This window comes from Triplophysa dalaica, chromosome 23, assembly GCF_015846415.1.
Source record: "Triplophysa dalaica isolate WHDGS20190420 chromosome 23, ASM1584641v1, whole genome shotgun sequence".
Taxonomy (NCBI): Eukaryota; Metazoa; Chordata; class Actinopteri; order Cypriniformes; family Nemacheilidae; genus Triplophysa; species Triplophysa dalaica.
The window spans coordinates 6,851,960-7,097,086 of NC_079564.1; the positions used below are offsets into that span (position 1 = coordinate 6,851,960).

Below are 245,127 nucleotides of genomic sequence, written 5' to 3' on the forward strand. Positions count from 1 at the left end.
CAATATGAGATTCAACTTTTGTTCGGCCCTTTTTTTGTTTTTTTATTGATCTTCATTTCATTGATATGAGCGCCAGAAGCTCACTCACTCTCTGCTGAGAAGATTGACACTGGGTAGTTTTGAACATAAATCAAAATGTGAGACACCAGGAAGGTCAGAACCAAAGGGGAAACCAGGACACTTGCACATTTCCAGACGGATAAATCCTTTCACTTAACTTAAGACTTTAAACTGAAATGGAAATGAGAGAAAATGTCCATGTTAATTTCAAGCCAATAAGACATGACAGTTTAATCTTGGGCATGGTGAAGATACTGATGTGAGGTCCATAGAGAGATATGAAAAACATAGATACATCAATATACTGTACATCAGATTTTTTATGTGGTTAATAATATTCCTTAGCTTTATTTATTCGAAGAAAAACATTACTTTTGATTGGATGCTAGCTATTAACTTCTATTCTTAAACTCTTCCTCATAAAAGTTTATTGTGTTACCTCTGTCATCCGTCTCATCCTCAAGGGCACAGACGCTGGGCAGAGTCGATCTGAACAGGATAGAACTTTAAAAACAAACACCCTCATTCGCTTACAATGCTTTTCATTCTGAACAAGTTTAGCAATATATGTGTATAAATATATATATTCCTACAGGGAAGGCTTGGATGTTTTTTAGACCATGTGGTAGAACCGTGTCCAGAAATGTGAAAGCTTGTGCTGTAGAATTCTTACATACAGTAGGATTAATCTTTATATCCCATTTACAATAGGTGGTGTATGAACTAATAAAGGAACTCAATTGGGAATGGAATTGAAATAGGCTTTAAAACTTCCATTTTTGCCACTCCCCTCACTAAAATCTCAGCCAGCAAAGCCACTTCCACTCTCATCGCACTGAGGTCATTTTTCACTGAGGTGATTTCGCCAAAACGATGTGTTTAGTAAGAAAATGTTTAAGTTTCAGTGAATCGACAGCAGTACAGCTGAGCTTTGTTGAGTGCATCTGTGATAATACCTCGGGCAAGTGCCAAAGTTTCCTAAGCTTTTTTCATACTGTTTGTGAATATACCTTGAAACAGATAGCCTTAAGCGCTCTCCTCTTTCGTTATGATGTTGTGTTCGGATAATTTGACTCACGTCGTTGACTGTGCTCGACCTGATTTTGCCAAGTGGTTGATTTCCTCAGGACAACATATTTTGTTGACCTAAGGACAACATTTTTATAAATAAAACATAAACAGACACCTTACTCCAACCATAACTGATAAATAAAATCAGAGGGAAATTATAAGAGGGAAAAAAATGGTCTAGAAGCACCTAATCCTGGTTGGAAGATTAAAATAAACTGTAGACTTATTTCTGAAATCTGATTGGTTGATTTAAATGTAGTTCCAGGGTCAACACGATGTTGTCCTAAGGATATTAGCCAGTTGGCAAAAACAGGAGAACCGTTGACCATCATCATATCTGCATCTTGAAGTGACCTGGAAAAAGCGACATTGATCAATATGGACAGGCTGAGATTTTAGCAGTAGTTTTAAAGAACTAATGCCAATGTGTCATCGTTATCATTAGTATAATGATGTGTATTTTAAGAAACAGATATTAATGTTTGAATTACAACCTTGAGAAATGTGTACACGTTGTATAAATGTATGTGGCCCAATCTTAACTTCCGGTAGACCACCGCAAAGAATCAAGAACTGTTGAATAGTTTTAAATTCATTTTATACAACTCATATACAACACAATATTATAAATATAAAATATTTTTTGTTATATTATAACCAAACACAGACTGAAAATTGACTTCAGGCCAGCGAGTGTACCTGCTAAAACTGTCTGTAGTCACTCAGCATTTTGAGTTAAAACAACTGTTTGGTTTGTCCCCTTTTGACCCAACACTTGGGGGAAATAACCCAGCATTTTATAGAGTGCATCTATGTGACCCTGGATCACAAAACCAGTCTTAAGTAGCACGGTAACATTTTAGGTAAAAGCCAAAAATACAATGTATGGTTCAAAATTGTTGACCAAAATCATTAGAATATTAAGTAAAGATCATGTTTCTTGAATATAGTTTGTAAATTTCCTACTTTAAATATATAAAACTTGATTTTTGTGAGTGGATTGCCTGCTAAAGTGCCTTTGCCTAACAACTTCAAAGGCCATTTTCTCAATATTTAGATTTTTTCGCACTCTCAGATTCCAAATATTTAAACGGTTGTGTCTCATCCATTTATTGTCATATTGTAACAACCCATACATCGGTAGAAAGCTTTATTTTTCAGCTTTCAGATTGTGTAAAAATCTCAATATCGAAAAATTGACCCATAAGACTGGTTTTGTTGTCCAGGGTCACCTTTATGATAAAAGGAAAATAAGAAACAATGTGCAAACACAAAACTCACCGTGTTGTCAAGTAATAAACAAAGAAAACGAGACCTGACACCAAAACTGTGCGCTTAAATTAAAACAGTTGAGAGGTTGAAAACAACCAAGAAGTTGAATAAGGAATAAAACCAATTTAAAATGCATAATTAAAGTACCAAAATAAACAATTTCCCAAAATTCCAAATATAGCCTTAAACAGAAGACTCTTTCTATTTGTCTGTTTTATTTGAAATGTCTCTTCTGTGTTACTAGGGTAATCTATCACGGTCATCACATGAAAATGAATAAAGATCATCATATAAACACTCATTATAAATATTACATAAGTTAACCATGGATTTTTTGTAAACAGAGAAAAATGGCTGGATATGCATATTCAAATGATAAAGGACACTTTTTTGACATGTTATCATTCAGTATAGCCCAGAAGTAAAAATGGTCAAGTATTCTCTGTCTTTCATGAGGTTGCACGCATCCTTGTTCATATGGATGAGAATGTAATATAGAGTCTGGTCTCTATGGTTACCATTCTTTTTAGAGCGGCTAGACATTCTTGAAGCACAAATGTCTAATTGATTATGAATGTATTTGTGGGTAAAGAAACTTCTATAGTTGGTTGACTGTGCATTCAGAATTGATCTCAAGACAGGAATTGAGAGTGGGGAGTGTTTAAGACAAAGAACGAGACGAAGAGAGAGATGACTGAGGAAAGAGCAGGCAGCATACTCAAACAAATGAGAGAGGCACTTTAAACAGAGAAAACCCAGATCAGTATCGGAAGTTTGTTTAAATCTTAAAAACTTTAAATGAGCATTCTTCTCAATGAGCACAATTTTTTGACTTAAAATAAAGGATTTTAATATGAGACCCAAAATTCCTTTTGCAGGAATATTATTAAGAAAAACGAAATCAACTATTTGAGATCTAATGCAACTAAATCAATTCGCAGTTCTAAAAATAATACAGAATAACCTTTCCTCACTGCTCAGGGGATGTTTTTTTTAAATGTCTCCTCTCTTTGTCATCCTCAGGTATGGTACACAGTCGAGCTCAGGAGCAGGGTGCTGTCACCAGCATCTTGGGACAGAAACATTTCTCATCCTCTCTGCATAAACACAGTCGTCTCTTTGATCCGGCTCAACTTATCGCTTCAGTGGCTTGCAGCATCCAGGCAAGAGCTCTGTGTTAAATTAAACAGGCTCTTGGGCCAGTCATCCTCTGACGAAAAAGTGCAGCCTACAAATTTATCATTGTCTGAATATTATAATTTCCTTTAGTTTTCCTCATTTTGGTGTTTTATGAAAACTTTTAATACAGTTAGCGCACTGTTGGGAGTTAGAGGAGGGAGATAAATTGTTATTGTTCTCTTTTTTTAGGTTTGGTTAATAAAGGTTTGCACTGTTTTATGGCCTCAAAAACACCATTTATCTGTAGTTTGGTAGTGCAAAAGCGGGTCTTAGAAATCAATAAAATTGCAAATAAAGGTAAAATAAAACAGGCTTATGAAGGTTACATATCCACAAGCAATACAGACAAAGTAAAGAAATTCTGCTGTTCGTTCGACTCTGACAAATGCTTCCAATTTTCAAGTTATTGCGCTTAAGTGAAAAGCTTACAAAGTGCTTTTCTTCCCTCATAAAGCATTTTAAAATGTATGCCAAGTGTGGAGCTCCTGTCTGTCAAATAACATTTTTATTGTGTTTCACAATTTCAGGTTTGATGCATTATGTTCTGCTGCATATACAGTATGAGTGTTAGTCTTAATGGAATGTTTTAGATTTTTACTGTAAAAAAACTAGCTCACTCACTTGCCCTGCTTTACATTTTTTTTGCAGTCAGATCCATCCTGCCCACTTTTCAAACAAACCGGAAAAGCGCCAGTGTAATGTGACTCTGTACGGCTTCCATGCCATGCCAGCTGCTCTGCCATGAGAACAAGGGCAGAGCCAGGATGCTGCAGGCCCTGTCCTGTGAAGATTACTGGATGTGGCCTTTGAACCATTTTAGTTCGGCAAATGTGAATGGTCTGCAAAGCCCAGTAGAGCACCTGTGTGCCCCATCAGTCACAGGGGAAAAAGAACCTTTATATGGATGCTGTTGTCGTTTTTGTGATTTTTGTGCCCATTTAAACTCAATAACACTGTGAGAAATTACTAGGGTTAACCAAAGGAATTACTGTGAGATTAACCTGTGCTATAGAGTCTAAAATGAGCATCATGCATTCTGAGTTTACAAATGGATTGAAGTCATGCACTCTTTGCCACACTCTGCTGTTTCTGGAGTGAGAAAGTCTCATTGAAATTTCTACAAGGGGCTCTTTAAAAAATTGACTTGCGTTTGTAGAGTATCCTGCCCTGGCAAATTACTTTGTAAAGACATTACTGCCCTCTGTGATTATGCACCTTTGTGAAAGTGGGTTCTCGGCACCTGCTGGCTTGAAGGATAAATACATAGAAAAACATATACCGTTTTTGTAACATATGATTTAATATATTTCATATATATATATATTAAATGATTTAATGTATAACAAGGTAATATATTTTATTTATTTTACTTTGTATCAAATTTTGCAGATACGTCTAAAATAAAGCATTATGCTTAATGCTTAGACTTCATGTACACCTTTCACATATAACCTGTTTGTTGCATTCAAGAAATATAACAGTTTACTTTGTACAAATATAAATATAAGCTTATCATTTAGCAAACTGTGTGTGTAGTCCATGCGTTTGTCCAAAGAGAGAAGGCACACTTTTTAAAATACAGGGCTTAAAATGTTCTTAGAAGAACCATTTTCCATCAGTCTAACTACATAAGTTTATTTAAAGAGCCAACTCTTTGATATCTTTTTATAATCTGAAGAACTTATTTTTAACAGCAACAAAAAAACAGAAACTGAACGATTCTTTGGTTAAAGGTTCTTTATGGAACCTTAGGGACAAAAAAGGTTCTTCTTTGGCACTGTAAACCACCTTTATTTTTAAGAGAAGGAATATATGTTCGAAGACGTACGCCAAAGTAAACAGTTTTGAGAAACCCTGATTTCAATACCGAAATGATTTCAAATATGCAGGTCTTTCAGTCTCAATACGCTTGTGCAATTGCTTTTCTAATCAGGACATTCTTGTTGATTGTTTTAATTGATACAGAGATAAAGAAACAACAATTAAAACGGAACCTCTGGAGAACGTTCTCCAGACAGAATTGCTAAGCAGTCTTACTTTAGACTGCCAATTTCTATTTACCTTCACTCTTTGTGATGGTGAAGATCTGCTAGACTCGACAGTTATTAAATACCTAGCTCACTGATGCCTATAATGAGGACCTTTGGGTGATGGCCAGCTCGCCTTGTTACCGTGGAGCGTTTAGAAATGGATTTTATTCCATCCCATTTTACTCGCCTCCTCTCCTTCTGTCTCATTCTCCAGACTGTTTTGATTTTTTGTACTTTAATGAACGAATACAAATGCTTTTTTACAAAATAAGTTTTCAATATCCTGTGCACCCTCACATGCTTATTTGTTCGAATTCAACATCAACATTTTTGAGGACTCTCAGTTCACACAGATCATGTCCATAAAACAACTGCCAGTCATCCTTATGATAAAATAATTTGGAAGTTTGGACCTATAACATATAAAGAGAAAATGAATACTTTGAATTAAGATTTTTTATGCTTTTTGTGTTTCCTTGTAGAACTTGCTACAGATCTGGAAGAGTGAGAAAATGTGTAAATAAAGAACTGTTTGTTCATTGGTCAACTTATTCATCGGCTCCAAGGTTGAACCTGGCCAAATGCTCTTTACAGAGCATGAGGTAAATAGTTCTCTGCTACTGTTTTGTCGTATAAGATTTATGAGATTAAAGGCTTTAAAGAGAAGTCTGATAAAAAGGTTCTCTCGACCATCATGCACCACATGTCACGCAACATCTGACACAGATGCTGTTTTAAACATTGGACCCTTACGGATAGGTGTCCTTTACATCAAAAACTGTTTGGCCCTTTCACAATTGGTAAGCTGTGCAACTGAAGCTATAGCAGGGTAGTGATGGAGCCACTCTAAATAAATCTCTCTTGTGGTAAAGGATGAAAGGAGCATGCTGGGCTCAATACTCATTGAAATATATTTAATAGGACTTAATTGTTCCCACAAGCTCAGTAATGTTTAAGTGCTGGATGATGCTGTCTCCTGCTCTCTTTATCAGCGTCCCTAATGGCGATACAATTGTTTGGTCAAGCTTTAAAATGGTCCTCATTATCACAGAATGCTTTTACTAAATCAACCCACATTTGAATTGATGAATAAATCTATATATTTAGGCTTATATCAGTTTAGTTTTCATATAAAGTGAAACGGCGGGCTCTATTGTACAGTTATTAGGCTGCAAGATCAAATCCAAAGCCTACAAGCTTAGGTGGAACTCATATCTATGACCCTTTTTTAGACCATTTTGATGCAATGTAAAAACCCAGACATTACAGAATGTGCTTTCAGAAGCCAACCATGAACCCATATGTTTTATTATCAGATATAAATTAACTATATTACGATTGTTCTGATATTGCTTTTCATTTTCAAGTTTATGTGTATTACACCGTATGTACACTGTACTGTGTTTTAATACTGTGTATTATATTATACGATAACTGTACCTGATTGATAGAGACCATTTGAACTGTACATTTCACTTGCATTTACAGCATATTTTTATTTGAAATAACAGACTACTTTCATCTAATATTATAGTCATTTATTTAAGTTCTTTAATTGGAGTGTAATGTTTATAGCTTTGTTTATTAATTTGTATTTATTAAAAAATGAACGTATGCCAAAATTTGTTTAAAAAAGTCCTATAAATGCTCTGAATTACTTTTAGCAACTTCTTTTGGCAGCTCTTATGATTTAAGATCCCATCTGGTTGTTGGATTTCTCTGTAAAAGATGTAGAACAGATTCCAATTGGAAGAAATACACCAAGCAGCAAGCTGTCACACACAATTACTGTAGGAGTAATATCCTGAGATACCATTATCTATGCCTGTAACAATGCCTTTTAATATGTTTGAACAGGATGAACAAGATTAAATAGGGTCAAAGTATGTACATTTCGCATTATCATAAGGATCAGACAGTAAATCCCTCAAGAATATGCAGTTTCACGTGCGCAAATTACCGGATGGTAATGATGCAGATGTTTGATTTTTGCCCTCCACAACTCGGTGAAAATATTCGGTCCCTCAGTGGTACCAGAAAAGAAACTGTGTAGAGCTCAGTTGTTCACATGAAAAGGAAAGTTATTAATCATTTTTCAATCTATCAGCAAATAAGGGAAAGAAACACGGCCCTTGCCTCATCTGACACCACAGAGTAAACACAGCATACTTAGAGTGATATGCTGAATATTGCTTGTCTGTTCCTTGGTAAAATTATACATGAACCATCAACATAGCAATTCTTGGAAAAGATAAAGTGAGGTACCTTGCAGAGCTGTACCATCTTCCTGCATGTGCTATTCCTCGGTGATGCCATTATACCTGCTGTATATTGTGGAGTGTACATACTTGTGCTTTTCAAACTTGAAATAATTTTTCATACCGGTTATACTTTATTGTTGCTTAGTTATACTGTACATTGGCAAACCTTGAGTTATTAGTAAGTTGAATAGCATTGATTCTACAAACTGCCTGCAAACTGTTTGCCTATCTCTTGTCATCTCTAGTGAAAAATAGCAATTCTGTTATCCCTTCTGCACCCTCATGTCTTTCAAAACCTTTATGTAAAAACATGTGTATGATTAAGATTTTTAAGAAATGTCTTAGTGGTTTTGTGTACATAAAACGGACGTAAATGGGATCCAATGTTGTTACCGGCGCTCTTCAAAATATATTTTGTTTTCTGCTAAAGAAAGTCATACAGGTTTGAAATGACATGAGGATAACTAAATTATGTTTTTTTAACTATCCCTTTAGGCCTTCTGAGCATACCATAAGATGTGTCCCTAAGACATTAAAATAAAACTTTCTGCAACTGTAAATAAATATTTAAATACTGCATTGACACAGCATATGATTGGTTGTCTGTTGCCAAGTAATTTCAGGCTAGCAGTAAACAGGTCTGGTATGGTTTTGAGCTAAAGGCAATGCTAAAAAGTCTCATTTGCAGTTCAAAATGACCAAGGGTTAATAGTCTCCAAAGCCCTTTGAAGAAAAGACACTGTGGCAAAATGTCTATCTCTCCATTCCAATTTTATATTTTCATTGTCTTGGTTGCCAAGTTTACTCACTGATGCAATTAAATTGGAACATCTGCCTTCGGTCCATCTGTCCACTGTCCTGACAAGCGAGAAATGTGCGTGTGTAGTAAAAGGCTTGGAACTTCATTAGCACTGTATTTTATGACCGAAACTATGAAACTATCAGAACCAGATGAATTCATTATTCCAAATAAACTGAAACAGAAGCTTACTTGTGTTATATTGTAATAATTCTGTACAAAAAGCATTTTCCAGCACAATTATTTTACGCAGTTGCTTATTAGTATGATTTCATACAATCTTAAAGGTTAGTTTTAGTATGATTTGCTTTTATAACATGATGTTATTTAGGTTGGGGAGGGCCTTCAGTATTTTGATTTTCTAATAATCTTACGATTTTGTATGATTCACATCGTACAAATTTATACAAATTAGCCATAAAATAGTTATCAATTCCTGAAGGCCATTTTCCCTCATGTTGTGTTCAAATAAAATATGGTGCGCAGCAAATTTTCTAATAAAAATCAAGAGTTAACAGTATAAATCTGTCAACAGACAATTTTCTTTCCCCACTCATAAAACTCAAACCCGAGTTCTGTTGACTTCCATTACATCACTCCATTTCTGTTTACAGTGATGTGCCACAAAACTCAACATCAATTTAAGACTTTGTCATTGCAAACAGACTATGGTTGACTTGTGGACTGAAACTGCAAAAATAACGTTTCACGGAAGTATCGGTTTCAAAACCTATAGAGCTAGTTAAAGCTAGTGTGAGAGTTATTGTGACCTGTGTAATATATGATGCACGATCAATATTAAAGCAATATGAGCTATGAGATATCCCTCTTCAAGAGCAATATACAAACAAATCAATATATGACTGCAAATGAGCAGGCCAACATTCACACAATTGCCTCTTATTGGTTTAGAATGGGCAGTAAATCAAACTTGTTCCTTTAATGGGAAAAGTGATGAATACATTTGAGGGTATCTAGCTGTTTAAATGACAGTGAAGGCTGGAAGAGGTGCACCACGTTATCTGTGGATCTTTTGTAATTGTGTCACATAGGAAAATGATGGATTGGGTACGGTCGCCTCTTACTTTCAATAGGGTTATCACAGACACGCTAACTTATTTATTCCTTGGCAGTCAAAGTCCCCGTGAACCGGAAGTTGCCATACTATTCACTTACATATTTTTAACGCATTTCCGAGTGAAACGGAATTTCGAATGAGAAAACAATTGTGGGCGTGGCTTGTTTTTTCCAGCAATTTGATAGGATGTATCAAATCTGGCTGTTGCTAAACAAATCACGTGTGAACTGTAAGGTTACAGTTCAAATATGTACGTTTTGGCTTTTAGTATTATATGAGCAAAACCAGATTATCCAGAAGGGATTTAAATGATAGATCACAGACCAAATGTCAGTCCTTTTAAACCTAAAAGGAATCGCATTTCTCAATTGAGAGGAAAATTCTAGAAAATACCAAGGCTTACATACATACAAAAGACCCACAAACACACTATGCCAAAAAGAGTTACTGAATGTGAGCATGTTTGTCTCTTTAAATCCAGATTCATGACAAGGGCTCTATATTAACAGCAAAAGTGCTCTAAAGGGTACAAAAATCATAATGCTCGGAGGACCACAATAGGCAACAGTTAGGCTTTGCTCCACAGAGAATGTGGTTGGGCTTTTGGTTCCCACTAATGTAAATCCCGGCTTACTTTACTTTAACCCTGTTGCTTTTTGGCAGCACAAATCCAACAGTAAAAACACAATAGCTTACAGTGTTGTTTTGACATGTAAATCTTTCAACCCTCTCAGTATTTATCCAAATCCTGTTTAGGTTAGCTGTGTTTAAAACATAGTAGAGACTAACCTTGGACCAGCAAATAAAATGCTTGTTTCTAACTGGTCCCAACTACCATCTAGATATTTCTGCACATAAACATCCAATAATATGGTTATTTGAAAACTGTACGCAGACAAACATTCAAAGGAACGTCATGAATGGAAGCCGTGTTCCCCTGCAATTACCCTAAAGAAAGAATGAGCAATCATAGATGGTGGTCTAATGAGCTGGATATCTGTATGTTTTTTCATGTGTATCAAGGCACCAGTAGAGCAACCTTGAAAAGCTTGCTAGCATCAGAGGCGTGGAAATAACAAGCGTGGCACTCACTAGTGTGATATTTAAAGGCCATGAATGAAGCCCGGCGCACACTACGCTCCAATCAGACCGCTGCCTTTTTGGGAAATGCCGTTCCACTCAAATGCCTTTTGAAACCTCTCATTTCAAAGACAAATATGCTTGCCCCCTCATCTGAACCCAATGTAATAAGATGTGAACAACCAAAACAAGAGTAGAGCAGCCTAGGAGATAAAACACGGCTATTCTTGGCGATTGTGTTGGAGAGAAACACCACTGCAACCATAAGATACACATAACAAAATTACAGTATGAACATTTAATGATGACAAAACAAAGCATTTAAGCTTAATTTCATTTAGCTCTAATTTCACCTTGGAAAATGTACAGTAGGCCCTAATGGTTGGCATTTTTGTGAAAACAAATTTGTAAATTTGAGATAAACTGCTCTACAGGTGTTGTTTGGGAATACCACTAATGCAAAATGACTGAATTGTAAAACAAACACAATACGTAATATAAAGTCTATATGTTCTAGGCAAAAAAACAGAAGTAAAAATATGATAACAAACCGGTAAAACATCAGATGCAGGATGCGATGTGTTCTACGTTCCGAGTTAAGATTGAAGTTTGGGTTTTCATCCTCTTCTTCTTCTTAGGATTTTTGGCGGTCTATTAATGGTTTGAATTAGAACGTCACAAATGTTTGTAATTGTTTTATTATGAGCTCTACACTCTCCACAACAATCATGCAACTCATTGGGGAAATATGACATATTATCATTTTTATAACAGGTGCTGGAAAAAAAACTACAACTTCAAAGTGAACAAAGTTTAACCTGGACTTGACAACTTGTGTGATGTCTTTGAAGATTTTTTTTAAGGAGTCAGGGCTTGAGAAAGAAGATCTTTCATGTCAGCTCTGATGGCCTTCTCACGTATCTGAGGTTATGAACAGCAAAGGTGCGAATACTTACCTGATATCTAAGAAAAGGATGTCCACAAGATTCTAACAAGATCCTGATGTCATTCCAGTCCATTGAATGAGAGATAGAAAAAGGTACAGTATCTTTACTCTTGTTTTAAGTTTACTGGAATAGTGTAATTTACCATCACCTCTTTTCCATGAAAATGATGTAAACAATATATGTGTACAATGGGATCCTGGGAGCTGTACACCATTAACTTAGATCAATGTTGATTTTATATTGTTTAGTCTATTCTACAGTTTAAATGGTCTTAAAGATATAATAAATCTGCACAAAGACCATTGAACTCTGATGAGGTATTATGATGCCTATCAGCTAACAGGTCTTCTTTCTTCTGGTCTCTTGGTTAATTATGCTGATGCAATATTTCAGGAACCAATTATTCTCTCAGCCCGGCAAATGAATACGCTCACCACTGCAGTTCAGATAGTTCCATTTTTCTGAGACATTTGTACAGCACTTAGGTCACAAAGAGTCCATCTATTCAAGATTTATAATTCCATGACATTAGCGTTTATACCTTTCAAATCTGATTTCAATGTCGGCTCTGATTTACATGAGTGGCCCCTGATTTGAATATAAGAAACAGCATGCTTTTAAAATTTATAGAACTATGAAAGGCACATGTGATTATTGGAATGTTAATTAAGGATGATGGATTTTTCCAATTTGTGTAGAAGAATACAAAAGAGATATAAACAGAGCTCAAAAGTACCCAGCCTATTAAATATACCTTGTACCTTTTGATTTTGTAGAAAATCTGTTGCTAATGATATTTATATCAATATGGCATGATTTTGTTTTCAAAGGGTTGGTATTGTAATCCTTGATCTAAAATGCTCTTTGATCTATGCAAGTCTTCTCAGTTATACCCAACAGATGCATTACTGATTTCCTTATACATAATTCTAGTGTAATATATCTGCAAGTTTGGTGATGCAATACAAGCATAGTTAAATTACTGAAATCTACCTCTTGTGCTTCTTGGAAGGATTTACTTGATTTTTGATTTACAACTCTAATCTGTCTAGCATTAAATGAAACATCCCTATAATGTGATAAAACTTTTGAAAGTACAACAATCTTCATTACAAAATGTGTTGTGTGCATGCCTTAGGTTTGCTTCCTTTATTTTGCTTGTTTATGCTGTGAAGAGCAAATGTTTATCTTCATGCTGAAGTTATTACAGAAAGCACCTGCTCGGCGACAGAGGAAAATCGCTGGATGAGATTTGCTGTTTTTCACTGCCTCTGTTTTTGATAGGAGAAAACCAAAAAAAAAGTGGAAGTAGATGCTGTCCCCCTCTTGCTTTGCACAGATGGTGTTTCTCCTGTAGTCTGTTGAGATGATAGTTTGCTTCTTAAACAGGTGGGAAAACATCAAAAGATTCTGAGCTAAGCGCCAAACCTTTGTTCCACATATGACAATATTCTGTAGGTTTAGACGGATATCTCCAGGATAAAAAACTTTTACATATGCTTTCCTGTAACAAATGTACAGCATATTGCAATGCAAATCGCTTTAGATAAAATTGTCCGCCAAATGCAAAAATGTAAATGTAAATATAGTGCAATAATACAGACGGAAATAACCTTTAGTATAAACATCAACTGTAAAGTGCTTGAGATAACCATCATCAGTTACATGAATTTACAATGAGCAATTTAGTACTCTGGTATAGTACTGTAAGAACAGGGTTAGCTGTCACACTTCTAAGTCCTGCGAAAATTATGTAGGTGAACGTTTTTTATACGTTTTCTTATATCACGTTCTTGCAGATTTGTTACAATACTGGTTATAAAAAAAAAAATTTTTTACTTACCACAATTTTTTTATTGAACACACATTTGGGGCATGCTGCCTCAGTCATGACTGTGATGAGAACATGTTATTAAAAAGCCTAGTAGGGTTATCAACACATTTTAGCTATTTTTTAAATAACTTTAATAGTTATTCTAAAACATCGTGCATGCTCACCCTTGTAATTTCAGTGAACTCCCTTATCGAAATCCTATCAATTATTAGTTTTTCCCCAAAAAAACTTTTTTAGTTAAATGAAAAGAGCTCTTATTCAAAGTGTTATCTATTCTCTGCTGCCCATAAGAAGGCGCTCAAAGCAATGCACCCCTGTCCCGCGAGGGTTGCTCCGCTGTTTCGTGGAATGTACCAACGCAAAGACGGGGGTTTCTCTATTTATATGCTCAAGACTGTGGGACATGCGAGCGCTGTATGTAGAAACTTCAGCACCTGGACAGCGACCTCCGCTAAACATCCGTTACTTACAACGCGGCTCGCTTCGCTCCACGCAACGAAATGGCTTGAAATACTGCGTTAAAGTCCTTTTTGTTTTGTTGCTTGAGAGACCGATTGTTGCTCTAACATAGTGTATATCAACACTGCTGACAAGCGCAATTGGTTAGTGCGGCGTCTCCCTGATTCAGAGGCTTCGCTCTTTGGATCCGCTCTTCCGGACAGCGCAGCGCTCGCTGGCTGTGGCACGAGGAGGAAAAGTAACTGTCAAGACGCGCGCGTCTCCGCTTACATCTCAGCAGCGCGATTTACTTGAAGATGCAGCCACCCGCCGGGACTGGATTGAAGCTCTTGCTGTGGATTTTTGGCCACATCAGCATCTCTCAGGCTGCTTTTCCATCATCCCGTAAGTTGTAGATGAAACTGTGCAGCGTTACGTGTCTGTTTTGTTGTGTTAGTGCATTAAGAGAGCCGGAATGCCACGGCAGCGGAGCGGACACGCTGGTGTGCGCAACTCGAGCGGAATGTACTCGAGAATTGTCTCTTTCAAAGACTTGGCTTTAATTGAAGTTGCATAAAGGTTGTGTTTAATGCATCGCTACTGTATTGGTTTAACAACACGACTAACCGTGGTAACAATTTGAGATGATGACACAACTATTTAGGCGGTGTACTGTACATGACATTTCAACACAGACACAATCCAAATGCTTTTTTGATGCACCAAAACCGAAATAAATTGCAGATAACTTGGAAGGAATTTTTGACGTTTTACGTGGAATCTGGCAGTATTGGAGCACCTCGGAAATTTTTGGAGCTTGCGCTTTTATGGATGGTCTGTTGAGAAAGCTGAAACGCAGCCGCCGGCTCTTCTGCAGAGCTACGCGTAACAATCGACGCTTTACACGTTACGTTGAAGTCTTAAACAGGTGGCTCTCTGCCTCATGTAAAGATTACATAGGCTAAACAGCGTTCTTTATCTGCGGAACAGATTGGTTTTAGCTGTGAAAGGATAACTGTGAAAGTGGTTTTGTGGCGCCAATTTAAGGGCTGATTCACAAAATTCCAACTATTTCACATCTTATATGAAACATTTTAAATTCCAGCAGTGAAAGCAGAATCACACATGAACATGATGACGTCATACTTTGGTTGACAGTTTTGATCATAAATTATGGCACCTTAAGCTGTCATAAAACTTTAAATATTAAGTGTTTAGTTATTTTAAAAAATCTACTGTAATTTATAGGTGACCAGTTTACTGTCAGCTTGATTCTCAACAAAAAACTTTTTTAAAGATAAATACATTTAATGAACATTATTTTTGAAAAATCAAGGATTTTTTTAAACAGCCTAGAGCACATTTAATAGTTAATTACTTTGCTAATTGCCTTGCAGAGAGTTTGCTCAAAATCAATACAGTCAAGGTGGGATTGGTTCTTATAAATAATTAGATGAAAGGTCTTATAATATGAAATCCATGTTTGTGCTGCATCCAAACCCAAAGCACGACATAGTCAAAATTTTCCCATAGTGAGAAAAGTTACGAATGAGTAATTTAATCAATATTGATTGTAGCGCACGTTTAAACACAAATTATTAATACAGACATGCAAACGGGTGAACAGTGTTATTGCACTTGCCAGATTACAGGTGGCCAGGAATAATACGATTAGAAGCCTGGAATAGTCACTTATTTAATGGACCAAAATTAGAAGCAGCCAAAACCCACTTGAAGAAAAGTGGCCAAAAGTGCAGACCAACAATTAATCAACAGATTGTTCACCTATGGACAATTTTCAGCCCCGTGACTGTATGTGGGAGAGAACCGGAGCTGTTAAGATAGCTAAGTTGTTAATTCTCTGACAGATGGATGGAGCTTTGAGATAAAGTTTGTGAATGTTAATTGAGTTGCGGAGGTTTTCAAATCTCTTACTCTCTTTGTTAGCCACTGGAGCATTTGATATAAACATCCATTTCCTTAAAGTTCTCAGGAGTCTGATTAAAAAGAAAAAGTAGATTTGTTCGGGTTAGAGAGAATTGCAGAGACATGAGGTTAGAAGTCGTCAATTCTTTATTTTAACAACATCAGCATATAAAGTTTCAGTACTGTGTTCTTAAAGTCCAAAATCACATTCTTTGTGTTATAATTAGTCTTGACAATGAAAGATATTCATGCAATTTTCTTGATCATATCCTCCACATGACCAGCGAGGCTTGTTGTCTCAGTAGCAGGCATAGATAGTCGAAGTGACAGCTCAATGACCTGATCAGGAGTTCAGTTATTTTAGTTGAATGTGAGCATGCCATTGTGGATTTTCTTCAGTGTAGACGCTTATTAGAAGCTGCCAAGGGATTAGGGACGGCACATAGGAAAATGGTATTGTAACAGCAATAAAAAAGTGTTAAAATGCCTATTTTAAATACACGGACTTGGCAAAATCTTATTCTTTGACAGACTATTTACTTTTATTTTCCAGAAGCAAGTTTAAAATCACATCAAGAAATGCTTTTACGCCGCATTTTGCTGCAACACTTCTGTTCCATAATTAAGCAGCAATTACTTGGAACTAAAGACTATTGTTATTCATAATCAACAAAATAGCTCTATTATTTGTTCGATAGACTCGAAGGATTTGCAAGAAGCATAGCAATTAAGATGTAGACCACCACTGTGCAGTGCAACAGTGGGAAAACATTGAAATGAAACCCACTCGTCTGGTTAAGTATAGCACACCCCGTGGAAAACAAGAGCGCTGTCTCAGGACGAAATGTGTGGTCACCTGAGTTCAAGCCAATTTGCTTGTCCTTACAAAACACATTAGTTGCTAGTGTGGATGCTTAGATGTTCTGTAAATGTATCAATTGTTGTCCAGAAATACGAATGAGTAATAAATTCAATGTGAAGGAGTCTTTGTTTTAACGATGACCACTGCTTTTCCACTTAAAAACAAATGATTGTGGATGTAGTTCTGCTCAGGTTGTTCCTGAAAGATTAATTCACTTAATTTCTGTAAGTAAATTGGGTATAAGGGGAACCCACACAACAACCTGAATGCAGCGCTGAGCTGTAATGACAACATTTGTCTTAGCAGAGGTGCAGAGATTTCAAATCTTCCTAAAATGTACCCTTTTGGTTTTGAAATGGATTTGAGCAGGAAGAGCGGTCTCGCCAGTCCGTTTGTCTTTTAATAATCGACACAAGTTTCTGCACAGGACCAGAAGGTCAAACTGACCTTTTTACATCCTCTTTAGGAAATGGTATGTTTGTTTGGTTGCTGTAAATACTGCTCTTTGACATAAAACAAATGCAGTAAGTGCTGTTTACAACAATTGTGCTATAAAAGAATGATCGGAGATGTTGGCATACGTGAGGCGGTTTACTGAACGGTTAAGGCATGGCTTGAATTAGTTCTCTTTGATTAATGTCCCCAACGAAAGGTAACCGTATGTCATGTCATTGGGTATCAACTACCCACTTGTCTCTCTGTATCTGCTGTTGCTGCTATCAGCTGAATTAAACTGGTGCTTTCATTTTGTGTTTGCATTGTTATTTATCTGGATGTTTGATTCATTGTTCGGATTTTTGGGACTGTGATGCTAATGGGAGAATCTTAGTTGATGGATGAATGTATTTTGCATTTTGAGAGACCTTGTTCCCTATCAGAATATATGATTTTAAATAGAATTTGCATTCTAACGTGTGAAATAAAAATTAAAAATTAAAATCTTAGTTCACCCAAAAATGAAAGTTCTGTCATAATTTCCTCATCCTTTTGTAATTTTTAAACCTGCATATTTTGAAGAATGTTTTTTTCAATCAACTTGCATTGGTTTGTGTCCGTACAATTGAAGTGAATCGGTACTGTCATTGTCATTCTTCAAAATATCTTCTTTTATGTTCAGCAGATGAAAGTCAGGTGAGTAAATGATGACAGAATTTTCATTTTTCAGTGAATTAACCCTTTAAGATTTAACAAATATTTTTTATTTGACCCCTAAACAATAATTGGCAGACACCCTTTAGTACCACCATAAGTACTGTGTTAAAGACCTCTACTATAGACCCACATACATTTTCCATAAGCATTTGACATGTAAAATATTTCCTTTACCAGTCCCAAGCTGTGTCTGAATGCCAAAGACAAAAATACTTTCAAGCCTATGTTGAATGACACATATTCAATTCTTGCTCCGCTCCATTTTCCTCTTATTCTCTGTCTGACTGTCTCTTGTTAAAACACACATAATATTTTTTCTCTCTCTGCCTTACACCCACACATATACAAGTATCCGAACACACGCAGACATACATGCACACGATTTCTCTCTCTTTCCTCCAGGCAGGGGAGACACTGTTATGACTATAGACTGGAGACACAAAAGTGAGCTTTTCATCTAATAGCACAGCGGCCGCTGTACTTTGAGTGCTCTCGCTGCGGTCTCTTTTAAAGCAGGGAAGTAATAAAGAGAAAGCACTTCTCCACTGATGGTCATACAAAGTACATCCACCACCAAAATTAAAAATGGAACCAGTCACCATTTGTTAGAAACAAATGCATTATTTATTTCAGTATCTATATTTTTGTTTGAATAAAACAACTGATGAGTTGTTACTATTTTAAGTGCTTTAACTCAAAGATTGTTTTAGGTTTGTTAGAAACACACACAGTTGTAATGATTAGATGGATGTTGCATATGTGATATATTATTTATTGGAATCTCACCCAACAACATTTTAATAACCTTACCACTAGATGTACAAATAGATGCAGCTAGATCATGGTCTGCATGATTTATTCATGATCTTCTTCCCTTCTTTGGCAAATTTATTCCCTTAAAGGTGAAAGTTTCCTTAGAAAAAGAATCTTAATTGTGAGGCTTGTTATTTTGTCACATTTAAATTCGTCTATCTGAGTGTAATCTGTGAAGACAACTATACGTTTAAGTACAAAAATGACTTCCTTTTGGCCAAAAAAGGCAATTGTAAACATTTGCCAGGTGACGTATGTACCATAGCAATGTAATCTCATTAGTTCTGACCAGTCTAGAGATTTGTATATTGTGCTGTATGAATACATACATTGTACATGTACTATAGTATAACATGATATTTTAATGTCTTGTTTATATACATTTTACATATAAAAAATGCACACATATGAAGGACATGAATTATCCCTTTAAGTCTTAGAGATTTTGAGCATTGAAAAACAACAGAAATGGGTGATGTGTGTTTATCACAAAAAATGATAACTTATCGATACAGAACAGTACAAACTTTCAATTGTAATACTTAAGTAATGATTTTATTCACTACAAGTACTGGATGTTGGCTTCCTAACATTGGTTTCAATCTAAATTTATGTGTGGATTTGTACTTTTAGCTGAGTTTCTCAGGCAGGCTCACAGATACGACGAAATGTTTATCTAGCAAAAATTGACAGCTGTTTTAAGGCTTTTGCTGCTAGAATTATGGTAAAACATTTTTTTTTACTGCATGTGAGTTGGAATGGTTCAGAGCCACAGGCAGGGCATGACCACGCACCTTTTGTGCTGTCTGGCTATTATTTCTGCAGGATTTATTCCGCTACAGGCATGCAGGTCAAATCCATCGCAGAAAGTGCTGTTCGCTTTAGCTGAATTCACCATACACATCACAGCATCCACTACAACGTTTCAACCAGGCTTTTATGGTCTGCTCTCTAATAATTCCCCTGGATTACTGTGGTCAGAAATGTTGATGATGGGAATTGGAGCAAATCTCAGGGAGTATGAGGGATGAGAGTATGTGTGTGTGTTTACAGAAAACTAACCGAGAGAGAGGCTTTCTGAACAGTTGCCTCCTTATAGTGTTGAATTTGTCATGCTATAGCTTCTTTGAGTCAGGAAACACATTTGTATACCTCTGGGAAATATGCAGGCTCATTTCCACAATAATAATCTGAGTGTTCAGCTGGAGATTATTCATGTCATTGTGTATGAGCATTCAGCCAAGGCCTGTATATCATCGAAACCAAACATTTAAAATCTTGTCAAGCTTTACAGTCCTAAAGCCTGGATTAAACCATTTTCCTAATTTTTATGCACAGGCACATGATTAACCATTATTTGCATTTCTAGTCTTTTTTGATTATACTCAAGGTTTGGCTGGTTAGTGAGCCCCTGCTGGTATATGTTATTACTGCGCCATCTGGTTTCCAAAAGCAGCTTTTGCTATTTTTTACCTTTTAGAATTAGTGGTCTCTTCTGACGAAAGTTCCATGTGTTTTGTTATATATCTACATATTATATATATTTGTGCATATATTTTGATATTCTAGCCTATTAAAATGGATGGGAGTGGTAATGAAAAGTCTCTGAAAAGAGGCCTATTTTAAACAACAGGTGAATATATATTTTTCGAAAGTAGCCAAGAATTCAGATGCTAAGATTGGCATTTCATTCCAACAGCGGGAAACAGTGCACAACTTTTAACTTTTAGCACAAACTAAAACTAGTAATGTCTGAAATAAGACAACAAATGTGTACAATGGTGAGGATATTTTTTTAACATAGGCTTAGTTTTTTAGTGTACCGCTGCTACAGAAATGTCTTCTCTAAACTCACAGTGTACATTTTGACTTGGTAAATGAAATAAATAAAATGGTGTGAATTCAGGAAATAAAATTAAGATGAGCACATAAATGCATCTTAAATGTATCTTACATTCTTATGTCAGATTTGTAAGTGACAACTTTTTAAAGTCTTGCAGTTTTACAGAATGCTCAACTAAGCTCCTAGAGCGCAAGACATGAGATCTAATTGAATCAAAAACGAAATCAAATTTCCTCTTATCACAGCTTATTTGTAATTGAATTTTTCATCAAAGGGAAACTTTCGTTCTTTGAGGGCACAACCAATTCGCTTCATTTTGTAAACGTGGCCTGGATGTACCAATGACGGGATCAAATTAATGCCAGATAGGCTATTTTGTTCTTTCTGTTCTTTTAAATATTTGATTGGAATGATTTTTTGATATTGATTTCCCTGCAGAAATGCTTCTAATCTTCTCAGCAAATTCGAGTCCGTTTTTGCTCTCTGATATTCACCGACACTTTCATGTCTGAATCTGTTGCTAATTCTCAGTAGCGCATGTCAAACATCTGACAAATGGCACCCAATTTTATCTCTCCGTCTATTTTGTCGTTTCTCCTGGGGCTCATCACATAATCTATGGCATGATTACTAATGCAGAGAGTTGGGCTTCTCCGGTTGAATGTTGGTGCCAGTATACAGGCCAGCTTCTTCAAGCACCCTCTCTACACAAATCAAAGTGAGCAGGGCATAATAAAACAAAAGTGCTGCCTGTATGTGTCGAAGAGGTACTGTCACTTCCTATGATTGGCTGTGACAGGGTCACTCCCCCTCCCTCTTCCATTGTGGTCCCTATAATAAACCTGAAGTGCAGTGGACTGGCTCAGACGTGTGGTCGCGGAAAGATATCGCCCCTATATGCTTCTGCAGATTGCATCTCTAAGCAGAGTCACGGGTTCTTGTGTATCAGAACTCTTCTATTTTTTTGCCTCTAATGTCAGTCTGTGCACTCTCCCCTCCTGCACGTTGAATGTCAATGGACCTTAGCCACCAATGCCTCTCAGGTAAACCAGGAAATGATGTTCCCCTATAGATGTCAGCTGCAAGTGGCTGCTGCTGGAAAGAAACCGGTTACATGCAGTTAAAACTTGTGATCTTTCAAACCTTTCAACCTTAAATTTTGATGTTTATTTGTTTAAAACATTTCCTTGGGTTTAAAAGTAAGGGCAGCTCAAATTTCAAAATGATTGAAAAATTGCAAATGTTTTGTGGCACTTAATGTTAGTGACCATGCATGTATGCATATGTGGAAGAAAGAATGTGTGCGTTATCTAATTTTCCTTCTTTAAATGTTTTGATATATTTCAAATTGATTTTGCAAACTTGAAGTATTATTGTATTGCATAGTGTCACATTGCAATACTTCAATAATACTCCAAGTTTGCAAAAGTTTGTAATTTGTGTAATATATTTAAAAAAATTGCAATAATACCGTAAACAACAGTGTAACTTGCAAAATTGCAGATACAGTATAAGAAAAACCGAAGTAGTGTAGTCTTTAATATTCCAGTTGGATCATTTCATTATAATAAAAGCAACATTGACAGAATTTACAAAACAGTCAGCCCAATGTAAGCAGTCTCGCGTAAGTAAGCAAAAAGTGGCGAGGAACCAAAACTCCAGTGATGTGCAATATCGTGCAGCCCTGCTTTACACCTAGATTTACTGCACTCAGCGTGTCTGAAAGTGTAACAAGCTATACAGGAAAGCTTTCCTGTTGCTCAGTAGTAAGAGCATTGCGTATACCTATGTAAAATGTATAGGATAAAGCAATGTAAGTCGCTTTGGATAAAAGTGTCTGCCAAATGCCTAAATGTAATGTAAATCTTAAAGTTACCATGCATCAGAGTTCTACATTTATCATGGCTACATAAACGGACAAACTTGATGATTCCTGCAGGAATTTTTTCTTCCCCTCAAGGCTGTATATTGTTTACGAGCTAACTGCCCATTAGCCTGCAAAATAATTTGCCAAGTAAACAGCGCTTGTTTTTCTCACGGAGGAGCCACAATTCAAAAAGAGCTCTTTGACTTGTTTATGCTTGTTGATGTATCCCGGTCGAGTGCTCTGCTCGGTCAGCGCCATGTATTTTTAGAGAAGTGTGCGTTGGTGAATAGCATCTGCTGGCTAGAGCTGTGAGCCGTAATGGGAGATGAAGAGGCTGTTAGCGGGCTACTAAAGTGCCATGTGTTACATGTAGCCTGACAGAGTGTGTGTGTAGGGTGTAGTTAACCGTGGGACCAGGGCCTTAACTCTGACAATAGCTCTATTGGCAGTTGCTGGATGTCCTGCTAACCTGCCCGGCACTGAACAAGCAGTCGATGAAGGCTCACGAGCGCCGTGTTTACGAGTGCAAAGCCATACCAAGCCCTTTCAGGACCTGATAATTAACACTACACCTCCAGATTATAATAAAGATGCATCATTTGCATTCGGCAAGCTGTTTTGTGTCCACTGAGCGCTTTGATGATTATAAGCATATTACTCTTAAGTGTTGTGAGGTTCCGGCCTTGACGCTTGGAGTTGTGGAGTAAGACATAATTGTAATTTTCTCTTCTAGTTAGGCATAAGAAATGTTGGAAGGGCCAGTTCTGAGGCCTTTTCTAGCTGTTCGTTCAAACGTTTTGACTTTTTTTAGTTCTTCGCTAACTACCGACAAGTCGTGGCACAAGTTCCAGCTATCGCACAGGTTTCATCTGGTTTTAGGCCACGTTTACACAATGAAAAACGGAAAAGTTTTTCTTTTGCATTTTTGAAAAGTTTCACGTGCACACGACAACGTTATCAAAACAATCCGCGTTTAAACAGATCCGCAAAAATGACTAAAATGCTGTATTACGCATGCCACGCCAGTAGTTGGCGACATCAACACAGTTGTCCCACCATCTACTCGTCCTCCCAGGTCTGATCCAAAAGCGTGGTTTAAAAACCCTTCATCGCCGCGAATGAGTGTTAAGATTTTGCTGTGGACAAATAATAGTATAATAATAGTATAATAAATAAGTAAATAAGTAAATCTACACTTTGCTGGAGAAGCGTTAACAAAACTATTGAGCAGGACACAAAAACCCATGCACAATAAATGTGCTTTTTTCGTTTTTTATTTTTAATTAATTGGCAAAGATTTAAAACAAACTTCTTTCACGTTGTCATCATGGGGTATTGATTGTTGAATTGTGAGGAAAATAATGAAATGTATCCATTTGGAACAAGGCTGTAACATAACAAAATGTGCTGTGAATACTTTTTAGCTTATATACAGTACAAGCAGCTATACTGTTCATTCTACACATACTTTTTCAGTATGATGTAGAAACTTCTGCACATTTGCATACATTTTTTTTGTCGTTTTTGGTCATGTAACATGTCGTTCAGGCAGCTCTTTTTGTCTGAGTGGGCATCTGTAGGCAAAATAAGCTGCTGTAAGGACCATCAGTTGCACGCGACTAATTGAAACGCACAATGGACCGAGTTCAAGGAGTTGTACATTATTACTCATATACATCATTACCCACTTCAACAAGAGCCTCGGGGGAATTTCTGCCCTTCACTAGCAAACAGCTATAAATTAACACACTTAACTCAGGTACATGTGGACCTCATGCGTGGGTCTGACTCACATCCAGCCTGGTAGAAATTATATATTGCTGCTCCTTTTAATGGTAGAGCATGAAGCCGCCTATGACTATGTAATCAACTTTGATTCATAGATATCAAGGCAGAAACTTACTCAAGTCCTTAGTTAATATATGCATACATTTTCATGCGACTTTAAAATCGTGATTAGAGGATATGGGGCGATGGGACGAACAACACCAACATCTAACATGTGTTGTTCTACAGGCAGGGTAAAAGACAATGTCTGTAGATGTGCAGCCAAATGTTGGTACAGTCACCTCAGGCAAGCGTGTTTTTTGTGTTTCAGTCAAAATTTGTGTTAAAGTCCCTCAGTGGTGAAATTCAAGTGTTTCATTTTGTTTATATGCCTCTGTAAAGCGCTTTAAGATAAACCAAATTCCATTCCATTCCATTTTCTACTGCTTATCCGAACTACCTCGGGTCACGGGGAGCCTGCGCCTATCTCAGGAGTCATCGGGATCAAGGGAGGATACACCCTGGATGGAGTGCCAACCCATCGCAGGGCACACACACTCACTCATTCATTCATTCACTCACGCACTCACACCCTACGGACAAATTTTTCCAGAGATGCCAATCAACCTACCATGCATGTCTTTGGACCAGGGGAGGAAACCGGAGTACCCGGAGGAAACCCCCGAGGCACGGGGAGAACATGCAAACTCCACACACACAAGTCGGAAGCAGGAATCGAACCCCCAACCCTGGAGGTGTGAGGCGAACGTGCTAACCACTAATCCACCGTGCCCCCCGTATAAACCAAATTCATCATGTTAAACCATTACAGAGGATTTAACTGCAGCTTTCCAAATACAGTTTAGAAAATGCCGTTTGAAACTGCCTCTGTTTATGACATCATAACCCTGTAACCAATCATGTTAACAGATCTGAGCCATAGATACTGTATAAGGATGGTGCATAGACTCGGCACTAAAATGCTAGCTCCTGTTTCAGCTCTGCTTCTGCAACACAGGCATGCGCTGCTCACACGTCGAATGAGCACTTCTATTTTTAAAAATCGCGTGCCCTCATAATCTTCAGTTAAAATCTGAAAATGCACTTCCTTCCTGGAGTTACTATCCATCTTTAATGACGTAGGTTAGACGGCTTGGGCGGGGCATTTGTTAACTCCTCCCCTTCACCTGTCAGTTTGCGCCAAGTTCCATTTCAAAATTCAATGGCTGTTTCTATACATTCACATCGCAGGGAAAAAAATTTCTAATCACAAATGCGTTAGAGTACGAAAGTAAACATGAAGGCAACTACCGTTTCAAGGGGACTTTGTTGTTACTGAAACATAGTTTAATACACTATTGAAAAGTGTCTTGTGTAACATAAGGCGCTTTCATACAGCAATACTGGTAGATTACTGGTAAAGCCATTCTGGTCAATTTATGGTAAATACACAAATGTGCTGTTCACACATCGCCACTTACTGGAATTTGCCGGTAACGTTACTACTTCTATTACTGGAAAATTGGAAGAACCGATTTAGCGTAAAGGTCCCGTTCACGCTTGATCAGTTAAAGGCAGGGTGTCCTTAGCCGTTGTTGATGCTCAAATCACCAAAACAAACACAACCCTGCCCCCATCTTTCGCTTTCGTCAGCGCTCGGCTCAACTAATGTCAGTCCTGTGCACTGTGAACCTTACTGCTGATTGGCTACAAGGTTGTTTTGGTACTCGGCCCCGACTCAGTTGTCTAAAGCATAATTCGGAAATCGGTTACCCAGCTTTCAACTGCAATTTTCTTGCAATTTTCCAGTAAAGACTGTATGAGTGAAAGGTACTTTATTGACAGTGAAGCTCAAGGTGACTGTGTATTGTTCAGTCTGTAGTTTGAAGTGTAATAATTCGTCTTAATTTTATTTCGATGATTACAGCTATGTAAATTTACTGATGTCAGCTTAAGCTCATGTCCAGAGAGAGACGCTTGTTTGCACTGAACTGATAATGCTGAAGGTTTAGTTTGAACACTGAGGTCAACTCTGTTATTAATCAATAACTTAAAAGGGAAGGTAATACAATTAAAATGCCACCCCTTTGAAATCCGGATGTGGTAACTAATAATGAACAGTCCTTTCGGGAGGAAATTAATCAAGCCCCTTATCCCATTATATGTAAAACTTTGTCATTTCAATCTATTTTATGCCTCGGGGGCTTTCCCCCATAATTATGTTTGGTTATATTACCTACAGGTAAATCTTCTTAAACTGAATCAGAGCTTCCAGAGGTGCGTATATATACAGTTGAACGTTGTCATCTAATGCATTGAGAAATAAGTTGTCGGCAGAAATTAAATTTTCCTATTCCTTCAAAGTTAATATGCTTCATTAACAGACTTCTGAATTAGAAAAGAGAATGAGATTAAAATAAATGTAGCCTAAAACATCATTTCCCAGCTGTACACCTAGTTAAATATTTTGTTAAAACCTTTGCTCTTTTTTTATGGACTTGTTTCCGGACTAACCATTAATCAAGAGTTTCAGTCCTGTCGGGTGTTATTTCAGAGCCAATGGAACATGGTGGGTGTGAGTATGACACATACAGATGGTGCCACGATGTACTGTATTTGAATTGTCGTCACATGACTGCCTTTTACAGTGTCGCATTTTTTGGGGGGGATTCAGAAAAAAAGAAAACAGGCCTCAGTACAGTGGGAAGAGAGAACACTCCAGCATAACTCAATAAGATCGAGTAGCATCATGTATTTTTTTCCGTTTCAGGGCAACAGGAGCAGTCCTGGCTCGGGTCCACAGGCAAGATAAGACATGACCAAAGACATTTTTTTTTTGTGGAGAAATGACAACCGTCTGTAGTGCAAGATAAAGAGTTAGCCTAGTCTGGCATAGCCAGACCATCATGCTGGTCTGGGAACTTTCGCCGCTTTCTCAAGAGGCCATATGACTGACAAGTAAAGCAACCAATCACATTTCGTTTTGTACCGCATCATGTCTAGAGGCGTGGAAATGTCCCTGCATTAACAGACCGGTGTACATTCACGGACATGTCAAAAGTTAACAGCAACAACAATGATTTTTTAATAAATTTTTAATCAATACATTTTCAATTTAAGCTGTTAACCTCGCATACTTTTAATAATGAAGGATTTTGTCGGTCGTGATGAATTCTTATTGCAACTGTTGTAAACACGACACCTTACTTTTTAGATCAGACGTGTTGTTTCCAATCAGAACATTAAAGAACACGACACGCACATCTCCCGGAAATCCTGTGAAAGTCAACCAATCAGATGACGACTTCGAACTTGCTGAAGTGTTTCCAGAAACTGTGCCTTATGCATCATATGTTTATTGTTGGTGTGACGTCAGAGACTGAGACTAGAGCTAGCCTAGTGGTGATTTTTTTGGTAACTTCGGTTCCAACTTTGATGTAACAGGTCTTGGCTTTGAGATTAACCCAGCAAATTTGAAGAATGAATATTATGAATATTAACAAAGAATAACAAATAATTTAAGCGTTACCCATTCAGTTCTGTAGTGCGCACACAAAAAAAATGAAAGTGAATGAGTACCGCCGTTTGTTCATTTACCAACATTCTTCAAAACATCTTCTTCTGTGTTCTGCAGAAGAAAGAAAGTCATACAGGGAGAGACAGATTAACGCACGGGCCTACTGGGCATGTGTCCAGGGACGTAGACCAGCAGGGGGCCCTGGCAAATTTGTTATATGTATTCATTTATAAATTATTATTTTTTCTCAATAAAATAGCGCTGAATACTGTGGAGTTGTGAAGTATTAACCGTAGCGAATAAATCAAATAAATAATCCTAAAGCATTGCCGCGCTTTTAAAAGGGGCATCTAGAGGCAAGTATAAAACCCTGTGTAATATAAGCGTGCAGAATTCATGTGTAGAAGACAATAAGCAAGTAATAACAAAACGAGTTTAAAACCACAGAAATGTGCCAAAGACCTCTCAGTTCGCTGTCTTTAATGGCCAATGAATGCAGTCTTGTGAGCGCGCTGGATTTGGATTACGCTGGGAAAGCATTTATCTGAGAAAATCACAAAAGATACTTTTCAGCTAAGTTAAAACCAACGATTTTATTAAGATAAGTTAGGTTAAGCAATATCAATCACCAAAGCATTTAACAACGGTAAATGCTTTGGTGATTGATATTGTTTAACTTGTAATGCATGGACTGTTAGATGCTCGTCTTCTTAATGCAGAAATGTAAATTATGCAAGGAATAAGACTATTCCCATGTAATATGAGTTGGAGACGTCAGAAGCATTTTTAGTATGACTTCCAAATATAAATGAACTAATTTGTTTTTGTGGACTTTACACAGAAGTTTTTCTATTCTGCTGAACTACTTTTAAATAGTTTTTCTATGTAAACACGCTCTAGATGGACTTGTTTAACTGTTATGCTTGCGTCTTGCACTGATTGCATCATCTCTCACATAAGCGCCATGGTTAATGGAAATAATTTCAATTTTTACACACAGGGCAACTCATTATTGTCAGTTTCACAGAAGTGGACCAATCACAAGACCCCGAAGGCGAGACAAGTGCCTTAAGCTTGTGCTTACAAGTTGGCAATATCTGTTATCAAAAGAGTGCCACGAGACCCTCACGGCTTGCGCTTTGCCTTTTCAAACCATTCCTGAGCGCTGTGTCATGCGTTCTTAGACGCAAAAAAGTGTTCTGTGCGAACCGGGTATTTCGGCATTAGTGCAAAACTGTTGTCGTAAAATATGTGATGCCAGGGGGCTTTGAAACGTCCATGCCCAGGCCACATCAAAGTCATAATCAATCCCTGCATACAGGTTTGAAATGACAAGAGGGTGAACAAATGATGACAGAATTTTCATTTTTGGGTGAACTATCTCTTTAACATTTGTATGAGGTCACAATCATTTCTTTATGGGAACATCTTCACAGGTGTAAAAGGTGAACCGAATTTGGGAAAGTGTGTGACATCAGCCACAGATCTTCAGACAAAATCCTTTAACCTACATCATTCATACACAGCTGGTAAAGGCCCAGTGCTTCCAATAAGACCTGCCTAGCTCTTAGATCTCTCTTAAATTAAACTTCCAGGCTAGTACTGTGCAATCTCTAAAAATATGAAACTTGGAAGTGAACGGCATGGCTCTTTTGAGCAGTTTGTTGCCGGGAGACTTCTCTCATTAAAATGACTCCTGCCACCAATTCCTCCTATAGTCAAAGAGTTTGCATGATCCCTGGTGCGGCTGTCAGTGGCGGTTCATGTAGTGAGGGTGGAAAGTGTGGGAGCTACTACACTTGGCCTGCAGTGCCCCTCTCCCAGCCCCCCACCGTGAGTGGATCAGGCCTAAAGCTTCTCTTCACTCCTATCCATTATTCATCAATACGACTCAATAGATGCCGCCTTCCATTTGATTGACTCAGACTGGCATACTGATACTCCTTGTAACTTTAACATCCAATGGCATTAGCATGTAAGACCGGTTCTTTCTTCCGGCAGCCGTGAGATATTAAAGCAGTCATTACAACGAAATATACGTTCGCACCTTGGAGTAATAATTGATTTTGCAGTATGTAACTCTGCATGTAGAACACTTTCATATAAAAGAGATGCTTACTCTAACTGTGTAATGTCTCTAGAAACGGCTATGTGAAGGCAATTTTCTTTTTCCCATTTGGGTATTCTTCATGTTATGAAAAATGACTGTAGTAAGATTATATTTTGTGTGTTAGCGTGTTGGTGTGTTTGAACCAACACGTTCCCAAAAGACTAAAATTTTCATAGACATTTTTTTCGTCTCGTCTCACTAAGCTTGTACTTTTGTGTTTCACCTCAAACAATTCAGCAAGTTAAAGACATTTTGGATGAAAGCAGGTCACCTTATGACCGTCTTCCACCCACTCTGAGCAAACATTAAACTAGGAATATTTACATATGGTGGTATTTCTTCATATTTTATTTGCACAGCTGTTCTTATATTATTGCATGTGGTGAGGTGTTCATTGTACACATTGACATTTAGAGTTAGTTTAAGGTGATATTTTGGAAATTCTTGATTCACGCCAATACAAAACAAATGTTGCTGAAAACATCCTATCGTCATTTACAGTGCTCACCATCATGTCGCTCCAAAACAATTTTTTTCCCACGGTGTTTTGAAATAATGCTTTTGGGAAGAACACTTCAGTCAGGGCATGAACAAAATGTGTCTTTAGAAATAAGTCCTCTATAAAGTTGTTCCATGGCTTTGTTATGAGGAACAGAGTCATTATTCATGGAAATGCCAGTCTGTTGTATCAAACAAGTCCCATCCAAGTTCTAGTCTATTAACACATGCTGCATAAAGATATTTTTCAAATCGCATGTCAGAGACACAAAGCTTTTTTTCTCTTTTTTTTTATAACTGAACAATTTGACATTTGCAAATTAGATTTTTATGAGCTACAGTAGAGGGCTTAATTTTCATGACTTTTTATATGACCATTATATATATTTATTCAGTTATTGAAGTCCATAGAAATCAGTGTTGAGAACTGTTACATTTAAAATTAGGATTTATAAAGCAAAGTATCAGTTTGACGTCATCTGACTATAATCCATAGAAAGTATGTGAAGTCACGTGTAATTTTAGAGACAAAAGGTTTTTTTTTCTGATTTTTTCACACTCTTTCTTCTAAATATTCGGACTAATTTGATAACTGGTGTTCCCGTTATGATGTTTTACTTAACAATGGATTTTTATTTGTTGAGAATTATTGCAAATAAAAAACCCAGCTGCTCTTGTACACACTGAAGGTGTGTATTTGCTCTGAATCTCTGTTCTGACTTGCCCTCTCCTGCTCTTCAAAGGCACACAGCCCGCTCTGATGTGCTCGGTGCTCTCACAGCCCCGCGAAGGACCTTTGTGAACTGTTGCTATGGCAGTTGTTCGCACAAGACCGGAGTACAAATATTTTCCGGAGTGATTTATTGAGGAACAAGTCATTAGAAACAGCCACTCACCTCTCATTCAGAGCAAACAAGTACATAATCAATACAGACATTCTGACAGGGTTAGGATATCTCCACAGCAGTGTCATTCATCTGTTTAGCATGAGCGACCTGGGTTTAAATCCAAACCTAATGCCTTTTTTTTGTGAAACTAAATGAAATTTTCACTGATCTTGACAGCCAAGATCACCAGACTTTGTATTGCTTTACAATTTCGTTCCACAGAAAGAGTAAAGACCAAATTGATTGTTTTAGTTTGTTTTAAAGGGGTCACATGACAAGGCTAAAGCGAGTGTTATCATTTGTTTGAGATTTTAATGCAATGTGTATACATGATTTAAGGTTAAAAAATGTATTTCCACGTACCTTGCATGTTTAGTCCCCTTTGCACCGCCTCTCCGAAACTTGCACATTTTTGACAAAACTCATCGCTCTGAAAAGTGAGGTGTGCTATGATTGGCCGGTTAACCAGGGCATAGTGATTGGTCGAATACTGCAAACGTGTGACGGAAATGTAACGCCTCTTACCATATTTGGAACATCATGTTCCAAAGCAATTGTATTGACAGGTACGCCCACCTTACTTGCGTATACATGTGGCCGGTCTTGGGCGGTCAATAATCATACCAGGCGCTGACGTGGATTTGTTAGGGTGTGGTTACACGAGGCGTTTCAAACAGGTCTAGGTGAGCATTCACCTTTAGATAGAATGCATGTTGTGTTCCGACACATTCATTTTTGCAGTTTTGCGTGTCTATGACATGCATGGGCAACTTATAACACAACCAAAGACACAGAAAAATACATATTCGCGCCCCTTTAAACAAAATAATGTGCTTGATTGAAGCAAGCCTAGACGTAACATTTATCTTTAGTGCTGCTTTTTGTATGTGTGATAGACTAATTATAGAAATTACATAGACATTTCAAAATTGTATTTATTGTCAGTGTCACACTTTTTATTGTAAAAACATCCCGTAAAATAACTAATGTTCTAAAAACTTAGGCGCCAGAATAAAGTATATTTACATGTTTTTCACTTTATTTCAAACCCAACTTTTAAACTAGAAGTTTATTTCTTTAATTACATTTTCTTACAGCAATGTGTGATTGTTTTACAGTAGAAATAGTGCACAAACCTAAAAAAGATTGTTCTCGAATCTCAGAATTAATGATCAGGTATACATTTTCTTTTCAATCTGATATTTTTATGTGTTCCAACTGTTTACCAGAAGCCTGTGTTTTGCACAATAAAGCCAGCAGATATGAGAGAAGACAACATCAAATCACCAAAGTTACGTCAGTTAGGTGAAGCAGGGATTCGGCAGGCTTGCATTGTTAGATAACAGGGATCAGATTTACTCCACCCTTTTTGTTGCTTAGCAGCTCTGTTCCATATTTACAAGTCATTTCCTACACAATATTCTTTTTCATCCAGCCGAAATAATAAAGCCATATATTGTTCATTGGAGCTGTAGTGCTCCAGAGGTATTTTATGTTAATGAGGCTTGTTAAGAGTGCCACTGGGGTGGCAAGTGGCATTATTTTCAATGCTCCATCTAATTCACTGAAATATCACTGAACGGCTTTGGAAAGCGCGTTTGATAGATTGCTTTTTAATGTCGTACTTGCTTGGGTTTTATAAACATCTTATTTCTTGCGCTTTATTTACAAATAATTTTCCAGCTTCGGCGTAGGGAATGGGTGCTTGTGTTTAAAGACAGTATAAATATTACAGCCCAGTATATTATTACTGTGTGGTTAGCCGCTGTGTGAAATTGCCTGCGAATAAGCATGCTGTTGTTATTAGCCTTAATTTTTTCAGAAAAACATTTAATTTGAGATAAATTAGGTGACGGTTTCTTCAGGTCATACTTCATAACAGTGAATTATTAGTTGCCAAATGAAATTCTGTCTGCAATAATATTTCATAAACAACGGTGAGACCTTCATTTGTGCATGAATCAGTATTAACAAGATTTGATTATGATTATGATGATCTTGTTTATAGGATAAGTCTGACAAAAACCAGCCATGCTCGATGATCACATTGTCAGAATATAAACTCAGACTCCGAGTCTCAAAGGAAAGCCTTTTATGTTCAGATTCGTAAGATATCTGTCCAACCTCAACTGTTCAGTCCAGTCCTGTAAAGGAAACATTGTTCAGTGACATTTAGCCGAGCATCACTGAATTACCTGTCTGCGGCTCTTTTAACATCATTTAAAAAGTATCTTTGAAATGATCTTTGTGTATGTTCAAATTGAATTGCCTTGTTTGAAAGACCCAGGAGGTAGCTTGAATATCAATAGTGAGATTAAAAAAATATCCCAAAAGTGAAAAAGGCTGAAACATTTTTTTAACGTGCTTCTACGAACATGTACGGGTCAGTTCCCTAAATATACAGATTCACCTTCTGATCATCACCAGAGTTACATGCAAGCTAGAAAATGATCACATTGTCGTATGCGAAAACACGAGTTTCACATGGGTGTTAACAACACACGTTTCCAAACAACACGTTCACATGTGACCACATGTCTTTTTGCACATGTGAAATGATTAATGTTGCTATATCTAATGCTACAGCACTTTCAATACTCTGGAGCTCTTTTGCTCTTTTCGTAATAATGTACTGTATGTGTAAACAAGAGAAAAGATGTCTGGCCAGTGCTGAGATTCACCAGGTAGGGTGCATTACGAGTATTGTTGATCTGCTCTAGATACACATAACTAAATGGACTCCTGTTGTAAACACATTTAGGTAAGTCTGAGAGCACAGATATCATCCATGCCTCTATCTGAGAGGTGATGGAAAGGTCAGGATTGGTCTCTGATAGTCTGTAAAGAGCTTCGGAAACCATCTGGATTGCTCAACCGAAACTGGAGGCATTTTAAAACATGCATGCTGTTGTGGAACTCCCATTTAGCCGAGTGTAGATATTTTATCAGTTCAGATTAGTTTCCTTGTGAGAGAAGAAGGTTGGTGCCCCCGGTGCTCAGGGGCGAGTCGGGGGCTTAGACAGAGAATCTGTGCCACCGGCTGCTAGAATGTATCAGCAGAGAAGCCGGGGAGGGAAGCAATCAGCGGCATTAATCCAGCGTTCACGCGAGTGGAATGACAAAAAAAGATAATCGCAAACCACCACCAGCAGATGCATAATCGCTCCACTGTGTCAGGCCTGCCTCACCTAAACAGCTGTGTTCAGTGCTTAAGCTCCACTGTTGGTCTCTATCTCTCGTCCACCCTGAAGTACCCTACTGACACCCCCTAACTCAACTCAATGTGCTTCTATTGTATTCCTCTCCTGCTCAGCGCGTTGTCCATGCAGGGAAACAGAAAAATGCCCAGGCTCTTCAGATCTCCTGGACTTTGATGGAAAAATTTTGCAGCAGTCAGATTTTTGAAAAAGTGCTTTTTACTTACATTCTCTCATGAGGTAGAAGGGACAGTTCACCCAAATTGAACATTCTCTCTTTATTTACTCACCCTCAAGTTGTTTCAAATCAGATTTTTTTTTGTTCTGATGAACACTGAGAAAGATATTTGGAAGAATGCTTGTGGCCAAACAGTTCTTAGCAACCATTTACTAACATAGTAGGACAAATTGCTTTATAAATGTGTTTGTTCTGTTAAAAAACAGAGGAAGATATTTTGAAGAAAGTTGGAAAGCAAAAGACACTTTTGACTATATCCATTTTTCCTATAGTAGTCAATGGTGACCAAGAACTGTTTGGTTTCAAGCATTATTCCAAATATCGTTCCTTGCATGAACTAAGACATTTGTACAGAACTAGAGGGTGAGTAAATGATGACAGAATGTTTTTTTGGGGGGAACTGTCTCTTTAAGTCAGTTTGAATGCGAAAACGTCAGTTTGACCTAATTTTGGAAAGATATTGCCCATTTTTATATAGATCACTTCGCAAGATGTTGAGATGTTTTATGGAATACAATATCATATTACCTGTGACCCGAGTTCGGAGAAGCGGTAGAAAATGGAATGGAATGGAATATCATATTAATTATTAAAGAAATTGGTTATAAATGTTCTGTTGCTTGTATTTTGTTCAAACGTTAGTGTATACTGTATATATATACAGTAAATAAAATATAATTAAACGTAAATATAATGTCATTTTATAGTTAAATACAATACATGTCCTCAGTGAAATATAATTTGATGCATTTTCATAAAATGTAATGGAAATTTCATGATGCTGAGTCCATGAGTAACATTGCCGTTTAACAATTTAATAAATTCAAGTACCAGTAAAAACTTTCATCTTCTATATAATATAATAGTATATATGAACACAAAAAATAAGTCATCTACTATTTTACTGTCCATTTTCCACTTTTCAGAATAGTTGCATGGGCATCAAAGCTTTGAAACGACACAAATAGAATTATGGAAATTATGTGTCCGATAAAATGTAATGCACACGGGATGCCAACAGTCTGCCTAAATTTTTCCACATTTTTCTCATTTGTGATTCTGTTTGGCCAAATAGCACAAGCTCCACATATCTTTCTTATGGCCCCCCGCTATGCACATATGAGAAACTGTCCTTTATGTTGCCTTATTTTTATTGTTTAATACAGCCAGCTGTCACCCCCTGACTGCACATCCATTCCCACACAAACACCCCCTGCTATGCTCTTTGGGTTTGACTCTATCCTCGCTGATGAATAGTATACACGCAAAGGCAGATTAAGCTCTGTCTAATCGAGAGAACTATAATCCCTCTATTTATTGGGTCACATAAAAGAGTTTGAATACCCCGTCTTCTTTTTTCCCTCTCACTCCCTCTCTTTCATCGCAGACTAGATACCTCTGACACAGAAACACACAAACCCAGTAAAACTGTAGCTCGTGCGACTGTTCCCACAGGAACTAGAGAGAAATGTATCCTCCAAGGTGAGTGCAGAAAAGAAAAGAGATCATTTTTTTGCATGACAAATCTCTCTGATCCTGTGTCTGCGCTGTAGTTTGAAGTGTTGATCCGATGAATCTGGCTCAGAAGATGGAAAGTAAATGCAGAGGGCAGCATAAAGCACAGCTCTTTCTCTAAAATTGCAGATTCCACTGGAGTGCCACCCTTGACCCTTGAGGTAACATGGGCATGCCGGCAGTTGTAGTACAGTTTTGTCTATCTAGCTTTGTAGTTCTCATGCAGCTCATGTGCTAGTGTGTTGAACCGCAGGGCGGTCGGACTGTCATCTACGGAGCTCAGCGGGATAAATCATCATCCCTATGCAATGCATCATCTTGGTGATGGTTGGATTTGAGGCAGTTTAGTGGATACAGATCTGGGCTAGTGACCTAAAGGTTGTACGTTCAGGACTTAGGACTGGTGATTCATGAATGTCTGGGTTTGTGCGATTCAAATTTACCAATGTGCCCTTTAACCAGGTGTTTAACCAAAGGTTTCTCTATGGGGACTGTTCCTGCAGGAAGTGGGAATGTAAGAAACAGTCTGCAAAATTACAACATATATATATATATATATATATATATATATATCTGGTTTCATAATTTTATAGTTTTTGACCGAACATCAATAAACTGTAAAAAAAGAAATCTTGTTTAAAAAAAAAAAGAAATTTTCGGGCAGCTGGGGCGCCAAACTGTAAAATAACAGTTCTCTGTAATAATAATTAAATAACTAATTTCCCTGTTTCTTATAAATTGATCTATTTATACAATATCTCAAATGTTTCCAACTGCTTTAAAACCCTGAGAAAATCGCCTTTCTAAACAGTGGGCCAGGGCCGTTTAGTCGCCTGTCAATGGCGTCATATCCGCGTTACCCTTTGTTACCGACTTTACTGACGTATTTTAACTCTTAAAACTGCGCAATGTTATCACACCATCGAATTGGACAATTACTGTAACATCTATGACTAACAATTTATTTTAAACCTTACGTTACTCGGGTCTCATTCATTATAATGAAATTATACAGCTATAGCTTTCCTGTACCTCAGCGGTAAGAGCATTGCGTCAACAACTCAAGGTTGTGGGTTGTATAAATACCTATGTATAAATGTATAGGACATTGCAATGTAAAAAAGCAGATAAAAAAAGCGGATAAAAGCATCTGCCAAATGTATAAATGTAAATGTAAATAAATGATTTCATCAAAGCAACATTTATAAAACGTAATACTTTACCTCTTCCGCTAACATGATCTCTCGTTCCCGTCTGATTGATGTATCAGCGGTACCATCAGGGGTGGATTGAAGACAACATATCCCATTATTCCACACTTCTACACAGCGTCATCAAGCTACGTGATTGTTGTTGTTTTGATCGTGCGCCCTCTAGCGGCGATTTCTACAAACTGCACCTTTAAGCAAACACTTTGAGTAGTTTAATATCATTAAAACATTTCAGTTAAGCATTTCCAAACTTTTCTCTGGTACTGTATACACATATATATAGTATACATATATATATATATATTTATTAATATGAATTTGCCCCTTGGCAAAAATTATAGTTTGCGCTACTTATAAGATGTATAGAGGGAGTGAGACGGCCTATTGATGTCGACAATATTCGATAGTCTTATGTCTTTATAGGACGTACAATTATCTGGATTATAATATTTAATTTATTATCCATACTTATTTCAAAGCAGCCTTACAGAAAATTCTTAATAATATATGAGTGGTTTTGTTTACTTGCAATGAAGTTATATTTTCCCTACCACGACTTTCAATATTTCGTAAACCTTTTAACAAGCTGCCATGCTGTTTTAAAAAGGGCATTGTGGATGACTTGAACTTTAGTCATTAATCACTGCAGCCTTAAGAATGTAATGTTTCGTTAACAAACCCTATCAGACAAGACAACGAAGTAATTGCTGGAATAAGGAATTGTGCGGAGCATGAGACCATCGGTTCTTGTCGATTACTTTCACGAACGGGCTGTGCGCAAAGTGCACTACAAGGCATTTATGGATCTGGTATTGACCCCGTATGACTGTGAGGACATTTTCCCTCTTCAGCACAGAAAGAGGAACTGACTCAGCAGACTATCATGCCTATCTATCCATTCCAACATTCCATCAATCGACTGTAGTCATTTGACTCGTATTTCCATGTTTTTATCCAGAAATACGAGAGGTTCTTCCTGAGCGATGTAATTATTACGAGTGTAGGAAATTATGCTGCAAGAAAATGACTTTGGTTTACAAGCGCACGCTGCAAGACTGAAGCTCGTGGCTCCTTCGTGTTTTTTCACAGGAAAGAAAAATCACGAGTTTTTGTAATATCTCAGTTATTTGTCCTAGATGGCAACTTTTGCAAATGGAGACTTCTGCTTTTGGAGTTTACGCCTGAGAAATATCACATGTATTTTGTATATCTGCAATATATCAGTGGGGTATAGTAATATACTGTATATACAGTATTGGCCAAACGTTATGTCCGGGTGGCATAAATATTTGCTTTTAAAGCCGCCTTAAGTTAGAGATAACTATCCAAATATGAGGTCTGTGGTACACAATGGGCAAAACGCTAACAGGAAATAAAGCAAACTTTGACTTCAATATGTGCTAATATCTTATCTGTTGATCCTCTCTAGTGGTAATGTTTTTTCAATGAAGCCCTTGAGATGCCCCATCTCCTCTTTATAAACTTTGCACATGTGTTGTGTGTCCTTTTTTTGCCAAGCTTCAGGTTAAATTCCAAACACACCAATGCGGCATGCATACAGAATTACGCATCTTTAATAAAATGTTTAAATAAAGAGCAAAGAAGTCAGTTGTCCAGAGGTGGACATCACTTATGGCCACTAATGATACAGAAAATCTGGATTTCTTGTTTATTTTACATTTATTTTGTATTTGTACTTCAATCATGTTTAAATTTTTAATCATTTTTTAGTTTTTCACTTGTCTTTTTGTTCTCCATGTTAAGTACATTTTCATACCTTGATAGTGCCATCTTAGAAAACGAAGACAACCACCAAGACTTTCTCAATCCTTGTTTTTCTGTTCTCAAAAATGTGCAACCTATTACTTTTCTGCAGGCTGGCAAAAAACAGATGTTTTGTAAAGTCAGTGAATCAAATAAAAGCTTGGCACGAAATGACAGTTTGGTGTGCGATATACATCATTCGGTCAAAAACCCTCCTGTGTGCCCGTGTATAACTACACTGCAACAAAGCCAAAGCATTGAGTCTTTTTCTTTTTATTTACTTTAAAAGATACATTGAACAGAGAAAATCATTAAAAAGAAATCTTCGCCTTCTGGCATGCCTATGTTTAGATCACAGACATGTCAGGTCATCACTTCATCTTCCACACATTGCCAGAATCTGTGTGAAGAGTTTTCCTTTCCATCACGTTTTGGTTTTATTAAGCACAAACATTTCTTCTCACTCCTCTCAAAAATCTCAAAGCAACGTTCTATTCCTAGACCGGGACCTCTGCTATTTTGTATTATCAAAGCACAATCACAGCATGCTACCTTCTCATCTCCCGCAGGTATTGCTGCTAGTCATTAACACCACGAGAGATCTCTCACAGTGAAGCTGGCTGTAATGTTTTTGGACCGTTTTAAACACAACCCACAAAGACATCAACGCACATCCAGACTGTTTAATTGGATTGCGGTGTGCCCAGGGGTCCGCCCCAGGCATTTACCCAAACTTTCCTAAAAAAATCACTGTAACACCTCAACACTCACGCATGATATTTCATCTACAACGAAATGAAACTGCTGCAGTTGCAAAATAACACAATGAAGAGCAGAAAATGACACGATGAAAGCAATTGCATACTCAGCTCGGCTTTTGAGCTACCCAAAATATATTGAGCCAGAGAAGTACTGCATGCTGGAGTGCAGGACATCATTTACGGTTGTAATATCGAGGGAACAGTATTTTGATTCACCAATTTTACTTGTGCTAGGACTTCAGTTTTGAATGTTCCAGCTAAGCCGCAATTGTTTTAGTTTTGGTAATGTGTGTATTCTTTATCCTCCGAGCGCCATCTTTAAATACAAACTTGCGTTGACGGTGGCTTAGTTCTAAGTCTTTTAGTCTAAATGTCAGGGGCGTTTCTTGTCTGCGGGGATTAATGTTAAAGTGTTATGCGTTCGAAGATATTCGGTGTTAGAGGTTGCTATGTAAATGAAGAGGCGCATCCATTCCTCCCTGCTCAGATGTCTTGGTTAAGCAGCCTTGAAGCTTTCATGTTATTAGCTTGTTTTGGCCGATAACATCCAGGTTCTAGCCAAGATTCAACATTCCACGCTTTTCGGAAACCAGATTTACAATCAGGCCAGTTATTGAGTCTGGCTTGTCTGGGCACATAGATCTCTGATGCTAAATGCCCCCGTGGATGTTGTGCTGGGTAAACCACTGCATTTACACACAGATCGCTAATCTGAATCTGCCCCTGGTGTCCACGTTTAAGCTATACCTTGTGGGGGAAACTGATGTTCAGAGGTTTTGCTTTGGTGGATAGTTGTTGAAACGTTTAAGGGGTTGCGTTAGAAGTTGATGTTAATGGTTTGCTTAGGGGGATAGGAGCCCTCTCTGCTTTACTAGGTTGTAGAAGCCGTAGATCCCATTAGCTAGATAAATGACTGATCAAAGTGTTTTCTAGTGACTGATTTTACAAATTTTATAATTTATGCCACCCTCCATTTTTAATATGGTCACTTTGTCTGTGAAAGACCTCAATCTAATTTTGAGAGATTTTTAGCATTTAAGTAGTCATTATACTATTTTCATGACAAAATGACAAAATAGGCAATGTGTGTTTATTGCTTAAAATTGCTTAATATTGTTTATTGCTGTCCTTCTGAAACCTCCGATGTCCAAATTCTCAGTTTTCAGGAAAGGGAAAAAACACTGTAGTTCATTAATGATTAAATACTGTTTGGTTAAAGTTGAAAAGCACTTTTTAATATTTTTTTGGTAGGTATTTGTAAAATCTAATGCCAAACATAAAGCGCCCTATCGTTCATTCGGTGCAATGCAGCGCAATGGGCAGCGCAAGTGTTTATGCTTGCTTTAGTCCGACGCAGTACTGATTTATAAAATAAATAAATAAATTATTGACACGTTTTATTGTTATGCACAACTAAATACTGGATGTCTAGCTACATTTATCCTTGTTAATACGTTAGAACTATTGCTTTTACTAGCAATTGATTTACTCGCTCCACCAGGTAAAAAAATACTGACCCACTCAAAAATCCTCCTATAATTATATCAACTGAAATTAAACAGTATACATAACAATCTACATGAACCATGGATACATTTTAATAAAATATATATTGCGAGACATAATCATCATGATCATACTGTACATAAATTATCTAAATCCACAAAACCTATAGGTCCCTAAAATTGCTTTGACTGTTCACTCAAATAGCCTTCAAATAGCTTACACTACATTACATTACATAACATTACATAACTTACATTTTTATCAATTTTGAAAACAGTTCCTTTTTTGTAAAGTGCATATGAATGTTGTGATACAGATACAGTGAAGCCAATGAATCATTGATCTCTCGTCTGTGCTGCGCCAGGAAGTTCATGTTCTCTTGCTACCAGGGCTGTCACTTACTACAGACCCTGGAGATATTTTTCTTAGCACCCTAATTGTAACATTTATCACAGTGGGGTGTATTTCATCATTATCACCAGGCTATCATCATTAGCACGACTCTAGGGCTCTGAGATCACAAAATGTCAAAATGACTTTTTCCTAATCTTCGCTTTGGTTGCCATCTAAAGCACACTTAAAGTCTCAAATGTGCAAAAAAAATAAAAATTTTACTTTATCTGCTGGATTCATGGGAATCAGGTTTTGTGCTTATAAAGGATTAGGAGAAAGTGTTAGATGGCCTAAACTGTATGCATGCACGCAGCCGATGCAGCTTTGCAACTTGTTAGACCAATGATGCTGTGAATCCTGACTACTGTCTGTATCAGTTTAAAATGTCTCCTTTTGTGTCAGATTCAAGGTTTCTCTCCATTTGTATTTTTAATTCACTTAAAGGCCAACCTAGATGAGATACAAAACTTAAGACGTTTGGGGTTATGTGTGTGGGAGAGAGAGATAAATGTGTGTGAATGATCGAGTGTGGAGGACAGTGCTGAAAGATGAATGATTCATGAGTATGGAGATGAGCGATGATCCCTTCTGCTGTTCTCTGAGGTCATCAGGTTCAGCGTGTTGGTGGGTGTCACCGCGTCTCTTACCTCACTTCCAGGTCCTCAGGAGATTTATTTTCCCCGCAAAGATTCCTGGAGGTTCATGTCTACTTCAGCCAAATCAAACTCATCGCTTGGGGAGTCACACTTGATCTTGAAGAACGGAAGTTATAAGTTTTGTATTAGAAAATGTTTTTTTCAAAGGAGACTAACAAAGTATAAAGTTTCCTTATATGTGCTTATTACGTTTAGCTTAAAATAAAACAAAACACAATGAAACGTTAAGATTTAAAGGCAAGCTTAACTTTAAGTGCAGTCTAATTCAGTTAATGTGCATGTTTCTGAGTAAACAAAAAAGTGATTATTTCTTTTAATTGAAAGTCTGGACTTCAGTTCCCACAGACTCTGTATTGAATTTACAATTCCTCACATTCATTTTGCCAAAGTGATTTGACTCTTTCTTTCGTTCTGTCTCTGGACATCTTCCATTTTCTCTGAGCATAAAAACTTGTTGAATCCTTTGGGAGTGCTACGGATGATGGGCATTGTTTGGTACAAGTGTTTCAGCTTGGCGATATGTCTGATTAAAGTGGTACAAGCATCCTTACTAGGGCTCTAATGAAGGCTGATAGAGATGCTAGTTAAATCAAGTGAGACTATAATTACAAATTGATTTTAATGGTGAGGGTTATGGCCTGTTGCGGGGTGCGTTTTCTGGCTGAATAAAGGACAGAAAGGGTGGTAGACAGATGCAGAGATTTTTAGATAGAGTTCTATTTTATTCCTTATAAATTATTTTTGTAAAAAAAAATTTTTTTCAAAGACTTTGTCCAGATTGAATTCAGAATGATGACCCAAACATTGTTGCTATTTTATCTATAGATGCAGCACCATCTGCACTCCTATTAAATGTTTTGTTATTTCTTTTTACCCAGCTTTGGGTCAAAAATGGACAAACCCAGCCATTTTAATGGTATTTAATGTTAGCTTGGTTGCTAACATTCTTACAAATATCTTTCATTGTGTTCAACACAACAACGTTTTTACCGGTTTTGACCAACTTGAGGTTAAGCAATTTATGACACAATTTTTATTTTTGGGTGAAATATCCTTTTAACTATAAATAGCATTCTGGTTTGATTTACTGTCGCATTGACTCAACTACTGATGTGAGATTGGGTTGGAGCTTTTTGTTGTACAACGACAAGCATTAAGAAACATATTGAAAACAATTTTTGCAGTTCCATTTGCTGCCACTAGCGGTGTTAAAACGACACACTTCAGCTTTTAAAAGAACTGTAAACACCTTTCAGTCATCGCTTTTATTTTTCTCCAGGACCACCTGTGCTCAAGTGCTTAGTGAAACTTGCTGTTACTGTCAGTCTTCTTACATGCGTGGATTAAATAATGAGCTATTAGCAAGGTTTAGCACTAGTGGTATTTAGCCTCCTGCAGGGTTCCTGCTGGCTCCTCCAAAGGCTTACTGGCTGACTTCGTTCTTCTCACGTTCCCGCAACGCTGCACGTTTTTTTGGCCTTGCACTCCACAAAGTCTATTCATCTTGTGTTGAGAAACTGTTGCTGTCAGGTTTGACCGCTGATCACGCTTGCAGTACTTTGGTAAACTCTTTCTCTGTATACCTGTGGAGTTCAGGCTCTCAGTAAACTGTTTTGCTGACCAGGCTGTTTGGTCAAGTGATGCTCAATGACTGATGACATTGGAACCTGTGTGAATTGCGTTTTTTTCTCTCCCAGATGAATCAGAAATGTTGTTCAGAGTGTAGTGGAATTACAGTACATTCATGATATAGAAAGTATTAGTTCACTGGTGCATTTTAGTGTTTTGTATTTCTATTGTTGCCAGTGTGCCCTTAAGCGTGTCAGTCCAGATTACTCAGGGAATATTGTCCTTGTAAGTGTACTTAAAATGGGTTTGGATAAAAGTGTCCGCTAAATGTCCTCAGAGAAACAAAGGTCTCGTTTCAATATCTTTTGAGGAACCCCTCTGCAGGAAAACCCGGCTCGGTTAATGCTCCAATCAAGTTAAAGGCCACAGTATGTGCTGGAAAAAAACACGGAGTTAAATGCTAATTAAAGCAAATATTTGACCTTTTTCCACACTTAACCTGTGGTATTTTCATTTAAGTGACTGGGCACATTGACCAAAATGTTTTTTGTTTGATATTTAACAGGGATTCAGGACGGCTTTGTGAGTAGGTGTCCCAAGCCGGTGAATTTAAATAACTTCAAATTTAAAAAGTAAACTTTTAACATTCGATGAATGAAAATTATTGAATGTCCATCTGTGAGCAACAAAACCTAATCTCAGTGCACCAACAAACTAGTGTGAAACCGTCTACAGATGGCAATTTTATCTTCTGACCTGAAAGTACTGAAAAGCATCCATGTTCCATTAGTTTCTCTTGGGACCTTGAATGTGTTTTTAAACATCGCCTTTAGGCTTTTGTTGGAACTGTGTATTTGTAGAAAAGTGGACAGGAGTACAAGCAAAGAGCAAATGTTTTACTTTTATGGTGGTAGAGTTGGTTTCTGTGAATCCTATGCTTTAAAAAGATTTTGAAAGTGACATCACATTTAACCAACACGATCCGTACCTGTTAACATACACAAAGTCAATTGAATTTTCACAGTTGTTTCTTCATCGATGTAAATGCACTCTCCATCCAATCCATGATAATGTGATTAGATTGTAGGAGCTGTGACTCCAAGACATCCAAAGAGAACGTAAAGTGGTGCTTCATGTTATATTAATATGCATGAGTAGTCCGACCTACGATCAGAGATTACGATGTAGAATTTATTTTGGTAAATGGATGTAAAAGGTTCTAAGCCATCTGTTTATGTAAAACCCTGTTAATGTTCTTTTGGCACCAAGAACACTGTTTACTATCTTACCTATCATCTTCTGTTCCTGCTGTCTTTGTTTTATTTGGTAGAAGTCATCAATCCATGTCTGATGTTGAGCCACTTTAAGCATTAGATTTGGCGAACACTTTCAGCAAGTGTAACCAATTTCATTTACTCTAAAAGAGATTTGAAACAAAGGTCTTTGGAACAGGTTTCAGCTCAGTTGCCAGCGGTCTAAACACCTGTGGACTGCAAGTCAGTCTTTAAAATTGTTAAAGGGAAAGGTCAAGTCGTCTAACAAACGTAATCTACAATGGATAGTCATTTCAGGACGGAAGTGCATTTTCAGATTTTAACTAAAGATCATATATTTTCTATACCACATTGATAAACTATTTACAATAAACGCTGCAATATTTCATGAAAAAATAGGCATTGTAATTTTTTATTTAACTGGGACTTTAAGGTCTTTTTACACCTCTGAAGACATAGTTATGTGTACTGTATAATATTGCATTTCTGTCAATAGATACTCCTAAACATTACACACTAGACTACTTTTCTTTCTTTCTTTCTTTCTTTCTTTTTCTTTCTTTCTGTTTAAAGGTTGAGGTTCTGTATTCGTAACAGAGTGCTTGATGCCAGCAGGTGTTCGGTTCAGACTGTCCCTGACGGTAAGCTCGTCCCTCCGGGCTCAACAGATCAGCCCGTCTTTCATCTCTGGTCTCGGGCTCTCTGACAGAAGGGCAAATCGAGTATTTGCTTTAATGTTTTAATTAGGTGTTAAGGTTGAAAGCGCGACCGTGTATGTTTCTACTGGTGTGGCATTAACCCGCAGACATAACTTGAAAGATATGTAGGCATTTCTCGTCATGGAATAGATTCAGTCTATCATCGTAATAAGCGTGTAAGTGAGCCATGTGTGTTTGCACAATACAATTAACAATATATCAAAGTTGTAAATTATAAAAAATGCTTCTTCAATAAATTTCAAGGGAGACATGTGATGGAATGTTTAAAAATGTGTTTTGCAAAAAAAGTAAAAAAATGTGTTAAAATGAATGCTTTTATACATGTCATACTTTTTTTAAAGGATCTTTTTGATGCAAGTTTTATTTAAAAAGATGCCTTATATATCCTACATTCTATACAATTTACTGAATTCATATGAAGGAATCTTCCATATTCATTCATACAGTTGTTTGCATTTTGCACTGCATTAAATTGCGCTTAAGCATTAACAGAAACGTCCATAATATAAAGGTAAATGTACTCGTAATTTTCTGCCAGTACTTTATCTATTTTTACAGAATTTTTTTACAGTGTATATCTTTGAGACGAGAATCAAGAATCACTTACACGCACATGGTGTTAATAATAATAATTAACTTCATTTTATAAAGTGCCTTTAGAAGCTGGATCTCAAAGCACTTTACAAGAAACATTTTATATTATGTGCATGAAAAAAGGTAGTTTTCCATGCATGTGCATAAAGAAACAGTATAACTGCAGCAGATGTTGTGATGTAATATATCACATATGTTGTGAACTAATATATCACATACTGAAGTGCACTACATCATGCTTTGCCCCACCATTAAAAAAACAACAACCTTTTTTTGTTTTTATACCTATTTCTAACCTGTACGTCCAGTATATTCTGTGTCATTTTCCCTCAGTAAGTCACTGGAGGCTAGCGCTGCTGCCAATACGGAGGTTTAATACTATTACACACATTCATAAACAACCCTAATGAAATTTCAGGAGATGCTGAAAGCCTCATCTCAGGCTCAGTCATTTCTTTCAATATGGCTTTAAATACAAATCGATAGCAAAACGGAGTGAAAAACCCTTTCTTATTCTGTGCATCGCACAGACACTGTGCCATTCTAACATGTAAATGATGAAAACATGTATGATTTGATTAAATCTTACCAGAGGGGACACTGTTCAAACCTCTAAACATTTGATGAATGTTCACATCTGACTAAACGGAGCTTTGAATGAACAGGGAGCGTCTGTTGAACCAGATGTGGGTCAGCTAATTATCAGTGCTGCCTTAATAAATTTAGACATGTGATGAAATTTTCAAAATGTGTTCATTTTCAATAAAATAAATTATTTGAAACATGTCACATCTTCTTTTTAAAGGAAACTTGTTGATGCAAGTATTTTTTTTAAGTAAAGCCTAATCTAGTCTAGCCTATATCCACATGCACATGGGTCTAAATTGTGTTTTTAAAGGAATTTATAATAATATTAATAATGAAAAACTTCATTTTATATTGCACCTTTAAAAGTCGCATCTCAAGGTGCTTTACAAGAATTAGACAAAAAGAAAATTAGAATTAGAGAAAGGGGGATTCTTCAAAACAAATAAAAACAGAAAATTGACTTCTATGCTAGCCTGAAAAGGTACGTTTTTAAGTGAAGATTTCAAACACTAAACATAATTTTTCATTACAAAATGCTTTGTCAGCATAATGTGTTATTATGTTAGCATGTGCCTGGCCTGACCTCTCCAAAAACCTTATGATCTGTGTTCATGATATGAGAAATTTTCATAATTTCATTAAAGAGTCAAAATATTCTTTGTTAAACAAATCCCAAAACGATATCTCAACTTCCAGATTTAAATGAGATTCTAAATCCCATATTTAGACTTTAAATGTATTCTCAAACCTTTGAACACCACTTGAACTCTTATATACACATGCACTGCATTTCTTTACAATTGCTGTGTGGCCACAATTCGATTTCATATCCTTGCGTTTGCCGCTTGGCTGCAATGGACTAAATAAACAACACGGTCTGGCAGTAACAGCTGCCCCAGTATACTAGTCATTTTGTATTTCTGGACTCCAATCAAGATTTTAGTACCTAGGCTGCCTCTGCAGCTGTCCTCTTACTGAACTTACAGAGCGAGAATCTCATGTTTTTGTTTCTTGTGCTTGAGTTACGATCACACGCGGAAGCTTTGACTTTCCTCTGTCACCATCTGACTCCCTCAGAGCCCATTGCCGAAGATAATAAGCCCTCACTGACTTCACCTTTCCTCACTTAGACACCAGGGTGACATGCATTACCGTACATCAGATCTACATAACTTCCTGACAGGTTGCCTCCACCAGACCCCATTCATCCAAACAGGCTGACGGAGAAAAACAGACCTGAAGAATATAGTGCAGTTACATCTGTCCCATTAAGAGAAGTAACAACGCAGCGCGGCTGTTGTTTCTGGGGCTGTTATGTACTGTATAGACGCCTCTTGAGATTTAGATCTAGTGTTGTCAAGGTGACTGACATCCTGAAGTTCATAGATATCGAATTAGGCACTGAAATTATGTTTTACATCTCATAATTAGTTTTGTTATTAGTGTTTCACCTATTTTTAGTCTCTTGGTAGAACTGCTTAATCATACCATTGCCTGAGGTTTTGCTCTAGTTTGGACTCATGCATTTTTTAAATAATTATTTGGGGAGAAGAGCTTTCGAGAGCGCTTGCTTTGACAATTTGATGAGCACAATGATGTCAGTAGATTGCATTAGCTTTTGTAATGAGCTCTCTGGCTGGTGTTCAAGATAACTTTTGGCTCTCTTTACAAATTGGACCCCTACATCTTTGTTAAATATCTGGCCTCTTTGAATTGTGAGCTCATAAGAATGTCTTTTAGCGATGTCTCATTTTTTTGTAATTTTGGTTCTCGTACTTTTCCTTTTTATTTCCAGGTATTTTATTACGACGGGATCTTAATGATAGAAAAGTGAAATGTGATGGAAACGTAACGTGTTCACAGTTTAGAAACGCTGTGTATTGAATAAGAAAATAAGAATGACTTGATGCATTGTTATTAAAATTTTCAGCGGAAGACAGTAAGGTAACCATCATTGTGTTGTTTGTGTAAATGTAGTCGTCCATTCTTGTACGAGTGATTTGATCATTGTTGCACTCCTCTCACTGACTCGACGAAACGGTTGCAGAATCCATTCAAAAGCGAACAGTTTTTCTTTGATATCACTACAGTGGTAAAGTGTCTCAATCACAAAGTAATTCAGCATAACATTGGTATTCCTCACTTTCTTTCTTTCATTTTGAGAGAAAGGGAAGTGCCCGGGAGCCTGACACACTCATGAATATAGTATGAAACAATTTTACACAAAGGACAGAAACGGCGGTTTAAATGAGAGGCACAGCAAAGTTAGAGTCATTCTTTATACGGAGGTCTAGTGTTTCCTGTTTGACATTTTGTTTGACAAATGACATAAATAATTGTAAACGTTTTAATGATATAAGTAAAAGATTGTGTGTTTAACACAATGCCTTGTTTCCTTATAGACACTAGTCTTTATGTGTCTTGCTTCAAATGTATGTACAAATGCTTCATGTGTATTGTAGCAAGTTCAAAGTAGGGAAGGAAGGAGGTGGGAATTGGCGAACGTTCAAACAAACTTTTAATCAAAATAAATAAACACTAACATGGAAGTATAAGGCCGGGAGCCACCTCACGATCGACTGTCGGCCGCAAGAACATAAATACAAACACATGTCCGGGCCCGGTCCTCTCTCGTCCGTAGGCCTGTCGCTCGTCCTCTTATGCTCCCAATCTCCTCCGTGAGATATGCCCCACCTCACGGCTCTCGTCCCGCCTTCCTTGTTAGATATATGTTCTAACATTATCCTTTAGGGACATTAGTATGAATCAGGGGGCCTCCAGAAGGTTGCTGGGGGTCCCAAGAAATTTCAGGGAATAAGATAAAACCAAAATTATAAATGTCCATTGATCAATACTATTTTTTATTTTTTGATACATGTTTAGTTTTAGGAATTGTATATATTATACCTATATAGTAAGCCTATACTCAATGCAGTTCCATTTTTAGCATTCAGAGTGAAAGTTGATAATTATTTTTTTAATTATATTTTAGAATACACTGTAAACATAAGTATAGATACTGTACATACAACAAAATGTTATTCTCTTTAGAGACCCTGCATGACATAGCATGCAAATAGTATGACGTCATTGCCTGCAAAAGTTTCAACCTCTAAAAACCTTTAAAAAGCAGTGTGAGAGAAAGCTTCTCCCATTGATCAATGTAACTGAGCTTGCGCTGCATTCAGTTTTTTGTTTTTGTACTCATACTGGGATCAATAAAGGGGAAACTGAGAAACTGATCTCAGATTAGTATTAGAGGTCAATTAGTCATTTGATGCCAGAAATAGCAGAGAGGGGCTTAAAGAACACGCACTAATTGGCTGACTCGCATCAAAGTGGTTTCTCATTAAAATTTACATAATGGTGCATAAGTCTCAGCAAACTGTTGTACAGTGAATATCAAATTATTAAGGGGAAAGTGTGCGTAGGTCAGAATTTCCATCTATCCGACAGTAATTACCGATCATTTCACAGATATAATTATTCACACAAAGCCAAAATACAGGTATTTTGGAAGATATATGGGTTTAGTCGATGCATGCTTAATAAAAACATCACTCTTAAAGATTTGAAGCTTTGAAATGTATGAACTTTAACACAACCGGGCGGTAAATTTTCCTGTTTATCAACAACATCAACCAATTGAAATGCAAGAAGAATGTGATGACAGTCATGACTAAACCCTCCATTTTGACAATGGTATGGTTCTGGTTTATTATCTCAAAACAGTCAGGGCTGTTGCTACATTCACACGGTTGTTTAGACAAATTGTATGCTTTAAAATATCGAAAACCTTCACAAAAAACAACCTGGGGTAAATGTTTCCCTTTGCATGAAATACAGTTTTGAGTCGAAAAAGTAAAAATGAACATTATCAGTGCAGCAGCACGCAATAATTCTGTCTGATTTGATACAGACTGTCCTTAGTAAAAATAAGGATGTGCTTATCAAAAGATTTTCTGTATTTATAATGTGCAGAACATGGAAAGTGAGGTAATTTCATGCTTGTAAACAGGAGAGATGTCTTAAGCATCATTGTATCTTGGCTGAACATGTTTATCCATATGCATATACGTGGAAGAGCTGAGGATATATCTTCAGCTGCATAGACAAACCGGTACTTCTTGCAGGCTGGATGGATTATCTGCATTTTATGTGCATGAAAGGAATTTGTTTTCCATGCATGTTCATAAACATACAGTATACCTGCACAGCAGATGTTGTGATGTAATATATCACATATATGTTGTGAAGTAATGTATCACATGGATGTGCACTATCATGTTTGCCACACCATAAAAAAACCAAAAAAACATTTATTGTCCAATTCCTATTTATAACCTACTCCCTGTGTCATTTTTCCTCATTCACTGATGCCTAGCGTTGCTGCCAATACGGAGCTCTAATACTATTACACACCGACATAAACACAAACACAAACAACCCTAATGAAATTTCAGGAGATGCCAAAAGCCTCATCTCAGGCTCAGTCATTTCTTTCAATATGGCTTAAAATACAAATCGATAGCAAAATGGAGTGGAAAACCCATTCTTGTTCCTTGAATCGTGCCGCCTCCGTGCCATTCTCACATGTAAATAAAATAAACAGGTATAATTTGATTGAATCTTTCCAGAGGGAACACCGTTCAACCCCTAAACCAAAACATGTATAATTTGCTTAAATCTTTCCAGTATGAACACCGTTCAAACCCCTAAACCCATCTTAGCCGTAAACGTCTTTTGATGAATGTTCACATCTGACTAAATGGAGCTTTGAATGAACCAGGGAGTGGGTATTGAATCAGATGTGGGTAGGCTAATTATTCATAATGGAATCAGATGAAAAGGCTAATCAATAAGTTGAAAGGGCCCTGCACCCCCTCTGTTATTGAATTTACTTCCTGCTGCGGCACAGCGCTGAATGACACGCCGTATATGTACAGGGACCGGCGGGCATGTCCTTGCCGGATTAGGAGCATTAGGGTAAATTAGTTTTTGGAAAGGGGGTCATCTGTGCCCTCCTTGACGCCAACGTCAAACTCCCACAGATTCTCCAAGAGAATCGAACTGGGGAGAGAGAATAAACTCTCCCTTCTTTCTATTTGCTCACTGTGTCAATATGTGGTCTTTGGTGGCCCCTGGCACATCGCCCCCTCCGGCTTTGGAAGGGTTCCAGTCCTACTGTAATCCACCTCGCCAGAGAGGAGACAAACTCAACTGAAATCAGCCCCTTAGAGCCCATATCAACATGAGAGTTTGGCTCCAGGAGAATTTGGCTTGGTACGTTTTTGGAAAAGTGGTTGTAACCATTTCAGCTGTGAGTTTTGAATTCAACGACTGATCCCCTGGTATGAGTTATTGCAGTTGGCATGACAATCCATGCCAATAGCAGGTGGCAATAAATGCAATATTTAAGGTGAAAACTTCTGCACTGTTTAGAGTGCAAACATTTTGTGATGTCACTGTGTTTTGTATGATCTCAAATATGTGACCGTGTGCTTTGACTGGAAGTTTTAACGGTCATGTGGTAGTATAGCAGAAGTGGATATTATACAGAACACAGCGGCACATCTTCCACCGTAAAGTTAGTCTTCAATCTTGTTAAACCTTTTTGATTATAGGCAATAATGCCATTGACATTCTCTTCTTCAGGGAAACCTAGCTTTTGATATTGACTGTGCATTAACTGTAATGCGACTCAAATATGGATTCTTATCAGACAGAGTGATCTAATTTATTTGTTCTGAGTTGTGTTTTGAATAAATGTGACTTGATGCCAGCAATGACTTGATGCCAGTCACTGTTGCCTGGACAAAAAAAATCTAAAGATAAATTTAGTTGCATTTATTAATTACTGTTAAATTCTAGTTTCCAGAGTAACTTACAATTACTTTCCTTGGTTAAGATGTACAGTATTTCTTTTTTATTGAATACATATAAAAAACAAATTATGATTTAATATCTACATCTCTGAGATTGAAATCAAACTCCCTATAGTTTTAGTTTAAATGTAAAGGACTTACAGCACATAAAATTAAAAGAAAGAATGATATATTTATTATTGACACAATATATACATTGTACTTGAATAACTTTTGGCACTGATGTAAACTTGAGTCACTTATGAAAGTATGAGGAACTTATGTGTCTCAGATACTGACTGTAGTTACACATAAACAAAATGTTTTTACTCTTAAAACATTTGATCCTCTTGTTACACCTTGTCTACACCGGACACGACATGACACATGGCTTGTTTTAATGGGATATTATAATAGGTTCTGTTGCGTTATATTGTCTCTTGTCGCATCGTGCCGCGCCATGTCGTGTCAACATTAAAAATTAAAATGCTTTTTTTACACTCCCTCTCTTCATTTCAAACATGTATGACATTCTTTCTTCTGCAGAACACACAAGAAGATATTTTGAAAAACATTGGTAACAGAAAACCATAGGTCCCCATTGACTTGCATTGGTTTTTTGTCCATACAATAGAAGTCAATGGGGACCAACAGTTTTTGGTTACCAACAGTTTTCAAATTTCAGTTCCATTTTAGTGAATTTTGCGTTCCTTTCACCCTCCCTGGCTTTCTTTTCTTGTTCTTTAATGGCCCCTATCTGTTTGTCTAGAGTGACGTTGTGTTTTGTATGAACTGACACTTGAAAAGAGAGATGCGTGGTCTGGTGGAGGCACTTATGAAACACATCTATGATTCATTTCCATAGTTCTCACAATATTTTACACAGCAGGAGCTGATATGGTAGCTATTGTTTGACCCTTTAGTGCTTGGAATTTGTTTTATTACCCGTGAACTATTGCATTGCAAAGTTTCCAGACTTGATCCTCCATCTTTCTCACTTATTATTAATGGCACAATAAAAGTTCCAAATGGCATTTCTACAGACATATTAATGAATCTTGTATGGCCTGTTGGAGACATTTGCACATTGGTGGGTTGTGGTGCAGTAATGTGTTGGGAGTCTTTGTGTGTGTGCGTGTGTTCCAACACATAAAATCCACATGATGAACAAAGCCAAATCTAAATGGACAGTGGATGACAAGAAAATGCAGATAATTGTGCCTCTTGGCCTCCCGGTTGAATTATTGACCGGAGATGCAGAAGCTATGACAGATGCTCATGGGAGATTGTGAATCGGCTCTTACAATTTACAAAAAGAAATTGGTACATTATGCAAATAGCTGCATTATATTGCATTGGCATCTTTCGGTTTACAAAGTGGTTTAGCAATTAACTTCATGGGATATTCATTGAGACCTATACAAGGACAGTGATTTGATGGCACTGCTCCGAGTTCAGGAGACGTTCAATCATGTCATCCCATTCATTGTCTCACCAGTGCGGGTTCAAGTAATACTTTGGCTTGTGCGCTGAAACACACCGCCTGAAACTTTGTCCGTAAATAGAGCTGAAATAAATGTAAAGACAATTCAGTCCACACTTTTCAAAAATAATGTATTTTTAATTTTAGGTTCAGTTTATCTCGATGTGTTCCCATGTGATCTATATATACTAATCTCTTAAACAAATGAGTTTCTGATGAAACCACACTAGTTATGTTATGGCTGTTAATCTTAAAGGGATATTTCACTCAAAAAAGAAAATTCTGTCATCATTTACTCACCTTCGAATTGTTTCAAATCTGTATACATTTCTTTTTCCTGATGAACACAGAGAAAGATATTTGGAAGAATGCTTATAACCAGACAGATGTTGTCCCCCCATTGACAACCAAAGGAGGAAAAAATTGTCAAAAGTGCCTCAAAACTGTTTGCTGTCCTATATTCTGCAAAATGTCTTCTTTGGCGTTTAACTGAAAAAAATAAAAGATAAAGTAATTGTTCCTACTATGAGAGTCAAGGGGGGGGGGCAAGATCTGTTTGGTTCTAAGCATTTTTCCAAATATCTTTCTCTGTGTTCATCAACTCGAAGGTGATGACACAATTGCAAATTTTGGGTGAAGTATCCCTTTAATGAACTCGTTAAAGACATTAACTTTTCAATTAAGTTAAAAGTTGAGACGAACTGAGACAAAGTACATCTGGACACCCTCCTAATGACCCCTGTTGATATATTATTTATCACCAAGCACGGGACCCAAGTTGTGTGCCTGGTTTCTATGTTGGAAGTTTTATGTCTTTAATAAAAGCTGCACAATGGCACCTATTGTCATTAGTGGTGAAATTAGGCAGAGCGGGCATTGTTTTGGAAAGGGACTGTAATTTATGCGAGTTGCCAAAGGAAAGTGAGTTTAATTCCTCCGGGCTAATGAGCTATAAATCAGTCGCTAGTGGCTGTCTGAATGTTATCAGTACACCATCTCTAGCCACACCTCCCTCTGTCTGATCAGCTCTCTTGCTCTCCCCGCATCACTTTTTTGCTCTGATTTAAAATTGGTTAAGCTGCCTACTTAGGTGGAATTTTAAGGAAACATGTGCGTGCAGTTTCACAAAACAGTTGTCTTATGCTGAATAGTAAAGAAACAAATTTTGCCCCAAATCAAAAGCAATCATCAAGATATAGTATACTACTATATACAGTACTTGTAATTATTAATAAAAGTTACAATTTGACTATTTAAATCCAAATATGTGTATCGTGTTCTGTATAGCCGTGGAAAAAATGAGAGAAAATGATTTGCCAAAAATATCCATTTTATTTTATTCTTTAAACTAATGCCAACATTTCTCACAAAAAATTATAAATCCAATAAAAATATTGATTATTAGAAGAAAAGTAAATCGGGACAAACTAGTCAACAAAAAATGCAAACTTTTCAGGTCTCAAAGTTCATATTCATGTGAAAACACAACACTGTTTTTGGAATTTGGAATAAGCCTCATTTTTTTTACAACTGGTCTTTTTCTTTCAAATTGCTGTTGCATAACTTCCTGAGGTTTGTTCCCTATAAAATTCAACTGGACTGAATTGCCACCACACACACAGAAATGCAGATTAAAGGCAAATTTTGAGTGCTCTCTTGTTATTTCTACACTTGTAAATTCGTCCTTATAATAGTATTGTATTGTTCCTCTCATGTCGCATGTTCTAAAATCCCCTTTCCCTTGTGTATATTGCACAAGAAGTACTATTTGTATAACATGTGATGTTGCTGTCTATGTAGAGCGTTCTCTATTTGTTTCATGATTGTTTGGATGCTTATGTAGGCGGTAGGCAGCGAGGGATTTCACTAGATTGAAACAAAGCTTTTATCTGATCCTCCCCCCATATAACCCCTTAGTCACTGCTGGTAGTGGTAACACATCAGTCATATGAACTTGTGTGCGCAAATATGTGTCCATCCATTAAAGTCTAACACATGCTATCCTGAAATAACCTCTCTCACTCAAGGGAGACTGTGTCTGTGGAAATTATCATCTGTATTAACAACCGACAATGTGTGATGGCATATGCATTCCACATCAAAACCTCAATATCTCACTCATCTGAAGCCATCACATCTCAAAGGCTATTCTTGCATGTTTTAACACCCCTGAGCAAATTTGATTAGTGCGCCCACCCACAACAGACACCCAACTTCCGTCAAGACCTGGAAGAAAGAAATTGATTGCATGTTTAAACTGTTAAAAGCGAGCAATTTATCTTCCTTTCACTATCAAATCAGGAAGTGCAGGAATGGGGGGAAGAAGGTACGCAAGTGAGCTTCATGTGATCTACCTTTTGGCGGGCGAATCAATTCACTTTCCTCTATAAAGGACAATGACTCAATGTCTTTCTGTGTTGTGCAGCTAGCTGAGTCAAGACTTAAAGGTGGTGTAAGTTTTTTTTTTGGAGCACGGAACTGAACACTCAAACTATATTGAAACAAAAATGTTGTGAATATTTGCTAGATGTTATGGATCGTAAATTAGCATGTTCCTGTAAATCAGTTTTTGTAGATTATTTTACATTATATTGTGTACAGGTCAATATTTTCCACGTGGAGATTCTTTTCTCCGGCTCTCAGAGTGCTGTCTATTGACAACATTTTACCTTTAAAGGGGTCATATGACACGGCTAAAATGAATATTATTCTTTGTTTTAGATGTTATATATGTGTTAACACGATTTAACGTTAAAAAACGCCGTATTTTCCACACACCATGCATGTTTGAATCTCCGCTTTGACCCGCCTCTCTGAAACGCACAGATTTCTTACGAAGATCAACGCTCTGAAAAGCGAGGTGTGATACGATTGGCCAGTTAACCTGTGGTTGTGATTGGTCGAATACTGTGGGTGTGGTTACACAAGGCGTTTCAGGTAGGTCTAGTTGAGCATTCGCTTTTAGATAGAATGCATCTTTTGTTCGACACTTAAATTTTTGCAATTTCACTTGTCTAATAAATGCATGGGCAACTTATAACACACCAAAGACAGAAAAACACAGATTCGCGCCATATGACCCCTTTAAATTAGATTTACAAACATAAACTTGATCTCCTTCAAAAGGGTAATTTATAGTATATTATTATACATATTATACATTCTGTCTAATTAATTTTCTTTTAAATCTGTACATGTGGTAGTTTAGCAGAGATTAAATTAACTTTCTTTTCGATACCATTTAACTGCCACTGGGGTGCTGGAAAAACATTTCACTGCCAGTATGCTTGTGAAAACTAAAGATTCGAAGAAGAACGCCGAACCCATGAAGTCTCAAGTGTTGACAGACTGCATCATTAAAGAGCTGCAATTGCTGTCATCTAATGTTCTCTCATTATTCTGGAGGATAATGCCCGCCTACACAATGCTAAACAAATTAAAGAGCTGCTGGATGAATTCCCAGATGAAGTCAAATGGTTTGGCCTCCCCAGTCACATCATTGAACATCTTATGGAAGAACTGAAAGATGTTCTGAAAGACAAAGGGTGGTCGTACTTTTATTAGGTCCTTAATATTAATATATTGTTTGGTGTTTCAATTATTTTTACACCCCCTGTAGGTAAGCAAAAAAGAAAAAAATGAGTGCTGCTGAGAATGTTTACGAACTGCAGAGGTTTTGTAAATCCATCTGTCATGATAGACAGCTGGAAGTGAAGAGCGCAGATTTAATTTGACGGTTGACTGCTCCCCTTTAAACTCGCAGGGAATTATTCCTATAGGACTCTTCAATTTGCACGACCAAAATGAATGAATAAATGGAAAAAGTAGACTAATATTTTAAAATAAATGGCAAAAATATTCGGTAAAATTAAGAACAGCCTCTCAAAAAGCATTGTATGTTCTGAGTTTCTTTTTGAAGTGGATGACATTTTATGGGAACATTCTGTGTGATGTTCGTTTTTGTTCCCGCTTCATGCTGTGTCTTCATAGAAAAGAATAACTGTTATTATAACTTGTGAACACAAAAGTATTGCTCACCTCACACAATTCAACATTGTTTAAAAGTAAAATACCACTTTCCTGCAATTAAAGTTCCAGCTTTAACCAGACTAAGTTAGTTTGAGCTGGTCACTCAGCATGACCAATGAAGACTCCAGCACAATGGACAGATCCTCTTATGTCTATTAATGGGTCGGTTCACCCAAACATTATGTCATCATTTATTCACACTGACGTCATTCATAACCTTTAATGACTCTTTATTCTGTGGAACACAAAGAGGTCCAGCATTGTTTGGTTGCCAACATTTTTCAAAATATCAACAAGTCAAACAGGTTTGGAATAACATGAGAGAGTAAATGATGACCCATTTTTGGGTGAACAGTCCATATTTAATACTCGAATGTCTAGATAACAATTATCTGTAACACTTGACATGTATTGGTATTCTACAGTGCCTTTTTATCTTATCTTTTTGTGTTTAATTATGCACAATTTCATAACTTTGCCCAAAAATGTCAGCATGTATTATTTGTCTTGAGCACATTTGTCTTGCGCTGTGCATTGTACTTGTAAAATTTGATGTGGGCTTTGGGTTTCTGTTTTGACAGACGAATGAAGGCCATCACCACTTAAGGCGGCGTAATTCTCCAAATCTTCATTTTTAACAAAAGCTTTGTATCAAGTTTGCCATGAAAGATGCACTGCCACCCTCCTGCAGTTTCCGGGCAAAATGTATCTTGGGAAATACCTGCAAACTTGCTTTATTTTTATTAAAGTTTAATTTCTGAAGTTAATTAAAGCCAAGATAGATGTTTGATGGAGTTAAGTCGTTTATTCCCAAGGCCACTGTTCTCGTAATTTGGTAAATCAAATAGAATTCAGGCCTAAATATGAAACGACGCCTTATGAATATCTAACAGTCTTATCTTGACGCCTTAAACATTGCGATGTATAAAGGGGTATGAAAACCTCACCTAGTGTTATTCAGCGCTACTATTTCATGTAGGTCATGTTTAAAGCCACCAGAGAGGCAGGCATAGAGAGTTCACGTCCTTTTGTACATTATTTCTGAGTGGAGGCAGACAGAGGCCAGATCCCCGGGCTTTCCGTGCCTGGGGCTGTCGAGTGCTTTGGGATCGAGTTTGTGGAGCAGGGTAGGAGTAGGCCAGGTCACCTGGTTGACGGCTTGTCTGTTCAGTGATGTTGCAGAAGGCTCGTGACGGGGCTGTGATTCAGCTTGGCAGCCTGGGCAGCTTTGCCAAGCAGGTGAAGGAGAGACTTCAATTTATCGAACAAGCGGCTTCCGGCAGGAAGTTGGCGGGGCATGTCACCCAGCAAAGCCAAGTTGTGTTCTGTACTCACTATATGTGTGTTGGCATGTATAAACTCTGGTTTACATATTTATATGAACATTTTCCTGTCAGAAATCGTGAAAATAATGAGGTGGTACAGCAACAATACTGGCACCATTTGTTTTCTCATATCCTTAGTCCGTGCGTGTGCATCTGGATGATTTCATGGGAAAATAGAGAGCTAACTGTGGGAAAAGGTGCTGAAGAATGTCTTTAAAGAGCATGGTTCTTTATTAGCGGGCCTGCTGTCAGAGGGTAGGGGTGGTGGAGTTGAATCGGGGAATACAAACAAATATTTGCACGGTTATTGCATCATTCATATCATACTCAGAAAGAAGCAAGGATTGCCCTAAGGCCACGCCTAATCCAAGCTTCATCCGAAATTCTTTCTGCTGTGACATATTGCATTATATTGCAAGTCTAAATCTTGCCTATGGTAGAAATACGAGTTCAAATTGCTTTGAAAGATTGTTTGTTGCACCTGCATGGGAGGGGACATTGTCAAACCTGTAGAAAGAAGATTAGTGTTGTTGAGTCCAATGGTTCCCAATGAGTCAAAAAGTTACTTTTAAAGATCCTGCATTTAAGAGATGTCTAAAATCAAAGGTCATGGTAAAGTTTCTTTCCTGAGAAAGTGCAACAATAAAAATCTCACTCAAAAACGAGAATATGAGAAACCAAGAGCTCAAAGGTATTATAAAGCCCAAAGGAGTTGAGGACAAAAGGGAAAAGCAGAAGTGGGTGTAAGCTCACAGCGCGGCGCAAAAAAGGCCTTTGAAGTCTTAAAAGAATGCAGTCATTTTCTGATAATTTCCACTACAATCACCTGTAAGTACAGGTTTAAAATTCTTTACCTTCACTTGCTGTAAAGTGCTTCCTAATCAATCCATTTAAGTGCTAATCACACAACTTCAATAAAACTCATTGGCTCGCCAAGAGAGGATAAGGGTCTAAACCCAGACGGACTGCAGAAATGAATTATGGGAAAGCTGGAATAACAAGGCAAATTTGATCAGTGGCTCTGCTCACCGTTTTCATTTTCAAGATCACCGTTGTGCTTCTCCAGGGTTGCAGAATGGGTTTCCAGTGCTGAGGGACTTGTTTGATCTGAATTGGAATTTCTCAATTCATGTGATGGTCTGTTTTTAAGCGTGGAAACTTATTGCAGTATACTTTTAATGACACGCCGTTGGCCACTTATATTTTATTGTACAAGTTTAGAACGTCTTTGTTTTGTTGATTTTGATGGTTACTGGTGGAGCTGGTATTGTTTTTACAGCATTTTCTTTTCTAAACTGGTACAACGGTTGATAAGCCACACCGTCTTCACCAGTTCTAGATACACCATAGAGAGTTTCCTTCAACGCAGTCAAGTGATGGATGAGTTATGACGAAAACATAATGACCATTAACAGCCTCTCAAGAGACACAGAGAGGGGGAAATGCTGGAAGCGAGAGAGTATTTCCCACATGGTAGTTCTATATTGGCAAAAACACCGTAAAGAATATTTAGTGTTTGCTCACAGAAGATCCCTAATGGTGTTTTCTCAATAGGTTTTTTAACTGTTCATTCACATTCCTTCATCATCCGGCTGAATCATCAACTTTAATAATATCTGGCGGTCAAGATTCTCACTGAGAGAGGCGAGATGAGAAGAGACCTCCTGAAATCGATTGCCTCCGCTGATTTGGTGGGTTAACTGGTTTCTGACACAACCTTCCCCACAGCATCTGCAGTTAAGCATCACAGTCCAGTGGATATGACACTCCATCTGCTAGAGTAGAGCTTACCAAGGCCTTCAGGGGGTTAGTAAAGACAGGTTAGAAAGAGAGAGAGAGAGAGAGAGAGAGAGAGAGAGATCGGTGTAGATGAAGAGAGGAGACAAGGGCTATCTCCTCACTTGTCCTGTGGCTCATCTGTCTCTTCTCATCATTCTGAAATGACTGCTCACTTTTATTTTAATTCCAGGCCCTCTCACTCACATCACTCTCTCAGGAGAAACTCCACAGTAGAAATCTGTCAGCAAAAACCTTTTGAAATATTGAACCTGCGCTTTTGAGGTCAATATAATGACAATGTATGAGCTGACCTGCCCTACCTTAGCGAATTGGACATTGTAATCGTGTCCACCAGTACTCACTCTGACATCGATGGCTTTAAAATGAATATCTGAGTATCTTAAGTGAAGATCATAGGAATTGTGTTTCTCATTGTGGGTTCGCCGGGGTTGGTCAAAATTCAGAATTGATATGCTTTCACGAGTTCATGAGTAGGAATTCGAGTAGACATGTTTTTTCACCTTGGCTCATTAAATGATCAAATATTATAATTGTATATTTGAATGTTGAGAATACAGTATGTGTATGCATATTTATATGCAATACATAAGGAAGAGTGGGTTGTGGTTGAAGGCAATTTCTCTGTGCTTTCTTAAAGGCATAGTTCACCCCAAAATTAAATTCTGACATAATTTATTCACCTTCATGTCAATCAATAGATTATTGCTTTTTTTCTGTGGAAAACAAAAGAAGAGAATTTGAGAAATGGCTCAGTGGTTTGGTGTGGTAATAATGGAAGTGAATTGATGTTGATGTTTTTGCTTTAAAAAAATCTTATTTTGTGTGCTGCACAAGAAATAAAGTCATACAGGTTTGAACATGAGGGTTGAGTAAATGATGAAAACATTTTTTTTAGGGTGAACTATCTGTTTAACTTCAAATTTAGATTTTTACATTCTGTTCGCTTTCTCATTCCAAATTTTATTTAAAAATAATTATTTATAATTCTTAAACAACATTTTCTGAAGTATACTTATTCTTAATAATATTATATAATACTCATTCTTACTCATATGGACATGGGCACACCTGCAAAGGTCCACATTTAGACGTGCAGTTTGCAGCCGATCTGAGGGAATTTTAATGTACTGAGACAGGATGCTATGTCCCCGTCACGGCATGAGAGTGATGTGATGCTCGACCATGACTGAGCTGATGGATGGTGATAGATGCTCATGAAAAAGTGATACATGATTACAGATGGTTGTTATAGTTTGTTACAGTGACGAATACCAGCATAGCTAGGCTGCCGTGTCCCTCAATATACTGTCAAAAATACTGTCCAGACTATTTTTTGTTGGAAATAAATAACAAACGTTGTATTCTGTTTCATACCAATGTTTGGCAGTACATGCTGGGATTCTTGGCATGTTGTACACAGTTTCATCTTAACAACATAAACAAACGTTACTGCGCATGCACACTTTTGTGACCCCAACTTTACTTCCGGGACACATTCACCAAAAATAGGGTGCCTGTAGATTATTTCTGATCACTATCAAATGAAACCGTGATGAACCGTGACTGGCTAAACTTGTCTCTCCAATATTCAGAATTCAGACTGCTACCAAATACAGGACCCATTCGATAAATTTTTATTTGAATGCAATTATTATACATTAAATAATAATAAAAATGAATATAAAATAGATAAAATATAAATAGTTATATTATATTAGACACTAGCCAAACACAAACCGAAAGTTAATTTGGGGTCATGCGCGCGTCTGATGAAACGATCTATAGACTTTAGACCTTTTACTAAATGTCATGAGTCCATAATTCATCTTATTCTGGACAAGTGCCGCCTGCTTATAGACGGTTTCATTGGACACACGCAGCTGTCCTGAAGCTCCGGTCTGTTTCTTTATCGCTCCATTTATATTTAATTTAATTTATATAAATATGTTCTTGTATAAGAGTTTTAAATAAACAATTTGTTGAACGATTTTTGCATTTAAGTTTAGCCAAGTAACAGTTCTTTACTGGAAACCCCCAAAAATACAAAATAGACATACTTTTAACTTGCTAGCTAATGAAATTTACATGTTTTTTATTTTGCTTGTTATTAGAACTAATATACAGGGACTTTTTACAAGATATGTACCAGAAGTTAAATTTGTGCCACCAAAGCGTGCATTCGCAGTAACGCTTGTACATGTTGTTGCTTTGAAACCGTCTCTACAGAAGGATACCAACTCACTGACATTTGAATTGAACAACTGCAGTTTATTCGGTTGTTCAGGTTTATCTGAAAAAAATATATATTTACTGCTTTAGACAGGCATGGAAGAATTGTGACATTTTATCGAAGCAATTTTTGTTAACAGTTTTGTACGTAGGTGTTGATAGTTCAGCAAACAAAATATTGAAAATGCCTTAAAATCAAATTTGGTTTTAAATCAACAAATATCGATTGTGAATATTGCTCGTGGCATACCAGCCTTGACTCTACAGGGCTCCAGTAATGTCTTGTTGTATACTTCCTGATGTTTCTGGATAGCTTGTAGACTCGGAAGGTGAAGGCGGCTTAATGGCAATGAATAAAAGCACACCAGAGATGCCCAAAATTGCAGTAAATCCTTGAAATAAGCACTCTTATCCACGGTGAAACTCCAGCACTGAACTACAGCACACCGCAAAACTTTGCAAATGATTAAAGATCAGCAGCTGAGTCCTTCTCTCTCTCTCTCTTGCACTCGCTCACACTTACACACACTCTCAAACCCTCTCTTTCTTGAAGCTGAAGACTACTTCAACTATTTCCCAAAGGACCCTCCTTATTAACAGAGCCATTGGACCCCTTGCCATGTTGCTTGTGTGTATGTGGGGATAGAAAACTCTCTTGGCTGCTTGTAATGATTTCCCAGAATCCTTCAATGGTGGTGAACGTATTTTGTGCGTTGTACTGGTCATATGTGTGTGATGTCAATAATGTATTTTTGTCGAAATGCCACTTATAAAATTAGGTTTCATGCATGCATGATCTGCTGATAGACATTCCAATTTAACATGCTTAATGTATTCATAATTAATATCCACCATAACATCATTTGCAGCAGTTCACCATTCGGACATCATTTGTAATGTGTATAGAAGTGAGTCCCTCATTAGGTCATTTATGAGTTTTATTACATACTGTAAATAGCTTACCAGATTATTAAATTAAATTCAGAGTTCAGATATCACCCATTTTATTTTATCCTCCCTATTGTGTGACCGAGCCAAGAATTTTTGTAACGGGAGGGAAATCAGCACCACCTTAATGCACTCAGAATGTCAGACTAATGGCATTTTCTTGAGACTGCAGCACGAACCTCATCCAATCACCATCTATAAATGTCAATGGTGCATTTCCTGCATGAAGTCGGCTAAGGCTAATAGAAAATGGCTATAGTTAGGGATCTCAGTTTGATTTTAGTGATTCTTACTTGAAATAAAATAAAAGGAAGAAGAGGGGTTGAGTTAGAGGGAGTCGTTTTTGAAGTCCACTTCAGCTGCCGGGCTGGATGCTGCATTAAGTGCATCATGGCTATTTTAACACCTGACCGTTTCCACCATGTTATTGAATAACACTTGTGCGCTGACGGTCTCTGCAGATAAGAACCTCTAGTGCGGTGCTTGCTGATCCAGACAGCATCGTGACTGGCATTAACATCCTGCCATTTTGGCTGTCATGCCAGGCAAAGAGATTTGTGATGCAAATGAGTCAGAGAGCCTTGGTTGCGGGGCCATAGCTCTGCTGGTTTTTATTGTCACAGGGGAACAGGAAAGAAAATTCACAAATGAGGTCCCTTTACTATTTCAATTGTTCTTTATAGATGCCATTGAGGAATGCAGAGAAATTGCAGGCTTTTGCTTAAAGGAATACTTCACCAAAAATTGAAAATTCTCCCATCATTTATTCATCCTCTTTTCATTTCGAACCTGTATGACTTCTGCATTACACAAAAGAAGATATTTTGAAGAATGTTCCTAACTGAGCAACAGAGGTACGAATCGACTTGCATTGGCTTTGTGTCTAAACAATAGAAGTGCTTTTGTTCGGTTACCGTGTTCTGCAGAAATAAAAAGTGGTATGAAATGACAACACAGTGGAATCTATAAACGTATAACATTAAGAAAAAGTTCAGCCTTTTGGAGAAGTCTCATGTACTAAAAATGCTGGTTATTTTCAACCCAGCATTGGGACAGAAAGGGACAAACCCAGTCGTTGGGTTATATATTAACCTACAGTATGCTGGGTTGTCTCAACTCCTCGTTGGGTCAAATATAACATTTTATGGGATATTTCTGTCCCTATTTGACCCAGCGCTGGGTTAAAAAAAAACGGCATTTTTAAAGAGACCCTAAAGTATACTATATTTTTATAATCTTAAAATAATATTTATTTTACTCAGTGTATTCGTGACGGTTTTTCTTTAGCAGAGTCATGTAATGATTCTACTTTGTGTAAACTGGAAATTACATCTTCCTAATGTTAAAGATAAATTGTTAAATTTTTTAACTTACACTTAAAGCACTATTCTATTCTATTCTATTCTATTCTATTCTATTCTATTCTATTCTATTCTATTCTATTCTATTCTATTCTATTCTATTCTATTCTACTTTAATCTACTTTAAATGAGTATTTACCTGGATTAAAGAGCAGCCAGTAAAACAACTAGGCACCACCTATCAGTGATGTTGCTGATATGTGTATATATTCTACTGATAACATTGTAAAATTTAGACAGAATGCACAATACTTTTTAAAAGATTGTGACTTTAGTGATATCCCCATTACGGTTCCGTAATGCGAATACGACTATTGGCACCCAAGCAGGCCACAGGCCTAGCACCCCCTGCTGGCTGACGCAGTTCCAAGTCTTTAGATTTCTCATCCAGGTGAACATCTAAGCACTAATCTGGGTTTACTCTACTTAACTTCATTGGGGGGGGTAGGTTCAGCCGAGCACACCATACAGCAGAAATAAAAACAGTCAATTTTGCAGGATTGTTTTTAATTATATGTAAATCTCACTGGCTCTCAGGTTCTTTTGACTTGAAGGGAGATACAAAATGTTCTGCAATTAACTTTAAAGATGTTCCAACTAAAGTTGGACATACTTTGAAAGGATTTCAGCTGAACAGTTTTCTTAACAAAGAAACGTTAGATAAGCAAAACACATGTGCAAAGCAAGACACTCGCACACAAAGCACAAAATAATGCTATTGTTGTGCACCTCACAGAACACCAAACACAGAACATCCACTGACAAGGCCTTGATTTCATTGTTTTATCCCGTTCTTCTTCTGGCAAACGTGTGCGTCAACATAAATCCTTTTCTGTTTACACCAAGGCTGCCAACTCGCTGTGGCATTTGGTTGGCATTTGCTGTCTGGTCTTTACAATCCATCACAAGGTCTCCGTCTGCACCTTTAAACCCTCAGCGTAACACATCCGCAGGCCTTGTCTCGCTGACCCAGGTGGAGAAGTCAACAAATGGATTCTCCGTTACGCAACTTCCATTTATTAGAAGCCTTTTCACCGGTTACTTTTCCTCAGCTGAGAATACATGAATATTGACAGGGGCCTCTGTGTTTCAATGAACCACTTTGAAAAGACACCTCAAAGGGAATGGAAGTCTTCATGTGGAGAGGGTTGGACGCGGTGCGTCACGAGGAAATGTTGACGGCGGTACTGCATGTTTATTCGTTTAGTAGATGCTTTTCTCCAAAACGGCTTATAGTGCATCTATTCAATCTATACATTTCATTATGTACGGGTTGAACCCGTAACCCTTACAATGCTAACACAGTGCTATACAAGAGAGACCTTGAGTCTGCCAAGCTATATAAAGTTAGTCTAAGGCAGTGGCTCCCAACCTTTTTTCCTTGGGCCCCCCCACATACATATAATTGCTACTCACACACACATAGATATTAAATATAAATAAATTAAATAATATAATTTAGTAATAAATGAAATAAAATACATTTTAACTTGAATAATAAATCCCATGTTCAGGTTATTATTAAGGGTACTTAATTTTAAGCTTATTTTTTAAAGTTGTCTTTTCATTTTGCTTGGTTTCATGCTGTCTACCAATTTTTCACCAAAGAACACAAAGTCTGGCCGAAAATTGTCTTGTCCTTCAATAAAACCCAAATTTAAGTTTTGTCAGAGCATCTAAACCCTTTCCTCATTTCTGACGAAGAATTTACGTTTGTAACGAGCAAGGCGGGACGAGAGCCGTTGGAATGATGCGAGCGATAATGAGTGTCAGCTGCGCTTCGTTTCGTATCTCTCACGAAGGAGATCGGAAGCATAAAAGGACGAGCGACAGTGAACGACAAAGGGGACCAGGCCTAGATTTTATGTTATGTTTTAATATGTTTGTGTGGCCGACAGTTGACCGCGAGGGAACTGCCTACAATTTACTTTCGTTGTATGGTTTGTTTATTTTATTAGAAGTTGTTAAATGTTCGCAGGTTCCCGCCTCCTTCCTTTCATTACTTGGAAATGTATAACAACGTTTCTCTGCTATTTTTCCTTTTGATTTTTATGTTGACACGAACGTTGGACGTTTCTCACATCTCATAGCGAGAACAGCCCCCCTAAGGGGGTCGCGGACCCCATGTTGGGAACCCCTGGCCTTAGGAATTGAACCTTCATTACAGTTCTTTGTGAGCGTAAATGACTTTATGATAGACTAGATTAATACACTGTGGCTGTTAAAAAATGACTGTTTACTCTGATTCGAAAAAAGGATCATTGCATTCATGAAGTGACAGCTAAAGTGGGGATAACATGGAGTTTGGTCAGAGATGAAGTCTGATCTCACACTGTGGGGTTTAATATGTGTATAGTTTAGAATGAGCAATGGAAATTACTGGGATGAGGATCTGGGGCTTTCGCATGCTTAAGTCTTTGGCATCGGCGACGGAGTGCAAAATCTCGCCTCAAAGATTAAAAGTTTGTGTTCATCTAAACATGAAAGACTTTGTGTGCTCAGTGACTAAACTTTCTTTAATTCTTGTACTACTTTGAATCTGTTACTTGCTCTTAGACAAGAAAGCAAACCCTGTTGAAAAAACAGCATATGCTGGGTAAGGTATATTTTGATAATGGTTTGACCAGCTTAAACCATCTATGGACCAGCACATGACCAGCTGAAACCGGCACAAACCAGCATAAAAAATATACCTGTAGAAAGGTTCAATAAAAGGAAGGAGGCGGGAACCGGAAGACATTTAAACATTTAATAAAGTAATAACAGCCGGCGGCACCTCACGGCGAACAAAACATAAATACCTCTCTCTTCGACGGTCCGGTCGCTCTTTCTCTTATATGCTCCCGATCTCCTACGTGATTCGAGACCGGTGCGCGCACAGCTGGCGCTCATTAACAATTACTCAACGGTCTCGAACCACGGTCTCGCCCCGGCTACTCCACTACAATACCAAACCACTATACGCTTTTTTTTCAACAGGCAATGAATAAAGTTTGACTTCTGGTTTGCATGTAAATCTAAATGAATTCATTTATTTTCACCTCAAGATATTGACTTCGTTTGGAGTATGTTTAGAGTAGAAGTTTAGAGTATGTTACTGCTGTGTTAATGAAATCAACAGTAAATATTTTTCATTGTATTATTGTTGTTAGTTTGTTGCTGTGACTGCGTTCTGAATAATTTCGCTGCAGCCATATTAAAAGCCTGTCAGATGTGTGCTGACTACCATGCAATATTGGATGCATGTCTCCCAAGCTTCTGCTCAAGTCTCTTGTCTTTCCAGTATGTGAACAGAATATTTTAATAGATCCTCTGGAGGATGAGATATTGATGAGTTTAAGGGCAAAAGCCATAGGATTTTATTGAGGTCTTCTCACCCGCTTGCCTCTGAGACAGTTAGTTAGGAAGTTCAGAGGCGTGCTCATTTCTGTCATTGTATTTAGATGTTCATGTTCGGCGAGCTCATTACTGCAGAAGATATAGATGTCTTTGTTTGATCTTAGAAGCTGCGTTATGTGACGTGTATTTTTCCATTGTGTGCTAGAAAAGGTCGACCCATTCGTAATGCAAGATCATGAGTATTTTAGCTCAGCACACTGTACTAATAGTGCGAAGCAGACTCTGCTATCATATTGCAGTCGTGCCTATAGTAAATATGTAAATTTGTGATAATTAATCATGGGTGGGAATTATTTATGAGGGATTGCCAGCATCAGGGACTCATTCACTGGAGATGGGTTTCTGTGAAAGAGACAGATATCATTTCTATGTTTGATGGACTAACCGAATCCTAAAATCAAAGATGGCTTGTAGAGAAATCTGTTTTTCCTGAATTTTCAGTTTAGATATGGGCAGACATTTTTGGTCAAAACCTGAAATATAATTCTCAGAGAATTCATTTATGACCAATATGTTGAAATAAAAAAGAGTAAAATTTGTGTGACAAAAAAGACTGCACATTTTGAGAGACAACATACTTTGTAGGATTTCTCTGAAATCAAATGTACAAAAAGGGGATGACTCTTCAAATAGGGGATGACCCTCCCCTCCTCTCCTGCGGGGGGGAGGGGTAGGCTGGACCAAAGTACGTGCGCCCATTGTCAAGAAATCACAGACATCGGTTTCACTCACTGCATGTGGTTCATGTCCAGCATCTTTTAGCGCTGGGAGGGCTCCATATATCAGTTTCAAACCATCTCCAAATCCAGCGTTATATCCACCATTTATATAACATTCATCACCCAAATGTAGTGAACAAACACCTGAACGTGTGCTCTCTCTCTCTCTTGCTTACAAGTGAAAGTGACGTCTGCACATGCTCCTTCTCCCGCTCTCCTGTGGCCATGCCGCGTGCTTTTCCGGGAGTATTGTCCAATAAGGGACTAAGAAAAGTTGTTGTGAAACAGTTTCATATGTTTGAAAAAAACTTTCTGAAACCCATACGATGGCTGGGGGAGTGTATCGAGGCAAGAAATAATTCGTAATACGCCCAACTCGTTTTTTGTCAAGTTGACCTTGTTAAGCATGAGAAGACAGCACGTTTAACATTGTAATTAAGTCAAAATGCATGCAAAACCAACAAATATCAACATCTAGCCTATCATCATGGTGAAAACCTTAATTTTTGTTCATCTTAAGGTTGAGTTTTGCATGGAATTGGCCAAATGCAGTGTTTGTTGGTTGGTTTGTACAGTCCTACCCTTGTTTACCACTCGTTTAGTTCTTTTATATGAAAGGTACTAGGATTGACTCAGAATCTGAAGGCTGCAATTATACATAGTTATGTAACAAGTGGACACCGTAAGCTTGGGCATTATTTGCTTTCTTTTAATGCATCTAATTACCATAAAGATATATATGGACAAGTACTGACAAGGACAATGACAATCTTCATTTCATATCATAAAAACGAATGACTTTTAGTCCTGACATGATCTAACAGCATGTCTGTTTTACATCTCTACCTACCTTCTTCTTACCTTATTCTACAGAGTTCAGATAATTCTTTATCAAAGGAGTACCTAGGGTCTACACTACACGCAGAAACTTATGTTTAAAGGTTGTTCTCCTTCGCTTGGATATGATTATTCTGCAGGATCCCATTTTTATCAGATGCGAGGTTTGATTGAATGTGAACCAACAGCCAGGGGGGCTATGATGTCACTGTGATTCACAAAGCGTAAAGCATAGACACTGCAAAGAGTGCGAAGACACATAGTTCAGAGAAAGAGAGAAAAACAAGACCTGTGAAGAAAAAGGAAAAAAGTCTCAGCGGTGTGAAATAGATGCTGTGAGATCCGAGGCGGGATGTCAGGAAACGACAGTTGAATTATATGGCTTTACTGTATGGAATATTTGTCTCGTTCTTAAAAGCACTATTTTTGCAATTCTATTTCTGTCAAAAGCGTGTCACTTCAGCGGGTCTAAAACAAAAAGCCACATACCGCTGAGCCGTTTTACAATTATTTTCAACGAGGACCAAACATTTTAATTAGATTAAAATGGTAAAAGGCGCTCTCATTGGACTGAAAGGGATTTCTAATTGTTTTCATTTGGTCAGTCATAGGAGACATTTTAATTGCTTTTTAATACTGATTGCTTGCATGTGAAGTTCTTGCGTATCTAGGGCTCGCACATAATCCCGAGGCAATACTACTGTAAATCACAGCCGTTTGGTTTGAGACTTTTGATGTTTAATGTGGGACCAATAGGTCAGTTTTCCATCAATTGTGGAAGTGAATTGATTCATTTACGGACAGAATTGATTTACAGCAATTTCAATAATTTCCACAAATACTGTATGTTTGCCATAGGCAATAATCCGCTGCCCTTGGAGCTGCCCTCCCAGCTTGGTACCCTGCAGTGTCACCTTCAAAATCACTAAAGATCTGACAATGGTAAAGGTTTCCTGTAAAAATAGACTTGAGAGGAAAAGTTTAAAGCCAGCTCCCTCCTGTAAAATTGAGAAAACGAAACACTCTACTGGAAATTGACGCACATTTCCCTGCCAGGAAGATCAGCATCGCCGCATAAGAGTGCTTTTAACATCTTAACCGGCGAGAGGTTTTGATTGATTACTATTGAAGTCAGCAGAAACTCACTATAGAACATACAACAGTGATAGAAGCCATTACATTTAATAGCGTAGTCTGAAGTGTGGCAGTTTAATGGACATATCCTCGCTGACTTTCCCCATCTAACAGAAAACATTAGCCTGATGTCAATTTCTTTTAGAGCCGCCCTCCAATGAACGCACGGATCGGCTACAAAGTGGCGAATTTCATTTCGAACCTGCATCTGAGATAAAAGGACATATTTTAGTCACTGTCTAGAAAGAATGCCAAGCGCAGCACAGATTGGCAACATCTCAGGTGTTTGCACTATAGGTTTGTTGTTCTCTTATATTATCCAATCCTTTAGAAAAGCATATGGTGGAATGGTGCCTATAATGACCTGCTGCTTCAGTGCTTCTGATACTGTTCTTTGACTTTGACATAGCATTTATTACACCGTGAGGCTTTTTTCCATGCTGGTAATTTATCGTGCTGTAGCTCAACCTTGTGTTAAGAGGTTTTAGACGCATATCTCAGTATGACCGAGCATGTCCTTCACATCTTGCGCTTTTTCCCTCTCATTAGTCTCAATATCTTCCTCCTGTGTTATGTAAAAGTGTGACAACTCTCGTTCAAGGGAGAACGTATTTGGGATAGATAGCTCCGAATCAAGCTGCTTTAGTGAGGAAATATCTGCAGGGCTTTATCCAAAACACACATTTAGTCGGGCTTATTACAAGATCAAAGCCTGGAACGTGTTTCCTTCATTTATTATACATTACAATTCAGACTACACAGCGAAACGGGAGGGACCCAGAGGATGAAGCGTTCACATTTGATTTACTTTCCAACCCCAGATTAAGTCTCAGTCTGCCTGAACCTGGCTTTAATTGCGATGGCTGGTGATAATTCTTTGCCAAAACTAATTGCCCAAGAACAATCTACCAAATTGCTTCGCAGCTATGAGGATGGTTTATTGTACCTGCTTTGTTAAATACACTAGAATATGTGGGCAGAATAATTTGGACAGTCTAGAAACACATCATGTGCTTGAGCATTAAAAGGAGTTGGTCATTCCTAACAGCTTTTGCTCTTCTAAGAGGAGGAGATGTTGGAACATGACTGTTGGGATTCGATCCCATTCAGACACAAGAGCATCAGTGAGGTCGGACACTGATGTTGAGCGATGCACTCTGACTTGCTATCGACATTCCAATTCATCTTAAGTGTTCTTTTGGGTTCATACCTGGGTTTTGTGCAGGGCAGTCATGTTCTTCTATACCTTTCTTTTTGGGCCCCACTTTATCTTGTTGGAATACAAAAGAACCATAATTCTAAGTAATAGTAAAAAAAATTAAACACAATGACACAGTTTATCAGTTAATCTTTATTGATGTGTGTGATTTTGAATTGAACACAGAATGTTGAATTCGAATTTATTTCCGAGTGTAATTTACGAAATTAAAGTTCACCGTGTCATGAAAGTCGAGGGAATTTAATGTTCTTCCACCCTTGCACGTAGAATGAATGTTAATTTATGAAAAATAATTATAGTTTTAACAAAATACAGATATCTCTGTGACATTTTATATAGATATCTGTAGACGGTTTCATTGGATACAAGTGCTTGGCCTGAAGTTAACTTCTGGTATTTGTCTGGTAATAATATAACATTTTTTATTTATTTTATAAAATCAATTTATATGAATTAAATTAAAACTATTTAACAGTTATTGATTCTTTGCGGGGATCTAAAGGGAAAGTTTGGGCAACATAACATTTATGTTTTTTATAAAGGTAAATTTTTATACATTTAAAACAATGCTGCTTCATCATCATCGTCATCAATTTTTAGAATAAACTCTTGATCAAACTTGTTACATTTACATTGTTACATTACATGATTCTTTTTATTGATTTCTTTTTCATTTTGATTTTATTTTCAGTTTTGAATCCCTTAATGCAAATGCAGAATTTAATTAAAATTCTTAAAGGTTTCTCATTCAGATGCTAAATGAGCCAAAAAGTTTTATACAATGTAGATGTACATTGCATGATACATGTATTTGAGCTCAGTGGGGTTCAGATCAATGTCTTGTTCAACTTGTTGCGGGTATTTCATAAAATATTTCTTTATAATCTAGTTCTTTCACGAGTAAGAGGTATCAAAGTGAGTTCTATAAATCTTAGATGCAACATCTATTGTTAATTAAGCCAGCAGACTATAGGATCAAAACTTTGTGCTCTAATTACAAAGTTGTATGCTTGGCTTCAAAAGGCTTCTCAAGGCTATGAACTTCAGTACTAATCCTGACTTTCTAATAATACCACAGTAAGTGAAGGGAATGAGTTGTCCCATGTGTGAGAGATGTGAGAACTTTATATAATGTAAAGTGTAATTAGTTTGTCAGTGTAGATTGTTTCATTGGCGTTATTCTATCCCAAGAAGAGCGCAGTCATGTCATCCTGCATGTCCTCTCGCAGCGAAACAACATACAGCTCTAATTAATCTCTTGTTTTCTCTGTAAGCTATGCGGGAGATAATGAAGCCGCCTGCATTTGCCTTCTACATTTAATGGAATTTAAAAAATAAGCCTCATTTGAGCGGGTTTTAAAGAGCCCGTCTTTGATCTCATTGTTTGGAATTTGGTGCTGCTATTTCTCCCTGGAGTCCTTTAAGAGAATCATTTGTTTTGTTCTGTTCATAATACCTTCAGTTAAGGGTAACTGCTTTCTGTCCTAAGACTCGGCTCCGATGCACAATTGTGATGCGCACCTTGGCTTAACTAGCGCATTTCAGTTGTTCTCTATTGAACAGATTTACTTAAGAGAGGAATGTGTTCAAGATTAGCTTCTGGTTCACATATGTCTACCTCTCACGCCCACAAAGCTTGGGGTGCTAAAATAAGACATTTCATTACATTTTTCATTTTTAGCACATCATCATATTGCCAGGGAAATATTTACTCACCCACATCTTTTCCACACCCATGTGGTGTTATTTTTGTCTGTCATTTTTTTCACAGTTTCTCCTATAAAGTAACAGTTCAAATGTCAAGCTTTGAGTAGGAAACCCATTAAAACCTTTTAAGCACTATAAAAGTAGACCACAAAAAATAGGTGTTAAATTAAGGGGATAGTTCACCTAAAAATGATTATGATCATTTATAATCGTTTATTCACCCTTTCTATGTGGAGGACAACATAAGATGTTTAGAGAAAGAAGAGAGAAGAGGTTTTGTGTCTATACAATGGAAGTCAATGGGTGCCAATGTTGTTTGGATACCAACATTCTTCAAAATATCTTCTTTTGTGTTCCACCGAACAAAGAAAGTCATACAGGTTTGAAATGACATGAATGTAAGGAAATGATAAACACATTCTCATTCTGGGTGAACTATCCCTTTAAGAGTCCTCTGAAGTCACCCAATAGCTTTTTGTCATTTCATGAGTGCTCTTTAAAAAAGCTAACAAAATTAAAGTCTTAAGTGTTTATATTTGGTGATCTTTTCCATTAAGAGATTAAATTAGCAAATCGCTGCCCTTGGTGTCTCATCTGTTGTTGTGTCCAGCTCAAATTGTATCAACTCTTTGAATTCATCTGAATCAGGCTTTCTGCTTTCGGCAACAAGTATCAGCTGGCATATTAAACCGGGCGTGACATTTCCATCTTGCCAGGATAAAACCAAACCAGTCCTTTGTCACACCTGACTGGTTGCCATTTCTGAGCTCGCTCTCTCTGACACCTCGTATCTGTGACCAAGTTTATCATCTTTACTTCATTCCAACCCACCCACCTTTATTTAATGCACAGCTTGACAGGCGGCTTGACAAAGGTGAGCAAGGGCATACTTGAAATGTCAAATGAGTGTCAAAGGTCAAATGGATAATAAGTTTCTCTCCTATTTGGTTTTTGCGCACCGCTAATCTGATCGGATTGTTTTTTCACTTGTTGCTCAACATGGACGAACCACAGGACACAGAGACTGTGAGGGAGCTCGCAGTGCTCATAGTCTGGTAATGCGACATCTCCCAAAGCCAGGCTGATTAATGCTTGTCACAGTTACATGCGGCCTGACCAGATATCGCTCCGCGGTCTTCTGGCGAGTCTGTGATTATCATCAACCCCTGCCCTCACGCGTGTGGAAAATTGGTAGCATTATGCTGCAAACCTCCCGGTTGCGAACGCAGCGGGGCAGACGTTTATCAGCTTGTGTGGAAAGTGCACGCAGCGGTTGTTCCCGGTGGTCCCCACCTCTCACACAAATAAACTCATTTAGTAATCTGCTCCGAAACACCCGACCGCCGGAATATTATATTCCTGTAATGCTAATACAGTTAGTATCAGGCTGGTTTCGGAGGCGGCGAGGGAGAAGATTTCTTTGCAGGTAAAGGCCTCCCCGCTGCTCGCTGTGCAAATGGGAATTGGCAAGTTTATAAGACGAGCATTGCGTGTGTAAAAACACAGATAACGCATGAAGATCGCACAGCCTGGAGACAGAGATATCCTGTACTTAGACAGCAAATATTCAAAATCCATTCTTATGTGTTACATAAAACTATGCTTACAGATAAATATGACCTAGATTTAATACATATTGACAATTATTTAATTGAATTAGAGGATTTGGTGGGGAAAAATCTAATAAAAAACACACATTTGAAAAAAAACATAGACATTTGTTGTGGAAAGCTTCGTACCCGTGCCATTTTGCACGATTCTCATTCGTCCAAAAACCTGATTGGATTTGTATAGATAGTCTGAATAAAAGATAAAATAAACAGTGTGCAGTTAGCCGGCCCTGTACATTTGTATTGTTGTAAAGGCAGTGAACTGAGTTTAAAGCTGGAAGTAATTTTCATGAGTAATGCCTTGTATTTTGTTCAGTAAGTCTTTAGCAAACATGATCCCCCCTTGATCACTGAAAGATTTGTCGGTTGGCCGAAAAAAACGTTTTTAATTTAGAAACTAATGCATGTAGAATATTTCTTAAAATGCCCTTTTCATTATTGTTAAATGTTGTTCTTTATCCTCATTTCATTTTGATAAAGATGTGGTCTAAGAACTCCATCAAGGCGTTTTATCCGGCGTCGGCGTGTTTTTTCAATGGTTTCCAATGGAAAGCCCCGTTTTTTGAAAAAGCGAGCACCTGCAATTTTTCCCACGATCAGCGCCGGCGTTCGACCGGGCGCCCAGAGTTGAAAAATGCTCAACTTTGGGTAGAACCCTACGTCTGCAGCGGGCGATTTCGGCCGAGCTCCTGGCATTTTCAGCCACGTAAAAGCGCCTCGTGGATACAGCCCCTAAATGTCATTTGAGTCGAAAATGTTTATTATTACTTTGAAATAGCTTGTGTTTAAAGCTTAATTGGATTGGGATATGGTGATGGGTTTTGAAGCCCCTAGCCTTCAGACAATAAGCAGATATGAATGAGATCTAGACAAAAACAGTCAGTGGTGACTCTAGAGGGAATATGCCTTGCAGTTGGCCAACAGAATCATTTTAATTTGCTCAAACCTTAAGGTTAAACTGATTAAACTGACTATGAAATCCCATTTTACCTAGACGTTTGTTCATCACGCAGAGGTATCTTTCCAGCCCAATAGATGCATGTGTTTCCCAGTTGCTAATTAATATCCGTCAGCCTGATATTCTGTAAACATATGCTGCACTAAATGATTCATGTACACACTGAATGCTTGTATCTCCATGTACTGGGAGTGTGGTTTTGCTTCTTTGGTTTGAAACATCTTTCTTTGGGGTATGAGCGCCTATGGAAGAATAATTTTCACGTAATTGGCCGGGATGGTGGCATTAATTATGATAGGGATGCACAACCGGTTTAACATCTCTGTCTGCTTATTAATGAGGCTACTGTGGGACAATGTTTTCACAATTAGCCTGAAATGCCAATGTCATCCGATGTATGTTACATTCCATGTGATAATTAAGTGTTTTCACATTATTTAATTCTCACAAAATGCATTTGTGCAGAGCAGTCGGTCATTTGAAATAAATACTTTTCTTCGCATTACACTGCACACGAACTGACACGTTAGCTTAGCAAGCAGTATGTAGTGAGATTTGCTTTAGTTTATTCTTAGAATCTTCATTAAAGTTGAAGTGTGTCAATTTCATTTTGTTTGCTATTTATTGGTTGATTTTCCTGAAACACTGTGGCTCTACGCCGAGCCATTGAGAGAGAGAGTCGCTTTGACTCCAATGGAACAGTTTTTTCACAGCAATGGCGGTTCATGGGGGCTCTCAATAGTTCCCGGAAGTTCCTAGTAACACGTGGAGCTGCGACAAAACAGACCAACTGAGGTAAACTTTTAACCATTTTAAAGACGAAAGCCATTCAATGAATAAAAACTAAAAGAAATAAAGCATTTAAAGAGAAAACATAACTTCCTGGAACTATCTGGAGGCTCCATGGATCATGTTTCACAGGCTCTCAAGTTCCCGGAAGTTACTAGTTATGCATGGTTCTGCGACTAAACAGACCAACTGAGGTAAACGTTTAACCCGTTTAAAGACTAAAACTATATAATTAATTCAAAAAGGAAAGAAATAAAGCATTTAAAGAGGAAACATAACTTCCTGGAACTATCTAAAGGCGCCATGAATCCCGTGACGCTCCAGCCTTTTGGACTTCCGTTGGCAGAACTCTCTCTCTCAATGACTCTGTCTCTATGATCCTATCACAACCCTACTCAACCAATAGTGTGAGAGTGTGGGCGGGATTACTTGTTTGCTAAACGATGGGAGACAGTTATTACAAAATTAATTTTTAAATCATTAAAAAAATGTATGAAATATAAGGTTTTTAATATTATAAGAATTGTGTGCCCTGCACATCTTTGCCCTGCACTTTTATCACCACCCCCAGGGGATGCTTTTCTTTGATATCTCTGTTTCTTCTCTTTCTTACCCCTCTCTTCTTCCTCTTTTATTTCCTGCTTTATTTCCCTGAGTTACCTTGACCGAATCTGCCATCTGAAATCCAGCTGTGTAAATGTCAGGGAGAATGTGCGAGTGAAATAGGTAATGTAGTCCATCTCCGGGGAGTTGCTCGATCCATATTAAAGATTTGATAAGATAAAGAGAGGCTGAGAGCCTTATGGGGAAGAACATAGCTGTTCGTGGGTACCCGCGCATAAGAACTCCATTGCGGTCATGCTGGGTTTTCTCTGTAGAACACAATGATAGCATCCACACTGGAGGCCTGTAAAGGATTATTATGTGACCCCCGCTGCAAAAGGAAGAGTCAGAGCTTAGCTTAAACCGGAGTGTTCTGGATTGGACACCCTTAATACTAGAATAGGTGATGTCCTTACGCTTTCCTTTGCGCAAGTCGAACCTTCTTTTTATAGGAGAGATGTTTGTTCATGCTATCGATACTTCTTTTATGTTATGTTTTTGTGTCACCTTTATCAGGACAGCCAGCAGTCTTCTGCCGAATAGGTGACATTTCTCTGGTGTAGATGTTTAACAGGAGATCTTCTGTTCATGAAGGTCAAGAGATTGTTTGGACAGAGAAAGCCTTTAAAAGGTCTGGCTGGTTTCCAGCACTTTAACAAGCAAAGATGCTTAGCTCAGCTTTGGTGTGCGGTTTAGCTTACACTTCATGTCCAAAGTATGTAACTATATGTATTTTAGATTCAACTTTATTGTCATTACACATATACAAGTACAGTGTAACGAAATGTAGTAATTTTAAACTACATTTCGCAAACTTTATGTTGTTTATTTTAAAATCTCAATTAGCTTAAATCTTCATTTTCATTTCACTGTTTTGGAAAGGTTTTCCTGTAGATATTGGAACATGGCTGTAGGGAACTGCTTCCATTCAGACACATTCCAGTTCATCTTAAAGAGTGGTTTATTTTTAATCTTTAAGAACCTTATATATGCAATCTCACAGCAGTTCATAACTTCCACTTTCACGCCAGTGATGGTTAGGTTAAGGGGTGGGGCTAGAGGAGGGGATTCAATAAGACTTTTTTCATACAACTGTGTTTTTGCGCTTTGTTCAAATTTATACGAATTGGCCACCTCATGAAATAGTTCTGTTATGGCAACTCTATGGCGAACTAGATCTGCTATGCTGAAGCGGCGGAGCAAGTACGGTGACTTGTTACTGCTAATACAATTACAACATTCTGCTGTGTGCATATAAGAAATGCTGCTGCTGCACAACATATATGAATTAACCCTGCATTGCTTGATCACCTTGTAGCAGACCTATACATGTGGACCTGGGGAAGGAGGAGGGTTTCTGAAACGCACTGCTACAACAATCACTTGCCAAGATTCAAACGTCAAGCAGCAATATCATTGGCTGCTGATACGGAAGGGAAACGAATCGTTTTTACTTTTGTATTGTGACGCATTTCCGAGAAAACCAGAATATCAAATGAGAAAAACAGTAGGTGTGGCCTGCATTTGGTTGGATGTATAAAATGGCCATTGCATTTTGGAATAAAACTGACAGCAGACTGACAGTTGAAGGGGAGGAGTTAACGGATGCTCTGCCTAAACCATTTGAGATTGATCACTAATGGACGGAAGAGCATTTTCAGATTTCAAGATTATGAGGGCACATGAATTTTAAAAAGAGACTGACTCACATTGATAGGCTATTTACAATAAACGCTGCATCTTTCATGAAGAAATAGGAATTGTTCTTTTTAATTTCACTGGGACTTTTGCTTTGACAGGAATGTCATGACCTTGAATTTAATGGTTATTTTGGCCATGTGTGTTCTAGATACTGGTCTGCTTTAGGTAAGAGATGGTCCTACGGCAGCTGTGGTGGTGAAAGTCGGCAGTTTTTGACAGTGACAGCTGATCTTATTGACCTTTGGTGTGGTTTGAAATGTCTGATCAGTCTTCACTCTGATGCACAGGCTGCTGACACAGCTCCAGCTCTCAGAGGAGGTTTGCGGTCCCTGTCTCTCTTGCACACCACACATATTCGCTTGTTCTCTGAATCAGCTCCAAAATACCCCAAAACAGCAACCCATGGGCATGCAGCAGGCCGAGGTGGCACTGGGTTTGGCTGTCGACTAGATAAAATCCCTGATTAGACAACTGCTTACAGAATCCCTCAGGAAACCAAATTGTGTCTACTGGCACACTAATGGATGTCTTGCAAATGCACCAATGTTCTGTCCCTCGATAGCTGTAGGACGCAAAACTAAACTCTTGTTCGTTTTTTATTTTTGCCCACAAATCTTTGAAGAAAAGGCCTTAAACTGCACAGTGACCTTTGTCAACTCACTACAACTGAATTGTAACCAATTTCTTTTAGTGCAGGCCTCTTGAGTTAGACCTTACTGCCACGACTCAACTCACTTATCGTTTCTTAATTATGCACGACATGTTTTCAGTGGCAAGCAATCCGTCCACTCTGAAAGCAACTTAGATTCACAGACAATGAGATCAGGCTGTTGAGTTCTCTTATACATTTGTAATGCAGTAAACAGGCTGAGGAGTGTTAAAACGGATTCACTGTGTTTTCAAGGATCAGCAATATAATGTTTGATATTTTTTTCGGGAGACGCAATCAGTGTTTTAGTTTAAAGGTACAATCAGTAACTTTTTGGGTTAAAAAAAAAAATGGTTATTAGGCATGTACATAAACTGTCAAAACTCTCCTTGCCTTTAAATATTGAATTGGATTTCAGGTGTAACGTCAGTTTGACTAGTGAAAAAATGCTTCACTAACTTGCGTTTTATGTTTTAAACAGACATAGGGTGATAGAGAGGCAAAAGTTATGGATTAGCTTTGATATTAAGGAGGAGTGGGAGTTCTAATGAGTCCTTGTTGTATTAAGTCCCAGTAGCTGCTGCTTTGAACAAAAATTAAAAACATGACATTAATCCAAAGTTTTAACATCATTGTGCGAAACAGGGTACAGCAAAGCGTTGAAAACGAATAAACAACGGATGTTTTCGGTTTGCGCGGTTCCTTTGAGGTTTGCATGTTTTAAAGCAGAAATATGGCAAGAGGGGATCTTCATCACGCTGGGTATCAATCAGTTCTCACCAGATGAGAGAAGGTGCCAGAGGACCTGCCAGATGGCTGCGAGAACATGAGAAGTAATTAAGCCCTCCAACTGAAAAGTTCTCTAATTGATCGTCCGACGTACGTGCGCTATAGAAATAAATTTAAAAGCGGCGGATGGATGGAGCGATGGAAAGATTGATACGTAATTCGGTCCTTAAAATGAAGTAATACGTCAATTGCAAATGATGTGTGGAATTATGTGAATCCACTGTGACGTGTGTATGTGTGTGGGGTGTGGAGTGTCTTTAGAAATGTGTGTGTGTGTTTGCATGATGGACGATCTCATTGGCAGCAGCCCAGAGCTTAATGAAGCAGAACAGGCATTAATGAGAAGAATGTTCATGAACGCATTATTTAGCCTCCGTCGCTTTTTCTGATACTAGGACATGCGTTGTTTAAAGTCAGACTTGCAAAGGAGCCATCGACTTTCAGCTTATTACGTATTAAAGCACTAATTTTTATCTTTTGATAATGAAGAAGAATTTAAAAAAGAAGTCTCAGTGTAGGATTGGGCGAAAAGATTGCCTTCGGGATGAATAGCTGTCTTCATTTGGACGATTCACAATCAATGCTTAAAATCACAAGACTCATCTTTTAATCTATCTCTTTTGTCTGTGGCTGTGTCAGTTTTGTTGTTAAACATTATTTGTAGCTCGCCTCACGTCTTGCAGATGTCGGCAAGATCCTCTCAGATGCGCTTTCGCTTGTGTATTCTACTGAGTTTGACTTGTGCCCTCTCTAAATTCTGTGACCGTCCACTCCTTCTACTGGAAACACACTGTGTTCCAGTAAGTAACTTGTTCTCGTCAGATAACCAACCTATCAGAAAGTCCTTCTCACGCAAATGCCATAAAAGGCTTGGATGACATGTGTCAATTTTAAAAGTGATAGATATCAAGTAAAACAATATAGAATCTACATTTGATTAGTATCAAATCAGGAGTGGAATCAAGTGTTTGTCATGACACAAGCTAGTGCTTTTCTTTTCATTCATATGACTGTCCAGGAGTTTTATATCTTCAGCTCTCTGTGATGAAGAATGCTTTGTGGGGTGGTAGGAAGCATGTGGTTCTATTGAAAGATTAACGGGATGCAAACTTGCTTTCATGGATCTGTTTGACAGATTCAGCCTCTTTGAGGTTTGCTCTTTTAATCTTATCGCCTCTGTCTGAATGTCACAGCTCCTGCTTCCAGAAAAGTCATTATTTTGCTTTTTTGAATGCAGGTAGATATCGAGAATGCACCTGTTGGATGATATGTGTTTGTGGATGCATTTCTTGTTTTTGCTGGTCCTCTTTTATTTATAAAATGATATTGTTATTTCAGTGATGAAAAGGCTATTTTGCTTTTTACGTAAAGACATAAATAATAATTCTAGGAAAAATAAGTGTATACTGATAAAGGGTTTCTGTAGCTTGTTTGGTAGATCAAAGGGTTAACAAGCTATAGTCATGGGTTCCATTTCCAGAAAATGGATTTTGAAGAGTTTGCTAAATGCATAAAAGTAAATGTAGAAAAGCTGATTTATTAAAAATGAAATGTCGCCGCACATAACCAGCTGTTATTTGCAACTGATGAAGTAGTAATAATAATAAAACTATATAATAAATAGACATTTACTTTACATAATCTAATGCTTGCACAGTGCACAATGTGAAGCAAAACAAGTGGAACAAACAATATATCAACAAACAATGTACATTACACTATTATAGGCACAATATAAGTCAACAGTGAATATGATATAAATCATAATGTTAATATGTTTACAGTTACACAGTATAAATGCAAACATAGAAAATTCAATGTCAGTCTCTCAAATTTACTTAAAACACTTTTACATTTTATAATATATTAATTCTCTTATTCTTTCTTTTTCCATTCCTGCTTTCCTGCTGTGTCTATCTTCTAAATGAACAGGTAAGCCCTATTTACTGCCTTATTAAGTGTGCAAATATTGTCGCATATAGCTCCTGAAATAATTGTGATATATCAGCCCTCCAGTCCGCCTTTGTTATTTATGAGCGCCGTATGCGGCGAGAGTGTTTGTCTCTTTGTTCTAGTGTTTTTCTGTGTTATCTTGAGGGCGAAATGAATCAGTCATGTTTTAGCCGTAGGGTTTTTACATAACATGTTTTAATTAAGCTCTCTCACATTGCTTTTTGATTTCTCTCTCTCTCTCGTTCATTCTTTCTCTTTATTTTTAATTTGCCATATCAACACGTTCCTGTAGCTGACCCGGTAGAGCATTGCCAAAATGCATATACCTGTATATATATATATATATATATATATATATATATATATATATATTAGTGGTGGGCCATTAACGGCGGTAATCTATTCTCAAAGTTGGGTTGGGAGCTGGGTCTATACTACGCAAGCTATGATGACATTCGCGGAAGCAGAAGCCGCCTCATCATCTCATAACCAGGGCTTCATTCGCGCGATTCGCGCAGCAAGTAGGTCTATTGGCTCTTTGCATTAACATATAAATCACTCGCGCTTGACACGGCATTCGCGTTTGGTCTGAACACAACATAACGTTACTGTGAAATTACCGCATCAAACGCGACGTGCTAACATGGATGCAGCTATGAAGCCGCCGGGTTTGCTTCAGGGAATATTAATTTTAAAAAAGCTTCCCAATGGAAACATCGACAAGACTAAGGTTGTTTGCACCTTGTGCAATGCGGAATTGGTTTAAAAAAAACACTTTCTCTCAACAGGTAGTGGTCTAGCTTTAGTTGAAACCCGTAACTTTGTATTGAGATCTAATGTATTATGGCTCCTGTATGACATATCGCTTGTTGCTCCCTCACTCGTTGTAAGTCGCTTTGGATAAAAGCGTCTGCCAAATGACTAAATGTAAATGTACTGTAGGAGCTCTTCCAGTCTCAAGTACCACCTAAACGCAAATCATCCCTTAGCTAATGCGGAAGTAAACACAAGTTCATCTTATTGAACATAATCTAATTTTCATCACCAATTATCATAGTAGAACAGCTTTCTCAAGCAGTTTGTGATGCATTTTGGAAACAGGAGATGAGCCCCTGGTCTAATGCGCCACCTGGCTTGAGAAACCCGTTCTCAAAGACTTACTTTTAGTCATTATTTGGGTAGCACACATATTCTGAATGCCTTCGGCAGAATTCAAATGAGCCATTTTAATCTAGATTAATCTAGATTAATCTTTGAATTAATCTAGATTAATCTAGATTAAAAAAAAAAATCTATGCCCACCACTAATATACATATATATATGTAAATACTACAGGATGCAGTTATCATGGGTTTGAAAAAGTTCTTTGAATTTCTCCCTAGAACAGTGGTTTTGTCCATCGACATGCATGGCAGCAAAGGCGAGTTTAATGAGCAATGCTATTTGTTTCTCTAAAGCTAAGGTCCATAACCAGCTCAGCATTCTTATCATTCTCTCGGTGGATAAACCCAAGGCCACAGCATTCAAAGCTCTGTAATCCTCCGCTCTGATATGCTTGACGCAGATATTGCAAGAGTTCAGGGTTCTCTTTTAACACCTAAAGCATGATTTAACAGCTTGTTAATGCGTTTTGCTGCCGACAAGTGTAGTCACATTGCTTTGATTGGTGTACATTTGTGCTGTTATACCCCTTAATTTATTTACATTTATTATTTGTCATGCTTTTAAACTTTTTATGCTTTTAAACGTTGCCTTCTCACAAGGGGGAACAAATGAAATATCTGTCCATTTATGATATTTATCCCATCTATTTATTAATCCCTTTACAATAAATACATTACATTTAATTAAACGTTATTGTAATGCTAACTTTCTGTGTGGAGAGATAGTCCATCAAGCTTCTGAATGGACTAAAAAGACTTTGAAAGTTGTTCATATAGACCATTTTGCAAAATTGTTGTTTTTTATCTAGCATATAACTGAATCTTAAATATAGCTATTTTACATATTGATTCAATAATACAGTAAATTATCTGATGGTTGTACTTTGTTCGTACATTTGTGTAGAGTTAACAAACTTAAACAGGAAGTTCTTCTGGACCAGCATTGACTTCATCCGAAGTGGTTAATAGCACTAATTCCACAAATAGCCACAAGAGAGGCTAATGTGATCCAAATGAAATGCAATTATTATTGTCAATTTTTAGCTCCAACGTTTTTAGTTGACGGTCTTTTGTGTAAATGTGAGTGTTTTGGAAATAACAGCATACGGTTCGAAGCTACATGGCGGTGTATAAATAATGACAGAACGTTCATGTTTGGGTAAAAGTTTCCTTTACGTTCTGCAGTCGATTCATTAAGCAGTAAAAACGAAGACTGTGCAGTCCCCATATGAGATCGGAGATTCTCAGTAAGAACACTCCTTTGATATAACGCTCTGCTCAGCTCACAAATGAGGCAGATCAATTTTCATATTATTCCATTTTTTTGCATAAGTTGTTTTTCAGCAGGACGAAAAAACGTTTGCTGATCAACGTGTAGCATCAACAAAACAGATGCACTGCTGTGTGCAACATATGCATCCCCTGAGGGTCCCAAAGACTGTCACCAAACAGAACGTCAATGCTGAGACATGAAAAGTTGGATCCAGATCTGTAGTCTCGTCAGGTCCTATCGAAGCGGAATAAAGCATTTTGATGATGCGTTTGGATTCCATATCAGAACTAGGTTGATCATATATAAAGAACAGCAGAAGTATTTTCTGGTTCACCCTGATTTGGCCACCCGAGTGTTATGAAAGCTTTATGGAAAGTTGCTGTCTTTAAATTCATACATTTTGGCTGTTGTTTCAAATCTCACTTTTTTGAAAGTTATTTCAAACAATCCATAAAATGAGTCAATCATTTTTTTAAGCTTTGCACATCCCTTCCTGAAAGACATTTTTAAAGACAAGACGTCAGAGGTTACCCTTTTTGTTACAAGCTTCTCTGACATAACTCGGCACAAAGTTGGCCACGATGGCACATGGTGGATTGGTCAGTACAAACGTCAGTACAAATGCTTAGAGCCAGGGTTGGAAGGGGGCAGAGGGGGATTGTTAAATTGACAAGAAGTTTTTGGTTGAGTGGCACGCTGGTCATCGGAGCGGTAGTGGATGTGCATGTCAAATAATGAGATGAATTTGCACTTGGAAATTTGGAAGCCATAGTTGGATTGTTATCACTGGGGATGACAACATGTACAGGCGGCCAGTACCCTCTGCCCAGCCAACTTGGCTCAGAAATACACACGCACACTCGCATGCCTGTTTGGCAGGTTTGCTAGCATGCTCTTTTTTGCTGGGCTGGTGACCTTTTCCAACTGGCACATTAAAGGGTCCGGGGGAGGTTAAGGCGCCGTGACTCTTCCAAGCTCCACCAGCATCCTGCTCTCATCACAGATGCAAACTCATTAGCCATGACACTCTGAAAACAATGCGAGCTGACAGCAGGCTGTAATCATTAGCAAATGAGCAAATTACATATATCATCATGGGGGAGGTGGCTGTTTGAGAGCCAGGAGTGTTTTTTTGCCATCCAGAGAAGTTAATAAATAATTAGGGCTGAGCGATATTGAATATTTTTGACAGTCTGTAAAAACTAAGCTGGAGTCATTTTTTCTACATCAAGTCATCCTGCACCATGTAAAGAACATTCTGTGAAATCTTGATATCTTTATGACTGACTACGTAAGGTCAAGGCTCTAAACAACAACAGCCAATGAAGAAGAATGTTGTCTAGCGAAACAATATTTTCCAAGAAAAAAAATTATATACTTTTAAAACACAAATATATGGCTTGCTCTGACTCGGAGTGCCTCCATGTAGCGCTTCCAAAAGTTCAAATACTCCGTTAGCACATTGGAAAGGTCACGTGTGACGTAAGCGAAGTTCCGACCCAGTGTTTATGAGGGTAGAGAAAGAAGACCGTTCAAAAGTTCTTGGATGTAAGCTGTATTTCTTTGTACAAGACTATTGTTTAAAACAGTCAGTTCGTGTGCAAATCACACATAGTTAAATCTTGAAATCTACGTCACGCGTAACCTTTCCAACGTGAAAGCTGTGGCTACATATGTAAGGGATAATGTACAGGCAGCCGGTTGTTATCCCAGAAATAAGCCCCGACAGTGTGATCAGGACCCTCCCCTTCATGTCAGATCTTGTGTCACTGAAGGGAATTATTTTCTAAAAACAGCCGGCTGCTCGTACATTATCCCGCTTATTACACGTCTACTTACCGCATGAGAAAAACTCGACATAAAATGTAAATTCAAAATATTTATTAGCTCATTTTTACTGAATGGAGACCTTCCGCGAGGAAAAGACATTTCATTTCCGTTTTAAGGTAAAAAATGCATTTAAAGTCACGAGCAGACAATTTGATATAATCATTTGTAAATATACTGTCATATATGTTATTAAAAGACGTATTTATATTTTCAAAAAATCCTGTCAAAATCATTTGCTGTATCTGGGTTACAGTGTGTTATTAGTTTTGTTAGGTTGTTATGTGAAAATAACGAACCTGGGAATTTCTCGACTGGCCAATCATAACCAAGCATTCCAACGAGCTGTGTAATAAATAGATAAATTATAGGACATATAACATAATATACTATTATATTATATCATATTTAAATGTAAACATTTTGATATATATTTATTGAGTATCATCTTGGAAAGATATCGAGACAGTTATGTGGCTCAGCTCTATGAAGCATAGCATAAAAGTTTGTCTGTTACCTCCAAAAGTGTTTTAGAGACGGCTTATAGATGTGAAAGATGTAACTGGAATCTTTTCTTTTCTTTTGTCACTTGTCACTTGTCAGGATGAACTTGATTATTTGCAGAATGGCACTTTAGGGTCCTTGTGGACCAAACTGACAAGCCTTAATAGCTCTTCAATTATGCCTTCATAAAAGAAATACAATTTAAAAGTATGTATGTAAAATCAAACGCTTTCATAAATTGCATTATTTGCGCTCATTTTTAAATCGCAATTTTAGTCCCTGGAGCAATTTAACACCGTGCTCAATAAAGCTTTTAGCCCGGCTCTCTTCTTGAATGCTAACCAGGCCGACAAGAAATGTTTGTTGATTTTGAAGCTGTGGCCTAGCTCTGACACATCGAGTCATGTCACTTATTCGGGCGACATGAGTTTTAAACAAGCTGAGGTCACTTCCTGTCCTTGGTTAACCTTTCGCAAACATTGAGACAAATAATGCACTTGGTGCTCAAGGAAAAATGTAGATGGTCTTCCCATAGATATTCATCTCTTACGCAATGTTTAAGCTTACTGGGATATTCTATGAACTGGTGTTGGTTTTCAAAGCCTTTTTAAAGAACAAAGAACATTTTACAGTATTATCACCGTCATAATGAGTTCTGAAGAAAAGCGAAAGGCTACAGATTCCGCTCTTTCATCTGCAGGGTACTAATCTCTCTTTAATGCTCGCGAGGGAACGTGCGAGAGGAAGAGCGCGATTGTGTGGGAGGTGAGGAGAGACGAAAGAGCTAAATCAATAGCGAGTGCTGCCATTGTTGTTTGTGGCGTTCCTCTGCCACGCTGCTGTGAGGAGACTCCATAGATTCAGTCATTAGCAGCTGTTACTCGGCCAGCTCTCACCGGGATCTCATACTTCATTTCTCAGAGCTCATCACGCTAACTGTGAAACACTTGAGTAAGTGCCACGCCGCGATATGGCAAACAGCTGAGCCACTATGTAGATAAATATCAGGTGTCCAAATAAAAAGAAAAGATCTGTTGTCTGAGGAGACATTGTTTTGGTGGTGCTGCGCATTTCAATTAAGATGTTTCCAAATGGTCCAACAGATGTTTCTTGGCCTTAATAATACCAGAGACATTATAGGAGGTAAATCTGGACCACTTCTGGTAAAATGAATAGGAAAATGATGCTGTATGGGAGATTTAGCGATGTAATTCGCATTAACACCAACCTACAATAACAGAAAATAATATCCGTAGTGAATTGATTTGCTTTGAAGGGACTTTTATAATGCTTCATTCTGTATTGCATTCTGTATTGCTGTTCTGGGCTTGAGCTTGATCTCAGCACTTAAAGCATGTCACTTGTGTCTAAGGGGAGAATTTCACTCTAGAGTATTAAACAGTTTAACTAGCGGATCTTAAACTAGTGACACTAATGATTTCATTGGCTGATTTAACAGCTAATACTTTTTTTATCTCAACAGGGAAAGCATTGGTTTGCTGAGGAGTTGTTATCCAACTGCAAAAGTACAAAAATCACTCAATGCATTTGCACTTTAAAATGATGTAAATGTAAAAACAAATGCAGATAAATACACAGGTTGTGTTTGTTAACATTGTGCATTAGGTAACACGGACTAACATTACAAATATTACTGCAGCATTTATTAATTTAAATTCATGGCAATTAACAAACACAACCTTTACCAAAAAAACTATATCACAAACAAACGTGACGCCATCTACCCTGCACAAGTTTAAGTACTGTATACTGGACATGTTTACTACTAAAATGAATAGACATAAAAACAAGTCTTGGAGCTATCTGGCCCCTAAATGTGTGAAACTTAAATTTAGCTTAAAAGGTCTAAAATGGACAAATCGCTGGAAGCTTTTAACAAATCCACAATCTATAAATCACATTCCCTGGCCAACACGTCCCTGTGACCATCAGCAGAGCTCTAGCTCATCCCCATGGTAACAATTAGGGAATCTGTGATATATAGCTTGACGTTTAGAGAAGCGGGCAATTATCATGCTGGTTTATCCAAAGATTAAAAATCATTTCATTTTCATGACTCCAGTGACTTTGGCTGAACATCATAATGTCCTTCATGTACTAACTGTTAGTTTTGACAGTGGAACCAATGGGGGGAGTTGATGGGGCCTTTCATCTCAACATGATTTTTTGAAATGTCCCTGCAACTACACGAGAGAGATAAGTTTAAATATTACATCAATCAAATTCAAACATAAAGACATGTCAGAGTCATGTCTAGCCATCACATCAAACTGTGGTGCTTGCAGAAGAGATGTGGGTTTTTAGTCTAATCTGAGTTATGATTTCATCAACCATATAGTCATTTTATCTGTTCCTCCCTCTCTGACATTTACTGTAGATGATTTTGGCTTTGGTTAGTCATCCTATCAGCATTCATTGCATTAAGTACTGTGTGGGTTGGTACACGTTTGTTGACACTCCAACCGTTATATTGCATCTACTCAGGTCAGCAAAGTTTATTAAAGGGAGGCAGTAATTAAATGAGATCTAGTGTTTCAAAGAGACGGATGATTGCTGTTGTTTTAAAATGCCAGGAGATATGCATATACGTTATGAAAAAAGAAAATGAAATTAATTTGTTTCGGTGAGCACGTAATTGCATCAGCGCCGCTGTTGTGTGTGACGGACTGTAGTTTCTTTTTTAAGATAAGTACCCGACATAAGTACTTAACTACAAACGATACCAATTTTCATTATTGACGTTAAATTTACAATGGGGCAGTGACATATGTGATTCCACACCAGTGGATAAACTGCTGCATCTAGTTATTTCAAAATAAATACAGAACATTACATCAATATATTTACATGTATTCGTTTAGCATACGTTTTGATCCAAAACAACTCACAAATAAGAGGGCGTATAACATTTTGTAATATTTAGCATAATTTTTTGATCAAGATATGCAGAAATGTCTTCTCCTGATCTAATTCTTTTAAGGAAGTTCAATGCTGATGTTAGTCAGAAACCGTCATAGTCAGGGTGACCCACCCCGTTGCTGACAGGGGTCACATCTAACACCTTACCAAACATGTCTTTTCTCTCTCTCTTTACAGCAAGGTTATTTTAATTTAGTAAAATTACAACTTTGACGTTCTTGCTTACTGAAATCAAATCAAATATTGACCTAAAAATTATTGAGAAAAAAATCCTATATAGCAACATAACATATACAAATTATAAAATGATAAAGGTATATACCAAAATTGCTAAAACTGAAAATTAGCATAAAAACAAACAATCGAAAAATAAAAGCTAATTGAAAATGTAAAAATCTAAATAAAACAAAAATCAAAACATATTAACTGGTTATTTTTACGGTGCATATCTACATATTAATTTGATCAGTTTATGATTACAGCATATATAGACGCAAAGGAATAATTTCGCCAAAAATTAAAGTTCTGTCGTTTGTATGACTTTTCCTTGACAGAGTACACAACAAAAAAAAGACAGTGCTAACCAAAAAGCATTGTCCCCCATCGACTTCCATAGTATTGACACAAACCAGGATCATTTTTCAAAACATTTTGTTTTGTATGGAGAAGATAACGTCAAATACAAAATAAAAGGATAACAAAATTTTTGTTTATTTAAATGCCACAACTAAACTTTTTACTACACATCCTTTTCGCAGTAGTCAGGACAGAGTACTATACAGTTTTGGTTTCTTCAGATGTGTTCATTCAGGTTTTGTTGCAGAACCTCAGATGATGGGTGGCAGGTTCTCCCACAGGCAGGTTTTCAGTCTCTTCAATACACTTCACCTCACATTCTTTTACCACCTGTCACTCAGCCAACACGAAGTTCACTCTCTCACTATTCATGGAACCCAGAGATTGAAACCCAATGCTTTTTAACTTCAACTTCATATTTACTTATTTTTCGCCAAAGCTACGTTGTGGAGAAAGAATACTGGATGTAGCTTCCTCCTCTGTGTATTTTTCCTTTGATAGCCTCAGTTATCTTGTTTCACCTATTTCTTTTTTTTACATTTTCCCTTTCGGCTGTCAGAATGACGGAGCGAGAGATGCTACACTTCTGCTTTTTGCTGAGAGAAAACAATTGACACACTGCTGTCAGGCCCAGGGCACAGATGGGTGATGAGAGCAATTTCCCCCAGAAGTTTGAGGAAAACAAAAGACAGAAAATACGTTTATTATAGACAAGCGAAAGACCAGTCAGATGAGACTGTGTGGTCAGGAACCTTAAGGAACTCAACTGAAAATCACATGAACGCGATTGAAAATACACTGTAAAGCTGTATACAATCCATAGATAATATCTGTTATAGTGGAAAATATGTGGTTTTGTTTAAAAGTATTATAACATAGCTCATATTTCATTTTAATAGTCACAAAACACTTCGTCTTTACATGTATGCTCTTTGCTTGGAAAACATAGAAACAGTATACAAAGCTGCCTCTTCACAGCGGTTGTCTTTTGTTTTTTACACAATGTGTACACACTGTCATCTTTTTGGGGGAAGGTGGTTATCTGATTTTTCATTAAATGATTTAATGTACTTATTTTCATGGCCTCACACGTAATGGATAAATACACATCTGTGAAATTCCATAGCTATGGCTGACCTCTTTCGTATATGAGGAAAATTCAAGCACGGTAATTGCTGAAAATGATTTTTTCGGCCCGCAACGGAAAAATCAATATATTGAGTAAAGTCTCATTTCCATGGTACCTTTTCTCATTGAGAAACCGACTCACACGACTGAGCCTGTGCTTAACTTAATAGATTCGAGTCCGATCTCAATGACATTCACAGAACTGGATTTGCGGTTATTTGGACTGAAGCGTTAATCGCATTATGAACAGTTTGTGTTAGGACTTCAGGCATACATCAGGCGACAACGTTTATGGATTTTTGTTTTGTATGTATGGGGTTTACAAAAGAAGCAGATCTTGTATTAGCATTCAATAGTCATTTTATTTAGTCTTGTTTTATTAATTACAACAGTTTTTGTCCTCTGATAGCCCGACAGTGTTCAATATTTAGTTTTTATTAAAAAAAAGCATTTTACTCCTTTTCACGCTGCTTGTATGTTTTTACCGTAATCCATACCTGGGCGGGGAATTGTGTGATCTAGCTTTGGATTGTGGTTTGTAAAGGAAAAGACTGATTTCACGCCGCCATGTTGAAATGGAGCGAGGCAGAGGTGGGAAGAAAGACAGAAAGACAGATAGACTGCAATGGTTTAGACAACCATGGAGTTATTAAAACGATTTTTGATCTTAAATGTGACAATATAAACATGTTTTACTTGACCTTTTAGCTCGTACCATCACATCTTAGTGATTATTTAGACTGCTATAAACGGGCCGATCTTAATCCAAATCATTGTAGTCGGTCTTCCGGTTAGCTTGAAGCTGAGCTTTTAATCTTATGGATCTGATCTTTAATAATATTTCAATTAAGATTTACACGCCAAGTACAACTATGCAACATGAATACAACATTTTTAAATTATCCCTTTCATAATATTTGAATAAAGATTGAACATGCCAGTTTTTCAAAATTAGCTTCCGCTTTGGGCCGCTACTTTCTGAGCAACCTGGGCGATCTAAAATCTGACTATTACTCAGAAATAACTTCTTTTTTGTCTAATTTAAACACATTGAATATTAGCATGGTTGTAATGATCTGTGACAGTCAAGCCGTTTCAACAGCAGAGCTTTAGCTCGTGGGGCATTGCTTAATTTATTAGAAACACAAGTGAAAGCTCAGTTTAATAAAGAATGCATATAGAAATGCAGTGAAACAGCTGCTTTAATGCAGCTGAGATTTGGGCCATTCTTTACAGAACAGCTCAGAACCAACATGTAACATCTGTTTTCTTGAGACTACAGGACCAGCAGAAATTCCGCCTTAATGCGACAGCGGCGTCCGCACACGTGCAAATGACAGCCGGAGCTCTTCGTGCTGTGTGATCTCCACTATCCAGCGGCAGAGAAATTTCTTCTGGCACTGATATATCATCAGCTCTCATAGATGGTTACACGGCAGCCGGCTGATGCGGCCCCTGTGGTGGGAGTGATTTATCCATGCAGAAATATCTACCGATTGTACTCGGATCAAAAGCAAGGACATTCTTGCTTTTTCACGACGCCTTTTTGCATTAAATGTGTAGGCCACTTAGACATTCAGCTATAATTAATTCGATATTCTAAAGGGATGCTTTCATAGTGCACCTGGTTCAATGATTTACAGACACATCTGGATGATCTTACTTGCTTTGAATATCAAAGGGTCTTTAAATTGAGTTTATGAAGCCAGTGTGGGTTTATCATTCAATTGATTGTAATGTCAAGCCTGAGGTGCAAGTTTTTTTGAATTGCATGATTTTTCGCAGATTATGAGACCTTGAAACATGTCAGGGTTCACAACAGTTTTTTCAGATGATCATTAGAGTGGCTCTATGTTGGCATTATAGAGATGTTCAGAAAATTCTTTCAACTTTTCACTCCGATTCACCCTGAGGCTTGATAGTTCTTTTTTAACAGCTGGGAGAAACATTATTATTATGCTGTCTATTATTATGCTATAATTATTTTTATGCTGTCTAACTTTAAGCGTTGCCCCCCCCTTCATATTTTAAATCAAACTTTTTTTACATAATGTGATTTTTCTGTGTCTGCAAGAAGTAATCGTTTTATTAAACACATGAGCGGTTTTGAGAGTTCAGTTTTTTGTGCCCTTTCACTTATTCTTATGTAATTTGCAGCAAATGATCTGTTTTGTCATTTTGGCACATAACTTGAGTAGTTTGTATTGAGTGTAATAATTTGATGGCCCTCATTAAAGTGTGCGATTTTCTGATTCAGTAGTTAATCGCCAGCTGCAATGTGAAAGCGGTGTAAATAAACAATTTCATTAAACTGTCAGCTGCGAGCCTTTGAAACATTCTGAACGCTCAATTATCAGCTTGAGTCAAACTGAATGACTGTTTAAATGTTTTATCCAAAGATTGCTTTTTGACCTGTAGACGAGGGTAACTCAATGCACTCGAATAAAAAGAACTCCTATATCAAATCACATCTTTGCACAGCAACAGCGGAAAGTTTCAGTACTCCCAAACGTGTGATATCACGATGCGGTTAGCTGGATAAAACAATTAAAACATGCTGGCCTGATCTATTACTCTGACGATTAACCCAGCGCCTGCTTATCGTCTGGAGATCTATGAGAAATATGCTCAGGTGTCTTTCGCTAATAGCTATCCTTCATCACACAGACGGAAAGTGTCAACCCAGCAGAGATTTCGAAAACCATTAGCATACCGATGTTTAAATTTCCCCATCCCAACATGTTTAATCCTAACTTTAAAATAAAACGCCTTGTGGAATACTTAATACAACTAAGTTAAAAATTAAGAGACCATTCCAAGTTCCATTCCAAGACTGAAAGCATGACAATACGTACACTGTGATACAATTTGAGGTTATTATGTATTTTTTTCTATTTAATATTGAATACATGTACACAAATACTGTTTTACTGCTTAAAAGGGAATATGAATTTGTTTTCTTTGCAGTATATTTGAAGATTGAAAAAATACAGATCAGCTTTTCTGTTATTTTGACCCGGGTCTCCAGTTTTCATTTTATGCCAATAAATGCAAAAAGAAACGAAATGTTTATTTGAAATTTGGGAAAAATATTGTTAGTAGTTCACAGAATAAAGCAAAAAGAAGAAAAATGTAAACTAAAAAGATGGAGAAACTGAAAATGTTTTTTTATATGGTCTCTTAATCTTTTCCGCGGCTGTATATCTCAAGAAGAAGGCATTTAAACTATTCAGTTCTTGAACAAGTTGGGTAAACACCTTGAGAGGATATTTTCCAAGCTGATCCGGTGGTTATTAAAGTTTTGCCCCGGTGGTTTTCACTCTATTTTGCATTATCATGCGACAGGCTGCTGTGTCGGCACTGTAGAAGTGCAACACAAAGGGACATTTAATTATCACATTTGCCAAAAATGCTTTCCACGTGTTGCTTTCAAAACAGGTTTTCCCAAAAGTATGCCAGTCTCAGCACTCACTCATCCTCGCGTCTGAGCTTATCTACATGGAAAAAAAGACTCTGTTTTATGGGAAATGATCAGATCTGGGATTTGGATTGTCTTTCTCTTACCATCTGTGGGATGTGCTGTTATTATTCAGTTATGTTAAATAACCTCACTGCTCACTGTCAAACAAACACAGTGAAAACAAATATCCACATTCCCTACATTTAAGAATCGAGGCAAAACTGGAAAGAATAATTATCTCTCAGAGCAGTATTTCTTCTAAAAAATAGCCCAAAGCTAAGAGAAAAGGAGCAAGTCAATCAATCTCGGTTTTGTTAAAAGAAAGCATTTAAGGCATTTTAAACAGTGCAGCCTCTGGGCTCGTGAAACATTGTTTTATTCAGTAGCGTGTGTACCATAGATAATAGAAGAGATTTATAAACAAACAATTAACCGGCACTCTTTGTTTACAGCTGACTTAAAATCAGGTTATTTATATATTTTTTATACACGCAGTGTCGGTTTATGTTGGTTTTGTACTGTCAGTGTCTGGTTGTGATTAAAAGGCTTTTTTTATGCTGTATTTGCTACTGTCACTGATTTATCTGGTTGACTTTTCTTCCAAAAACTGAATATCTGACGCCGGCTGCTATAAACATTAGTGACATGCCACTTCACATTTTAACATAATTATGTCTAATCTATTTTTCCACTTAAGCCTGATTAATTTATAATGACCAGGTGGATTAAATAATGAACTCATCGTATCAAGCAACCACTGACATACTGTGATGTTGTCTGCCGATGCTCTTCACCCCGAAGGGTTTTCTGGCTACTCGCACAGTGTAATGTACACAGCGCACGCTCCATAAATCTGTTCTAATGGGGATTTCTGATATTATTTTGCCTTAGGCTTGCAACATTAGAGTTAGGTTAATGTAGAAACCATTATCGTAGCTCATAGTCCTTGGCTGCTAGTATCAACAACAATACACAAGTGTAAACAGTTGGGGCCCAAAAATGGTTTTGCATTTTCATAACTCCACAGTTTGAATGAGGTTGAGCTGAAAGCATTACATCATTGTGAGAATGTTATAAAATTGGGTTAGATTTAGATTTAATGACATGCACTGGGTAATGAACAAATGTTACGACGTTGCTTATTTAATTGGCAAATGCAGGATTTTCAATATTGCTTTTGCAATATTGGATTAAGAAAAATATTTCAAATGGTATGTTCTCAGACCTTTGTATAGATTATAGAGGTTACACAGAGTATAACTGCATTCTATGCCATCAGTACTTTCTTAAACACACTGTTCAAATGTTATACAACAAAAAAATAGTGTTATGGTATTTCTGTGGTTTTACTAGATCACGTTTCCATGAGATTATGAAATAAAAGCCTATAATCAACAATCAATATGTTTACCTGGGCAATTACGTGAAAATGTCAACCATACCACAACTTTTTTAGTTTTTACCAGCTGTATTATTCTGGTAACAGCACAGATTTTAACATTTGGTGGTTCAAATATACCAATTTGAGATCTCTCTTCATATCTTTTATTTTTAGTGCATGATTTTTCGTAGTCAGGTAAGTGCCATTTTCAGGATTGTCACATCCATAACGCTACTTAATCCTCATAAATAGACACATGAAAAATAATATAAAGTCACAATTTCATGTTCTATAAAGAGGCATCCCTTCTCCATTCATTGGGTATTATTGCTTTAGGATTGTGGATTTTATTTAACAGAAATCCTACAAAGTTTATCGTCTCCCAGAAACAAAATGTCACGTCCATAACGCTGGAATTGCCCACCTGTATTATCACTTGTACTGGACTTCCTGTTATCAGAGAAGACCACAAAATATCTCATATGTTCGTAAAGGGCTCTATTGATTTATGCAAAAAAGTGTACAGAAATCTGATGGGATTGTCATAGTTTGTGCTGTTTTTACTCTTTTCACTTGTTTTTCCCTGTTTCAATCTCTTCTCGCATACTGTATTACAGTGATCTATACCGATTCGATTTTTGTGTGTGTATGTGTTTGTGTGATGTTTGCTTAAATGATTTTCGCCCCCTCTGCAGCCTACGTATACAAGAATCTTCTCCACTTTCCAACGACTCATCTTTCACTGTTCAGACTTGGAGAGTAGTTATTTCTAATTAATATGTAGGCGTTGCCGTTTTTTTCCTTGCATGTGTTTGTTTCCCTTTAAACCAGTCAATCATTGTTTTTTTAGTGAAACAAATACTGATAACTTATCACTTGCTTGTTGTTGTGGGAAGTATTCCTGTTGAACCGAACAAACTCACAGCTCAAACCTGATAGTTTGCTGGTCTCAGCTGGTCTGGGTCGATCGAGCCGAAGATCATAAACTTATGCTGGGTTTTTTCTTAGCTTGGATGGACAAGCCGGCGTTCTGCTTGCATCCATGTCCAGAAGAATGAACTTGTGTAGTCTGCTCTTCTGACTGAACTGACCTCTGTCTCATTAATGAAGGCAGAACATCTGTTCGTCCAGAAGCTAAATTCAAATCTTTCACAGGCCTAAAAAGCTGTCCTTTCTGAAACCTGTTACTTCCCTTGACAACCCGGCTGATTATTATATGATTATGAATGCCCAGAGACTGATAGTTATGTCTGAACTCTGAGTGTCGCCCTCTTTCAGTCCAGACACGTTTTGAACTACAGCACGCCACATTTCATGCACTGGATGGTGATTTAAGAGCCCTGTCCAGTTAAGTACTCGGGACAGATGTTTGTTTGACAGTGTGTGTGGATGGGTGTGGGTGTACAGGGTGATGCCATTTTTAGTTATACATATATTAAATGCAGATTTACAGTGTGAATATTGACATTTGTTTAGAGGTAAAAAATACAATATTAACCCATTGACAGCAACTAATTTTATTTATTTATAAGATTTTTTGGGGGAAAGTGCTGTTGGTAAATGAGTTCAGTATTACAAAATCCCATAGTGGGACTCTCATTAGCTGTAAATGACGAAAGAAACATTGTACATTTTGAAGAGGAAATTCAGTTATGATTGAAATCTAGATGAGGGTAATAAAAATAAAGTGAATAGCATTTTCTATATGCCTGAAATTCTTTATCAAGCATTTGGATAAATTAAGAAATACAGTGTTATTCTACATATACATTTATGCATTTGGTAGACGCTTTTTTCCAAAGCGACTTACATTGCATCATATTACACATTTGTATCAGAGTACGTGCCATCCATGGGATCGAACCCATGATCTTGGCATTGCTAGTGCCATGCTCTAACCACTGAGCTACAGGAAAATAATGTGTATTTAGTATAATTCATTGAACGTATATGTAAAAATTTTACTCTAAACTAAAGTCCAGGTCTAAAATATGTTGTTTTACAGTGCAGTGGATGCTGTCAATGCAGTGTCATTACTTTTGAGTGTTTATTCAAGTGTACAGAAATCTGTATATCTTTACATCTAATTCATACAAATACCAACTAGATCCCTCAGTGGATGTCTGTCATGTGGGCCAGAAATTAAATCTGCATGTGCCAGAGTTTTCTTTTTTTTTGTGCGTGTGCGTGTTTGTATATAGTTAATAGATGCCTTTAGTGACTGCATTACCTCATGGCTTTGTTCAGAATAGTATACATACCGTACTAATCTTGCTATTGCTGGAAAATGTTGGTATGTGCATTTTATGTTTGTATAAAGTGGATAATCTACAACAGCACATTTGAGTGGAATGCTGTGCGGTTTCTAATTTCAGGTGAAAATCTGGATAAATTCACGGTGCATTTCCCCAAAAAATTATTAGCATTCTATACTACACAGAGCGCATGTCTCTAGTAGAAATTATAATGACGAGGTCATTCATTTTTCCATTCATGCATATACATTCTTTATCTATATATCTGCAAATCTATTTTCAACAAAATGCAACTTACATGTTTAATCAAGTGTGTTTCACACCCAGCGAGATGGATATCTTTAGATTAGAGATGTATTCGCTCTTGTTTACTTCCACTGCTGAGTCAAGAGAAATGACATTTGATGCTTGACCTACAAGACGGCTGTAATGTTTAGCAGTTATTACAAGCTTAACAACCTCAGAGTACCTTCTCTAAAAATCATTATCATGTCAATATCTCTCTCATTCTGGTCACTGGAAACTGTGATTTAAAGAACGGGTCATTGTGGTCAAGTGAAGTTTCAGCTTTTTATTTTAAATGATGTTGATGAAAGGACTTTAAACATTAAAATGATATTTCTCTTTCTTAAAAGAAGTCTCTTAAGGCTAAACCAATTTTGGTCATATTTTGAGTAATGTGAACTAAGCAATTTACTTTATCAGGCACTCTCACTAAGAGGCATAAATAGAAAAACAAAAAGGGTCAAAAAGATTAAATAAATGTCAAATGCATTGTTAAGCCATTTTGCCCAAAATGTTAGTATCTATACTACTTTCACTTCTAAGAAACACTTTTTAAGTATATTTTGGCGAAGGTAGCACAAATAAACGTTATATCACTAGCCCTGGGCGTTGGTTCAAACTCTTTGTATTTGACTCAAGTCTGCTGTGAGCAATACAGTAGGCTAAGTTGTCCAGTCTTGGATGGATAGACTGGTGCACTGTTGATCTGCAGCCCCATCAATCAGACAGCTGCAGAGGGGAAGAATAGGGCAGCCAATCAGAGCAGAAAGTTGTTGGATCGACTCCAATTGAAACCTTAGAGAGGCCTGACTTCCAGGAGCGCTGCTTTACTGTCACTCTTGTCTGACATGCTGTAGCGCACATAAACATAGCAATACAGTTGAAGTGATCACCTTTAAATAGAAACATGCACTTAGGTTTAGTCTTGGAACCGAGAACCGGTTCTTATTCTTGTCTGTTTTTTTAAAAGAGTTCTTGTGTGACGCGATGCCAACTTGGCAACTTTTTTAAGCGACTAGCGACAAATCTAGCTACATTCTGAATAAGCCTTGACGATTAAGCAAAACATTCTGCTTCACTTCTACTGCCCCGCGAAAGCGGGTTTTTGTCTTCCTAGCGCATCACCGCCACTCTCTGTCTACTATGTTCAGTGAGCGGCAGGAGAAGCAGCATATTCAGTTCATACCGCCCTGACGCGTGAAAGAGATACGCATGTACAAACAGTGTCTCCATGAACTAATCACTTATTACACCTTGTTTGAGCATTTATGATTTAAAACGCAATGACTGTGTGGATGCATAAATATGAGAACAGACTTGATGACGTCACTGATATGCAAATTATCGTACTGTTAATTAGCGCGTGACCTCATCTGGCGACATTTAGCGACTTTTCCGGCAGGTTTTAGCTACTTACCATTGAGAATAGTTGGCAAAACTGGTGACGTCTGGCCAAGCACTGTGAGCAGCCTTATGTTGCCGTTTCTCATAAAGGATTTCATAAATCAAACCGAAACGCAGCGCCACTTCTTTAAGTGTACAGGTCATTTGAAGAGTCATAAACAAAGTGATGAAAAAAATACTTATTTTCATGCATCTTGAATGTTAAAAATCTGGAAAGCACTCACTGCATCTCATCCACTTCTGGATACTTTATGGAATGTGTGCATATATGGTCACAAGTATGACAGTTAATATTTCATAGCAAAATTTATTTAATTTGTATAATATTAATTAATTTATGCAAATGAGTGTCTTTAGCGTAGGTTATAGTCGTGAATAGGGCCTACACTGTAACCTACAGAGCCGCGCACCCTATGCATACCCTACGCCGTAGTTTACGCACATCTCTCCAAAAATGTAACAACGATTCAACTCACATGGACCCTACACGGACCGCAAGCGCTGTGATTGGTCTGTTTGAACCCCTCCCTCAGGTCAAAAAATGCCGCAATAGAGTGATGTTTACTTAAACGCATTTCCCAATGAATTATCTAAGTAATACATTTACATTTACATTTAGTCATTTGGCAGACGCTTTTATCCAAAGCAACTTACATTGCACTTATTACAGGGACAATCCCCCTGGAGCAACATGGAGTAAAGTGTCTTGCTCAAGGACACACTGGTGGTGGCTGCTGGGATAGAACCAGCAACCTTTGATTTACTAGTTCAGTGGTTTAACCCACTAGACCACCATCTCACAAAAAAGTAATATTTCGCAATTCGCAACCTGACCACTAGACGCAATTTAATTTCATACACTGGACCTTTAACTCATTATTTCTATCCATTAAACGATCATTGTAGTCCTAAAATATTTGCTTTAGTGTGTCTAACTTTGTTGTATATCATTGTGTTTTAAATCAGAGCTTAAGAGCAATCATTCACATTTTACACCAGATGTTCTCATTACTCTACACTTCTTACCTGTAAAAACAGACGCAAGAGCCTCGACTGAACATTGTACACAACATCTGGGAATTCATTATTTTCAAACAAGTAATGCATACCTACTTAATGCCGTAATGTCTCACAGGATTTTAGCTTCTCCATGAAAGAGAAATATTAGGCATGAAATAACAAACCACAGCTAATAAATGCTACCAGAGGCTACTGAATCACAAAGTTAATTTAGACTCAAGGGTCTTCTCATAAACTTAGACATAAACTGAGGATGTGCTGCCTTGCGGCAAATTGTTTATGACGTTTGTTTACATTGAAGGACGTGAAGGATGTCAGAGACAGTGTCCCAGCGAGTCTTTATCCCTCTTCATTACCGTATAGAGTAGAGGCAACTTTACACATCATTACTAAAAAGCCTGAACCAGACAGTAAATCACTGCCTCCCTTTGTCATTCCATTGGCTGTATAAGAAAAAACGACTACAGATGATTGCGGTAATGTTGGCTTGTCTTACGATCAGGTCTCGGGAAAGCAGGTGGGCAAGAAAAATGACTCCCTGCGCTTGTACGATAAAATGAAATTCAAATGAAACCTACGGCACAGGAGACACAATCCGACATACAAATGATATATCCTGGAAGTATAATTTCTGTTTTGTTTTGTTTTATTTTTTACTTTTTATTTATCTTATTTTTTTAGTGTTCAGTACGCCTGGTGGATCATTTGAATACGTACGGCGAGCATCAAACCTTTGATAGATGGTTGGAAGCTGTGGAACCCTAAGCAAACCTATTTAAATCTATTGGAAAACAAGGATGCTGTACTGTAAAGTAGATGCAAGACATTGTGCATATGGTACCTAACTAGTCTATACAAAAATGAATTTGGATTGCAGATTAATAATGATGTTGATGCATATTGTATAAGCCTCGTTTTTGATAGAACAGATGGTTTTGAATCCGTGGTTGTAAGCTATACAGTAGTTTTCCCTCAGGTCATGTGACATACTCTAAAGACGTTTTAATAAAAATTCATATCCGGGAGAAGTTTTGCCTAATGTTTCGAGAAACATTACCTTAATAGTGAAATTAATTGTTACGTTGTCGCTTGATACTCCAGCAACGTCAAGGATTTTAATTAGAACCGGCTCTTATTATTAGTCTGCTACACTTCATATTTCACATTTTCTTTTCCTTTGAGGTGTAATTAGGGCCTTTATGTACACAGCAATTATTTTGACAAAATTTTAAAGAAGTTAATTTTCAAGAGGAAAATGGGTCTCGTGTTCAATTAATCCATTGATAATAAGCTTCAGAATGAGTAAGAAAGGAGCTAATACATCCCAAACCCATTAGCTAACCCGGCCGGTGGACTTGTGTTCCTGGCTTTATGAAACATTAGGTACTTGTGTGATCTTGTGCTGTGTATGGGCAGTTTATAGCGGTTTGTGTTTAAAATTGTTGCTTTGATTAGAGACTGGTGGCTGATACGGCAGCAAAGCTCCAGACGCTTTAGCGCCCAACATGTTAGCGTGTTAGCATCTCCAGCCTCAGGCTCCCATTAACCTGAGTGAACCGTACTCCTTGGTTACTCCATCCCATAATATATCAGCTCGAGCTGGGGTCAGCATGAGGATGGTTGCCAGAAAATGGAGTCTGCCCTTAATTATTTTCAGCCTGAGCTGTGTGTGAATGGACGCGGGAGTTTAATATGGTGTGGTGATGGAGCTCGGATCCGTTCAGAAGTTGGAATGTAATTGTACGACCACCTGTTTATCGCTCTTGTCGAATCTGGAATTGAAGTCGAGCGTGCGTATCGCAGAGGTTACAATTATCCCTGTGAAATGAGAGTGCCAAATGTCCACCTGATGATGCAGATAGCAATTTTGTGCATGACCTTATTAAAATAATTGAATTGTTTCGTTCTTTTTTTATGGATATTTATGATGTTCAGTTGTTTTTTTTAAACGGTGGCTTTGGAGTATAATCAAAATGATCATTTGTGAACCCAGAGAGGAACTACATTAAAGGGGAAGTTCACCCAAAATGATCATTTTTACTTTAATACTCGCTTCAAGTTGTGGCAAGCCTATATAAATGTGAACAAACATCAAAGAAATTGTTTTTTTATCCAAACAGTTCTGGGGCACTACTGACTATCAACTAATATGATAATCTACACAGAATTGTGGGGTTTCCAACATTCTTCAAAATATCTTATTTTGTGTTCAACAGAACATAGAAATGTATACAGGTTTAGAACAACTTGATGGTGAGTAAATAATGAAAGAATTTTAGTTTTTGGGCAAACTTTCCCTCTAATTTTCATTTACATATATAAAGCATACATTTCTATGGCTGTCATTCATTTAAAGCAGTCATCGTTTACCTCGTGGTTTCATATCAGACATAATTCTCTCATATTCAGGCACGGTAGATGAAATCAGAGCAGAGTTAACAGGATGACTCATTTCTGCTTGTCGGCATTTGATAAATCAATATACATAAAGAAGGTATTTTAGAAATACTTAGTGATTAATATATTTCAGATTTCAGACAACCATTTGTGTAGCTATCACTGCTAAGAGTTGTGTGTGTGTGATAGATTTGGTATGGTACCTTGTTAAACCACCACAATATGTCACTTTAAAAGATACGCCGATCCTATGTCACCGAGTGAAGATTTGTTATTTCAATAGTAGAACGCTTAAACAGTAGGAAGCACCACAGATGCCCCTGGCATACTTGCGGCCAATGAAATCATCCACCATGCTTGTCATTTTTAACCTGAGTACTGGAAAATTGGGACTCTTGTTGTAGCTCGCCTGTGTGGCTGTCATTTGTTGATAAGCTTTCCTTCTGGACTCTCTTTCTTTCGGTATCTCTTGATTGCATAGAGCTGTTAATAGTGGATGGCACCAATCCCTTCACAAACAGACGGTGTGAGAAAACGGGGCCACGCTGCCGGCCTCCTCCTCCGCCCTTACCTCGCTCCTCTGATGTTTCTAATTCCATCTCCGTGGATCACATTCACAGTGACCATGAAACAATTTCACACATGAAATCTTGTGCCAAACAGCGTGTGAACGTTGTATGTTTGCAAAATGGAAATGCAGAATTTGGGATGAAGAAAATAGGATGCAATTTCATATTCATAGGGAGATTTAGGGTCTGAGAGATTCCCATTTGAGAAGTAGCAGATGCTTATTGGAATGATGTATTATACGCAGGGGCGCACCCAAATTCATTTATCCAACCAACTGAAATTGAGCTATCTGTGTTAGCAAAATGGAACTGCTTGACAGCTCACATATGTTTCACTCTCACTCTATCACTTTTATTTTTTTTATAAATTGCGAATGAAGACACAATAGAATCGGCTTGTTTGTGTGGTGTGACAGTCCAGAAAAATGGTCCTCCATTTTCTGACAGAACCACACCAAAAGATCTGCAAACAATATATCTCTGCTGACCTTCTGAAACCTCCTTTCTGCATATTTTGTGATTTTTTCTTCATAAATCATTGTTATTAGTCAGTCTTTATGTTTGACAATGGGTTAGGAAATTACTAACCAATAAAAAGTATTAAAAAGTGCTTGTCAACTTTGATGACACGGTATGTAATCATTTAAACATGTCAGTGTTTTTTTTCATTTCCTGTAAAACAATACATTTGGACATATTAGGTTTCAGAATGTCAAGGCATGTTATGTGGAGTTCTTTGAGGGGACGCCAGCACGAGTGCATGTTGACATTAAAGCAGAAAGTAACATACAAACTTTTTTTTTCATCTGGAAGTCATGAAATTTTACAATACAGTCTAACGGGAATTCATGACATTGTCACAACCTTTCATTTATTAAAGGGATAGATCACCCAAAAATGAAAGTTCTGGCGTAACTTTTTTACACTCAAGTTGCTCCAAATGGAGATTTTTTGAGAGTGTTTTCAATTTTCTTGGCCACCATTCACTACTATAGAAGGAAAGTTTACAATGGTAGTCAATGTTGCTCTAGATCTGTTGGTTTTCCTTCATTTTTCAAAATAAATTTATTTGTTATTAACGGAAAACAAAAAAAAGTATACAATATTTTTTCTTCTATGATAGTCAATGGTGCCCCACAACTGAAAATTGCTAAAATTCTTCCAAAAATCTTCCATTTTGTTCAACAGTACAAAAAAATTAAACAGGTTTTGAATGAATTGAGGGTTTACTAAAATGTTGACATAATTAAATTTTTGGGTGAACTATCCATTTAATTTGTGTTTACTGACGACTTTTTTCGTGTCACCCTGCACAACTTTCAATCTATTGTATTTTAATACACAAAACTTGCATTTTAAGGCCCTTGCGGCTGTGATTTCAGAGTTTTGGGTGAAGTAAGGTGTTGGTTAGCCTCATCCTAAAATATGTATGATTTCTTTTGATATCAGGTTATACATAAATGTTAATACTGAGGCAGCCTGTGCATTGAATGTTCGCTGAGTGACATTTAAAAAAAGGTTGTGCTCAATGTCATAAAAAAATGGGAATATTCACGTCCATGAACGAATAGATTCCAAATTTCGTTTCTGTCACGAACTGCCTTGAGACTGGGTTGAATTATATTCTTTGAAAGTGACCGCAGTGTTTGGAAAATTTGTCTCGTTTCTAATGTAATTTGTAAAATTAAAATAACATTTATTTTTACATTTTCTAGGACACTTTTTGACCTATTGACCCCAATTTATAGAATTCATCCAATGCAGTAGTACTGTATATGTGAATAGTCTTTTTTATTTTGCTTCATGATCAACTTTAGAAACTTTTCATATTATCACTTTAAATATTATCTGCCCTATTTCATTGAATCTTTTTCCAATATTCATTTTCTGCTATTAAATGTAAGTTTCCATTACGGGAGTGAAATGAATTATGAACTGATAAGATCATAATCTATTGTTAAACGCAAAAAGCCCATTACTTATAGCAAAATTATTGTAATTATTCTCATAAACCTGATTCTAACACACCGCTCGACTCCCTTTGACAGCACCATTTTTCAAAATGCTTTTAATCCTCAATGAGTGTATCCATCATCTTCACTTCAGTTTCTACTAACACACACACACATATTCAAATGTACCTGGAGGCTTGGGCAAATCAGACTTGTCAAATATTCACAGAATTGGACGGAGGAAAAACAGAATTTGATCTTGCATAGATGCTGATCACTCAACTTTGCTTAAGCAGAGCAGTCAGTCGAGACCTGACTATGATTAAAATGCCCCTTCAGCTTTCAGGAAACACCCAGGTGACAGTCTGTAGCCAACAGGACAATATGTGCTCATCAAGCACAGGTGCATATTAAGAGTGGAGACAAAGGAGAGGTAGTTAAGTCCCTTTTGATTTTCTGATGGTTTATTTATTTTTATGCAACAGGATTATTCATGTGCTGTTTGGATTGAATCTAAGAATCTGTGATGTCATTTTTTAATGTTTGAATGATTGACTTTAGACTACGAATGAGTCATACAGTACATGCATATAGAACACCATGTACTGTAAATGGTTGTTTCATGCATTAGATGATTTTTTAACACGTTCAGAAGATTCAAAGGAAAGTAGAAACTAAAAAGCATCAAATAGGTAGAACATCTGGAGGTAAAATAAGTCCAGGCATTGAAAAGACGCAGAGACACCGGCTTTGATAAACAACAGATATGCGTTCTAGTCCCCTGCTCCCCAAAGACCAGACTGACCACATACGAATTAAACCAAAGGTAACATCAACGCCGTTTCTCACTTTAATTCAGTGTAAAATGGCTTCAGTGACTCAGAGTGGGACTTGGGGGGTAATTTATTTGCTTTGCTTGTGATGTTTTGGCACTTGATTCACTAAGTGAATTATGTAAATCAGGCATCAGTGCAAACATGTCCAAAAATGCAATTTGTGCTGCGCAATTCCCCATCTAGGTTGGTTCTGCAGAGAACCGGTGAAGGATAGAGAAAACTAACGTGAATCAGTTCTTAAAAATGCTGAGAGAACACTCGACTACACTATGCATCTAGATGATGCACTGCAGCCATGATCAATGAAATGTATTGGGAATTCACCTCTCAGTGCATGTTTGGGTTGTTCTTAGAATACACCATTTTGCAATCCTCGCAACTACAAATTTTATATGTTAAGGAATTGCATTAAAATTATTGTTTTAATCACTTAGCATTGACAAGCCATTGTTCATTGTTTTTAGCCCACTTTCTGAGGAACTTAATTTGTACATAAAACCAGCTTTACTGGTTTAAGAGAAAAGGATGTATTGGGAAAATGCAGAGAATAATAAGATATTGTTAGAAAATGACCATGCTGGGTATGTAGTGTTTCTTCCTCGGGCAGGTGACTCACTCTCATAACCCTCCAATAACAACCAACAATCTTTCCCACAAATAGTGTAAAGACAAATTTATTCTTGTTTTAACTGTGAAATACACATTAATCTTGACAACAACTGTGTAATTAAGAAGTTTGAATTTATTGAACCAAAATTACTTAAAAAATCCACATTTGTTTCAAAGGTTAAAGGTGCTGTGTTTAATTTTGTGGATGATCTATTGACAGAAACGCCACATAACATACATAACTATGTCTTTAGATGTGTATGAAGTCCTTACATAATAAAGCGTAATGTTTTTATTATCTTAGAATGATTTCTATCTACCGTATTTCTATCTACACCGGGATCCCCATTCACCATGCTGTTTCTAAAATAGAGCTTTCTAAAAAACAGCTTTACAGAGCATTTCGTGAATATATTATCTCATTCAGCAAGAGAGGTGGAGTGAGCCTTTAGTTGCAATTCACAACCTCACCGCTAGATGCCACTAAATTTCATACACTGGACAAAATCAACACCCTTTCATCTCATAGTGGCTTTTTTATCTTTACATTTTAGAAAAATACTTACAATTTCACTGTACTTTATTTAAAGCTGAAGTATATAATTAAAAGAATGTTGAAAGTGAATGGAGCCAAATTATCTATTTAAAATTTAGAAATTAAATAAAAATATCTCTCAAGACCAAAGAGTTCAAAAACTGCAACCGTTTTGCTCTGGGTATCTTGTATATTGTCATGTGCTGTTCTTAATTCATAGTGTGCTCTTTGTTCAGATCGTAACACTGCCTGACACACTGTGCACAAATGGGCAGCTCATCATTACGGTCACTCCGCTAGTAAGCGTAAGAAAGACAGCGTGCTATTTGCTCAGGGCTGAAGTATTTGTTCAGAGGGAAATGTCACATGGACGAGTAAATCCATTTTTGTGACATGCTTCTCCTTCTTCTTTCTCCCAGGAATGTGAGGAAATTTGTTTGAGGATTGAACAACGATTTTCAGGTCTCTCTGTAATGTGTCTTGCCACGATCTTGATAGATGATCCATCAGATTTCCACTGTTTCAGCTCTCCAGATTTACCCCTGAAAAATCCGGATCTGTTTTTCCTAGTCTGGCAGATTTTCTGCGGAGTCTTGGAAATGTTTCTGTACTGATCAGAAGGCAGTGTGTGTCGTGTCGAAATAGTCATCATAGGCAAAACTTTGAAATAAATTATTCAAAAAAACCATCTAGAGAAGTGGATTTTGGTGATGTCATGACTATTGTTTTTTTTGATGCTCTCAGCATCTAATGGATAGAAACATTTGCTTATGAAGACAGACTAATAAATTATCAGAATAGCTTTGCCAAAGTTTCTACTTGCATGGCTTATTCCAAAATGATTTATTCTGAAATGCGGAGTATAATTAATGACACACGAGTGAGTCATTTTACACTGAGTCATTTTCTGACTCTTTCTTCAAAGTAAATTAAGCACGTGCTCACTTCAAATTCAATTGTGACTCTCCACAATTTTACAATCCGGGGTGCGCTTGTAGTGTTCTCTTTTTTTGAAAGGCCAGATTTAGATGTTTAAATCTCTTGCGTCTCTATTTTTGTCTCTTTTGCTTTATAATTTAGCTGACACCTTTATTCAAAGGAACTTATTAAAGGGTCAGTACTCCAGGAGACCTGGGGTTAAGTGCTTTGCGTAGTCAAAGCTTTAGTCATTAGGATTTGAAACTTATTGGTTACGCGCCAAAATGTTAACAATAGGGAACACCAAATAGCACAGAGTTGTGTAAATAAAGAAATACATTATTGTGTCTAATAAAAAGGCATGATTGCACTTATTAAATAACAATAACTTTGTTTAAATACTGTACGCTGCTGTGTTTTTTCTATTAAACTGGGCTTGGTTTGTTTGGTGAAAACAACTTTTTTTTCTACTAAATTAGACCTTTCTTACACTTAACTGTTAAAGATAAACTGTTTCATATTATGAAGATATACGTTTATTAGTATACATGTTACTCTTGACAGTTTCTTGCTACTAGTGACAGTCCAGTTTTCATGGCTAATCTCGATCGATACACAATGATATTTCCACACAGACTCATTTGTATTTTTACTTTACTCAATAGGGATAGTTCACCCAAAAATTTGTCATAATTTACTAAGCCTCATGTTGCTTTAAGCCTGTATTTTATGACTTATTGTTAAAATTTAATGAAATAGATTGCATGTATGATAACAAAGCGTATTTGGTGTGCTGTCCAGAGTACGCCCCCCTAACTAGAACTTAGTTGAATAAATTTCATAATTTTTTTTATACTGTTAACAAAAGAAGATATTTAGAAGATTGTTTGTAAACTAACAGTTCTGGGGCACCATTAACTACCATAGTGTAGAAACGAAACTACTATGGTAGTCAATGGTGCCCCAGAACTGTTTGGTTTCCCACATGATTCAAAATATATTATTTTGTGCTCCACAGAACAAAGACATTTCTATACAGGTTTGTAACAACTTGAGGGTGAGTTAATTATGACAACATTTTCATTTTGCGATGAACTATCCCTTTGAGTCCTTTTTTTAAATATCTGTACTCCATCAAAGTATTTTTACTTTGGAAAATTAATAGTGTCATAATATGTCATTTTTATATCCTGTACATTATATACACTAAACTAAAAACACTTTCTAAAAACATGTTCTTTTACTGAAGTAAAGGTTTTAGTCAAATTTGCGTACAATTACTTGAAATTGCGTAAAATTGCTACATTTGAATGCACTTAAAGAGCTCATATGACACGGCTCAAATTAATATTATCATTTGTTTTAGATGTAATGCAATGTGTATACACGATTTAAGGTTAAAAATGGCTGTATTTTCCACATAACGTGCATGTTTGTATCTCCTCTTTGCCCCGCCTCTCTGAAACACAGATTTTTAACAAAGCTCATTGCTCTGAAAAGCGACGTGTGCTATGATTGGCCAGTTAACCAGTGCGTAGTGATTGGTCGAATACTGCAAGCGTGTGATGGAAATGTAACGCCTCTTATCATATTTGGAACATCAGCATCCGAAGCAATTGTACTGACAGGTACACCAACCTTACTTGCGTATACATTTGGGGCGGTCTAAGTCAAATCATACCACGAACTGACGTAGATTTGTGTGGGTGTGGTTACACGAGGCATTTCAGGAAGGGCCGGGAGAGCGTTCGCTTTTAGATAGAGTGCATCTTTTGTTCCGACACATACATTTTACGCATCTATTACATGTATGGGCAACTTATAACAAACCAAAGACACAGAAAAACAAGTATTTGTGCCATATGACCCCGTTAAGTATTAAAGGTAAAAAAACGATGTTTTTTTATGAAAAGTACTGGAGAAAAAAGTGTGGTGTATGCTTTATAGTCAATAAAAGTTTACGAAAGTAAAAAACTTTTGATATACTTTCAAATGTAATTAGGAGTAAAAATACTTAAGTACTCTCCACCTCTTGAGAAATCCCCAAAAGTGCTATAGCAAATTTTAGAAATCATTTAATTGTTAGTTTTCCATCTCCAACTGTCATAGTACTACCATGGAGATTACAGTAATTACTCTCCGTTGACACTATAATGTCAAGTGTAATTGGGCTTTTCTTCAATCCGCCAACAGGTTGAGAAGGTTCGCATGACAGAGCCGACCATTCCACGTGTCCTCTGGGCAATGGGGATCGTCTGGTGCGAATGAGAATGATAAAAAGATACAGCTCTTAGTAAGGACTGCCATATGTGTGTAAAATGCGTTCCTGTTTCACGCTCCTGGTCAGAAGGCCAATTTGACTTGGGATTTGGAGACAAATAATGCTTGAACGTAGCAGACACTCATTAGAACAGACATCGGGATGCAGTCGTCTCTAGTATCTCTACCCTCCTAACATGTCAACGGCTCCTTCTTCCCTCGCAGGGATGGTGATTGAATGTACCGCGTCGCAGCTGAAGGCAAATATAGAGGATGTGTTGTTTGTGCTTTCATGTTGAATACACCAAACTGCTGTTATCAGTCACTTCTGCCGTGCTGCTCTGGGACGCTTCTGGATCTCAGAGCTGTCTGTGCATTCGCCGGAGCGTTTTTTGCTCATCATCGGGATGTTTGTGGAGTGCGTTGTGCCCTGTTTTCTTCCGGTGTTGAAACTTTTTTTAACTTTGTTTGTTGGGTTTTTAAACCCAACTTTCAGCTATGTGCTGTCGCTCAATTTGCCAAATCTCCTTGAAACTAATGACTTTTCTGAGAAATGTGATAAACGCCACTTTTCGCAAAATGCTGTCAGTGTGATTTCCAATTTACACCTGAGGGGATGCCACACATCTAGCCAAATCTCCTAAATCGTGTGTGAACCGAATGACTAAATTCAATTCAGCGCTAATTTACCTTTATCTATTTAAAAAGAATGCCTGGCATTTAGAAGAATTGGGGCATTTAAGCTTTTGACCATGAAATGGACCTGAGTAATGACCAGCGGACCACCGACTCCATCCTCCTAGTGCTTCTGCTGTTTAATATGCCGTGCTGTCAGTAGAGACGGCAGTAGGGAGTCTGTCAGGATGAACTCAACTCCGTAAACATGGGACTCGCTCATTTCTCCCGCACTTAGCTTGTGGCAAAGGCGTTTGGACGGTCCCAAAATAGCTAGATGTGAAATTGAAGTGCTGCTTCAGTGATTTATGTTGTGTCATTTTGTGTCATCGTAATGTTTCCATTTTCTTCAACAGAAAAATGTGATGAAGCCCTCGTCACGCCGCTCCCTCATAATGCCTTCACCAGCTCCTCTGTGTTCACCGGTGGCTATGCACCTGGATATGCCAAGCTAAATAAAAGAGGAGGTAATAACATTTTCTTGTTCTTTCTCATGCACGCGAAGATTCACGCCCACAAATGTGATAATTTGACTGGAAAAATAAAACAAACCCTTATTGTCTCATTACAACACCTCAACAAACACTCTTAGCTGTTGATTTTTTTTATGCAGACAGTTTAATACAAACTTTCACAGGTGCGCATACTGGATACGGTTTCTTTTAGGTCCAATACGCTGCGTATACTATAGCACTGTTTAGTTCATCACAACAGCCGGGACTTATAGTGTGAATTACTAAATTACAAAAGCTCATTCCATTACGCCAAACCTGCGCATTTGGAAAATCATGTTCTTAAGATTAATTGAGGGAAAATCGACAACAGATGCGACAATGCGGTAATCTATCTCTGTGATTTGGACAAAATTGGCTAATTGTTTTCCTTGTGACTCTCATTGCAAATGTAATCTAAAAGGACGTTCACTTTAAGCTAAAGTCAAGCTTAACATGTTAATTCAGTGTGATTATTTATGTCACAAAACAACACAGTCTCATTGTAACTAAGCCTTTTACAATCGCGGTTAAACTTGAAATCAGATTCAAGTTTTGCAGACACTGCAGGTAATGGAAAGTAGGGGTCTCGGGACATGCTTTGCAAAGTTGAACTACATTAAACCACAGTGCCCGGACGGGAGTCTAAATGATGTGTTAAGAGTCTCTTGTCCAATGAACATCGATTTGTGCTCCATTAAATTAATGGTATAGATATCCAGAATAGACTTCTGTTGAAGCATGGCCTCAACACACAGATTCATGAAGATTAAGTTGTTTCACAAACAACGCAACAGTGCAAGCTAACATTTAACATGTATCTGCTCAAATTATCAAATGAACCAAGGTATACTAATTATTGATGGATGCAGATTATTTGGTAACACTTTACAATCTGATTTTGTTAACATAAGTTAACTACCATAGACTAACAATAAACAATGTGTTTTCAGGAGTAATTTATCCTTCTTATGTTAGTTAATACAATAATTATTGGTTAATTATAGTTCATTAAGTATCAAATGTTAACATATTCAACTTTTTATTTGTAAATGTTTAAGTCAATTATGAATTTATTGATGAATTTATGTTATTTGTTTTTAACTAATATAGACAACTAAAGTTCAAGCAAAAATAAAAGGTTTGTCATCATTTACTCACCCTCTTGTAGGATCTTTTGAAGAATTTTGAAGAATGTTTATAACCAAACAACAGTGGTACCCATTCACTTCTACTGTATAGACAGAAAATCAATGCAGGTCAATGGGTACCGCCGTTGTTCAGTTACCAACATTCTTCAAAATATCTGCTTTTGTGTTCTGCAGAAGAAAGAAAGCCTTACACCATGTCTACACCGGACGCGACTGGCGCGATGCGCATCCAGTCTGAACAAAATGTAAAATTATAATGGGTTTTATTGTCTTTTTTTCGCATCGCGGCGTGTCCAGTGTACACACGATGTTACAGGTTTGAAATTAGAAGAGCGTGAGTAAAAGATGGCAGAATTTTCATATTTAGGTGAACTATCCCTTTTACAAATAATGTAATTATGAGTAATAAATGTAAGAATAATCATAATGTATAAATTTCACATGGATAAATACATTTATGGTTCATGATTTAGTATTATTTTAGAGGAATGCTTAAAGAAATTCTCTTTTGATGTAGTTTTAATAATTTGCCATTGTTTTCCTGTCGTTTCTCTGCCTTTCAAGTGGGAAGCTTAATATTAAAACTACTTCCAGTGCAATAGGAAGTGATTTTTTATCATGCAATACAGCATATATTCATTAAATCGATTGTCATCCAGCGGTATTTGTTTGATGTACTTAATTTTAAAAAGGCCCTACCAAGTTGTTCGTATTGATATTATATATGTGTTAATATGTGTGTGTTATTGTAGAAATCAGCATATCTTGTAATTAAAATTGAAATCGATTGATAGTCCAATACTCAAGTAATGAAACATTTCACACTATGCATCAGAAACATTGAGTGTTGTTTGCAGATTTGGGCTCTCAGGGAAGAGCGGGTTCAGCTCATAATGGATGTTTTATATGCAGGGCTCTCTGTGGGGGTCTGTGTAGAATGAGACTCATTTTAAAAGATCCAAATTACATGTTATTTCCAAGCATGCTGAGCTCTTTTTTGTGCATAAAACACAGAAATATTAATTGCTCCTGTAATTATGCCTCCTATTACACATGCTGCTTAAAGCATCAATGCACAATGTGAGCTGCGCAAAACACTGTAAACATGTATAAATTGGTGTTCTGGAAAGGAATTATATTAATATTTATTCTGTCGAGCAGATCTCAGGTCCACATATACTGTATGGCATGACTGAAAAAAAACAGCATATTTTTTTTCTCCGTGGCCCTTTTTTGAGGTTCCAGTATTCTAGCATCTCTGCTGACCCACAAGGGGTTGCGACTCCAAGGTTCAGAATCTTTGATTTAATGCCAGAAGTGAAGTTTCTGACAGTACAGAAACACACAGACTTGACAGGTGGCTGTACTGAATCCAGCTTCCTGCTACATGTAAGTCCGGCATTTCTATTCAGCCCCCTTCTCACCGAGGGCCAGTAGGGTTTGTGAGAATAAGCAATGGGATATGCCCTCTGGCACTGCCTACATCAGCAGTCTGTCACCATAGCGACCCAGGGTTCTCTGTTACTCGAAAGGTGCACTTGGCCTGAGGGGTCCACGGTTGTGGCCAATGAACATGTTCTCCTACCTGCCATTCTGCAAATGTGAGAACCTGTCTCTCTCACTCTCTCTCTCTACCTGCCCTACCAGTATTTGATGATGCCTAGGAAAAGTGATTTTCTTTTTTATCTGATAAATTAATTCACTTTTTTTGTGATTTTTAATGTATAAGCATCATCCTATAGTAGATTCAGTTTTCTGGAGTCAGAGCCCACGATGTGAAGAGATCCAATATTCCAAACCTGTATGACTCTTCTTTGTAACACAAAAGATCAACCAAACAACATTAGACCCCATTTTCATCACATTTGTCAAAATACCTACTTTTGTTTTACAGATGAATATGGGTGAATAAATGACAATTTAAAGAATTTATATTTTCGGGTGAACAGTTCCTTAAAGGGATAGTTTACCTTCAAAATGAAAATGCTGTCATTATTAACATGCCCTCTTGTTATTTCAAACCTGCATGACTTTCTTTTCTCTGCAGAACACAAAAAATATATATTTGGTAAAATGTTGATAACTGAAAACCGTGGGTCCCCTTTGACTTGTATTGGTTTTATGTCCATAGAATAGAAGTCAATGGGGACCAACAGTTACATTTTTTTAAATGTCTTTCTTTGTATTTTGCAGAAGACAGAAAGTCCCACACATTAAATATGATGAACTATTCCTTAAACAGGGCCGTAGCTAATGTTATTTTTGGCTGGTGTGTCACTGGGCAAAATGTTAATATTTCCATGCAGACATGTAGTTGTCATCGATCTGTACTTTAATCATGAAGACTGCAATGCTGGGGCAAAATTTGGACCTCATCCTGTCGATTAAATATGACATTTCTGAATCTGATGTACTGAATCATTTTTTACCGCATATTATGAATAGCAATGTCACTTAGGACCTTCTAATAAAATCTACGACCATGAAACCTGTAAAGCTCGCCTGAAATAGCATTGTCAGGTTTTTTAAAGATAATTAGCTTCAAAATAATCACTCTGAGCTGTCCGTTTCCAATTTTCCTGAACTGGTGGGCCAAGCAGTGTTAGTTTTGACAGCACATTAGCATCTGGCATGAAATTTTTCATTTTTAGATGCCAAACTGTCTGGTTCAGCCTGGTTCTCTGGGCTCCAGGGTGTTGCCATGACACTCTGATGGCCAAGCCATTGATGATGTCAGAAGAGGGTTCATTGGTTATAGTTGAATGAGCAGCAGCATCAACGACTGTTGTTGCTGATGGAATATTCGCTTGTGTATGCAAGGCCCAACTGTCTGTCTGCACCAATGATGCATTATTTAGCTTAACTAATGCGTTTTAAAGATCTCCAGGCTGAAAATAGAACAAAGATCGTGCGAAATCAATACAAAGCAGGGTTTGTATTTATCCACTTTGGTTGACAGGTAGCAGTGATATCCACTGGTTTAATGGATGCTCGTATATTTACAGTAACAGAGTTAAACTTAATACAGATTTAATCCATTTTTGGATATTAATTTAATAAATACATTTCTTCAGTCTAATACAGAAATGTATTAGGAGTGTAATTCTGGAATTGAGTTACAAAGCAGAAAGATGGAATAAAAACAGCAGATGAATGACAGACAATCTGATGTAAAGCTGTTGAGACCGAATCATCATGTGTCCCAGATGCAACGCGCTGCTTTAATGTGGCGATCAGAGGTGTCAGTCAGAATGATGTTGACAGTCCCTCATCCGGGCTAATGTTGCCTGATCTTCACCTCTTAGTGTAATGAGATGTACTCCCTCATCACACGCTACACTTCCAATAATAAATCCATGCATTTATATAAATATTTCCTCTAAGGTGAAGATAATAGGCATATAAACTGTCTATATAGACATCTTGCACAGTGTTTGCACCACGTCTTGAATTTGTCATTAATGTGTTAATCAGTCAAGCATGTGATGCATAGATTATCACAATAGTCATTTCTGTCAACAGGAATGAATGTTTGTACGGTGGTGTATATTTCAGGGAATTGCAATAAAACGAGACCATTCAAGACCAATACAGAATGGACTGTAGCATTAGATCAACAAACATTTAACTCTAAATACTGTACAATAAGCAGAACTCGACTTTTATTTATATAGCGCTTTTCACAATTTTCATTGTTACAGTAGCTATACATTACAAAATTCAGTATGCGGATATCAATTTTAGTAATATCACATCACCAGCCCAGTACATCGATGCAAAGCCACCTTGCCGCCGCACTCTCTTATTCGGCCAGAGGGACATCTATTTAGCAGCTGTTCATATGTGAGATGATTCAGACGGAAAGGTCAAATCATCATTCTGCAGAAACCTGTTTGCCCCTCACAGCTGGAGATGGAAGAGGACAAGAGTTTGTCCTGGCTGGTTTGCGGGGAAAACAAAATGTCCTGTCGGAAGCTAATGAGGAGAAGGATTGTGAGGAACTGAGGTGAATGACAGAGGGAAGGTTCAGATGCCAGTGTGGAGTCATGTATCCCAACCTTAGCTGAAAAATAAGGTTTTCATTCATGAGTTTGAGAGACTAATTTAAGACGTGTGAGCAGTCATCCATGTCCATTGTTTTATTCCACGCTCTACTTTCAAGGCGACGCTAGTTTGCCAAATCGTATGTATTTACTGCATAGACCTACAGTATATACTGCAATGCAATGTTGTTTTTTAAGGTGATGTTTTAAAACACAGCTAAATTTGCTGCTTTATCAATTTAATAAAGTTAAATCACCCTAACTATGTTAGGTTGAAGCGAAATGTAATTTTAAGAGGAATTACCCACCCAAAATAGACGTTTCTGTAATGATTCTCTCTAGCACGCTGGTGCAAAACCATGTACTGTATATCTTTTTGTGTGGAACACATAGATATTGTTTTATTTTCAGCTCCTTTTCACAAGACTAGTGTTCGGGTTAGGGTCAGATCAGGTATATTCTTGCACAACTGGACCTTTGACTTTGCTGCCAAAGGCCTGGTGCATTTTCAGCTTTACTTGTCGACGCATTTAAAGTTGAGCTGTCTTCTCCTGAGAGTCTCGTATTGAATCTGTAAGATTTGAGCTCATGCGTTAACATCTTTTCTGCTCTGTTATGGCATGTAGATGAAATCAAATTTAGATGAATGTGTTATCTCAGCTTGACGGGTGAGGTTAGATAATGTATGTTTCTCCCCCGCCAGAAAATGTTTAACCAAACTTCAAGGAACACAGTGACAAAACTGTAATAACAGCATTTTAATCAAGAGGTCAAACATATTACTCTTTGATTCATATGCAGTATGGTTCCATCAATATAGTCTGGGTTGCTTTATGCCTGCAGCTGTCTATATTTCATTCCTCCTGGATTAGAAGCCAAACAATGCTATTACTCCGCAAATGTTATTATTTCCTTCATCTATATACATATTTATCTAAATATGGCTTATTAAAAACACTTTAAGGTCTTTGAGTGATAAGATGAATATTTGACCACAGCCCCACAGCCAAACACAGAAATAAACATAAGAAATCACAAATTGTCAATGGTATGAGAACCTATTTGTGGCGAATATAAGCAGAGGGCAAACTCTTCAAAAATGATGCCATGCCATCTATCATGGCTATAGTGTGTTATCATCATCACAACTTCCTTTTGGAAGTCATACATCTTGGGTGCACAGATAGCCCACCAGGTAATGTTTGTACCAAAAAAATGCATTTTATGTTTCATCTCTTTGTTTTATCTCTGTCATCTGGGATTGTTTCTTATATATTTATTTATTTTTGGTCTGGGCCAGGCTCTAAAACTCAATGTGCTTTGTTGTTTTATTTTCGCCTGTCTCAGTGGCTGGTGTCCTTCCAGTGCCCTTTTCTGTGCTCTCTTTATCTCCTCTGAACATCTGCCTTGGTGGCAGCTTGCAGGCGGCAGTGAAGTGGATGTCCCTTGACTCCCTCACACTCTCTTAAGCTTCCTTCGTGTGGTGATCCCTGGACAACCTAATCTACTGCCCCCTGCTTATGTCTCTCAGACTCTCCCTGTGCCTGGTTTCAGTGTGTTTACAGAGTTAGATGGAGTGTTAATGTCTGTTAAATGAAGGCTTTGCAGTTGCAGCTTCAGTTTAGCTCCGCCCACTTTCGGTTGTTTGTGTCAATATGTGCAATTGTAGAACCTTACGATTTACAAAAAAACAATTACAAATGAACAATCTGTCTGGCTAAAATAAGCTCTATAAAGCTTTATACTGTAAATCGAAATCAAAAATGTATATTTTCATGCCTTTTATTATCATCACTATATTATTGTTCCATTTTAATAATGCTTGTCATTAAAGTCTTTAATTGAATATCTTTTTTATGTACGTTGAACACTGATTTTGCAGCATGTATTATTCTTTTAAACGTCCATGATACAAATGTCCCAAAGCCTCCGGCTAAAGTCATATAAAACATCTCTACAACAGTCTGTTCTTCAAAGGTCTAGTGTATGAGATTTAGCAGCATCTAGTGGTGAGATTGCGAATTGGAACCAATGGCTCAGTCCACCCCTCCCTTTCAAAGCACAACAGCGGCTGACACAGGACAAAGATGTCATGTTTTTGCTTCTTCCCTGAAGGAGATAATGTTTTTATGAAATGCACTCTGAAGAGCAGTTTGTCTGTTTGGGACTACTGTAGAAACAACAAGGCCAATTCCATGTAAGGGGACCCGCTGTGTGTATAGATAGAAAAAGGTCATTCCAAGGTAATAAAAACGTAATGCTTCATTATGAAAGGTCTTTACACACATCTGAAGACATAGTTATGTACAGTATATTATATTGCATTTCAGTCAATAGATCCTCCAAAAAATTACACATTGGACCTTTAAAGCTTCTAAAAGAAGATTGAAAAATACAGATTCTTTTGTAAAACACGCATAGTGCATTCCAGCAGTCAAATCCATAAAAGCTGGCTTTGGTAAATTACAAGGCTGTTGTAGTTTATCCTGTAGTTCAAGGCCCACTCCAGTCGTACCCTTAAGAACACGGTTACGAGAGCCCACATAATATTTACAAAACACCAACTTGACTTGTTCCTGTTCTGTTTTTCTCTGGCTCCTGTGTGGAACATGTGCAAACAGATTTCAGATCAATACGACAAGCAATCGAGTATTGTGCATTTTCTTCAGGCGCTGGGGGTTGGTCTCCGCTGGACAGCGATCATTATCAGTGGCTGCAGGTCGACCTGGGAAGCAGGAAACAGGTCACAGCCGTTGCCACACAGGGTCGATATAGCAGCTCTGATTGGACGACCCGCTACCGACTTCTGTACAGTGACACAGGCAGGAACTGGAAACCGTATCATCAAGATGGTAACATCTGGGTGAGTACCATATTCAGTTGTTTGGTGTAGGATTGTTTACAAGGCACTTTTGAGGTTGTATAGAAGGTTGCTTGTTTTTTTAAATCTGTTTTAAAACTCTTATTTCAAATAACGTTTGTTATTAGTGTTTAGTGTTTGGTATTAGTGTCAAATAAGTGTAAAAGTTAAACAAAATAAAAAATATAGGATGCAGATTTAAAATGGCAGAACATGGTTTCAAATTCAGATTCTGTAGGGGCTGGTTTGAGATGCATATCAGTTTTTAGACCGAATCACATATCAGTTTTTTAGTTATTAAAAACAATTTATAGTAAACGAAACCAAAGAAAGAGGCAAGAATCCCATTGTTTCAGATAAAAACTAATTAGTTTGAAAAAATACTTAAGTTACTTAAGTAAACTTAATACTTAAAAGAAAATACTTTTTTAAGTTTAAAAAATATATATATATTTTAGAAATAATCAAATAAAAAAATCTAATTATACATATATATATATATACATAGAAATTTTTTAAAGTTATACGAAAGTGCATCTTAATCATCAAAAGTGAAAGATCGGTTTTTAAGTAAACAAATAAATCTGGTTTGAGACTAATTTTAGTTCGTAGTAATTATTAAATAAAATTAGTAAACAAAACAAAAAAGAGAAGAATCCCATTTTTCCTACAAAAACTAGACACAATTTTAATTTGAATTATTAATAAAATTTTCTAAATTTAATTAATAACATTAAACAAAAGCAAAAATATTGTAAAGGATTTTTTTATATAATTATATTAAAGTGCACCATAATTACTAAAAGAGAGAAATCTGCTTTCTTTGTATAAAAGTAAACAAGGATGATTTGAGACAAATTGTACTCTGTAGTTATTACGAAAATTTCATAGTAAGCGAAACAACAGACAAGAATCCCACTTTTTCCTATAAAAACTAGCTAGATTAAGACAAAATCACAGTTTGTGTTATGATTTTTTAATATGATATAAATGATAAAATAAGCAAATTAATTACATAATTATAATATTATTATTGAATATATTAATATTAAAGTACACCATAATAATCAAAAGTGGTTAATTATACTCTGATATAAGTTATAAATGACACCGTTAAATGTCGAACAACCACGATTAACAAACCAAATCAAGATTCTAGACATGCTTTGTGCTTTTGGTAATTGAGACATTTGTAAGACATGTTAGTTGTTGTAGCAGGGCATTAACACACACCTCTTTCACATGCTGAGCTCACCAAGGACGGCTGAAGATCAATGAGTCAAGAGGATGCCTTGATTTCTTCCTGGGTGCTTTAATCAACAGTAAGCAATCAAGGAAGCACTTAGATTCAGAGAAAGACAGTTCCACACACTGATTCCAGGATTAACAGCTGATGTACCGCTGGGCCCACTACCCGAGATAGAGGGGACTGGAATTATTACTCAACCTACCAGGGATCCAAACACTTTCTATATGTCTTTACAGCAACTTTTATTGCTTCATTCTCACCTCTCTGCCCAAGCCTCAGAAAACTTTCCATTGTATCTCAATCGAAATATTGTACCTACATTGACACCGAAACCTTCCACGGTTTATTAAATTCTGAGCAAATCTCCTGATATTCTGCTCGTGTTGAACACAAGCTGTGTGAATGGAAGTGCCCTTGGATTCAGGACAATCCTGAAACACTAATAGGTCACTGTGCATTACTATTTCATGCAGGGTGGATCGATACTTTAATGTATAACGTATCGTTTCTGTTGCTGTGGTGATGTCCGCCATACAGCGTGGGATCAGTGAGCTGTTTTAACATAACGTAAAGCAAATCCATACCAGAATTTCATAGATGAGCTTGATTGAGGGGCACATGTTTTTATATTTCATCTGAAATAATCTGATTGCATACGGCCTCTTGAAAAAATTCACCACTCGAGGATAGCCGCTCTACCAATCACAGCCTCGATATTAAAGATGCAATCAAAACAGTCTTTCAAAACACCCAAAGTCCAATTGATTTATATGCAGTGCAGTTTCGGACCGGATCATTTTCACTCCTGAATAATTTTCATCACATTTTGGGCCCTGTCTTTAATTTATTTTCTTTGACGGGGTTATACGTCTGAATGTTAATTAAGCTCTTTTGTGTCAGTGATGAATAATTCCATGTTGTTGTGTTCTTACCCGTCATGTGTAGCATTTTCTTCTGCTTGCTTGTTTAAATCATTTTTAGATGTTTCAAATTTTTTTGCCACTTTTAATCAAAGTGTCACCTCGCTCAACAAGCCAATCTCCTTATTCTGTTAGTTTTAAATTATTTCTTCTTTCCTGCAAGGTTAAATGTCAATTCAGCCTGGGGATTTGACAGTGCTAGGTAGAGATAGGAGTGTGTACTAGCTCGCTAAATAACTTTGGCTTATGGCTTAAAAGTTGCATGCCATTTATCAGCAAATGACAAACCGCAATAAATTTCGGTGACTTTGTATCCTTAACCTTTAATATCATGTTATGTTCTTTTCTTATCATCGGTGAGAGTGCATCTTGAACTAGAAATATATTTGAGGTTATGCATGAATATATATGAATGGGATTATGCATAATACTTTTCCCAACAATTACAATTTTTTGCTTGGTCAAGTATAAAATATGTGAAACAAGACTGGAAAATACTACATACTTGTACTTGTATACTATGTACTTATACTATATTGCTTTCCTGTCGCTCAGTGGTTAGAGCATGGCACTAGCAATGCCAAGGTCATGGCTTCGATCCCAGGAGATTGCACATATTCAGAAACTCATGTATAATACAATGCAATGAAAGTCGCTTTGGATAAAGGCGTCTGCCAAAATGCATAAATGAAATAAATTACGATATATAATTGTGTCAATAAGTAAATAACTGCTGGAAACAATCTTCCAGAACACCTGTCGTGCAACTATTCAGGATGCTGCCATTCGTAGAAATTAGTTTTTTTATGGCCAATATATTCAGTTGTTTGATAGTGGCAGCAGTGTAAATCATTTTATACGTTTCCATGGAGATGATGGGTTGAAATACAGGTGCTCAGATTTGTTATCCAAGCACCTCCACACCAATTATCCCCCAGTCTGTCAATCAGTGTCTCAAGCTGGGGCGGCTCGTCCATTAGGGCCATTGGGCGACGCACCACAAAAGTGCGAAAACAAGAGATTTTTCTGTCACATTCAAGCATTCTGAACTGTGTGTTCTGCCTAGAATTACAGCCCAAAGAGCATTAACTCGCACTCTGTAGATACCGCCCCTTTTTAGGGCGATTTCACTATCGCCGAGATTCGCCCCAAGTCCTCCAATTGACTTCCATACAAAGAGCTTTTTTTCAAGGCGATTTGGATATTCACAGCAAAAGTAAAGTAATGGAGGAAACTGTGCACTTTCTGTATACTGGACGTGTCATGAGAGTGACGCGATGTGGTAATGGATTAAACCATTATAATTATACTTGTACAATGATGATGTCCACATTGAATGCTGCGTGTTGTGCAAGTAACTTTTATTATGTAAAAGTGCACTCAATGAAACTAAATGAAACTGTAATGTATTTCTTAAATAGGCATTACAAGTATACTTAATACATTAAAGATCTTTCAGCCCCAAACTCCTTAAACATAATTTATTACAAGTCCATAGATAATGGTCATACCACAGACTTAAGTAGGGTTGTTTGAATGGTCTCACTTCCAAACACGTCATTTGCAAATGTACAATCCTTCAAAACAGAGACATAGGCTCCTATGGCAACACCGTTTAGAGTGCACACCACCATTCACCTGTCATGAATCCTGAGCAAATACAGCTTCACCCAGGACATTTGCTTTAATATACTGTATTCCCCCTAATAAATGTGACTACTATAAATACTCGAGTGGTTGCGACCATGACATATTACACATTATAGTAACTACACTCTTCCTTCTACTCTTATCTAGCTATGGTATAGTTCAAAAACACTTTACATCAACACGATAGCATCTAAGAATAATACAATTTACTTTAATAAGTAATAAGATATAAGCTACCACAGTATTTTTTCATGTGGGCTGGCAGTTTATTACAATAAATTAAAATTCTCTTAGTAATGCTACAAGTACATGCTTTGATGGTTGAATGTTTCATAATACGCTAAGAGGTTATGATAAATGGTTATATCACCTGTCACTATTTAACAATTAAATTTAGTCCTACATTATTGATGGTGTCATTTTTATGTTATTGGTCCTTTTGCCCCCCCTAAATTGTTTTGCACCAGCCGCCACTGGGCTTAAGAATCATCTCCATAATATTTGCAATAAATGCAAGAATACAGTAATTTTGATTTAAAGACAACTAAAAAGTGAAATCGTTTTAGATTGAATTACTTTTGCTTGGATTCTTTGAAGATATTTACAAAGAAATTTGCACAAAATGTTAAATGCATTCACTTTATGCCACTCAAATATCTTTACTGTCAGATCTTTTTTCATAAATCATAACTATTGGTGACCTTTTTTGACTGTGAGGTTTGCAAATATTGAGGCAACAAATTTTTTTCGAAAGGGCTTTTTTTACAGTTTTCTTCAAAGTGGGGGTTTTGGAGATGCCAACTTTCAGTCTGACGGTTAGGATATATATAAACAAATGAAAAGTGTTTTTGCCATCTTTCGTGTATTTAAATTTACAGCTGATGACTAACAGAAAATAAGCAATATATTGTCAGTTATAAGTACATTGCCAGTGTATTGTGTATTGAACATAATAATAGCATGGCTTCAAAAGATTTGGAATGCTGACATGATTCATGTGAGATGCTTTTATGGCTCAAGATCCTGGTCTCTATGAACCGTTATATAAACTGCTGTCTGTAATTTGTATGCTAAGAGCTGAGCAACAATAAAAAATAATGTCTGCTTCAAAAACAGCTTGCAGGTTTAGATTGGAGTGTGGGTGTTTTAATTATGAAATTATAGCAATGTACAACAGACTTACATTGAGTCACCCTTCTGCTTATTTTAAGATAGATATAATTTTAGAATTGACCAAAAGCCAGTAAAACATGTATAATGTATATCTCGGCTTTTGTTTTGTTTTGCCAAGCAGTTTCATATTAGGAATCATGAAGTGAAATGCTCTTATGCACTATTAACTCATTCGCCGCCAGCCTACTCCAGCGTTTTTGAACATTTTCACCCAAATTTAATGGCTCACAGTAAATTTTCTGTAAAGAATATATGGACAAACAATATGTCAAATGAAAGGACAGAGACTCAGCTTTCAAACAAAAGAAACAGTATTCTTCTATCTTCATTTGTTTGTTTTTTATCACTCCGTAGATGTGGGTAGGTTTCTTCAAAAATGAATCACTTTGATTAAACAGCTGAGATAATTAACGTGTTTTGTCTAAGATTCCGCCCGGATTCCACTTTTAAATGATGAGATAACTCGTCAAATGCGGTGAAAGAGTTAATGCTGCCATGACCTAGGGGTTGCACGAACTAGTTGACATTAATAATTTAACACGATGTTTAAAACATGATGTCGACTGGTCGCAGGATTTTGACACTGTACCTTTAAGAAGAGGCTCACTGTTTCAACGAGAGAGCTGTGCGCAGGACGGATGTCATTTCCACCAGCTTAAGCCAGATTCTGTCACACTCCCAGCAATAATATATGTTATCATTCATAATTTGTCCTGTTTTCGATTTTTTCTGACACTCCAAAAGCTCGCAGGTAACATTAAAGCCTAATAATACATAGATTTCAGTGCACTGTGCATCAACACGCATATCTTTTAATAATGTATTTTCGTACTTGTTCCCCATTTAATAAACTATGAAGGAAACTGAATAAATTAATAAAAAATCTAATTTGGCTGCTATGTCACTGAGGTGCTGTGTTTGAGAGGCCGCTATGATAAAGTGTTTGATGCATTAGGCTAATACATGACGTTGTTCTAAAGTCATATGCCGTCACAAAAGAACTTGCGCATTTTTCTGTGGTTTCATATATTAGTGCAAACGACACTTTCAGTTGACTTGTTGTAAATGTCAGGGACGTTTAATTGTACACACGCTTCAGACCTGATGTAACGTTAGGCTCCTGTAGAGATCCACCTGCTGCTCTATTCCTGCATAGCCCTGCTACCACCGACCTCGCGCTCAAAATAGTTGTATTTTAGTTAAGTTGATGTTGCTCTTGAGCAATAGATGAACAACAGTTTAATTGTATTTGGATACTAATGTATATATTTAACTTTGAGGCTATTTTGCGGGAGTTGCACCATTCTCCCACAGCCCACACAAATGTCTTACTGCCCACACCCATCAAATCTTGTTGCAAAACATTCTCTAGCTCTTATTTTATTTATTTATGACGCCATCGGCTAGTCGTCGTCGACGCAACTTTAATCACATAATAGTCTCAAAAAACCTGAGTTCATTCAACCCCTACTATGGACAAATGCATTATCCATCCATCCATCCATCCATTTTCTACTGCTTATCCAAACTACCTCGGGTCACGGGGAGCCTGCGCCTATCTCAGGAGTCATCGGGCATCAAGGCAGGATACACCCTGGATGGAGTGCCAACCCATCGCAGGGCACACACACTCACTCATTCACTCACGCACTCACACCCTACGGACAATTTTTTCCAGAGATGCCAATCAACCTACCATGCATGTCTTTGGACCAGGGGAGGAAACCGGAGTACCCGGAGGAAACTCCCGAGGCACGGGGAGAACATGCAAACTCCACACACACACAAGTCGGGAGCGGGAATTGAACCCCCAACCCTGGAGGTGTGAGGCGAACGTGCTAACCACTAAGCCACCATGCCCCCCCAAATGCATTATATTTAATAATATTATTTTGTACCTCAGTAATGCACTGTGAACCCCAAATAACGTGACACCTATTATAGCCCGACTGTCTCACCTTTATCTGTTCTAGCCATTTCCTGGCCATCCACTCTGAGTGCAACCTGTTCAGTTTTTATCCCTGAGTACCTGTCTGAGAATTGAATTTTGAATGGGTCCTTTTGGAGGCTTATACATTACTCAAACCCTTTCTAAACCCCTGCAGTTAATGGTGAATGAGCTTCAAACAGCTGCCATTTATACTGAATGAATGCGGACAGAATTTGTACATTTCCGCTCTCACGCCTCTTTAGTAACCACAGCTCTCCACGTGGTGTAATGCTGTAATCTCTTTATCAATTAATGTGGTGAAACATGCACTTAGAAAGGCTGTACAGCGAGCCTTACCCCTTACTAGGGAGCGAAAAGCCCTTTAGTTGTTTTACTCAGATTTTGGCCATTACAAAGAGCTCGTTGTGACTGCTGGGCTTTTATTTTTTGATCTTACTTAGATTTTTGAGGGGATTTCAATCGTTAGATGCCATGGACCCTCGATGTGAGGGATCCTAAAATTTAAAAGGATTAAATCTGTCTTTTATATACCCTGAAAATGTAATAATATAAATCTAAAATAAGTTTCTAATAAGTTACTTTTATTATACATTTTATCTTTTATATATAATGTATAATTTGTATAAATATAATAACTTCTCACTAAAATATGCTATTACATTTTTATTTATTTAAATTATTATTTAATGCACCTTATTAAGGCCTTTTCTCTTTTTTGCAGTTATTTTCTAAACTTTTCCCCCCGTCTCACCCTTGCGAGCCGCAGTTTTTGGGTCTTTTGACCGCAGTTTGAAAACCCCTGGTCTCGGATATTGAGTCCTGTCTACAAAGTGATAATTTTAGCAATTTAAGCGTATTTGCTTTTGTTTATCGTTTTACAATTTGTAAAAAAATATTATTTTTCACAACTTTTGCGCCTTCAATACTCTTAAGAATTTTTTGCTACCTATTAGTTCAAATTCGTTCAATTTCAGATAAGGCCCATTTCCCCTCAATTCATTTTCTTGCATTTCAAGACTTTCAAGAGGGCTTTCCAATAATAACGGTGCGATCCTCCCTTCACTATTGTCTCCTCCCAAAATATCAACAGTATTCAAAATGATCTAGAGTCACGTTGGGTAGAGCTTGTCTAGAAAAAGATATTCATTATAATTACTTTTTATGAAAGTGGCTAAATTATAAGAAATATATATATATTTTAGTTTAAAAAAATTAATTTATTTTGCTCATTTTGTCAAATTTTAATAATCTTGAGGTCCCCTTAGAAGTCAGGTGGGGCCCCTTTGTGGGCCCCGGCCCCCCTGTTGGGAACCACTGTTCTACATTGTCCACTCTTAGCTCACTCTTTAGCCAGGCTTTACCCTTCTTACACAGTTGAAATGAGTGAGGCTTATTTCCACATGTCAGGTTTTCTCTTCCCTCAAACGTCCTTTAACTCTACCCCTGAATGGGTTTCTTGTCGCTTAAGTACGAAGAATCAGAGTGTCATTGAATTCGCTGCCCCTGTCAGCCCTTCACACATATGCATACGGCTGCCATTTTGACTGATTCAGCTCTGCTCTCGGCCTCAGAGAGAGAAGCTGTCTTCACCTCATCCGTCAAAGAGGGCCCCAAGTGGCACGAAAAGTACGAAGGTGCCAAATGCTCTCAGTTGGAGGATAATGGTTTCTTAAATACTGAATTGCGTTTTGCTTTTACTCTGTTGGCAGTGCGGTACATTGGTCTATCTCCCGTTGATCATGCCATAAAATGCGGTTGTGACTACAGAAAAACATTTACGTAAATGTCTATAAAACTTTTAGGCAAAGCTGTAATTGTGTAGTTTGTCGGACTCACTATGGGAAACATCTTAGTTTCTTATGCGCTCAAGTGAAAGGAGGCTTTTAGGCACGTTTGTTCACCGCATGATCTTGAAAGTACAACTTGGCCGAGTTACTGTACTGTTAAAAAGAACATATATATTTAAAACATTTGGATGTTCTTTATAAACATTTAATGACACAAAGTTTCAGATTTTTGTTTTGGGATAAATCTCTCATTATTTATTCTTGTGATAACAACTGGCTGTCTGAAAACTTTATTTTCTATAGCACCTTTCATTGGAGCATCTCAAGGGGCTTTACACAAAAATGCAACAAAAATAAAATACATAACTATAACACCCGCAAGACCAGCCTTGACCACTACACTTCCCAGGACTCTGTGCACTCACTCATCTACACTAATCAGTCTCACCTGCAGCCAATCACCCACATGGCATATAACTCTCACTTGTACCGTCATTCTTTGTCAGGTCTGTATGTATTATGTCTGTTTGTACTTCACCTGACTCTCCTTATGTACGGTGTTCCTAGTGCTGTGCTTTGTCCCATGTTCTCCTAGTTATTGTATGTTTCCCATGGATGTCTGTTAAATACCTTATATACCAAGTAAACCAGTTTCACTGTTGGATCGTGTCTGGCATCCCTGGATGTGGTTTGTTATAATAAGAATGCAGTCGTTTCTGAAAACCAATTTAAAAACCACAAATATCGCTTATCAAACAATATCCAATATCAAACCTTGGAATGCATCAATTGGCCAATCAGAATCAAGTATTCCAGAGCGACTGTGTAATAAAGAAAATGACCCTACGGTAGGTTGAGTTGGGTTTCTTCATGTTTAAGCCAACCACAGGTTGAAACCAACCCAGCGTTGTTTGGGATCTTTGACAAATAAATGTATCGGTCTCTACGAAACCAAAAATTGTGCAACAGCTTTATTGAAGCCAAATATGCTGCATTTTATTCTTTACACATTTTGTCATAGTTTTATTTTTATTTTTTTAATTTGACCAAAGTTCACTTGTCAGTAGAGGCCGCAACACTCTGCACCTGTATTTGCATAATAATTAGAAAATCAAAATGTGATGTGAGCCTCAACAGATTAATGCATTGAATCACAATGTGTGACAGCTGCATGATTCACTTTAATTTTGATTTAGGACCTTCTCAGATTTCTTTGGTCGTGTACTATGCTTTAATGGATTGCTCGGACAGGAAATGGTACCACAAAATATTTCCAGGTTCCCCCTGTCTTCAGATCCGATTATTACATAAGAATAAAAGGATGGCAACATAAAACAACAATAATGATGCCTATAAGAGCTTAATGGTTTATTTGGAAGCCGTCCATGTATCTTCTCTTAGACCACAGCAATATCTTAAACTGTCTCGGAAGATGGCTTGTAAAGAGATAATGATGAAAGCATTTGATGCAGAATAGTCCTCTTTATTTGTCCACACTTTTATACAAACCTTCTACATGCATCCAACAATTTGCCAGTGTTAAGTTTGAAGTATTGCTACCCACACACAATTACAGCTCAAGAGAAGAACATCATAATTCAGAAGTTCTAGTGTGGACAAGCAGCTTTCAACCAGTTTTGAAAAACAACATGTTTATTTGTATAATAGTTAGAGCTCTTGGGTATTTGATGGCCGCTTCAAGGTCAAGCAGTACCACATCGATGGCGTTCTTGTACAACTTCCTAAATTTGTTGCCATAATGATTCCTATCTGTATGTTTCGTAGGCTGGCTGCTTTTTTATCTGCTACGGAAAAGTTGTTCTTCTTCACCAAAGCGTTTTCTCACAGTTAGAAATTTCCAGAATGGCTGTTTAAAGCCATTAAAGAGAGAAGAAACCCGGGGAGTCTCTTGAGCTTTGTCACAAAATAAGTAAAAGCAACTTTAATTATACCATGGGAAACCAGTGAATGTGGCGCTTATGATAGTTACAGCTGGCTTCCTGCCTAAACCCAGACTCTTCGGCTAATGAAAAAAAGCCTCTATCTCCGTCAGGCCTTTGTGCTTTAAATTGTGAAGGTGCTTGATTAAACAACATGCCAGACAGCACAGCTCTCATGGTGACTTCGAATTTGGCCAACTAATTACACACTTGCTGACTGTTAAGGGTGCGGAGCCGGAATTAACCGCGACTCAATTGAGTCATTCCGCTCGCAAATTCAGAAACCTTTGGCCTGCGTGGTCGGCGCAAAGTGCGGATTTGTGCATATTAATCAGCTTTTCTCGACACAATGGAGAAAAAATGAGGTCAGCTGACATTTAAGATGTTAATTATCTTGTCTTCGAGGCCAAACAAATTTTGTGAGGGCATAAACCAGTTATATACATGGGCAGTGCTGGGGACAAAAGGAAATGTTGTTTTGGGCCCTCTGATAAGGACTCAATCCTTGCTTCCAAATTGGCAATCTAAAATAGTTTTGAATTAGAATAAGTTTGTCCCTAATCGTAATATGTTGAAATGAGTTTTCTTTGAAGTTGACATGCTGAAAGATTATATTACTCATATAACATAATTTAGTTTGTATGGGTATACAGTAAAAAACTTTTTTTTTTTTCAAAATTTATACAATTTTATGTTGCGGAATTTTCACATATTTTTAAACGTGGTGAAAAATGTCAAATTTTCGATATTACTGTAAATTTGCAAGTGTAAAAAGATGAAAAATATGTCATTCCAGGTTCTGCCGGAATATTACCGGATGATATTTACCTGATTTTTTACGATATACTGGAACACTCTCCTGCCGCGAACTAAAATGTATCCCAAAACAAAAATATCATAGTTTTAGTAGTATGCAGGTAGCCAAACTGGATCCCAGAGATTGTTTTCCTCATTCTTTGCTTTTATGAACCCTAATACTAAAGCTCATATCTGTGATATCAAGAAATTAGTTCCTTTTAACAGAGATTTTACATTACAATTTAACTTGATGTGAGATTTATTTTATTAATCTAAATATGAGTATCAGTCACATAAATCTAATTTTGCTTTCCACTTTGTATTATAGAAAGCTAAAGCAATATTTTCCAAGTACAGATTCCATAAGAAACTGTTTAAGCCCCACCGGGCTGGAATCACTGCCCTTAAGTAAAGCCCCTTATTGGGCCCGGGGGACGGGCTACATTGTGACCAGACCCCTTGAATTTCAGCAATGGCCCTGAAACCTCAAACAACTCGTAGTTTCTCTATCAAAATGCATTGAGGACTCCCCAGTCACCCACTACAGAGAACAGTAATCAGCACTTCAAACATTACCTCCACAATACACAGCGTCCAGTGTTGACAAGTTCAGCGTGTTCCTCTCAAGAAATCCTCGGTTATACAATAAAGTCCATCTAATGGTGTGTTTGAGAAGACGAGTTCTGTAAGCCGCATCATTTCAGCTCGGTGGTCCTGAGCTTCTTATCTCCAAACCCACATGCTCTCAAGTTCTCCACAGCTGAATGAGACTGCATCAATTTCTTGCTCCGCGTGACACAAGAAGCTGCGTGGGGTCAGCGTGATCCACAGAGCCGGACTCAGTTTTTTTGGCAGAATATTACGCTCTGCTGCTTTTGAGACAGGGCAGTGAAGAGTTTGATCAGATCACTCGAACATGCACTAGACCAGATACAAGACAAGATCTAACCTATATACAGAAAATCTGTGGTATGCTTTAATATAACTCGATCATGTATAATGCACTTTTGAATATAGAGGAATTATGAATAAGGTATGAATATATCAGGCTGTCATAACAATAAAAGTGACATTTGTGAGATGTATTCATTTGTTGCATTTGTCTTACAGGCATTCATGGGTAACTCCAATACGGAGAGCGTGGTTCGGCATGACCTGCAAAACACAATTGTGGCCCGTTACTTGCGTATCATTCCCTTAGACTGGACTGAAGAGGGACGGATCGGCCTCAGGTTCGAGATCTACGGGTGCCCTTACTGTAAGTTTACACTCTTTAGAAACCATCCAACAACAGGTTAAACACCAGATATTTTGTGAGCAAAAACAACCTAGTTTGCTTTTTAGAGGCAATTTATATGATCTTGGCAGCTGATGGGATTTGCATCTTAACAACTGCGCAGTTGAACATTTTATGTGGGCTGAACTTTAATATAGCTGGAACATTTGCTAAGCTCAGTATAAAAATCGACATTTTTATCTTTCCAGAGTATCTTGTCATACAAGGAAGAGCAATCCTAAGCTTTTTAGGATCACTGGGTGATTTATATCCACTACAAGATTGCAATATATATTCAGAAGGTTCCCAGTACAATTAAGAGAAATTGGCTGACACAACATATTTTGAAAGTCAAGGTCAGCTATCAATTTCATATACAGGGCAATCCGAGTTTTCATCATTTTCAAAGATGTACACTAGTATGCCAGCATGCTGTTTTAGCTGATGAGTAGAGAGTGAATTCTGTGTACTTAAAGAAATATGTGTCGTACATACCGTTGCTGAAGCTGAAGGACAACTGTTGAATGTTGTTATGCAAGCGTTATCATTTTTGAAAAGAAAATTATTTTTGAAATATAAAAGCATTCTGTTTTTCGGTGCCCATGACGAATCCATCATTTTCATTACATTAAGTGTTACAAAATTGATCTCGATAACAAATTTCAATTATCACCATCATAAACTCGATTGAACAGTATCACAAGCAGTTTTCTCATTACAGTGATGTAATCATCCGTCATTTAATACCACAACAGAAAAATTGCCTTGGCTTATTATTTTCTGAATCACGATTCTTAAGTTCTTCTATTGGTGTTAGTTTGTTTGTGTATTTATCTATTTATTTGCGTGGGGAGGGATATCTTCCTCGAAACAAATCCTGCACAGTGATACTTTTATACTGTCATTGAAATCTGTAGCTCAAAACGTGTTTATGACAATTCCAAAATGACACCTTGTAGCTGTAGATACGTGTCAGTCCTCAAACAGATGAGGTGGCTTTGGCTTCACTGATTTTCCTTTCAAAAAGCTTCTCATCTGTGCTGGTGAAACCGCTCAGATTCCATCATCATCTTGTGCTGGTGATCAGTGATGCAGATAAAGATGTAATACATCCTACAAACTGTAGATGAAGGAGTTTAGGGACTAATAAATAAACATTGCTGGAACACCCTTCTGGGAAATCCCATTTAAGAAGCTGCTTATGTTTAAAAACATTCTAGCTGGTCATTCATTGGAGGAAGATCATATTGAACCAACAATTAATCATCTTGTCATACCAGTCCTGAGGTAGTCAAGCTCTGACTATGTAGCCACACCAAGAAAAGATATGATAACAAGAAAGATGACTATGAAAATATCAGCATCCACACAAATGCATCATAATGTCTTTATTCTAAGCTCACGTTGTAGTTTTACAATTTCAGTGCATAAACTTTTTTTAATACGAGTGGATTTTGTTTGGCTGTGAACGTCACAATTTACTTAAATGGAAAAAGTTTGTAACACTTCACCTTTATGTACATTATAAAGGGTTATGAAAGGGTATGATGAATTATAAATGTTCATAATGTGTGTTGTAATACATGCAAAAAGTATTTTTTAAACTTTGTAGTTAGAATATCAATATTAATTCAAACATAAATTCAATATTGATATCAGAGTTTTACACATTTATCGTGGAAAAAAGAATTCACAGTAACACCATTATTGCGATTATGCAATCTTTTTAAGTATATATATTATGGTATCAGTAAAAATCTTGTTTAATTCGGTCAGTGAATCACACTTTAAATATAATTATAGGGAGGCAGAGAGAGGGTTTGGGGTCTCATAGTGATATATGGCAAAAAAATTATTAGGTGCAGGATAGATTATGACATAACGAAATGTGTGAATAATGATAGTTGTACTGATTATCATTGTTATTAATATCACGGTTATTGAAAATAGTGTTGTAGGGTGACAACCCTACTTCATAGTTGTTGTTTATTAACTATGACTTCTACTTCACTGTTTGTTTAGACGCAAAAGCAACCAACCACAGATTTTCTTTTGTTTTCACGTGTTTCTTTCTTTAGCAATATTTTATTTCATAATAGGAGACTTGACGCCAGAATTTCTGCTTATCCAAAATGAACTTCCTTGAATGCATCTCAATCTAAAGTCTGTTTATCTGATTAAAAAAATTTAAAGAAAAAGTAAAATGGCTCAAAACAATATAGTTTGCCTTATCGACAAACTACATTCCAGGTTTTTATGCAATATACTTAAGACAGTCCACAGGGTGCCATCTAAATAACCAGCAAATGACCAACACGAACCAGTTAATAACCACCTTGGACCAGCTATTAACCAGCTTCCACATTCCAACTCTCAGCAACATGCTGAATTTTCCAACAGAGTTAGTATTAAAAAGCACAAACATATTTTATTTGTCTTTTTTTCACCTCTTTATACAAGAAAATGCAACGAGCGCTGAGCGAAAATAATTGCGATTTTTGCGCTGAAGGAATAGAGAGTCCTTCTCCAGCACCAGAGAGGGAAAGAATGGGAGTTAGATAAGCAAGACCTGCGGTACAGATGAAGCACAGAATGAAAATGGATGCAGTGCTCTGACCTTGTTGATCGGGCGAGGACGGATGAATGCATTTGTGATGGAGGTGAAGGGGATTGGCAATGGAGGGAGAGAGAGAGCAATGGGAGAGGAGTGGTGGAGCGGTGGCCAGACACAGCACACATTCTCATGCATTAGTGTAGTAATCAGTCCCCAGCAGGGTGCATGGAGAGAATTGAATTAATTCCATATGCAGACAGTACTCTAGACAAAAACACACACACACACAATTGCGATACATACCACAGTCCCCTGGTGATGTCGTGCACATGTCAGATTACCCCGAGACTGTATTCTTTCCCGCTTTGTCCTTGTTGAACAATTGTGGTGTTTGCGTCATTTCAAATAATGTTGATTGAAGCTGATGAATACAAATAGATTTTTATGTGGCATGGGAGTACAAAGAGTAAGATCCATTGAAATAATAAAAAGAAACACTTCACACATAAAATTTACCTGCTGGTCTTTAAAGAAATTCGAAACCTGCTGAGGATGGAAAGCAACTCAATGTTGTGTGTTTATTTTCTATTTCCCAGCAGTAGATCTTGCTGTAATTACCTGCTAATATAAAGAATGAATGAATGATGTACGAAGCAGTTGAGTGCCCTTGAGAACTGTTAGTTTGCGTAATATATCCAAAGGCTATGCGGTGTCAGGAGTGGAAATAAAACCAAGAGAGCGAGACAAGAAATTTACATTCATAACTTCCGGTGTGTATCATTCAGGGCCACAACAGGGATCAGAAATCCTCCAACTCTGTGCAAAGGCAGAAAGGCTTTGTCAGCAGGTAATTGCCAGCTGCGATTTTCTGCCTCCTTACTCTAGTTTATCACCTGATCCCAGCTGCTGTTTATCTGTGAACTTCCATGCTTTTGCCGAAGCGATCTGGAGAACACTCGCTCAACCCATCATTTAACCAAAAATGGCCATGACACCCAGTCACCTCTGGGGTGCTGATGTATATTTTTTCTTTTCCTTTTTCTCTTTCTTGTGGCCTTCAACAGGGGCAGATGTGATTAATTTTGACGGGCAGGGGGTGATCTCTTACCGCTTCAAAATGAAGAAGATGAAGATTTTGAAGGACGTGATAGCTCTGAAGTTTAAAACATCAGAGAGTGAAGGGGTGATTCTGCACGGAGAGGGTCAACAGGGGGACTACATCACTTTGGAGTTGAGAAGAGGCAGACTTCTGATCCAGATAAACCTTGGTAACGCTGAGGAACTCTTAGACCTTTATGTCTGTGAGATTTGTTGTGAAGTATGTTGGTATGTTGTGTGTGTGTGCGTGTGTGTGTGTGTGTATCGGCACTGTGTGTGTATTTGTCATTATTTGTTTACTCAGCTAAGCCCAATACCAGTTGACAGACTGCTTTATGCTGGTTTAACTGGTTGACAAAAGAAAACTTCATTTATCTAGTTTTTGCTATAGTAAACTGTAGTAAATTGTATTATAATAGTAAGCATATTATAGTAATTACAGCACTGTAATATAAAATGGCGGGGGCGGAAGAAAAATACCATAAAATAAGTTTTTCATGTAAAATTACGGTTTTCAAGTTTTCTTGTACATTTTACAGTCTTTTTCCGTAATTTGATTGTTTTTAACTATATTCGGCTGTAACACGATCCTGTAAAAAACCCACATTTGCGGCAAGAAAAATGTCGTAAAATAACAGTTTTTTACATAAAATTGAATTTTTTTTAATGTTTTTTACCATATAAAAAAACTGTACATTTCTGTAAAGTTACAGATTTTTCACGCATAATGGAAAACTTGTAACTTTTTTAACAGTTTTTACAGTGTACGTCATGTGGTGAATTGATAAACTGCACAATAGAACATTCTATAATTTACTCAAATAATTTAAGATTTACATTGATAAAGTTGAAACATTGCAGTATCTACGAATTTACTAGTATACTACAGTAAATGCTATAGTACACTGTAGTATTTTTTCATGTGGGTTACCAAGTTAAAAGAGTTTGGGGAGAGCAGCATCCTAAAATATATTCAGCAGGATACCGTGATATTAAGTATGTTAATACCGTAAGAGCATCCTTAACTTATAGATGGACTTAAACTTGATGTCTTACGTTACGTTATTGATAGCTTGATCTCCATAAAAAATAACGTGTCAAAATTCTAGCCAAATAACTGAAACATTCATCAAATATTTGCAAACTCAGGATAGTTTATATTCGATGGACATATCATATCACATATCCACTCCTCGAGATAAATGCATGTGGCAGGAGTTGCTTCCATCCATAAGTGTCCTCATGTTTCACCGTGAAGGAGAAGACGTCATGCGTTTGATATTGATGATGATCTCCTCTGTCTAATAAACCGCAGGCAGTAATCAGTACGGCTCCATCCTGGGCCATACGTCTGTGACCAGCGGCAGTCTTCTGGACGACCATCATTGGCATTCTGTTGTAATTGAGCGCTACAGGAGAAATGTCAATTTTACTCTGGATCAGCATACTCAGCACTTCCGCACCAACGGGGAGTTTGACCACCTTGACCTGGATTATGAGGTACGACTGAGAAAGTGAATGATTTATTGCTTTGAACTTCATTTCACAAGCAAGAGAATTATGGGATGCTAAAGATGAAGGTGCTTCAGAAATGTAGCATTTTTAGGGTATTGGAGATAAAGGAATAGTTCACAGAGAAATCCACATAGAAAACATGATTGAATTATTAATTTTTGAAGGAACTTTTCCTTTAATTTTCTCAAATAAAGTTTCATTGTACAAGGATAACACAGCATGGATTATGTGATGATAAGCAGGGTAACTTTTGAGAAGTCCAGTTTGACTTCAGTTGGATCTTCTCTCATTCCCACAAAGACCCAAAACAATCCTTCAAGGATTTCTGGAGGATATCAGTCACACAGTCCCAAATGAGCTCATGCTTGTTAATATCACACTTTTTCGCAGGGAGATGCCAGCTGTGATGAACTTTGTTTTTCATACCTCAGTTTTGAAAATGACATTCACTTCTCGCAGTATTAATCCAAGCCAGTAATGTGTAGCAGGATGTTAAAGTTATCAAACAGAAATAATGCATATCAAAACGCACTGAAGAGAAAAGTTTGGGAAATAGATTTTCGGCAATATAAATAATATAGTCTTTGAAGACACGCTTATCTAAAGCCTGGTTGGATGCTAAAGGGCTTGTTACAGCTCAGTTGGTCTAGGACAAATTGACCCCAATTAAAGGGAAAGTGTCTGATTAATTGAGCGGAGAAAGATCCAAACCATTGAGTCGTTTTCTCCTGGAGCATGCTCTGAATTTACAAACAATTGCATTTATCGACTGTTGTGTTAAGGCATCTTTGTTTGAGGAAGTTTAGGGGAAGATGTGTGTCCGTGGGAGAGCTGTATTGCCCTCTCAATCTATGAACCATCACTCAATTTATCGCAGAACATTATGTAGTAACAAAGGATAAATCATATATAGCTCTCTACGTGACCAACTGATCATTTTTTTATGCTAAAAACTGTTTTACATGTCAAAGTAAATTTTCTACCTATAATTATATTAGCAGGTATAATGAGTTTTGTGTTAACGCTATAACTAAATGTAGAAATTAGAGTTGTTATTGTTTACTGTAGCGCAATGTACTGTGATGCATAAAATTGTAATATGTATTGAAGCTCTACTGCAATTTCTTGTACGCTATGACCTATGTTTAATTCTATTGGTTGAACTGTTAATATGTGACCTGCGTCCACATGTAGTGTTGCATGTATACAACACTTCGGGAGACGTGAACAACTTAGGTCCAGAAGACCTTTCAGTTTTCAAATATTACACAAATGTGGAACAAAATACAACCTACAGAACATTTGCATCCATATCAAAATTTTATATATATGTCTTATATATATGTAAGAATCATTTCTGAAACCGGAAGTACTTTAAGACCAGTGTTTACATCTTGTGAAGTGGTCTATAGTAGCCCCTCTCCGGTAAAATGACATTAGTCGTGTAATATTTCTAGCTTAAAGTTATAATATACAAAACATTTTTTTACATTAAGACCAAGCAAGTCACTTATAGCAATAACCATATTGAGGTTCTGACCTGATCAGATCTGCTTAGATTTTCTGAAATCTGTGTAGTATTAGTACATTATAATAACTATCATGTCATGTTTATGTATAACATGTCAGCATTGTATCGTAATGCATATATACAGTTTTTTTCTGGCTCGTCCCTTTGAGATGCTGTGATTTTTTTCTTGTAGCTGAGTTTCGGAGGAATGCCTTATTCTGGGAAGCCAATCTCTGGAGCCAGACGAAACTTCAAAGGATGCATGGAAAGCATCAACTACAATGGAGAGAACATCACTGACCTAGCCAGAAGAAAAAAACTGGACACCTCCAGCTTCGTGAGTCGATTTCCTTTTTTATATACCTTAGAAACCATATCAGAGGGAAGTAATCAGAGTTTGATTTTTCAGTGCATAACTTTTTCTGGTCATGACAGTTTTGCGCATATTTAACATGTTTTTGTGGGTTGTTTTGCCTGGAGGGTTTTGTGGAGGTGTGTGACCATGAAGTGCTGGAATATCGCTCAAGCTGTGCAAGGTTGACAGCTGAAAATGTAAAACGCATTTCACCTGCCTTGCCTGAGACATGATATTGATGGAGCTTGCATTTTAAACCTCATGTCTATATGCTGTATGGATCAGTTTCATTTGTTTCAGAGTGCTGATGAATGTTAACCATCTGCTCGGATTTGATGGCTGATGCAGTGATAATAATCAGATTTTCCAATTATATTAAAATGGATTCAATAATGATCTGATATGCATATTGTCTTTCTATTGGAATTGTAAAGCGTTAATGATTGTTTCTGATAAGTCAATACAAGTTATATTTATTATTAGTCAAATAAAATCTTACCTTACACTTAGTGATAGGTTGTCAGGCAAGCATTAGAAATGTGAAATCTTATTTAATCACTTACTGTAGGAAGGCATTTTTTTATGATAATGACATTCGGATGCAGTTTGCCACAAATTTTCATAATTTGAAAATAATGATAAAAAGAGCGGTGTGCATTAAAATTAAATGTTTTGGTTCCGTTTGTCTGGTATTGATTTTGACAAATAGACAAATTGTGCTTGCTGGAAAAACTCAACTTTAATGAACACGAAAGTAGTAGCTGGTACAGGGTTCGCAATCCGACTTTTGAATAATAATAAAATAGCACAGCTCTCCTCTGCTTCAAATTTGACATGTGTCCACCATAGACTCTGAATTAATATTCTGGATTATTTTCAGGGTTGATAAAACACGGCACACGGGGGCAGGTTCTCTTATGAAGTGTTGAAAAAGGCTGAGTGCACTTTTGTCATTGTGGTGACTAAGTTCTCCATATTTAAAATGATGATGTGCATTTGGTGCCTTAAAATTACCATTTAGAGGGGCGTAAAGCTGCAGAGTTATGAATAAAGGCACTTGGCCTTGGTTTCATGCCCCTTCTTTCCAGTTTAAGGTTGTGAATTCTAGGATGCGGTTTGAACATGCTGTAGCAGCAGTTTGGGAGATCTTTCTATAAGCCCATGTTCCACATGAGAGGGCTTCAGCCATTTCAGACACTTATTTAGTTTCTGGTCATCAGGATTGAGCAAAGTCTGAATCAAAGACCTGGCTCCCTTTCAGTTCACAAGTTAAAGGGGTTATTTGAATTGACAACACCCCACAGGATGTTAAATTATATTTTTGAAAATGAAGCATTCCTAAACCAAGTGCAATTTAAAAAGGAATAATATTTTATAAAATACTACGAAATAAATAACATTATTATTATTATTATTAAATATGCTTTTAATACTACTACTAAAATAATACTAATACTACAAATATTAATAACATTTTATTTTATAAATATATAATAAATAAATTATATATTTGCCAAAATAATATAAAAAATAAAGAAGGTACATATATTATATATTAATATAGTATATACATTCGTATACAAATTGATAATCATAAATGCACATTTCTGTAGATGGAATTTCTATGATGTTATAATCTAACCTTTCATTACACTTGAATTCTTACATAAAGGCTTTTAATTGTAACGAGAACTCTTCCTCATTTTCAGCGGAACCTGACCTTCTCTTGCGTGGACACGCACACGTTCCCCGTGTTTTTCAACGGCACCAGCTTCCTGCAGCTGCCAGGCAGAAGAGACCACAACATGGTTTCTATAGGTTTCCAGTTCCGAACCTGGAACCCCAGAAGCCTGCTCCTTTTTAGCTCCCTGGCAGACGGAATGCTGGAATTGGCTCTAAATGATGGAAAAGTCACAGCGCACATCAACGTCACCCAGCAAAAAAACATGCGTGTAGACCTTGCGTCAGGTGAGCCCTTATTCTGCCCCCGCGCACTGATGTATGGCTGCTTACATAGATGTCTCAAAGGTTTCATCAGTCTGTTTTTTGAGTTGTTGTCTTTCAATCATAATAACCGGTTGTTGAGAAATTAGTTGTTGAAATTATGTTACTTAGTTTCTGTGTGGTGATAGAGGTCTTCCAGCAGTACAATCGATCTGTACTCATTTTAACAATACAGTATAATCAATGCAGAATAATGCAGTTGTTTAAGTTTCATAATATCCCAGAGGTAAATTGTATAGCTTTTCATAGATGAATGGAGTTCTTGGTAATGTTTAAGTATCAATTTTATCTCAGACTTTCTCCTACATGTACATTTCCTCAGAGGAAATCATATAAACAGATGAGACAATTATTGACTTACAGTTTATAGTGATGAAACGAATGTGGACGGCATAGTTTGGATACATTTGTCTTGAAGGAATTGGATGAGAAATGTTTCAACTCTTTATGAATCTCCGACTTTGAATTGCAGTCTATGATGTCTTGATATACCTGACCACAGTTTATGACATAGTTTGCATGTTCAGAAAACACAAATGTAAGATATCCAGAGTCTCTGTCTTATTGCTGTCTATTAAATCTTGTTGCAGTCCAAGAAAAGATGTATTTATTTGTTCATTTAATTTGACATCGGCAATACAGAATAGCTTGTATACAGTATTTACTATATATGTATTTCTATAAATTGCATACAGAAATACAAGGTGTATATTTTGGTCAATTTTTTTATATATATACATAAAGCAGAGTTTTGGCCCAAAGACGCCTTTAGACATTCAGGGCACACTCTCCAAACTCCTGTGCTAATAGGCCATTAGGAGGAAGGGTAGTTACTCTTACATTGTTAACCTCAAGGCTAATTGGGCTCCAGCTGTTTGGAATCCTTTATCGCTTTTAAGAAAAGCAAATTGACATCGCATTGAACTTATGCATAAGAGTCAGGTAAGAACTTGATGGACTTCCATAGTAAGGGGTCAGCAAAGCTATGAGATAAATTTGTGATGGGTTGTGGTCAGGTCTAAGCTAATAGCTCTCCACAAATCAGAATTTCGAGCCGGTTTTAAGGTTTAGCCTGTTATTGGATTAACTGGATCAATGGTAGACAGTCTCAGGTTTTAAGGATTGATATATGCTAGATGAACCGTGGAACTGCTGTGGTATCATTCTTAGTTTCACTCTGTTGCTGTTTGATAAATCATGCTGCATTTGAGAACATCTGTTCTTGATCCCGAATTCATTCATTATTTCTTTTCCAAAAATCCCAGTTTACATGTTCCAATTCAACACTGGTCTTTGCAATTTATCATGTGTAGTTAAGCATCTTCATAAAGTTTTGATCAATCTTAGTTTTCATTTCTTATTTTGCTACTTTGTGTATACATTACAGATGTTCCCCCTTTCTTAGAAAGCCTCGGAGAAGAGCTTCGTCTTTGAAGCACATTTTTTGTCAAAACAACATTAAAGAGCTTTATACATGTGGCTGCACAACGGGGCTTCTGTAGTCAGTCAAACTTGGGCTATTAGAATGCAGATGGTCTCCTTTTTAGAGCTTTGAGTTTTTATCCATCTGTAGAGACTCATTAGCTGTAGACATATTATGAATTAATAAATCATTGCCTCAGTCATGCTTCGTGATGAAGATCTCAATGCTGAGGTCTTGCTGGATTGAGATCACACTTGATCAGTACTTTCATTTCATTCTCAAAAGTTCACATCTAGAATGTTGCATGTTTTTGGAGATCCGAAACAAGGTTGTTTGTATTGACCTTAAGTTGACGTTAAAGAGGCATTGCTTCTCTGATGCTGATGTTCAGTAGGTGTTATGGCCTGACCAGCTGAAAAGTTCACATGTCCCCGTTCAAACTATCAAAACAGAGCAATCTTCTGGCTGAACCAACTGCTAAACCAATTAGGCAGCCATCAAAGGTTTGGATCTCGGTAATTGGAAGTTTCTTTGACCCCAGATGCCTTTCCATTGACCGGAGATTTAATGCTACATTCAGATCAGAACGTACCCAGTGTCTTAAATTTACAGGATATAGGAATGATCAAATCATCAACTAGGCTAAGTTCATATAGCAAAAGTTCATCTGTGTCATATTATTTTCTTTGCAACTCAGCCTGTGCGCCTGCCGGCTCTGTCCATTTCTGGTTCGGGTCAAAGGTCCATTCTGCATGTATTGAGCTGCAAATTGGCTTTGGGAAGGTGGATGAGAAGTAAATGGATGAATGGAAAAATTGAGCGTTGTCTGGCTAATAGGCAGCAGTTAAGTCAGATTCCAGAGGGGCCGTGTGTATAATTGCCACAGCTTTCTGATTCCACCAATTCATTGTGTTTTCAGCCTACTGAGTTAAATCCAATGAAGCAGATTTTCGTCATCTTTTACTTTAATCACTCAAGATTAATGGCCGACATGTTGTGTTAATTGACATGGGAATTACATCAGAAGTGACACAGTGTGGAGAATCCATTTATAATGGGTGGGAATGCTAGCAATTTAGAGAATAGGTTTTCCCTGCTGAGATTCTCTGCTCTTTTTGAGTCCACCAAAAATGCATCTGAAATACAGTAAGCAGAGCACTGTTAAAAGTACACGATGAGCAGGTGTTTGCAGGAGCTCAGTGGCAGGCTCACAGAAGGGATTGTGGGATTGACAGTGGGGTGGAGGAAGTTGACAAACTTCATGCAAATGAGAGCCAAAACATCAGGCAGTCTCCAGTCGCTGTGAGGTACAGTACAGTAAAGAAAGTGAAGTCATGAGTGTTTTAAAATCTGCTAGTAGTTCTGAAGTTTCTGGAGGTGCATAAATGATGTTGTTATACTGTATATTACCGTGTTAATTGTAGTTTTTTATGTACTGTTTGCGTGCACTTAGTGGATAATAGAATAACTATTCACCCTCAGGCCATGATGATTTTTTTTCTTCGGTAGGTGTGGTCGACTTTGAGAGGCAGATCCAAATAGCAGATACAGGCAACACAAAATTAATACCCATGGTTCCTATATAGTGAGGTCTTATTAAGTGAAATGATTTAGGAGTAAGGTTTACATTGTTCCCCTGTAACAATGCATATGGATGCATCTGCATATTGATCATATTCATATTGAGTCATATTGAATCACACCAAAGAAAATCGCACTTACAATATAAACAAACACATCCCATGCAGTTTAAACTGGAATTCATTAGCATTAGTATCTACATGTATATAACATTTGAACTCTAAAATGTCTGAGAAAACACAAAAATAGAACTTATTATTGTATTGGTAGGAATTTTCTTGTTTTTCAATGCTTAATCTTTATCTCTCGGGAGCCAATGGTAAGCACTGATTACTTTCTTGAGTAACAGATAATTAGTTGGTGTTACTGCAGAGCTGTTTCCATGGTAATCTTGCATGCCATTGTCAAGAGAATAATGCAACTTTAGAAATGTTCCAATAAAGCATGAAGAATCGAGTGAAAATATGTTTATTCTTAATGTTTTGTTTGTATTTCCACTTCTTTGCTAATGAAGCTAGCTAGCGTAAGTCAAATGTTGCTGTTTACGGTGAAATTGTTTATCTTCATAATGATACCGTCAGGAAATGGACGTTACATTTTGGACAAAAGATGCTAATGCTCCACTTTTATATTTAAATTTGTTTTTCCTCTAATCACTAGTGCTTTTATATGTTCTAAGCAAAACTAATGGGTATTCAGAGCATTGCTGCATGTTCAATTACTAGCAAAATTGACAGGGCGACTGAAAATTGCCAGTGATTTTCCACTCATGAAATGTACGCCTGTAGAACAACACTGACAAGTCATGTCGCTGACAGTTTGATGAATCGCACCAATCACAGACCTGTTCCATTGTGTTAATGGGATAATTTGGAAAAACCTTCAAGTTGTCATGCTTGGTGGCTTTTGTTGTGCTCCCTTATATGCATTCAGCTGTTCTTCTCTGACTCCGGCCAAGGTCTGATACCTTCAAGGCATATGAACTCAGAAGACTCTGAGGAAGGAAAGAACTGCCGATTGCCTCGCACAGTATTCTATCATATATTGATCCTGCTTGTTTAAGTGAATCTGTTTTCTTTGGAATTTATGAAGCCCTCTGGCACTTATGAGTTTGAGTTGACTGTGAGCTTTGGTCTTAAATATTTGGCCCTCTGAGGTAATTCGAGAGGCTTCTTCGGTTCAGGCGGAAGGCAATTTACCAACCTCATAAACTGGGACAATATAACATTATAAGCATAGTAAGGTATAGTGTTTTTCCTATCATTCCCTGGGGGGACTCCATTATTGCTGTGCTTTCCCATTCAATATTGAACTTTCAGCTTCACGAAGGAAGTTAAGGTGAACAAAAAATTGGATTTGTTACGTGCTATTTATTACCTTGGTGAAATGACACATGGAATTGATGGTTTTGTGTCGGTTACAACCTTCACTCTTGGTCAAAGGTTCTTGTGTAAATGTTTAAACAACCGTTTGTCTGTGGTGACAGTGAATATTGTTATTGGTTTGTATTAGATTCTGTCTTTGTCAAAGAAAGCCCTCAAATTGAATATATTGTTGACACTTAATTTTTTAAAGGTTACATGTTAATTTATAAATATTCAATTATTTATTCATTTAAATTAAGTTTATATATTTATTTATAAATATTTTATCATATATGTATTCAAATATAATATGATTTAATTATTTATAAATTTGTTATAAGTATAATATTTCTAATATATATAATATGCTTTTGGACACATGTAACTTAAAAAGTATTATTATTTGTAAAATTATTCAATAACTCTTTCCCACTCTTTATGTCAAAAAGGTTTGTTAGTTTTTTGTGTGGGATCACAATTATTCATTTTATAATAAGGCGTACTATCTAAAAATATTATTATAGTGTACCTTTACACATTTAATGGTCCTAAAGCAGCTACATGTGTGTAGTTTGAACTTATTAATAAATCAAATTCAATATAGTACAAGGAAACAGTTTGGATGGACAAATACATTTAGTAAATTTATATGACCCATTTCCCAGATCTGCGAGTACAGAATATCAGATTATATTTTATCAACAAAAACGTATTATCCCATGGACTGTTCACAATGGTGTTTTAGATCCAATCAAAAACTGGATGTTTTTGCTTTTCTGAAAACTCCTAACGCCTGGTTTGTTGCAGACTGGCTTCAGAGGCATGTATATTTAATAGACAGTGTCTCCAAGTGATGGAAGAGATTGTGGGTAGACCGCCGAACTGATGCACGCACCCATTCCTTAGGTCGCTCAGGAGAGGTGATGTTTATTTCCTGTGCTCTAGAAAAAAAAATCAACTCTGAATTCCAAGTCAGTGAATGAACATGACGAATGATGCGCAATAATCCATTGATCGTTGTGATGTTTGCTCACAGCAGGCCTAAATCGCTCCCTAACAGATTCTTTGCACTGTTTGCATTCCTTCATGTTCGCTGAAGCGAACAGATGTCTCCGGATGCCTTTTTGATCAGTCGTTGTTCTAATCTCATCCAAAATTTATATTGCTATCAGATAGAAGATATCTTACCCGTGGCTTTGTCCTGTACTTATTTTTGCAGTTTCCTGTGTGAAATGACATGTTGTGTCAGCTATTCTCTGCAATGATAGTATCTGTTAAGGGACAGCACACGTTCCACTGTTTTATTGATGTGTCTAGTTACTCATTTCAGGCTATTGTGACTGTCTAAAAAAACAAGTTTAAAGCAGCTTGGAAAGCTCAAAAGCTTTGACCCGATGAACCTCGCTTAACCCTGTCTATTTTCCAGCGGAAACACAGGAGGTTTGTCTATTTCTGAGCCACGACCCTTGTTAAATTTTATCAGTCAGAAATAAGCTGAGCTCCTCTCACGCTTTCCTGTTCCCTTCAGGGCGGCGATGGCTTCAAAAATCAATGTGATATCTGGAGGTGACTGGGAGCAGAGAATATCAGTTTTATCCCTCAGGCTTCTGCTGAAATATCCAATGTTCTCGACACAGTTCCACACAGCCTTTGACATGCGCAGCTTTCTTTGTGGCACTTTTTATATCTTCCCCTCAGTTACTTTTGCTTCCCTTTAATTTGTGGAGTTTCTTTGAAAAAAGGTAAAAGCAGGGACTTAGTTGAAAGGTTTTCTAATATCCAAGAGCAGCTATGAAACTATAGCTTTAGGTTGTTTCTCAAGTGTACGCTGGGAGTTAAAGGGACAGTTCACCCAAGAATAATATTTGGAAGAATGCTTGTAACCAAACAATTCTTGACCACAATTTACTGCCAGAGTAGGAAAAATTGCTTTGAAATTTATAAAAGAAATGTATACCGATTTGGAACAACCTGAGGGTGAGTAAATGATGAGAGAAGTTTCATTTTTGGATGAACTGTTCCTTTAATAAATTCCCTACCAACCCCGAAATAGTAGCATTGGTTTAACAGAAAGTGTGCGTTCCATAAATGATCGGATGTTTAATCAAATTTCATTCAATGATAAATATAGATGAACAAAAAATTGATAGAAAATATTTATTATTCTTTAAAAACAGGAAGCGATTGGTCAAACAATTGGGCGCAGAATCAGGACGTTTCTCCAGACTGTGATTATTTTTACTTTTCAAATATGTAATTTCTTTTCAACCTGAATTATACGTAAAAGTAACACATTACCGATCCGTTGTTATGGGTATTAGAAGCAATTGAGAAATGCAGCCTGTTGCTTTTAACACAGCATTCGCTTGCACTATTTTTGATTTGTTGATGATGAACGTGCGAAGGCTACCGAGCGGTCTTGTGTATTTTACATCCCTCACAAAACCCTGTTCAAACAATAATGGCAAGTCTGAGCTCTGTCCCCAGGAGCCCAAAGGCTGTGCCTTAAGAAGTGGACCTGACCACGACAGGCCAGAGTCAAGAGACAAACAAACTGTAGCTTTGATTTTGGTCAGCCTCTAGGTATGAATTAAACAGCATGTGGTTTTAAACGATGCTTGGATGAATATCATTAGACAATTGGATGAATAGTACAAACCGACATTGGACCAGCTTATTATTGCTCAGGGGTTACCTTTATTTGCCTATGACAGTCATAGAGAATCAAAATTTATCACATACTGTAACCAAGACCTCCCACTGAAAAGCCATTTCTTTGTGGATTTGAGAGAAGACCTGATACATATTTCATGTTTGAAAAACAATTTCAGACAGACCACTATCTAAAAAAACATATTCATGGAAACAAAGAAGCTGGAAGTTCTCCCAAGAGCACTCTTTGCTGGCACAGCCCAGCATTAATCATGGGCCGGGTGTCTGTGAATGGTGAGGAAGAGGAAACTTTCCAGGCAATCCTTTTTGATGACATTATTGCATCTGGGGCTTCTTGGCTTGAGTTTTAGAGGGTCTTTTCCAGCTTTACCCAGACCCACATACTCAAATAACAGCCTTACCATGATGACAAATAGAGCTGCGGGCTGTGTATCCCGGTAATTGCATCAGTACCTTTGAACCTCATATGAGGATGCACCTGCTTTTAAAGGGCACTGAATCCTTCAAATGTCATTCAAACTTTAATGGACTTGTCTACCTGAAATCCACCAGGCATTTATCAAAGACCATTTGGTGGTGATGGCAGAACTATGTAAGGTGGATATTCTTTGAATGCAGAAGCTGGTCTTGTAATGGATGTGAGGACTTTCTCTACCCCTAACTAGCAATCCAGGGGAAATTTCAGAATTGAAGCTGTTGGGGTGACTTTAACGTGAGATGATGTTGCTCAAAATATATTGAGTGGTTTAAAGGGATAGCTCACCCAAAAATCTAAGTCCTGTCAAGTTATTTACCCTCATGTCAATGAAAACCTTCTTTGGGACACAAAAAAAGCTATTTTGAGGTTTTGTGTTCATCCAATGTCATCCAATGTTGTTTGGTTACCAACGTTCTTCAAAATATATTTTTTTGGGCACTGACAGGTGAATTAAATGAACATTCTGTCTTCATTTACTCATTTAAATCCGAACATTTCTTTGTCCTGATGAACACAGAGAAAGATATTTGGAAGAATGCTTGTAACCAAACAGGTCTTGGCCACCATTCAGCTAGCATAGTACGAAAAATTGCTTTATAAATTTCTTTGTTCTGTTGAATGCAAAATAATGTTTGAAGAACGTATGAAGGAATACATTTCTGGGGCACCATTTTTTAACTATTGTCATTTTTCCTACTATGGTAGTCAATGGTGGCCAAGAACTGTTTGGTTACAAGCATTCTTCCAAATATCTTTCTCTGTGTTCATCAGAACAAAGAAATTTGGAACAATTCAATTGGGAGTAAATGATGACAGAATTATTATTTTTGTGTTAACTGTCCCTTTAAATGGAGGTCTTAGGTTGGTTGAGATGAAAAGCAGACGACTGAAGCTTACTTAAGTCAAGTCTAGCCGTGCCTTTTGTGGAGTCCATTCAGGTCAGAAGTGAGAGACAAATTGTGTATGAGATTCCGATGAGCTGAAAGTCATCATGGGAACGTTGATTAATCAGGTAGATAAGTAATGACGGTATGTTGATCTCTCAGAGTTCAAAGGACCCACACTGTGTTAACAGAGGGTTTCTTCCTCTGGTAATTAATCTGTGGCAATAGGTAAAGAGCGCTGGGTCTCTCACGGGACATGCATGGGTGCTGCTCTTTCACACTGTTGTAGCGTAATTAGATATACCGCAAAAGAGCTGGAATGCAGTGATGCTGTGGCAATGAAGAATGCATACCTAGAATGAACTCCCACAATGCACCTTTCTGACCTAATTACAGAACCTTTGAGGATTCCGGAAAGTGGAGGAGAACCATTGTGAACCTAATTTGCCCAGCTCATTAATATTAAATAAGGGATGTAAGGATCACTCCGGTTCACTTCGTCATTTGGAAATTAGGTGTGAAAGATGTTTCAAGTGGATTGCCAGTTTAACATTATCTGTATTTTCCTGTAGAAAGTAAAATAGATAACTTTGAACAATTACAATTCCAAAATGACCGTAAAAGGGATAGTTGGCCCTCCAAAAAATTCTGTCATAATTTATTCACCCTCATGTTGTTTAAAATCTGCATGTGGCTCTTTCTTCTTTGGAACACAATAGAAGATATTGGAGAATTGTCTCAGTGGTTTTGTGTCTATACAACAGTAGTCAATGTGGCCAATGTAGTTTGGTTACCGACGTTCTTCAAAATATCTTCTTTTGTGTTCTGCAGATGGAAGTTAGTCATAAAGGTTTAGAATTACAAGAGGGTGAGTAAATGATGCAATAACTTATTTAACAGGCTTCATCGGAACAGTAAATATGAAGTAACTTAAAATGTCTGTAAACTCGTAAATAATACTTAATGAATGGTAAATAATACTAAAATGGTAAATGAACTGGCTTTATTCATGTCTTAATCATTTTAATTGATTGAATCAACTTGAAAATACGTTAGTTTAGACAAACAAAAGTAAAAGTCACCTGAGAAGAAATAGCTTCTTAAAGTAACAGTTGTACAAAACAATTGCTTTTTCTTTAAAGGCATGTTCCAACCTCACACAAAAACAATACATTTTATTGCTCAGCTAATAAAAAAATAGACAGCCAATTCGAATCTATTCGACTTTAAATGGTTCAAGCATTTAAAACATGATACTGCAGCGCACAAGCTTAACATAACATTATGGTTCTTTGGTGTGAACGCTAATATAATTATTGTTATTTTAAAGTCATGTTTGGTGTCTTTTATCCTTAATCTGAATCCTATCTGGTCTTCTTTCAGCATTGTGTTTTATAAACTCACAGTTTACACCATAACCTCATCAGCTTTGTTTTCTCGACTCTCAGACAAGGTACTAACATTGATTTGATGTTGTTGTCGTCACATTATGTCATTTAACATAATATGCTTTATACACAAAAGCCATCTGTTTTCCAACCGTCCAACAGATCCAGCTGTTTGCCACGCTGTTCTTCCAAAAATCTGCTTAATACGATCGTGTAAGCACAATATGTACAAAGAACCTGATGGATGGCGTATGAGCACACCCTCAACATTTGAAAGACAAATTCATCAGAGGTAATGGCGTGTAAGGTATTTTGGCCTTGTTCGTGCCAAGCGAACTGCGCCCACGAGAGAGAACGGGTGAGAAGGAGAGAAAGGTTGTTCCATGTTTTGTGGTGTGTGACAGATAGGTAAACTGGTCACAAGGGTCTTTCAATGAGGTAATGTCTTTCCACCAGCTCGTGATTAATGATTGAAGAGAACTCATTCTTCTGAGCAAGATTCAACCTGGTTATTATTTTCCGATGACTTTTGCCCTTTGTGATAGCATCATAGTAAATAACGTCTCTGTGATTTATCAATCTTCAGTAGCTGATGCAGGTTTGTTAACCTGGACCTTCATTGCCTTGAATCAGCTCTCTGTGGAGCTTCAGATTTGTAATTTGATGCTTGTCAGCCTATTGATCATCTTCATATGGAATAGATGGCGGCTGACTTGAATGGCCTGTAATCAACTTGAAAGAGGAGCAGACTGCGGAAAATTGATGTCCTACTTTTTTGTAACTAAATGGTTGGGAGGTCAATCTGTACTGTAGGTTGTAGAATATTTTTAGGTGTTTGTCATTTTGGCTGTAGTTTATATGGGTTGACTCGGAGAGCATGGTGCTAGGAACACCAATGTCATGGGTTTGGAAACAACTCATAATATTGTCTTGTCTGGGGAAAATGTTCTATTTCTTTATTTATAAATCTTTACTATCGGTCACCCTTCACATCTGTCTGTGGGTTTTGCAAGTATTTAAACAATGAAAAGTATTAAAATAAGTCAATTTGACAAAGCAGTTTTTATTTGTTTTAAAAATATTGTTTTTCTATTACTGAATAGAAGGGGTTTTGAAAATACAAGGCCAAATGCATAAATATGCAATTGCGGGATTATGGATGAGACATTTTTAGTTAAAACTTAAAATATGAATTCTCAGAGAATGTGTTTATTACCAGTATATTGAATCATCTTTTTAATATTTATGATCGAGTCCAGACATTAGAAATATCAGTCTATGCACGCGTTTTATGTTTTAAATAAGAGAAAAAATCATGCATTATGGATGTGAATTTTTTTTACATTTTTGAGAGAGAACATACTTTGTAGGATTTCTTTTAATTAAAATGTGCAAACCAGAAGCAATAATACCCCACGAAGGGATTGCTCTTTATTGATTTCTTTTATGGATGTGACAATTTTATTGCTTGACTATTTAAAACTTTGTTTAAAAAACACATCAATTTCGTTCAAAACATTAATAGAGACATTACATGGGTATTTAAACCACCTCAAACTGATACATCTGATCAGTATGGTAAACACCTTTGGTAAAAACTTTTTTAATCTTAAAGTTGACAGTTGCATTGAATTGCCCGAATGTAGATACTCTTTATAATAAATCTAATCTAATGCATAATTTGTTTCTTTTATCATAGGTTCTGGTCTGAATGATGGAGAATGGCATGATGTTCGCTTCCTGGCCAAAGAGAACTTTGCCATGCTGACCATTGATGGCGATGAAGCGTCGGCTGTGAGAACCAACTCACCTGTGCAGATCACAACAGGAAGCACGTACCACTTTGGAGGTGCGTTTTTATATGATTTTGTTAACACTGAGACCAACTTTACATTGACTGACTCAAGAGAAAAGTACGATGAGAACAGATTTCAGATTTTCTCAGTATTCCTGGTGCACAGGAGGCTGGTGCGGATTCACAAAGTCCTTTGAATTCAGTTCTGCTTAGAGTCACAGGCTCCGCTTGAAAGGATATGCAAACTTTTCTCGCTGCGCATGCATAAACATGACCCTTTAAAGAAAGAAATCTTGATGGGCATTAAAAATGCTGATATGCTTTTATGTTTTATCTCGTTTAATTGGAAAACTGAAGAAAATTAACAGAGGGATGGTCTATAATGGAGGAAATAATTGGCCCGACAGATTAGTGGGAACGTTTGAGGTTCTGCTTCCATTGCCTTTTAACTCTCATGGGGTCTGGTTTGTCAAGGCAGAATGTCAGCGTAGATTTTGATGTACAGATGAATAAAAAGTGTATTACTTATTTAAAATACACTTAGGGCTATAACTGCACCTTCCAGAAAAAACAATGGGCCACACAGTGTGACTGAGATAAAAGTCAAATGCGATCCAAAGAAGGGCTTCTCACTGATGTCTCCAGTTGACAGGCTAAAACTTTGTTAGGAAGTTGTCATGAAATCAGTCGGAGAGCTTGATTCGTTTGGATAAAAGTTTCTAAAAATCCAACAATGCTGCAAGAGTAATTGTTGGTCTTTTTATGAATTTCTTAAGCAAAATTTTTTTAACCATGCATCTTTTCATTCTATCCGTGTGCTAAGGCACTGTGACCTTCTTCATCTTTTCAAAGCTAGAGCTCCAAAGTTTGTGTCACCAGACAAGCTCATTTCCCCACTCTGATAGAAACATGCCCACCCCGTGCCCTCTTCAGCCCACCATCTGTCCAATCAGACCGTTGGCAGATAGTCAGAGATAAGAAGGTGGGCAGCGGCTCAGAGAGGCAAGTATGCAAAGGACGCCCATCAGTTCGGGTAAAAAGCGGTGTCTGCCGCTATCAACCTGACTGACTGTTTAGGCTGAGGGATTGCACGGCTGATAGCTTTATCAGCCTCGCACATCTTCCAAAAGAGCTAAATGAGGTAAGAAGCGCAGTCCCCCTGCTCTAGAACTGGCTCGGCCCGACAGCGCATTTACACATGACAGCCCTTAAAATGAGATCAAAAGCTTCACTTCTCCTCCCCGCGCTACTGTTGGTTCACCTGCGCGTTGCTATTATTATCAATCATGCTGCTTCATCCATCACTTGTATATTCCAGGGAAGAGCTAAATCTGCCGTCTGATTTGTTTACTAGTGACAATAGAGCATCCGTATGCCCGTTATGTAACATTTTGGTTATTTCGGTGGGAATGTGAACATTGAAAATTAAATGGTGAATCTAATTCATACAAGCAGGTTTCAGTCTTTGTTTTGTTACAGGTTATGTTTCTGTTTGTTGTGTTCAGATATTATGTTTAATTACATATTGGTTGCAAGCGGTTAGAGTTGTAACAAGCCTGGGTCTCTTTAACAAGTAAAATCTACTTGATTAGTCTCTTTTTTCCCTGTTTTATTTTTTTTTCTCTTTGACTCAAAAAGGAAAATTCTGTGATCATTTAAAACCTGATGATTTTCTTTCTTCTGCATAGCACAAAATCAGATATTTTGAAGAATGCTGGTACCAGACAACAGCGCTACCCATTTACTTTTGTTGTATGGACACAAAAAAATCAATGCAAGTCAGTTCCGTCGTTGTTCGGTTACCAACATTCTTCAAAATATCTTCTTTTGTGTTTAGACTGTCATACAGTAATGACAGAATTTTCATTTTTGTGTGAACTATCCCTTTATAAATGAATCAATGAGCGCTTTACAAAACAGCCACTCCTGAATCTCCTTCTATGGTTTGAGCTGCAAGTTGCGTGTTAACACTGGCCTCAGAGCACATTAGTTTTAATGCGGTAAAGTCATTAAAGACAGCCTGATCAGTCATTGTTAACAATGGCAAGGTCAGCAGCAAAACAAGCAATTGCAGGCCCAGATTGAATTTCCACAGGCAGCCTATGAAAAATAGTTCCTGTACTAAATCATGTATTCCATTCTCCTCTCTTGCATTAATGTGAACATGCGTTCTCATGTTGCCAGATTGACACAGCATAACAATTGTGCTGTCATTCCTATGCATTGACCGACGCTTGTTCATCTGGCCTGTTGTATGATTGAGAGCTCGCTTCTCAGAATCAATATGAATGAGGAAGTTGAATCGGGGAATTGGCTTCATCTCCCTTCAGGAAACAATCCTTCGATGTTTAAATGGTTCAAATGGGATGGCATGAAATCCCTCATGTAACAAGTATTAACATTTAACTATTGTTTCTTTTTCTAGTTTCTCAAAGGCAGAATATCCCATGTGGGTGGCATTTTGTCACAGCTTTCTCAAGCAATTTTCCTCCTTAAATAGAAATATGTAGATAAACACAAGACAGAGTATGGTTTTTGCTGTGTGCAGATTGGAAAGTGAACTCCCTGTTGGTTATTACTCTTATCAGTTATGAGATAATGACTCTAAATTCCAAAGACAGTAATGTGTGTTTGTTCAAGATAAGCTCGTGGTAGCTGCTCGGTTATACACCAGATTTACATACACCAGATCCTCATTATAGAGTCAGACACACCCCTATGATACTGTAAGAATTTTGTACTAAATGTCTGAGACATTTTCAGACATTGAGACTCCTGGTATTTCCTTGTTTCTGTTGTTGCAAATATGCAATCCAACTTTTGTTTGATGTACAAATAAGAAGCGCTTTTGAGAATTGAGCTTAAACACCAGATGTCAGCAGGGTATTAAACCATAAAGAGTAATATTCATGATTCGGTGTGATCATTTTTACTACCACTATCACCCAACACAACTATTTTTCTGGTTAATTTGTAACCCTCTGCCGGTAAGCAAAAACAAAAGAAATCGCCTCATTCATTGTTTTCCGAACCTCTCCACTGGGACATCCACCTTCAATAAATATTACAATCTGTATTCCATTTTAAAATCAGAGTTATGATCGTGCACAGACTTTACCTCCCCCTCACTCAACAAAAAACCCAAGATACTGATCGTGAGCTCATGTGAACAAACATGATTATATTCAGCACATATTTGATCATTTAAGTCCTTGTGGAATATTCTGACACATAAAAAAATCTCCCCTCAGTTTTCATATCTTCAAAACAAAGTGTCTCACTTGTATTTGTCTGTTTTTAGTAGAACATGGAGAATAACTGTTTGTTTTACCTAAGAACTAACGGTAACACTTTCCTTGAAGCATGTATGTATAATGCATTATAAAAGTAGTTTTAAAACATTGTAATACACCGTTTAATGCATTGTAATATCTTATAAATAATTGTTATTACAGTTAATACATTATAACACTGAGCAATTCATTGTTACACCAAACATTTTAAATTGGTTATACTTCTTTACAACTACATATAATGCATTACAACACACACATTATGAAGAATTATAGTGCATTTTACCCTTTAATGACTAATATCCATGCATGCTTCAAGGGAAGTGTTTTCAAACTAACTTAAGAGCTGATGCTATCCTGACTTGGTTGGATGCTGAGCCAAATCCCATTTTACAGATGATGATTCTGCTGCACATTTGTGCCAGACCTTACCAACTTAATGCCTGTCTGACGGGAGATGGCAGCTGATTGGATATTGTAATAAAACAGACACCGGTGAACAAAGAGCCTCAGAGTTCCTCTCCAGCGGACTTGAGTTTACAACAGCCATCAACCTTAAGGAGGTCAACTTTTGGTTTAATGTCTTTAAAAGTGGAATCAATGAAACAAAGTGTTACAAATATCCAAGTCAGAGTAAACAAAACGGTGCACCCGGGTTTTTTTTAAGCGAAGAATAGTTTAACCATAGGAACCCTGATAAATCTTCAAATTCCCTTTGCCGGTTATGAATTATAATTGGAGCACATAAACGCTCATTAATCTTACAGTAGATGTTCTGTGATCTCTGCATTATAGTCGTGCGTGCCAGGGTGTGAATTGGACTGAGTCAGCTTCGGTCTCTCTACCATAATTTACAATGTTATCTTGTCGCAAAAGTTACTCTCCTCAATTAATTACGACACCAAGATGGGACGAAAGCAGTCACAAGTTAGTCACATCCAAGCGTGGGTGACAAAAACCTGCCTTTTCATGCGTCCCATGCTGATCAACTGTGGCTGCTGGCAGCTTCCCAGTTACCCACAAATCCTGGCAATCATTAAGATGCCACTGCGTCCCTGCCTGAATTTGTCAGCAGATGCTCGTTTTTTTCCACAGTTTTTCCCTCTACAGCGGGACACATTTCCCTCAGCACACTTTCCGATACCCCGACTGCCCACCACACCCCTTCCAGAACCCCCTTCCTCATCTTCCGTTGACTGCTCAGGCATATAGACTCCTGGACAGGTGCAGAAAGCAGACAAGACAGATGGTTAGGCAAACTTGCGAAACTTCGTTTTTCCACTTCAATTTTTTAAAGGAGTTGCAAGCAAATGCTGTTCCCTCCAGATGCTCTAATTTGTAGATTAATGTCAGGGGGCTGCGGGGTGAATCTCAATAGGACGTTCTGTGATCAGCACAAGAGAAAATAAGCCTTGTTTACCTTCATTAGAACCATAAACAACCATGTGCATTTGACAGATGTCACGGTTTCAGGATTTCTGTATTTTTTTGTATCAGTGGTCCATTTAGAGATGTGTCTTTTGATTTTAACCTAATGCAGAACATATTTACAAATGCAGTAGAAATTGAAATTTCATTGTTTCTTTTATGGTTACCAAAGGTGTCACAATATACAGCAAGTTAGAATAAAAGTGTTTCAATTTTCATTATTGTTGTAATTCTACACACAGTACACTCATGTTTTGAGTGTGATAATACACAAATACACAAACCAGACACAATCATACCCTCAAATGGGGAAGGAATGGCGTTTTTTAGAACAGTTACCCCATTTTTATTTTCATGTGCCCATTTATGAGGAATATGGACCCTTAAATTGACACATGGATGTGTCAATTCATTTGCCTGACTGTGGAAAAACTGTGCTATAAAATAACAAAAATAATATTGACACCAAATATTGATCACCAAATATTGACATCTGACAATTAGTTGGCAAAAACTAGATTCTTTTCATCTCAAGGTTGACATTTGCATGGAATTGCAAATTTTATTTTGGTGTTTAGTTCCTATTTATTTTGCCTGCAGTAATTACTCGAATGATTATCAAACAGCGAAGAAGTTACATTAAATCTTGGCAAATATCCAGTGCAGTGAATTCTTCTAATGAATAGTGTTTTGGTGTATTTTTATCTTATTAGAAAGCATCTGCGTTGAATGTGGTTGTTTGGAACTCGAATGACCTTATGCGTTGTCATAGATATCACATTGTTAATTAGGTTAGTTTGATAAGTTTGTCCCAGTTAAGGGTCCTTATCTCCGGCTTTCGCACTTAGGACACTAGATTGCCTACACGCATGTCATTAGATCACACTCAGCGAATGTGTATGACCTTTTGATTCCTAAGCGATTTACAGTGCACCCCAATTACTGAATATGCCTTGCTCGAGGGCGTGATGGTTGTCAACAGCTCAGGGTCACCCATATCTAAAAATGAAGCAGTAATCCCTGAGTTACTATAGCAGCCCAGTTAAGTCTTCTCTGATATGAGAGCTGCACTGGAAAAAAAGAAAATACAAATGTTAACTGGTAAATAAAACAGGAAGTTGGTTGGTTGATACCTTCTCATATACAGCAAAATATATTTTCTAGTTTTTTGGAATATTAAATTCCAAAGATATGAAAATACATTTGTGGAAGGACCTGGGTGGCCAATCACTTTTGATTTATATCTTATTTTAAAAGTTACATTTATTTATATTTTCATTTATATATTTTGGTTTTGCACGTCCTATTTTATGTTATTGATGATTATCACCCTTATGATGTCCTTGAGAACCTTACAACTTTTTTGTTCTCTTTGTTTAGGTTATTTTTTAAGAACCAGAGCATCTCCGTCCCAGCGTTCATTCCAGGGCTGCATGCAGCTCATCCAGGTGGACGATCAGCTGGCCGATCTGACAGCGGTGGAGCAGGGAAGAAGCGGCGCCTTCGAGAACGTCAGCCTGGACATGTGTGCCATAATTGACAGGTCAGAACCATCCCTCCTCCCCTGCTCTGCCATTAAACAAACACTGGCTGAGACAGTGATTATCGGGTGCAGCAGACTGAGACAGTGGCTTTATTCCCTCTTGTAGAGTCTGCCTCGGGGGCAGGATCTGTTGCATTCTTCCCGTGCTCCCTGGAGCTGGCCGTCCTCTTGATACTTTATTCCTGGAGTTCAAGTAAATGAGTAGTTTAATCAGTAGGAAGATGCTTTGCTAAACCTGCCTTTCCTTTATATGTTGTTATTGAATTTTTAGAGGCGTAGACAGGAGAGCAGCTCTCGGTTATTATCTTCAGATTGATTTTACATATTCTCGCTGTCTGAGGTTTAGCATACGGTTACAGCTGAAGCAATTCGTCTCCTTTAGCATGTAGATGAATGAATGGAAATCTACGCTCTACAGTCTCGTGTGACCTGAAAATAACTGTATGCAATAAAAGACACGGTTGATTTACTAAAGTTAAAGAGAATCATGACTTGATTTTCAGCTGCATGTGAATTCATATTTTATCAATTTTCTAGCATGTCTTTTGGAATGGAAAATAGATTCGATATTTTGTATATATATATATGTGTGTGTGTGTTTGTGTGTGTGCTGGCAATTTAGTGTTTTCTTGAAATAATGACTCATCTTCCATTCTAGAGGATTTCCAAGCAGATTTGAGGTCCTTGTTCATCTATTGTGCTAGAAAACAATCATATGCTGCCAAATCACAGTTTATCAGATCATCGTAATGCTTATTAGATGTCATCAAGACCTTTTAAATATATAAATTGAATTATCTGTTCATTGAATAAAATGTGTCATCGCACATCTGGGGGTTTATTGGATGTTGTTATATGGTAAAGAATCGCTTGACAGCCCTTATAACATGATACTGTAATGTCAACTCAATGTACAACTTTCTTTCTTCTGCAGAAGACAAAAGAAGACATTTTTAGGAATGTTGATAACTGAACAACACTGGCCCCTATTGACTTCCATTGTATAGAAACAAAACACAATACCTTTCTCGAAATATCTTCTTATGTGTTCCACAGATGAAAAAGTCATAAACAGGCTCTGAATGTCATAAGAGTGAATAAAGCATGACAAAATGTTTTTTTTGACGAGCTGTCCATTTAAAATATTTAAATAAATTAAAAAACTACAAATTATAATTTCAATATAAGTATATAAATGTTTGCACGCCAGTCTGTCTGCAATCTGCATCAACCTTAAACTGACTATACGTAACATTTGAAACAATTTATTTATCCATTGCTATATTTTTCGATACTATCGATATTTTGTGGCCCTGGATGTGAATTATCATCTCAATTATAGATGTATTCATACCATTTAAAATCTTGCTTTACGCTCTTCTAATCAACTTCTTCTTTTTGTTCCTCGTTCACGTTACAAAACGAAAGGTGATCGGGCTTTCTCTATGGCTTCTACCAGACTTTGGAACAGTCATCCTCTCTAAATATTAGATCTTCCCTTTCTGTCTCCATTTTCAAACCTTCCCTATAAACATATCTCTATTCTGAGCGATTAATTGCAGATGTTTATATCTTTACATATCTCTCTATGGTTTTGATCAGTGTGATAATTTTTCTTTTGCTTTTAATTTTCTTTTTCTTTTATATAGTATTTTAATATATCTTTACAGCACTTTGGTTACAACTTCCGTTGTTTAAAATGTGCTTCGTAAATGAAATTAAACTAAACTAAACATATGTTCTATTATTTGTATATCAGCAAGCAGAAAGGTTATGCTGGTACTTTAACATTCACATGGATGGCCTTTAACTGGAAAGAATAGCCATTTAATAAGAATAGCTATTTGTGCAGTTGTTGGTAATTTGCTCATTTGAACATTTATATTTGTGGCCCATTTATGTAATCACTGACACTCCGGAAAGATAAAGTCCCACACAAGAAGCCATTGTTTACATTCCATTAGATTCCTTACGGCTCATTTTAGAAGCTTAAGATCCACTTTAATATTGTGTAAAGATGTATTGTGCATTAATGTGTCTCATTAGACTTACAGTCCAAGGCTGAGTACATTAGCAACATGATTTAAACACCAACTCAATTCATTTTGCGCATCACCGACTGAGATTCTGCTGCGTGTTTAAATTTGCATCCTCCGCCTGACAGTCGATGTTTAGATGACGGTTTCTTTCTCCGCCGCTCTGTCATTGTGTTTATTTATGCTGTTGAGATTATGGTTTATACTGCGCTACAGTTAGTTCAGGGTCCCCGGAGGAAAATCTCTCCTTTATTAGATCAGGCCAGATAGCGACTTCCTCCGCCTCCCTTCGCTCAGAACGGAGCGCTCTGTAATAACAGAGCAGGCAGGAGACTGTTCAACGCTCTCTGTGTGTTTTTTTCCGTCAGTCTAATGATGCTTCGCTGGCAAAGCTCCACAGTGCCGGCACGGCGAGGAGCAAACTCATTACGAGGAATCGAAGGGGGGGCCACTCGCTCGTCACACCATTGATTTTATGTTCGCTTTCATCAGCCGACTGATGTGCTATCAATCTTCTTTACCAAACCCATCTCTATGTTTGACGTGTAAAAGAGTATTCCACGTCCTCCCGCCAGGAGACTCTAAAACGCGACCTTGCGACTCGAATCATGCCCGTGTTCCTTCTCCGATTTTTTTCTCACCCCTACAGTATTTTACATAACTCAATTGCTCTCGCATCAAACTATTTCATGCACAAGTTGTTTCTGGGGACTTCTCGGATTGTGACTCATCCTAAATCTGTGTCACGGGGGGTGCAGGGGTGAGACGTGAGCGAAGAGAGGAGCTATAAACTAATCTGCGGCCATCTCCGGGGAGACGCTGACTGGTGTCGCACCCCGACGAGTCTAATCTGACGAAGGCGTTTGAAGCCACGTGCTTTCGCTGCTCATAATGGTCGTATTAGAAAACTGTCACTTTCCATTACAAATGCGCAGCTAGGGGTGTAAACAGCCAGAGCTGGGGGAAAACAATGCTTTGGGTCTCTTGGCTTCAATAAGATGTTTCATAGATGTAAATGCAGACAGGCACACGTGTATTTTCGCACTCTTTATCTTACTTTTGGAAATTGGAATGAAACCAACAGTATGCCAAATGACCACCCGAAGGATACGCTTGGTCAGGCTCACTGCCATGCAATCTCCGGCTCTTTGTTTGATCAGGAGCAATACTGAGATCCTTTTCACCCTTCGAAAGCTGACCCATGACCAAAATACACATGACTTAATAATTGCTGACAGCCGATTTTAATTTGCAGGCTGGCATGCATTGCCATTGTAGAGATTTGTAAAATGTAGGTTTTAACTTTGTGGCAACTGTGTAAGGAAAGCCTCTTTGTTGTCCACCCCCGTGCACCATACAGAGTCCATAAAGAAACCGAAGAGCTTGCACAAAGTCCAGACCATTTAACACCTATAGGATCAATTGGATTAGCCAGACCCATTTATCCAGCACCAGTGCTTGATCTTATCGATGCTCTTTTAGGTGCAAATCCCAACTAGCAATGTTTCAACATTTAGTGGAAGCCTTTGTGGAAGAGTAGAAGTTTTTGTGCCATGAAAGGGAGGTATTGATGCCTAAAATCTGAAAGTACTGAATACTTAGTTAATTCAGTATTATGACGAATTTCCTAGTGAAACTGCTAGTCCAGGCTCTCTTTCTGTCCACACTGGACTATTGCAATGCGCTACTGTCTGGGCTTCCTGCTTGCACAACAAAACCTAGAAGATCCAGAATGCAGAGGCAAGAGTGGTCTTCAATGAACCAAAGACAGCACACTCCTCTCTAGTTGCTAGTCTATAGTCGCTCGCATCATATTCAAGACTCTCCTCCTGGCCTGCAAGACCATCAGTGGTTTGGCCCCCCCCCGTTATCTTCATTCGCTATTTATGTACCCGTCATATCCCTACGCTCTGCAAAGGAACAACACACCTTCTCAGGATCGGCTCTGCAAAGTAACAACACACCTTCTCAGGATCGGTTACTCATCTGTGGAATGATCTGCTCGCTGCTACAAGATCAGCAGATTCTGTGGCCATCTTTAAGAATCGGCTGAAACATATTTCTTCCGTCAGTAACTGACCGATCAGTTCTGACTTCAATCTCGTTTCTACTCTTTCTATATATAGAAAAAACGTAGCTCTGTATACTGTGGTAGGCTTTGTGAGACCAGTTTTATTGCACTTGTGCTTTTTGTTGTCCTTATGTTGTTCTAGTTGTTTCCATTATTTACCTCATTTGTAAGTCGCTTTGGATATGTAAATGAAATGTAAATGAAACCGAATATTGAATATTGAATAAGCAAGTTGTCGCTTGTTTTTTTCTCCATTGCAAATTGATTAAATCTAGAAATATGGGAATTTTATTCAGTAAAGAACCTCACACTTTGAGGGTGGGGTTGAAGCGATAGTTCACCTGGAAATTCACCTGTAGTTCACCTGTATTACTTTTTTTCTTTAGAACGCAAAAAAAATATTCTATAAAGTTGTTTTGTTTGCATACAATGGAAGTCAAAGGAAGCCAGTGTTGTTTGGCTATCAGTTTGTTTGGCTATCAACATTCTTCAAAATATCTTCTTGTGTTTTGCAGATGAAAGAAAGTCAAACAGGTTTCGAATGACTATTCCTTTAAGAGAATAAGCCATTCCAGAGCTAAACTGCATTTTTAGAATTTAATTTAAGAACATTTTAAGAAAATACAATTTAATTTGTGACTTTGACAGAATTGTTCGCCACAAATGCGTGCTTACAGAGTAAATAGGGTCAGTTTTGAATGAATGTGGATTTTTAGGTTTTGAACATTCTAAAAGCGAAAATGAATGTGATGTCCATGCTTCCAAAAACTATTGGTAACTATTGGTAATATAGCGCATGTCTTATCTCACAGTGGCATGCTGCTGTTGACTCTGACTGAAGTTTTATTATTGAATTGTGTTATCAGTGCCCACATAGATTTCCAGGGACCGTTCTGTTGTTGGAGTTTGATTAATGAACATTATAAACTTTGTCACCGCACCTCTCTCCTCCGGCACAGATGGCCAATGAGGTAACCCAATTAATCTAGGCATTTCACATTCTGGAAAACTTCGTTTTGACAGCACTACCCCAAAAAAGTCCCTCAATAGCACTGCAGCAAAACTTGTAAGACTTAAGGGTCATTGTTAGAGGCTTTGTCAAAGCTCCTCCTATGAGGCCCAGGCCTAATGAGTATTAGCTCCAAGGGGATTGTTCCCTAATTTCATTTTATACCACGTTTTGCCGTGTTAATGGATTTGACACGCAGTTGGCAGGACCGTGTAGGAAACTCTGGAAATGGACAGCTTAAATTCAACACAATCTCGGCAGCGAACAAGCATCGCTTCACCAGATTGGAGTTTTTATCCTTGACCAGTTGAAAACACCTTCGATGAAGACTGTTTCTTAATTAAATCGAGGAGAAAGTCAGTGAAGCCATTAATTGTTTAAACTTTGGCGTTTTAATTAGGATTTCAGTTGGACTAAGAGAAAAGATGTTGGCAAATCTGTGCAATTTGATAATCTTGAAAATGTGTGTTTGGCTTGGTGGGAATAGTAAACTATTTTTTCCTGAGGCTGAAGTTATAGGCTCTTTGTTTAATTGAAAATGTCAACGTGTTCCCATAGTCCAGGAAAATAGATTAGCTGGTTAAACAGGAATTAGTATTTAATGTGTAAAGTTTCCTGATTACCTTATATAAATACAAAAACTAGCCATTGTCATCATCATTTTTAACAGTTGTTATGATTGAATGACATATATCGAGTTGTACAGTATGTATGAAGTAAAATGATGACATCATCATTATCATCATACCCAACACATTCTAACTATTCTGAGCTGACGCTCAGTAATGTATTTCCCATATCCAAGGTGTATTAACAAAGTTAAATAAAGGAATGCTTTCCCTTAGAGTAAATGTGGATAAACACCACTGAAGCAAATTTGTTAACATTGATATTCTATTTAAGATGAATTGCCTGTATGTGTGATGAACATACATTATTATATATTTTTTCAGATGTATGCCAAACCATTGTGAACATGGAGGCCGATGCAGTCAGACGTGGGATGGGTTTACGTGCATGTGTAATGGGACAGGGTATGCAGGAGCCACCTGTCATACATGTAAGTATGTGTATTTGCATGTACTGTATGTCTGTATATTTTTGATTATTAACAGAGAAATGTGTGTTTGTGTGTGAAATTAGTGTCAGCTGCATTCTGGGGTCCAGTCAATGACCCCTCCATCTTTAAAACTATGTTTTATATAAATTCTAAAAATGTCAAACATTCACTGTAAGGGTTGACCTTAGGGATGTGATGTAGAAATATCACTAGCTCAGTATAAAAAGTTCCCACTAAGATTCAACAAACATGCAACAAACATGCACTGCCATAGAAACAAAAGAGAAGAACAAAAGGATTTTCTTTGAAATTATGGATTATGCATGGAACGTGTGACAGTTCTGTTAGCTTACATCTAAAAAACTATTTGAGAAATTTCATGGCTTTGCATTTAAGTATGTGCTTAACATGTGAAGGTGATGTGAAGGGCTTCTTGAATTGATTGAATTGTATGAGATGTCTAGTTATGATATTTTGACATCACACGGATCAGGAATAATAAGATTGTTGATAGCTCTATTTCAACATGTTTGCTCTTTACACTTTAAATCAACATCATTTATTTAACAGCTTTGTTAAACATGAGTGGAAAGTCATGAATAATTCATATTCATATATATATTTATATCATTTTTAAATTGAGACAATAGCGCAAAGTCAATGCATTTTTTATATTATGACTGAAAACATGGTGTGCGTTTGAAAAAATCCTGTCCACCAATAGAAAGTCAATAGCGCATCTATATTGTAATAAAGAGTTTACGGTATCTTTTTATCTGACCATCATTTCCCTGAAGTCAGTATAACTTATTTAAATCTCCACAGGTTTCTATTTCCTGTGTTTTGTTTCTTTAAACATATTGATTCATAGAAAAAGGGCTACTGTATTCTCTGTGAAGTCCTTTTGGAATTGCTTCTGAAAGCTGCGATGGTTCACTGATGGTTCAGTACCAGTGCAAAGAGGAACTTTACGTGACCCCTGAAGTGAGATCAAATAAACAAGAGAGTGGAAAGATACAAAGTGGGACCGGTTGCACATACGTCGATAAAGATGAACTAATCTTGCCGTACACAAAATAAAGGTAATACTGATCAATATTAAGGCATACAAACAGTACAATTGTGTGCACTTAAACTAGATTTGTAAATTTCAAGACTCAGCATTTAAAGCTTATGATTTTCATCCAAAGTGAAAATATTGTAATTTGGGACCAACTTTTGGAAGATCAGTTCAAATGTCTTGCTAGAACACCATGGTGAAACTGTCAGATTGTAATCTCAGTAAGCAAACATAGTGCATACAGAATTGGTAATTTAATTTCCTAGTTCACTTAATTAGTTCTGCACTGCTAGCCTGCATCCCCCAATTTGTGTGAGAATTTACATAGAAACAGAATTTGATCTCATTTTCGAAATGAAGGGTTTTAATTGAAGCGATTGCAAAAATGAATTCGCCAGAACCTTCTTCAGCTGGTCTGTTTAAAAGTTGTTTGACGTAACTTTTCATATTCCCTGCAGCGGTTTATGAGCAGTCCTGTGAGGCCTACAAGCACTTGGGCAGATCATCAGACGCCTACTGGATTGACCCAGATGGAAGTGGACCTTTAGGCCCCTTCAAAGTCATCTGCAACATGACGGGTAAAGAGTGTTTTTTCGTGGTGTACCCCAGCACTATCAAAGTGCTTTTAGAGAACAGTCCCTTACACCTGTTTAATAAAACAAGCCGTGGATTACATGCTTGAGACATCTTTTTATTCCCAAAACACACCATGGTATCCGCAGAATCAATCACTAAGACATCTCAAGCCATTTGTTTCCAAGACAACCGAGCATTTCTCTATTTAGGGCGGCACTGCTAAAAGTTCTTCTAATCCAAAAAACATGTAGGGACATAAAAATGTTATCATCAGAACAGCGACTTAGTCATTGCAGAATTTTTTTTTTTATTTGATGGATACATTTTGTAATTTTTTTAGGCTGGAAGGAAAGATTACAGTTAAAGGATGTGGGGGATTTCACGGAGAGAATCTTTCATAAGCGTCATATGAGATTGAAATGAATAAAATCTTGGAATATACGGATCCATACGTACACCGTATCTCTGGAACACACAAAGAGGCTTTTCTAACTTCCAGTTCACCTATTTAATAACCATTATGGTATCCATGTGTTTTAGAAGACAAGGTGTGGACGACTGTGGTGAATAACCTGCCGGCACAGACGGCAGTAACAGGCTCCAGTCGGGAGAGAAGGACTGTACTTCAGCTCAACTACAGCGCCTCTATGGAGCAGGTCACAGCTATAACCAACAGTGCTGAACACTGTGAACAGCACATAGCCTACGCATGCCGAATGTCACGACTGCTCAACACACCAGGTATTGAGAGATGGCCATGTGTGTGTGTGTGTTAGTGTATATACAAGTGCTGGCGTTGGACTTGGATGCTATTTCCTTGTGGGTGTTAGAGGGTTAACTAAGACTGAAATGTCAAATAAATAAAAAAATTATCCAGCCATAGCGCTAGTTCCCACCAGAACAAATGAAGGTCAAGTGTCTTGGTAACAGGGTAAACTGATTGTGAAAAGGATCTCAACCTAAATAGCCCCCCAGTCACTGACACACTCCCACTTTCCCCGCTCTGGGCTTAGATCCCACACTTGTTGGCTCTTTGCCCAACTCTCGAAGTGCAATAATACTTCCAGAACACTCTTTATTTTATGATAGCACGGTTTCAAGAGAATTACTGTGTTTGCCCACTTGTTGCATATGTGTGGGCTAACAGCTGGACTTGATAAGTACTTGGTGCTAGATGTAGGCTATTGTGTGTTGTAGAAAGAATTTGGTTGAATAACAATTCACTTAGACAAAGTATAACTACATCTACAAATTATTATATTCGTAAATTGATTGGCTTAATTTTTTTTAGTTTAGTATAAACTATGGCTTCATTGGACGCATGCGCCTGGCCCGCGGATATCTTCCGGTCTGTGTTTGTTTATAAGTCTGGCTAGTGGCTGATATTATGACAATTTTTTTTACCAATTTATATTCATATTGAATTGTATAATAATTGTATTAAATAAACAGTTATAACAGTGATTAATTGTATTGTACGGACATTTTATTAAAGAGTACATAACTAAGCATTTTTAAGGTCCTACTTTAGTTTATGGAGTGTCCAACCAAGTTAATGTACATAGGTGTAAAAACACTATTATTTCATAATAATTGGCAGTTTTTCTTACCTTACTTCTTTACTGACTCTCAAATGATTCGTTTCGTGATTCATCCGTCTAATCCCCTCCTTTCCGCTAGCATAGTCTGATGTGATTGGTTAGATGGTCTAGTCTGCTGTGGTTGGTATACCGCGAATGAGCTTCACGAGCTACAGTGTTTGGGAGAGAAGAGTGAAGTTTTCGTGGGCAGTCCTAGCAAACGTAGGCGGGGACTATATGTAGTGAAGTAAATCGCTGGCGGTTCGCGAATCAGACTGGGGACGACTGGTTTGCGTGATTCCGAGTCGACTCCCTTTTTTCCAGCCAATAATTTTGGTATTCATTCACCTTCGGATTTACAATTTGGCAGACTACTTACTTTCAAACACAGCAACATTACCCAATGCATTAAATGTAATGTCTTTGTCGCATTTAAGTTTAGCTAAGTAACGGTTCTTCCACTGGTGGTAACCCAAAATAATACTGGCTAAACATACTTTGAACTAGCTAGCTAATGTAACTTGCTTTCAGAAATAATCTACAGGGATTATCCGGCATTCTTTGCGGATGTGTACAGGAAGTTAAATTTGGGGCACAAAAGCATGCATGTGCAGGAACGTTTGTTTATGCTGTTGCTCTGAAAACATCTAGTATATGCAGCAAATTTAACAATCAAATTAAAAAATCCAAAGATGATTTTTGGAACCAACGATGTAGAAAAGAACTGCCAGGAGGTTAAAAAGTAGCATTCAATTTGATCTCATGTGAATCTTTTTAGGTATAAAACCGTCCAAATACATATCTGAAAAATATATCTCTTATTATACATTAACAAGATTACTTTTTAATCTCCCCCTTTATCTAAACCCGCAGATCTTGGTCATTCACCTTCTCTCTTGTTTGCGCTTCAGTGCTCTGCCAGTCTTTGCCACTATCCCCTGGCACTCCAGGGACCCAATTTCTGATTACAGTTAGCAATAATAATTTGCAGCATGACTGTGACGCTGGGTGCTGATGTTAATCTATTAATGAGCATGCTGCATGTTGAGGGCCGCCAAGCATGTTCTTAATGCTAATCTGACTTTGGGAAAGATCTCTGTTCTTATTGTGGAATCTTGCCTTTGGGTCTCTCACTCACTTACCTTTTAACTATGCTCCGTCTCTCTTTGCTTGCTTTCCATAGTTCATATACAGTAGGTTATTGCTTGTGTTTAATTAGGCATGTGCTGAATCCCTCTCTCTTTCTGTGTGTGGAGGAAATATGTTGAATGCATTGATTTTCCACAAGGCCGCATTAGACATGCAGAGACTTGCAAGTTTTATTGGATAAAGATGAAATTGAAGAAATAGTAGAAACAGAAAAGGACAATTCTGTCATAACTGTCCATATCCATGTGCTATTACTTTTCCAAAGGAAATTATTCCGGAACAATTGCGAGTCTCTACATGTCCAGTGAGGAGAGCACTGCATTAACATTTCAATTTGAGCATCACAATTTGTTTCACGTGTTTTGTCTGAAAATAATGTCAAAAAGAACAGTGTATTTTGTAATTTTGACAATATTTTTTGTAATCTATAGTTTTGTGGACTACACATATTCATATTCTTAGTACCTACTCATTTAAATTCCTATATCGTATAAATACTTATACATGTCAGAATTGAAATTGATTAATCTAGCAGAAATGTTTAAGTTTTTTACTTTCCTTTAAGTGTGTTAATTATACATAAATCATACGCATGAGCTGATGATAGTGAATGGTAGCTGGTGATATGCGCTGGGCCATTAGCTTGACTCTCTACAGTTCTGTCCTCTGTTCTTCATTAATCCTCGGTGAAGGACAATCAGAGCAGATATCATAGTTATGTGCTGTGTTGTCAAGCAGGAGCGTTACAGTAGCTAGAAGAATGGACGCTGCCCCCTGAAGTGTTTGTGTGCCCCCCATGTGTATGAATGCGTGATAGCGCTATTGTGAGTTTTCAATGAATCAACTGTTTAAATATAAATATGTTCAATGTCCAGATCGTCTGACTCTTCATTGGTTGTTCAAGCTTTGTGATCACAGCATGCTACTCTGCCAATTGAAGAAAAAAGAGTTTGGTCAATCGCAACATTTGCTCCAGATTGACGGAGCATATGCTCAGTAGAAAAGCATTAGTTCATAACATCTTGGCTATTAACCTGTTTGTCAGTGGTGGTCAATAATTAATATTTGGCAAATGCGAGTCAAAATTGATGAGTAAATAAAACACCACGTTGACCAAAAGCGACAAACTTTTGCCTCTAAATTGCAACCCCTGTTAGAACTATAAAACGTCATGTTACTTTTTAATCTTTATGTTTTTTTAAGGTCAAATGACATCAACCCAGTGGCTCAAACTATAAATTGTTGTTTTTTACCTTTGCGAATTGGAGTAAGGTAAAAATACTTTAAAAAACTGTGTTTTTGTTTATTTTTTACTAGAAAAAATATGTTATGGGTTGCATCTGTGAAAACACAAAAATACAAATGCATGAACATCAATCTGATCCTCTCTTATGTTAATGATTCAAATCCATCAATATTTGCTTAAAACAATATTCTCCATGGAAGTTAAAGTATTGTAATTTGTTACCCATTATAATGTTTCCCGACACTGATTGTAATGGGATGGAAAAACATGAGAATGAATAAGTAAGAAGAAGCTTATTTTTTTAGCAATCTATCGCTTTAAACATCTGTTTTTAGAAGATTTATAAAAAAACAGCTTACAGATAAAGTCCATGTCGAATCCAGTCACATACGAAGAGACGGCAAACCAAAAAAACGTTTTCCCAAAATATGCTATCTAAATTGACTGTCAGGTTTCATCAAATTACGAGGAGGGCTGGCATTCTGCGACCAAATGAAGCGTTAAATCTGAATTGCAACCAGGGTGCATTAAGTTCGGTAATTGGGAAGTTAAGCTATAATTGTCTTAATTCCTTGATGCCTTCAGCCCTCACATGGGTGAGCCATCGGGTTGTTATATTCCAGTCTCTTGTGTCTCTTATTGCTCTGCCGTTCCCCAGCGTCCTCGCGCCTTTTGACCTCCATTAGATGTGCGCAGTGGACGGAGTTGAGAGATTCCTGCTGTACATGTCCATTTGTCATCTCTTTCCATTACGCCACAATCAACAGTGACGTTTTGTTTACTCCGCGTCTCCTTCGGAGGCACCAGGGGTCCATTTGTATTTAAATTGTCCTCCTTACAGCTAAATGAACCACTTTCCATTATGATAAGACCTCTGCTGTCATACAAAGGAAATTGTGTATGATGGTGATGAATTGAGAAAAGTGTTTTCATTTTTGGCTGGTCAATATAAAGAGACAGTACATTGTCATCGGGAAACTGTGTCTGATTGTGTGAGCAGGACAGACATTGAGCCGGGAACTATCATGGTGGTCTGTGTGTGTTAGTGTGAATGTCTACGTCGACATATGAACGATGTGAGCCAATACTGGATTCAGTCTTCAAAAAGAAAAACATTTATCACGATCATTTTATGTCAACTGATGGAATAAATAGCAACAGATTTTCGATCAAATTTTTTTATTGCATTTTATTGTACCCTAACTGTTGCAACCTCATAGTCCTGTTTGTTATTTATTTAAACAAATGGGTTGTACCTGGCCATAGCATTAGTGTAAACACATTTTTCTAACAGGCTGCACAAAGTCCAATGGGAACATAAACAGCTCCCATTTAGAGATGAAATTAGGCCCCATTTGGCATCTTCGGATGATATATTTGTTTATCCTGATCTGGTCTTGGCTGCTGTGTTGAAGTGTAATAAAGGTAAGAATGCTTAAGTGTACACTTTAATGCAAATAAAGAAATCATTTCAAGTACTAATTCGTCCGAAACTGCACAATTTGTCTGTATTAACTTAAATTTATTTTCAAACTTGTATGCTCTTGTTTTGTTTGTTGACCACAAAGGGAGAATTTTAAAACAGTTTTTAATGACAGTGAACGGTAAGCATCAAAATGATTTTTCCAAAGCGGGTTTCACATCAACAATAACAGGGGGTTTGAAATTAATGAATGAATGACATGTGTTTGTGTGTGTGTTTAAATGATGATATAATTGTCTTTTTTTGAAGAACTGTTCCTGTAAGTGATTTAAATCAAATTGATTAAAAAAGTATTTTCATGCTTCTTGGTTTTGAAACTTTGTATTAATGCAATGTGTTGTGTACAAGGGGATATGCTGAACTACCGAATTCTGTATATTTAGATTCTTGGAAGTGATTTGCTCTTTTTATTCCGGTTGTAGATCTCGCAGGACATAAAGATTTTACAGCCGTATGTAATGTTGGAAACCGCAAAGGGCAGCGCTCCGTATGATTAACAAGATACTCTACGGGGTGTGTTGAGCAGAATGGGGGGGGGGTTGATTCTGCGCTCATCTATTTCTGTCTTTTTCAAAGTCAAATCACACTTGCAATCTTCCATTCTACAAATCTCCACCAAACCCCAAGTGTAAAGTGTTTTGCACTTTCTCACAGAAAGCACAGACAGAAATAAATTAACAGCTCAATTAACTGTTCTCACATCTCAAAAATAAGCAAGAAGTTTGAAGTTCTAAAGTTTTGATGCATCAAAATGCCTTTAAGATTCCTGTTACTTGTGTAAGGGAAAAAGAATCGACTCTTTGCGACCGAACAACGAATCCTCCAGGGCTCATTTAAACAGGCCGTAACTATCAACTCTTCAGCGGATATTAAAATCAGACATATGGAGTAAACACGTATTTAAGCAAGATAGCAAAATCGACATTTTAAGACATTAAACGGTAAACATGACAAGATAATTCTCTTTAAATACAAACAAGACTTTATTGACTACTCTAAAACAAAACTAAGCTAGCACGGGCTTTGTTTCACCCCAAAACGCAGAACGAAAGCGCAATTCGCCTGGGCTATGCCGAGCCCTTAAGTGTTCCTTTGTCTTCAAGCCACTGAACTAGGAAGCTTCTAGTAACTAAGACAAGTATTAATCTGTCCTTTAAAACTATAATATTGCTTACAGTTGAAGTTAAACACTGCACTACGTAATAGCTGCTTTTGCGCTGCCATCAGAATGAATGGCTTCTGCTATTAGTGAATTCCTCTTGTTTTGTTGTTAACCTTAGATTTGTGTGCTTGTCTGCGTATTAAGAGAAAAGATGTGTGTTTTTATGTGTGTGCTGGTCTTTGTATAGAGTGTATAGAGAGTTGTTGCTATAATGTTATATCGGAGTCATCAGAGCATGTCCATGGTGCACAGTTTAAAGAGAAATATACCCACATTAAAATGCAGATGGTCTTTTGTGCCCCTGAAATTATCAGAGTTCCCAAGACGATTCGTTGTCGTGACACTCTCAAACTGAACTTGTCGTCGTTCGGTTTACTCGACATGAACCCAACCGTTTGGCCTTTGACCACCAGACTATTCATATTGAGACAGATACGGCATAAATGCATAATGAGATGCAAAGTAAGAGGTTGATGCAGGAACTCTGTTAAAGTGAGAACAGACGTGAAAATGAACTGCGGTGATCTAAAATGGTTTTTTTTGGTCGGTAATGTTCTAGCTATGGGTGTAATTACAGTGCGAGCCACGGTTAAAAGTGGAATGCTATGAATGTTTTTTTTCCTAAATGGTCCTGAATAGTTTTGTGAAATTACCCACTGTAGCAGAGGAGAAAATCTGAGGAAAAAACCTAAAACCTTTTGTAGGTGCTTTGATAAGTTTTATTTGTACAATGCAGTGACATTAAACATTTAAGATTGGCCTATTGGGCCATTAGCGATAATACAGATTAAGTTTTAATATTCTTTTTTTATTTTAAGGTACAGTTTACCCAAAATGGAAAATCTGTCATCATTTACTCACCCTCTTGTCATTTGAAACCTTTATGACTTTCTTTCTACTGCAGAACACAAAAGAAGATATTTTGAAGAATGTTACGAACAACGGAGGTACTCATTCACTTCTATTGTATTGCATTCTTCAAACAATCTTCTTTTGTGCTCTGGTTTGAAATGACAAGCGGGTGAGTCATTTTTCATTTTTCCCTTTAAAGGTTCAGTTTTTGATTTACAGCAGCCACTAGCATAGTATTATAGATTTGCAGTGAATCGCACAGGCCAAACCCGACGGTGGCCACCATATTACAAAAAGATATCTTTCTCATGATGACGAATGGAAGATAATATGCGGGCATTAGAAAGACTGTAGAAAGAGTGATGTCTTATTTGTTACATAAAATAAATGGTCTGTGGATTTTAAGAATAAAAAGAAGGATAAAAGCCTGAGGACCTGCGGTAATATTATAAAGTCTTTCCAGCAGAGGCGCGTTAGGACCCGCGGTACTAAGGCTTTTAGCAGAGATACACATAGACATCTATGGAGATACTTTCCAGTAGAGAGTCGTTAGAGAGAAAGATCCCCCGAGGAGGTTGCTTTGATTCGGATAAGTATGTAAATAACGTTGGTAATTCTGTTTGTAAGAATCAAGATATGTTGTTGTTTTTGTTCTAATATTAGCTGTGTGACGGAGCAGTTTTGAGCGTCATTTTTTATGTGGACATATAGATCCTCCTTAAGCCCAGTATTGTTCCTTTAAGAAATTGTCGGAGTCCACACCACAACCATAACAATAATGATAGGAAGGATTATACATATTGATAAAATTACTTTCAAAGTTTATTTGGACAACTTTTGAACGATGAAGCCTTGACGGCTAATCCGAATCAATTCAACATTTAATTTCTCATGCATTTAAAATTTGACACTCCATAATGTCAAATATAACATAACTTCAGCCGCCATTGGCGTGGACGCTAATGTAGTTAGCATTAGCCTACTTGCCTTTATAACTATTGTGTTTGGTGTGAACAGACAAATGGCATAAAAAGCTCAATCATTTTTTCTCACATGTCTTGTCTTGATCTTTGCAGTTCATAGGAGGTACGGATTTGTAAATCTGAAGCTGTGAACCTTCCCTTTCAGCATTAACATGACACTGATAATCCGATATTTACATTTGCAATGACAGAAAAAATCTGATTAAACTTAATTTCCCATAACAGTCCCGAGTATTACCCTTCAGGTCGCATTGTTCAGGTGCAATCTTCAGCAAATGTTAGATCCGAGCTGTTTGTTTTGTCGTTGAGCGATCCTATTTAGAGACGAGTCAACCGTACACGTCCTATTGGATGCACCTTTGCTTAGGTACCATGTAAATACGTTTAGCATTTCTAAAGTGCCCTTTCCCACATGGGACATGATGACAGTAGCTGAAGTTTAATTAGGCAAGAGATCCTCAGGGGTGTGACAAATGCACCGTTCCTGTGAGTCTCTGATGTTATGCTCTATCATGTGTGGCTGAATTTTAGGGCCCAAAACTAATGAATTCCATTTTCTTTTGAATGACATGAATAAGTAAAGCAGCGCTATGGACCTTTCCCATTTTTAATTTGCCTTAGGTCACATCTAATTTTCACTACCCGTGTTTCCAGAGTTTTCCCAGAACGAAATGTTATAGTTCAAAGGTCACTATTACATAACTCAGGAGATTTTGAGTTGCCATTAATGTTTATTAAACTGTGTCTGCAGATGTGTGTCTTCTAAAATTTCTAAGCAGTATAGACAACGAGGACTACTTTTAACGAATGGCTGAGAATAGAGCTATAAAGTAACACTTAATACCATAATATTGCTTATATATCATGGTATAACATGGATAATTTGGATATTCTGTCATTTACTTACCCTCATGTCATTTCAAATAAGTACGACTTTCTTTCTCCCATAGAACACGAAAGAAGATATTTTGAAAAATGTTGGTAACCGAACGGTCCTGTTTTTCGGTAACTGTCATTCTTCAAAATTTCTTCTTTCATGTTCTGCAGGAGATTGAGTCATACATGTTTGAACTGACACGAGGGTGAGTAAATGATTCACTTTTTGGGTTGACCATTCTTTAAAGTGGTCACATTTTTGCCACTTGGAATATTTTGCCAACACACATTTTCAATGTTTTGCCAGCGGAAACTCCTCATCTTCACACAGTGAAACACGACTGATCTGCTATCCAGACCTACATTCCTGTCAAATTTAATATGCCATCCCCCCTGACTTAAGTCCACGGGTGTATTCGGTGTGATGTTAAACCATGCAAGGTATCGCCGCACTTACTCCGGTTAACTTGATACGAGCTGCATTGATGTGACGATCGAGGACATGTTTGAAGTCTCATCAGCACGCTTCTGTACATCAGATATAATAGAAATAGATTCAATTCCTGCCTGATATGAGCTTGTTGGAAGCCTGGAGGGTTCTGTGGTTTTCAATGGAGATCTGTGTGTCTTACTGTGAGTTAATGAACAGGCAACAAACCAACATCTTCATCCAATCATTTACCTCATGAAATACACATTACCATTTGCATATATTAATGCGTCATTAAATTCAATAATGTTGTCATATGTTTCACTGACACCATCGTATGTCATTTCTCAGACCGCTTTGGTGCACGAGGGGAATGTCTTAAATGGTCACGCTCGGTTATTCATATCAAAGTTAATGGAAAATTAGTCGGGTGACAGAGATCAGACAGTCAAACTATCACTCACTCAGACCAGAGCGGACAGGGTAGTTTTACTCCTTTCCAAACGCTTGTTTGTGCCTTTTTAGAGTAGTCTATGCTTTCTCATCATTGGTTTTCTATCAGAGCAAGTAACAGTTACAGGGAGCAAAGCTCCTGAGCGCAGCTCACCGCCCACGGTTATGTGACGGGCGTCTGTGCTGTTAACTCAGTGAGCAGAAATTAAAATTTAGTCGGGACAATAGGATGGACTTTACCCGGGATGCAGTCTGTCTCCCATGGCGGTGATAGCAGAAAAGCAAGAGGAAGGCGCAGTTAATTGCGCTGGGCAGCCACGCCACAGTTCGCCTCATGTGCTCCAGATGGTTCAGGACAACACAAGCTGCTTCATTATCAACATGGTCAGCCCTGTTTGTGCCTTCTGGCACGAGGGGTTCCGGGTTAGTTTACGGTTCAAATTGGGATTATATTCCAGATAAACAGCTTTTACCTTTTTCATTTCTGTCTATGTTGAAAGTTGGGGAAAAAGCATATTAGTGTTTGATGTACTTGAAACCAAATTGTCTGTGCTGGTCAGAGCGTTGTCCAGCTGGGTGGCGATACAGTGTGTTGCATCATGCTCATCATTCATAATCTTTTATTTGTGTGGTTAAGTTTAGTGATTTTAACGACCTGATGCCAATATGAATAAGTATAGTGCGGGATGGCATAAGGCTGCTAATATGATGAATAAATGTGGCTGATTTTATTCATTGACTTCAGTCAGTATTATTTAGTTCTTGGTTGTTTGAGGTGCTGGCACCTAAAAAGCAGCGCCTTTTGATTTATATTCATACAGTGCCATTGTGTGCTGATTCTCCCTTCAGTGTTGGGAAGAATCAAAGACACTTTAGCAAGACTCGGCGTTCTCCGCTTTCAAAACATTTTCTTTCCGTACAGTGAGGGGATGAAAAACAGAATTTTTGTCATTTTATTCCGCTCTCTTGGAAAATGTAGGTTGACACAGTTGCATTTTTTGTGCATCTGTAGAGACTCTTCACACTCTGCTTGCATCTCATCATGATCCAGACTTCCTGAGAGATGCAAAATGCTCTACAACTGTGTGATCTGAAAGCCTGTTCTGTTTTTAGCTTTTACATCAGCGGGTGCATATACTTTCAAATATTTAAACGAAAAAGTGCACTTACAATTTTTTACAGCACAGAACAGCGGGTCTTATGCCTGCCTTAGTCTTAGAAGAGCGATATTTTAGGCTGTTGCAAATATTTTGCGTTTTTCTCTTTTCTCGTTTAGATGTTGCAATAGACCGTTTTCTTATGCAATATAATGTTCTGTGTTGCTTTAAAGGTCTTATTATTTAGCTCAGAAGATGAATGATGAAAGAGAAAAACAAAGGGATTTACCTGTAAGACAGGATTAATACAATACATCGGGGCATTTTAACAACCAGAAGATGATGAACTTGTGAGAAACTGTCTAGCAGGGGTTTATCTCTTTCTGTCAGACTTTTTTACCCACTGGAATTGCTAAACGACTGAACTTTTTTTAACGTTGGGAAGTGAACTGTAAAGATACTTTGGCTAACCAAAGAAATCCCACAAATATTTAAATGATCTGTTATTAAGCACATAAGCACTCTGTGATGAACTGTAATGCATTCTTATGCTTTAAAAAAATCTTTCAATTTATGCATGGCACATCTCTCCATCTTACTAAAGGCAATGTCAGAACAGAGTTAGCTCTCTTTGAGCCGACCGACTTGTGTATCTATGATTAATCGCTCTGACAGTAATACTGTCTATCTGTGAAGGGTGCCAGACGGTACAGAACGAGGAAATGATAAACGATAACCCTTAACCCAACACAATTCAGAGTATTTGATAAGGTAATAGATCTACTTTTTGCTGAGCTGTAAAATAAAGTGAAAAACGTCTTATAGAGAGAATCACTTACTTTAATACACAGGAATTTTGGAGCCTTGAGGGGTGATGTGACAAAGTGATAGTTGTGATAGTTTCTAATGGCACAAACCAGGGCGTAAGTCATTTGAAGACTGAGATTGTCAAGTAAAAAATTGTAGTATATTTAGAAATATTGGAAAAACAACTCTCATGTTAGCTAAACGATGCATATTTCTCAACACATTAAAAAATGTCAGCATTTAAATTAGCATTGACTGTTAATTGTGTTAGCAACACAAAAAAAAGAGTACTTTGGACAAAACCATCTGTCAGATGCCTCAATGTTTACAAAAGTAAGACATCGTCGCTGTCCTCATAAGGTCTCGGACTTGCACTTTCACTGTTTTTCAGGAAATGGAAAACTTTTAAAAGCTCAAATTCTGTGTGGTCAAAGCAGTTTTAATACATTTTATTGGTTAGATATTTGCAAAACCCAAATGACAAACATAGAGGGAGACATATAATAATGATTCATGGCAACTACAAAAAAAATCGCAAAAGACAAGGTTTCAGAAGGACAGCAGCGATACGTAAGATATATATGAGATAAAACTGGCATAAGTATAGCTCAACCTTTTCCATTCACAAACAAAATGTCCTCTTGTACTACTGACAATACGAATGATTCCAATCTGTGTGAAACAAAAAGGCGTCGGTAATGATGATCTGATACCAGCAGCCCTGCCTGATCCACACATGACGGATCACCTCTTTAATGTCCCGCCATGATTTAGGACACGTCACAAAAGTGTGAAACAGCTTTAGACATCGACTGCACATAATCTCACACCGAACAAATGACTAGCTTGCTTTCTGCTTCTTCCAGACAGATCTGTATCCCCTCACACCAACAACTGGATATAAAGTGCTGAGAGGAAAGCAATGCTGGTTTTTGCGAGGAAATTGCTTGTTTTTCCTGGAGATGTTTTTTTTAGAGTAATCACAGATATGCTATTTAGCCTTATAAGCTTGACCACACCAGTCTGGTTTATGCAGAAAATGTATATTATTATAGATGTTTAAAAGACTGAGGATGGATGTCAGTTCTATAACCCCTGGAAACATTTTGATATGTGAAGGTTGTGGAGTTTATTTTGTGAGTATGTTTGTGCACACACAACTCGCTTTCCACTCCTCATCACACGCACACATGTTGAGAAGCACACATGCATACACACTCTTCATCTCACATCTATCTGCAGACACACACTCAAGCACACAAACAAACATTCCTGCCAGGAATCTCATTTGTCATATCCATCTGCCACCTGTAATGCACATTGTTGCAACTGGAAAGCAAAAGTGTTCTTGCCAAACACCTCTCAGCTGGCGACCACAGCGGCAACAAAATACGGGACTGAAATAAATTAAATCGAAAGCCTGCAATACAAACATGGTGTTTCAGTCCAGGAGCCGGGGAACAAAGAAAGTTGAATTGACAGATGTGTCATATGATTCTATGGTTTGTTGTGTGTAGATTTATGATGATGGATTTGAATTGTTTAGGTTTGTTTTATATTTGTTGATTTATTATTTTGCAAGATTTCTTTATTTTTTATTATTCGATTTCATTAAGATAGAGAAGGTTAGGTGTGTTAGAGATTGTGGTAAAGGTTTCAGTTTCTAAGTTGCTTGTTTGAACTAGGGCTGTCACAATATCAGATTTTACAAGACACGGTTATCGTAGTGAGAAAAAAACTGTGATGGTGATATTCATACTTAAAACACAAAAGTATGGAGTCAGAGAGAGAGTTTGTAACTGTTGTGACTTTAATTGCAAAACTTTGAATGGGTAGCCTACTTAATGGTTTACAATATTCTGATATGTGTAGAATTATTATACCAATAAGCCTGGTTTTTAATATTATGGTTATTGACAATACCATTATATCATGACCCCTAGTTTGAACCCATATCCCAAGTATATTTTCTTTAATAACAAATTCCGTTCTGAATCTGAATGCCGATTGGTCACAACTTGGTTTTAAAGCTGTTACATGTTAATACACTATTTAGACCCAGCTATGACATCAGCTAAATGATACCAATAGTAAGGACCAGCTGGAGAAGACAGTCACAGGTGTACAGCAGCCCTTTCCCCTCCTCTTTTACTCAACTGATCTTCACTCAAGCCACTGATGCATTATAGATGTATATACATTGAGCTTGACCTGTCACTGTCCTAGAGTGATCATTTCCAATGCAGTTCCGCTCCGGCAGTAGACAGATTGACATTGCAGTCTCAGGTCAACGGGTCTTGTGAGGTGGAAAACGTAGGACAGTTTATACCTTTCCCTAGAGAGAGAGAGAGAGAGAGAAAGAGAGAGAAGCAGCGTGTCGTGATGGTGAGTGGGCGATGGCATGAGCGGCAGATGGTGGCTGCTGCTCTGGTCTCCCTGTGTCACTGATCAGACACCGCGGCTCTGACCTGTTCAGCCTGTAATGATGGCTTGAAGCCATTTTGTAGATAGAGCATAAAAGACTTTCATTTAATCAAAAATCTGAAATATTGAGTAAAGACAATAACACTGTTTTGAAAGGATTTTTTTTTTTTTACATTTCTTTACATAGAAGGAATTTAAAAAATTTAAAATGTTTAGTGTAACAATGAATTGCTAAGTGTTATAATGTATAATAAAAACTACTTTTATAATGCATTATACATACATGCTTCAAGGAAAGTGTTACCAGATTTCCTTTATGACTGGTTTTATGGTCCAGGGTCACATTACTGTATCTCTTTACCTGTGGATTTGATGACAATGTTTGAGACACTTTTCTATCTGACCTTTTGGTAAATCTCAGCACAGTGTCTATTGTTTCTCCTAAACTTTATGAAGTTATGTGGGATCATTAAGTTCTTTCTTTTGGCTGGAGAGATCTGATATGTTTTATTTCATCGCTGTCTTGGAGGAAAACAGAGATACTTGTATTAAAAAGACATCAAAAAGATCCCATCTCTACAGAATCATTCTGTATTCATAATACCCATGTGTGTTGGTGCCAATAATAACTGTCGTTCCTAATGCTTTTACTTTCACATTAACAAATAGCTGGTAATAAAGCACACAATCCATGTATCCCCAACCCGCTTCCAAAGAACCGCTTCCTAGGTTAGCCTCCAAGCGATTCAGCCTTAACCTTCGCTCAAGAAGATTTGCATTGTTATGTCCCATTGGCTCTATCGTCTAAGAATTCGATGAGGCCCGTAAAAAATGTTTTTTGAATATATTGCTCATGCAGATGTGAGTGAGAAGTGAGAGGCATTTGGGCTGTGACTTGAAACCTCATGCATTCATGCAGCTGTTTTAGCGAGGGAGTCTGTGCCGCATGAGCACGTCAGGGAGTTTGTGTAAGCGCGTGTGTGTTCGCAAGCAGCGAAAGAAAGAAAAGCCTTTCTCGAGAGCTCTCTGTCATGTAATTACGCAAAAAGGTTGTCATTCAAAACAGATTGCCGTCCCTGTTTGATTGATGGCGGCTGTTATGGTGTTGATTTGCTCATTCCAAAAAGTGTAAGAAAAACCTGCGGATTTGCAATGCCGTTATTTCTTTTTTCAACACCAAAGATCAATGACCTATCGCAAGGTTATTCTGTGCTCCCCAAATGGGCTGTGTCGATCTGGAGTTTAAAATTAATCTCATTGCTTTCTCTTTTCTAGTTTTGCCTCTGAGTGTTCAGATTATTGTTCACAGACCATTGTCTCCGCTGCAGTTTAGGGAAACAAAATATGAGTGCAAAAGCCCATCAGTCCCATTCTCTAATACAGTACAGTGAGTCTGCTCTAAAGTTATGACCATATTTTCCACACAGCCTACTGTATAACCATCATGATCTTATGGGAATTCGTAACTGTTTTACAAGGTGGTCAATTTGTATGAATTTGTACGATGTGAATCATACAAAACTTGCGATTATAAGAAATGAATGATGAAGCCCCTCCCCAAACCCCACACCTAAACCTAATGTCACTGGTGTGAAAGAGTTCATACGAATTAGCCACATTGTAAAATAGTCGCCAATTCATGTAAGATCGTGTTGCTACAGCACATATGAAACTCTCCAATGTATTCTATATTAGCCGGCATATTTTTAATCAATTTTTTGTATTTTTCCTGTAAGAGCTGTTTAATGACACTTTTGAGTATAGTTGGGTATGGTGCGAGCAATTCCAGGATCATGGGTTGAATTTCAATGGAACACACAAAGTAATAAACTAAACAAAAATACATGGAATGTTCTGTAGGTCACGTGGGATCAAAGTGTCTATGAAATACATAAATGTAAATTAAAATTCTATGTATCAGGGATTTCGGAATTATAATTTTCATAAGTGCCTATTGTTTAGGGGCTTGCATGGACATCACGTTTTAAAAATCTTGATCCGTTATGCCAACCTGATTTAATGTGGTTGCAAATATGAAAATCTGACCTTGTTTACAGGGAAGTTACATTTACATTACATTTTAAATGTACATTACAAGTTAACATGGTCAATGTAACAAGTACACTTCTTCAATTTGTGACCTAAACATCATTACATTATAACTTTTTTTCGTGTATTTATTTTCAGAATCTTACAACTTTCTGTTGCACTTCTCAGACTTCTGTGCTCCATTAGCGTGTTATTTTTTGCATGTTGTAAAGTATTGGTGTCAGTGCTGTCGTCAACATTATATATTGCTATAGTATCCCTATCAATATAGGTATATTCCTACAAAGGTGTATTCAAAAGATAATGGAAATGCAGATTACACAGGCGTAGAATTCAAATGCCACACACACCTATTGCCCTTTAAAGTTTAAGGCACCTTGATATATCTGGATCAGATCCAGCTTCTTCTAAGAAGCCCTTTATCTCCTTGCTTTGGTCCCGGACTCATACGACTGAAACATTGTAGTGTTGATGGCCCTGGAGATGAGCATTACAGCAGTCTGATAGAGCTGGCCCCAGGCATGGCTTCTGGAAATGGGGACCGTAGAAACGTTGTTCTTTTGTGTGCTTCTCAGAGGAACTGGAGAGTGCTGTATCTTGTACTGGTTCTTTCTGAGACATGCCTTTAAGTCATACAGTAACACAGTGTAATGTATACAAGACTTCAGATCGTGATTCAAAGATTTACATGGACGTAAATTGCTTAAGGCCGAACTGTCTCGTGTTCAGAATGTTTATTAGCATGAGGCTTTGTACCTTCAGACTGGAAGGTGATGGGGAGGTTGAATAAGGATGACGGCCGGCATGTCCTATATGATATACAGTAAATTGTAAAAGGACACCTTGGGTCTGACATGACACTTACTGTACAGTACAAGGTGGTCCATAAATCAAAAGATCGCAGCTTCTGATGCAATGATGCTTAACGCTTGTTCAGCACAAGAAGGTGGATATGTACCACACAACCCAGAGCAACTGTGACAGCAAAACACATGTAAAGACAAATAACTTGATGTCACAATGAATATAAGAAAAAAACAGCATGATAAAAGCAGCTAACAGTAAAACAGCAGCACTAATCCCCTTAATTCATTCATGCCATGCTGCGTTACAGGGAACTTAAGTACTGCATCTGTTACCACTGTATTGCAGGATATCACAGTATTATTAGGAGTACATAAAACTGCCTTTATTGATTAATTTTTAACACTTTGATAATCTTTTGTAACATTTTGTTCGTTATTTCCCCAGTTGTGTAGCATTAAATATATAATTTATGTGGTTGTCCTAAAAATAAGGATTCCCCAATCACATTAAAGTGGTTTTAAATATTGTTCTTTTTTTGCTTGTTTATTTGCCAAAGTCTAACAAGTCAGCACCTGACCGATTAGTTCTGACTTCTATATCTTTTCAATTTTCAAAAAACTTAGCTTTGTATACTGTGGTAGGCAATTAGAGACCAGTTTAACTGCACTTTGTAAGTCACTTTGGATAAAAGCGTCTGGTAAATGTAATGTAAATGTAAATATTCATTATATCACCAGCCCTGACAACAACCATCATAACCCACTTTGTTAAAATTTGAACAAAATGAAAACTAAAAGACTTTCAAATCAACCAAGCCAATATTCCATTCACAATAGAACATAGAGAACATAACAAATGTTTACACTGTGAAATTGTAAAATTTTATGCACAAAATGACCTCGTTTCAAATTTGATGCCTTTTACCGTTCTTAAAAAAGTTTGCACGGGTGCTAAAAAAGCAAGAAGTTTTGAAAAGATTCAACAGGGAGAACACGTGAAACAGGTATGTTACATGATTACCTATAAAATGGACGTCTTAGAGAGGCAGAGTCTTTCAGAAGTAAAGATGGGCAGAGTCTCTCCAGTATGTGAAAGATTGTGTAAAAAGATTGAATACTTAAAAAGCAACGTTCCTCAACGTCAAATTGCAAAGGCTTTGCAAATCTCATCATCTACAGTGCATAAAATCATCACAAGATTCAGAGAAACTAGAGAAATGTGTGTGTGTAAGGGACAAGGCCAAAAATGGACTGTTTCAAAGTGGAAAAGTGTTTTATGTTCACAAGAGTCCAAATTTGACATTCTTGTTGAAAATCACGGACAGGCTAAAGAGGAGGGAGACCTTCCAGCGTGTTATCAGCGTTCAATTCAAAAGCCAGCATCTCTGATGGAATGGGGGTGCATAAGTGCATACTTATGCGCAGCTTTTATGTTTTGCACTAGGAATGCTGAAAGGTATACGTGACCCTGGATCACAAAACCTTAATTAGTCTTAATTAGCACGGTGACATTTTAGGTAAAAGCCAAAAATACAATGTATGGTTCAAAATTATTAATTTTTTTCTTTTATGACAAAATCATTAGAATATTAAGTAAAGATCATGTGTCATGAAGATATTTTGTAAATTTCCTACCTAAAATATATAAAAACTTAATTTTTGTGAGTGGATTGCCTGCCTTTGCCTAACAACCTCAAAGGCCCTTTTCGCAATATTTTGATTTTTTCGCATTTTCAGATTCCAGATATTTAAACGGTTGTGTCTCAGCCATTTATTGTCATATCGTAACAACCCATACATCGGTAGGAAGCTTTATTTTTCAGCTTTCAGATTGTGTAAAATCTCAATATTGAAAATTTACCCATAAGACTGGTTTTGTTGTCCAGGGTCACCTATAAAAGTTTCAGGTGATGTCTATAACAGGAAAGGCTTTTTGTATTTCAGCAGGACAATGCAGAACCTCAAACTTCAGCTATTACAACAGCATGTCTTGTAGTAGAAGAGTCCGGGTGCTGAATTGGTCTGACTGCAGTCCAGATCTTTAACCTATAGAGAATATTTGGCGTATCATTAAACAAAATATATGTCAAAGACTCCCACAAACTTTTCAGCAGCTGGAAACCTATATCAGGCAAGAATGGGACCGAATTCCAAACACCAAAACTCCAGAATCTCATTACCTTGATGCCCAGTCGTCTTCAAACTGTTTTGAAACTTCTTTTCAAAACATGCCCAGCTATTTTGAGACCTGTTGCATGCATCAAATTTGAAATGAGCTCATTTAGTGCATAAAATGTAAACATTTATCAGTTAAAACATTTGTTATGTTCTTTATGTTCTATTTTGAATAAAGTACCTGCTGAAAAAAGCCTAAAAACCCAGTATATACCATCACAGAAATGATTATGGTTTCCATTAGAATACCATTACAACCCAATAGCTTTTTCCATTAAAAAAATCTTTTATAGTGTGTTTTATTCCAGTCGGATTTAACATCCCACCAATAGAACCATCACACACCAGTAGACACCATAACAGTTTCCATTAAAACCATATAAAACCATTAAAACCATTACAATTTCTTTAATGGTTCCTGGTTTTTTTCAGAAGGGTTGAACGTCTTTCAAATTAAAAAACTTTTCAACATTTCCGGTATTCGGGTAGTACATATTACTCAATAATCATTGTTTTTCCTTTAATATATCTTGTCATTATGGTGCTATCACTGCAAAGGTTCTCTGCTTAAATAAACAATAGCACCTTGCCCAAAACACAATATTTAATGGATACAATGGTTATAATGGGAATTGTAATGGGGTATTGGTTTTAATGGAAGCTATAATGGTGTCCACTGGTATGTGATGGATTCTGTTGTTGGGATGCTATTTGGCAGATGGGAACACCATGACATCTTAATGCAAAATGCCCAAAAGATCCTACTGGATGAATTTTAATGTTTAATGTTTGATAATGCCATTTTAATGGAAAGTCAAATACAACTGCATATGAAATGTTTTCCTTAAATGCACATTCCAATTTAAAATGCATTAAAAGATCAAAAAAGGATTGCATTGAAGTTCCAAAGTACATTTCTTCAGCTTGTTTTTATCTTTAGATTCAACCTACAATCTTGTTGTAGCGTGTGCCGTGCTCCAGTAGTTAAGCTACATCCTCATATGAAAGTCTGAGAGCTGTTTCTATTGCTCTCAACGTTCGAAAGCAAATGAAGATAGAAGACTATTTAACAGGTTTTCACCCTGTTCATCTTTGATAGGGCCTCCACTGTGGATGTTTCTGAGGCGTATGATGATTTGTTTGTTTCTCTCGTGCTGTTTGAAAGCTGTACTATTATAATTTGACAGAATGCCACAGGCTTCTCTTCCAGTCTCCTGTAGTGTGTATTTACTGTGAAAACAAATCTGGATCACAAGCGTGTATTTAAAACAGCTTCCACTACAACTTTATTAACGCTTTTACCGTATGGGAGAAGAAAATGTAAAACTCTTAAATCGAATAAGTGTAAACCCTTGTAAGTTTGGGATGTTTAAAACCAGCATGACTCCCCGTATAATGACAAGCTTAAATGTCTTTTTAGGAATAAAAAAAACGTCTATGTATTCACCTCATGGCAATGACAGCTGTCAGGATGTAAATTTCATACAGTTCATTGTGATTTATTAGCCCTTGATTGTAAACATTTCTACAGCATTTCATCCACTTCCATGTGGTTCCGTAAAAAAATTACATGACAGCGTTATACACTGTGTTATACTCCCTGTCAATGAAGATGATGGGATGTAATGTCTGGAAATGAATAAGTAGTCATGGAAAACTAATTTTCCCTGCGGTTTCTGATGCTTCGTGTTGTGATGGGTGCACATAACAGACATGATGTGCAATAGGTCTTACAAGCTCTTGTGTTATTATAATCTTTTCTCATCTATCTTTGTGTTTGTTCGCCTTTTTTTGATAAAGTGGCACATTGACAGATTTTTTTTTGTTTTGTTTTGTTCCGTTATTACTGTTATTTCCAAAAAGAAGGGCTCCATTTTTCTCACTAAAAACATTGAATCATAAACCCTGTCATTCAAAAGAACATCCATATTCTTTGTTTTCAGACAAAAACTCTGCATAAAGAATCTGAACTCCGCGTGAACCGAGGAATTCAATGGAGCAGATGAATTAATGCAGAATTCATTGTACAGACATAGAGCATATAAATGACATTCAGAGATTTAGCAGCCCTCATACATTCACTTAATGTCCTCAAGAAAGAAATCCATTACAGAGAGAGTGAGAAGGTTCCAGGCGTCGGAAAAAAAAAGAAGCGAGATCTCAATCTTTTTTGAGGGAGGAGGTGGTATTCAAAGTCCGGTTTGAGTCGAGAGGTCGGATAAAATGCATGTGCCAGCTGCAAGCTGGCACGGACAATTTTACCAGCTCTGTCACCCAGAAGGCCTTTCACTTCATCTCAATAAGCAAGGTCTCTTCATTTCATTCTTCTCGGGAGCCGAGGGAAATAGCCAAGAAGATGTAATGTCAGTTCAGAGAGAGGGTCATGTTTCATGTTGTCAGTATAGTGTTTGGCACATTACCCAATCAGGAATCGGTTTTATCCTTAACCGTTGCACCATTTACCCCATCAGGCTGAAACCTGCATCTCAGACCTTAAAACCCCATGGCCATTATCCCCTTGGAAACCCAGTGGCTTTACTTTCACATCTGATCCTGTCATTGCTTTCCATTGCTTATGTCACAGCGAGACAATAATCCTTGAATTTCCACCCGTTTGTCCAATGTCACCTTCAAATGAGAATTCTATTTACCGATATGAACATAAAGGACAATGTATTCACTCAGGAATATACTGTATCCCTTAGGATATAAAGTCCATCAATCCAAAGCCACTTTCTTATTACGCAGAAATTTGACTAATGTTTATGCATGACCTTGTGCATAACAGTCCTTTGTCTTCTGCTCGGAATGACTGAATATTCTCCTCCAAAGTCACTCAATGCTCTTATGACAAGGTTATTCCTGGTAACAAGCTCCAAAGGGCGGCTTTGAAATGTCCAGAGATGGCGGAATGTAATTCCACCACAAGCTTTAGCAGTATGGAAATGCTGTGTCCTTGCAGTAAGAACAGTCGACTTGTAAATGCAATACCTCAGTCACAAAGAGATTGTGTTTTAGAAGTCATTCCTGGATAATATTAAGCGTCAGCTCCATTACCTTTTGTCACCTTGAGCATGCTTGTCTTCACTATAAATGCGTTAGCCTTGCCTTAATGCCCGGAGTGTCGAACATGAGGAAATGTAAAGGCTTTACAAGTCGAAAGTGACACGTATGGATGCACTAATAAGATGACAAATTTAATTTGATTTTTTTCACTGAGAGGGAAATTAGGTTTCAGAGGAAATGCTGAGAGGGAAATTAGGTCCAGTCTGTAATATGACAGGTTTTCCTCAAGGGTATGCTAGTTATGTACACTGTTTCGCCTGTTTTATTTATTTATTTAGTCATTAATTGTTGCTGTGTTCTTTTTTCTCCTTGGAGAAGGAATTCGATTGAATTTTATCCTCATCTTGACAGCCATAAACCGCGACAATCAACTTGTTTGTTTGTACAGTATACTTACTCGGTTAGATTCAGTTGAATCCAATTTTCGAGTTCCCTTTTTATACAGCCGGAGAAAAAACACCACAAAATCATTTTCAGCTTTTGAATTTATTATTTCTAGGTACATGTTTAGCTAAAACTGTGAACTAGTAACCACAGTTCTTGAAAATGAAATGAAAATCTGGTTTTATTTGCATTTATCTGCAGAAAATTGAAATGGTAGAAGCTGGTGAAAATAGTAATAAAAGATTCTATGTTTGCAGATCTTGAATATGGCAAAGAAAACAAGTTCATATTCATGTTTAAACTACACAATACTAATGTTTAACATGTATTTTTGGATCAGTTCAAAAAATGAATATATAAATATTTCGCTTTTGGTTTCATAATTTAAAAGTTCCCCGTGACAAGCCTTCACATTTTGTTTCGCCGCATGGAGCTTCTAAAAAAAGGTTTACGAAAATAAAGGTTTCTTCAGTCCAGGAGTGTGATGAGATTGGATCATATCCGTGCATCTTTTGTGCTCCCTCCCCCTGTGTTGATTGACGGGAGTCTAGGGGCGATTTCCATCTCAAGGCTACCTTGTCGAGAGATTGACGGATGTTACTACTATCAAAAGCTGTGTTTTCTTTCTAGCGTTTGTTGTGAAGCAGTGGAGAAGCTTGTGAAACTGGTAATAAAATCCATTTCAGCCTTGTGCTTGCAACAGAAAAGGTTGAAACCAATGGGATTTGCGCGGGGCCAAGGCTTAGTCATGTTTTGTACGTGACTACATGGTTAAGAGTTGTTATATGTGTGGTAAGCAGCTTAGTTTTTTTGCAGTGTCTGAAAACTTTGTCCCGTAATCTCCAGGCTCTTTCCTTGAAAACCCGGTTCACTTTCACTAGCATGTAAAGCGGGTTGAAAAGTGTGTAGGGTTGTTTCAGCACCCCTGTGAGAAAAGGTAATGAAGAGGCTTTGCATGATTCACTGAAGGGATTAGTGCCTGTTGAGAATGACTGGAGGTCATAAGAAGTGTTTGGCGACCTTAAAAGTTTTTCGGATGAACGTAGCTTCACTAAAAGAAGTCCTCTAGAAAATCAATATCGGGAGAAGCTTAACCATCAGTTTCTTTTGTGGAGTTATTAGTTTTTTTTTTGCAGTCTCCAAAGTTCTTATGACTTGAGGTGGTCGTGAAAAGACCAGTTACTTTACTTTACTTTAATGCTCTCTTTGTCTTTCCTCAGTGGCGTAGAGTAAAAACTGTAATTTTACTGAATTTTATTGTATTTTTGGATTATGTAAACCGTCAAGTTACAGTAACACATAGACTGAAAGTTGTGTGTAAAATGACATGAAAAACATAATATTACTTTATAAAAAATGACTTTACATTTCCTGAATATTACTGTTTTTCTGGGATTTTCTTACAGAGAATCTTTTGACACAAACAGGAGAGTTTTATATAAAGTTTAATACTTTGGGTTAGTTGTTCAATGAAAACAATTATGATATTAATGCTTAAGTTACCTCTTATATTTTACAATTAAAATTTATGAATTAAGAAGTTTATTTAAAAAAACACATGAATTTCATTTTGTTTATGTCACCGCATGTGGTGTTTCAAATGTGATCCTATGGATTTTCATATGGAAAGTCACAAAGGTTTCACGAGCAAAATTTTTCAAGTGCAACGTGTTCCACGTGGGACTAGATGTGTTTCTGCTCATATGAAACTTATCCGGCTTTCCTGTAAGGACCTGCTTTTGGGAAAGCAAAGACTTTGTATATTTCTTGGTGCTGATAACTGACAAAGTGCTACAAAAGTAATACCTCTGTGTCTTTAAAAAGATGGACAGAGTTGTTAAAAGCTTTTCCAAAAGACAATAATTGAATTGAAGAAGATTGTTAGACTGTTTCAGAACATAATTACATCAGCGGTGCCATCGCTATCCATTTTTCACAAGGATCTACAAATATCTTTGAAAAATACTTTAAATTCTCAATCTTATTCTATGACTAAAGTAAGTGTATGTGATTTGATTTAACTACAAACTTGTTTCGCACGCTGACACCATTTTAATTAAACGCTAATCTTGCTTTATTTATTTGTCTGTAAACAACACTGAATAATCGTTGCTGAGAGTACAGAATACTCAACTGGTTGTTCACCTTTTATTATGGCAGTTCTCAGTTTTGCTATAAATGGAACTCTGAGAAGCTGTTTGTGGCCATGAATTTCAGACATCTAAAAGCGTTGTGTTGATGTATTTGTTAAATATTACAAAGAAGGATCGTGACATGTTTTGTACAGGTGTGAAGTGTTCCGACGACAAGATTATCTGAATTTCTAGCATTTACTTCCATGTGTGTCGTAAAATGAAAGAAGCTGAATTTCGATCTCTCCCATATCTCCCTCTTTCTCTTTCTGGAAGATTCAGTTTGAATTATTGATTTTGCTGGGAAAGTACCATTCAGAGCGGCCCCACCCTTCCACATACTGTAGACTACCACAGGCAGGGATCTTTTTGACAGAGGACAAACTACATTTCGGGAGTCCAGGAGGAGAGTGAGCATTGGTCAATTGAGAACAATGTGGTGATGGGTTATCAAGGTTCACTCAACATGAATCCTCATGTAAGTTGGTTTGCGTTAATTGGTCTACTCAAGGGGTATGGCTCAAGCTCTTTTGTGTTGTACTTAAAACACCGTAGAGAAGCTTTTAAGGTGACTCAGAGGTGACTACACACCTGTCATCCGAATGAAGTATTTTGACAGCCTGTGAGTGACGGCGCATACTGCAAACCGTGTTTGAAAGTCCCAGCAATCCTGCTTCCCACATCTATTTGAAATACCTGACAATGTCTTCGAGTTTCAAGCATCTGAATTGTCATCCATTCAAACCTTAGGAGGGAAGATCAAAGCCTGACATTTCTACCAGCAAGGATTTTTTTGTGCTGAATTTGATGTGCATTGGGTTTGCAATCTGCAATCTGTGAATGATTATTTAGAGTCTGAATAGCAACGTTTAGCATTTCAGGGTACTCAGGTGGCAGGACTAATGTGTTTGAATTTTGTATATTCAATTAAAAGGAATCTATAATGGACCTGTTCCTTGTGTGTCTGTTGGAACTGTTGCCCACGGGTTTTGGTAGCTAATTGTTAAACTTGTCTAAAATTCAAGACTGAATATTCCTCTGGAGATTTGCTTTCTGACAGGTACAACAGCAAAGATATCAAATCTCTCTCTTTCTGTTTCTCTGAGTTTTTATTGTGGAACCTTAGGGGTTTGTTATATAATATCCAATATTTCACAACTTCCACAATCAATCTCTCCTTGACATGCATGTTTGATGTTTAATTTACACAAATAGCGGGATTCCACTCCAATCAGTTTTCATTGCGTGTAATGCAACACATCTGGATTTGTCGCTATTAATTTGTATTTTCTTCTGATAACCACAAAAGTTAAGTCTTTCCTTACAGAAATCAGAGATTTAGTACCTCAGTTATTTCTAGACATCGATGACATTCGTTTTGTCTAGCAAATGGAGACTTCTGCTTAAAGGAACTGTTCACCCAAAAATGACAGTTCTGTCTTAATTTACTCACTCATAAAGCTGCCAAAACACACGCAGTTTCTGCCAATCTCATATTAATGTTCTGTACCTATAGAGTAAAAATTGCATACTTAATATCTTCGAAGAGTATTTGGTTTGATGACATTTATAAAAGATAGATACAGCTATATGATCATTTCTGGAGGTGTGCGGGGGGAGGAACTAAATCACAAGCAGACAATAGCCAACATCATCACTTTATCCCTGCATAACTATTGATTCACTATAAGTTCGTGTTGTATACATTATGCATGTACTATGACTAAGTTTCACTTACAACGTGCGGTTCATGTTCGGCATCTTTTCGCACTGGGACCGCTCCATCTATCAGTTTCAAACAATCTGCAAATCCAGCGTATATATAACATCCGTCACTGAAATGCTTTGGACAAACAGAGACACCTAAACTTTACTATTGCAAGAGTGAGGAGCTACAGCTGGAGGCCAACAGTGCAGCCAATCTTGATGTAGCGCAGCCAATCTTGATGGAAAGCTGGTCTCGTTAGCTGTTTGGCATGTGGTCGGGCTATTCCTTTCACCTAGCTGTGCTTTTCCGGGAGAACTGCACAATAAAAGGAGTAGGATTCCAGTAGTTCCAGTAGGAACTCTTTTTTTGACAAGTTGACCATGTTAAGCATGATAAGCCTGCATGTTTATCATTTTTAATAATACAGAATGCATGAAACACCGTTGCATGCCCCCTTTAAGTTGATCCAAATATGTATAAATGTTTTTGTTCTGTTGAAGATTTTTTGAAGAATGTAGGAAAGCAAACAGTTCTGGAGCACCTTTGACTACAATGGTATTAAATACCTATGGTATTAAATGGTGGCCAAGTACTGTTTGGTTAACAAAATTCTTTTAAATATCTTTCTGTGTTCATCAGAGCAAAGAAATGTATACAGATTTTTAACAACTTGAAGGAGAGTAAATGACAGTATTTTCATTTTGGGCTGAACTGTCCCTTTAAGTCCCCTGTGTTTCAGGGAGCTTAAGCAGACACAGAAATATCACAAAATTCTCCAATAGAGAGATCTCAAAAATGTCACAACTTAGCTCAGATTTAGTCTGCTATCGAAAGTCAAAATGGTGAAGATTTCAATAGATCTCATCAAATTTATCCAATCAAAAATATTGTACATATAATACACAGTAATTTTACAGCTTCATACTTCATCAATGTTTTTGAACAATTTTCCCATATCTATTTGTATTTCTCCTAAGCAATTTTAGGAGACACATCTGAGAAGTTGAAACTTACTGTAAAAGAAACACAACTGAGACCTCAATCTCCTGAGCTATGAAACAGCAATAAAATCCTCTGGGATGCTTCACTGTCGACTGGTGGAGTCATTCAAAATTGATTCATTCAAACTGCCGCATGAACAGCACATCTGGCCAACAAAGTTCATATTACTATGAAGTCATTAGCATTCAACACAGCCGATGTAATTGAGATGACCTGCAATAACAATCCGTCCTGTCAGTGATTTTGATGCACTTACTGTCAAGAAATGCAGCCAGCGCAGTGAGAGATGACTCAGTCATGACGTACCCACACACATGGCTGCAGATTGAAATGAATCCTTGGAGAAAATGTGTGCGTCCTTTTTAGGTAAAAGAGGCAATTACCGAGACGCAATTAATTCTCATTTCATAAACGTTCATTGTTGTCATTTACGAGAACATTGCACGCCTGACGTTGTGTTTTGCCAGCCTACGGATAGGCCGGCGTAATTATTCAGATATGCATGATGGCTTGACTATTGAGCCGAAACAGAACTGGATCAGTGAATCCCGGAGTCATGGACTTTGAATACTTATAAGGGATTATAAATCGTGGTGACACCTGTCTCAAGGCCAGCAAGACCAGAAAACAACAGGATGTATTCCTGTGGTGGTTCATTAAGGAAAGAAATGAACTCCGAGCCGTTTGAAATTTAGGAATATATTCAAAGAGAAAACTGTGGGCGGAGCTCTGGAAAGTAAATGTCAATCCTTCAAACTTTTGAAAGCACACTGCATTGTGCAACAAGGACCATCGACGTTTATTTAAATGTGGCATTTTGAAAAATATCTTGGAATTAAAACTACTAGTTTTTCAGCTGTTGTTATTTTTGCTGACATTTGTTCATTTTTCTCTTCAGAGCAGTGTAATTCTGCCATATTACACTTTCCACCTGTGATGGCATACATTGAGTGTGATTTACTAGTAGTGGAGAGTCAGGCTGAAAAGGGAACTTATTGGAAACCTAATGGAATTCTAAAACCCTTCAATGCGGCGTGCAGGTATTTAAATCAGCTAAATCACTGGTGGGGAAAAAGCTGCCTGCAAAAAAGCTTTCACATTAAATCCGCTGAATCTTTAATAAGTCTGAGAAAAAAAGTGGACATTTTTTAAACTGTTATCTTTGAGAACAAGACTGTGATTTTACAGTGGAACAGCTTTATTTAGTTCTCTTTTCTGTAACGTTTGCCTCTGTATCGCCATCTCTGTCTGACTCATAAAGTTGCAGGTTACTTCACGAATTTAACTGTGTGTGGGTTGAAGTCAAATGACGTAAATAGCGATTCCTGACAGGTGAAATTATAATCATATCATCAATATAAGCCTATTATTTTGCTTTGAGGTAAGACAATTTTTGAATATCACACGATCATTATGGCCAAAGGAATTCATAAGAATGTGATCTTTAATTTTAAAAATGTTTTGTTTGGGCCAATGAATCACACTCGGAATACAGGGTTAGGTGGGTGTTTGTGGCTCTTACATCAAAACTTTAAACAGATGCTGAATTTTTTATTAGCTTTGTTATAATATTTTTTGAATTAACACAATGTTGATAGTCATGATTTTTAATACCATGGTTATTGTGAATACTGGTATACTGTGACACCCCTAGTTTTGAAAGCTGGTATGTTTGCTAAGTAACCTTTTGTTAATTTTTGGTTTTTGGTTTTAACAAAGTTTAAAAATGGTTAGACGAGAGTTGACTTTACACAGTTGTGTTTTAGTTTCTAGTGCTTGGGCTGATAGCATAATATCTTCTGACCCACAGCGGTTGTCTAATATCTCCACCTGCTGTTACTCGCTAAATAACGTCTTTATTAGTAGCATAGTTTGTTTTCTTTTTATTTCTGTGTTTCTGCCCCTTTACATACCCGCACCTTCACATTTAAGAATGCATAAATTAGATTTAACCCCCAGAAGAACCAAAGTACTGGGTCTGCTAATTTAGAACTATTTGTGTGACGCAAGTTGTTTGTTTTGTCAGACTAGGTTGTTTATCTTTCTAACGAGATCTGGCAACACTTTTCTACGGTGGCCCAGGGAGCACAACACAACAAAATTAGCAAAGCCTGCGGTTTCCCTTATTTCCTTTGTGTTGTGCCTTAATTTCATTGTGCTTTTCAGCTAATTCACAATTTTTATAATTTGGTTGCTGTGCTAGTTTTATTGTGCTGTGCTGCTTTTTGTCGCAGACCACAAAGCTTAAAGGGACAGTTCACCCCCCAAAAATGTCTGTCATCATTTTCTCACCTTTCGAGTCGCTCCAAATCTGTACACATTTCTTTGTTCTGATGGACACAAAATTTAGGCGTATGCTTGTAACCAAACAAATCTTGGACCGCATTGTCTACCAGAGTAAGAAAAATAGGTTTGGAACAACTAGAGAGTAATTCATGACAGAAGTTTCATTTTTGGGCAAACTGTATACCCTTAAGGGGGATGAGTCATCTACGCATTGTTGAGTTGTTCCAAATCTGTAAAAGTTCTTTATTCTGATGAACCCAAAGAACGATATTTGGAAGACTGCTTGTAACCAAACAGTTCTTGGTCAACTTTGACATTGATAGTAATGGCAATGGTAGTCAAATGTGCCCCTGAACTCTTAGCTTTCCTACATTCTTCAAAATATCTTCTTCCAAAATGGTCATTCAAGTCACACATTTCATTTGTCTGGATGTTAGATAAATGCTTTATTGTAACATAAGAAAACATTTTACAGAAAATTTGACATTTCACAGTCAAAACTCCCCCCATTGAATAATCTCTCACATATTTTAAGTTATTAAGTCTGTTTATAAGAAAATCTCTATGAATTTAAGAACAATTAATTACAGCTTCGCCACTGTCTTGTTCTCTCTGAAATCTGTTCTACAGTATTAATGACTGACCTACTGTAACTCCTCCCTGCTCTTTCCTCTCTATTCTGCTCTGCATTCACGAAACATCTTCTGGACTGTTATCTCCTACCTGCCATATCAGCCCAGAGGATTTTTAATGACTGCTTGAGATGGCGGGATATTTTCTGTTATCTGGAGGGAAACAATAAGGCTAATAATGCCGTATCTTCGGCAATACCTGTCTCTGGATGTCCAATTAACTCCTTTAGGTTGTGAAGTGATAGGGAGTGGGTCATGGTAAACTGCTAGAGCGTACATCACTTTCCGGACTCACATTAAATCCGGACAAAGTCAAACAGAAATGGCGTAAGATTGCTGTGTGGATCAATAGAGATATTGTTAAGGGGGTTTCGTCTGACAGAACAGCATCTCACTTCTACGATAAAAGTGAGTTGGGAGACGAATACCTCAGGGTAGCCTGGCAACAAACGGCTGAGCAGACTGCTGAATTTTTGGCAGAACATGCTTTGCAATATTAAGCACTTTGGCAAAGGTCTCGCGAACAATAGCAAATCACATGGTAATTGGTTTTCGTAATGACTTTCTGAATTGATGGTTATCTTCTCTTTTGTGTTGTTCTTTGGGCTTTAGCACCATTTTGAAGATATCAGAAGTGTACACATAATTGTAAAGTATTAGACGCAAGCCAGAATTGAACCTTTCGCACCTTGACTCAATGTGCCAGGAGTACTTGCAAGTGACCACTTAAAGAGAAAATTCTGTTGTCATTTCAAAGCGGTATGACTTTCTTTCTTCTGCAGAACACAAAGATATTTTGAAGAATGTTGGTAACCGAACAGCTGTTTCACCCATTCACTTCTATTGCATGGACACAAAACCAATGCAAGTCAGTGGGTGCTGCAGCTGTTCGGTTCTGTGGAAGAAAGAAAATGATGCAGGTTTGAAATGTCTAGGGTGAGTATATTATTACAGAATTTTCATTTTGGGCGAACTTTCACTTTATGTTAACCATCAGGCCAGAGCGCTGCTACCTTTATACATCATTTTTTGTTTATGTGTGTAGTGGAGTAGGCAGGCGAGACCGTGGTTCGAGACCGGTGAGTAATTATTAATGAGCGTATCACGTAGGAGATCAGGAGCATAAGAGAACAAGCGACCGGACCGTCGATGAGAGAGGACCGGGCCCGAACATGTTTTATGGTTGTATGTATGTTGTTATTTATATTTAGACTTTGTTTAAATGTCTGCCGGTTCCCACCTCCTTCCTTCCTGGCCTTGAGCTTTTCTACATGTGCCATGTCAGGTTCTGCACGGTTTGTTGCGATGCTATTTTGCGGGCATTAAGTCATCAAAGATCTGTATGAAAACAAGCAATCGTTTCGCTCTGTGCTTTACTAATTCCACCATATTTCATTCCAAAGCATCAATCAGCGTGCTACTCCATACCTGCCGTAACAGATAACCTCGATAAGTCCCATTTATCAAGCCGTTCTCTATTTAAAGAAAGAATGAGTGTCGATCAATACAAGTCTCCCACTGGGGAACATTCCACACAGTGTGTTCCACTGTCAGTGAATCATTATGCAGCAGTAATTCCCCCAACTCGTGGAAAGAGCCGTCCATGTCCTCCGGAGAGAATCTTCCCTTCTATACTGATGATGAGATGAATTTTCGATCAGTGCCAGGATTTATTGTGGGGGTTTCAGAACCTTCCATTTTTCCTCCAGTAGGAAAGCACCGCTCCCCCAATTTAGGCCCATCTGATGAGCTTCTCTTTCTGGCTGTCGTGTCAGACTTTCCCCTCGAGGGGTGCCGGGGAAATTCAGACAAGCGTTTCACGACGGACAGCGGAGTGAACGGTCGGAGAGTCGTTCTGGCTGTGAGGAGTTGGCCGTGATCCCCCTGACAGGCAGATGAAGCTGTCATTCACGGTCTTGATGCGTAAAGCCAACATCCTTTCATTTACATGTGGAGACAGGGCTTTCCTTCTCACAGAGAGGCAGAGAGAGATGTTATAGGTTTTTTACATCATTCAGATAAAATGGGCCGAGTTGTGGGGGACCTAAGAAGAGACAGGACTGATAAAGATGGAGGAATGTGTCATTTAAAGTGACAGAATCTGAAAATGTAAAAGGGGCAGCGTAATGTGGGTCTCAGGCAAGGATAGGATGGAAAAGAGTTTTGTGTCTAGACCATCGATTTTTCCGGAGTGAAATGTTCTGTGGGAAGGAGGGTTAAATATGGAAACAAAAGGAAAGGGAAAAAGAAAGATATGTTGAGTCAGAAATAGAATTTGATGTTTAATTTATAAAATAATTCTCCAGGTGCGTTGTGCTCCTCGGGGAGCCATGTTCATGCAAAAATAGCGCAAGTCTTGTGATCGAGACCAGTTCTTTGAACGCTTTCCCTAAACTTCCGCTGTTTAGGTTTACGTCTTATTTATATTGCTTCATTGTGTCTTTACTCATAAAATAAAACCAAAATAAAAAACAAATTAACCTCCAGATTGTCATTATGGAGGTGGTGATATCAGCTATTTACCCTGTGTTATATCAAGGTGAATTTCTAATATAGACTATAAACAAACATATAATGAGCATTTCTTCAATTAGTTCATGTTGCTGTCTTTATTAATCATTTGACGATAATGAAAACAAATCAGGATTATGATATATTTTAACATCTAGGTACTAAAAATATTAATAGTAACTAAATGAGCCGCTGCCATTACAATGAATGGGGAGGAATGCAACACTCAACATGGCCACTCTAGCGAAGGAAGTCCCGCCTTCCAGTAAAACGAGCCAATCGTTAATCAATATTGACTCACAAATCTCTGGGGCGGGGCTCTCGTGAGGCGCTTGTCAGCCTGTGCGGATGCGCAGTAGATGAAGCAACCTCGAAAAAGGTGATTTTAGCGCAATTTAAGCTTAGCAAAACTAAGTTATGGTAGAGTTCATGTTAGCTTTAATTATTTATTTATAAGAAAATATGTTGTCTAGTTGTGATTTTTTTAAATGTATGCCTTCCCAATTCAAGTAAACAGCACTTTGAAATAACTGCATATAGGCATAACAAAAACATGGCCGCTAAATGGCACGACTTCCGTAAACAGACTTTGGTAGTACTTAATGGTACATTTGGATCTATTGACGTTACATATAAAGCGTTATGTTTTATTATCTTAGAATGATCTATTTCTATCTACACACACCAGGAATGGAAATCACCATTCCTGGTGTTCATGGAATTCACCAAGTTGTTTCTACAATAGCCTTAAACACACAAAATGCTCTACAGAGCGCGTTTCGTAAATACGTCATCTCCTTTGAGAAGCACAACAGTGGTGACATCTTAATGCTGTGTCAGCTGCCGTAGTGCTTCGAATGCGAGGGATGGACTGAGCCGTTAGTTGCAATTCGCAACTTCAACCCTAGATGCCGCTAACCCCTTGTCTACACCAGTCACACCCCATCCAGTGTGGACACAATTTAAAATTGTAATGGATTCTAATGCGTTCTATTGTCTTTTGTTCTGCCGTGTCAGGTGTAGACACAGTGTTATAATTGCATACACTTGACCTATAAAGCTACAATCAATCTATTACTCTTTTTGGATAAAAAAGTAATTGAGCAAAAATTGTGTTGAAAACTGTCAAATTTTCCAAGAAAATGTCATTTTTTGTGTGTACTTTTTTTAACAGTCATATTTAGACCCTAAGAAGATTGTTTTGTTATTATGGAAATGAGTGAACACATCTCAGGGCATTGAAGTGGCAGCTTGAAAATCAAATGTGTTATTCATTTGCACATAATGACTTATTAGATGTTATTTTAACCAGTCCGAATTTTAGAACTTGAATTCAAAAACATATTTTCCCATTTTTCTTAAACTATATGTTAAAGAATTTTTCCAACAACAGAAAATTGTCATTCCCTTCACACGTGGCTACTGTCACACAAAAATCACACATCCAAAAATCCTTTAGCAGCTGATCAAGGTCATGAACAGATTATCAGTTAGATTTTCAAGAATATATTTACATTTACATTTAGTCATTTGGCAGACGCTTTTATCCAAAGCGACTTACAATGCACTTATTACAGGGACAATCCCCTTGGAGCAGCATGGAGTAAAGTGTCTTGCTCAAGGACACACTGGTGGTGGCTGCTGGGATCGAACCATCAACCTTTGATTTACTAGTTCAGTGGTTTAACCCACTAGACCACCATCTCCATATATGACCAACATTCATATGTGATGAATGTTGTAACATAGACATTGTTCAAAGAAGAATAAACATTTCACAGTCACAAATACTCATACACTCATATGTTTACACCAGCTTAACAAACTCTCGGTTTCGGTTACAAAGGGCCGATCAACTTAGACTTTCAGAGCTCAGCAGGAGTTCCAGAAGAGCTCCATCTTCCTGCTAAATTAGAATGGCTCAGCGGCTGTGTTTCCAGCCAGGACTGAGTGGAGTTATTGATTGAGTCTGGTGTGAATTGAGGTGGGGGAAAACAGGAAGTAGTGCATGCAGATTGGTGGAACAAACTCTACTGGCTCTGGAGTTTAATGAGGCATGGGCTTCCCACTGCAAATCATCACGGACCCACGCTGTGTCCCTCTTCCATCTTCAGCAGAAGTCCAGACGAAACATGCTATGAGCGTGTGTCCAGGGGGGCGTGTTTAATTGTTATGCACCTGCATTTATTCCTGTGTTTCTGGGTCCGCGTCTTCTCAAAATAACAACCCTACGGAGTGTGTCAGAGCTCACTCACCATCTGTTATAATGTCTGTCCATCACCAGATTTCCTTTTTTTTCTCGGTTGTTTGTTAATTTTTTCTTGTCATGCATGCCTATTCTGTCTGACTGCCTCTCCTAGCTTGGCTTCTCATCAGTCACTCAGGGGGAGACTGGCTGGCTTCCAGCCTGTCTGCCTGTTTCCTGCCCGCAGCCACTGTGTGCCGGGTCCCTCCTGTGTCGATCAGCGCTGTCGGGCTCGGCCTGATATGTGCTGGTCTTCATTCCAACCTCCATTGTGAAATAGCGGCAGTCTTCGTTACTATTTAAGTACGGTGGAGATGAAAGTCCTTGAGAAGATTCACTTTCTACTGTATTTTATTGCTTCATAATTTTGGGATTGTCCTTCCGTGAAAACTGTAGAGACGGAGGCAGATCAAGCGCATTACCTCATATTGAATCACAGCAAAGCACAGTTTGGATCAGGAATGATGAAGATGTAGTCAAACGTACATCTTTACATGAAGCATTATGACGAAGCACACTTTACATCATTTCATTTGAAGCAACCGGAGCTTGTTTTCTATTATGTAGACTCTTGCAGATGTGATGCAAGCACCCTGGAGTTTGTCATCTGCTTAAATGAAGTGTTTTAATGCTGAATGATTGCGAAGTTCCAGTGAGAGTATTTGTTAAAGTTCATAGACATCAACTATTAATATTGCACAAACTTAATTGAGAAAATATTAATATACAGTATTGCCAAGGCTTGACATTAATAATTTTGCACGTCCACACTCGTAGTACGCAAAGGGTCGACCTTTCTTCCCAATTGCGCCTGCGTCCTCCAGTGGTCCATTTGTCTCCCGCATACTTCATCGAGGTTGCCTCATTTCAGTTAAAAAATATTTTAAAATGATTTCCCATAAGCATTGTAGTTTTATTCTTACATTGAAATGTAACATTGCCTTTCTAAAATAAAACACTCGATGATGTATGTGGGCAACAAATGCGACCTCCAGAGGACACAGCCTTCGAATTGAGATGCAGCTACAGTATTGTCTTCATCTTCTCAAACTCAGCAGACTTTTTGAGGACAAGCCAATTCACCGCCACAATATCTTGTTGCGAAGCTGTCTTCGCCCGTTTAGTGGAAATGCTGGCGTTGTAACCCAAATTTTTTTTTTCTTCATTTCACTTTTTCACGAGGACTTGTGTCGGTTGTGCGCATTCCGATGACCAAACAGTGGATGCATGGAGGGCTTGTAGGAGTTGGAGCTTCGTAGTGTCGCATTGCCCGTTGTTTATTATTTCGCATGACTTTTATGAAAACTATAATTAAAATATAATATTCAACCCGCCAAAATGGCTAGTGGGAGTGGCTGTTTTACCGGCCACAGCCACAATCTACCTGCATTTTGCGGGTTTGCAAGTGTTAATGTCAAGTATTTTATTGTGTGAGTGTCAAATTAGCACAACAGCCACATGTGCACTGTCAAAAATATGTAATATAACATGTAGTTTGTGGCGTTACATGCAATTTAACAGATTTCTGCAACTAGATTTTTTTTATTAATATTATAATTATTTAGTTGAATGAAACTACCTGTCAACATTAAAGCAATAGTTCACCTAAAAATGAAATTCTCATAAAATGTACTTACCATAATACTAGTTGTTTATACAACTTTCCTTAAGTCTTTTGTATTGAAATGACTTTCCTTTCATTTACACCAATGAACATAAAGCTGCTCTGCAACAGTAGAAAAAGAATTGTACAAACAAAGTTCAATTGCATAATACATGCATATGTTTGTAAACACATATACATTGTAGCTAAATTGTGGTTTGTGTACTTTATGTACACCTCTAGCACACTTCCCAGTTTTTCACAGGGTCCTTCCTGAATGCAGATGTGCACATTTGTCCGCACACAAGTGCTTCTGAATGGCAGTCCAGCAGGCTTGAGAGTTCCAGGTTCATTCCAAAATAACAAATTGTAATCCTATTGAGTATGTTTTTACAGTGTAACCTACAGATATGAGTACTGAGTCCTGCTGTGTGCGAAGTACTCTTCAAATCTCAAGTACTGTAATTACTTTTGTCTGCATTTTATAAGCGTCTGTCAGACAGCTGTTCAGATATTAACTCATGATAGATGAGAATCGAAGTCAGATAGGTCCTCAATGTGCACAAACTGTGTTTTTCTTGGCAGGCGTTTGACAACAAAATAGATCCGTCATGATCCATTTTAAAATTCATTGACTACTTTGACTATGTTTTTCTATTTTCATCATTTTGATTGATGGTGAAAATAAAATAATTGTTATTAAAATGAGTCAATTTCATTCTCTCTTTTATAATCTTCATTTTACTTAGTTTGAAATATCTCGAGGGCGTGGAAATAATGACCGAATTTTCATTTTGAAGGTGAACTATTACTTAAACAAATTTTAACTTCATTTTATTAGTTAGAATAAAAATTCAAGTGACCTGTTAAAATTGATTTAACAAAATAATTTATGACAGCTTTTGAAGTTTTTGACTTTAAGTTTTCAATAGTTTACTTTAAACAACATTTACATACAAAAGAAACCTTTTAAGGAACATTTCACCCAAAAATTTTACTTTTGATATCATTTAGTCTTCCTCATGTCATGGCAAACCTATATGACTTTCTTTCTGTGAATCACAAAAATAAAAAAAATAAGGAATTTTTTGTCTTTTCAAATGGTCTGTTGAGTTTGTTTCATCACAAAAAGTTGTGGAAAAAAAGAATATCTCACTGACGTTAAACATAGATATTCGCAGGACTTCTGTTTGAAGACTGATTTTAGGAAAGCTATCCATGAATGACAGGGGTTTCATAAATCACACTTAAGTTGTTTGGGTGTGTGAGTTTGTATCCGAAGACCCATCAAAAGAACTGAACTTGCTGGCGCAGTTTATCTGACACTTGTCCAAATTATATAATAGTCACAGGATATAGTACACCTTTCAAACAGTCTCTCTCTGAAATATGTCTTTATGTTCTGTTGACACTGTGTGCTGCTGTGCTCTAACCATCTCTCTTCAATGTCTGCAGATGGAACGCCCTACACCTGGTGGGTTGGCCGGGGGAACGAGAAACACTTTTACTGGGGCGGCTCTGCACCCGGCATTCAGAAATGTTTGTGCGGCATCGAGCGCAACTGCACCGACTCCAAATATTACTGCAACTGCGACGCCGACCAGAAGCAGTGGTAAGTCGCCACATAATCTGTGAGGATGCGGTTGCCATGGTAATTTTTCAGCTAATTATGGGTTTTTGAAAGAGATGCTATTTGCGAGTTTCTGACCTTCTTAACCCGCCAATCAAACTCATGAGAGACAATCATGTCGTGTTCCTATCTGTATCGTTGTACAGCAGCGTCTGCGGCATGACACGGTCTGCTCGACCTCACCGCTTGAGCAAATGGCAAACAGATTGTGCTGATAGACAAGCGTGTATAGAGACAGACCCTGATATTTTTCTTTCCATAAAAGCTGTGTCTGCTTTGTCTGGTGGTTTCGTTACGGAGAAACGCTTTGGAAGATGATGCAGATGGGGGGAACAAGGTCATTCTTCACATGGTTTCATCATAACATTGCGTTTGACGGGAGTGGGTGTGTTGCTTTGAGATGCAATGTTTGAGACACAGAACCTATTAATACAGTAATACACTGTTAAAAAAATCAGATTATTTATTTCTGTCATTGCACATCGAACACATCTCCCTGGTCCTGCTGTTGAACACAGCTTCGTGAGATGTAACAGCATGCAAAAAAAACTCAATGCGTGCCAAGTTTCAGCCGTTAGCGATCGCCGGTGCTTCATAGGAAGTGCCTTGAATGTGTTACCCAGGGATTACTCTGTCCTTGTGAATAAACAAGAATTAGAAAATTGTGTTTGCTTTCACAGGATTTATCATTCTAAGAGGTTTGAGATCATCCACTTATTCTCTTTTCCTGCGGTAAACATACAGAACAGTATTGTCGGTCAGCTCTGAACTGAAGAGCTGGATTTGCCCCTCCAGTCACTGGTTTAGTTTAGCACACAGTATGTGTGCTAATGGCCCGTGCACAGATGGACAGTGTGTTAATGTGATACTCTCGCCACTTGTCATAAACCCCAAGCAAACCTACCCACCATGCATAATGGATACAAATTAGAACACTGGATTTCAAAGCGGCAGGTTTCAGTCCCAAACACATTGTTGATGTTGTTTTTCTCCCCACAGGTCTGCGAAACATAATTGTTTTTTAAATGACTTTTGCAGTCGTATTGGCACTGTAATAGATGATGGTATTAAAATAATGCACATATTGCCCTGTTGCTGTACCTGTGGGTTTTTATTGTGTGTATGTGCATGTGCGTGTTTACTAATGTTTATTCATTTGCGAAAAATGTGGAATGAGTGTTTCATTAAACAAAATGAATTGCTGTCATTAAAGAGCTAACCATAAATGTCATAGAGCTCCTTTTAAGAAAAAAAAAGAATTATAAAATGCTTAAATGAGTTTAGAAGATCTTAAGATTTTGCATTAATTAAATAATTCAAACAAATAAAGGTTAAAAACGTGGTGTTTTAGTTAAAAGAAATGATTGGAACTTTTACTGGACATATGTGTACATGTGATCTTTATATGTTGTTGTGATGGCTTGTATTGATCAAGAATTATGTTGTTTTGTAGGCAGGAAGATTCTGGGGTTTTAGTGTATAAAGACCACTTACCGGTAAGCCAAGTGGCCATCGGAGACACAAATCGACCCGGATCAGAGGCCAAGCTGACGGTGGGACCTCTTCGTTGCCATGGAGACCGTAAGTCTGTTATCTTTAAAAGAATCTTTAGCTTAGGCATAGAAAATGTACTCATTTACTCAACCTCAAGTTGTTTCATACCTGTATCATTTTCTATTGTTATGCTGAACACAAAGAAAGATATTTGGAAGAACATTTGTAGCCAAACAGTTCTGGGTCACTATTGACAACCATAGTAGGAAAATAATCTGCAATGGTAGTCAATGGTGCCCCAGAACTGTTTGGTATCCAATATTCTTCCAAATGTCTTCTTTTGTTTTCATCAGAACAAAGGAATGTATTCAGGTTTGAAACAACTTGAGGTTGAGTAAATGATGGCATCGTTTTCTTTTTTTGATCTTAACCTAAACTTTACAATAGGTGAATAAACTTGTCTAAAATTAAACTACAAGATTGCTCCTTTTTACGCTCTGCATATGCACACAGCACCACGAATAACTGAAACACAGAGCAGTGGTCCCAAATCAAAGCTTTTCAACCAACTTTATATACCACAAAGGTTCCTGTCACTCATTTTTAATCAGTCTCAACAGCCAGCATGCCATTGTGATAAAATCTGTGGTCTGTTTTACATTTCTTTCTGAGCCACTGTGAGGTGAGCTGAAGGCACAAATGATACAATGAATTATTAGCGGTGTCCTTATTCTGTGAGCCGCAGGCGCAATTACAAACACCCAACTTTCACTAGACCGAGTCAAAGAACCCAAGGGTAAAGTATGCAGTCATCCCCCACCATCATCACTGTGTGAAATGATGCATTTTTATGCCTCATTATTCTTGTTAATTGCATCTGGCTTATTACTAAGATCAGGTGCATTTGATTACACTCACCTGTTTGACATGAATGTCAGCTGCTATATTTTTTCATTCATATTGTCCCTGCACACTTGTTGCTGGAACTGATATTTTGTCCTATTAGTCCATTATCTTCCACACCGGCATAACCACGGGTGTGCCAGCCAGGATGTCCAGGTGCCACCCCAAATTCAGCCTCTTTCTTCTTAAAAAGAAGATATTTCGAGAAATGTCTTAATTGTTTTGTGTCCATACAGTGGAGTCAATGGAGGCTAATGTTGTTTGCTTACCAACATTCTTCAAAATATCTTCTTTTGTGTTCTGCAGATGTAAGAGTCATATAGGTTCGTAATGAGGGTGAATGAATGATGAGGGTGAGCCATCCCTTTAGACTCAAATGACCCTGGACAACAAAACCAGTCTTATGGGTCAATTTTTTTCGAAATTGACATTTTAACATCATCTGAATATTTAAGCCTTCTATTGATGTATGAGTTGTTAAGGATAGGATAATATATGGCGGAGATACATACGTTGAGAACTCTGGAATCTGAGGGTGCTAAAAAATCTAAACATTGAGAAAATCGCCTTTAAAGTTGTCCATCAGAGATGATGTAGCAGGCCATCCACTCACAAAAATAACGTTTTTCAATTTATAAAGTTCCTGTGCTACTTAAGACTGGTTTTGTGATCCAGGGTCACAAATCGTTATTGTTAAAAACACAAGTCTGTGTTCGATGGCTTAGGAAATTAATCAGCTTTTATGCTGGTAGAGGTGAACTGGACTATTTGTTCAAGGCATGTACACCTAAATAACACCATGGGAACAAAGCTGGTAATAATTCAACAAAAAAAATCATTTTAGATAGAAGTGTTAAAAGTGACCACGTAGGCTATCTACATTTCAATTGCACAGTTGTCTCTGCCAATCAGAAGCCACAAGCTGCATGGAGCCACTTATAAAAGACTGAACTTCCTGTTCTAGAAATATAATCAATGCTCATCGGGGGTCCCACAAATCATGGCTAGTGGCCACCACACAGGACTAAAATTGCTATTATTTATTCATTTCCTCATTTATTCATGGAGCTGTGGAAGGAGGGGTGCTGTCGCGCATTAATGCAGCACGCTAGCCTCGCTATGGTAATGCAGCATATAAATGTTGCTCTTAGCTGCCTGTATGTGCACGGGAAGAAAGTTATGTGCCTCTGGATACGACACATCCCGCCCGGAAGGCACCCATGGGTTTACAGCAAGTACCGAACGTAATGGTGGTCTTGCTGCTGCTGGGTTTCTATTGAAATCTGCAAATGTTTTCCAATATGGGTCCAGGAGTTCCCTAAAGACTTTTTGCACTCATTATTTATTTACTGGAAACTCTCAAAATGAGGTAATTGAATGCATAATAATGGACTGAATGACAGTGTGGATATCAGGGCACTGATAATAATGAAGGAAACCAATGCAACCGTGAAGCTTTAGAATTTATAGTGACAGGTTGCAATTTAAACTGCTATTGAGAATTATTTTGAATAAAGTATATAACTATATCTACACATAATATCTGCAGTAAGCATAAAGTGATGTGTGTGATTAATAAGTTGGACCAGTTAAAAAAGCATTACAATATACTTTTTATTTGGCGTGTTTATAAATGTCTTCAAGGTTTTCCGCCCTTAAATGTGTCCCCTCAAAACTCTCATTTATTTAAAAAATCATTAGTCTTAATTGGCGTGCCAAAGGGACAAACACCATCATCTTTAGTCAGGAAGCATAATTAATAATAATTTGATACAGAAAGAAAAAATAAGATAACAAAAAGAATGGTGATTTAATGATGCAAGTCGTCTGGCTATGATGTACCGAGGCATCAGACTGGCAGTTTCAGACCACTGGCTGGTTTGCAAATTAATCGAGATAGATAACCTGTCAGTAACAGAGGAATATGATACTCCCGTCTTGTATTATTAACTAAGCACCGGGTAGAAATTATAAATTAGCGTGCCGCACACAATGCCGTGGCTACTCTGTAAATGTGAAAAATATTGCATACGTCTCATTACGAAGCATTAGGCTTTTTACATCTGAATAGTTTTCCTTTTTGATTGATAAGACTTATCCCCTGCATACAATTATGGGGGTCACGTATAACCAGCCCGCAATTGGTCTGTATCGAGACATTTCATGGCTAGCTGAGCTATGTCGCTGATAGGTGGTTCCATCTTCATTGCAAAAATGTTGTATTAGCCGCTATTAAAACTTAAATTCGGGGTCAGGCTGGAGTCCGATCGATTGGTCATGCTCCAACTACGGCAAAATTGAATGAAATTTTGCATGGCTACACGGTTTCAGATTTAGTTGAGCACAGTGCAATTGAGGTCATAGTAGCAGCATCGGCTGTTTAGAGTTTTAATGATTAACTCGTTAAATTTAAGCACCACACATTTATGTGCTAGATTGAATTCATCATTGCTGCATATGCTAAATTCCCACACATGTGCTGCGTTTTTGTCTTGGTTTAGTCTGGAGAAAAAGTAAAATAGTTTGAATTATAATTTCCCCTAAATTCCTTACTTCTTGTTCCCAAAATACTTTAAAATAGGGTGAAATTACTTGCTTGCTTATTATTCGCCAAGTGCTGGTGGAGGCTGCAGATGTGGGCAGAAGGATAAAAAGATCATTCAGGAATAGTTGCAAGTGCACGGATTGCGGCTAGATAGGTCAGTAAATTATCACTGGGGATGAGGATGTTCAGTGTTGCTTAGTTACGAAGTCATTGGACCGTTGAGATGTTCTCTGTGCTGTTTTTCATGCATTCATGATTGGCAGACCTGAAGTCCAGCCACTAATTCTGGCTCTTATGGGTGTCACATGCCCAAATTCTCAGAAAGTACCTGACTCTAACTTTGGTAGATCCATTAAAGTCAGAAAGAAGCATTTAACTTGCTTTTCAATCTCCTCTTTGAATATGTCACTTTTTCAGTGCCTGTGAAATCTATAAATATCATCCAGAGCCTCAGGCCTATTAGACACTTAAAGTGAATTATTGTAAAAGGTCTCTGTGTCTGTAGCTGAAAGGGCGTTCTGCTGTTTATGATGTCATTATCAGGAAACACATTTGAATGCTTATTAGTAGGTGAGCCTGGTCTATTATCAGTCTACATCAGTCCAACCTAAAGAAAAATTGCTGTAACTTAAAACATATTTAAACTTAAACTTATTAAGTTTAAATATGTTAATTTGTTTTTATTTGTTACTCATAATGTGACCATTAAGCTGTTTTTGTTTAAATATTATATGGTCTATATATTAGTGGTTATGACTTTTTTCATACTTGGCACCAGAATATCCTGGTTTGAAGAAAAATTCACAATATACAATCTGTAATATTTGCCTATATAATGGCAACTACCTTTTTTAATATAAGTTGCGGTTTAATATAATTTAATTAAACGTTTTCTTTGCTTAATAATCTCAATGCATAGAGCAGGGGTCTTCAACTACTTTTCTTTGAGGGCCGGATTCCAAAAGGAAAAAATAGGATGCGGGCCAGTTTTTTTACCATATCCTCTTTTCTTCTGTTATTTTGTATTTCTGTTATTTATTGCATTGTGTTCCTTTTATGCAGTTTTCGCTGCTGTTACTTTAAGATCATATATTAAACATACATACAGACAATGTGTCCGGTATTTGTGCCTTTTTATGATATTTGATTAAAAGGGATATTGTCTTGATGCATTAGTTTACCCCAAAATATAATTGCTGTTAACTTACTCACCCCGAGTCCATACAATATGTGGGTGGCATTGTTTTTTCAAGAAGATATTTATGAATATATTTGGTTGGAGTAATAAAAGGCAAATTAAGTCAAAATTGCTAATTCATAACAAAAGTTATCCCTGCCCCTTGTGACGTTAAACTGGCGTCTTATAAGTGAATCAGTTTATCTCTGCAAAAAAACGTAATGTTTTTGTTGCATCTTTGGGTGAATGCCAATCACATTCATATTCCCCATGCACTTGGAAAGGCAGATCCTTTGTAGTGCGAGTTCTGGAGGGAGATGAACACTTGTTAAATCATACATAGAAGATGAATGCTGTAATACAAACGTGGTGGACCCTTCCTATGGTTCCTTTCAAGGCCACAAGACGTGTGCCCAAACCGACTGCCTTTGGCTGTGGATTGCGATTATAATGTTAAAATAAAAAAATTTGGACAGACCAATCAAATCACTTTATAATACGTCAGTATCGTTATGTTACGGGAAAGGTATCGTTAAGATTTTATCGAAATTGATATTGCTTATCGATACTGGTACTTATCAATACTGTAATCGATATAGTGCAAAAACACATGATGTGAAAAGATGTTAAACATTTAGAACTGCAATTTACAAAGGCTTCTGAGCAAACAGAAAATGAAACATAACAAAACGTGTGTGTGTTCCTTAGCATACCACTTACAGCACTTAGCATGTGCATATGAGCACACCATAATGTAATTCAACATATTTACTTAACATAACTATAGTTATTTGGCTGGTTTTAGGTCTACATAAATTAAAGTACTATTTTCTGTGCAAGTAATTTTTTTTTAATTATATGTACTATTTTTTATAATTTTTCTAAAATATTTACTTCAACCTACTAAAGTAAGTAAATATACTCTGTGGCTGAATTATTTAAAACAATGTTATATACTTTTAATTTGACGAGTTGCCGCAAATGGATATTTGACGGAAGCTTCCTCGTTGTGAAACGCTGAAGCTAAACGGTCCACACAGCGCTGCACAACCATGCCACTCTTTCACTCATAAACACGCAAAACAATCGGAGTACAAATACATCGCGGAAATCAAATGGCCCTAGATATCACACATACGTTGAGCAAACTTCGGCCATTCGGACATCATTCAGGGCTTGAAATTGACATGCAGCAGCCTTAAATTCGCCATTAAACACCCAACACATAGAGATAAATCAACGCAAGTATCGATAACAGTATCGTTTGTCATGAAGCTTATCGATACTCGTGTATCAACCCTATTATGTACCATTCCTAAAAAGTACCGGTCCTCGTACCCATCCCTAGATATGAGCCACGGGAATTAGCAGCGTTTCGGACTCCAAAGATAGCCCTGGCATAGAGTCTAAACAGCAGGGGTTCTTCTCCCCCTTAATGATGAAGCAAACAATCTGGACTTCTATGTAAACCAACAGTGTTTGTTTCTCAAGCACTGACAAAGTCTGGTAGCCAAGCGTCAACATACATATCCCTTCCAGTTTTTTGCGGTTGTGTGCCAACAATTTTTATCCATATTAATGAGCTCATGGGGTAATTAGACAACTGGTTTCTGTACGCCTGCCCTCGACCCAGACAAAGGTTAACTATCATAGTTAATGAGACGTGAGTTAAAATCTGACATCGTATGCTCGATTCATCACCATGCCATGAGTAAACACTTTTTAATGACCTCCATTCCAGTGGTCTTTCGTAAAGGTGCCATCTGGTGGACTCGCGTCGCGACAAATCTCGTAAATTGATAGAAGAGTGTTTAGCAAAATTTGAGGCTTACTGGGATTGAGCAGTCAAGTCATTCCTCATCGGGACAAGCATTTATGTGTATTTAGTAAGTAATGCGTGTTTTAACAAAGCTTGAGATGTAAGTCAGGACTCATAAGTAGCTCAGTTAACCATGGCTGATTCAAAATTTACAAAAATTTTCAAAATTTCTCGGCTTGATTGTTATTTGTGGTTTGACACGCCGCTTTAAAAACGTCCGGCCAATAAGATTTTTGCTTTTGCTCATGTGCCTGGAGCTGCTGAGAATGCAAGATGAATTCTTCTTCTGTGTGACAAGTGAGTGTCAGAAGCATAAAGCTGCACAGCGCCACCTTGCTTTTGCTTTTGTTGAATAAAAGAAACAGTAACATTGCATTTTTGTTCCACTAAAGAGGAATTTCAAGAGTAAATTATAAAAGGTTATTTATTTCTGGGTGAACTCTTCAATGTCTCTTCAAATCACACCGGTAGAGTTTCTTCAAACCCAAATTAAATTAGCCTTGAATGCTAAAGCACCTCAGCGAAGATAGAGAAAGAGAAGAATTTATTTTCACCAAAAGAGAAATTAAAGAAGAGGCTGCTGTTTGTTTTGACAAGAATAACCATGAAAAGCACGAGGGTCGCATCGCATGTATTCAAAATATTAAGCATCACAGAATCCATTTGAGAACCCTTCTATACAAAACACACATGGCACCATTCAGACCTCCGAAACACAGTTTTTGTGTATCTCACTTCAGGGTCAGCCCTCAGGGTAAACAAGACGAAGGCAAGACTTTTTACCTCACTGAGGAGAGCTTGCTTTGATGTGAAAGGCTGAAGGTTTCACTGCGTTTACAATGTAATAGCTGCTGCTGAGAGACCATAGCTGTTGCCCTGCTTTCTTGTGATGATATAACACACATCATATGTCCCATGAGGCTTTGTGTGAATTATGAGAACGATAGATGTTGTATTATGAGCTGTCACCAAATGCAAATAAACTTGCTCTTCACAAATCTTGAAAGGTTGGTGATATTGTGTTATAAGGTTACGAAACAGTGTTCCAGTCATTCTGGGCAAATAAAATTATTTTGGACGGCTGTTGTTAGTGTCAAACGCATGGCACTTAAGACTGGTTTGAGACATTCTGTAAATTCTGCGGACTTTTGACTTGTGAACAAACTAGAAAAAGCAGCCTTTTGTAAAGGGTCCCCATACAGTTATATCATAAAGATTGACAGCCAGTAAACAGCACAGAGTCAATAACAGGTCTGAGGACTGATCTGTCAATCAGATGTCATAGCACTAACACCATGTAATCCAGAATAACTGACTCTAATGCCTCCTGACCGCCAGGATATGACCAGAGCTCGTAACATGTGTGAAATGCTTTCATTTGTTCTACCTGGAAATCCGGACTGTGTTCCTTTGTGAAAATCTTTCAGTGTGCAGGGTGCTGCAACATTGCATTGGTTGTTTAGTTGTGTTTCTCAGTCTCAGGGTTTTCAACTAGGCTGCCTTGGACCCTAGGGGTCCCTGTGAAAGGTTTAGCCAGGGGGTCTAGGAGTTGTCAATGTGAAACATTCTGTGGAAAAAAAGATATTTTGAGAAATGTCGCAGTAGTTTGGAGTCCATACAGTGGAAGTCAATTGCGTACAGCATTGATTCCCAAACTGTTTCATTCTAGGACCTACCCAGACAGGTACAGTATAATCTATCTTGAGACCCACCAAAATATTTTGAATAAATGAAATTAAAGCTGCAATACTAAACTATCTCATGGTAAAATATCAAAGCTATTGATACCACCTCATGCCACTGCGCGACCCATAAGTGGATCCCGACCCACAGTTTGAAAACCCCTGGTGTACAGTGTTGTTTGGCTACTGACATTCTTAAAAATATCTTCTTGTGTGCTACAGAAGAAAGAAAGTCTTACAGAGTTTGCATGACATATGAGTCAGTAGATTCTGCATTATCTGTATTTCACTCTGTGCAGTGTTTACAAGTGTGACTCATACAGTTGATGTATTCCTAGTCCGAGAGAGGGACACTGAGAGAGGGGGGAGAGAGAGAGACCACTTTAAAGAAGAAGCAAGTGCTCAGTAAATGTCAAATAAAATGCATTTGTGAAGTAGACTTGTGTAGTAGCCTTTGGCTTGGTCTCGGTGGAACTGACTGTATAATAGAGGCTTGGGGGAGCCTCTTGTGATCATCCAGCCAGCACATGAGTGGTCTAATGTGCACCCACTCACCACCGCAGCATCAACACGATTGCAATTATGAAAAAGGGCCAAATAATCAGACACTGGTGTGTGTTTTGCTTTACCCCATACCGAGCGTTTGGCTTTACTGCCACTACAGCTAACTCAAGAATCTGCAAATGGAAACATTGAATCAAGTAGATGTTCTTCACAGCTGAAATTCATGTGTTGTTGGCATGGATAGCATTTATAGTGTGTTGAATAAACATTTACATTAACACTTGTACATATTCACACGTACATATTCATTTTGCTACAAAATATTGAGGCAACATTTGTTGGGTTTTATCAACAGAGATTTAAAATGTCCTCATTCTTTAGATACATTTACAAATCCTGTTGCTGTAAATCCAAACGGGTATATAAAAGCTATGTTTTTATACCATTAACAGTGTTCTGTAATTCTACAGTACCTACATGTAGACCTATTAGTATATTGCTCCCATTAAATGTAATTCACTCAGTAATTCCAGCAACTGGTTTTATTTATTTTTGAATTGAATATGTAAAACAATACAATTTCTGCAACTAATCCTCTTGATATATTTTGTCGCCGTAGCCTGTGATCATGAGTGACTCTTCATAAACACTTCATCTGACTTCACTGTGGCTTCGGCTAGGCCGTACACATTTGGACGTCCTCATCTGGCACCTGTTAACATACTTCAGACCCAGCACACTCCTGGGGTCTGAGTAAAGTAAACAGCATCTGTGCTACTGATAAATGAGATTTCACTCACATGTTTACTTTTATCACCTCACCTCAACAGCATTGTGTTCATCAGGGACCACTTGCTTCCTTTTTTAGTGCGAAAAGCCCAGAAGCGTAAAGAAACTTTGGTGTAAAAACAAATATTTCTCGACTTAATATTTTCAGAGGGAGATACGTTTCCACATATTTGTTTTCTCCAAACAGACTGACCACATAATCCAAGACACTCAAAGGCACAGTTCACCTAAAATGAAAACTGACATTATGCTTGCCCGTAGTGTTTCAAATACGTATTCATTTTGGTTCATGTTTATTTATGAGGCATTTTCCCCAATGCACTTAGAAATAAAGAAGCTTTACAGACCAGAAAATATTCTGTGCAATATTTTAAAAAGCATGTTATTACGAAGCAGTTTCACTCAAAGCTTCTTAAAAAGCTCTAATATAAATATATCTGTGCGCCCAGTGAGCAAACTAAAGTACAGAACAAAAAACTATGTGAACTCGGTAAAAGAATGTTGGGCGAAACCGTGTGTGTTTTTAAATTTCTATGTAGTGTGAATACAGTAAGATCTTGGGTAAGATAGTTTCTTATTAATTATTATTAATAGAACAATGTAAAACACAAACTGTAGAATAGGATTCATGCATTCAAAATATTTTGAACAAATATATATTAAATAGATAAATGTAGACCTTCGGTGAGCATGCTCAATGCATCCATGAAAGAAATTAAAAAAGATGTACTACATTATCTTTTAATTTGTCGTTTTACGTTTTACATTTTACATTTTGTAAACACTCACAGTTAGTACTGTTTGTGAAAAATGATAGGGTTAAAAATAATATTTGTGTTATGAGTCTACCGGCATCGTCTGTGAGTTTGGCTCTGGTCCTGGAGTCTCCACTCTTGTATCCACGTGTGCCAACACACTTCATTCACATCATATCAGTCCCTCTAAAAACACACTTACAAATTTTTGTTATTTGGTTTAAACATTATACCTGAAGTTAAACCATTTGCTTAAAAAATGAGCATGTTTTTCATATTTCTCACCTCCTTTGTGCAAACCCAGCATCCCTTTAGTGTTGAAAGTAGTTTTTGACATGAATGTAAAGACGAGGGTCGATTATTTTTCTTTTTGGACGCTAAACTTTCCTAAAATCTCTAATTTTGGGGTGTATGCATTACCTTTGAGGTATTACAGGACCACAGGATCTTAACAGCCAAACAGGTCTGCTTGTTTTGTCCTGGCCTGTGTTAGCGAACCGCCCGAGAAGAGTTCAAACATTAATTTGTTTTTGTCAAATCTGAAGAACACTGCAGTTTTTATTGAATCAAAAACAGCTCATCTGACATTGTTCCAAAATCCTAAACAGAAGAAACGTGTGTGAAATTGAGATGCTTTGTGATGATCAGTGCAATGTTCCATTTCTACCAAAAAATGTTGTCCGTTGTTATAAATCAGAGAACGGCAGGGTCACCATTACAACATGAACTCAGATGCTGAAGCTTGTTTTGAATAGGAGCCATATTTACCCAGCATCCATCAGTCGTGTTTCTCACTTTTATTCCAAAAACATGAGGTATTGGGTGTTAATAGACAGACTAAAGAACAGTGCTTCATTCAGCAGGCTTGAATAAAATCTGAATGCGAGCGTGTTCCTGTGCTGCTGTGATAACCCCGGACCTCCCTCATGGCCGTGTGGTCCATTCCTGTTCTCCTACCAACATCCCAGTGCTGCTGGAGGGACATCTATTCACAATACAAGCATTCATTTCTGGGCTTAAAAGTGAAGAGATGTTTGTTGACGAACGTCAGCTTTGTATTTGTATAGAAAGCACTTGGCTTATAAAGTGAATTTCTAGATGGGTGTTTGATGAATCTCTTTAAAGACCTCCTTGATAAATATTCTAGTCTCCAACGGTGATATAGGTACAGATACACATACACTTATTACATATATTGCAGAGGACTTCAGAGGAATGAAAAGCTACATTTATCTCATTCTCACTCAATCTCTTTCTCTCTTGTCTCCATGTCCTCGGATGACACCAACCCTTTAATATCATTCCCTCCTGTTGTCACAATGTTCCTCTCCATCACATTCCATTTTTCTCCCTCGTGAGCTCTTTTATTCTTTCTCTTCTGCTCTCTTCCTCTCAGCACACTTCTGTTTTATGCATGACATTACAACAGAGTGAGGTAACATTATTTAGGCCCCTGATTTAAAGCATGAGAGCCGTGGTAAAAGTCTCGAAATAAATCTGATCTCTCTGCCACAGGAGTCATTAATAACGGGCATCTGTCGACAAGCCTGCAGCTTTGCAAACTGTCTATCACTCTCTGTTTGGGTTTTAGCATTTAGCCAGTGCCTCAACACAAGCAGTATTTCATTTCTGTCAGGCGTGCTTTCATTTATTTATTACAACAGTGGTGCGATTTGAAAGAAAGTGTCTCTTAAAAGGAACACGCTAGAAGGAGGTGAAGCAAATGTTGGTTTAATTGTATGAGGAGATATTTCGACTCGGTGCTAAACACAAGAGGGCCACATGTTATGTTTTTACTGTCTCCCACACATACACCTACACACTAATACAACTGGTACAGAAAAGAACTGCAGTACAAACAGCGGTAGGATTAGTATTACAGCAATCTGTGCAATAATAACAAATGCAGGTTTGTTGACTACAATTATGCTTTACGGAACAATGAGAAAATATACTGAAGTTACTGTAAACTGCTGTTAGTGAAGTACATTTTCTCATTATGAAGTACAAGATCATTGTACCACATACAGTAGATTGAGTTTATGTACAGTTTGAAGTCATTTTGCTAACATATTGAAACGATGAGCAAAGAAAGTCAACGTTTCATCTATTTAAAGGTGCAGTGTATATTTTTGACAGAAATGCAATATAATGTACATAGTCTTCAGAGGTAGATAAAGACCTTCCATAATTAAGTGTTATGTTTTTATTACCTTAGAATGGTTTATTTCTATATACTTACACCGTGGGTCCCCTACATGGAATTGGCCATGTTGTCTCTACAGTAGCCGTAAACGGACAAACTGCTCTGCAGAGCGTGCTTCGTAATATGTTATCTGCATACAGTTGTCAACATTTTCATAATTTAGACAAATTTAGTACAAATGTGATCATTGTATCACAATGTCTTCATATTATTTCCGATCAATAAGTTGCATAAAACTTTAAAAAACGTTTTTTGTAAGGGCAGCCAGATGATGCCCAAAAAAGCCCACTAGAAAGAAGCTTTACATTTACATGGATTCCATTGGCAGACGCTTTTATCCAAAGCAAAGGATAGTATATAAACATTGTGTCAACACGCTAAAGAAGCTTTAGACATATTCTGAGCTGAACGCTTTTGATTTTGAGTGATCTCTTGCTTTCTCCCTGAGCCTGCCTCTTACCAACAATACCGCCTTAACCTGAAACAGGCACCACTCATCATGTCCAGACACATGACACTTCATTTTGGTCCACTAGACTAAGTGTGGATTCGATGCACCTCTATTACAAGGTGGGTGGGGGTCAAATCGTCAGGGCTATTGGAAAAGAGAGATGTTGGCAAGCTGGCTTTGAAATTACTTTTGGGCAGAGGACCTCCATATTGCCCTTTTGCCACAGATACACACTTCATTGCAGTAATGATGGAAACTGGCCAGCATTGAATGATGCTTTACCACTCAGACATTCAAGAACAGTTGACTTTTGGGATTGAATTGCTGTTTTTTTCTCGTTTGGTGCTGTTGTCCTAAAGTGTAATTTTTTCTTTCTAAAGAGCAGTCAGTGTTAAGAATACAGAATGAGATGGGCAATGCACTGTGTCAGATATAGCTTTGCTTTTGTGAATTCCATGTGTTAACATGTTTTAATTACAACCCCTTTGTGAGAAATAACAATGCGCTGCAAAAACTGAGGTGTTTGCAGTTGAGGAAATGCATGCCCTTAATATTACATATCTAATATAACAGATATTAGGGCTGTTCAATGATAAATCGCACCCAGAATAAACGTTTGTGTTTATTTAATATATGTCTGTGCACTGTGCATATCTTCTTTGTATTTATAAACACATACACGTACTTGCATGTATAGATTTATAATTAAATACAATTTAAATTTTATAAAATTGTTTTTATATTTATGTTTTTCTTTGTATATGTGTTCATAAATACAAAATTAATTTGCACAGTGCACACACATATAATATTATAAACACAAACTTTTATTCTTGATGCGGCCCTAACATTTTTTTTTACAGTAAGAGAAGGTTACATATATTGAGTTCAATTTGTTAGCATAAAATATTTGTATGAAAAGATTCTATGAAATTTCATTTACGGTCATGTATTGTATTAAAGCACTGACAGACCATCTTAACAGTATACTCTCGGGGCGGGCCGCAAGTGCACTGGCAGTATATATCAGCGCACTCACCACAGTAATATTGGCGCCGACAACTGTTGGATTTATTATAAAAAATGTTATATGCCCCACTGAAAATATCTTAAATTATTTTAAAAGACATTATTAACCTAATATATTTGTTTGGTTCTTGTAAGCCAATTAATTATTTTATAGAAATTGCATACCTTTTAATTTTCTAAATCAGCAAAAAATCGACCTGCTGCCTCAAAACAAAAACAATCTCTCATAAAATAGAAATCATTTTAAAATAGCCTTACTTTTACCTACCCAGTTTTACAGACCACCAGTGGCCCACAAAGCAGAGCAGTTTAAAGTCCTTGAGTCTTGAGTTTCTATTACAGAATTGTTGAAATCTTTGCCTGCTTATTGTTTTCAGGAAGCTACTGGAATGCAGCGTCCTTCAACACACCGTCTTCGTATCTGCACTTCTCCACTTTTCAAGGAGAAACAAGTGCTGACATCTCCTTTTACTTCAAGACATCTGCTCCCTACGGCGTCTTCCTGGAGAACCTCGGGAACACGGATTTCATTCGTCTGGAGTTGAAATGTAAGGGCTTGGCTTCTTTCTCCCTCTTTCTCCAGGTCCCTCTCTCAGTATATCAGTCATCGTTTCATTTTCTTGAGCCCCCCATGTCTTTTTCACCGACTGTTCTTATGAATCCCACAGTTATGCACTTACTGCAGAGAAATGATAAGTTGTAAGAGAGTAAATGCAGTGATGGCACTTCAGCGGAATCGCATCTGAAATGCACTCATTGCCTATGTCCTCTGTCCTTATCTTTTTTGCTAGTGGACTGGTGCGTCTGGCTATTGTGATTAGGTCTGTATTTGTAGCCCTGATTACAATACATTTGCCTCAAATTTGCTACAGATTGTTCTCCGTTGAATATAAATCGAGGCTCATAGAAAAGAAAAATGTGGAGGCTTAAAACGCGCTCCGTAATTACTCATAAATTTCAATTTACTGAAATCAGACGGTTTCTTCCAAGATGGCTAGATTATAGATGTGGCAGTGTAACCAGGCGCTTAAATGGGTGGATAAGTTATTCTTACAGACCTAGAATGAATAAAAGAGAAATTTCTTTCTGCCAGATTGCGTTTGCACCCCCCGAGCCGAGCTGCGTGTTTCCTTCACACTGTTTACCGCAGAATAGGCAATCCGGAACGCAATAATATACCCTCACGGATAAATCCTGCGTTTCATGCAGCGTTTCAGGTTTCCTGAAGTGGCTCATTGTTGTCGAACGATTTTTCGCTCTCTTTAATGTTTTACTCGAATGTCTGTGTAAATCCCTGAATGCCGTTGTTATGTGTTTTGTCTCTCATTTCTGAATCAGCCAATTCCGCCATTTTTCATTTACCGAAAACCAAAACATCTGAAACAAAGCATGTAGTCAGCCGTGTTGGGCAAGTTACTTTTAAAAAGTATTTCATTACTAGTTACTGAGTACATATTCAAGGGTAAAATTTGATTGCTGGACAAATGACTCTCTCCAAAAAGTATTTATTTACTTTCTATATCCTATATCTTCTTTACGATGTTAAACGTGTTGTCTTCTCATTCTTAACATGGTCAACTTGTCAACTTGTTATTAGCAGGGGGTTCCCAAACATCTCAATCCTTGACCCACCGACAGGTAATTTGTGTCAAACACCAAATTTTTTACATCTGGAAAAAATTGTTTAGGTAGTTTTTATTCTTATCCTTACATGTAGTTGAGCACAACCTGCTTTAAAGGATCTGTTGATGAAAACATGATATAGTTTAAAAACAAATGGAAGCAGATCTGATATGTGATGTGAAAATTTTGAATAGTGAGTTCAGCGGATTCAAACCTGCTTCACGGCAGTGTCAATATTATTTTTCAATCATCTTTCGCACTTACGTTACACCACTAAAGCCGTTGATAAAACAGCACAGTTTTTATACTGTTTTCTGGAGGAGGAGTCACCTACATTTTCCGCGCTTTTGAAGCCCATATCCCAAAGAGTTTTTACAGAATCTATTAGTTAAAGTATTTTTTCTGTTGCCACCGTCCACACTACTTTTTCAAAAAAAATTACGCCGTTCTGCTGAATTTTTTTAAGTGAACTTTAAGTTTAAATTTGCCCTTCTTAAACTCCATCAAACACATTATCTGGGCAGCAGAAAGCCAAATATCTTACCCCCTCACATGCACCCCCACACCCAATCCTGAGCCAGGAGTGTGTCCTTTAGCCGGCTATATCTTCCCGGGCAGCCGTGTATCTCTCAAGGGCTCTGAAGAAGCCACATGGAGGGCTAGAAATCAGCTTACTTGCTCCATTTGTAGAGACGGCACCTCCTGCAGACACCCTGTCCTCAATTCAGGGGCACAAAACACTCAGGTTAGGACGTCACATTCCCTGCTCTTGTATTTACAAATACGTTCCCGAATCCTCTCAAAACTCATTATTTTTACACCCTGCTGCTTTACAGTTCCTTTGGTCTGAGAGAAGCAAATCTCATTCTCCTCCCTTTCTAAATAAAAATAGTAAAAAATTTAGGTGAGACCGAGCAGAGAGAACAGCGACTCGCTTAGTGATTTCTCAGAGGCGGGTGACAGCAAGGCATCAATCACTAGATGCGGGTATGCTGGAAAGGACGGCCAACTGGGCATTATGCATACAGCACGTGTAAAAGTCTACAGACCCATCTGTGAAGAAGACGGCACTCTCGGCTTTGAGTGTTTGTGCTGCTAGCGGGGCATGGATGCATACAAAGTGGCCCTGAATGAGGCTGGCATGATGATAATATGGGGAAACAGGAAGCTATTAGTGCTTGTTGCTGCTCACTTTGCCCCAGCAGTTGCACTGTCCTCCGGAGAGCAGAAGGTTATTTGGCACCCGTGAAGGAAGGGCTTCAACATGACAGATGTGCTCACTTTTTATATTCAGCTTCTTACTGAAGGATTCTGCTCAGCTATAGTTTCTGCTTATACGTGAGATCGGCACTTCCAAATGTAAGAAAGAAAATCTTGGTAAGGTTTCGATTATTTCTCCTAGACATATTAGAAAGCAATTTCTTAGAAGTTTTATGCTTCTCACACTTCACTTCTGAGGAAAAATTACAAGGAACCTCAAATCTCTCCTATAGATATTGTCATCAAAAAAATGTGAACTCTACCTTTTTATCTCCTTTTGGGAGACATTTTAAAGGCATCATGTATTCAACCTCATGTTGTTCAAAACCTTTTTCTTCCGTGGAACACAAAAAATATAATTTGGGAAATGTGGTTTTGTGTCCATACAGTGGAAGCCAATTTAAGCAAATGCTGTGTGGTGACCTGTGTTCATACAGGTTTGGAATGACATGATAGTGTGTAAATGATGAAAGAAGTTTCATTTTTAGATAAACTGTCCCTAAGAAATAATACAATCCACATTACTCCATTCATGTCATGAAATGTCTGTGAAAGAGCAAATCTGAGCAATAACAGTCAAGATGAGAAAACGTAATAAGTCTGTTTTGGTCCATTTGGAGATTTTATTTAAAGAGCCCACACTCTTATTTTTGTCATTCACCACTTCGCCTTGTACAGTGGCATCAGAGTAAAACATAGACACCGGTGCAGTACAGACAGGAAAAAAACTAGTTTGAAAGTACATGTGTGCTATTTGTATCAATGTCTGAGTTTTAGCCTCAGTGACTAAGCGTGTTGACAGCACCACCAGGTCATCATGTGCAGGACCCAGAGTAAACACTCCAGAGCTTTTCTCTAAAGCTGGATATTCACATGCTGCCCGCATCCTGAAAAGAAGAGAAATCTGCCCTGGCTGCAGGCCAGATATTAAGGATGTAATATTAAGGGTGTATTCAAACCAGCCGTGTGTGCGTGTGTGTGCGTGTTGGCAGAAGTGCAGATTGTGAAATTGAAGCTCTCTTTTTCTAGCCTTCCATTATCTCTCATCGATTTATGCTGAGACTCCTAATCCTACTTCCTTATTTTGGTTTGCCTGGTTTTCTTCAGTAACGACTCAAAACTAAGGCGTGAAATGAGCGAGGGTCATCACGTACGCTTAGTTTAGAACGGATGTGAGATTTCAGTCATGAAGATCAGCTGCCCTGTCTCTTCTGGCTTTGGTGCAGCACCCAGAAATCAGAATTGACAAATCTCAGTTATTGAATAAAAATATGAATTGATTTTATTTGAGATAGAGAGGCTAAGGGATGCAGCTATAATGTTTTATGAAATATTTTCTATAAATAAAAAATTGATTTTTGGTTTACATCTGTGTGTATATTGAACAAACTGTATTAAATTAGTCCAGGATTAAAATAAATAATGCTATTTTTAAACAGAGGAATTGTGTAGCTATAAAGGTTCTGACCTTTACAAAGATTGAAAAGTTTGAAATAAAAGTTTGAAAGACCATGTTTTTATGCTCGTGTGTGTCAAACCCAGTCTTAGCCTACGCATTAGGAAAAAAAGGATATTGGATTATATACTGGAGCATTATCTACCCGGTGCGCCCTCGAAAAGCACATCAAAATGTCACCTCTGTAGTGCTGACTGCAAATGAGGTCTGAGCACATGCCACAGTCTTCTGATTCACATTGGTCTTCCCCACTGATCCCATAAAAAACAATGCATACTGGGCAAGATTTACTAAACAGGGCAAAATAGCGTGAGAGCACAATTTAAAAAAGCGCCAAAAATGGGTGCAAAAATGTCTGTTAGTGATTTACTAACAAGGCGCACATAAAAAAACACAGATTTAATATCTCATTCCCATAATGACCGAGGCGATCTACAAAGAGCAGCGCAAATTAGCACTAGACATTAGATATGCTTTTTGGGCGTTAAATAAAGCCGCGAATACCACTACAATGACAAGCGTAAACCCTGGCAAATCACGTTGTGTGATTCATTTAAATACTCTCCTCCCATAAAGTTTGCGTCTGAAGAGGAAACTCATACAAATGCATATGCAATAAGGTCAGTCGCAAAAACAGCCACGGATTTTCAGCGTTAATATTCATTGTGTGTCTTTATAAATACCAACAGTCGGTGTTTTTAAGCCAAAAGAGACAATTGTGCTGCTGATGGCAGGAAATCTGGCCTCTTATTCTTAATGAAATATTTCACACAAAAGAGGGTCCACGTTGACTTTCCATAGTAGAAATAAAAATGTCAAAAGAAAAAAAAGTAAATGGGGACCATTTTTGGGTGACCTATTGCTTTAATACCTCTCTTTCTTTCTCTTGGTGCGTCTTGTTGGCATGATTGATCATTAAATGATTGATTTATGCTCACTGTCTGCCTTCTCCAACCTATTTAAGATCAAATCTTTTTATATATATATATTAGTGGTGGGCATAGATTAATTTTTTTAATCTAGATTAAAATGGCTCATTTGAATTCTGCCGAAGGCATTCAGAATATGTGTGCTACCCAAATAATGACTAAAAGTAAGTCTTTGAGAACGGGTTTCTCAAGCCAGGTGGCGCATTAGACCAGGGGCTCATCTCCTGTTTCCAAAATGCATCACAAACTGCTTGAGAAAGCTGTTCTACTATGATAATTGGTGATGAAAATTAAATTATGTTCAATAAGATGAACTTGTGTTTACTTCCGCATTAGCTAAGAGATGATTTGCGTTTAGGTGGTACTTGAGACTGGAAGAGCTCCTACAGTACATTTACATTTAGTTTACAAAGAGTGAGGGAGCAACAAGCGATATGTCATACAGGAGCCATAATACATTAGATCTCAATACAAAGTTACTGGTTTCAACTAAAGCTAGACCACTACCTGCTGAGAGAAAGTGTTTTTTTAAACCAATTCCGCATTGCACAAGGTGCAAACAACCTTAGTCTTCTCGATGTTTCCATTGAGAAGCTTCTTAAAAATTAATATTCCCTGAAGCAAACCCGGCGGCTTCATAGCTGCATCCATGTTAGCACGTCACGTTTGATGCGGTAATTTCACAGTAACGTTATGTTGTGTTCAGACCAAACGCGAATGGCGTGTCAAGCGCGAGTGATTTATATGTTAATGCAAAGAGCCAATAGACCTACTTGCTGCGCGAATCGCGCGAATGAAGCCCTGGTTATGAGATGATGAGGCGGCTTCTGCTTCCGCGAATGACGCGAATCACGCGAGTTGAAAAATCTCGTTCTCGCCCCGTACAGTGCAGTTAAGCTGGTATACATCCGTGCTAAAATATCAAGGTGAAAGTCTTCATAGCTTGTGTAGTATAGACCCAGCTCCCAACCCAACTTTGATAATAGATTAACGGCGACATTTTTTTTATCGCGCGATAAGAGTCTCACTGCGTTAACACCGTTAACGCCGTTAACGGCCCACCACTAATATATATACATGCTCTGGGAGTATCAGGTCTCACATGACATCAACTCACCACTATCGAACAATAATGCATCATTTTCTAACGTGATTTAGCAAAAAATGAAATTTCTATCAATGTTTTCTCACCCACATGTTGCTCAAGACTTTTAAGCCTTGCTTCTGTAAATGACGAAATGAGATCTCACGATTTTCCCAAATATTGAAGGTGAATAGTGCCCATGAGCTGTCAAAATAAAAAAAATTACTTCACAGAAAGTCTTTCTTTCATTCACACTCTTTCTCACTTGGGCCATGCAGATGAGGCTTTCAGGCTTCGGTTGGATTCAGCCATATGTACTGTTTGCTGTGAATCTTTGCATCTGGAGTGTTTCCAAAGCAGTCTGATGGTTAATTTCAATCCAATGTTAAATTCTTTCATGTTCAAAACGAAATGATTGAAGCTTCCTTCTTCAATGGCGAATGTTTTTTTCTCGTTTAAACATTAAATTTCAATAAGACCGGCAAATCGATTGATATGCTGTTTTTAAGATTCTTATGCACAAGTGCTTTTTAGAAGTCATCGCTGCATTCTGCGAATTTGCTGACACTAGAATCCCACTTACTGGACATGAACGTGTCTGTTAGACTTGTCAGATCATCCCAACAGGTTTTTTTCCAGAACAAAGCTCTTTTCTTCACTCTGTTCGGGCTGCTAGATGAATGTGAAGACGACTTGGGTCCTCTGTGGCCTCAGATGGACGAAGAGCTTCAGTCTGTCTTTGATGCATCTTTAATGAAGTGGGGGCTCTATGTGGGCTTGAGGGAGAACAGGCAACGTGACTCTTCAGAACACCTGACCGTTTGCATGAGAGTCTTGCTCGTAAAACATTGACAAATAGATGTGAAAACCACCTTTGAAGGATGGCATTTTGTAACTTTGATTTAATAATGTTAGGGGTATGTCTTCCTTCTGCTTAAATAACACAATTCACTAATTGACTCCTCAAATGCTTTTTTAAATATGATTTTTTTTTATTAGATATGCTTGCCATCATCTTTGGCTGAGCTCAGAAACAGTTGCATTATTGTGAAAATGTCATTTGCATTGGTAATGCGTATAAAAGCCATCCGTGTGGTATCATGAAATGTATTGCTCTATTGGTGTGATAGTTCAGCTCTCCGCCAGTTTGGCGGACTATCAAATATAAAAACAACACTTTTCACTACATCGGCTTGCTGGTTTTGTTTTGTTTTCCTGCTAAATGTAAAAACAGTGGTCGGCTGAATGCCCACAGTTGTGGACAGAGCAACAGTACGCTCATATAAACAAACGCACAAACACACATAAATGAATGCACTCTAGAAGTAGAGTGACACAGACTTGATGCTCAACGTTGGCTGGCCAAGTAGAGTATATCCAATTACAAGGATCAGAGGGCTGAGCACGATGGAACAGCCCTAGTCTGAACCGCACACCTGCCAGGCCTGCCCCTTCCTCTCTTTACCTCTCTCTCTCTCTGTCATTTGCCATCTCTCTCATAAGAACTCTACAACATTCGCAAAGAGGGCTTGTTTGCGTTTTATAGTGATAGTTCACACAAAAATGAATTCAATTTTATGCAAAATTACTCTTGCTCATGTTGATCGAATCCTGAATGACTAAATGAGCACATTACGAGAAATCTAGAGGAATGGTTGTTGGAGTTTTCAATTTATCTGGAATGGACCTTTTGCACTACAAAAAGGCACTATAAAAATATAATGCACTATATTTTTCCGGGTTCAGCTTAATTAAAGCTCAATCGGCTTCTTACACAAACAATATATAAATGTATTGCTTCAGAATAATTGTGTTTTGTGTCCATTTTGATGCTCCAGTCCCATTAACTGTAATGGTATAGAAAAAATAGCTTGTTTAAGCTTACGGCTAAAAATGATTGATACGGTTTATAAACCTGACACTTACATTATAATACAAACGTGACCTCGAATACAAAACCTATGTGAATTTATGTAGGCATGTGCGCTCATAAATCTGCTAAAACTGGCTTCAACTGTTCCTCTGTGAGTGTTGAAACAGCTGTCTCATGGCACTGTGCCACAGGTTAGGAGCGCTGGCTGACCGTGCCATTGTTACCTTCCACTTCAGAATGTGAGCTGAACAGGTGGCTTATGAATGGCGCTGAAACACGGTCCTTCATTCCTAATTCCTCCTGTCTGCACAGCATCTGCATTTTGAAGAACAGTGAAACATCACCCCCTAGTGACCGCAACATGAACACTTGACAACAAAAAGTAGAAAGACATGTGAAGGACCTCATCAGAAGAAAAGAACAAAGAACATAAATGGTGACTGTAAAGTATATCAATCATTCTAAGAGATATTAAAATGTCTGGTGAGTCACGGTTGATGATTGTAACATCTGGATGAAAATAAAGAGAAAGAGTCCTGGAAATAATAGTTCCTAAGTGTTATGTTTTGTGGAGCATCTGTGCAGCAGGGTTAGAAGGTAAAAAGGGCTCTGAGTGATTGATGTGTGATGTAAAATATCTGTAGTCATTATATCTCAAGTAAGTATTGTCGAATGGGTGACCAGTATAAAGTAACGATCAGTGGTACATAATAGTGATCCGTTAATTATTCAAAACAAAATTATTATGAAGCGTCTTTTTTTAAATTATCTACAGCAGCTGTTTCATTTGATGTTGATTGTTAAGAATATAATTAGTTTAAAAAAAAATTGTGTATTATTCGAGGAGATTGAAGTATTTAGATTTAGTAGATATTTTTTTTGGTTATGCATAGGGCTGTCACAATATCAGTTATTCACTTACACAATTATAGCTAGAAACATTATCGCGATGTCTTTTAAAATAAAAATCACACAAATTATTTTCTTGTTTTCCAGTAAAAATGACTACAAATTCTTGAATCAAGATGCATTTTCTCGATGAGCAAAACGACCTAAGAAAATAAGTCTTGTTTTAAGAACGAATTCACTGACATGTCATTTTTTTACTTAAAACAAGCAAAAAAATCTGCCAATGGGATAAGAAAAATAATCTTGAATCAAGGTTTACCTTTTTCTTAGTCACTCAATTCAAGATTAGTTAGTTCTTACCCCATTGGCAAATTTTTTTGCTTGTTTTAAGCACAAATTCACTGAAATTTAATATTTTCGTTATGGCGTAAGGGAGAGACTCTCGAGGATTCATGTCGCTGATAAATACAAATATGTCTCCATTTTGTTAGCAACGCCCCACTTACAAACTAGTCAGTTCTCTGTGAACGAAATCCCGCCTACATCTCTTTCTCATATCGGAAGCTGCTTCACTTGGAAATACATCACAAAAGGGAGGAAAATACAATCACTTTTAATATCATGGTTGTTGTCAAAACCGGTATATGACACACTTATGTCCTTAAAAAATTCTTCATGACCCTCAAAATGAATCCCAGAAGGACTGTTGCCCTGTTTAAAGTAAACTATTTGTACACTTTTTATTGAAGGCTGTTTAAACAGTCAGCAAGATAAACTAAGAAATGTTTAAATAAAAGCAAAAAAATCCAGAAATAGCAAGTGTGCTGTTAAGCGTGTGTGTATCTAGGTGGCCAGCTGTTCAGACTGTAAAGGGCACAGCTTGTTGCAGTAGGCAGAATATAAAACTTCCAGTCAAAGGCACACAGGTTGATTTTTCACCGTGTCACAGATACTGTACGCTTGAGTTCCTAACTGATAAGACATGTCTGCTCCTGCCGCACACACCTGCATCATATCACAGCACTTTAACTTCCTAAAGTGTGGACAATAGCAGTGGCCGGATATCACTGCAGACTCACCGCGCTGCCAACACAAAGCCCGTCTATTATAGCTCCAGCCTTCAGTATCTGCACAGTCATAGTAACCCTGTCCAAATAGAGCCGGTCGGCCCAATAAATTCAGAGATATGTTTGACTCAAAGCCAGGTTTATCCTTTTAAATGAGTTCCCTTCACTATGCAAATGGCAGGATTTATATCATGCATATAATATTGAATCTGTGTCACATTTTTAATTGTGAGATTATGCTTTTACCTACCAGTCATATTAAACCGTGGTGTTTATGGAGGAGCGGTGCATTGTAGGCGAATGATGATTCTGCTGTGACGCGTCTCAGGTGTTAACGGATGATTCTAAATCAGGATTTTCAAGGGATAAAACCCCAAGAGGTCTCACCTTCTGGGGACAAGAATGACAATAGGAAGTCTTGGCGCAAACACTTGTCTCCATTCGTTATAAACACGTCTCCTCCTCCAGGAGTGCAGCTGTCAATCTTCATTGTTTATGCAGAAGAATATTCAACACTGAGTCATAAAAAGCTGGAATGAATTCAGCGTGGTGAACATACTCGCTCCCTAAGCTTTTTGAAGGCCTGTTTTAATGATGTACCTAAGCTTTAAAAGGTTCGGTAATTGTGAATTTTGAAAATACTGCATTTGTTCTGAAAACATGAAGGTAGAAAAATAAACCCTGTTATAGAATAAACAAGTATGCAGAACTATCTAGATTCATAACAAAAAGTGTATCAATGTAGTGCATGACTATGTAATGTATTATTTTCTGGGATTTTTTCTCTTGAAGCAATATATACTATACTGTAATGTGATGCTTGTACATAACTCTTATTCAATAACAGTACATTTCCTACCAAAGAAAATTATATCATTTATTTACAACATATTTTTTTTTCATTCTTCCTATTTTACTATCAAAACTTCAGAGGCTTTTTATTTGTTATTAAATATTCAATAAAATCACTTAGTCTTTGACCTACAGCAATGCATTCATTGTGTTTGACTCTCTCTGTAGCATCTACGGTGGTGTCGTTCTCATTCGATGTCGGAAACGGGCCTGTGGAGCTAAACGTTCACTCTCCCAGTCGTGTGAACGATGACCAGTGGCACCGGGTGAGTGCGGAGAGGAACATGAAAGAAGCCATTCTGACACTAGACCAGAAATTCAAAGAGATCCGACCTGCTCCTACGCAAGGACACACACGTCTGGAGCTCTACAGCCAGCTTTATGTTGGTAAGAACAACGCACATTTGACAGATACACTCTAAACTCAAATATGCTTTTTTTTTTTTTAAACAGTAGCTGCATATTACACAGCCACATATACACACTGACACATTTGTTTTACATACTTCTACACGTGTAGATAAGTTCTAACAAGATGTGCAAAAGTATGCTCGCATATTTTCAGAAAATGTCTTTTTCTGAGGAGTTAGTGAGACTTGTATTTAGGAGACCTGGAGGACAATGAAGGATTTGTTTTCGTTACCACATTCAAACAGAAAACACGATCCCTCCTCATTCTCTATCTGTTCTTTTGTCAGTTTTATGTATTCATTTATTTGTTTTTCTTGCTCTAAACTCTGTCTGTCTTTGCTGAAAACTCGTCTCTTGGAGTTCCTGAGCTCTTTGTTCTTTCCTGAAAGTGTATTTATAGTCACCAGTGTAAATGCAGGTGCAGCTACTGAAACCTTAATGGACATGACCCGCGGGAGCTCACCGTTCACCTCCAAAGTGAGAAAAATCCACTGGTAGAAGAGACGGTTGGGAAAGGGTTTGACTTGAATAGGGCTGAAAAAGTGCTAGGAAGCAGCAGGGGATGTGTCTTATAATAGTGTGTGTGTGTGTGTGTGTGTGTGTGTGTGTGTGTGTGTGTGTGCGTGTGTGTGAGTGTGTGTGTGTGTGTGTGTGAGAATGTGTGTGTCGGTGCATGTAATACTAACATGAAAAGCTAGTCGTGTCACTCATAAGGCAATTATCTCTTATACAGCATGGCTTTAGGCATTCATTGTGCGATTTTGTTCTTTGACTTATTCTTTTCAGCAAATGACTTTGATGCTCATTAAGAGAATATGGAAAGATTATTCGCCGATATGGCTCTCTTGAGGGAGCTTTTAGAACGGACGTCTAGGTTGTGAATTTAATAGTACATGTCAAGAATATTTCTTTTTTGCACAAGCTTTTCAGTCAAGTCAATTCAAGTCAATTGTGGATACATTCATCAGAGAATTCCTTCATCTTAAAGGGACAGTTCACCCAAATGTAAATATTCTGTCATCATTTACTCAACCTCCAGTTGTCTGTTTGAATTTCTTTGATCAGATATTTGGAAGAATGCTTGTAACCAAACAGTTCCTTGACACCATTGACTACCATAGTAGGAAAAATGACAACGGTAGTCAAAAGTGCCCAAGCACTGTTTGCCATCCTACATTCTTCAGAATATCTTCAACAGAACAAAGATATTTGTAAAGCATTTTTTTCTACTATGGTAGTCAATGGTGGCCAAGAACGGTTTGGTTAGAAGCATTTTTCCAATTTTGTACAGATTTGAACTTACAGAACTTAAAGGGGTCATATTGCTCGAATACACTTTTTTCTGTGTCTTTGATTTGTCATAAGTTGCCATGCCACACACACACAAAAATTGGTGCTATTTAGCACCAAAAGTGGTTATTTGCTTGCGATCATAAGGAAACCGCTTTAAGTGCCATTTCTTGGTGCTTCAGTGGTTCTTCAGAGGTTTTATGGGGATAGAACCTCAGTCATCCCAAAGAACCGCTGAAGAACCACTGAAGCACCAAAATATGGTTCAATATAGCACATAAATTGGTTCCCCTTTGATTACGAGCCAAGAACCACTTTTAGGGCTATATAGCACTATTTTTTTGTGTGTATATTAGACAAAGTTGCTCACCCAGACCTGCATGAAACACCTCATGTAACCACTCCCACACAAATCTACGTCAGTTCGTGGTATGATTTGACAGAGCGATATGCTTTGTAAAAAATCTGCGCATTTCAGAGAAAAAGAGATACAAAGATACACAGTATGTGGAAAATACAGCGTTTTTTAATCTTAAATCGTGTATACACATTGCTCTACATCTAAAAAAAACGATAATATTCGTTTAGCTGTGTCATATCACCCCTTTAAGGGTGAGTAAATTAAGACAGAATTTAAATTTGGGGGTAAACTGTTCCTTCAAATTCGTTGTCCATGGGGCAGGTAAAATATAATTTTCATCGAGCAACTCGATGTCTTTGGTCTCTGACCCTCTGTGGGAAAACTAATTGGTTTGTATGTGCTGAGTAGGCAGAGCAGGATATGTCCAGACCTGTCAAGCATCTCTCTTGCTCTCATCTCCTTATGAATTGCTCAATGGAACGCTGTGTTTCATGTCATCATTTATTGATAAAGCCAATTTCCTTCTATTTCCTTTCACCCTTGAATGCTTGTGTCTATTTGAATTTGGTTTGCATTTATAGTGCCCTCTTTTTTAATGGAGGATTAAATGCCTGTTCATTCTTTATTGTCTTCATATCAAATAACAAGCAGACCTTTGCACCACAAATCCATTTCAGCAGGTTTGCTTTCAACTATTTTCAGAATCTTTCATTCTTTTAAACTCTACATCATTACATTTTCTTTTTACTGCTGTTTTATTTCCCTCTGCTCGGTCTTTGTAATGCACTGTTAAGTATTCTAAGCACTGCATGCTTTTGTCTCATTCTGTTATTTGTATTATTTTTTTGGGTTGTGTTGTTTTTCTGTCATCACCATCTTGCTTGCATGTCTGGGCGGCATTGGCTCTCCACAGGGAAGCCGGCATCATGGGCCTGTCAGGACAGTAGGTAACTTTTTTCTACAAAATACCCCAACAAGCAGTCTTGGTGTGACTGGAGAATGAACAAATAAATATTGTTCTATCTATATTTGTACATCTATCAATCTGTTTGTCTATCTATCTTTCTGTCTATCTCGCTGTCTGTCTGTACATGGACTATTATTTTGCTCAGGTAATCGTTTTCTGCAGTATAAGGCTACAGTCATCCTAAAGACTGCAGGGGTTAAAGCGGATAAAAACGATTCCACTGGGCAAGATAGTCTTATAAATGTAATATGCTAATTCATTACAGTTTCATTAGAGAATAATTTCCCATTCAGGTCTCATCGGAGATGGAAGCAGTGAACTTTAGAAGGGTTTTAACAGCTCGCCATAACAGCCTTTTTCATTCACTTGGGTTTATTCACACTATAGTAAACTGTGAAAAGTTCTGAAAGAAACATAGTTTGACTAATCATGGCTTTGTGAAGAAGGAATATAGAGTAAATATAAATATTTGGCATTCATAGAAAGAAATCCCATGGCTTTATGAGCCAAGAATCCAGGTCATCATCTGAGTAAAAGTTTACGGAAAGAATTGAGTTAAGGAAACTTTTCGCAAAAAATTTCAATCGTCAGATTATAATGCAATAGTCAGCCCAACTACAACATATTGTCATGAAATACAGGGAAGAACCCAATTGCAGGCAGCAGTGGTAGAAGTGATGTTGACAAAAATACACTTTTACTAATAAAGAAAAGACCCACGATGGGGCAAAACATGAAACCGGAAACAAATGATCAAACTAAAAACTTGCCACAAGGGGGACAAACCAAACAAGGTCAATTATCAAAATAATAAGTCCAAACACGAATAGGGGGAAGCCCAAACATGAACACAGAATCTCTAGGATGACATGAACGGGGATGCAGCGATGGCATTAACAAACAATGAACCGACGGGGAACAAAGGGCACTGAGAAAATATATAGGGAGACGCTAACTAGGGAAGATTGAAACGTGACGCTGACGGGCAGGTGACAAGACTTAAACACTGATGGGAACTGGCTGGACATCGAGGCGGATGACACTAATGGGGCGCTAACGGAAAACAAGGGGCGGGGCTAGAAGACGTGACATCGGAGAGAGAGCATGGCATTACAAAATCAAAACAATGCCATGCCCTTTTTCCACATAAAACACATGGGTATGTCATGATCCTGCCACAAGACCTGAAAATCATGACAAGCAGAGTCAGGATCATGACACATATATTCTAATTCATATCATGTCTTTGGAAGAATTCATACAACTTTTTGAATTTGACAGTGTGATAAATTGTAGTAGGGTCATGGATCTGTTCACCTTTAATAAATAATGAATGCAACTTGCCTATTTACTATTAATCTAGTATTAATCTAGCAAACGATTTCATGTATTTTGTTTAAGTGGAAAGATTCCCACAATAAAAAAAGTGTCCGAACATGACATTGAAGAGGTCCCTATTGTGAAATTCTAGTAGGTTTCCCAGTGTAATTTCTCCAAGGTCTGTTTTATTGAATAGTACAAAACATAATAAATCCAAGAAAAGGCTTAACGTCTCATTAAAGTCTCATTTAACCTTGTTTTCAAGCTTGTTGTTGGACCTCCACTGTAAAGGCGAAATATTGACTAGTCGTCCTCTCTTCTCCTTCAGGTGCAGCGGGAGGTCAGAGAGGATTTCTCGGATGCATCCGATCTCTCAAGATGAACGGGGTGACCCTTGATTTGGAGGAGAGAGCGAAGGTCACGCCTGGAGTGAAACCCGGGTGCTCGGGTCACTGCACCAGTTTCGGGGTGTATTGCCGTAACGGGGGCAAGTGTGTGGAGAAATACAACGGCTATTCTTGTGACTGCACCTCCACAGCCTATGATGGACCTTCATGTACCAAAGGTCAGTATCTAACCCATACCTCAAACTTTTCGCACCTGAATTTGGATATTAAGAATGAATAGATTATAACTCACACCTTATGTCTTCTTATAAAAGAGTGTCTAGATATTCTCCCCTTCCTTTCCACCTATGAGGATCCCTTTCCACCCCCCTCGTTTGAATATGCTAATAGCATGACTGACATGAAAAGCCCTCTGTCAAGACCTCCATCAAGCTGAGCGTGTCTTCCATGCAAAGATGACGGTTCCCTGAGAGTCTCCATCTTTGCCCTCAGCGTTCTCCATTTCCTTCCACCTGAAATATGCATGAACAGCCTTGTAATTGCAAGGTTTTAGCTCACATTTCCATTTACACATATTTACTTGTGCCGTATTGGGTATTGCAGTCAATAATGAATTATCTCGGATTCAGCGGCCTTGGGTCAATGCAGCTGCTTCCACAGGCTGACATACATCTGCGGCTCAGTAATGCGCATCACATTCACTTTCTGCTGTCATGGATGTGCTTCACTATGTTATTTAGCACATTTTTTATACATTTAATAAATGTTGGTCTCTATATAATGAACTAGAGATCTACTGTAATTTATATACATTTATTTTATAGGTACATATATATTATTTGGTTACATATATATTACATATTATACATATGGCCAGCATCCAAATCAACCTGTATACCTGGGACACTATATTGTAAAAGGCACCGTCCTTTGGATGAGACGTTAAACACAGGTCCTGACTCCCTGTTGTCATTAAAGATCCCAAGGCACTTCCCGTCAAGAGTAGGGGTGTAAGCCCTGGCCAGATTCCCTCCACTGGCCCTTGTCAAGCATGGCCTCCTAATAAGACCCACCTTCTGAATTGGCTCTATATATCTCTCCTCTCCACCTATAGCTGGTGTGTGGTGAACGTACTGGCGCGTTGTACTGTGGCTGTCGTCGCATCATCCAGGTGGATGCTGCACACTGGTTTGTAAAGCGCTTTGGGTGTACAGTAATACGATGACAGTAATGTATTGATTACTTTTTACAAAAAATATTTTATTTTTTACATGATCTGGGCCAATTTAGTGTGTGCCTGTCTGGCCTGTCAGGAATAAACAAATAGACTTCAAAACCCTTGTTCTCTAATCTCTATGGTGCTGTGGTGTTGGCAAACGCTCTCACACTGTAATTGGACCTTGAGAATAAAACAAGATTCTGATCCCACATTCTTTTTTACAGTGTTTTACATTCATACACTTTAATGATTCTTAACATAAAGGTTTAAATCTGATTATGTATTCAGGAGTTTCACCAAACCATCTGTTCGCCTAATTGTAGAGGATTACGGGGTATAGGAACTATGTGGCCTCTCTGTTTATCGTAATGACAGATACTTTTAATTTACTCATGCTTTTGCCTGCGGCTTTAATCAGCAGTAGCAGGACGTTTATTTATATCGCCGTGTTCCTCCGCAGAATGAGCCAATTTCTGGTCGAGCCAAGAATCACTGCACGGTGTATATGAAAACATACAGTATACTGTTATTAGTATGGACAGTAGAAGTGAGCAGTTTGTTGAATAGCTTTAAATGGATAGTTCACCCTAAATGAAAATTCTGTTTTCATTCACTCACCCTCTTGTCATTTCAATCCAGTATGAAAAAAAAAAGATATTTGGTACCTGCACAATTGCGGCACCCATTATCTTCTATTGTATAGACACAAAACCAATGCAAGTGAAGCAGTGCCAGTTAACAACATTCTTCAAAATATCTTCTTTTGTGTTCTGCGAGAAGTCTTACAGGTTAGAAACGTGAAGAGGGTGAGTCAATGATGACAGATTTTTTTGGGGGGTAAACTATCACTGTAAGTAGTTCAGTAGTAAATGACCCACACTATACGTTTGAAAGTATACTATAATATACTAATACTGTACATAAAAACCTTTACATGTACCTTCAACTAAAGGTACAACAAAGAAACAACCTCATAACAAAACATTAAAGTGGACTTTGTACTCAAGAGCTGCATTTTCTTATAAAAGGTATGGAGGGAAATCCTGTCCCCGTTGCTCTTGAACCACAGCGCAGCCTCATAAAAAAAGGTAGAGAATGCTCAAGGGCTTCACCGCAAATAATTAAACCAATCTATAGTCTCTGCACTGATTTTCTCTTCCTCTCCCAATACAGCATTTTTTGCCAAGCTCATTTGTCTGTTCCCCTGGGTAACATGGCTGAATAGGAGAATAGGAATGCAATGAATAGCAGATAAACCCACCTCGTTCTCTGCGTACTTGAGATATTCAGCGCGGGTTCGCGTTGTTATGTTCGTTCGCTCTCTTTTTACCCTTGTGTGTATTTACTTCATTACCCATCTTGATTTCCCATGGTTCTTTCTGTTCCACCCCATATGCAACAAATCCTGCGCTGTTTATACAGCTCGTGTAAGACAAATCCACGCACACTTGCACACACTTCCTAGCAGTCAGGTTAAACGATCCGTGTAAGGACCTTTGTTCTCCCCTAAAGTAAAAGGGTAACAATAAGGTGTCCTCTCTATTTTATGGCTTCCGGTGAAGCCCGCTCATGAATACAAAACATGTCAGTTTTCTGAAAGCATCTCTCTCTTTTTCCAGACGTCGGAGGTTTCTTTGAGGCAGGGACACTGGTCAGATATAACCTCACACCAGACGGGGTGGCCGCAGCCTCCGGCTTGGATGACAAGAGCATAACTCATAGCGCTTCAACAGATATGAACCTTACACGCGAAGACCTCACCTTCAGTTTCAGTACCTCCACGTCTCCTAGCGTTCTGGTCTATGTCAGTTCTAAAACCCGGGACTACATGGCAGTGGTGCTTCGTCTTAATGGTAAGACATGTTGATGGTAGGAATATTTATGTCTGCTCTGTATCTTTGTATTCATCTTCAACAAAATGTTGCTGTACAGTCCATTTAATATTTAGTGTAACTCCTGGAGGACCACAGTCCTGTTTGTTTAGGGTTGGAGCCGAACTCTTGAATAGTCTCTTCAACATGTCATGCTATATTAAGTGTAGACTTTAGTCAGAGTAGATGCCGTATTTAAATATTGTAAGTATAAGGGTGTGATGAATCGAAGTACAAACAAATCAATGAAGAAACTACGTTTTTGTTCGCTTTTACAAGAGTACAGTATGAATTATTGAATCAATTATATTTCAATTCCAGGCAAATTAAATATGGTGTTTAGTCTGGCATTTAGAAATCATATACTGGTTACACACTCGTTCAACCTCGTAGAGAATCTTTACAGTTCATCAGGGAGACACGAGACAGAGAATTTAGAGGAGCATAAATTCTGTCGCGTGTAAATAAACAGTAAAAGCTAATTATGTGACAAATGACATCACTGTTTGTTGGCATAAGCACAACCCTCTGATCCATTCACGTCTGCTATTTAATAAAGACTTTAAAGGGATCATTTATTCTATTTCAAACCTGAATGTCTTTTTTTTAAGCAAAACACAAAGGAAGATATTTTGAAGAATCTCGGTAACCGAACAATGGAGCTACCCATTCACTTGCATTGGTTTTGTGTCAATTCAATGGAAGTGAATGGGTACTGTTACCAATTTCCGGGTGAACTATCCCTTTAAACAGAAACACACCATAAATGTTTTCTTATAAGACCATTCCATAAAATGTAAAGTGAACGCAAAACCCTGATTTTACGTAATTCCTTTGGCTAAGTTTCCGAAGCCTACAATAAATGTATCTCTGCTGCCTTCTACCCACATGCAGTTATGTTCTTCTCTGTAGTCTGTTGCGCCATATGAGTGTACAGTAGGGGTGAGGGATGTCAACAAATTTTAGATTGAGACTGAGATTCACAATGACCTTAATTACTTAAATGTTTCTTTCTCATTCTCTGTCTCAACCCGCTTCGCTCAGGGCACCCTGCAGCTGCGTTACAATCTTGGTGGTCCTCCGGGAACCGTTCACCATTGATATTGACCAAAAGAACCTGGCCAACGGGCAGCCTCACACCGTTAACATCTCTCGCGTGTAGAGAAACATAGAATACAGGTACAACATATACACAACCGACTAATATACAGTTGTAGGGGGATTAAAGATGTGAGCTAGTAGCCGCACACTTGACATTGTTCCATTGCTTCCATTGTGTACCTCATTTGCTTTGGATAAAGCATCTCTAAATGACTAAGTGTATATGTTCACACTAGTCTGCAAGCAAAGCATGTGCGTGTAAGCACAGTTTTTTGAGTAGATTGTGCACTGGCTGTTACCCATGATGCACCATCTTCAGGCCCGTCTGCACTACGGAAGCAAGATAATTGAAAGCCCATATTGATCCTGAACTTAGACTCACTGCGCACTTTAGATTTTATTATGTCCTAAATGGTGGGACGCGCAGCAACCCGTGTGATCGATAAGCAGGACACTCGGCAAAGATGGAGTGATAACAGAGTAATCAAGATCCCAGGAAGTCTGAGTTCCTCCGCACCTCCATCTCAAGGCCTTATGTCCGATCTGCAGGATTTGTGTTTATAACAAGTTGCGTCTCAGGTGATGGAGCTGTATGATTCCTTCCACCCCCATACCATCACCAAGACACATGCGGCAGGAGAACAATATAGAACGACAGAGGTGCACAGAGCATGTCAGATATACTGTGACCTTGTCGATTAAAGTGTAGGCTCTGTTTTCTGTTGACGCTCACTCCTCTCTCTCAGCTGTCATTCTTGGGTCCCTTCTCTGATTCACGCTCCTAAA

General features: G+C 37.6%; 1 protein-coding gene across 1 annotated transcript; it reads left to right on the top strand.

Annotated features, from left to right (window-relative positions):
- Nucleotides 1-14,262: 14,262 nt before the first annotated feature.
- cntnap2a (contactin associated protein 2a) lies at nt 14,263-243,236 on the top strand. The gene is made up of 19 exons (XM_056737624.1): nt 14,263-14,454; nt 114,706-114,816; nt 122,704-122,897; nt 135,473-135,620; nt 139,257-139,460; nt 140,606-140,790; nt 142,509-142,652; nt 144,380-144,638; nt 156,165-156,314; nt 162,362-162,524; nt 168,594-168,700; nt 170,219-170,338; nt 170,877-171,077; nt 208,933-209,089; nt 210,561-210,688; nt 224,839-225,009; nt 235,623-235,841; nt 240,132-240,368; nt 242,989-243,236. The coding sequence occupies exons 1-19, from the start codon at nt 14,367-14,369 to the stop codon at nt 243,234-243,236; spliced, it is 3,234 nt and encodes a 1,077-aa protein (XP_056593602.1). The 5' UTR covers nt 14,263-14,366.
- Nucleotides 243,237-245,127: the final 1,891 nt, after the last annotated feature.

Bases quoted from the DNA above. Each gene is read 5' to 3' on its own strand.
- cntnap2a (XM_056737624.1), top strand. From the start codon at position 14,367: ATGCAGCCACCCGCCGGGACTGGATTGAAGCTCTTGCTGTGGATTTTT. The intron at 142,653-144,379 runs GTGAGTCGATTT...CCTCATTTTCAG, and splicing joins AACTGGACACCTCCAGCTTC to CGGAACCTGACCTTCTCTTG. The intron at 235,842-240,131 runs GTAAGAACAACG...CTTCTCCTTCAG, and splicing joins CTACAGCCAGCTTTATGTTG to GTGCAGCGGGAGGTCAGAGA.